Source organism: Zootoca vivipara, chromosome 2, assembly GCF_963506605.1.
Source record: "Zootoca vivipara chromosome 2, rZooViv1.1, whole genome shotgun sequence".
Classification (NCBI taxonomy): Eukaryota; Metazoa; Chordata; class Lepidosauria; order Squamata; family Lacertidae; genus Zootoca; species Zootoca vivipara.
This window is the reverse complement of record NC_083277.1, coordinates 102,173,349-102,461,706: the sequence shown is the minus strand read 5'-3', so window position 1 is coordinate 102,461,706 and position 288,358 is coordinate 102,173,349. Positions and strand designations below refer to the sequence as shown.

The 288,358-nt window shown below is 44.7% G+C and overlaps 6 protein-coding genes across 16 annotated transcripts in view; 3 read left to right on the top strand and 3 right to left on the bottom strand.

Moving 5' to 3' along the window:
- The window catches only part of RGS9 (regulator of G protein signaling 9), a 74,804-nt gene extending 2,931 nt beyond the window's left edge, over positions 1-71,873 (bottom strand). Inside the window, exons 1-18 of the mRNA XM_060271975.1 lie at positions 71,690-71,873; positions 63,965-64,061; positions 55,566-55,616; positions 54,644-54,750; positions 48,499-48,550; positions 43,029-43,087; positions 41,628-41,704; positions 39,491-39,572; positions 35,941-36,003; positions 28,995-29,024; positions 27,085-27,146; positions 25,096-25,209; positions 23,726-23,841; positions 23,006-23,093; positions 21,608-21,746; positions 15,105-15,193; positions 10,123-10,240; positions 2,143-2,642 (exon numbers count right to left, since the gene is read on the bottom strand). Of these exons, the coding sequence (XP_060127958.1) occupies positions 2,143-2,642; positions 10,123-10,240; positions 15,105-15,193; positions 21,608-21,746; positions 23,006-23,093; positions 23,726-23,841; positions 25,096-25,209; positions 27,085-27,146; positions 28,995-29,024; positions 35,941-36,003; positions 39,491-39,572; positions 41,628-41,704; positions 43,029-43,087; positions 48,499-48,550; positions 54,644-54,750; positions 55,566-55,616; positions 63,965-64,061; positions 71,690-71,752 (1,907 nt within the window). The 5' untranslated portion in view covers positions 71,753-71,873. The remainder of the gene's footprint in view (positions 1-2,142; positions 2,643-10,122; positions 10,241-15,104; positions 15,194-21,607; positions 21,747-23,005; positions 23,094-23,725; positions 23,842-25,095; positions 25,210-27,084; positions 27,147-28,994; positions 29,025-35,940; positions 36,004-39,490; positions 39,573-41,627; positions 41,705-43,028; positions 43,088-48,498; positions 48,551-54,643; positions 54,751-55,565; positions 55,617-63,964; positions 64,062-71,689) is intronic.
- A 4,528-nt stretch (positions 71,874-76,401) lies between these two features.
- GNA13 (G protein subunit alpha 13) lies at positions 76,402-107,253 on the top strand. Its single transcript, XM_035104036.2, has 4 exons — positions 76,402-76,743; positions 83,137-83,363; positions 101,063-101,113; positions 102,811-107,253. The coding sequence occupies exons 1-4, from the start codon at positions 76,461-76,463 to the stop codon at positions 103,384-103,386; spliced, it is 1,137 nt and encodes a 378-aa protein (XP_034959927.1). The 5' UTR covers positions 76,402-76,460; the 3' UTR covers positions 103,387-107,253.
- A 4,908-nt stretch (positions 107,254-112,161) lies between these two features.
- AMZ2 (archaelysin family metallopeptidase 2) lies at positions 112,162-126,382 on the top strand. The gene is made up of 7 exons (XM_035104042.2): positions 112,162-112,433; positions 115,961-116,243; positions 118,243-118,416; positions 120,906-121,034; positions 123,202-123,365; positions 124,710-124,886; positions 125,661-126,382. Exons 2-7 carry the CDS (start codon positions 115,961-115,963, stop codon positions 125,793-125,795), a joined length of 1,062 nt encoding a protein of 353 aa, XP_034959933.1. The 5' UTR covers positions 112,162-112,433; the 3' UTR covers positions 125,796-126,382.
- Positions 126,383-128,161: 1,779 nt separating this feature from the next.
- ARSG (arylsulfatase G) lies at positions 128,162-240,519 on the top strand. 10 transcript variants are annotated; one of them, XM_060271969.1, is made up of 15 exons: positions 128,167-128,723; positions 145,364-145,488; positions 160,237-160,322; positions 165,343-165,453; positions 166,995-167,358; positions 170,428-170,615; positions 173,250-173,297; positions 174,072-174,183; positions 176,108-176,245; positions 189,442-189,638; positions 193,723-193,803; positions 203,715-203,823; positions 216,907-217,027; positions 231,893-231,983; positions 236,209-237,049. In XM_060271969.1, exons 5-15 carry the CDS (start codon positions 167,129-167,131, stop codon positions 236,505-236,507), a joined length of 1,614 nt encoding a protein of 537 aa, XP_060127952.1. In that variant the 5' UTR covers positions 128,167-128,723; positions 145,364-145,488; positions 160,237-160,322; positions 165,343-165,453; positions 166,995-167,128; the 3' UTR covers positions 236,508-237,049. The 10 variants fall into 10 exon arrangements, 9 of the variants coding, with proteins under 9 accessions (XP_060127956.1, XP_060127955.1, XP_060127957.1 ...); XM_035104037.2 differs by lacking the exon at positions 145,364-145,488 and adding an exon at positions 238,071-240,519 and having other exon boundaries at positions 128,168-128,723; positions 236,209-236,541; XR_009557209.1 differs by lacking the exons at positions 145,364-145,488; positions 231,893-231,983 and adding an exon at positions 238,071-240,519 and having other exon boundaries at positions 236,209-236,541.
- Positions 134,208-149,026, bottom strand: SLC16A6 (solute carrier family 16 member 6). The gene is made up of 6 exons (XM_035104039.2): positions 148,392-149,026; positions 144,907-145,148; positions 143,263-143,406; positions 142,386-142,514; positions 140,048-140,875; positions 134,208-137,692 (listed from the first exon to the last, which is right to left on the bottom strand). The coding sequence occupies exons 2-6, from the start codon at positions 145,139-145,141 to the stop codon at positions 137,451-137,453; spliced, it is 1,578 nt and encodes a 525-aa protein (XP_034959930.1). The 5' UTR covers positions 145,142-145,148; positions 148,392-149,026; the 3' UTR covers positions 134,208-137,450.
- Positions 238,474-283,051, bottom strand: WIPI1 (WD repeat domain, phosphoinositide interacting 1). Of its 2 annotated transcripts, none has more exons than XM_035104040.2 (13): positions 282,855-283,051; positions 274,041-274,123; positions 270,549-270,718; positions 265,970-266,066; positions 252,988-253,085; positions 251,178-251,270; positions 250,589-250,659; positions 249,696-249,803; positions 247,869-248,033; positions 246,917-247,024; positions 244,281-244,402; positions 243,056-243,156; positions 238,474-238,856 (listed from the first exon to the last, which is right to left on the bottom strand). In XM_035104040.2, exons 1-13 carry the CDS (start codon positions 282,920-282,922, stop codon positions 238,809-238,811), a joined length of 1,332 nt encoding a protein of 443 aa, XP_034959931.2. In that variant the 5' UTR covers positions 282,923-283,051; the 3' UTR covers positions 238,474-238,808. The 2 variants fall into 2 exon arrangements, with proteins under 2 accessions (XP_034959931.2, XP_034959932.2); XM_035104041.2 differs by having other exon boundaries at positions 282,851-282,978.
- Positions 283,052-288,358: the final 5,307 nt, after the last annotated feature.

Here is a 288,358-nt window from a genome sequence, read left to right as displayed (position 1 = left end):
CATATTTGATTAAATTTTTTTTTTAAATCCTATGAAAATCTATTGGTATTTTAATGCAAATTTCCCCCCAATAAAAACGTTTTTGTAGTTCCATAAATGATGGTCAAGGGTTGTTTTTTTTATGTATGTAACTACAAGAGCTAGGATTCTTTATGCACAGAAATGGAAAGTTGAAGAAGTTCCCACCAAAGAAGAACGGATAAGCAAGGTGATGGACTATGCTGAATCAGGAAAGAGTTAACAGCTAAAATAAGAGAACTTAACAATGACTGCTTTACTGAAGAACAGAAGTCTTTTTCAGACTATTTATAAAGAAATGTTATGATGAATTCGCGAGCAGGATTTGAACCATGAGCAACAGAAATAATTGTACTATGATTATGATACAAGAGAGGGAAGATAGGGTGCAGCAAAGGAGTGCGGGAAAACAGCAACGAAAACGGGATGGGAAGTCGATAAAACGAAAGAAAAAATTATTATGCATTGGGATTTTATGTGAGATTTGTGGAAATTTAATAAAATATATTTGGGGGGGGGAATGCATGCAGATTTTACTAATACAGTATACACATTTTTGCATGCAGATTTGACTAATATACACATTTTTGCAAGCAATTTCCCCTAACATAGTAATGTATTTATCCATGTTATTTTCACTAAGAGATGCGTTTTTATGCACATGTTCACCTAATGGATGCATTTTAGTACAGTTCAGAGACATTTCCGTTCATGTACAAGAAGCTGGTAAAATGTGGCCTAGACAATGCTACCATTCAGTGGATTTGTAACTGGCTTACTGACCGGACCCAAAGGGTGCTCATCAATGGCTCCTCCTCATCCTGGAGAGTAGTGACTAGTGGGGTGCCACAGGGTTCTGTCTTGGCCCAGTCTTATTCAACATCTTTATCAATGACTTGGATGATGGGCTTGAGAGCATCCTGAGCAAGTTTGCAGATGACACCAAATTGGGAGGGGTGGCTATACCCCAGAGGACAGGATCACACTTCAAAATGACCTTAACAGATTAGAGAACTGGGCCAAAGCAAACAAGATGAATTTTAACAAGGATAAATGAAAGGCACAAATACAGGATGGGAGACACCTGGCTTGAGAGCAGTACATGTGAAAAGGACCTAGGAGTCTTGGTAGACCACAGGCTTGACATGAGTCAGCAGTGTGATGCAGCAGCTAAAAAAGCCAATGCAATTCTGGGCTGCATCAATAGGAGTATAGCATCTAGATCTAGGGAAGTAATAGTACCACTGTATTCTGCTCTGGTCAGACCTCACCTGGAGTACTGTGTCCAGTTCTGGGCACCACAGTTCAAGAAGGATACTGACAAGCTGGAACGTGTCCAGAAGAGGGCAACCAAAATGGTCAAAGGCCTGGAAACGATGCCTTATGAGGAACGGCTTAGGGAGCTGGGTATGTTTAGCCTGGAGAAGAGAAGGTTAAGGGGTGATAAGATAGCCATGTTCAAATATATAAAAGGATGTCATATGGAGGAGGGAGAAAGGTTGTTTTCTGCTGCTCCAGAGAAGCGGACACGGAGCAATGGATTCAAACTTCAAGAAAGAAGATTCCACCTAAACATTAGGAAGAACTTCCTGACAGTAATAGCTGTTTGGCAGTGGAATTTGCTACCAAGGAGTGTGGTGGAGTCTCCTTCTTTGGAGGTCTTTAAGCAGAGGCTTATCAGCCATATGTCAAGAATGCTTTGATGGTGTTTCCTGCTTGGCAGGGGGTTGGACTGGATGGCCCTTGTGGTCTCTTCCAACTCTATGATTCTATGATTCTACAGTGGTACCTTGGTTTACAACCATAATCCATTCCAGAGGTCCGTTTGTAAACCAAAACAGGTTGTAACCCAAGGCGCGCTTTCGCCAATGGGGTCTCCAATTTTTTATTTTTTATTTAATCCAAAAAAAGGTTGCAAACTGGGACATGCACTTCCGAGTTTGACGTGTTTGTAATCCAAAACATATGCAAACCAAGGTACCACTGTATTGCTTAGATAACTACAGCAAATTAGGTATTTTCTCATTAAGATGCATACAAAATCAGAGTTCTCCCCAATCCTTATCTCCCCTTATAGCAGCTCTCAAAGCAAAGCACGGTGGAATAACTCAGAGGGATACTCACTTGGACACCTTTTTGGACCTCTGTTGCAGTTGTGGGTTCAGACCATCGAGTGGTTGCACTTTCCCATGAATCACTCCAGGGCACTTGGGTGAGAACGTTGCAAACAGTGGAGAGTTCAAGCATCCCAGTTTGAGGAACCTGCCGAGGGATGAGGACATCTGGGGCTTGGGCAGCAGCTTGGTCTTAGAGCTCATAGGGTACTGGGAGCTGCGGCAGGGCTCCAGCTCAGAATCCATGGTGATCTCAGTGCTTTCCATGAAGGAAGGGGCGGAGTTAGAGCTGGGCCCATCCCAGTTCCTGCCCGTGACAGAGTTGCTGTCTGGGGCTACCTTAACAGAGGAGGCACTAGTGCTGTTTGGTAGAGTAATGCATCCAGGGCACTGGAGAGGACGATTGCTAGGCGCACGGCGGGAGGAAGAAAAAGCATTGGACGTGGACGGAGAGTCAGAGGTACCACTGTAAATGGCCAGATGGGGAACAGGAGCAGTGAATTGGCACAACTGTGTGGAAGAAAAGGAGAACATTTACGGCACAGGAAGCAGAATGGAATTCCTAGGAAGCATGGGCATGTTGTATCCGCCAGCCGTTCTCATGCTCCCACCTCTTTACCTGAAGGCCCACAAAACCATGGAGCTGGTCCTGATTAGAATCTGTTTCCCACCTCACCTTTAACTGGTTACCACTACATAATATGACCCGCCCCATTGCTGCTAGTTGTTCTCAGAAAGGACTTGGGTAAGAATATGCCTCTAAAAAATTAATCCCTGTTACATTCTGCAACTTTCTTTAGACAAGAAGAGGTGCTTCAACATCAGACTGAATTGCATATAAATGAAGGGTGAAAGGATAATGTAATGATGAGGTGAATGGTGGGAAGAAACTCTATTACTGTTGCAGCCCTGGGTCACATTAAGTCCCCCCCCCCAATTTGGACCCCAATGGCTACAGAGACTGTCTTATTTTCCCATCATATCTCCAGACAGAACTAAGTCAGCCGACCTTATTTCTTTCTTTGAAACATTAGCTAATCCAGCCAACCATCTTGCTTCACCTGAAGGAAGGATGCACATAATTTGATTGATCCTCTTACTGCTGTTCCCCACCCTCCATTCTATCCAGCAGTTTATCCCCCTGAAGATTTCATATCTTCAATTAGATATGGGGTTTATTGCTTTAGTTCTGTCCCAAGTTCTAATGTTCCCTTTACATTGCAGTATCTTGTGTTATGGAACGATGGCTTCTTGATCAATATACTGGTATGCCATGCTAAATGTCAAATAGCAGGAAAGAAGAGTTTGCCAATATGCCGCTCCAGATTTTGTCAGTCCAAAGCTCCTGTGATTCTCCGAGTTGACAGGGTTGCAAACAATTCACATGGAAATGAGTGTTAAAACTTTCACTAGATTCCACCATGATCACATAAAATGTGAAAAGGAACATCACGAAGATAGACAAAAGTGATGGTCTGAATACTGCCAAAGTTGCCTTTCAATGCAGTTATGTGCAAAGCAATGCACAAAGTAAAGATGGCACCCAATAATCGATAAAAGTTGCAACTAAACATGGAAAAAAGTTAGTGCATTAAAAGGGGTGGGGAGAAAATAATACCTATCCAATTCAAGCAAAGATGTTTAATTAAAGCTTTGACACACTGTAATAAATTCTGGTATTCTACTTAAAAAACATGGTCCTGGCAAGAAGGAATCCCAGTTTGAATTTCAACTTCCCCTTCCCATCTCTTACCAAGTCTTATTTTTATTTTTTTTCAAAAGTAGGATAACAGAAACATTTTTTTTCTCTTTTCTCAGTGATCAGGTGAAGTACATTCAGAGTTGAATGGCAAAGCCAAAGCTGCTGGTGTAGATATGTTGCTGGTGGAATGAATACATGAAGACAGATGGGAGAAAATATGGGGAATATGAATTTACACATGGCCTTGATATATATACCAATAAATGAAATGGTGCCAGTCATGTTAGTGCAAGCCGGCAGGAAGTGATGTTTGATGGCAGGTACCAGAGGTTGATGATCCAGGAATTCATCAGCGGCACTCTAATAACCTCTAGCAAAGTGGCTTGATATTTTATAGGGCATTTGCCCTGGATTGTTTAACTTTATAAAAATTGCACATTTCATTTATTTTGTGCCATGTACCATATGTAACGAAAGGCTTGTGGACCGATAAAAATGTGATGGAGCCAACCCTATAATTCTGTCTAACTAAATAATTGCATGCACAGAATTCTCCTGCAAGTGCAAAGGAATTTCCCGTCCCCCTGCTTTCCCCCTAAGTCTGCTCTGGGTCCCATTCCCCCACACCCTCTAGAGCGGAGAGTTTGGTTGTGCTTGTGGGAGTTGTTCTGTACATGCAATGATTTAAGTTGGATGCAACCTATAATTAAAAAACAATAAAGTATTCAAACATGGCTATTTGTTTAACTAGCCATTGTTTAAAATGCCCTTGCATTTTAAATAATTAACTCATAAGTGCATACTCTAATGTGGCTTAGTTCTGTGTCATCATTTTTCTAAAGTGAAAAAAGGGAGGCTTCAAAGTTTAACTGATTATCGTGTTGATCAACAGTTCGGACTACATGAGCCTGCCTGACCATTAACATCTTTCTCTGAGAACCTTCTATGGATGGGGAGATTGCCTTTTTGAGTCTTGCCATCTCGTCTTTGGAACTCCCTCTACCAAAAGATCAAAGAATTGCCTTCTTGGATCTCATTTTAGTATCAGGTTAAGACTTAATCTGTGCAACAAGGTTTCTAACTGAGCTCCACTTTTCAAAATGGTTTGGTTTGGTTATTTTTGCGTTTGTTGTTTTCTTGACTGCTTTGTAGCTGTCTAATTTCTTTGCTTGTTGAATTAGACATGCTGTAGAGCAGGGCATCCCCAAACTTCGGCCCTCCAGATGTTTTGGACTACAATTCCCATCATCCCTGACCACTGGTCCTGTTAGCTAGGGATCATGGGAGTTGTAGGCCAAAACATCTGGAGGGCCGCAGTTTGGGGATGCCTGCTGTAGAGAAGTGATCAAAAAATCCTAAACCAAATATAATGGAGAATACATAGGAATAGTCCATCAAGCAGAGACAGAATGGTGTGATCTTGCACAGATACTGTGCTTACGTTGCAACTGCTGCCAGCAATTGTCCTTCAGGCGTGAGGTGGGGTGCCTTTTAGGCTGCCCCCCCCCTTGGGGAATGGATCCAAGTGTAACTTCACTCTTTTGACTAGAACCACTACATGCTTTGCAGTAGCACAACTGTGCTCCCAATAATTTTGCGTTGTTTCCCCACCACCACCTTTTCCTGCCATGTGGCTGTGGGATAGAGGAGCAAATAGTGGCCAGCTTGAAATCAGCTTCCCTTTATGAAAGCTGCATTCCTATGCCCACTTACGGTACTTAGAAGTACGTCTAAGTACAGGTGCATAGGATTGGGGTATGTATAGTTAGGATAAGGTTGTAAATGAGGAGCTTCTGAAGGCTATTAGGCTCTGGTATTGCTACAAACACTGCCAGTAGAAGGCAGTTTTAGAAGATGGTATCTTAAAATTAGGGACCCAGGTGGCGCTGTGGTTAAACCACTGAGCCTAGGGTTTGCTGATCAGAAGGTCGGCGGTTCGAATCCCTGTGACGGGGTGAACTCCCGTTGCTTGGTCCCAGCTCCTGCCAACCTAGCAGTTCGAAAGCATGTCAAAATGCAAGTAGATAAATAGGAACCACTACAGCGGAAAGGTAAACGGCATTTCCATGTGCTGCTCTGGTTCGCCAGAAGTGGCTTTGTCATGCTGGCCACATGACCTGGAAGCTATACGCCGGCTCCCTCGGCCAATAATGCGAGATGAGCGCGCAACCCCAGAGTCGGTCACGACTGGACCTAATGGTCAGGGGTCCCTTTACCTTTACCTTTATCTTAAGATTAAGACAGGCACCCCCAAACTGCGGCCCTCCAGATGTTTTGGCCTACAACTCCCATGATCCCTAGCTAACAGGACCAGTGGTCAGGGATGATGGGAATTGTAGTCCAGAACATCTGGAGGGCCGAAGTTTGGGGATGCCTGGATTAAGACATGTAGCAAGACTTAATGTTGACAAATTAAGTAGAAGCCTACCTAATTTGGCATTATCTTACACAATGGTTGTTCAAGCTCTCTTGAAGCATTAAGAATCAACTATTCACCAGTATTTTAGAAAAGGAAAACTGATTCAAACCAATGGGACAGAGGCAACACAGTATGAACAAATGAAAGAAACACGAAGAGAGGCAAAAGACATGACAGACAAGCACAGTGATGGTTTCGCTTTCTAGTTTTATTTGACCAGAAGAGATCAAAGAAAGGAAATGTGAGAAATCTGGGTGAGAAAGAAAAATAAAGCAGTATTCTTTAATTCCACTGGAAGCCCACCACTTCTTAATTTAACTAGACATGAAGCCCAATCCATCTTGGGCATTTAACAGAAAATGAAAAGCAATGACATCATATACATGCACTGACATATTTGCCACAAGGAAAGAAAGATGGAAGACAGCACGAGCTTAGAGGCCAACAACAGGCTTACAGCTCTGTGGTATCTTAAGCAGTTTTCAAACTTTCTACTGGTGAACATGAACTCTTTCCTACTCATTACAAAGGGTTCTAGGGTACCTTTTAGGACATACTGGGTGTCGTGCTAAATGGGCTATTTGTGCTCAGAAAGAGGTCTTCTCATGCAACCAACCCTCCAGAACAGATTTACGTGGCACAGGGGAAGGAGAGGGGAGAAGTCCCATTGAGTGAGCGGACGTCATTCCATGCACACAACTTAGTTGAATCTCACCCACTATGTCCTTGGACTTACAGCTCTGTGGTATCTTAAGCAGTCATCCCATGTAAACGGAGAATAGAACCTACAATGCAGGGGTAGCCAACTCCCAAGAGACTGCGATCTACTCACCGAGTTAAAAACTGGCAGTGATCTACCCCCTTTTGGGGGGTTCAGGTCAAAGTTGTTGAACTTTTTTTAGGAAGGAGAAAGACCAATTTTGGGGGGGGGGGGTTCAAGTCAAAGTTATTGAGTTTTTTCAGGGAGGAGGTAAAATGTTGAGCTTTTTTCAGGTAGCCACAGTTGTTCAGCTTCTTTGGGGGGAGCCAATGATCTACCAGTGATCTACTGCAGACATCCAGTGATCTACCGGTAGATCACGATCTACCTGTTGTACATGCCTGCTACAATGCATCCAATACTCTTCTGTCACTATACATTGCAGGGGGGTGTCAACCATGGCGGGCATGCAGTTTTAAGAAAGTTTGGCTGCCACTGCTGAAGTTACCACTGAAGAAGTCCCCAAGGAACCTCAAGGTTGGAAGCCACCCAGAGTGGCAGGGGAGACCCGGTCAGATGGGCGGGGTATAAATAAATAATAATAATAATTAGGTTGCCCGGAACACAGTTTGAAACCTTCTTGCTTCAGGCTATTCTGTTATTGCCATGTTGGCCTCAATAAACAAAGAGGCAGGACAAGGGATGGGGTTTCCTTTAACAAGCTAATCTCCATAGTCGCACTTTCAAACTTGAGTGCTTTGTGGGACTCTGCTTACGAAATAAATGCTTAAATTTACAGCAACACCCATCAACTACCTTTAGACTTCTTTGAGCTGGTAAAAGCTATCACTCCTAAACTGCTTTTAATGTTGCATTTTGGGGGGGGGGTAAATTTTCTCTCAGCCTTTTCGAGTGGAATTTGCTGCCAAGGAGTGTGGTGGAGTCTCCTTCTTTGGAGGTCTTTAAGCAGAGGCTTGACAGCCATCTGTCAGGAATGCTTTGATGGTGTTTCCTGCTTGGCAGGGGGTTGGACTGGATGGCCCTTTGTGGTCTCTTCCAACTCTATGATTCTATGATTCTATGATTCTATGACTATGATGTTCTGTCAGAGTGATTTCCAAAGTTTCGCTGGCATTTTGCAGGAAATGATGAGATGCAGTGACAAAGAGGACAGAAAAACTGCAAGCAAGCCCAGAGATGGAGCAGGTGATAAAGAGATATAAATCATACAGCTGAAATAACTTAATGGGGAAAGAGATGAGTAAGAGCGAGTCCCGATTCCATTCAGATGCCCAAAAGATTCCAGAATTTTTCGAACACTTCTTGATCCAGACTTACGAAGCACTGAACATTTAAGGGAAAAATGATATTGCCATTGTTTTTGGATTAGGGATTTATTTATTTTTTGAGGGGGTGGGAGAAGGCAAGCATTTAGGTCCTCCTGACCATGCCCACGAAGGAAACAAGAGAGGCTACATTTATTTCAACACTTCCAGTCAGTACGACTCTGATGGTTTTGACCTGTGCTCTTTTCAGTCTACATGGCAAGCTGGGATAGATGCCTATGGCTGTCAACTGGCTTTCCACGCTAAGGCAGGCGCCTATGCAGAGAAAAAGCCTCTTGCCTAGAATACCATACAAGTTCTTAAAACTTTCAGCAAATGCAGAGGTAGTCAACATGGCTACCACTCGTCAGTCATGTAATCCTCCCTCCATACAAATTGCTTGCCTTGTGTTCCAGGGGGTTGGCTGTTGGAGTCAACGCAGGCCGGCCGCTTGCCAGAACAGGCCCTAAGACCACTGTAGAGTGCTGCCGCAAGAATATTAGGAAGATTCCTTCCGAGACTCACCCGTCTTCTTCCTTTACAGTATGGTAGCCCCATGCTTCCCCCATGTGCACTCCTCTAAGATATTAGGTTCCCATCTTTGGGGAATTTCACAGCAAATAAAGCCAAATGGGGCTTGGAGCTAGGTGGAGGGAAATGGATGTTCTCCATTTGTTAGCATACCCTTTAATAGAAGACGGAGTCTTTCCTGCAGAACCCCAAGGAACATAGGAAGTTGTCCAATATTGAGTCAGACTATTGATCTACCTAGCTCAGTATTTTCTACCCTGACGGACAGTGGCTTTCCAGGGGACACCTCCAGCCGTACCTAGAGACATTAGGGACTGAACATGGGGCCTTCAACATGCTCCAGCCCCTGAGCTATGGCCCTCCCTGTTAGAGCTCTGAATCCATAAAGGACTTCCCCTCTCTCTATGACCAAGTTATACCCCGGCCAACTGATACTCCTATTCCGCTCAAACGAATATGCATTTGAGCAGACAGCTGCTTCATATTGCTTCAGAAATTCACATGCACAAGACCACAATACGTACTGCTTGTTAATTTGTATGGGCCAACAGCGGCTGCTTGGTCCCGTGCTTAACACCCACAAATACTGATCAGAATACCTAATCCCCAAGCATACCCTGAAAAGGAAGGGGGGGAAATAATCTACCCTTTGTTGATATTTAACCGTCTGAACTGTTTGCATGGCAAGGTAAGGGGTGCCTGAGCTGTGTTAAGCAACCTGGAGTATGCACCCTTATTTAGGATTCCTCAACAGCGCCCGGAAACCAGAATAAGCTCTGCCCTGTGCCTCACAGCACACTTTTGCCGTCTGTTTCCCACCATCATTTGCAGGCAACAGGAGAAGAGGGAAGCCAGTTGCCATGGTATCTAGATTTCCGAATATTTAGAACTGGGAGGGATGTTTCAGGCAGTTTATCGAAAACATTGTTTCCTTGGCTTGTTTAAAACACACACACACACACACACACACACACACACACGATCCCTTTTGATATGGGGAAAGTCACTGTGAGGCTCACATGGCAACTTCTGCCATCTGCGTTCACCCAGTGATGGCTTCTGAAGTGACACTACTCTGGGCGCCATGGCAACAGCATGCTGTGTGGAAAGGAGGGATGGAGAGCAGAGAGAAATGTTTTGTATAATGACGAAGCACCACTGCCACCTGCAGGGAGGAGGCAGGAAATGCAGCTCTACATTCAGCCAACACCCTCGCGACTCCTCCGCTTGGCCTTTTCACCAACATCTGAGCCCTACTTAGCAGGCGGGGGCTCCTGCTTGAGCTGGCTTCTACGATCCAGCTTGCTCATAACCTGGGTGATGTCCACGTTGGCCGCTGCTTCTTTCGCCTTGGCTTCTTCCTCCAGTTGCCTCAAGATGACTGGGCTGGGGCTGGAGCGGAGTTGCCGGCGAGCAAATGGATTATTAGAGCTAAAAGGAAAACGGAGGAGAAAACGGTAAGGGGAGGGTGGTTGTGTACAGCAGTGGAAAGCGGACGTATCTGAGGGCGTCTGGGGAGGCAGAAAAACACAGGAGAGTCGAGAAACCACATCAAACCCAGCTCTGCGCCGATGGATTAATCAGCGCCCGTTTACAAAACAAATTGCCCTGGGATAACATCCCATAAACTCATTTACTTGCCTACACAGACAGGATTGAATCAAACTGCTCTAGAGGGTAGACTCGAACCAATGGCTTCAAGTTACAAGAAAGGAGATTCCAACTAAACCTTTCTGACACGAAGAGCTGTTCGACAGTGAAATGGTCTCCCTCGGGAGGTTGTGGACTCTCCCTTCCTTGGAGGTTTTTAAGCAGAGGTTGGATGGCCATCTGTCATGGATGCTTTAGCTGAGATTCCTGCATTGCAGGGGTTTGGACTGGATGACCCTTGGGGGCCCCTTCCAACTCTAAGATTATATGAAACAGAGACAGCAAATGCTGGTAAGGCGAGAGGTTCTTGCCTTTCATCCCAGAGCTGGATGAGGAACATGTGGCTTTCCAGATGTTGCTGGACTCCAACTCCCATCAGCCCTAAACGTTGGCCATGCTGGCCTGGGCTGATTAGAGTTGGGGGTCCACAACAACAACTGGAGTGCCACAGGGTCCCCATCCCTGTCTCAGGGTTAGAGGTAGCCCCACCCTTTCTGTACCAAATTTGCTGCACCTACATTGACACTCCACACTTTCAATGGCAAATGTGTTTGCTGTGTGCACATCAAAGGGAGAGCAAGATTTCCTACATCAAATAACATGACGTCATTACTCCTTCGGCACCGCTGGTCTCAGACCCAGGATGGCAGACTCTGGGGGAAGATGAGCAGAGAGGCGAGAAAGAACGGGAGGAGGAGGCTGTAACAGATGGAAGCCTCCCTCTGAACTCATCTGGTTCTAATGTTGAGACAGGAGAGAGCATTGTCAAGAGTCTCAGGAGGACTCTGAGCTGTAGCCTGGGGTGGCCAAGCAGGATTCAAATAGGGAGGTGAGTCCGATGCTTTCTCCCAGGACAAGGCCATGCCTCTGGAGAAGGAAGGTCTGCCTTAAAACTTGATGGCTTGGTGTGGGAAACTTGTTGGGACAACTTCTCAGCTCCTGGGCAGCCTTGCATTTCTTGTTACCAAGTACACTGTCCCCTGGCTTCTAGATTGGGCTCATCCCCACCAACCCTTTGCCTTGGGAGATCTTCATGACTGTATTAGCTCATTTCCTGCCGCCGCTTTACTCATGCCTTAATAACGATCACTTCCTTGCTGTCCTGTTTTGGGGTGGCAACCAGGACATATATAAAGCCTTACACGGCTCAGGATCTCAACACCTTAAGGATCGCTTCTCCCTGTATGAACTGACCTGCGCTTGTCATCTGAGGCCGTTCTCTGTGACCCCCATCCCAGAGAGGTTCAAAGGGTGGCAACAAGAGAACGGGCCTTTTCTGTGGTGGCTCCCGATTGTAGACTGCTTTGCCCAGAGAGGCTTGCCTGGCGCCATCACTACATGTCTTTAGGCACCAGGCAAAAACATTTCTCTTTACCCAGGCGTATGGCTATTATATAATCTATGGCCAAGTGAAAGTGTGAGGGGGTGGACTGTTATTAAGATGGCTATTTGGTTATTGGCTGTATGTTATTATCACTGATGTTCTGTAATGTGTTTTTAATATTGTACACTGTCCTGGGATCTTCTGATAAAGGGCAAAATATATAAGTTGAATAAATAACAACAACAATAAACACACACATTTTTGAGCAGAGATCTCTGATGGGGAAGGTTCAGAGTACTATATAGAATTCCAAGTGATTTGAAAATTATCTAGGATAGCCAGCAAGGGAGCATAGTAGAAACATCCTAGAATTCCTTGATAGGTAGGTCTGTCAACAAGCTTGAGATAGTGACCTCTACTTGTTCTCTCTGTGTATGTGTGTGTACTTTTCAGGACATGTCCCCCAATGCAAACCCCTTCCTAAGATATAATTACTGATTCTACAGATACATACTCCCTAAATTCTAAGCAAAACTTTTTAAAAAGCAAGCACTTCTGTTATTAATGCTAGCAACCAAACTCCATTTGGGAGGAATAAGATCTCTACCTAGATCTTCAACCTGCAAGTAATTTCAGAGATATATTCATGGCTGAAAGATGGTAGCAAATCGCTCCCTCAGCTTTACACACACCTGCTCTGTGCCACCACTTCGTTCTGTACCTGCAAATTATTCCAAAGTGCAGTTGAATGCTGTCTGCAGCCATCTGGTTATGTGTGAAGCCTTTTCAAAAGCACTTCACAGCAAACACGACTACATTTGCGAGTGCTACTTGCAACATTGCGCAGCATAGCAGAGTTTGAAAATCGCACTGGTGGCAGCCAGGTATTTTAGAGAGCTGCAGGCTGCACACACTTCAGTGTTCAAGTATGACTGGACTTAACTATCCAGGGGGCCCTTTACCTTTTACCTTTACACCTTGGGAAAATGCAGACAGAAGCTGACATTTACAGACACTCTGGAACGGGCATATGAAATTCTCTTTGTGAGACTTTGGTAATTGGGAACTACTGATATATATATATAAAAGACCTAGACTAAGTTCCACCTAACACACACACACACACACACACACACACACACACACACACAAAATGACAGTGTAGTCCCAGAATAAGAGAGCCACATCCATTGGCTGGGGGGGCAACATTTCAACTAAAGTCAATGGGATTATTCTGGAGGATTGTACCATATATGGCAAGAATGTGCTACTGCTGTGAATGAGATATCTTGTTCACTTCTCAATTCAGGATTAAAAGGTTGCTATGTGAATTGGGGGGGGGGGGGTACTTCTAACTCACAAAGGAAGTCTACAGACGATGACCATTTTGTGTGGGGGTCCTGTTCCTGGCCCCTGTACATGTCAGCAGACCAGATATGATCATCCCCACCCCACATCCAAAAGGACCCGTGCATTGACAATTGCTTGGATGAGGACAATGTTGAGTGGACAACATGAGATGCATCAAATCCACTTTAAGCTACCATGTGTACACAGCCTTTATGCACATAATGAAGGAAACACTGGCCTTGCCACAACAAACACAATTGCCACATAAAAAGCGGAGCACTCCTAAAATATGAAACACTCAAAAGATTAAACACAGAGTTTTCAAGCACATGCTTAATCTGGGTTCCCTAGAATCTGGTTTTGATTAAACCATGGCAATTCTCTGTCTAGACAAATCTTATACATGGTAACGTTGAACTCTCTCTCCTGCTAAGAGACAGAACCCAAGACTCACATTCTTAGTGCAGATCCAAATGTTATCAAGCAGAGAAATGAGATTGATATCTGGTCCTCTGAACCCTTTGTTAATTTATGGGAAGCCACATTGCCCATTCTAACTGCTGTTAACAGAGGGATATAACACATGTTTCCATTTGAGTGTATACACACTGAAGTAGAGCTGTGTCTTGTTCTATGTTGGTTTTCAAAGCAAAAGGCAGCTTCAGCCATCCTCTGTGTCTACTGCTTCTCACTTGATGTAGCCCTATGTCATTCTACACTAGGGATTGGGGTGGGGGCGGGGGAGAGAGAGTTTTGATTCAGTTCACATTTAAAGGTGAATCTACCTAATTCACACTTTCTGAACTCAACACACCAAAATGCAGCTGCCTTTTGAAATTCGCACTTCCCGTAACCTTGCAATTCAGAAAGCGACTTACTAAAAACACGTGCGGTGAAACAGCAACCAAAGAACAATAAAGCCCCGCTGCAAGCAAGCAAAAGTGGGCAGGGAGGTGGGGGGGGACCAGTTTTCATAAATAAGTAGTCAGAATATTCCAAAAGCTTGCTGGAAACGAGTTGTCTTGTCCTGCCATCTGAAGCAGAAAAGCAGGAGGGCGGTTTGAGGGAACCATCCCTTAAAGCAGGCACCCCCAAACTGCGGCCCTCCCGATGTTTTGGCCTACAACTCCCATGATCCCTAGCTAACAGGACCAGTGGTCAGGGATGATGGGAATTGTAGTCCAAAACATCTGGAGGGCCGGAGTTTAGGGATGCCTGCCTTAAAGGTAAAGACAAACACGTCTTTGAAAGAGAAGCTGCATCATGTTAGGGTGAGCTCTCAGCTTTGCAGTTTGTGTGAGAGTTGCACATTCCAGAAGGCAGAATGCTAAGCCAGCTAGTAGTCTTGTCTTTTGTGCCCGCATGTCAGCAGGCTGCCTGGCCTTTGGGGAACCCCCTGTTTCTCAGTCCCAGCCAGCCCCTTATATAACATGAGGATAAACCTACAGGCCTTCTACACAAGGACGCTAGTGAGGATCTCGAGAACACGCCCGTCGAGTGGCTTGGGAAACCACTCATTGAATACACTACTACTGCTGCTACTAACTCTTCTTATTGCTGCTGCTCAATAAACCAGCTTCAGGAGCCTGCAGACGAAGCTTACCATAGGATGGTTTCCATGACAACCAACAGCAGTGCAAGGTACAGCTGTTTCTGTCCAGCTATGCTTTAAGGAAAGAGGGGAATGTGGCGCAGGCTAGTGGCCAGAGGAAACTGCTGTTAGGGCAAAAAGGCTTTTCCGCAATAGCTATTCCTTTCTGGAAGTGAAGCATCTGCAGAGTCACAGACTGCTCACTCCAAAATGAGGGGTTATCTGTCTCTAAGTTTGTCCCCCCACCCACCCACCATGAAAAACCTACTTTAAATCATGCAAATGCCTAAATCACAGTAGTTTTTGCTCAGGCCCCAGCACTTTGCACCCTCGTTTAAAGCAACAGCAAATAACCCACAATTAAACCCCAATCAGCTTGCCTTTTCTTCACGGCGGCTTCTTGCGGCACAATTGCCTTGGACAGTATTTCCTTGTATATTGGAGACTTTAAATAGCGACCAAACGAATCCTACTGGGGAGAAGGAAAGGGGAAACGGTAGTTATAGTTTACAAGCATCCTAATTAAAATCACCTCTCCTTACAGCTGTTTGGGAGTCAAAGAGGCCGGGGGGGGGGCGCAGGCAAGAGAAGTGGATAATCTCGCCCAAGATCACAACAGATCTCCACGTTACGTATGTGTTATGAAAACCACTGGTTAAATTAATGCCCATGTGGTTAGAAATCTGTGGCCAGAGCCCTTAGTAAGAGATGGTGGAGAGGTTTTCATCCTAGGAAGGAAAAAACATCACATGAGCTCCACCACTCCCTTCTTCAAGTGTGCATTTCAGCCATTCAAAGCCAGCGAAAGGAAGTGGGAATTGTATTATTAAAGGGTATATACTGTGTGCTATGAATCCTTGAAGGGTATGGCCTGATATATCTCAAGTCACCCAGAGCTGCTATTATGTAAGCACCTTTGCAGGGCACATACCCTAAGTGTGGTGGGATTACCTAACTGAGATTGGAAGAGGTAAGGTGGTCCTGACACTAGACTACTTGCTGCCGTTTGGGCTAGATGGCTTTTTGGTTTCTTAAATCTATTGGATCTATTATTCTTGTAATGACACGTCATTTTGCCACCATCTGCCCCAACAAATTTCAAATGACATTACCAAACTTGCTAGTGGGGGGGGGAGGGAGGACAAACGTTGTGGTTAAACTATTTCGCTTCCTCCATCCATCTCCTGTGTCAAGCTGCACTTGGTGTCAGCTGAAATTAAGTTTCCTGTGGTTGCATTGCATTTTCTGAAAGCACACTAAGAAGCTTTGAAGTATTATGAGAAAGTTGAACCCTAGAGAAATAAGTTGACTCTTGAACTAAATGCTACCTTCGTAACCTTCTTCATTTGACCACTACAACTGTGATGTTACGAGGTCAGCCAAACAAGAGGCAGGTATGCCTTCATCTGAAAAAGAGTGCCCAGGGATGGAAAAGGGTGTGTTCGCACATAACGCTAAGCCTTGTTTTAATCATTGCTTGCTCAACAAACCACAAGTCATCCCATAGACGGTGGATGAAGGGCCATAGCTCAGGAGAAAAGCTGCAGCTTAGTGACTGAGCATCTGCTTTACAACTGAAATCCCAGAGAGGCGCTGTCAATTAGTTTAGACCACGCTGAGTTAGATGGGCCAACGGTTTGAAATGGCATAAGGCAGCTTCCTACGTAGATGAGCAAACAAGTCAAGCTTCATTTCCCTGAAGCTTTGCCTGTTTTTCAGCTGCTCCAGCCTTGTGCCTCTGCAGCTTAGCAAACATCTGAGGTAGGATGGCCAAGGCATAGTTAAAATGAGCCATGGTTTGTAAGCCAACACCATAACCATGGCTTCACATAACGGATTTCATTAGAAAACAAACCATGATTAGTCTAAACAAAAAATTTAAAAAAATCCTTCCAGTAGCACCTTAGACACCAACTAAGTTTGTCATAGGTATGAGCTTTCGTGTGCATGCACACTTCTTCAGATACACATGATTAGTCTGTTAGACTGGGTTTAGATGTTCAAACAAGTCACAGCTTGGCCAGACAAACCATGTGTTTGCTTTAAATGCAGACCAGGCCACTTTATAGGAAAATGCCAGAGAAATTAAGAACTGCAGCTCTGTTGTGGCCTTAGATACAAAAGATCAAAGCTATCCTATTTTGTCTTCTAATTTCAGAAATGCTTCCATTGTCTACATTGGGCATTCTTTTTTTTTTTGCCAAATAATATTTTATTAATTTTACTGGTTACAGGTAGGTAGCCGTGTTGGTCTGGATCGAAGTAAAATAAAAAAATTCCTTCAGTAGCACCTTAAAGACCAACTAAGTTTTTATTTTGGTATGAGCTTTCGTGTGCATGCACACTTCTTCAGATACAGTGAAATGGAAGTTTCCAGGCACTTATGTAGAGAAGGGGTGGGGAGGGGTGGGGATGGGGAGGGGGGATCACTCAGAAGGGTGGTGGAAATGGGTGATTGACTGACTGATAGCTGTTGATGACCACAAACGACTGCAAATGGTTTTGCATGAAAAAGCAAGGGTTGAGATGGCTGAAGATCGCTTATCATGTATAATGAGATAAGAACCCGATATCTCTGTTCAAACCAGGTCCCTCCATGGTTTTGAGCTTGGTGATAAGTTGCAATTCAGCAACTTCTCTTTCCAGTCTATTTCTGAAATTCTTTTGTAGTAAGACAGCTACTTTGAGATCTTGTATAGAATGTCCTGGGAGATTGAAGTGTTCTCCTACTGGTTTTTCTGTCTTCTGGTTCCTGATGTCAGATTTATGTCCATTTATCCTTTGGCGTAGGGTTTGGCCTGTTTGTCCAATATAGAGAGCTGAAGGGCACTGTTGGCATTTGATGGCATACACAATGTTAGAGGATGAGCAATTAAATAGTCCTGAGATGGTATGTTGGATGTTGTTGGGGCCAGTAATGGTGTTGTCTGGGTGTATGTGGCAGCAAAGTTGGCATCTGGGTTTATTGCAGGCTCTGGTACCAGTGTCCATGTTAAGTCTGGTGGTTGTATTATTGTGGGTGAGGAGTTGTTTAAGATTGGGTGGCTGTCTGTAGGCAATGAAAGGTCTTCCTCCCAGAGCTTGAGAAAGGGAGCGGTCATTGTCCAGGAGAGGCTGTAGATCTCTGATGATGCGTTGTACTGTTTTAGCTTGGGAGCTGTATGTGATGACTAGTGGTGTTCTGTTATTTTCTTTTTTGGGTCTGTCTTGCAGCAGGTTCTCTCTAGGTATCTGTCTGGCTCTGTTGATCTGTTGTTTAACTTCATCAGGTGGATATTTTAGTTCTAAAAAGGTTTGCTGTAGATCTCTTAGGTGAGATTCTCTGTCTGTAGAGTTGGAACAGATGCGGTTGTAACGTAAGGCCTGGCTGTATACGATGGATTGTTTGGTATGTTTGGGATGGTAGCTAGAAGCATGTAGATATGTTTGTCGGTCAGTTGGTTTTCTGTATAAGGTGGTGTCTATACGTCCATCCTGTATTTTTATAGTAGTGTCCAAAAAATGTATTTCTTGCATAGATTGGTTCATTGTTAGGTTGATGGTGGGGTGAAAGTCATTGAATGTCTGGTGGAAGGTTTCCAGGGTCTGTTGTCCATGTGTCCAGATAATAAAAATATCGTCAATGTATCGCAGGTACAGGAGAGGTTTGAGTGGGTAGGAGTTAAGGAAACGTTGTTCTAAATCTGCCATGAAGATGTTGGCATACTGTGGGGCCATGCGGGTGCCCATGGCTGTGCCGCTGATCTGGAGGAGCAGGTCATCACCAAATTTGAAGTGGTTGTGGGTAAGGACAAAGTGGCAGAGTTTGGTAGCAAAGTCCGCTGTGGTTTTATCTGAAATGGTGTTCCTTATGGCTTGTAAACCATCATTGTGTGGGATGTTGGTATATAGAGATTCCACATCCATAGTGGCTAGTATAGTATTGTTAGGAAGATTGTTCAAATATTGTATTTTCCTCAGAAAATCTGTGGTGTCACGTACGTAGCTGGGAGCACTGATAGCATATGGTTTCAGAACAGAGTCCATATAGCCGGAAACACCCACTGTAATGGTGCCAATACCTGAGATGATGGGGCGTCCTGGGTTTCCTGGTTTGTGTATTTTGGGTAGAAGATAGAAAGTTCCTGGCCGAGGTTCCGCTGGTGTGTTTGTGAGGATCTGTTCTTGGATGTGTAGGGGTAGCTCCTTAATAATCTTGTTCAGTTCTTTTTTATATGCTTGTGTGGGGTCTGAGTCCAATTTCATGTAAAAGGCAGTATTGGAAAGTTGTCTGTGGGCCTCTTGGATGTAATCAGTTTTGTTCATGATGACGACAGCTCCACCCTTGTCTGCCTCTTTAATTATAATGTCTGGGTTGTTCCTGAGATTTTCTATGGCTCTCCTTTCAGCATGGTTTAGATTTTGTTGTAAGCGATGGTGTTTTCTGGTCACATCCGTTTGGATTCTGTGGCGGAAGCATTCGATGTACAGATCTAGTGTGGTATTGCGTCCATCAGGAGGGGTCCATGTGGAGTCCCTTTTTGTGTAACTTCTTTTCGGTGGTAGTTGGTGGTCAATGTTCTGTTCATTGATGCGTTTGGAGGGTGATGGTTGTTCCCCAGTAAGTTGAGAGGTGTTGTGTTGTGGGGATGTAGTTTGTTCTACTTTGTCTTGTTCTTGTGTGTGATGAAAATACTCCTTCAGGCGTAAACGGCGGAAAAATGCTTCCAGGTCCCCGCAGAACTGAATCATGTGTTGGGATTTGGCAGGGCAGAATGATAGTCCCCGTGAAAGGACGGATTCCTCAGCTGGGCTGAGTGTTTGCTGTGAAAGATTGACAATGTTGTTGATCTTGTTTTGATTGGTGGCCTGTAGGTTGGAAAGGTTGCAGAGTTTTTTATTTTTCTGGTTCTTCAGTAACTCCAGTTGAGAGTGGTAAATGGTTTGTTTTTCCTTGTGGAACTTCTGCCAGGCCGGGTGATTCCTGATGGAGTTCTCCAGTGCAGAGAGTTCCTCCTTTATTAACTTCTGTTTGGAATACAGAACGCCGATAAGCCCCACAGTATGCCAACATCTTCATGGCAGATTTAGAACAACGTTTCCTTAACTCCTACCCACTCAAACCTCTCCTGTACCTGCGATACATTGACGATATTTTTATTATCTGGACACATGGACAACAGACCCTGGAAACCTTCCACCAGACATTCAATGACTTTCACCCCACCATCAACCTAACAATGAACCAATCTATGCAAGAAATACATTTTTTGGACACTACTATAAAAATACAGGATGGACGTATAGACACCACCTTATACAGAAAACCAACTGACCGACAAACATATCTACATGCTTCTAGCTACCATCCCAAACATACCAAACAATCCATCGTATACAGCCAGGCCTTACGTTACAACCGCATCTGTTCCAACTCTACAGACAGAGAATCTCACCTAAGAGATCTACAGCAAACCTTTTTAGAACTAAAATATCCACCTGATGAAGTTAAACAACAGATCAACAGAGCCAGACAGATACCTAGAGAGAACCTGCTGCAAGACAGACCCAAAAAAGAAAATAACAGAACACCACTAGTCATCACATACAGCTCCCAAGCTAAAACAGTACAACGCATCATCAGAGATCTACAGCCTCTCCTGGACAATGACCGCTCCCTTTCTCAAGCTCTGGGAGGAAGACCTTTCATTGCCTACAGACAGCCACCCAATCTTAAACAACTCCTCACCCACAATAATACAACCACCAGACTTAACATGGACACTGGTACCAGAGCCTGCAATAAACCCAGATGCCAACTTTGCTGCCACATACACCCAGACAACACCATTACTGGCCCCAACAACATCCAACATACCATCTCAGGACTATTTAATTGCTCATCCTCTAACATTGTGTATGCCATCAAATGCCAACAGTGCCCTTCAGCTCTCTATATTGGACAAACAGGCCAAACCCTACGCCAAAGGATAAATGGACATAAATCTGACATCAGGAACCAGAAGACAGAAAAACCAGTAGGAGAACACTTCAATCTCCCAGGACATTCTATACAAGATCTCAAAGTAGCTGTCTTACTACAAAAGAATTTCAGAAATAGACTGGAAAGAGAAGTTGCTGAATTGCAACTTATCACCAAGCTCAAAACCATGGAGGGACCTGGTTTGAACAGAGATATCGGGTTCTTATCTCATTATACATGATAAGCGATCTTCAGCCATCTCAACCCTTGCTTTTTCATGCAAAACCATTTGCAGTCGTTTGTGGTCATCAACAGCTATCAGTCAGTCAATCACCCATTTCCACCACCCTTCTGAGTGATCCCCCCTCCCCATCCCCACCCCTCCCCACCCCTTCTCTACATAAGTGCCTGGAAACTTCCATTTCACTGTATCTGAAGAAGTGTGCATGCACACGAAAGCTCATACCAAAATAAAAACTTAGTTGGTCTTTAAGGTGCTACTGAAGGAATTTTTTTATTTTATTAATTTTACAATACATTACTCATATTCAACTCATTATTTTTCACATTTTCTCCTTTTGGCTTTTTAAAGCCTTGACTTCCGTCCTCCCCTTCTAATGATTTTAGATTTTACATGATTTTCTTCTGTATAAATAGTATATTAGTTCCTTCCTCATCAAAGCGTAGCTTTGATTATTTTTGCATGGCCAAAATAAGGGCTGAGTCAGCCCCAAAAGAAGGTGTCCCAAGACTGTCACAAAAATTATTTCATGTGTTTTCTTCAAACTTAACCAGGGTAGATTCGGTACAACGGGCAAATACTGCTTCTCTCAAAAAGGCTTGGGTGGGAGTGATGGCGATGCCACTTGGATAACTGGGAAGAATAGCCAGCCAGATTTAATAAGCAAAACCACAACAAACCTTCTTCATCAGCATATAAATATGAGTCTGTGCAGCATCTAAGACATAGCGATGAGGGTGCTTGAGGCCTCTGACTGTGATGCCCATGGTGGTGCCATCAATATTGATCCAGCGCCTTGCTCCAGGTGCCAAGAAGGTCCTGAAATTGAAATTGAAAATAAAGGAGATTAAAATAAAGCTGGGGAAGAAAGACTGTTGGGACACACTTCCTGTTTGAGGCAGCTCTAAATGTTCTCCTGTCAACTGAAGGAATGCAATTCTTACTCTCTGACGTGAACAGGTATCGCTAAAGGTCTCCTGTATCTTGGACGTTGCGCATATACCTAATGATGTGCAGTTTTAATGCCACCAGTCCTCCACTGGAACCACTGAGAGTCTTTTCAGCAGCTCCAGCTGACATTTCACTTAAAGGTAAAGGTTAATAATAATAATAATAATAATAATTTATTATTTATACCCCGCCCATCTGGCTGGGTTTCCCCAGCCACTCTGGGCGGCTTCCAGCAGAAAAATGAAATAAAATAATCTATTAAACATTAAAAGCCTCCCTAAACAGGGCTGCCTTCAGATGTCTTCTAAAATTCTGGTAGCTTAGTCAGGGACCCCTGACTATTAGGTCCAATCACAAACGACTTTGGGGTTGAGGCGCTCATCTCGCTTTACTGGCCGAGGGAGCCGGCATTTGTCCTCAGACAATTTTTCCGGGTCATGTGGCCAGCATGACTAAGCCGAAACCAGAGCAGCACACGGAAACGCCGTTTTACCTTCCCACTGGAGTGGTACCTCTTTATCTACTTGCACTTTGACGTGCTTTCGAACTGCTAGGTTGGCAGGAGCCGGGACAGAGCAACGGGAGCTCACCCCATCGCGGGGATTCGAACCGCCGACCTTCTGATCGGCAAGCCCTAGGCTCAGTGGTTTAGACCACAGCGCCACTTAGGATTTCACATTTCGCTTAGGATATCCTAAAGACTACTCAGTCTTTAGCCATGTAGCTAGTCTTCCAGCGCTAGAAAGAAGAAGGTTTGAGCACTGCTTATTGCCTGGCAAATGTGCTTACAATCTTATTCTTAAGATGAAATCATGTGATCCTTCTTCTCCCTGTAAAGTAGCTTTTGTTTGCATCTGTCATGTGGCAGAGATCTATGTGCAACTAGGTCACATGAAGACTTCTTCATGGATTTACCAGTGCTTTGAAATCCTACCAAAAACATGAAAGAAATTGCAACTCAATGTTTCATTTCTCTCTCTCTCTCTCTCTCTCTCTCTCTCTCTCTCTCTATATATATATATATATATATATATATATATATATATATATATATGGTACACAAAAATTGGTACAATGTAGGAAAAAGACACCAGGGAAGTTTTTGTAATGCTATATACTCTGCTCACTTGTAAATTTCTTCTGCTTTTTCTTTCACCTTGGATTGGTCTCCATACTTCAGATCTTCACAAGCTTCCCAAAATCCCAGATTCTCCCCTGAATTAAAAGAGAAATAAAAACAATGCTGCGTGAAGTATAATATTTTAAGTCAATAGCCTAAATTGGCTGAATGTGATTCTAGTGTGGTGATGCAAAGGGGGACCCTGAATTGTTCTTCTAGAAGCAGGTGCAGAGATTTTCTCATTTCCTCCTCATGGAAAGATGCTCTTCCCAGAATTCTCACTTTTGCACAAATATCAGAAGTACGGGAGCTTTCTCTTGTCTTTGTATCTGGGCATACTACTTCTTGCCCTGCTCATTTGTGGCATTGAAGATACAGAGAGGATCTACAATATGCAAAAAGATTTGCATTTTCAAGCCCTTTTAATGCACCACAGCAGCCCCGTTGTGGTGGCAGCCTTCGTATTGTTTTACGGTATATCTTGAGCCACTTGGATGGCTTAGTACTGGTAGGTGCTAAAGCCATGGGCAAAAGCTATAACTGACATATTTGTACTCTTTGTGGGTGTGTGCACTGTTATCTCAGGGCACCTCACCTATTTTAAAGGGAGAAAGGAAGTGGGTTTTTTTAAAAAATGAGATTCATCTCAGGGGAGCCATGTGTGGCATCAAAGTCCTCCAGCACTTTAAAGAGAGGTGGAAAAGCAAAGACACAATTTCACACCCACCGCTGAACTCTTTCTTCAGGAACAGCTGGAAGTTCTGGCGGCCTTTGGGATCCCTCATCAGCTCGCTAAAATTGAAGGCCCATCTCTCCACTCGTGATTTGGTGGGGATTTCCACCCTGCAGAAGTTTAATGGCAAAGAAGTTGCGCTGTTTCTTTCTGAAATCATTTCCTGTGAGATTCAAACAGTCTATTTGTGTGTTTTAATAGAAAGCAGAAGCCCCACACGCAGACACACACACACACACACACACACCACATTATTATTATTATTATTATTATTATTATTATTATTATTATTATTATTATTATTATTATTATACCAGGTTGGCAGCATAGAGATTTCCCCCCTGCTTTCCAATACACCACAATGAGCTCTCAAGTCCAAGTAACTGGTAATTAAGCATTGTTGCATATAGCAGGATCATTATACACAAAGAGCCTGATTCTAATTTGATTCATAACGCAATAGCTTCGCTGAGCAGGTATTCTTGATCCTCATTGTCCGACGACAAAGCACGAATCCTAATTACATTTTGAAGAAGGAACACCGTAACAAGGAGGCATATATTTGCATTGGCACCTGCAACTAACATCAGAGCATGCTCAGAACAGCTCTTTCCCCAGGGTGAACAGTGTGCAGCCCTAGACCTAACTTCCTGTAGGTGGCAACCGGAGAGAGACAGGAAGGAAGGGCAAACAGAGGGGATGCAGTTTGTCTCACCTATGTTTACCTCTGGTCTCGTCCACTTTTGCCAACCACTGGTTTCAACTGCTTTCCACCACTGATTCTGACTCTGTCCACCAACAGCATGGCTGCCAACAGATTATTCCTGACATAGCATAGTTCTCAATAACAAAAACAAAAAAGATTCTGCACCCCTCTCTTAGGCCAATATTCATGAGGCTTGAAGCAGCTCTTTTTGAAAACAGGTTTGTAATGGGAAGGTAAAACCTATCTCGGTCAGGAATGCTCATCTGCGTTACAAATGCCTCTGCTTTCCAAAGACACATTTTCCAAAACAATGTAAAAACCGAAACACGGTCATCCTTCAAAATGCACACTTGTTCTCCAGCCAAGTAACGTGAATATAATGTTCATTATATAAGGGGAAATTGCTTTGCAAAAAAGTGTATATCAAGCAAAACTGCATAGAAACATATGTAAGGAGAAATTTGCACAAAAAAGGCTGATGAATTTACATGTGGGCTTTTCTTTAAAATAATAATAATCTCAAACTGATATGGAAATGTGGAGAACTGAGTTTAAGATTGGGAAAATGAGAGCCTAAGAGAAACTGAAATTGACAGATTCACCCCTGCTTAGGTAAAGTCACTGTAACTCACAAAAGGAATGTAAATGTAGTACATACAGCTTTGCATTGTACTCCCAAAAGTCAACCTCGTCTGAGATCCATGGGTTGCTGGGGAGGCATCCTGAGATTATGCAGTCATTGGAGCGGAACTGTTCGCAGTACTTCACAATTCTGAAAACATTGGAGATGAAAACAAGGTGATCATTTGCAGGCAACATAGCACAGTGTAAGAAGGAAACTACAAATGACTTTAACGACTGCACAAGATGAAGGACATTCCGTGCTGCGAATTATAACACTTGGAACCTTCCTGCCTAGCCCAACAGTGATTTTATACCCGTCATTTCACAAAAGTGTTACAAATTTTGTGTTGGTTCTAAGCTCACTGCAGAAGAGCGAAAAGGCTGAACAATCCATTTCATGTCCTGTATACATACTGTATTTGCCTATAGGGAACTCAAAGCTGGACAACACATTCCAGAATATCACCTGGCAAAGCTCAGCCTGGACTCTGACACTTTGGAACGCAGGTGAGGGATCATGGGTTTGGATGTACCCCTGAATGTTTTGGTTTTTTTAAAAAAAACAACCCACCTATGTAACGGAAAGCAACTACATGGAGGGAAAGTGGCATAGTCTAGCCTTCCTGTAGATACGATCGTTTCTCTCTAGAAAGATATTTTAACATGGGAGATTATTAAAACATGAAGTCCCCCCACCTGCAGCCTGAAGTGGCGCCGTCCAAGAAGAGCTGCACCAAATTATGCTTCTAGGCAACCAGTTTGCTTAATCGTGCAATGAGTTGATGGGAGCTGGGCCTCCGTTAGCAGACACTCAACCTGGCAGGTATCCAACTTCGTGTTATCTTACTTTAAGAACTCAAAAGCCTGGCTGCATTCCTGGTGTTTGCATGCTTTGGTGCAGGCATGCACCTGGACTGCTTTCAATCTGGCAGTGCTTTCCAGCTATTGCTTGCTCATGCATGCCAGAAAACCGATGACCGTTTTGGCTGAGGAGGCCAGGTGCAAAACCATAAAGTGATTCTGCACTTTCTTCAATAGTTGCATAGAACAGGGAATTTTAGCAAGTGTAATTTGATGTGAATCTGGTCCCCTTAGCTTTGGCTCCCCTCTAAGCCAGGCATCCCCAAACTTTGGCCCTCCAGATGTTTTGGACTACAATTCCCATCTTCCCCGACCACTGGTCCTGTTAGCTAGGGATCATGGGAGTTGTAGGCCAAAACATCTGGAGGGCCGCAGTTTGGGGATGCCTGCTCTAAGCTAATAGAAAGCTCCTGCTTCTAGATGCTTCTGCTGGGAAAGATTCTGTCCCCCTGCCCTTTCCCAGCCTGTGGAGGATGGGGAACATTCGGTGGCCCAGCCTGACAAAGAGCAGGAGAGTTCAGAGGGGGAGATTCACATGGCGATGTCTCCCAGGGGCAGGCAGTGCATCAGGCGAAGAGAAGAGACTCCCCACTGCCCTATTCCGTTCAGGCCAGGAATTGGAACCTCCCTGTCTAGCAGGAGGTGGATTTGTGTAACTTAGCCTGGAATAGATAACCCTTGGGGTTCCTTCCAACTCTACAATTCTATGGTTCTATGATCTGAGATTAGAAAGAAAGGCTTCCAAGTCAGATAGGGCAAAGCTCAAAACAGATACCCTTCCTGCCTTTTCTTTTCTTTTTTAAATAATCACTAGCTAAATCACATTATTGAAAGTATCGAATTAGGGCTTATCCACACTGACCTTTAGGCCCACTCTTTCTAGACTGTGGCCTGTGCTGTGACCCTCTGTGTCGGAGCATTTTTAATTTTTGATTTTTTTGCTCTGAGCTTTCCCTACGAAAACCCGCTCTTTAAAGCTGAATCGGAGCAAACATCAATTCAGGTTTCCTGTGGATTGACATTTGCTCTGATTGACATAAAGCTTTAAGTCATGGACTGCGCTTGGAAAGAGTGGCGGAAAAGTTGAGTGTGTGAAAGCCCTCAATCACTAATAAACGGAAGGGCATAATATGCTATGCCTTAAAACAAAGTTAGCACTTACCCTCCCAGGGAGACAGAGGACTTTACTGTGGTTTTCATTATGGCCTGCTGGTAGTACATGATCTAAGCAGGAAAAGAGTTTTCATTATGTCAGCAGAACCACAGGCGCTTGCGAGAAAGCTTCACCCACCAATAAGCTACCAAGAGGTTCCCTATACCCTTATAAGAACGTACCTAGGTGAGTGTCCAGAAATCAGCTTCCTGAATTGTAAAATTCAGGGTTTGTGCCATTTCTAACAATGGAAATACGAGAGGTTGACGAAGCAGATACCATTTGGAAGGCTCCATTCATGGAGGAGGCGGCTATCAGAAGCTACTAGCCGCATTCTAGGGCCTTTTAGGTGTGCTTGTGGGAGCAGGGCTATCGATTCATTATGCGTTTTATGTTCTCTGTGATATTCGGATGAAGGGAGGCATGCAAATTTAATAAATGATGATGATGATGATCAGTTGTGGTGTGTGGTGAAACTTTTCATAGGCGAACAGTTAGGGCCAGTTTGTGAGGGTGATATCACATGTGCGATGTTTTGACGTCCTGACGCGAGCGTTGGGCCTCCCTCCCTAAGCTGGGCGGAAGCTTTCTGGGCTTTGGGAAGGAGGCACCGGGGCTCTGACAGGATGCTGGAGCCCTCCTTCCTCCATCCCAAAGCCATGCGAACTTTGGGAAGGTGCCAGGAGGGCTCTTGGACCCGTTGGAGCATCACACTTCCCTCCCTCAGCTGGGCAGAAGCTTCCCGGGCTTTGGGAAGGAGGCGCCACTGATTGATGATGATGGCTGCATTCAACCTCCTCTGGCAGAGGGAGCGTGTCCCCCAAATGCCAGTTGCCAGGAATCGCAGGTGGGGAGAGTGCTGTTGAACTCAAGTCTTGCTTGCAGGCTTCCCATAGGCATTTAGTTGGACATTATGAGAGCAAACTGCTGGACTCGACGGGCCCTTGGCCTGGTCCAGAGCAGAGCTCTTTCTTCCATCCACGCAACCCCTGCTATGCAAAGAGCCCAGTCTGGGCTATTCCTACAGTCATCTCCGTCTGCAACAATGTGAGGCATGGATAGTCAAGGGGACCAACATGGGATGAAGTCACAAACACACACACTTGTGCATGGGTGGGTGAACTGTGAGGGTTGTACATTAATCTACATGTAAGTGCAAATGCACTACATGTGGTCTCAAGTTGGTATTTCGGGCTGAGCATTGGTAGCTGGGGAGGCGGGGAGCGAGGGCAAAAAGCTGTCCCTGCAATTAAACAGCATGTGTGGCCTGAGGGGTTACCGAACCTTCACCAATGTTTAAATAATTTAGAATTTTATAAATTTTACCTTGGCAGGGGGGGGATTTTAGATTTTCTGCACCAAGGTATCATGAAATACTCTTCCGGGGGGGGGGGGTCTGTTGCCAAGCCAAGGACACAAGAGATAGAAAACCCAGATTGTAGCTCCCAAAAAATTCTTATCTGCCTGGCTGTAAAGCAGAAGTGTGAACCCCCCCCCCTTTCCTGGGATCCTTAAGGGCGATATTCCCTTGGAGTTGATTTGCTGGAGGCTGCATGCTGCCCTTGAAGGGGACCAAAGCCCAATGGCAGGTGGGGACCAGAGGTCAAAAGTGGGTGTGGCCAGCCCTCCTCTCATTCTGCCACCTTGTTTTCTTGTTACCCCTCCTTCTCCCACAGTCTTCTCCCCCCCACCCCGCCACAGCATGCTGCAAGAAGTGGAAAACTCTTGCCAGCAGTCTGAAATGATTGCTTGCAGAGTTTTTACTCATTCATTTTACTGGGCCTACTTTGAGTAAAACCTAGTTGAAGATTTGTGAATAAAGTCTCAAGGAAAACGATATTTTTTACCAGGACTGTATTATCACTCGCCGTTATTAACAGCAACGACAATCACTGATTAATACGTGGGAAAGAAATTACCTCTCTCCTGTAAACATCCATGGTTTTTTTCTGTAAAAGAAAGGAACACGGTAGCATAATAATAATAATAATAATAATAATAATAATAATAATAATAATAATACTGGTGTTCAAAAAAGCTGTAGCTGAACAAACAGCGCATTGCTCTCTACTTAACCCACTTTAACAATTAATGCTGAATTCAGACTAGCATCTACCGAGTGCATTTAACAGAGGGAACATTGATGTGAAGAGTTTTCCACCCGCCGTACGATTTTGTAAAGCCTAACTTTGCAGATAGCGTTGCCTGTTCCCCTCTCAGCCCATATATGTGTGTGCGTTTAATTACAGGGTTATTCTAATGGAGCTAATACAGATTCATTTAGGAGACGGGGATTAGATCATTCAGTATTAGTTAAAGGCGACAGGAACTGACATATTGCTAAACATAAACATAGCAATTAAAAGCCTCAGAAACAATATCTGCTGTGCTTATGCTATTTAAATAGCTCAGATGATGTTATGTGTCATCCACCAGCCAGCAAGCAACTGAAAGCTAGAAATTAACTGCAGGCTGTTTGTTCCTGCAGCTTCCTTTGAAGTATCATGCCGTGACTTTGTTTGGAATAAGCAGATGGAAACAGAGGAGAGTCACGCCAAGCGAGGGCTGTCAGGAAAGCCTCCAAGTTTGGTGGAGGCCCTTTTCCTTCCATGACATTCAAGCTCAGCTCACGTCTTGCAAACCTGCCATGTTGTAAGGGGCTAACTAATTATAATATGCAAATGCATGCAATAGGATGTGGGCACCAGTTCTCTTTCTTTATTTCTTGGAAAGCCATTTGAGAAGGGCGAGGGATTTGTCAGCCAGTTTTCTACTCAAAACTCCCCAACTTCTATCCCACCCACCCCGCTGGATTCCAAATGGATATTTGCATTTCATGGAGGACGGTTTCCCCAGAAAACAGCTAGAAGGGAAGGGTTTCAGCTCCACCCACTCCCCCAGTGGCTTTGCTTTTTAAAGAGCAGGACTAGCGTGTAACATGTAGCTAGGCCCTTGATCCAATACGTAAAGGGACAGCGCTTACCAAATAAAAGCATGCAAGAATTAATCGATACAATAGCTGCTTTTAGACAATCACTGGGAATGCACGAAGCTCTGGGCACCTTGTATGTAGAACCTTCCCTGTGATTAATCACAGCCTCCCATGATGTCCAAACCAGGCACTGTAGCGAATGGTCTCCAAGCACATCTGGATTTGAAAGCCAGCTTTAATCCAGTACTTAATTTCCTGGCTCAGCAAGAAGCCATTAGCTATGGTTTGCTGGTTCAGATATAGCAGGAAGCTTCTTGTTTGCTTAGCTGATCTCGCAACAGAAAGAGTGGAGTGGAAGCAAAGAAGCTATGTGTAGATGTGCAGAGCTCATGCATATCCTGGCTTATTTAACCATGAGTTGACTGTCCAAACCAGGTCAAAATGGCATGACACCAGAAGAGCCACATGGTGATTATATAATACCTGCACACATTTTGCCCCTATGTTCAGAGACAGGTGCAATTTTCAACAGGAAAGCAGCATTTTGGGAAAGTTTAGCCTGCTTTCCCCAGCACTGCGGCCCCAAGGGGTGCCAGGGCCAATTGCGGCTGTTAAAACTTTTAGAAAACAGCAGCTTGCAGGCCCTGCCAATGTCTCATTTATCAACACCTTTAGTTTCTTAGGATGAACCAGGGCTTTCTACCAGCTGCAATGCTACAGCATAGGGGACACCAGTAGATGTTGCTTCATGCTACTGACTTCTGGAACTATGCTGTGAACATTTAAAAAGTCTGACAGTCAGGAAACAATACTGTAATGAACTGTATCAAAACTTACAACTATATGAGGACTTCTGCACAAGCTACATTGCACACTTGACTTTACATGTGTTTTAAGTGCACAATGCCGTGAGGAAATCTATCCCTGTGGTTGTTGATCTGAAAGTCACATAAATACATGTGACCAAACTGAATGCCAAGTTCAGCAGATGGCTTGCCTATCAATGTAGCTTCCCCAAGGCTTCCCCAATGGAGTCCTTGAGGCTGGGCAACTGTGTCAGGGGTGATGGGCAGGACTGCCCCCAAATGAAGCACATCTGAAGGCAGCCCTGTTTAGGGAGGCTATTAATGTTTAATAGATTATTTTATTTCATTTTCTGTTGGAAGCCGCCCAGAGTGGCTGGGGAAACCCAGCCAGATGGGCGGCGTATAAATAAATTATTATTATTATTATTATTATTATTATTATTATTATTATTATTATTACGTCGATTTACCCCTTAAGAGTGAATGGCAGCTATTAACTGATATTCAGGAAAAAATTTAAAAATGCACCCACAGTCTTCACCTGGTGTGCGACCCTAAAATGGAAACCTTTTTGCATGTTTAGGCAGTTCATCATCCCATTAGAAGAGTCCAGAGTCACACTCAAATCCCATCAGAGTTCCCAGGGAACATTAATTAAATTGTGTGGCTAATCCACAGAAAGCAAAAGTTTTGCATTAAAAGATAAAAAAAGTTGCTAATTTAAATTAGATCCGGCCCTCATTCCCATTAATCTTCATTTCCAAGGATGATGTTTCTTAGGTACACAGTACAGTTGTATAAGGGGAACAGAGGTGAAATAACAGAATGTGACTCATATGGAGGTTATAGAGCTTTAGTCTTCTTTCTACGGAACAATCAACCCAGGACTTCACTGACAGGAAGGCCATGCACACATCCCAGAAAAATAAACTGGAAAGAAAGAGAAAAGAAAGACAGGGGGGAAATGGTTAATTAACTATTTCAGAAAGCAACAAAGCTCTTAATTAAATGGTTATCATATTTGCTATTCAAACGTGAATAGTATCGTCCATACTGTCGTCGTTCCCCCCCCCCCCATTTTAGTCATTGCTTTGTTTTTTGCTATTCATTCATTCTCTATTTGTAATTTCTCTAAATGCAACGAGCTTTTAGTTTAGGGTTGTCACCCCTATATTCTATTAGTCATAGACTCAACTGAACAAATCCTAGAATTCACTGAGAACAGTAACAAAACTCACAATGCATTGAACTGACTTTGCTGCATTTCCGCCCATCGATACGGCAGCTCATGAAAGTGTCTCTCTAGATTCAACATAATCTTCTTGTTTGACATTGATATTGATCAACAACAAAGCGCAAAGGGCCTGGACAAAGGGACTCCATACAAAAGTGTTCCTGTTGCGCTCTATTATCTAGTTAAAAAATGTAAAAATGCTGTTTACCCAGTATGGACTTCAAAGAGATTTACGCCAATCACAAAACATTGCACCAGGGAAGAAGTCAGAGTCTGGCATGTTATTATTTGGGCTGTTTCCTCCAAAATAAACCATGAATAATATGCCAAGAACAAACCCTGCTTACCACATGTGTTTGTTTAGAACTGTTTTTTCTCAAACATGGGTCCCTAGCTGTCGTTGGACTACAACTCCCATCAACCCTAGCTAGTAGGACCAGTGGACAGGGATGATGGGAGTTGTCGTCCAACGACAGCTAGGGACCCATGTTTGAGAAACACTGGTTTTAAAGAGAAACAAACCATGAGCCTGGTTTCAGATTTCATGACAAGTCAGACTACGGCTTGTTTCCTGGCCGTGCTGGCAGTGTGGCAGCAGCAGGAGTGGGGCAGGAGGCGGGGCAGAGCAAGAACTTTTTGGCACACTGCTCAATCACATTAAACCATAGTTTGCTTCAAAGTATGGTTTGCCGTGAGGTGTGAAGCAGGCTATAGAATACGCCAAGCATAAAATATAGCTGCACATAAAACACAAAGAACACGAAATACATAAATCTATAAAAACAACCTCCATGTTTCAAATTTAGACTATAAACACTTCGTATGGAAAGGGGTGGATCCTTTGGTGAATGAGCCACAAAAGAATTCTCCTTTGCAGGAAATAGGTGTAGCCCAGTGATACTTGTCTGATTTCACTCCCCACTCTACTGGGCTCATAAAATTCCCACCGCTTTTTGTGTTAAACAAACAAACAAACAAACCTCTATTGCCTTCAATCAGACTTTTTCTATTTGATACCAGTTGCCATGAGAGTTCATATTATATCTGTATTTTCACGGGACGCTTATTTAAGGGAAACGAGGCCAAACAGCATCAACACATTTCATTTTTCCCAACTATCTTTGCCTGTGCACAATTGCAGTGGGCCTTTCCAGATGTACATTCCTAGCCCAAACTGTTGTGTGCGTTCTCCAGATGCCATCACCCTGAAAGTGCATCTGTTATAGAAGAACCCAGGCATCGTTCTTCCTACCAGCCCAGGACTGTAGTCCTGCAGATATTGTTAGACTCCACTTCCCATCATACCTTATCGTTGGCCTTATCATTGGCTATGGCTGACGGGAGCTGGAGACTAATTAATATCTACAGGGCCACGAATTCCTCACTCCTGTGCTGGTCTGTCCATTAGTAAGGGGCTGCATTTCACCGGCATTTAGGTGTGTCTGTCTGCTATTGCTGGGGAGGACGGGGACTCAATTTTGTCCTAGGTACTCTCATCTGCTCTGCTCACCAGGAAGGGGAGGAACCAGCTCGTCTTCCCCGCACAGCTCCTGCCCTCAAATTTTCTGCATCTAAGTCTGTCTCTTTACAACCTGCTGCTCCCACAGCTTCTGCTCATTGTGAAGACGCATTGATGAGTTCACTATGAAATGCCTCTCCACTCCAGTAGCCCAATTTGGTCTGCACCTCTCCCCAACAGAAGAGGCGCTTCTGAGTCTCAAAAGAAATGGAGCATTCAACTACATAGCAGGGAGGAATGAGAGCAGGGAGGGAAGAGATTTTAAAAAGACAGAAGCCTTATTAGTCACATGCATATGTAAACAGGTCCGGGGAGAGTAGCATTCTGTAGCATTAAAAAAAACACCACCAAACTCTTCCCTCTCTGTAGGACTCTGTAAATACGAGCACGATATGACATAGTTTAGCATGCTATGACATAGCTTGGCACGATAACCTCCTCCTGAAGTCTATATTTGGTCCCCTACCAGCTGACATAGACTCCTGTTCTCCTTTCAAAAAAGACATGTCAGCTACCTCCTCTTATCAGTAAGAGGTAAATCCTCAGCCTCAGCATTTAGCTCTCCTCTTCAGTCTCCATGGAAACCAAGCCCACTTGGCCACCACAATTATTTGCAGCTGAGAATCCTCACGCAAATGGAAAGTTTTATTAGTACTGTACAGGGTTTGATGAAAACAATTGCTATAAAGAGGGTTCGGACAAGCGGCATACAAGCCTCACCTTCAGGTGCAGGCCTATAACTAACAGATCAACTGCCTGGTTTGCGGTCTCCCCATTCCTTTCATTCTCCACGAGAAGCTACTGGTAAGTTAACATGGCTACAGAATGTACTCTCAGCCTGCCCTGTGCAAAAGCTACAGCATCTTTTTCATGCTAAGCCCTTGACTGAATTTAAATCTGACGCAGGGAAGCTAGGTGTGGGCTGTACCACTTCAGGTCACAACTAATAGAACTCCTGTCTCTTTAAACCATTGCTGCCACAGCTTCTCTTCCCTATGCATTATTCAATGGCTGAAAATCCCCCACGAAAAACCCCACTCCAACGCAGAACCCTAATATGAAAAGGTAGGCTACGTTTCCAAGCACAATTCAGTGTTGGTGCTGACCTTTAAAGTCCTAAATGGCCTTGGTCCCGTATACCTGAAGGAGCGTCTCCACCCCCATCGTTCTGCCCGGACACCGAGCTCCAGTGCCAAGGGCCTTCTGGCGGTCCCCTCGCTGCGAGAAGCCAAGTTACAGGGAACCAGGCATAGGGCCTTCTCGGTAGTGGCACCCGCCCTGTGGAACGCCCTCCCACCGGATGTCAAAGAGAAAAACAACTACCAGACTTTTAGAAGACATCTGAAGGCAGCCCTGTTTAGGGAAGCTTTTAATGTTTAATAGATTATTGTATTTTAATATTCTGTTGGAAGCCGCCCAGAGTGGCTGGGGAAACCCAGCCAGATGGGTGGGGTATAAATAAATAAATTATTATTATTATTATGAGCTAGGACCCCTTTTCCATGAGGTGCCCATGACATTTTTAAATCGAAATCCTTCCACGTAAAAACTAATTAAATCCCAGCTGCAATCCGAAGGTCAAGTAAGATGGCAGAGATCCATAATCACATCCCATACCTCTTTATATTTTTGCTGTGGAAGGGATGCAGTACAGTTCAGGACCAGGGCACTGGTGGAAGGGAGGGGTTTAACTTTTTCCCTACACCTGGTTTGCTTGCTGAAATTTGACTCCCCTACCTGTTCCAAGCTGCTAATTTCCCCTAAGGCAGCAAACAGGAGCTGCAGGGGTAGCCTATTTCACCTGGAAAATGGCACAAGGAAGCAAATAGCTAAGCCCTCTCTCCCTGCAACACTATAGTCCCAATCTGGACCCAGTCCTTCCCCCCTGCAACTCCTATTTGCCCAAATCAAAAGTGATAGAGGTTCCACTCACAGATCTCCTTTGCCTTGTTTAATATCACCCCGAAATAAAAAAACAGCTAGGATATAGGTTGACTGCCTTAGAAAGAACTGGGTCAAACAAACCCCGAGCAAGACATTTAAATGGTTATTTGTATTGAGTTGTTATTCCTACTCAGAAGAAGAAAACACCCAGTGGCAGAAATGGTTAGCGCTCTCATACTTTTTGTTGGTACTCAAAACTGAGTGATCTGTGTGGATCAAACATTTTCTGGAACTCCATAATGATTGTATACTACATCATACCCCCTCCATATCTCCCCATTTTCACCACCGGCTGTCGGACCTTTGGTCCCAATCTTGACTTCGTTGGGTCTTGTTTCTGTCCTTCCAATGCAGATATAGAAAGCTTTGTCTGTCACCATTCAAAATACAATCAGAGTGCTACTAAGGAATGCAAACTTACCTAGTTTACCGTATTTTCACAGGGATCAGTTACTCGATCTAAGCCATAGTCAAGTGTGTCCTGCATCCCTGGCTATTACAGTCAGAAAACAACAAAACATACAATTACATAGTTGTGTTGTTTTTTTAAAAAAATATTGTTTATAATATAGCATCCATTATTTAGCTGCCAGTGGTAAGACAAATAAATTTTGGAACAATTTTTGACCTCCATATATATATATATCTACTGTTTTACAATTTAGAATACTGTACTCATTTAAACATCCTTAAAATATCAGTGACTTCCCTTCTTCTCTTTCCATAGTTCATTTTGCATATCTGCATATTTTACATAAACTAAACCATTCATTATGCCATTATTACATCCATCAAAACTTATTTACACTGTTGAATTTATCTTATTGTTGCCAATGTTTTCAAGTGTACACAATTCCCCCCCATATATTCAATAATCATTTTCCAATATTCTCTAAACGTATATTCTCCTTGTTCTCTTATTCTATATGTTAAGTCTGCAAACTGTGCATATTCTGTCGGCTTAAGTTGCCATTCTTCTTTAGTTGGGACCTTACTCCTTATCCATTTTTGGGCTAACAAAACATGGGCCCCAGTAGTGGCAAACATAAATAAACACCTGGGAATTTTCGTCTATACTATCCCCAACGAAAAGGACTCCAATTTGTTGACCTTCTTAATACTTCTCCAGCTCCACCAGCTTGTCCACCAGATCTAAGCCTAAATTACAAAAAACCTTTATTCTAGTTGTGTTTGCTGCAGAAATATTAATTAATATGCCACAACTAGCGTTGTGTGTTCTCTACAATTCTGCCCGAGTAATCCCTGGGCTATTCCTAGGGTTAAGAGAAGCAGACAAAATTCAATATTCTGCAGCTGCTAATTCAATACATAAAAATAAGCAGCTATGGGAAAACAGATGCAAATTTGTTCCATTTTGCAAATTTCCACAGAGCACATAAATCTTGGTGGAAAACACTGTTTCGTTTCTAGTGCAGAGCAAACTTTGCCAGCCTGTTAGCAGATACTTTGGACTTCAGCTCCCATCAGCCCTCATCAGCACAGTCATGCTAGTTGGCGCTAATGGGAGTTTTAGTCCTAAACATTCATTGGTGAAGGCTGGCACAGACTATGCACAGCCATGGCTGAGTTCAGCGTTAGCACCCAGCACCACTGGGTAGGTGTCAGAGCCCTGGCATCCTGGCAGTGCCCACTGGCATTGACACACTTGCTATGGGCCCAGTATCCCAGGTGGCCGAGTCTTCAAGTCTTATGATGTTCTTGCAGGACCAGGCATCGGACTTCCCATACCCCAACCCGTATAATGAGAGGCTGGTGAGAAAACCCAGTGCAGGAAGAAACCAGCTGAGCCCAGGGTGCTGGCTGCTTAAATGAGCAAGGGGCGGGTCCAAGGGAAGCCCACCTCCGGCTCCATTGGCTCCGCCCCCTGCACAGCCCAAGTCCCAGCCTGCACCCCCATTTGCCAAAGCAGCGTTCCTGATAGGTTTATGCCCCCTCCGCCCATCAGGAAGAGCCAGGTTGAATTCCTCCATCGGGGCCCCAGTGAAGCCTCCTCCGTCCCGCAATGCCGCCGCACGCGAAAGGGTGAGCGGGCTTATCCTAGCAATGGCCACGGCAAGGAACAGTTGAGAAAAGCAGCATTGGGCAAATTTTCCTTTTGATCAGGTCTCTTTCATCGCACCTGACAAACTGAATGATAACAGCACCTTCTGTATGTTTTAAAGTGTGCTTTTAGCAAAAAATGAAATAAAATTATTGGCATGGGAACTTGGGACGATGCAGAGAAAACCCTGCCCAGTGAGGGAAGGGGGTGCCTCGACTTGGCAAATAGATTGGTACCGCTGTCACATCTGCTTTGAGCACAGCTTCGTTTTTGATCAGCTATCTGACGTCTGGTGAAGTTTGGCCATCAATAATTAAACTCCAGCCAGCGTTATCTTAAAAGGGCGAAAAGAGGGGAAACAGCTCAAGAAAGAGAAAGATCCAAATTCAGTTCTGGTGTGATCAAAGGGGATTCAGCAGGGAAGATGAACTAGGACCAAAGGGGCTGCTGTGGCACAGGGGCCTTTTCTACAGATGGTATTCCCCTTCCCCCCTGCAAGCTAAGCTCCAATTACGGCCTGACATTTGCCGGAGGCTTATGCCTTCTCTGTCTGTTAACCGCTGGGCTCTCAGTTGGCCGCTTACACCGTGTGCACAATTAAAAGTGGATCTTTGATTATGAGTTGGGATTAGGGAATGTAGCTCCTTGGCATGTGTCAGAGCCTTGTGGCATGCTGTGATCAGTGCGGCACTGCTCAGGAAAACACCCCACCGGTATCTGCCAGAAGTGCCTCCGAAATAACAGAAACTTGGTGCTGTGTTCCACAGCTTGGAGTCTTTCCCCAGCATGGAAGATTCGCCAAAAAGCACTCGTGGGCATGGAAAGATCAACACGGAGAGATCAGGCCGTGAGAGGAGGCAGAGGTCCTGTGCATTTGCGTATCAGGTTTGCCTCTATTCTTCCTGCTACTTTGGGCGGGTGGGAGAGCGATCGCAACCCCTTGCAATTACGCAGGTCAAGCTGCAGGAGCTGACTTCAAGGAACGAAATGCACCCGACACAGATGTATGCAGCATGCACAGTTCTCAGAAGACAGGGGCTTAAACACCAGCTGCTTCCTGTGCGAGCTTGTGCCTCACTTCCCCCACCTGCAGGAAGCAGGATATCTGGGCGTCCTTATCTCTTTGCCAGAAGAGCCATTCCTCCCTTCTCCCCTATTGCAAGAGTTAAAACTGTAAGATGAGATTCTGTAGAAAAAAGATAATGTCAAAGTGGACAAACCAGTCTCTTTGTTAGGTCTATGGCTCTTGTCAAGTCTGTTAAGTGTCTCCTTGCATGTCTAAAGCGTACAGGCAACTGGTTGCCAAAGAAGCTAATACCGTAGCTACAGAGCCTTCCGTAAGGTGAGCTAAAAGGTGGGCCCCAGCTGGAGGAGAATGTGAAAGAATAGTCAGTCTCATCTTGAACTTGACTTGATGTGATATCTCTACTGAGTCCAAAGCCACAGTTTAGGGGAGGGAACCACCAAAAATTTAATAACGGAGCAAGATTTGTATTACTACTACTACCGGTACAATTTTGTTGTCCACCTTTCGCTCCAAGGTCCCATGTGGGTTGCAACAGTTATAACACAATATTAAAACTGTTCCAAACAACTCACAATTACAGAAATAAGGTGTGTCATAAAATATAAGGGTGTTCATGCTGTGGACCTCTTTCATGTGCTCCGTTTCCATATAGGTTGAAATAAAACCATACAGCGGAAAGAAACCACAGCTTCCCGTGACCTTCATTCTAAGGAAATGTTAAGCCAAAGCCCCTAGGACCTCTTAGTGCTCATAGATTTGGGTGTCCAAAACTATAGCGCAAATGACCCTTGGGGTCCCTTCGAACTCCACAATAATATGATCCTATTATTATTACTCTAATGAGAACCACAGAACCACATTGTTTACTAGATATGTCTATTCTTCACTTACAGCTGTTCGGTGCACTAGCCAATAGGCTTTCTCCTGACAGTCCAGAGCATATCGATCTTCCTTCTTTCGTTCTTTTCCTGTCCTGCAAAATCAAGAGTGAAGTTTCATTTCAACAAATCAAAGTGTAATAGGCCCACTTCCCTGTCACAGGACTACCTGCACATCCCTGGCAAGCAGTGTAAAAACTGACCAGGAATTTTGTGTGTAACGAAATTATCCTTCCTCTCCTGTCCACGTGACTGTACCCTTTAGCGATCGAACCGAAAGGCAGAGTAGAATTCCCCCCCCCCTAAAATCACCATCAGTGTTGTTTATACAGGCGCCACTTTTCCATGGTGAACCACGTACAAAGTGGGGTACTTAAATAAATAGAATAAAATAACTATCTACGGAATGATAGGAGGGACCAGAAAGTTCCCTGGCCCAAGGGCTCCACACATCTATCAGACTGCTCAAATCACAACCAGCATTTTAGAATTCTTGGTGAGGCACCTGAGGATTGGAGTTGGGGGAAAGGAAGACCTAGGTAACTATTGATGTCAATACAAGGAAAGGTGCTAGAACAGATAGTCAAACAGTCTGTCTGTGAGCACTTAGAAAAGGATGCTTTGATTACTAGGATGCAACAGGGGTTTCCTCAAAAAACAAGTCAGGCCACAAAATCTCTCTCCTCTCTCTCTCTCTCTCTCTCTCTCTCTCTCTCTCTGATAGACTCGGTGGATCAGGGGAATGCTGTGGACATAGTGTATCTTGATTTCAGTAAGGCTTTTGACCAGGCATCCCCAAACTGCGGCCCTCCAGATGTTTTCGCCTACAACTCCCATCATCCCTAGCTAACAGGACCTGTGGTCAGGGATTATGGGAATTGTAATCCAAAACATCTGGAGGGCCGAAGTTTGGGGTGCCTGCTTTTGACAAAGTCCCCCATGATATTCTTGTGGGGAAGCCGGTAAAATGTGGTCTGGATGAGGTAACTGTTAGGTGGATTTGTAGCTGGTTAATCAACCAACCCCAAAGAATGCTCACTAATGGTTACTCATCATCCTGGAAAAAAGTGACAAACGGGGTGTCACAACATTCTGTTCTTGGCCCGTTACTGTTCAACATCTTCCTATATTGGGTGAAGGAATTGAGGGGATGCTCATCAAATTTACATATGACCCCAAACTGGGGAGGAGGAGTTAATACAACAGATGCTGTGCAAGCAGACAACGGACAAACTGCAGTGAAGTGCCTGCAGACCTTGTTGGGAAAGGGAAAGTTACAATGGTTACTATCCAATTTGATGTGAGAAGAAGGAAGAAGAAGAGTTTGGATTTGATATCCCGCTTTATCACTACCCGAAGGAGTCTCAAAGTGGCTAACAATCTCCATTCCCTTCCTCCCCCACAACAAACACTCTGTGAGGTGAGGCTGAGAGACTTCAGAGAAGTGTGACTAGCCCAAGGTCACCCAGCAGCTGCATGTGGAGGAGCGGAGATGCGAACCCGGTTCCCCAGATTACGTGTCTACCGCTCTTAACCACTACACCACATTCCCAAAGAGTGAGCACAAGCATCCTCTGAAGTTATCTCACAGGAAAGGCCATTTAACCAGCAACCACACAGGACACAGGCAACTCTGCTTTTGTAGCCTCACTTAAGACATTTTGTTAAGGTTTCCTGGCTTAGGACATGGTCAAAGATATCGGTGGACATCACCAAACGCCGACAACCTGAGCCAGATCCAACCACCCCAATTCCACTAGCTGAAACCAGCACAATGAGCCCACCAGTGCAAAAGGGCAGCTACTGCCATCAGCTCTTTAAAAAAAAACCCTGCTACTGAGTTCTCTGAATATGGATCTTTCAAAGCCAGGCACCCTCATTATCAGAGAAGAATTAAACTGCATTGACAGAAAGCTGTATTTACACCTTTCAAGCAAACAGCACAAACTGCCATCAGTGTGGTTATTTGTAAGCTCATTTGGTAACGGGTCCGTGTCAATTTTTGAAAGCGCTTTCTCTCTGTTTTAGAGAGAAGGGGAATGGGTTATAATTCCTTGGCTACTGAGAACCTGGCAGTAGCTTAATCCTCACAGCATCACTCAAAACAAAGGCGAAAAGAGGAAAAAAAACAGTGTTAAGAAGCATCTCACCTATACTGTTCCTGGGCCTGCATAACAACGAAGTCCCATTTGTGGTTGATTTTTTTGTGCAGCGTGTTATAATTTTCCTGGGGGAAAAGCAGCAGTGAGACAGCAAGGAAAGACACAGGCTTCCGTTTTGCTCGCAGCATGAAGTGCTACAGCACACGGCCACATGTACGAAACATGGAACAAGTAAGATTGATGAGATTTCTCAGCAAGATTTATTAGCATAGCCCATAGTTGAAGCAGTGGTGCATATTTAAGTTGACAAATCTGTTTAATAGATGTAGTTTAATAGGTGAGGGGGGGGGAACCAAAATCTGAAAGTAGAGAAGTGGGGGCGGAAACGCTACAGTTGTGAATCCATGATCCTGGAACTACATGCTATCAAAAAGCTCAGGGCTGCTGCTAATCTTGGTGGTCCGTGGCTGAATTACAGGAACACAGGAAGCTGCCTTCTGCTAAGTCAGATCATCAGCCTGGGTAGCCCAGTATTTTCTGCAGTTAACCTGCAATGGCGCCCTGCCAAGCTAATGTCAGGGACTGTGATCTTCTGCATGCAGAGCACATGTTCATAGCTGCCAAGTACCCCATATTTCCCGGGAAACCCCCGCTTTTCCTTACCGTTTCCCAGCGGTCTCCCATTTCAGCTCCTCTCCTGTTAATCTCCCTTATTTCGGCTCCTGTCGGCGGCCATTTTTTTGGTGCCACTTTGCCCAATTATGTGCACCAGAAAATGGCCGGCGCCGGAAATCGCATCTCTGCATGTCCGGAAGTGCGTAGAAGTAACTTCCGGTGTCGCTTTGCCCATCTATGGGCACCGAAAATGGCTGGCGCCAGCACCGGAACTTACATCTATGCACTTTCGGACATGCATAGACGCGACATCCGGCACCGGCCATTTTTGGTGCCCATAGATGGGCAAAGCAACACTGGAAGTTGCGTCTATGCAATTTCCGGTGCCGCGCAGCTGCAGATCCCGGATTTCTCCACGAGAGACTTGGCAGGTATGCACATGTTCCACTACTGAACTTTAATGCTTCCCTGTGGTGTGGGCCCCTTCCCTCCACTGCCTGGATGTGCTTTACCAGAGGCGCAAATTGCCCCCAAGATTGGGGAAGCCGACACATGTCATCACACACAACTCCAGACGCCGCACAGCCCGGTCCAGCCTTCCGCTAGTCCGCGCAGATTCCTGCAGCACCAGGATACACTGCACAGGCTGGTGCGACTTCACACCAGGCTGTGCCCTGCGGCATCTCTCGACATCATGCATACTCGTGCAGCCTTCTGTGGTGTCGCACTGGGGCGACATTTGCCCTTCAAGCAAATATTGAGGGGGCTGAAGACACCTCTACACCCTAGATGCTTAGCCAAAAGCTTGCAGAAGATGCCATAATACTTTCTTACCTTTTCATATTCTTCTAAAACTCCTTTCCTTTTGATATTTTTCTTGGCTAGGTAGATGGCTGGGGGGGGGGGGGGACAGAAAAGAAGATACATCATTTCCATGCTAACCATACGCATGTAGTCGAAACAAAGTTTTCCAGTAGCACCTTAGAGGCCAACTACGTTTGTCATTGGTGTGAGCTTTCGTGTGCATGCACACTTCTTCAGATACACTGAAACAGAAGTTACCAGATCCCCACATATAGTGAGAGGGTGGGGGGGCACCACTCAAAAGGGTGGTGGGAAACCAGACTGTTTATGACCACATTTGGTCTTGCAGGAAGAATTTACGACTGTTTACGACTGCAAATTGGTCCCACAGGAAAAGCAATGGGTGAGATGGCTAAAGATAGCTTTATCATGTATAATGAGATAAGAATCCAATGTCTTTGTTTAGACCAGGTTTCTCCGTGGCTCCAAGTTTGGTGATGAACTGCAGTTCAGCGACCCCTCTTTCCAGTCTATTTCTGAAATTCTTTTGTAATAAGACAGCTACTTTGAGATCTTATATAGAATGTCCTGGGAGATTGAAGTGTTCTCCTACTGGTTTCTCTGTCTTGTGATTCCTGATGTCAGATTTATGTCCATTTATCCTTTGGCGAAGGCTTCGTTTGGCCTGTTTGTCCGATGTAGAGAGCTGAAGGGCACTGTTGGCATTTGATGGCATACACGATGTTAGAAGATGAGCAATTAAATAGTCCTGAGACTATGTTTGATGTTGTTGGGGCCAGTAATGGTGTTGTCCGGGTGTATGTGGCAGCAAAGTTGGCATCTGGATTTATTGCAGGCTCTGGTACCAGTGTCCATGTTAAGTCTAGTGGTTGTATTATTGTGGGTGAGGAGTTGTTTGGGTGGCTATCTGTAGGCAATGAAAGGTCTTCCTCCCAGAGTTTGAGAAAGAGAACTGTCATTGTCTAGGAGAGGTTGTAGATCTCTAATGATGCGTTGTACTGTTTTAACTTGGGAGCTGTATGTGATGACTAGTGGTGTTCTGTTATTTTCTTTTTTGGGTCTGTCTTGCAGCAAGTTCTCTCTGGGTATGAGTCTGGCTCTGTTGATCTGTTGTTTAACTTCATTGGGCGGATATTTTAGTTCTAAAAAGGTTTGCTGTAGATTTATTAGGTGAGAGTATCTGTCTGTAGAGTTGGAACAGATGTGGTTATAACGTGGGGCCTGGCTATATATACAATGGATTGTTTGGTATGTTTGGGGTGGTAGCTAGAAGCATGTAGATGTTTGTCGGTCAGTTGGTTTACGGTATAAGGTGGTGTCTATACGTCCATCCTGCATTTTTATAGTGGTGTCCAAAAAAAAGTATTTCTTGCATAGATTGGTTCATTGTTAGGTTGATGGTGGGGTGAAAGTCATTGAATGTCTGGTGGAAGGTGTCCACATTACGCATGAGAAGGCCCAGTGAAAGAAAAGTAGAATTACATCTTTTCCAAATAAAGATTCTGTCCCGGGTGAATCCAGATAATAATATGCCTGGAGGCGGTTGGAGGATGGATGGCAGCTAACAGATTGAGATTGAATCCTGACAAGACAGAAGTACTGTTTGTGGGGGACAGGAGGAGGGCAGGTGTGGTGGACTCCCTGGTCCTGAACGGGGTAACTGTGCCCCTGAAGGACCAGGTGTGCAGCCTGGGAGTCATTTTGGACTCACAGCTGTCCATGGAGGCGCAGGTCAATTCTGTGTCCACTCCATCTGGTACGTAGGCTGAGACCCTACCTGCCTGCGGACTGTCTCGCCAGAGTGGTGCATGCTCTAGTTATCTCTCGCTTGGACTACTGCAATGCGCTCTACGTGGGGCTACCTTTGAAGGTGACCCGAAAACTACAACGAATCCAGAATGCGGCAGCTAGACTGGTGACAGGGAGCGGCTGCCGAGACCACATAACACTGGTCCTGAAAGACCTACATTGGCTCCCAGTACGTTTCCGAGCACAATTCAAAGTGTCCGTACTGACCTTTAAAGCCCTAAACGGCCTCGGTCCAGTATACCTGAAGGAGCGTCTCCACCCCCATTGTTCTGCCCGGACACTGAGGTCCAGTGCCGAGGGCCTTCTGGCGGTTCGCTCGCTACGAGAAGCTAAGTTACAGGGAACCAGGCACAGGACCTTCTCAGTAGTGGCACCCACCCTGTGGAATGCCCTCCCACCAGAGGTCAAGGAGAACAACAATTACCGGACCTTTAGATGGCATGTTTAGGGAAGTTTTTAATGTTTGATGGATTTCTGTATTTTAATATTTTGTTGGAATCCGCCCAGAGTGGCTGGGGGAACCCGGCCAGATGGGCGGAGTATAAATAATAAATTGTTGTTGTTGTTGTTGTTATGATCCACATAAGCTTGTGTCTCCAGACAATGCAGTTTTCCAGCATAGGTAATTGCCATATAGGGTAGCGAAAGGAATCTGTATTATGGTGACAACTCTGGTGCAGGGGGAAGCTTAGGGCAAATGTAGGAGAGGGAAATATTCCAAGTGGTGTTAGTAAGCTTCACTGTGATTGTAACTTTTTTCTTAATGTGTATAGGACAGGCATCCCCAAACTTCGGCCCTCCAGGTGTTTTGGACTACAATTCCCATTTTCCCCAACCACTGCTCCTATTAGCTAGGGATCATGGGAGTTGTAGGCCAAAACATCTGGAGGGCCGCAGTTTGGGGATGCCTGGTATAGGACTAAGATCAGAACAGCTGCACTCTGAATGGCTTTGAATTCAAGAAACAAATGACCACACTTCCTACAGAAGCCCATTCAGCAGAGAGTGCTTCTATTTTCCTGGCATGCACATCTAGAATTTACTATAAGCAGCCATCTTTCCCACTCTTTTTTTTATCTGGAGGTCTTATTGAAGCTCTTTGAACTAAATATCTAACTATGGAAATTATTTCTCCTAACTAGGCAGTGTGTCCATAAAAGCTAGCAATTTAAGCAGTGTACAATTAACACAGGTAGAGGGTAATGAATACAGCACAATTGTAGGTTTGGCTAATACCAACATGATTGGAAAAGCAACGGCAGTTTCATTTCAACATAAAATTGGTGCCATGCATGAGGAAATGTTCTGAAGGTGTGTTTCGGTTTGTTCGATTTGTGTGGTGTTTTTATAGTGCTATTCTTATTTTCCCGCTGTGATTTCAAACCTTATGCTCTGGTTAAAGCCAGTTTGCTAATTTCTGGTGTGTCAGCTACATATTCATGCGGCAATGAGGTGCAGAGGAGGGCGAGTTAAGGTGCCAAATTAACACATTTCTAATAACACATTCCACAAAACAAATTAAGCTGGAGAAGTTTAGTCCAACCCTGTAGCACGTTTATGCAAAAGTAAGGGCCGCATCCAATCAAGCTATATGCAAAACGGACCAAGTGAAGAGAACGGACCTCAGTTTCAAATGCATTTCAATGGGTCTACTCTGAGTAAACTAATAGCTAAACCAAAGTCCAGTCGACTTTGTCCCATGTAAGGGTGTATCAGACTGTGGAATATTTCTTTAATAAAACATGAACTTATTCTTTATTTAAGGCTTAAAGTGAGGAACAAAATCCACATACATTCTCTAAAAAGCAAAAGAAACAGATGGCCCAACTTGCACATGCAATCAATGTATCTTGGCTTTTGTATGGATTGGCTTAACATGTCATTTCAATCTTTCTTTTCTGAGTGCCTGGAGGTGGTTGGAGGATGGATGGCGGCTAACAGATTGAGGTTGAATCCTGACAAGACAGAAGTACTGTTTGTGGGGGACAGGAGGAGGGCAGGTGTGGTGGACTCCCTGGTCCTGAACGGGGTAACTGTGCCCCTGAAGGACCAGGTGCGCAGCCTGGGAGTCATTCTGGACTCACAGCTGTCCATAGAGGTGCAGTCAATTCTGTGACCAGGGCAGCTGCTTATCAGCTCCATCTGGTACGCAGGCTGAGACCCTACCTGCCTGCAGACTGTCTGGCCAGAGTGGTTCATGCTCTAGTGATCTCTCGCTTGGACTACTGCAATGCGCTCTACGTGGGGCTACCTTTGAAGGTGACTCGGAAACTACAACTAATCCAGAATGCGGCAGCTAGACTGGTGACTGGGAGCAGCCGCCGAGACCACATAACACTGGTCTTGAAAGATCTACATTGGCTCCCAGTACGTTTCCGAGCACAGTTCAAAGTGTCGGTGCTGACCTTTAAAGCCCTAAATGGCCTCGTTCCAGTATACCTGAAGGAGCGTCTCCACCCCCATCATTCTGCCCGGACACTGAGGTCTAGTACCGAGGGCCTTCTGGCAGTTCCCTCATTGCGAGAAGCCAAGTTGCAGGGAACCAGGCAGAGGGCCTTTTCGGTGGTGGCACCCGCCCTGTGGAACGCCCTCCCATCAGATGTCAAAGAGGAAAACAGCTACCAGATTTTTAGAAGACAACTGAAGACAGTCCTGTTTAGGGAGGCTTTTAATGTTTAATAGATTATTTTATTTCATTTTTCTGTTGGAAGCCGCCCAGAGTGGCTGGGGAAACCCAGCCAGATGGGCAGGGTATAAATAATAATAATAATAATAATAATAATAATAATAATAATAATAATAATAATAATTGGTAGTTTCAGCACTGCCAGAATTGCACGAGGAACTGCTTCACATTGCAACTTGCCATGAATCTATGTAAAGCATCTATGAATGAGGCTTTAGTTTCAGGAACCTGCCACCACCCCACTGACCAGGCCTAAGGCAATTAAAGATGTTCAGAATGATCAACTGACAGAACTTTCACCTGTACTGTTACACTCCAAACTACAGGTGGAAGATTGTAAATTCAAATGCTCCTCTGTGCTAAAAACCCCCTACCTGTGTATAGCTAGCATGTCAGGGAGAAGGGATTCTGGCCTAGCTTTCTCGAGGCCAGCTTTCAATATGGATGGATTGCCTTCGTATGAAGGGGTGCTTAAACATGTGAACATCCCATGCGTACCTTGAAGTACTAGAGTCCTAGGAAGGGTCCTGCCGCATCATATATCTGAATGTTTTCTAAATCATTTTTTTAAATGACAGTTGAAACAAGAGTGTAAGTAGGTACCCTCCTCTTCAAAGTGAAGCACCTCAGTTTTCAAACGTAATCCATTCCGGAAGACCGTTCGGGTTTTGAAACGTTCGAAAACCAAGGACTCAACAGCCGACAGCTAGGCCTCAGGATCTTGCACTCAACGGAAGCCACGTGGCATGTTCGACTTCCGAGGTGTGTTCAAAAACCGAAGCATTTACTTCCGGGTTTACGGCGTTTGAAAACAGAAATTTTCATCAACGGAGATGTTCGGTACCTTTCCCAGAACTGATTAGTTTCTACAAACACCATCTTTGGAGTTCATACAAACACCTACTCCATCTTTTCCTCCAAGTGCACATGATCTACACCTTTAAGATTTCACTAAAAAGGCAGGGTGATCTTAATATAGCTTACCATAGTCGGTATCATCTGCTGCCCACTGCTGGGTCGGCCAAAAATACGGTGTCTGTAAGAAAGAACACAAAAACTAAGACCCAGGTTATCAATTGATTCTTTAACTAAATTCTTCTATATCATTCTACCAGCTGGCATGTGACTGGCAGCCCTGCATATTTTTAATGTTTTTGTAAATGTATGTTCTCAGCTATTTTATATACATTCTGAAAGAGGCCTGGAGAACAGAAGAATCTTTTTTTAAAAAAAAAGGGCAGGGAAAGGCAAGCCCCCAATCCTTGGGGTTTGGGGGTTATTTGTTTTGTTTCTGTTATTGCTTTTTATATGTATTTTGTGTTTTTATCATGTTTTTAGGCTCTGAACCACCCTAATATTTGCAAACGAAGGGTGGTTATACAAATATTAACAACAACACTTGGAATAGTAACATCCACTGGATGTTGCAGCTGCAGCTCTCTCCCTATGTGAACACCACATAGGGAGTGGCCCCTTCCCACTTTCTGGTCCAAATAGATAACATCCCAAACTAGGGATGTAAGAAGGCATTGGTTTCCATTCCGACCCATATTTGTCACATGCAGCGCTGTTTCCATTCCACTGCATTTCAGCCTTCCGTAAAACCATGCCATTCGGTCACATTGTCTGCTGTAGCGAAATTTTGCACAATTAACCATGTAATTATCATGTTATTCCACACCATTCCTTTCAATGCAAAGGAAACGCAATGCAATAGGGGAGAGTTATCCATTGGGGACTAACGGCTGCAGACTGAAAATAACAACAACAGTGAATGCAAATCAAATTCGCCGAATTGACGTCTGTCCAGGAAATGTGATGGTTAAGTGAACACCAACGATTTCCACTCCACCTTCCACCAGAATTTTCCAACATCTCTACACCCTTCCTGTGTGTGTATGTGAGAGAGACAGAGGGGGGGAAATGGGAGGATACCGTGTCACTACATTGCCATTGCTTCCCCTTCGCCTGGATTGTTGCCAGCTTCCCAGGCCACTGCAGCCAGGCCCACCGGTCTCTGACAGATTCTGTCAGGGAGTTAAAAATGAGAGCTTTTGTGTACTGTTGCTGACAAATTCAGTGAGGAGAAGTACAGATGGGGTGGAGTGGAGAATAAAGAGAAGCAGAAGAAAACGGGAACTGGAAGAAGTAAAAGGGAGCAACCGAGGACCCAGTAAGATGGGGAAAGAGGAAGTAACTGAGATAGGGGTAGAGAGAGAAAAGAGCGAGCATCAGACCCGTACGGGTGCGAGTCCCAAATGTACACTTGCCCTGGGCCTAGGAGGGCAAAGCCAGCCAGGGGGTCTGCAAGGAACCGGGTGCTTTTTTGTTTGTTTATAACTTTATTCTAAAACAACTCCTGCCCAGGGCCTCAGACAAGTTCTGCTTGTCCCTGGTGAGCACTATGGTGCGAAGGGAGAGAGGGGAAAAGAGGTAAAAAGGGGTGGGCAAGCAGACATGTTGGATGAGTGGCAGAAATGGGGGTGCAAATACAAGGGTGCTATGCGGAAAGATTTATAATTTATTTAGGAGACCACTGTAAACAAATGAAAACACTGGAGGATTCTAATAAGACTTGTAATGTAACAAAGACTATGGACAATATGGAGACATATAAAATATGGATGATGAACTTTATAACGCAGTTGGAAATGTTGACAATGGGACCCAGGGAGGGGATGGTGGGGAGTCTGGAGATCCAGAGAAATCTCTAAACGTGAACATGTATTTGGTATTGTTATAACTTTACACTTGCAAAATAAAAATAAAAAATTATTTCAAAACGGAAAAAGCAAGAGTGCTATGGGATGCCGACTTTTGTTGGTAAAATGAGAAAGAGGCAAGGATGGGTGCAGAGACCGGAGGCTGCAGGGTTAAAAGAGGAGGTGAGTGAGGCCTGTAGTGGTGCAGAAAGGGAGACCTAGATTGAGAAAGGGAGATCAGCAATAAATTCATTTAAAGGGGGATCCACTGAAGCAAATTGCAATAAAAAATGTTGTTCCGTGGCTAAGTGCTGGGGCCTTGCCGAGTTAGCAAAAACTGCCCTCAGAGTTCAGCAGCGCCAGGAAAGGGACCCAGCAAAGAAGAGGATAATTTTCCTTGTGTGTATTTTTAGGTTGCTGAACCCCTGAGGGGAGGAACCTGTCATACCTATTCTTTGTAAAGTGACATGTACACAGATCATGGTATAAAAATAATGAACAGTAAAATTACAGCCGCAGCCCTTCCTCTACAGCAGCATTTCTCAACCGCTGTTCTGCGGCACACTAGTGTGCCGCGAGACGCTGGCTGGTATGCCGTGACATGCGGCGACGAGAAGGGCGATTTACATTGTCACGTGCCTGGCGGCCGCCAATATACACCACTGACCCGCCGGAAAGCAATATTTCTCCTCCTCTTTCCCAAAGCTCAGTGCAAACGAGCCTGGCAGCCGCCAATACACAGCACTGACCCGCCGGACGGCTTGTGAAGCCTTATTACAGGAGATTGCAACCAACACAGCAATTGGCAAGTGTTTCTTACAGTCATAATTATAGTCAATATAGGGCGGCACAGAGTTAATTTTTTAAACTTTTTTAATGGTGGTGTGCCTCGTGATTTTTTTCACGGAACAAGTGTGCCGTGGCCCAAAAAAGGTTGAGAAACACTGCTCTACAGCACCCCTACACAGTTATTTGCGTTGCACACCTGCTAACATTAAAACAGTCTAGTTAAAACATTTTAAAAAGCTAAATGTAGCGCGATGAAGCCACTACAAAGTCTTCCAAATAAGGATATCTTTCAACGTTTCCGAAAGGCTGGCAAAGAAGGACCCAGGTGAAAGATAAGGCAAAGTCACAGATTGAAAGGACTGTTAAAAGCTTCTTGGAGTTAAGAGTGAGCAGGAATGAGTTGCCAAAGGCTTTAAAGAAGTCTTAAAGTCTGTGGCCCCACTTCACCCATCCTATTAAACCATCGGTAAAATAAAAGCACCAGGGACCCAGGTGGCGCTGTGGGTTAAACCACAGAGTCTAGGGCTTGCTGATCAGAAGGTCGGCGGTTCGAATCCCTGCAACGGGGTGAGCTCCCGTTGCTCGGCCCCAGCTCCTGCCCACCTAGCAGTTTGAAAGCACATCAAAGTGCAAGTAGATAAATAGGGACTACTCCAGCGGGAAGGTAAATGGCGTTTCCGTGCGCTGCTCTGGTTCGCCAGAAGCACCTTTGTCATGCTGGCCACATGACCCAGAAACTGTCTGCAGACAAACGCCGCCTCCCTCGGCCTATAGAGTGAGATGAGCGCCGCAACCCCAGAGTCGGACACGACTGGACCTGATGGTCAGGGGCGCCTTTACCTTAAAATAAAAGCATCGCTTAACGTGAACAGGTGGATGTTGCTTGAAAGTTCCACGTGCTACAGCACTAGGGAAGAATCAAGTAATACTCTGGCTTTTCATTACATCCGAACCCAGGCTTGTTGTTCCCCTTCAAATGAACCGCAGTCCGAAGCCAAGGTTTGCTTCTGGCTTACCACTCATGGTTTGGTGAAAACAAGTCCCGGTTCAGAAAAGATGCCAAACCAGACTATGACTCATAGTGTAGCAGGGGCCCAAAGGGCCACAATTAAGGTGATAATGTAAATCCTTATAAATCTTGGAATACGCTAATATTAGAAGAGTTATGGTAACCTGTTGCTTTAAAGAACCTGATGATTTAGCAAGAAGCTGTCCCTACTGGGATACAAGGTCAGCTAATACGCAAATCACAAAGATACAGCTCACAAGCTAAGAACATAATTTGATACATGGTACACGTAACACAGGTTCCCAACATGCATACTAACTCACAATGTAACAGATCACGGTGAGAATCAAAGTTTAGTTAGCGATGCTTATTGCGCTTGCGTATTAAATATGAAATGAGGTAATGATGAATATTAAATATACAATGATGTAATGATTTATGTGATTGGTTAAATCAAAATCCTTTGTCTGAAATGTTATAAATTCCTCTACCCCACATTGGGCAGGGTTGCAGTTTTGCGAAAAGATTAGACTGTAACCTTATTGCTTTGCAATAAACATAAAGGTAAAGGTAAAGGAACCCCTGACTATTAGGTCCAGTCGTGACCGACTCTGGGGTTGCGCGCTCATTTCGCATTATTGGCCGAGGGATCCGGCGTATAGCTTCCAGGTCATGTGGCCAGCATGACAAAGCCACTTCTGGCCAACCAGAGCAGCGCACGGAAACGCCGTTTACCTTCCCGCTGTAGTGGTACCTATTTATCTACTTGCACTTTGACGAGCTTTCGAACTGCTAGGTTGGCAGGAGCTGGGACCGAGCAACGGGAGCTCACCCTATCACAGGGATTCGAACTGCTGACCTTCTGATCAGCAAGCCCTAGGCTCAGTGGTTTAACCCACAGCGCCACCTGGGTCCCTGCATAATGGACTCCTAACTCCTCTTGTCTCTGAGTCTTATTGGCCTAACTCAGAAGATAAGCCAGGCATCCCCAAACTGCGGCCCTCCAGATGTTTTGGCCTACAACTCCCATGATCCCTAGCTAACAAGACCAGTGGTCGGGGAAGATGGGAATTGTAGTCCAAAACATCTGGAGGGCCAGAGTTTGGGGATGCCTGAGATAAGCCATTTTTTGGCTTGCAACAATAGGAGCCAACTCCTATGGGCCAAGGTCCCTTTGCACACACACACCCCATAAAATATTTGGGGGCGGACACCCCTCAAAGTTGATGGGCATTGCCATTCAAATGGTGTGCACGTTTTGTAATTGATTGTGTGGGGTGGGTCTTACCTCCCCCCCCCCATTTTATTTACGTTGGCACTCCTGCTTTGGCATATTTCTTCCGTAGAGTGGCAGCAGTCGGAGTGGGGTAAGAGCTAAGTGCCCACGATTTCAACAACATGAACTTTCACACTTAACCACAGTTAATTCTATCTATGGTTTGTTGCAAGGGTGGGGAATCTCAGGCCCAGAGGCCGAGTGTGGCCTTCCAGGCCACATGCAACAGTCTCTCCCCCCAGGGCACACCCCTTCCTCCTAGGCCACTCCCCTCACTGGGGATCAAGTGTTTTGAACCGGGGTAAGTCCTTGCTAGGATGGAGAGTCCGGTTTTTGCATGGCTGGAGCACTGCTGACTGTACAAATGTAAAGCAGGCACCCCCAAACTGCGGCCCTCCAGATGTTTTGGCCTACAACTCCCATGATCCCTAGCTAACAGGACCAGAGGTCGGGGAAGATGGGAATTGTAGTCCAAAACATCTGGAGGGCCAGAGTTTGGGGATGCCTGAGATAAGCCATTTTTTGGCTTGCAACAATAGGAGCCAACTCCTATGGGCCAAGGTCCCTTTGCACACACACACCCCATAAAATATTTGGGGGCGGACACCCCTCAAAGTTGATGGGCATTGCCATTCAAATGGTGTGCACGTTTTGTAATTGATTGTGTGGGGTGGGTCTTACCTCCCCCCCCCCCATTTTATTTACGTTGGCACTCCTGCTTTGGCATATTTCTTCCGTAGAGTGGCAGCAGTCGGAGTGGGGTAAGAGCTAAGTGCCCACGATTTCAACAACATGAACTTTCACACTTAACCACAGTTAATTCTATCTATGGTTTGTTGCAAGGGTGGGGAATCTCAGGCCCAGAGGCCGAGTGTGGCCTTCCAGGCCACATGCAACAGTCTCTCCCCCCAGGGCACACCCCTTCCTCCTAGGCCACTCCCCTCACTGGGGATCAAGTGTTTTGAACCGGGGTAAGTCCTTGCTAGGATGGAGAGTCCGGTTTTTGCATGGCTGGAGCACTGCTAACTGTACAAATGTAAAGCAGGCACCCCCAAACTGCGGCCCTCCAGATGTTTTGGCCTACAACTCCCATGATCCCTAGCTAACAGGACCAGTGGTCAGGGATGATGGGAATTGTAGTCCAAAACATCTGGAGGGCCAAAGTTTGGGTCCCTCTGCAGCTTGAGTCCCGGCTCCTCTGGGTTGCATCCCCAGTGCAGTTTTCTGTGAAGCAATGTGAACCTTGAGTTGAAAAAGGTTTTAACCTGATATGTGAATGAGGTTTATGTGAAAAGTCTAAAAGACCTTAGCAGGATTCCATTTCTTCTGCTTGTGGCTCACTGCTCTGCTCACCTGAAACCTGTAGAGGCTGCTGTCTGGTCTGAGAATCAGATTCTTCGGATCCTGAAGAGGATAGATGTAGCCGTACCTGATAATCATACTTCCCAAACTGAGTGCCTCTAAAAAAGAAATATATCAGCGGCCTTCACTGGCACACACAGAGCACAGCCAAACATGCAGAAACAACCAGCTATTAAAAAGACAAGAATTCAAATACAGTGGTACCTTGGTTCTCAAACTTAATCCGTTCCAGAAGTCTGTTCCAAAACCAAAGCGTTCCAAAACCAAGGCGTGCTTTCCCATAGAAAGTAATGCAAAACGGAATAATCCGTTCCAGACTTTTAAAAACAACCCCTAAAGCAGCCATTTAACATGAATTTTACTATCTAACGAGACCATCGATCCATAAAATGAAAGCAATAATCAATGTAAATAGATTGTAGATGATAAAAATTAAAAGTATTATTTCTTTCTTCACTGCGCTGATGATAGTCATTGTTTGGATGGGGGGCTTTAATCCATTTCCGCAGTCACACAATCAATCAATCAATCAATCAATCAATAGCTGAATTGGGTTCCACACAGTCACAAAAACGAATGAACCGAAAAAGCCACAAAAACAAAAACGCAAAATAAATAGCAAAAACAAAAGTGCCAAACTTAATCCGTTCCAAAAATCTGTTTGACCTCCAAAATGTTCGAATACCAAGGTGCAGGCGCCCCAGAAACAATAGCCGACAGCCGCATCGGACGTTTGGCTTCCGAAAAACGTTGGAAAACCGGAACATTTACCGTACTTCCGGGTTTTCGGTGTTTGAGAACCAAGGCGTTTGAGAACCAAGGTACCACTGTACTGTAGTGTGGAGGAAAGAAGAGGAAAAGGATGGGGAGGAACCTTGGCCAAACGCCACCTGTGTTTCCCGCCAAAACTTACCTTCGTCGGTAATCTGAAGGCGCTGCATAAGCCACTGCAGCATATCGGAACCTGGAAAGCAAGGGCAAGAGCAGACGGTGTAAATAATCAGAATAACAAAATTTCACATTCTGACCTCTGTGACCTGCTTACAGGAACAGCCTCTCACCTGGAAAGCTCCCCCCCCCAATGGGAAATGCAGATCCAGACCTGCAGCTCCCACCCTCAGCCGCTACAAGAGACTCGTCAGACTGGAAATGGGTAACAGTCCCCCCCACCCAAGGAGGTTTCAAACATAGTTTGAAAAAGTGACAGTCACTTATACACATGTACGCTCGTCCCACTTTGACTTCTCTTTGTATTTGATATTTTATTGATTTGTTTCAGAAGGGCAAACATTTGTCCATAGCAAGGCTGTGTCATTTGTTGTTGTTTAGTCGTTCAGTCGTGTCCGACCCTTCGTGACCCCATGGACCATAGCACGCCAGGCACTCCTGTCTTGCACTGCCTCCCGCAGTTTGTGTCATAGCAAAGCGTAAAAAGAGGGAGGGAGGGCGGGAGATCCGGCGAAGGGCGCGAGAGGGCGATCCCCCAGCCACGCCACGGTTCAAGTTTTGCCACAGCCATGCCTCCCACCAGTGCTGATTGGACAGCAGCCGGATGGTGTCGGCCTCTGCCCCCAGCTGGATCACTGCGGGGCCCAAGGCTCGCCAGCAACACCGCCCACCGAAAAGGTAAGCAGACAAGCTTGACACACAAGGGACAGTAAGGAAAGAGAAAAATCAAAATCAAAGCTTGGCCACCCATTTCCTACACCAGATGTTCCTATGATGACCAGCTGACACAGTTCTGGGGAAGGAGGTACTTGATGGAACTTTGCATTCAGCAAAGTTGATGAAACGACACGGGCTTCCTATTTCCCACACAGAAGAGTCCATGGAGTGTGCTGTGGTTCACAACTCTCCCCGTCTCCTAGCCAGTGATCTTCTACTTGCTATGCCAATAAGGACCAGAATAATTATTGGCAACCATGTGCACAGCGTTTGAAACTCCCACTGTTCTAGGCGCATTTTGCAACAGGGGATTTCGTTAATGCAAGCTGTTTCTGAGCTCTGGGCGCAGTAATGCGCCCAAGATTTCAGATTAAAACTGCCACTGCTGGAAGAAAAGGAGGACCTTTTACTGCCTCCCCACTTCCAGCTACTCTCTGAAGGCTGGAGAAGGGACCCTCATAAGAATATTAGAGGGGTGGGCAAGGGAAGCATGGCTTTGTTTTTTTTTTGCAGTCTTTAGATGAGGACTAGATCATGTGAAAAATGAACACAGGACTTTAGCTGCACTTCATTCATTTTCAGTTTTATATTCTTGTTATTAAGAAGCGTGCCTAAACACTCCATTGCAGCACCCATAACCTAGGTTTAAGGTTAGCTCCTAGCTTTCATATTTCAGTTTCTAACACTGTATGCGCAGTTTCTGAGTCACAGGCTGGTTGGTCATACGTTTTTTAATGACACGTTGTTGTTGTTGTTGTTTTTTAAAAAAATAGCAGGATGAATAAATATTTGAGTTTACCAGTACATCCCTTTCTCCGATGAGCATTCAAAATCATTTGTGTCATTTTTAACTGACTTGAAAATGTGGAGAACTAAACTTAAGGGGTTGGGGGTGCAATGGAAACACAGAGAATCTGAAGTTGAAAGTTAGCTATCTGGGAACAAAGCTGTTTTAGGGCAGTAAACTATTCTGGTTCATTTGGTTAAAAACATCAGAGGTTGCATGGAAGTCTTAGCAATACAGCAACCAAGGTGAGAGGGGTGGGATGACAGGAGATGCTCTGCTCTTGTGATGTTACACTTTCTGTTCAACTTCTAAAAGCCGGAGGATGAAATAACTGCCTTCTCATCCTCTCACCAACTCCTTCATAGCAAATGGGCTGACGGGAGTTTTAGACCAAAACATCTGGAGGGCACCAGGTTGGGGAAAATTGGTCTATTTTTTTATTTAAAAAATACACTTCAGGAGCTAATATTATGACTCTAATGATCTAAATCCCTCTGCTTTCTAAAAGCTCATATTCCTGCCAGTTCTCGATGCATATGTTTTACTGCATATTTTCGTGAAAGAGGGAGAGTATTCAGATTTGCCACTGAAAGGCTAAATCATAATCCAGCGTCAGGGGAAACGGAATTGTGTTCTCTCGACAAGGTGACTCATTGGGAACCTTATTATTTCCTGCGCGAAAGAGAAAGGGCAAGCGAGCCAGGAGCTGTGCAATTCAATTAAAGGTTTGTAAATTAAAATGGAACACAAAGAGAGATGTCAGATTTCAGAGGCCAGAGCTTGTAACTTGGGGAGCAAAAAAAAAAAAGGACGCATGGAACCAGTATGAAAGGACTCATTACCATCTTCAATAGAGATATGTTTGGTGAGCTGTAGGGGAATTGATTGTGTGGAGGAAATTTGATAAATAAGCCACAGAATGCTTCATTTCAAAGGCATTAAAAATATATATACTGGTACATAGATACATACAGAAAAAATATAGTATCAACCAGTTGGAGTCGGGAGAAGAGTTTAATACATATCATGAATGAATCTGGCATTAAGCCACCCCTGTTTCTGCCACCGATCTTTGTACTCTGCACGGTAAAAGGTAAAGGTAAAGGGACCCCTGACCATTAGGTCCAGTCGTGACCGACTCTGGGGTTGCGGCGCTCATCTCGCTTTACTGACCGAGGGAGCCGGCGTAGAGCTTCCAGGTCATGTGGCCAGCATGACAAAGCCGCTTCTGGCGAACCAGAGCAGCGCACGGAAATGCCGTTTACCTTCCCGCCGGAGCAGTACCTATTTATCTACTTGCACTGACATGCTTTCAAACTGCTAGGTTGGCAGGAGCTGGGACCAAGCAATGGGAGCTCACCCCGTCGCGGGGAATTGAACCGCCAACTTCTGATCAGCAAGCCCTAGGCTCTGTGGTTTAACCCACAGCGCCACCCGCGTCCCAGGTGGTAGGAAAGGTTAAAACTAGAAGTTTTAAATAGGGCAAGGCTTCAGGAATGCACTCCGTCCCTGAGCATGTCCTAATCTTCATCTCCAAATGCCTCCCCAATGCAGATTAAAAATGTTAACCTTTCCTGACATTGCGCTGATCACTTGAGACTTTTGCCAAGCAGCCAGGAGCTCTTATCCCTACTATCTGCTTCCTGAAATAGATGAAATTAAAAGATTAGCCTGTAACTCAGACCTGTGCTAGGCAACCCAGCTTGCACCTGTTCTTCTCCCTTAAAGAGGCGGTGCTTATTTTCTGTATCCTGGGGAAATGATCATCCAACCCTAGCAGGATGTGAGTGGAGCTGTTCCTTTTTATTCCAGGCAAAACTGTGGCCTTACATCTCTAAAGTTCATACAGTTGTAGCCAATGCTGTTGCTCAGCTGCGTTTATTCATCGCTTACTCTGTAAAGTACCTCGAAGCGGCTTATAATGATAAAAAACACATATACAGTGTGTAATTTAAAATGCATCAAAATGATATAAAACATTATTGACTAAAAATGCTCATCCTGCAATAACATAAAAGGGGGGAATCTTGCTGTCAGAGGGTCGTCGTGGCTACTCTAGAGTAACTCCGCTTGAGTCCAGTTTGTCTTCAAAGACGTTTATTGTGCTAATTATTTACAGTGTAGAGACAGCTTAAAAGCACGACCTCTCATCCCAAACCAGAATCCGGCAATGGCGTACGTCTGTTCCTACGCCAGCAAAGTAATCTGGGCACCCCAAAACGCCGCCCCCTTGACCTGTGTTTCTGGCGCCGGAAGGAGCGATGCCCTTTCAGTTTCCTCCCTCAGCAGTCAGTTCCCTGGCTCTGCCGTATTCCCAAGCGTCTGCCTGCCTCCCTCCGCCTCCGAGCTTTCCCACTGTCCTTCACTCTGATTTCTCTCCCTCTCCGAGTCTCCTCCTCCCCCTCTGGCTGCTTCAGAACCACTGGTGCTCTCTGTACTTGATGAGGTGGACGTTAGGATGATGGGGGCTGGCTCCCTGTAGGGAGTCCCCCTTACACTTACCCTAAGAGCCAACTTCTTGGGTGAACAGGAATATATTTACCTGATAATGATGGTGCCAGGGGCAACACTTACATTCAACTATCGGAGAGCCACCAGTGAAAAGGCCCGTTCCTGTGTTGCCACCCTCCAGACCTCCCTCAGTGGGGCACATCAAGTAGGGAGTCGGATGACAAACATGGAGTCTGAGTAGATTCATGCAGGGAGTGGCGGATCCTAAGGTATTAGGGTTCTGATCCTCAAAGTGGTTTAAAGCTCAAAAACAACACTTTCAATTGAGTCTGGGAGCTGATCAGCAGCCAGTGCAGCTATGCTAAAAACGGAGCTATATGCTCAGACCTCCTACCTCTGATCAACCATCTGGCCAACAAACTCTGCACTAGCTGCAGCTTCTGAAGAATCTTCAAAGGCAGCCCCTTGTGCAATGCACTGCAGCAATAAGGTTTCCTTCATTGCATATCTTTAGATGCCATTCTAGGTCTGTATAGTTAAAGCTATGGTTTTCCCAGTAGTGATGTATGGAAGTGAGAGCTGGACCAGAAAGAAGGCTGATCGCCAAAGAATTGATGCTTTTGAATTATGGTGCTGGAGGAGACTCTTGAAAGTCCCATGGACTGCAAGAAGATCAAACCTATCCATTCTGAAGGTAATCAGCCCTGAGTGCTCACTGGAAGGACAGATCCTGAAGCCGAGGCTCCAAGACTTTGGCCACCTCATGAGAAGAGAAGACTCCCTGGAAAAGACCCTGATGTTGGGAAATATGGAGGGCACAAGGAGAAGGGGACGAGAGAGGATGAGATGGTTGGACAGTGTTCTCGAAGCTACGAACATGAGTCTGACCAAACTGCGGGAGGCAGTGCAAGACAGGAGTGCCTGGCGTGCTCTGGTCCATGGGGTCATGAAGAGTCGGACATGACTAAACAACTAAACAAGAACAACAGATGCTACTCTTCTCCCAGGCCTTTGACCAATGAAACTATGGCCTTTAAAACTGTGGGGTATTGTTTTTGTTTTAAACTATGATATGCAATTTTGGATCTTTATTTTGCAAACTGCCCTTTGGTGGTCGGTTGAAGAGCAGCATAGAAACTTAGTTAATAACAATAAGAAATCATTTTTCAGTTATTCCCCCCTCTACCCTGCACACACACAGGGCCGACTCTAAGGCCGCCGGGCCGCCAGGGGGGCCAGAGAAAGGCAGCTATGATTTAAAAATAGAAAGTACCCCATATTCCTGTTGCCTCAGTCAAAGACAAGACTGATTTTATACTGTTATAGGAGATGTTAAAAGTTCGGTGAATGTTGATATTCTCATGTGAATGCTGACTACAGCCTTTCTCAACCTTGGGTCCCCAGATGTTTTTGGCCTACAACTCCCATCATCCCTGATTACTGGTCCGGTGAGCTAGGGGTCATGGGAGTTGTAGGCCAAAAACATCTGGGGACCCAAGGTTGAGAAACACTGAATGGATTGGATTCTATTTGTTTAATATGCAAACTGCCCTGGAATTTTTTTAACCACAGGGCAGCATACAAATATATCAAACAAACAAATAAACAAATAATGTCCTGGTTCACATGACACAGCTAGTCAAACTATGGTGTACCAAGACTGCACTGATATGCAGTCAAATAACGCTCAAGGCAGTTAGCAACAATAATAGCAATACCAATAATATTGCTATCAGCAATATTAGGAAGGGAAAACAAAGCAAATGAAACAGCGATAAACTCAATATAAATACCAATCTAAACGAGTTTAAACAAATTTAGCATTCAGCTTGTAGCCAGAGCGTAGTCTTGGAAAATTTCACAGAACTGTTTTCCCCGACCTCACGGCAACTTTTCGTACACACCTTGTACCGAAGTTAAAAATCAACTTCACTCTTTTGAATAAGTCAACAATTGTTCCGGGTGAGTCCATGCTCATTTGGCAAACTCACTAAAACAGGTTCCTACAGGGCTGCTGTTTCTTCACCGAGAGACTGAGCCTATGCCTTTAAATATTCTAAGACACAATGACAGAATGCAGCTGTTGCACATGACCCACTCCCCTCCTCTGTCTGTTGTGGAGCAAAATTAAAATCTGCTGGCCATAGCAATCGTCAGATTGGCAAAGAAACAGTGTGGGACAGGCAGGGGTTGTGCTTTCTCTCTGTGCCTTGGAACATTTAGGGAACAATCTGTGGGTTAAGAGCTGGTCTCCTGAACTTATTGGAATATTACCAGGGAACGGTGGAACTCGTCATACAATCAGAGCCCGAGTAGTCCTAGCTAAAAAGAAACGAACAAGTTCTGTTTTCTTCTGTGAATCTACCCCTTGGACTGAGCTTTTAAGCACATTTGCTTGGTTCTGGTTTTCCACTGAATTCAACTACAATGTACTTGGCGATGTTCTGCAGTTTAGTTTCTTCATTAGAAAGATCACACCAATGCTCCTCGTAACAGGGGCAGGTTGACCCCTGCCAAGGATGCAGGCCCAATGGGCGCAGAATAATAATAATAATAATAATAATAATAATAATAATAATAATAATAATAATAATAATATATTTATACCCCGCCCATCTGGCTGGGTTTCCCCATCCGCTCTGGGCGGCTTCCTACAGAAAAATAAAACACAATAATCTATTAAACATTAAAAGCCTCCCTGAAGAGGGCTGCCTTCAGATGTCTTCTAAAAGTCTGGTAGCTGTTTTCCTCTTTGACATCTGTTGGGAGGGCGTTCCACAGGGCAGGCGCCACCACCGAGAAGGCCCTCTGCCTAGTTCCCTGCAACTTGGCTTCTTGCAACGAGGGAACCGCCAGAAGGCCCTCGGTGCTGGACCTCAGTGTCCAGGCAGAATGATGGAGGTGGAGACGCTCCTTCAGGTATACTGGACCGAGGCCATTTAGGGCTTTAAAGGTCAGCACCAACACTTTGAATTGTGCTCGGAAACGTACTGGAAGCCAATGTAAATCTTTCAAGACCGGTGTTATGTGGTCTCGGCGGCCGCTCCCAGTCACCAGTCTAGCTGCCGCATTCTGGATTAGTTGTAGTTTCCGAGTCACCTTCAAAGGTAGCCCCACGTAGAGCACATTGCAGTAGTCCAAGCGGGAGATAATTAGAGCATGCACCACTCTGGCTAGACAGTCTGCAGGCAGGTAGGGTCTCAGCCTGCGTACCAGATGGAGCTGATAAGCAGCTGCCCTGGACACAGAATTGACCTGTGCCTCCATGGACAGCTGTGAGTCCAAATGACCCCCAGGCTGCACACCTGGTCCTTCAGGGGCACAGTTACCCCATTCAGAACCAGGGAATCCTCCACACCTGCCCGTCTCCTGTCCCCCACGAACAGTACTTCTGTCTTGTCAGGATTCAACCTCAATCTCTCCACTCTTGGCTTGGAGTGGCTAGGATTTTGCCCGCCCATCTACCCGAGTGCTCGCTGGGCCACTCTTCCACTGCTCTGGGTGAGGTACTAATCTCTTCTGGGCGCCTCGGCAGAGAAACACAAGGGATGGGGGCAGGCACAAATACAGCTCCTTGCCAAGGGAGCCTAGGTACGCCTCTACCTCATAAAGGCACAAAGGAACTACTGTACTGTGAACCATAACTTCCCCTTCCAGTTCTACCTGCTAATTTCAACTGACTTCCAGGACACCTTTGTCTTCAGCGAAGAGGGTTTGGTACATATAGCAAGGGCAAAATGGTAGTAAAGTATTTACAACATGCTCTGGAGCTTGCTTGCTTTTTTTCCCTTTTTTAAATAATCCACAAGGAGGTGCTTAGAGTATGTTTGCAGGGTTGCCTTGAGTGAACATAGCTGGCAGGCACCAGAGTACAATTGTTGTTGCAGCACACTCAATAGACAGTAATGACAGGCTCGCAACTTCAAAGCACCACCGCTACCTGCCTATTTCCGATTCAGTGTGTTCTGAGGGAAGGAATGCTGTAATTTACAGGCATAGGAGTAGGTTGGATATTTTGCTCCCTTTTCTGTGATCCCGGGACAGCACAAACATTCCTTATCATAAATTGTCTTCTTTTGCGGTGTCAGGATGGCAATCTCCTTGCAGCTGAAGGACTGTGACTGTCCTCCCAGCACCAGAAAAGTAATTTTGATTGTTGGATTATTTAAAACATAATAATAATAATAATAATAATAATAATAATAATAATAATAATTTATTTATACCCCGCCCATCTGGCTAGGTTTCCCCAGCCACTCTGGGAGGCTTCCAACAGAAATATCAGAATACACTAATTTCTTAAAGATTAAAAGCTTCCCTAAACAGGGCTGCCTTCAGATGTCCTCTAAAAGTCTGGTAGGGGGTAAATGGCTTTTGTTGCACTTTGTGGCTGCTGCTGTCAGACCTACCAGTCATTGCATGCGGGATGTCGACGACCGTGACCTTCTGAGCGTGCATTTTGATGCCAGAACTTGGCTCCTGCATCTCCACCAACAGAACCTCCAGCTGCAAATTGGACCAGGCGCATGTTAAGAAAAACAAGGGGGAATGTGTCGAGCATGCAAAACAAAATCAAGAGAGTCAAGAAGTTTGATTGGCCTCACTTTCTCTTCCGATATCCCATCAATTTCATAGCTATTCCACTGGTGTTATTGTATTACAGAAAAACCAAATGTGTATTTCATGTGTCCCATGATGCTTGTTGTTGCATTTGGTGGTCAAAGCGTTCCAGTGACAGCTACTACTCATAATACACATACTTCTCACTAGGAATGCATTACATTAGTGGTCAGGCACTCTTACCTGCCAGAGCTCATCCTGCTCTCCTGCTTCCCATTCCCACCCCACATTTCCCAATGGGATTATGATGTTCTTGGGGAAGATAGAGAACAGCAGGGAAGAGGAGAGGAGGAAATAGGGAAGAACTGGGTTGCTCAGGTATTCCTTGAAATTCCGGCCTCAAAGTCCATTGCTAGGCCCGGCTGAGATTCATCAACACACTTAAAAACTTTACTGAGGTTTTTTGTTTGTTTTTTACTATTCAACTTGAGCAACCCAACAGGTTTGGGAGCCAATCAGGTGGGTGGCTGCCCATCCCTAATCAACAAGAGACAAATAAACAAAGCTGGCAGAAATTAAGAATCTAGGTGGCTGCAAAAGGCACAGACACAAGGCAAAGCAAAAGGAGAAAGCTTAAGGCAATGGTAGCCAACATGGTGCCAATATAAACGTTGTTCAACGCCCATCAGTCCCTCCAGCATGGCCAAAGTTCTGGGATTATGGGATTATGGGAGTTGTGGTCCAACAGCACCTGAGTGGTTAGCTACCCTTGGCCTAAGGTTTTCCAACACTAGACCGTGGGGGGGAGAAGAAAAGGAGTATTGGCCACATTCACACGCTGACCAAACGAGCTGACCACTTGCCCATGCGGACCAAGACAACTGCAACCTCCGTTGACATTGACTACAAAGGAGAACTGTGCGTCAGTCAGGAGCTCTTGCTGTTAACATATGTCCCTGGAAAGCAAACGGCAGCCACAGGTATGAGGAACAGAAAGGGGACTCAAATGGAAGTGTGGTGGGGAGGAGGAGGAGGAGACAGGGCACCTGAGAGCAGGAGCCAGAATGTTGCTCGACTTGTTCTGGCAAAGCACACAGTAGACAAGGCAGGCTGATCTGTTGCTGGTACTGAAGGTGTGCTGAGTTATAAAATGGTGCCACCATGTGACTCATGACTTACAGGTCACACACCTGTATTTGCTCTTTTCCTTCTTCCTAGCAGAAGGGAGGGGAAAATAAAAGGGCATCTGCCTGTTGGTCCAACCTGATGCAAGACAAAAGGTGGGGGTAAAAGAACTCTACACCTGACAATATATTCATAAGAGATCATAGGGCCTGGCCTAGCTCAGTGTGGGGAGTTGAAGCACATGCGGGATGGAATAAGGACTTCTGCCTCTTGCCTTGTTGTTCTGTATTAAAATAAAGCAGCTGTTGTATGCAGGCAGGAGCTGGAGTAACTGCAGGAACATTCAGCCTCTGCAAGAAAGGGGCAAATACGCAGGGCTGTCTTAAGCATCCCTGGCGCCCTGGCGCAGCGGATCCCTCCAGCGCCCCCCCCCCCGCTCAGTTTCCCAGCGCGGCGGGTGGGCGGGCTCAGCGCGCAGCGTGGCTGCTGGGAGCTGCTGCGTGGTGGGCGGGCGCAGATGGCTGCCAGGCGCTGCTGCGTGGCGGGCGGGATCAGCGTGCAGCGTGGCTGCCGGGCGCTGCTGCGTGGCGGGCGGGCTTAGCGCGGCTGCCGAACACGGCTGCACGGTGCCCCCCCCCGGTGGGAGGGCGCCCTGGCGCCCTGCGCCACCCAGCCTGGCCGTAGGGCCGGCCCTGCAAATACGTCTAATTTTTGGACATTAAGACCGCACCTGCACAACACGTGGGTCTGGAGAATTTGTCTCCTGATTTGGAAGTATTCACCTAAAACCCACAATAATTTGGAAATATGTCCCTCTCCTTAAAGAAACTTTATTGTCTATGGGAGGGATAGAAAATTATGTCCGGCAGTTGGAGAAGTTACAGGAAAGTGGTAATACTGCTCACATCTCTTCCATTTTATCAAGAAGGCTCTGGGCACAGCGGAATAAATTGGATTGCCTAGAGCCTGGAGCACAGTCTCCTTTTTTTCAAATATGGAAGGTAAGTCAAGAAGGAACAATAACATTCCCAGTATCTACTGATGCCACCGAAGACTGTTCCATCCTGTTTACCTTTCATTCACTTGAACATAACCCAGAATGCACGTGGCAAGGACCTGGCATGTGGTGGTCACGTCTCAACACTTATCTATTCACACCCAAATAACTGCATCAAAAAGCACTAGTAATACTGTACATCTATGGATCCCACACATGTCCCTAAATGTGTGTTAGGCGCCATTTGTGTTTGCTGCAGGAAACCCTGATGTTTCTTGCAGAAATCAGGTAATGTATATGCAAACAAGTCCTTTTAAAGATTTAAAGAATGGCCAAGTACATACGCGCCCAAGCCTTCAAGTGTCGCAGACCAGATTTTCATGCAAAATACCATTTGCCTAACTTAATTCCCCAGAACAATAGAAGTCAGACACGTTCCATAGAATCTTCAGTAAGAATCAGAATCCTGCTGCAAGTCTCACTGTGTTCAAAACGAAGCGAATCTCCCAAGCCCCTCTATATCTTTGGCCAAAGTAATTTGTCAGGCTGTGCAGGTTCTTAACATATACAAATATATTCCTACTGCTGCCTTATCCCTACTTGCCTCTGTAAAGAGCAAACAGTGTGTTCAGAAAACTCGCATCAGTCGGATGGTGCAGGGCATACTGTTTTTCTAATGAGCAAATAACTCCAGAGGCTTGTCACTTCCCTCTTCCTGCCGAGTGCCCTCTTGTCATTTAAGAAATATAATATATATCAAAGGGAAAAAGGGAGATTGGGTAGGAAGCTTTCATTAGGTGCCGCTGTACTGACTCAGCCACAAACCATGCCTTTTGCTGATGAGGACGCAGCAGGCAACTTTTCCCTCATCTGAGAAAGAAAGTGGCTGCTTATTAAGAGTTCCAATATATTAAAAATTTCTAGCCATGCTGGCAGGCCAACCAATGCCCAGGAGGGCTAGTTTGCATAACAGTCGAGGAAGGAATGGGGAGGAATTCAGTTCAGTTTGCGTTTCAACGCAAGCCTAGCTCATTCGCACTTCCTGAAATAATATACCAAATCAAAACACGACTATCTTTTGAAATTCACACTTCTCCAAATTTTGCGGTGCGGTTCTTTAATCAAATTTAATTCTTTGAAAACATATATGTAAGACGAAAGCACACGTATTAATGGAAATGGTTGAAAGTATCAGGGTCATGGGCGTACCCAGCATGGGGTAGGGGACAGCTGCCCTCCCCTAGAAGCAGGGCAGCTTGAGAGGACAGGCGGGGGGGCTGCCTGCTGTGCTCCGCCTCAGCCTGCTTGGCTGAAGCGAAACGGCAGCGGCAGCGAAGCTGCCTCCGTTGAAAAAAACCTGGACCTGGACCTGGGCTAACTTCAGCCCACACTCTTTCAAGTCACAGCGAGCACAGCACAGAAAGTGCTGCCCCACAATGCTCCGCGGCACCTCATTTGCAAATTTGCACGTCATTGCCGGCTAGCCAATCGGGTGGCTGGGGGGCGTGGCTGGTGTGCCCCCCCTAGCTTTGATCCTGGGTACGCCCATGATCAGGGCGCAATTCAGCTTCCACTGTGGAATCTGCATGTGACAGAACAGAGGAACCTCCAAACTTCCTAGGCTGGCCTCCTTGCGCTGACCTGCGAGACAAACCAAAATTAACAGATCTGTCTGTCCCGAAGATGAGGCTAGCAAGCGGTGGAGCTATCTGGTGCAGCTCTATGACCCCAGCACATATTGCGCAAGTGCATGAGGGAGGCTGTGTGTGTGCCCTCTGATTTGAAGGACCATGGACCAGTACCAACAAGGCCCTGGATCTACTGATGTGCTAAACACTGAATAAGAAACTTGAGGGGAAGCAGCAGGAAACACGGCAGGCATGCCTTGAAATAGGTTTCTGACTGAAAACTTAACTGAAGGAATAAGGGTACTATATACTTAACAGTCTTAATATTGTGGTCATGGGCAGGCAGCAAAAACATGAGTGTTGCCGTACCTTAGTACCTCCCAGATGTGTAGTGGTCTAAACCACTGAGCCTCTTGGGCATGCTAATTGGAAGGTCGGCGGTTCGAATCCCCGCGACGGGGTGAGCTCCCGTTGTTCGGTCCCAGCTCCTGCCAACCTAGCAGTTTGAAAGCACACCAGATAAATAGGTACTGCTCTGGCGGGAAGGTAAACAGCATTTCCGTGCACTCTGGCAGCCATCATGGTGTCCCGTTGCGCCAGAAGTCGTTTAGTCATGCTGGCCACATGACCCGGAAAGCTGTCTGTGGACAAACACCAGCTCCCTCGGCCTGAAAGCAAGATGAGCACCGCAGCCCCATAGTCACCTTTGACTGGACTTAACTTTCCAGGGGTTCTTTACCTTTACCCTACCTCTCAGACATTCAGCTTGGTGTGTCAAAAGATGTCCCAAGTCTTTCCTTACCTGCTTTTACTGCTCTCTCAGTATCTTTATGTTACATAGGGTTGCCGTATTTCAAAAAGTGAAAATCCAGACACACACAAAATGAAGTTTTTAACCTATTTTTTAGGGAAATTGCCAAAAAAACCACAACACTTCCGATATGGGCTAACATATACCCAGATTTTCCCAGACGTTTTAACCACTTTCAGATAATTCTGCCTGGATGCCATTTTTGAAGGACAAATCCTGGCTATGTCCGAGTAATTCTGAACACATAACAGCCCTATGTTACATTGTGTCACCTTGTTCCAGGTTTGCCGGGTGCCCTATATAATGTATTATATAATAAGGCTCACACAATATCCCTCCCCCACTGAGCTTTCGGCATCTTCCTCTTGTTATTGAGATATCAATCTACAAATCCTGTCAAACCATCCCTTTTTGACTCTCTTCTTAAGAGGAGCGCATGACTGGTTTGGGACAGTCATTTGCAGCTGCAATCTTCTGATGCCCACTTACCTGAGAGTAAGCCCCAATGAACTGACCGAGGCTGCCTTATTCTGAGTAGACAAAGGTTGGCAACACCACTGCAGTATAATTTAACCTTTTGCAGATGGTTCTCAGTACCATCAAGGTACTGACTAGGCCCAGACCTGCTTAACTTCAGCAGAGTGGTGGCCACAGGTGTCTTGAGTTTTAGACCAAATTCTCAGGTATGAAGTGCACAGCAGCATCACGCAAAAGGCTCCGTTCTCCTCAAAGCTTCCCACGGGCATCAATGGGGATGCTTTTTAAATTTTGGAAACAAGTAACGGAAGACAATAGACTTGGGTTGTTGCAGTAAAGCTCAAAAGGGAGAGGGCTGAGCCCTGCAACTTCTTTTTAAAAATTAGAGGAAGGCAAGATGAAGACACAAATATAAGGACATGATCACTACCATCCCATCTTTACTACCTGTGGGCATTTTTTTTTATAAACTGGATCCAGTTTCATCTTGTGCTTTATTACAAGTGAACAATATAAAGATAATTTATCATGATCTGCGGCAATAAATAAATAAATCTCCATGTGTGTTTTGGTTTAAGTACAGGCATATTCTGGTAGAGACCACAAGGGTCATCTATTCCAACCCCCTGATATGCGGGAATACTTTGCCCAACATTGGACTCTCATGCTCTACCGACTGAGCTACGCCAGCTGTCTTAATATAAGGAAAATGTAATTCCTAAACTGATCTTTTTTGTTCCTTCCGAGTTGATCTCCTTGCCTTCAGTGGAATTTGCAAGCATATAAATCAAAACAGAACATGGCCCAATTGCTCTTTTAAATAAATCTTGACAGGCTCTAGGAACAAACAGTTCGAAAGGAAAACATTGTGGTATCCCGCTTTGAGCATGAAAAGTACAAGTGCTGGTGATGTATGACAAATATTGTGACACAAAATAAATTCACACTCCCTCTCATCTCTCTTCTTTTTTGCTTGTAATCCTGTCGCTGCCTCCTATGTTTGATACTCAGCTAAAACAGCTTAGAGGTGAATGTGTTCCTATGTTGTGCTATAGTGTGTGCGCACACAATCTCACACACACACACACACACACACACACACCAGAAATGGGCAGCTGTCCGTATCACTGGGAAGTCAACTAATTCTATTCAGCAGGATAAGCCACAGACAAGAAAGGCAGGAACGTTCAGGGGAGAAAAGCTGGGCTAATACCTTGCCTGCTTAAACTCTTTTCACATATTGGTGCTAATAAAATGCTTTTATATAGATGCTTTGGGGGAAAGAAAGAGGTAGTTAATCCCAAGCATAGTTATTTGTCAACATGCTGTTGTCTGTAAGGCTTAAACTATTATAAAGGCATATATACACCCACTTTAAAGTAGATTATGAACAGGCAGAGAAAACAGCTTGCAGCGTCTTTTGAGGGGGCGGAAAGACACCATCAATATGTCAAGTATATTTACTCAAATCAATGGCTTAGGCAGCAGTCTGAACCCCCCCTTACCTGGGAGTAAGCCCCAGTGAATTCAATAGGACTTACTTCTGGGCAGAAATGGTTAGGATTGTACTGTCATTTACCTCCGAAAAAGGTTGATGGAAAAAAGGTGGGTTTTTCTCATCCTTTCTTCTGCATGTTTATGAGTGAGGTAAATGAATGCAAATGAGGTTGGCTCCCTTCTCCAAAATCAAATAATGGATAATGGATTATGTGATGTGGACCTGTTAGCTGCTTAGAGTTGTTGGGTTTTTTTTTCTTAAAATATTAAGCAGTCATAAATTATCTAAATAAATAGGATTCCAAATCTATGTGAAAGGCTGGGAGTACAACACCAGGGAGTCGTAGATCATCTAGATTAATAACCACAGCATAAAAACATCTGGGTCTACATGGGGTTAGGACGGAACTGCAGCAATGAATAAAGCTGGGAGGGGGACGTGAAATTAACCGGGTTACAGTTCAGTGCTGAATTAGGGCTGCAAACCCCATGGGTGATGGGCTTTTATCCCTCAAAATTAAAATATGAATGGCCATCAAAGCAAAAAAAACCAAACCCCTCCATGCAAGAAATTGTAGCCTTACGAATGAGGTAAAATAACAAGAACTATTTACTTATATAAAAAATAATTATATATCCAAAATTCTTAGAGCTGCTCAGCTTTATTTCAAGCAGCTACTGCTGCGCCCACGCACAAACAAACTGTGTGTAACAGGTTGCTTTCATAAAACAAGGGTATTTGCCTTTACAGTATTTGCTCTGTAGCAAAAGGACTGGGGGAAACAGCAAGCAAAGATTCTTTTTAAAATACTCCGCTAATGGAACCATAGGCTCCTTGGAAAATAATTAATTCTGAAAACTGTAAGAGATGGCACACCTTATCCGGATAACATGCCTATTGTTTGCATGCAAAAATCTTCGTGATATACAATCCTGGTCAGAGGGCAGGTGTTTCCCAGATGTGTTCGGGGTTCCTGCACTAGCCAGTTCCATCTATTTATCTGGTAGCTACTAGACTCTTAAAATAATAGTAAGTTACCTTTTTCAAGAATGCCATTCTTGGCCTGTAACGCTGCCCTTGATCTATGCGTCTGATGGTCATCGTGGTCTACTTAGCCAAGCCGAAAGCTACAAAAAGAAGAGGAAGGAGGAAAAAAACCCAGGCCTAACCAATTGCAGGGGAGCCGGTCCTCTTGTGGCTGATTTCAGGCAAACTGCATTACTCGAACTCCCCAGCCTAGAGAATAAAGCCAGCGGTGGAATCGGGCACTGTCCCGCCATAGCCAATCAGCAAGGAGCACCGAGGTCTTATTTGCATGCGTCTTTGGAGTCTTTCCAAGCTGCCAGCATTAGGGGGAGCCCACTCATCTATTTACAATACTAACGGGATAAGAAACGGAAGGAGAATTCGGATCGGAAACTAATCTGAATCGTTTACGAGATTAGAAATTGTTAGCAGGTTGCACGTCTCAGCAAAGGAACAAAATTGGAACAGATGCCCCCCCCCTTTTCTTTCTTCTTAAGGATGAGTCGATGTGTTGAAAAATATGGAAAAACAGGACTTGTTCCAATCTCAAAGGCTGCTTTATCTGGAAACGCTGGATTTATTTAGATCCCCACCTGCAGGTAACGTTATAAACCTGTAAAGCAGCCAGTTGCACTGAGAAAAATACAGGATGCATATTTTCCACATTCCACTGATGTGGAGCTTCTCTGGGCTGTGGTCCAGATCCAGGGCACAAATATTCAGAATCCGGACTGAGGGGGTCTCCATAGCTCATGACCTCACCTGATGATGCTCCCTGTTTGGCTGTTGTAAGCTTCAGAAAGATGCTAAGGCTTGGACATATCTCCCATGGGGAGGAAAACCCAGATAGGCAGAAGCTACTGAAAATGCCTTTGTATGCAGCCTTGCCATATTAAACACAAGAGGGTTGCTTGGAGTCAAAGCTTCAGCCCATTACCACCTGCTGTTCTTGCCCCCCCCCCAAATAACCAGTATTTGATCAGTGCTCCAATGAACAGAGAAAGTGTCAATGTCAGATGTGCCGTCATCGTGAGCCTACTGTTTGTTCCTGTTGAAAATGTACAATTTCTCCTTCATACCATCAACGTTGGCTGGCTTCCAAACAACCACAACTAGTTCCGCAGACCAAAGTTAGCTTTGGGCTTGCGTTTCTAAAACAACAGCTCTCCACATAATGTATGACAATTCAGTTTTTTGAATTGAGGGGACCTTTCAAAGGCAGATTGTAATATGGCAATTAGGTCTTCTGTTCATCATCATCATCATCATTGTAATATTTCCCTGGGAATTCCCCAGTCCTGAGCCATACTGAAAGTTGCTCTTTAAGGATCCTAGCCAGCATATGAGTGTTAAACGCAACTGCCATATTGCTTTGAGTTGCTTCATAGGCCACAATTTGTAAATGGAAAATAATAATGATCGGCCAGCCCTAGGCTCTGTGGTTTAACCCACAGCGCCACCCACGTATTCATAAGATACATGCCCTTTTATCCTGAGTTGCAAGTATATACATGCATGGTGATTGGGGGTGGGGAGTTGTAAACAGTGAGGTCAGAAAATGAAATGAAATGCAGAAAGGTGCATGGATACATTACATTATAAACAGCAGCTATTAGCACAGAAGGCAGAGGGCCTTCTCGGTGGTGGCGCCTGCCCTGTGGAACACTCTCCCAACAGATGTCAAAGAGGAAACAACTACCAGACTTTTAGAAGACATCTGAAGGCAGCCCTGTTCAGGGAGGCTTTTAATGTTTAATAGATTACTGTGTTTTATTTTTCTGTTGGAAGCCGCCCAGAGTGACTGGGGGGGACCCAGCCAGATGGGTGGAGTATAAATAATATATTATTATTATTATTATTATTATTATTATTATTATTATTATTATTATTATTGCACATAAGCAAACAGTTGTGTGAATAACATTGACATTAACAAGCCAATTAACACATGTAGTGTGATGAAAATCCATTGTGCTCATTCAGTACACAAATGATAGCACTGAGCCTCTTGAAGTCTCTTGAAGTCTTGAGATCTGAGCAGTTTCACTTTGCAATCTCCCTTTGAAGTTCCTCCCTTCAAGGACGACCACCTTTAGTCACTGGTAGGGTATCCTGGGAGTCTGAAATGTTTCCCCCCCTGGTTTTTCAACATTTGCGCCTTAAGTAGGGCGCTGCTGGCAAGTATTGCAATATATCACACTGGAAGATGTGCAAGTGAATGAACCTCCAGTGTTGAGGGTGACACACACTAGGTCTTGTTATAGTAGACATTGGGTCAGAGTTGGCTACGAAACCTGATTCCTGTGTTCATTTCCGCTACATGTCTTGTTGTTACTAGTTAGTAAAGGTAAAGGGACCCCTGACCATTAGGTCCAGTTGCGGACGACTCTGGGGTTGCGGGGCTCATCTCGCTTTACTAGCTGACGGAGCCAACGTACAGCTTCCGGGTCATGTGGCCAGCATGACTAAGCTGCTTCTGGCAAACCAGAGCAGCACACGGAAACGCCGTTTACCTTCCCGACGGAGCGGTACCTTTTTATCTACTTGCACTTTTGATGTGCTTTCGAACTGCTAGGTTGGCAGGAGCAGGGACCGAGCAACGGGAGCTCACCCTGTCGCGGGGATTCGAACCACCAACCTTCTGATCGGCAAGCCCTAGGCTCTGTGATTTTAACCCACAGTGCCACCTGCATCCCGTTACTAGTTAGTAGCTACAGTATTTTAGCTTGTGGAATTGCCTGTGAGCAGGTGTAGGATTTCACCCAAAGCCTGTGCCATTGTCCAGGATAGACTGTATATCATTGCTCTTGAGGGATTTTAACTGGGAACTGAGGTGACAAAAAATGTGGCCTGTCATTTTCTTTTCTAGGCAGTGCTGTAGTTATAGGGGGGTAGCTGGGATTTTTTGCTCCGGTTAAAGCCTCCAGAGGGGCACCATTGAGGCTCCCAGCCTGCATGTGTTTGTACGCAAATGCACATGGGGTGTGTGCCAAACTGGGTCTTTGACCTGGGTGAAATAAAGCTTAGAGTTGCCTCTGCTTCTAGATAATAGATGTGGGTAAGTATAAAGTGGCAGACTTTGGAACCAGGCAGAGGACCTTCTCGGTAGTGGGGCTCTCCCTGTGGAAGACCCTCGCTTCAGATGTCAAGGAGATAAAGAACTACATAACTTTTAGAATACATCTGAAGGCCATCCTGTATCAGGAAGTTTTTAATGTCTGATGTTTTACTATGTTTTTATATATGCTGTAAGCTGCTCAGAGTGGCTAGGGAAACCCAGTCAGATGGGTGGGGTATAAATAATAGAATCATTATCATTATTATTGCTATGATGGCATTCTCTGGAAGATTGTCAATATATTTTAGTTTTCTCCAAAAAAATATTAATGAGAATATAACTTGGAAGTACTGATGGAATATGATCCGGCATATGGAGTCTATATAACCAGATATGCCAACTGAGATGGCTCTGAAGTCCTAAATTATGGGGCACCTGGGGTTACTTGGTTTGTGCATTTTGGATAGCAGATACAAGATGCCAAGTCCAGGATTTAGAGGTGTGTCTTTGCAATTTCCCAGGACACACTATAACTGATTTAACGGAACTTCAAAGGCAGACTGCAACCAGAAACTGCTGGATTTCAGTTCATCCAGAAGTTCAGTACTATCATTTGTGGATTGAATTGGCACCATCGATTCTTATCAAACATATAGTATCTGTGTCTTCAATGAAACTGTGAATGGCCACTGTTAATAATGTAATTATCACAGTCTGAGCTTTTCTGTCTTTCCTTTCCTCCCTACCTCACAGTTTATGTTTTAAATTGTGTTTGCTGATTGTCCCATTTATTGTTGTTGTTGTTGTTGTATATATAAAGAAATGTGCTTCCCTTATGGCATCCAGATGTGGCTGCTTCATAAAAATCACATTAGAGATCTTGGGATAAGCAGTGCTTACAAGTGGGGCAGATCCCCACCATACATTTAAAGCACAAGCAATGCGCATACAGTATAAAGAATATTACTTTATCCTCGGAACTGTAGTTTAAGGCTAATAGAAACTGTATCTCTGAGGAGAAAACAATGGTCTCATGTGTTTCCCACTGAAGAATTGCAGCCAAACGCAAACAGAGTACAGTAGGCTCAACCTGTTGGGGAGATCTCCTTCCTTTCTTCTGTGTTGGAATGCTTAATTTTTAACAGGACAGGTGAAGATGCCCCCAGCCTGCTTCGAAGCAACATTCGAGAACCAGGAATTGTCAAAATCATTCTACAATTTCTACTTTCAGTTAAGTATTTTTATTTAATTACTTGATTTTGGGGGGAGGGAGTGCAGCTCCTCCCTGCTCGCCCCTGGCGAGGAACGCACTCTGCACATGCTCTGAGCACTTTTCTCACTATACTTTACGCGCCTCGGCTACCGTGAAAGGAAACAGATACGAGCAAAAGACAGCACGGGTGATTCTGCATCGCAGAAGAGAAATCACGTGACCAAAAAAAAAAGCGCGGGGGAGTTTTCAGGGAGTACACGGCACGGCCACGTGACGGAGGACGGCGGGAGCGTCGGCGGACGGAAAGCGAGAAGTCAGCCGCGTGACGACAGGGAGGCTGCTAATTGGGGAGCTTGCCACGTGACGACCTCGGAGCGGCGCCTCGCGTCACGTGGCCCGCCCTTGGAGTGGGCTGGGGGGCGGGACCCGGCCTGCCCGTCCCCGGGAGCTACGCAGGCGCAGAGCGGCGCAGGGCCGCGGCGGCCGCTCCCTGGCTGGCAGTGCTCGCTAAGATGGCGGATTTCCTGCCATCGCGGTCCCCGCTGTCGGGCTGCTTCCCGGGCTGCCTGCTCAACAGCACCGAGGCGGAACAGCAGCGAAAGTCCAAAGAGATCGACAAGTGCCTGTACCGCGAGAAGACCTACGTCAAGCGGCTCGTCAAGATCCTGCTGCTGGGCGCGGGCGAGAGCGGCAAGAGCACCTTCCTCAAGCAGATGCGCATCATCCACGGCCAGGACTGGGACCGGGCCGCTCGAGAGGAGTTCCGCGCCACCATCTACAGCAACGTCATCAAGGGTGAGGGTGGAGGGGGGGTCTCTCTCTTGCGCGCGCCCCCGTCCGTCCCCCTCCCCAAACTTTGCGGCCACCGGAAAGAGGGAGGGGGAAGCAGAAGAGGCGCCCCCCCGATATCCGTTGAGGTGGGGGAGGGGGAGCCAGCAAAACAACAAAAGTATGGGGGGAGAGAAAAGAACCGCAACGTTTGCAGCGAGATACCCTTTAGCAGCTGCTGCTGAAAGACGGAAGCCCTGAGAGAGAAGAGAAAGAGGGTGGGAAAGGTCCGTGGAGGCGAAGTCGCTGGAGCATTGAGGGTGTACGTGGGGAAAAGAAGACACGCGTGTGAGGGTTGCGGCTAGAGAGGGAGACTGGCCAGAACGAACGTTTCACTTATTGCCCCGTTTGTTTGTTTGTTTTGCCCTTGGGATTCCCCAGCCGCCCTCGCTGCAGCTTTCCTGCTTTCACTTTTTCAGTACACGTGTCATCGGTTTTGGAAGGTCCTTGGGCATGGAAAGGTCGTGTGTGTCGCCCGACTAGGCTGGGCTGTGACGAGTTGGGGATTTTCGAACGGGGCCTTTACAGTATAAGGAACCTGACAGCTGCCTTGTGCCGTGTGAGAACAGAGGTCTTTCTACGGCACTGACTCCGAGGATTGAGAACCTGGGACGCTTTGCAGGCGAAGCATGTTCTCTACCACTGAGCTAGTGGTGGTGGACATGTCGTGGATACGACACAACTCGAAGAAACGTGATCAGAGCATGATGAAGAAGGGACAGAAGGGAGGGAGTAAGGCAGAGTTGGGGGCCGAGAGAGTCTGGGTGGCAACGCTGGCTTGCGATCTTTTATTTTGAATCTTGAATTGGAAGCATGCTGTTTAGTCAGTAGTACATTGGCTGAAAGATGCGAGTGCTCTTTTTATGTTGGAGGAGTGGTTGGGGTCCTGGCATGTATGTGGAATTAATAGTGTGGTGATCAGGTTGGCCTTGTGCTGATCCTGTAGTGCAGTGGTCCTTAACCTTGGGCCTCCAGATGTTTTTGGCCTACAACTCCCATGACCCCTAGCTAACAGGACCAGTGGTCAGGGATGATGGGAATTGTAGTCTCAAAACATCTGGAGGCCCAAGGTTGAGGACCACTGCTGTAGTGCACTCGTTGGCCATCAATTGGCAGGTTGGAACCCACTTCACAACCTGATCCAAAGTGGGGTGCAGCAGAAGTACTGCCACCATGCATATAGGTGATGAAAGATTAAGAATGGGTACCCAGATGCATGTTGGGGTTAAAAGTGAGTCCTGAGTCTGAAAAGGTTGAAGATACCTGTTGTAATGGGCCAGTAGTTGTAGCAAATATATATTGTGTTATGGGTATATTGTGATATGAAGCTGTGACTGGGTATGTAGAGAGAAGAAAATAGACAGAGCACAATAGGAATTGCAATTGCAAGATTAATGAGGGGCTTCAGAGAAAAGTTTCCAGAAGTCAGTTACCTGAGTGTTCAGAAGAATTGTGGACCTAAAAACGTGAAAGTGGATTATAAGTGTGAGTAGTCATGTGTGTGTTTATAGTCACTCAAGATTAGAGAGCCAAATGTTTCAAGGCCTGCTGTAGATGTCTGCTGCAGGAGGTGAATGGTCCATAACAGAACCATGTGGAACGGCGTACAAATCCTGCCTGTGGAGTTTATTTTTAAAGAATATTCTTGAGATTTATCAAACAGGAGTTCATATAAGCTTGTTATCATGCTGTTCAGTTGTGTCTGTAGTTTTTTGCATGTGTAATTTGCTGGATGTGAAATTGGGAATGTGAAGGGTAAGCGAGGAGAGTTCTTAGTGGTTATACAGTGAGGAGAGAAGGGTAGGTATGGTACAAGGGAATTTTTTCTAGCTTTCACAAAGTGATGAACAGTTGTGGAAATATGTCCAAAACTTGTCCTAGAATGGATATATCTGTACCGTTGCTTACTGTCATTCTAATGCTGTCTTGTGACATGGAAGTGAGTAGTATAGGAACAAATTATTTTTGCATGTCAGTTGGCTTGTGTGCTTCCTCTCCCTGCCCCCTCCTGGCTTACAAAATATTTGGGTTTGGCTCAAGCTACAACTGGTGACAATTTGGTACAGTCTAAGATTCCAGCTTTAACCTGTTCAGTCTCGTTTTCAACTTCCTAACAGTTTCTCTTTTTATGCACAATGAGAGGAGTTGGTGTGTACAAATCTCTGAGTAAAAAAGCCCAGAATTAGAGATGTAAGATTACTGGGAATTTTGAAGTTATAGAAGGGAGGAAGGTTTTTTTTTCCAGTGTTTCCTCTGAATGCCCTTCTTCAGAAATTTTTGGATTTATTTATTTTTAAATACAATACTTGTACATTACATATGCTTTACATATCAAAAGGCATGTTGTTATTTTAGGAACATTAGATGCATTATGTATAACCTGATTTACCATAGAATTATCACGTCTGGTATGTTAAAAATAACGTTTGTTCAGGCAAATGGAATTTAAAGTTTTCGTTAAAAAATGGAGCTGCAAGCTGCAAACTGTAAGGAACCTAGCATTTATTTGGTTTTGCCAGTAAATGAGCACGCAAAAACAATAACTAGAAACCATCAACATTATAGTAAAACATGATTATTCAGGAAATTATGATGTCGTCTTCTTCAGTCCTCCACAATATAAAACAGACATAAAAAGAGCCAAGAGAAAGATGGGAGGAGGAACAAAACTCAGTGAACACTACAGTGCAGTACATGAAATTTGAACAGCCTCCTTTTCTGTGGTATCGCTTTCTGTTTCTTCATATTATTATGGACCTCTAAAAGCTGAAGGTTTCCCCAGATTGAAATAAGCTTCTGTCCTTTCACAAAAGCAGTTTATTTCTTGATTTGGTGTTTCAAACATAGACCAGTTTCTTTCACATGTTGGAGCAGATGGAGGAATCTGAAGTATGTAAGAAGCAAGAGGAGTCAGAGACTTTGTTGTGCAGAGACCTTGCCATCATTCTGCAGGCGGGATACGTTTGGCACAATCCCACTCTGTATCCCTTGGCCAAATGTGTGAAGATGTTCTGAAGGCTGCAGCATTTGAAAGCACCTTTCCAACAACAAGCCTTAAGTGTGCTGTTTGTTTTGTAATTTGATCGTATTCAGAAGCAGTACTATTATCACTTATGACTTTGAACCTTGGATCCAACAGCAACGTGAATTAGATGACAACAAATAATGTTGCTATGTGCTTGCTCCCACTCCCAGTCCTTTGAGGCCTAGACGAGAGGACAGAAATGGGATCAACAAATATGCCAGCAAGAAGAAGACCACAAGCAAAGATGGCATTGAATGCTTCTTCCTTCTCATGTGACGGTGACAATCCCCTCCAAGGGGCCGAAATGCATCTCGCTCTTGCACCTGAGCGTTGTACTCTCAGTTGACAGCTCAGGACTTGTTCTCACTGTGCAGGAATTGTAATGATTTGATACTGTACGTACATAGTCTCACATAAAAATCTTCCTGTTGCATAGTTTTAGAAATCATTTGGCAGGGGATGGGGGGGAATATATGAGCACTTTGTCCTAAATCGTTTGTTTGTCATTCTAAATGAAAATATTTCTCAATCCTTTTTTCTTTTCTTTTTTGCGGGGGAGAAACAACTATTTTTCAGACGACCATCTCCCTCCCCCCCTTGAATTTTTCCATTTCCCCCACAGGCCCTCACATCTCCATTCAGAACATATGTTTGCAAAAATAAGGCATTAATGCTGAACGTTAATCCCATCTCAAGTATCTACCCAAAAAGTGTATACATTTCAAATATTTGAAGATAACTCTCTGGAAAGATGTGTACAGGAGGTTGTACTATAAGACAGCTTACAAGCTTCATGTATGCAGGAGCTGCTTATATCTGTATGTAGGGAAAAGTTGTTCTCCGATTCTCCGGTTTTTGAAGTGTCTAGAATCTGTTCAAAAATCATAAGATGGGGCTCTTGGCTTCTGAGCCTTGTCTATGGTGGTGCTTAATTTATACACAAGCACAAGAATGGGGAGTTATCTGTAGTGTAAGCATAATCTTGTCATGCTGAGACTTTCTGTGCCAAGAAAATATGCCTTCCGGGCTGTCGTGCTCTCTTAAATTCCTACACAGGTTAATATATGCCTTCTTCACATGTGCCATCAGGATGTGTATGTCTCTCGTACCTGATCTAAATGTTAGCTGCCTCGGGCTTTTTCCACCCAGTTGTTAAACCAAATCACCTAAGATTGAAGGAATTTTACATGGCTGGGCTTCTTGGGAATCAAACAGTGGTGGCACTTTGAGAAAGTTATGCAGATGTATTACACAGCTATAGATTGCTGTTCCATTAATTGAAGGCTCTTCACTTAGTGGAGACTTTCTTGAGTGAAAAGGGGAAGGAGGGGTTTTTTGGGGCTCCCTTTTCCCTAGAGCCCCCATTCTGCAGCACCTCCCACGCTGTTCCAAAGGGGTAGGGGGAGGTGTTTGAGGGCTCCAGAAGGAAAGGGAAACTGATGAAAATTGCCTTTCCCTGTTTTATGGAAGCCTCTGATGGATGAAAGACCCTTCTGTTGAGCCAAGGGATACAGTTGGATACAAGCCTATGTTTACAAAAGAGAGATTATATTGTTCTATCGTCATGACTATCTGCAGTAAAATGGTCCCTCTTTTTTCTTTATAGGCATCAACAATCCCAAATGAAAAGATCTCAACTAATAGCCACAATTCTAACTGTTTTGGCATTTAAAACTAAAATTCTCCAATGCTTCTTACTTTGAAAGTAAGAGAGTCTGTGAAAGAGAGACTGAATACATTTCACCAACTATTTTCCAGGATCATGATAACTCATACTAGATAATCATTATCTTACTGAAAATACTTAATAGTGTTTTAGAAACTACAAATATATTTTTAACATTGACACCAAAGTAGTGTGTTCTGGTCTTATACATGTCTTTTCCCCTTTTCATAAAATAACAGTACTTTTTAGTATTCAAATAGCACAGTAGAGTGTTCAAAGTGCCTTGGTGCATATATTATGTTTACAGCATATATGTTAGTGTTAAGTGTCTTGAGGCTGAAAAAGAGTACCTACCTAAAGTTACATAGCAACTTCATGGCAGGTAAATTTTAAACCCACAACTTGTTCATGACTGAATCTCTTAGCCCCTCCATTACACCAGTGTTTTCATTTTATCAGTCAAATGTAACAGCTTGTACACATTCTGTTTTTTACCTTCTATTTTAAGGATAGCATTTTCTTCACATTTTCAAGATGGGCTGGACTGCACTGAAGTCTGTAGGACTTATTTCCCGATAGGTGATAAATCGTCCCAAACGATTATCATTGAAGTCCATATTGTGATAGCAGTTTCAAAATTTTTGACCTGGCAATATATTGCAAATCATGGTGTGTGGGCGCTATGCAAAAAGCACAATGTGGGTAAAACTGTGAAGCTAGCCAGTGCCTCTGCATAGCTCCATCCATATTTCTGACGTTATACTGTTTATTAGTATATCATGATGTTTACCTGGTGATATATCACAAGATTGAAAACCAGGTCTCACTCAACCCTATTTCACGATATGTTAGAATTAAGGTGTTAGGCCAGTTTTGCAATAGCATCCCAAGTTAATACCATGTCTATAGTTCATTATTTGAAAAGAAAATTTGAAGACATGCTTTGTCAAAGCTGATAACCTCCCTATTTCTGATTACCACTTTGGACTGCTGTTACGTGTCCTATTCCAGCAGCTGCCTTAGGCATACAGTGGAACCTCGGTTTATGAACACCTCGGTTTACGAATTTTCAGTTTATGAACGCCGTGGACCCATCTGGAACGGATTAATTCACTTTCCATTACTTTCAATGGGAAAGTTCACTTCAGTTTATGAACGCTTCAGTTTATGAACAGACTTCCGGAACCAATTACACCCATGCTTCGGGTTAAGTACGCTTCAGGTTGAGTACTCCGCGGACCCGTCTGGAACGGATTAATCCACTTTCCATTACTTTCAGTGGGAAACTTCACTTCAGTTTATGAACGCTTCAGTTTAAGTACTCCGTGGACAGTCTGGAACAGATTAATCCACTTTCCATTACTTTCAATGGGAAAGTTCGCTTCAGTTTATGAACGCTTCAGTTTATGAACAGACTTCTGTAACCAATTGTGTTCATAAACCGAGGTACTACTGTATATGAAATAGCTATTATCCAGGCCCAAAATTGCACAGGATCTGGTTATATAGAAAGCAGTTGGGGCTACTACAGACATTTTTCCATCCATTACTTGTAATTAGATAAGGTCTCTCTATGTGTGTCACTCATTGCTTTTTGAGAGAAGCTGTTTATTGGGCCTAAAATAAATACCACTAGGAAAATAACAAAGTGCTTTCAATTTTGTTGAAGGTGTAAGAGTCCTTGTGGATGCTCGAGAGAAGCTTCATATTCCTTGGGGAAATCCTTCTAACCAAAGAAATGGTGATGTGCTGATGGCCTTTGATACCCGCTCAGGAGTGGTGGCGCACGGAATGGTGGAGACCCAAGTTTTTTTGCAGTTCCTTCCAGCAATAAGAAGCTTGTGGGCAGATAGTGGCATCCAGCATGCCTATGACAGACGCAGAGAATTTCAACTGGTAAGAAGCACATCTGATACTTGTTGTTCCTGTTGAGATTGCATATTGTGAAATGTTTTCAGGTGAAATAATGGTGTCCTTTCTGAGCCATTGTAAAAGTTACCATTAGCCATGATCAAAATACTCTGAAGATGTATTGCCTAGTCTCAAATTGATTATTGAGAATCATTACACAGAACTTAATATCCACAAGACCCACCATAATTGTAGCAGAGCCTGAAATTTGAACCTGGCCTTGAGAGTATATAAGAATGATTTCCTGCTCTTAATGTACTTCAGATAAACTAAAAATACAAAAGGGGGGGAGGTATTACAAGCTACTTGTGCACCACATATGTCTGGTTAAAATCAGGTGTAGGTTCTGAAAGAAGTTTAGGGATGATGATAAACACAGTCAGGGGTAATGATGTGGGAATATTTTGTTTCTATAGGAGCAAGGCACAAATAACTAGAGCATGCTGTTATTTTGCATGGGAAATAGGACATTAGTGCCAGAACATTGGTCTGTATAGCTAAGTGTTATCTACACTAACTGGCAGCAGCTGTTTCAGACAGGATTCTTTTCCTTTCGTACCTGGAGATGCAAGGTATCAAACATTCAGCATACAGAATAGTTGCTCTACCACTGAGCTATGGCTCCTCTTATTCCCAATCACTTAACTCTTTGCTCATAAGAATCCTAGGATGCTAAACACGAGCATATGAACTGCCAGTGTTAGAAATTAGCCAGAAAGTACCAGGCATATTTTGCTATTGGTGCGCGTCAAATTACGACCACATGGAGATTTCTGGATGCCAGGTTGGCGACTGACATCTCCATCTGGCTTGCCTCTCCAGCTTTCTTAAGGAGAGCTTATTTATTGCATTTATATCCCACCTTCTTCTCTGAGGAGTACATGGTTCACTCCCTCTCCTCAGTTAATCCCTACAAAGACCCTACAGAAGCTGTGCCTGGCCCAAGGTCACCCAGTGAGCTTCATGACTGAGTGGGGATTTGAATCCTGGGCTCCCAGGTCCTAGTCAGACACTCTCTAACAACTACAGCAAACTGGCTTCTAGAGTACTTCTGATATGGGACAACTATATAAATTAAGTAGGTAAATAAATATGGGGGAAAGCAAGATGTTACTTAAGGAAGGATCTGAAAATTTTCCTTGTTGTTTGGAGGTGGGGGGAAACATCAAATAAGGCAAAGCTGGCTAGAACACTGTACAGAAGGCTTCCTTATGTCTACATTTCATTGCATTCCCAGTTGTGTTCCCAGTTTTCAAAACCACAGTTTATCCTTCTCACCTCATGCACTAATATTCAGGTAGCGACATCCTATTATATAAACCATTGTTTGCATTAAATTGTCTGTCTATGTGCTTCTGGTTTACAATTCCGGTGCGTCTCGCTGGTTTGGATGTTGGGCCAATTTTGTTTTGCTACAGATCAAGGAAATGAGGCAATGTAGCATATGAGAGAGAGTGAATATGCAAGCCTTAGGGTCATTCCAGGCTTGTTCATTTACTATGTCTAAATCAAACTATAATTTGCTGGTTCAGACGTAACGGGAAACTAAGGTTTGTAGAAACAGTAAGTAAGATCATCTTACTATGCAAGAGAAATGGGGGAAGGTAGAAGTGTGTGAGCCCAAGACTTGCTCGTGTAGAGTTACCCTATGGTTTGGCATTATATGTGAAACCAAGCTGTTGTTGCCCATACTTCTCAATCTCCATATTATGAAAGGAAGAACTGTGACAAAAATTTACCTCTACTTCCAGAATAGGATATATGCAATAATGGCTTGGATTTGAAGAAGCACGTGTAGAGCCCTGCTTACACAATGGGGCTTTCCTGCCCCATCTTCCACATTACAGCCCTTGAAAAGCTGCTCCTAAGGGTCAAAGGACCCTCCAGAATGGAATGGGATGGAATGTGTTGTGGGGAGCTGCAGAATCAATCAAGAGAGATGGGGATGACTTTCTGCTAATTTAAGTGCCTTTTTTGTTGGCAATATTGGATCCAAGCCAATGACAACAACAAGAGAAATAAGACTTAAATTCTTAGCATTTATATTTTAAGAAAAATAAATGGGCACGTATACGCAGAGTTTCTTTAGAACGTTTTCATTCAGGTTGTCAGTATTTTGGCAAACGCGGAAACAAAGAGAGGAATTCAACGTTGTGCTAATACAGGTGTTATTTTAGCTCAAGCATTTCTGCTTTCCCAGACTTCCCCTCTTCCCCTGCACACCGTTCTGGGGTTTTTCCCACCCCACCCAAGCCAATGCGGGGGAGGCCTGTCATGCCAGCGTGAGCCATTGCACTTCCTACCACTAGTGGAACTAGTTAACTGAATCCAGCCTCTAGTGACAAACTTTTATAGTTATCCAGTTCTTGTGACATAATTTAGTAGAAAGAAAGGTATTCCTTAGAATGCCTTAAATCATTAAAGCAAACCACTTCAAATCTCAGAAACCTCATTTAATTTTTGCGATGCTTTGTTGCAAGTGACAACTTTTTTTGTTTGTGTTTTTAACTAATTTGATTTATGTACTGTTTTAAGTAATACTTGCATCTTGGCTTTGGGGTATATGGGAGAGATGGGAAGGAAACATTAGTCAGTTTCACTTTTGATGCATACTCCAAGGTTTCCTGGCTTGATGAATGTTTGAACAGCGCACAACTGTCATTTCCTTCTCTCTCTCTCTCCTTCCCCCCTCCCTCTCCCTTCCACTTCCCCAAATAGAAATGTGAACATTAACACTTCAGAATTTGGCAATAGCCTGTTCTTTACAAAGTTCACATAGTCTAGTTGCATATAAAACCGCTTTGCTTTTATTGCCTGGGTATCATGGTGAGTTGCTTGGTATACTGTAGAATATAGCTCCACAAAAGTAGATGATTATACAGAGTAACTCTTAACTGGCATTTAAGCTTGCAAAATTGCTAGCTACTCTTCACCTTTTAAAGTCAAATTTGACTGCTTTTTTGTTGCTTTCCCCATGGAGTTGTACAGTGAGAACTTTGTTGTTGCAATACTTTCCACTGTCTGCTTTGCTTAGTTGTGGCTTCTTGCTAATGTAGAAGATCTGGACATGTGAAAATATTTGAAGTCAGCTGTACTTCTAACACCAAGTTTTGAATACAACTCTTGTGTTTGTTTTTTAAAAAATGTTTTACATATTACCGTAACCTGGAACATAAAAGTTAACTTAACTGCAGTTCTGGTATGAACATGGGAGTTCAGTTCAATCCTTATTCCATCAAAGTCATGAACGTCTCCCAGTAAATATTGCAGAAGAGTAAGAAAGTTAAGGTAGATGTAAGGCTGGCCTTTTTCAAAGAAAATTGGTAATAAAAGGCATGTTAAGAGTAAAGGCAGCTGAGAAAACCCCCTCCAAAATCCAAAAGGTTAGGCAATACCTTTCTTAGGGCCAACCAAAATGTTACAAAATATTGGCAAGCTGTCAGCTTCTCCAGAACTCTTCACCAGGCAAGATGTTAAAGCAGAAGGATGTGGGGGAGGATGAGGAAGAATAAAGAGCAAAAAAGTAAAAGAATTAAGCTGGGTGCCATATGGTCACCTTCTAAACTGTGTTCCAAGATGAAGACTGCAAACGGAATGTCTCTGCTAGGTACCTGTAATGCATGCTTGGGGAACCTTTGGCCACAATGCAGATTCAGGCTCGCTGGAGTCCTAATTTGACTTGCAAGGTCATTTTCTCACAGACGCGCCTACGTTCTCTACTCTCAATATCATATGACCTCAGATGTGGGGGAGATAAAAGTGTGCTTCAGATTCATTTCAAATTTGGCGCCTTGCTGGGTTGGGCTCTATTTGGAAGGCTCCTGAACTGAGAAGATTCCTACTACAAGCAAAGCTTGCATTGCACACTGAACTTAAATGCCCACCCATCACTGCGATTGGGGAACTGTCAGGAGCTGGCCGATGGACAGGATCCAGTTGTCCACCCCTGCATAAGCTATTCGTTTTGAAACAGAGTAGAACTTGGTTCTAAAGGGGACACTATTGTTATATTTGAGATCTCACATAGTGTGTGGAATATACTCCTAGCCTAGAGACTTTTTCATTCGATAAAACTGGTTGAATTGGGCTCCAGCCCATGAAAGTGTGTGCCTCAGTAAACCAGCTAGTCTTTAAAAAGCTACAAAACTTTTTTTTTTTAATGTGACATTGCTACCCCTTTCAATATAATCACGTTATGCATAGATCAAGGTAATGCTCTATTTAATTAACTTCCAGGCTTGCTATACAATGCTAATATTTTTTGTGTAGTTGTCTAATTCACGAGGCAATGCGAACTATTTTGAGATATGAATCATAGATCATGTTTCTTCAAGTTACAAGGGACTATTGTGTAAACATGTCATAACATTAAATAGGTTATACAAATATATATTTAGGTTTCAGATGACTCTCAAAGTAGATAATAGAAATCGACTGAATAGATGTAAACCATAAATTACACAATCGATGCATTAAATAAAAGATCTGCCATGAGGACATTTTGGCCGGAAACAAACATGCATAGTACTGTTTAGGTAGTGACTGTTGTTTGTAGAGGACGGTCTGCTTGCTTTCAATTTTACTGTTTTCTATTTGTTGTGCTTAGTAGGGTCTGTGTGCTAGCCTTTTATTCACTGCTTAACATGTTTGAGTACTAAATGAAGTACCTTGCAATATTTGGGTGATTTCTGCTACAGTGTGGAAAAATACGATATTTCTGACTGAAATCATTTGAGTCTCATGTGAAATTACTTCATGTCATGCAGAGCAGTTCCCGCATGGCACCTGTGCTTTAGAATGAATTGACATTACCATGGATCCTCATGTTACGTACCGTCCTCCTTATGAATGCCTCGGGTTACGAGCTCCACTAACCCGGTAGTAGATGCTCCCAGTTGCAAACTTTGCCTGGGATGCAAGCAGAAGTAGTGCGCCGATTGCACGGCAGCAGCGGGAGGCGCAATTAGCGAAAGCACGCCTCATGTTAAGAAGAGTTTTGGCTTAAGAATGGACCTCCGGAACGAGGTAGAAATTATCAGGAATGATCAGACTTTCTGGTTCATTTTGAAATCTGTGAAAACAGTTCCTTTTCATAAATTTTATTTATATTATTTAACATAGTTTTACAAAACAACCCCATGGCCAGGAACAATTAAAATATAAACAACAACAATAAAGAACAGATTAATATTTTTATTAGAGGCTGCTTAATTGGAAACCAGTGTACAGTAGAACCTCGGTTGTCGAACGCTTCGGAAGTCAAATGTTCCAGCTTTTGAACACCAACAACCCAGAAGTGAATGCTTCTGTTTTCAAACATGCCTCGGAAGTCGAACAGCTTCCAAGGCATGTTTCTCCGTTTTTTCAATAGATTTTGCTGACTGGAAATTGCGCCTTGGTTGTCAAACGTTTCAGAAGTCAAACAGTCTTCAGGAATGGATTACGTTCCACTGTACAGACATAATTCTGCCTCCAGAAGCACCCACAGATGGACATTCCTTAGGTGGGTGGCTCCATACCTGGAAGATAGGCAAATTACCCATTTTGGATGGGGTTGGAAATGTGGGCACTCCTAGATATATCTTTCCCACTAGAGGCCCAAGTGTTCTTTGTGGCCTTGACTGCCTTTTACCAGCTTGATGTGGTTCACCAGCTACAGATGTTTCTGGACAGGGACTGAAAGATCAGTGATAAGTGTGCTCTTAACTGCTGCCTTTTAACCATCAAAGCAGAGTCTTATCATACATCACTAAGACTGGAGATAAGCCTGTGCCTGCTTGTGCCTCATGTCAGGCAATTGAAAAGTAGGTTCCCCACCCACTTGTCAAAATTATCATCATTATTATTTATTAAATTTCTATGCTGCCTTTCATCACAGGGCAGTTTACAATATATAAACACAAAGATGCATAACATAACAAAGAAAAACAAAAATGGCATTCAGGGGTGGACAAGTTCTGGATCCGGTCCTCAGGGTTGAAAATGTTCCCCACCTCTGGTTTACAACAACTGAGCAATGTTGCATAGAGGTATTAGGACCCACCCACGCCCACCCCCCGGCAGATTAGGGGTCTGGTAGGGTAACTTGCAACAGCCCTGCATTGTTGTCCATTTTTATCCTCACATTGTACAGTAGATTGGACTGAGAGTAGTTTACAGCAACCCTACAGTGTAGTTCAGTGTTTTACTCCTATTGCAGAATGGACAGCTGTGCAAAGAGGCAGACTAGCCTACAGTATCCCTGCAATGTAGTCCACTGTTCACAGTGTCTTCACAAATCCCCTGTTCCTCTCAGGGCTCAGCAAAAGTGAATCAACTTAAATTGTTCCCCCTGGCCACCTTCCTGCCCATATGCAGCTCTCAGATACACACGCAACTGGAGGCAGACAGATTGTACTATGAAATGTTCAGTAAATCATTATTTGATATTTTAGCTTGAAGCACCTATCAAATATTTGAAACAAAAATAGTATTGTGTGACTGGAACGAATGTATTATCTGGTGGTAGGTACTAGTGTATTTGAGATTAAATTGTATAGATTCATGGGGCAAGTGACACAAGTATGAATTAATAGCTTTTTGTGATGGCAATGGCATAATCAGGTGACTGTGATGCTGATCTTCACTTTAGAAGTTTTTGAAGGGGTAGCATGTAAGAGGAAGGGAAAGATGTCTTGGAGTGGTGGCATCTTATTTCTAAAACAAAATAAAAAAATTCCTTCCAGTAGCACCATAGAGACCAACTAAGTTTGTCATTGGTATGTGTTTTTTATTTTGTTTCGACTACGGCAGACCAACCCGGCTACCTACCTGTAACTTCAGCTATTTTTGTACAAGATTATTAGCTAAAGGAATATTTAGTGGAATAGAAAAACCTTGCAAATAGTGTCTAACTGTAAATACAACTATACAGTATAAGCTAGTTGCATTTTAATTTTAAATTTGGAGTTAGAACAATTTGGATAAATCTAAATTGAATTAATTTGCTTCTGAATAGTTTTACACTGGATTATATTTGTTTAATTCCAGTGAGGCACAGTTTGTGTTTGAATAATGTTGTGGCTTCTTTGTAGATTTAGCATCTCTCTAAATAATTTGAATATTCTCTTAACATGTTCATACAATATTCAGAGCTTTGGATGCTCACATCTGTCATTTAACTGAAATTGGATGTAGAATTGGCCCCTTGGTCTGCTAACAACTTTGAAAGAGAATTGTCATTAAAACTAGTGCAAGGCCATTCCAGGAAGAATTAGAAAAGTGTCTTTCTTCTGAATCCTGTTTACGTCTGTGACGATGCTTGCAAGCCTTTGATCAGATTGTCAATGACAGGAAAAGGTGTGTATGGTTAGAATCTCTACAGTTTGTTTCTCTTTTTAGCATGAAAAGCAGTGGAGAGAAATGTTCATTATCCACATAAGCAATTGCAGCCGCGTGATTTGTCACTTTCCTATCTCTAGGTGAACACTGATTGGGAAACTGCCCCTGCTGTAGTGATAAATATGTTCAACTTTTGGCCAGTATGTTGTGTCAGTCTTGCTATCAGAGCAGTAAAGAATTTATAGTCCTTTAATTATAAAAGATATGGAGGACAAAAAACATGGAATGAATCCTCTGCAATGAAGGCTGAATTACTGGTGCTGTGCATCTAATGTTAAAGTGTTACCAGTACCAGCTTGCTTAAAGAATCATACTGGGTTAGGTTGTGTGTAGCTATGTCACTATCTCTTTTTTTCTTCTTCAAATAATTTTAATTCGTTTTTTAAAAAAACAAAATAGAAAAATACAAAAAACATAAAAAATAGCCAAAAAAAACCCAACAAATACTACAAAACATATGACTAGGTTCTTGACATTGCAGACTTCCTCACCTCTCCCTCAATGAGTTCCTTTTTGTAACCAAATTAAGCAGTTTTCATTTATATCTTAATATCTTAACTTACACTTAAATCATATCTAATTTCATGGTCACTCACTAATAACTTTAATAATATCATTCCCACGTTAATCAATTATCTTAATTCTACAAAAGAACAACTAAACCCCTAAACTTTTAGTTCTCCCCGAAGCCTATTTTTCATTCCCAAAAATATTCATATAAACAAATATTACTACAGCTAATCAAAAATAAACATTTAGATCTAGTTCAGCCCCCTCCCCTTCCCTTGGAATCAGTATCTCCCGAAGAATCAGCCAGCTCCTTATATCATTCCAGATTCGGACCATTTTAATCCATCAGGAAAAAAATCATATATTATAAACTTTCACCCCACATGCACTCTAACCCATTCCAACCACTGCTCTGCCCCCTTCATCTCCTGCTGTCTCCCCAATTCTTTAACTATTTCCCAATTCCATCCAGTTATGTATCCATATTTCATCCCTCTTCCATTTTCCATTCCCCTCAAACTCTGTCCCCAGCATGCAACCTGCCCCCCCCTCACTGGGCGGACAACATTCCATGCTGGTTCTTCTTCAATTGTATTTTGGGACAAGCATGGATCCTGCTCCTCCCCTAGCTATGTCACTGTCTCAATGGCACTAAGGAAAATACCATAAAAGTAAGGCCTGAATTGCTTTTAGCACTAGAAAAGATGAAGCTGGAGAGGGGGAAAGGGTTGTGCATGTAAACAACTGGCATGAGAGCTTACCAGCCTGTCTTTGAATAGCTATGTATAGTGTTGATCTAATCAGTTGGGAACCAGTGTAGAAACAACAAGATAGCCAACCTCAGAAATGCTCATGGCTGTGTAGCTATATTTCAATGAACGTTTTGTTTTTGTATGTCTTCAATGCTCAAGTTTTATGTGATGATGCCAGACCCGTTTGTTTAAACCTGCTTCTGACCTAGTGAGGTACAAAGCTTGGGGTGTTCGATTTCCAGAATTCCTTTTCTCCTGTAAAGGACGCTGAACCTGGAGATAAGAAAAGAACTTATGAAGGATGACTTGCAAAGAGCATGCAAGAAAGGTTCAGCTTCCATTCTCTGTGTTCCCCTGTGAACCTAGGTGGCTGAATGGGGACCTGAACACTGATTCTCCCTGTCCAAGTTCAATACTTGATCCGCTGCTTGTCACTAGGAGTTAGCTTTCACCCTTATTAAGAGGCTGCATTTCGCCTGTTGGAATATTTCTGGATTTAAACTTTTGCAGTGCTCTCTCCTCTGATCTCATAGAAGTAGATATAAATTAGGACATGAAGAAGTTGCTTCACTGTGTTTTTTAGCCCAAGCAGGAAATGCGGGCCATACAGAGAAAAAAAAGGATGTCAGGTTTTCAGAGAGAAAGCATCTAGTGGTGGAAAGACATGAAAAACAGTTTGCTAAATGCAGCAGGCCTTTCATATGAGTAGCTTATACTTCTCAAATGCTTTATTTGCCTGCTTTTCCTTTTAGTTTTCTCCAGAATTTTATATAGATGTTGAAGTCGGCACTTGAAATGGACTGGAAGGCTAACTGGAGAATGGGGCTTCAGGAAAACGATGAAGGAAATAAGAAACTGCAGCAAAAGCAGAATCCGAAGAAAACCCTGAAGGTTGTGGGGGTGGGGCAGGAAGGAAGATGAGTCAAAAGACAAGGTGGACAAAGTAGGCTGTGGACTAACAAGGAGGGCATGAAGAATCAGTGGTGGAGGCACAGAACTGAGGAACCAAGAAGAAAGCTGTCAGAGGCAAAACTAAATTAGGGGCTATGAATTATAAGCAGTATGGAAATAAACAGGTGAGGGAAGAGGGGCATATGCGGCCCAGGAAACCAAGGGCTATAGCAGGGGTCAGCAAACTTTTTCAGCAGGGGGCGGGTCCACTGTCCCTCAGACATTGTAGGGGGCCGGACTATATTTTGAAAAAAATATATGAACGAATTCCTATGCCCCACAGATAACCCAGATGGTGAATTTTAAATAAAAGGACACATTCTACTCATGTAAAAACATGCTGATTCCCGGACCGTCCGCGAGCCGGATTTAGAAGGTGATTGGGCCGTATCCGGTCCCCGGGCCTTAGTTTGGGGGACCCTGGGCTATAGGGTTGTAGACCCTGAAAGTGGTGGTTTGGCAGTCATGGTTTCACCTTTGTCTACAGCATTTTGACCCTAGCAATGGGGTGAAAGAATGGGAGCTAGAAATTGGTGGGTATCAGGTGGGTGCTGAATTTTACTTAGTCATTAGCACATACTACAAAGGCTTTTCGTATTGTGCATTTTCATTGTGAATGTTTCGGTAAGCTGTGGAGGAAAACTCTGTAAGTGTTGATTTGTTATCCGTGAGCTGTCTGGCTGTGTTACTGAGACATGGCTGGATATTGAGGGAGGTGTGAACCTCTCCCAGATGCCCAAGATAGTGGATGTAGCACCAAGCATAACCTGAGGGGCGGGATGTATGGCTTTGATCTCTGGACAGCATCTGCCTGATCAGATGCCCTATTCAGCAGTTGGCCAGTTCTGTACCTATTGTTCTTCTGCCCACATCACCCTATTTGAACTGATACAAGTGGTCTTCTTGAGTGTGTTATTGAAGACTCCAAGGTGATGGGGTTGGGGACTTTAATGTCCATGCTTAGGGTACCTTGTCAGGAGGACCTTGGAATTTCTTGGCTTGTGCAGTTGGAGGATGTGGATAAGCTTCTTAGCTAATTGAATCCCAACATGTATACTCTGGATCCTTGACCATTGTGGCTATTGAAATCAGCAATAGAACTGGGCAGGAGATAAAGGTAGTGAATATTTCACAGAAAAAGGTGTGGTTCCTATCGTTCTGGAGGTGGTGGTTGAATTCATTAAATACAGTAAATCTTTATTTAATCCACAAACCTTGAACTAGCCTCCAGTTGCTAATATTTCATTATTAGTCATGGTATTAGAACATATGATGGCTTCCCTACTTGACATGCTGGTGCTGTTTATTTGGATCTGTTTCAGTCTCTCTTCATACCTTAGTTTGGGTAAGAACAGTCTCTGTGTCAGGGAATAGATTGGGTGGGGCAGAGGGGATGTGATCCTGTTGGTTCTTCTGTGGCTTTCAATACCATTGACCATGGTATTATTCTGGCCAGTTTCTCAGGATGATGGGAGGTATGGTCCGAAATATCTGGAGGGCACTAAGTTGGGGAAGACTGGATTAAAGTATTGCTTTGTTTTAACAGTGCTTCAAAAAATAAAAATAAAACCAACAACAACAACACTGACAAATGTTTGACCTATCACTCAGCTAAATCTTTGTTGACTAGCCAAATGCCCAACTCCAGTGCCAGATCACATAATGAAATTCATAGTCATACCCTTTTCCACTTTTACTCGCAAGCTTTAATCCCTCATTGGATAGCACAGAGTAACTAGCAAAGAGTCATAGAACCTTGTTCCAATGTCTGTTTTGTAACTATTTTATTCTGGTATAGGGCTTAAAAAATAAATAAAAATCTGTGCAGTGTACAGGAAATGCTAAAAAGAGGAATTGGAGTAGCCTAAGCAGAAGTAGCATGATAATTGTTAATGACTTACTGACGTTCTTCCTGGAGGGGTGCAACACCCCAAGGTGGTCAGCTGTGTGAGTAAAATGATATCCTCTCTGAAGGCTAAATCTGCTATCACCTTATATATTATGCATTAAGAGTTTAAAAAGCTAAACCAAGTATTTTGATATGTTGGCTAATGGTTAGCTATGTGTGTAGCAACTTAAATACGAAGGAAGACCGTTTTTAATTGTATCAAAATAATAATTGGCACAAAACACTGAAAGTTTGAGGAAGCTTTCAGGTCCTTTGAATAATTGATGGATCACAAACAATATATTCTAATTTTGAAGAGCAGTTAGTTCAGTGGATGTGATGTTTAACATTTAGCCTGCTGTCAGATCCACGAAGCCTAGCTCTTTGGGGCACTATTAAATACAAAAAATGCATTGCTCATCAAAGTGCTAAATCTAGTGCTAGTATGTATGACTGTATTGTTTGTTTGTTGTTATTTAGTAACTTTAGATCCCTTCTGAGGATCACAGGGCAGTTTACAACATAAAAACACAAGAATACATAGTAACAAATAAAAACAATTGCATTTGAAGAGGATGGGAGGAAGATATGGGACAGCTTGACTTTGAGAACTGGTGGTACTAGGAGACCAAGGCTGGGTGTGACAAGTAACACATGTTGCATCGGGCAACTTAATTGTGCTGTTAAGTTGCAAGGGACCTTTTCCTAGAAGCCTTTTTGGACATTCAGCTCTCTCATTTGTGAGTAATTCCGACTGCCTTGCCTGCATGCAGTAGGGCACATTGGTTTATAGTGCACAGATAGTTACCGCTGTTGTGTTTGCAAACTGAAACTGGATTCTGTGACTAATTTGCCAGATGTCTGACTCAGATGGAAATAGGCTAGGCTTCTGTAAATGAATACAACATTTAAGGAGAAAATACTGATTTTGCTTTGGATGTGTCATCAAGTTCTAGGTTAAGTGTTTCCTTTCTTACAGTTCATCATAAACCAGCACTTGTCTAACTGTACTAAAATGTTTGCTTAAACTTTCTTCAATTGATCACAAGACTACGTGGAGAACCACATGCTATCTAAATACAGCCTCTCTGAAAATGGAATACTTGCTGTTTATGAATCAGTGTATTTAACAGTGAGCATCTGTAGATTACTCAGATCTTTCAGTTGAAAAAAAGACCAGGCTTTGTAGCTGAGTTTGGCCCTGGATAAGGCTGATGAATTCAACAAGAGAGCAGATGTTCCATGAGCATTCAGAGACACTGGCTGAAGGCCAGGAAAATGACAGAGGGCCTTTTTAAACTTTGTACACCAGTGTTGTTAAGCTTCTTTGCCATCTTAGTGTACAGAAATCCATACAATGTTCAGTTACAAGGTTGGGTTGGGGGAATCTCTATTTGTAACTTTGTGGAAACATCCAAGCTCAAATATCAGTGGTCACAAGTCTGTTTGATTTAGAGAGTTAACACTTGGCTACTGATAGCTTCTGACTGTACAAGGAAACTGATGGCATGCATGTTTTTATACTTTTCATCTTGACATGTTCTGTGATGGTTTAACATGGGATATTTGGTTGCTCTGTGCCCAATTTGAGAGTAGCCCCTCCTTCATATATTTTTGGCATTATTCACAAAGCAAATTCACAACCAGTGCAGATCTTTCTGGACTAGTGTAAAACATGTCTGGTCAGAGCTGGCCATTAGCAACTTGGTTGTGCATTCTGCACAAGCTGCAGCATCCAAATACTCTTCAAGAGCAGCCCTACATAGAGTGCATTACAATAGTTAAGTCTGATATTCAATAAAATACACAGTGGATTTGCGCAAAAACCTGGAAGAGCAAGTCCTTTGGTATTCTGAAATTTTGATGCTGGTAGAACATGGTTTGCTATGTGGTTGAAAAATTCATCATTTAATGCATTGTTGGTTATAAGAAACCTCAGTGCAGTTTCCTCTTTCACCACAGAGTTCTTTTTGACCTCAAGCAAATTACTGAGTGATTGATCTCTTCCTCTTTAAAGGTGCAGATGAAATTTATCACAATCTATAATTTAGGAATCGTTAAAAGCATAGTCTAAAACATAAAAACATAGCCTTGCGTATATCTACTAAAAAGTAAGTTCCACTGAGTTCAGTGGGATTTGCTACCAGGTAAGTGTGTTCAGGGGATGCGGGTGGTGCTGTGGGTTAAACCACAGAGCCTAGGGCTTGTCAATCAGAAAGTCGGCAGTTCAAATAGTGAACTGCAAACTTACTCTGATGCTGAGTATGTCATGGAAATTTCTGGACAGTGGATCAGTTGTTGTTTAATCATTTAGTCGTGTCTGACTTTTCGTGACCCCATGGACTAGAGCATGCCAGGCACTCCTGTCTTCCACTGCCTCACACAGTTTGGTCAAATTCATGTTAGTAGCGTCAAGAACACTGTCCAACCTTCTCGTCCCCTGTTGTCCCCTTCTCCTTGTGCCCTCCATCTTTCCCAACATCAGGGTCTCTTCCAGGGAGTCTTCTCTTCTCATGAGGTGGCCAAAGTATTGGAGCCTCAGCTTCAGGATCTGTCCTTCCAGTGAGCACTCAGGGCTGATTTCCTTCAGAATGGAGAGGTTTGATCTTCTTGCAGTCCATGGGACTCTCAAGAGTCTCCTGCAGCACCATAATTCAAAAGCATCAATTCTTCAGCGATCAGCCTTCTTTATGGTCCAGCTCTCACTTCCATACATCACTACTGGGAATCTGGGAATGGATTCACTGCACAGTGGATAACCCCTTAGAATAAGCACAGATTTGAGAAAGTGAAATGCAAGCAAGCACACTGTATTTCCCAATAAATTATTCTGAATGAGTACTGTAACACCTATAATTCTAATTGTTTTATTGTGGCAACAGTTTGCTTCCATTGGATACTTCAGGTATCTTGGTAAGGTGGCCAGTACACATTCATATAGATTTAAAGTCTAATAAAACAGGGTGTGAGATTACAGCATAGACCCTGATTAAAATAACTCTCAGATTAAAAGATGGTGAAGGACGACGAAGTTCATGCAAGTCGTGAATGGACCCTGAAATGTTTCCAGGAGATGTGCTGAGTGCTGCCTTGCTGCACCATACTAGCTGTATTTATGATTTCTTCCCCCTCCCCACTGCTAAGTGTTATATGACACAATTGCAATTACACAATGCTGTGCAGAACAACGTAGAAGTAAAGCTGAGTGTCATCAGTGTAGTGATGACACTTCAACCTCATACCTCTGGATGACTTTCCCCAACAGTTTGGAAGCCAATATTTATTCCACATATTCTTTGAGTGAAAGATGCATATGAGCCTCAGGTTTGTCCCATATCTACCCTGTATGTAGTTTATGCAATGTGAAAAGATGTCCTTGGCTGGAACTTCGTTTTCTACGAGATCCTGTTAAAGACTCTGATAGTAAGGAGATGGCCTGGAATATTGGCAGCATAATTTGTCCTTAACATAGTCAGACATCTCTACTCTAGCTGTCTCACCTTCTGAGACAGTGGACCATTCAGGGTTATCTGATTTGCTAATTTTGAGCAATAGCTATACTATCGCTCAAGGTTTCAGGTTGTCATCAGTTGGTAGTTCTTAGCATCTGCATTACTTCAAGTTGCACAGGCCTGTGGTGCTTTCTGCAAAGGGCTGCTTTGTTTTTCTTTCACTTCAAATCTGTATCAAGATTAGTACTCGCCTCCCGAAATCAATGTTGGCCATTCCTCTTCTATACTTGCAAAATTGCACTCTTCCTATTTTGTTATTTAAGTGGACTCCCGTTATTTTAGATTAAGCAACCATTGCATACTTTTCACATTGGCAAACAGGAATGCTTTGTGCAACACAAGTCTGGTGGGACATTTACATTAGCAGGATTGTAACTTCTGACACAAGATTTCTCAGGCTAAATCCTACTTCATTAGGTGCAAGAAATGCTTACCTTCCAAGTTCCGGACTGCAGAATCCGGGACCGGCAGCCATTTTACACCGGAAGTTGCGTCGATGTAACTTCCGGTGTTGCTTTGCCCTTCTATGGGCACCCAAAATGGCCGCCGCCGGCTTCAAAAGTCGCTTGTACGCATGTCAGGAAGTGTGCTGACGCAACTTCCGGTGTTGCTTCGCCCATCTATGGGCACCAAAATGGCCGCCGCCAACACCGAAAGTCACGTCTATGCACTTCCGGACATGCGTAAATGCGACTTTTGAAGCTGGCGGCGGCCATTTTTGGTGCCCATAGAAGGGCAAATCAGAAAGAAAAAAAATAATGGAGAAAAACGGGAGGCAAAGTGATACGGGGGACCACCGGGAAAAGGTAAGTAAAAAAGGGGTTTTCCCGGGGAAAACGGGAGACTTGGCAGCTATGAAGAAATGTGACCCTGAGTCAGGAGACTGGTTTTATATATATATATACAGGTACAGGAAATATACAATTCATTAGTGAGGCCAAATGGTCATGAAATGTGAGATATATGCAAGAGCCCATTCACATTGGCAGTGATTGATAGCAATGATTACTGTACACATAAGATGGAAAAGGAGAGAAAGTGAGAGAGGGACTGTGTGGGAGAAAGGGAACAGGGAAAAGGGAGTGGCTAAAAGAGGGAAAGAGAATCTTTGAAAATCTTCCAATTGAGGATAAACATTTATACATCTAATTGAGTGCATGTTTACACCACAGTAAATCTTCATGCTTACAGTTCCTCAAGATTCTTTTTTTACGTCAGGAGAATGACACGGTTATCCTTCCAGAATTTCACTGTTCACAGTGATTATTACATGCATCAGCCCCAGTTGCACTAAATGCATATTTGTTTCTTATTATGAAAACCTGATTTGACCAAATTAAAATCTAAAGCCTGAAGATATGCTGTGTGCATTTTGTGAGTACTAGCAGGATTGTCACCATAAAGGGGGCTGTGAGAAACAAGAGTGGTATGTTGATGATTTTCTTTTCTTTTTGTCTTTGAGTTCAATCTTATGGACTGGTGCTTTCTGGAGTAGTATTCTTGTGTTCTGCTTTATTGTGATGGTTTTTTAATAAATTATTTGGGCATATTTGTTTTATTGCTTTAAACTGCTCTAGGTTCTTTTTAAGGGGAAATATGGAGTAAATGTTTTTGGATGAGAAAAATGTTTTTAGATTTAAAAAGAGCATGCTTGGGCGTTTTCTGAGATTTGCAGGAAAAAAGTAAACTTTGAAAAAATGAAAACATAAGGGAACAAAAAAGCCAAACATCCAATGAGAACCGCAAATACTGGGGTGTGGAGGATAACAGAGTGCAGTGCTCTTCTTGGAGAGAATGGCTGCATAAAATGGTGAATAAGAGCACATATTTTAAGAGAAGTGGGGTACGCTGCAGCATTTATGTTGCAGGACATGTTGGCTTATTCTAATAGCAATTGTGTTTTCTAGGAATCGCACTGTGCTAGTCCCAGTACTATAGGCCAGTTGTAATTTTTCTGGAACCTGCCATACATAACAAAGCATTTCACTGCTTGTACTTAAGGAATATCGGGTTGAAGGCTACTGGGCCAAATTATAGGGTCTGCCCCCACCCCCCAATGGTGAGCCATCTCTGGCTTTTGCCAGCAATATTAACTTTCTGTATGCATGGAAAGGTAATTTGAAATGTTGTGCGTTTTTCAAAACTTTCTTTAAAAGTTTATGGTGAATGTGGCAGGAGTTATATTCCAGCATTCTCTGTTATTAGTGACTCCTTGAAATTTGGATTGCTGCTTGCTACAGCCAGCTGTATTTATTGAAATAAAATCTTTATGTGCATGTAACTCCTATGAATGTCAATGTATCAATCTTCCCCCTTTAAACAGATGAGCAGCAAATTTGTGCAGACAAATTATGCAGAAGTTCAGAAATCATTGTCACACTTGGAGTCATTTCCCCATCTTCACCTCCTTGAAAGCAAAATTTCTAAACAGTTACCTTGCACACCCTGATCCCATGTACATTGGTCCCAATCCAGGAGTGTTCAGAATGCTTAAATTCCCCGGAATCAATATGATTTGCCCTATGATAGATTGTGGCCATTGAGTTGCTGCAAGTCCCACAGATCTTAGTGGCATTTGCTTTCAAGCAAGTGTGTTTGGGAATGGGGTGCAATATACCTGCTTTATCTAATTTGCATTAAATAGTTGTAATCATATGAAAAGCAATTAACTGTACAATTCCTTCATTTTAGGGGGAATCTGTGAAATATTTTCTGGATAACTTGGATAAACTTGGAGAACAAGTAAGTGTAACTTCATTGATTTTAAAGCAGTCTGGTATGTTTGGAATGTTTTTATTTTTATTTTACAGCTTGTAACAGTTGAAAGTTAATTTATATTGCAAATTAAAAGTGAGAAAATATGCCAACATACTGTTATGTGGTGTTTGTGTTCAGTAATCATTGGCGTCCTCTACCAAGCTTCCTCCATTGACTCAGAGTGCTATGGTTGATGCTAATAGTGTTCTTTGTCTGCTCAAATTGCATGTTGCCCAGTTCTTGGGAAACTCTAAAATACAGTAAAGCAAATAACAGTGTCTTCAGGGCCACAGTTTCCATCAGGATTATATAATTGTTTATAAACTCCAAAGGCATACAAAAAAGGTGGAAGCTAACACAGGCCTTAGCTTAGTGTTATGAGCAAACCAGTGCTCATGGCTTGTTTTATCTCTAAACATTAATGGGTAAGCAAGGAACAAAGCCTGACTTCTGTTTATGATTTGTTTGGAGAGAAACAAACTACCAATGCAGGTTTGCATGTTAACACTAAGCCTAGGTTTCATAGTTTGTTTTTCCACATCTCTAGGCTGGATGGAAGGATGAACCAGGAGCAATTTGAGCAGTGTGCTTTAGCACATTGCTTATTCACTGCAAGCCATGGCTTACTGCTTAACCGTGATGTGCAAATTGAGCCATAATCACTTTTCAGCCGGACTGTTCTGTTTTAAGTTGTGTTGATTGATATTGTGTAGCGGTAGTGAGCCCGTTGAATCGGGCTTTAGGCCCCACCAGCAGCGAAGTCGTGACAAGCGTCTTGGGAAGGAGGGGAAGCTCCCAGCATTTCTCAATCTATCTTGCCTTCATATCAAGCAGCACACGCCTTTCTTCAGCTCCTGTGTTTGTCTTCCACATTCTTCTGCTTGTTAAGCAGCATTATTCTGGGCTTAGATGTCTGCTTCTGAAAGATAAAGATCCCAAACTTGAACTACATTATCCAGAGAAGAAATAGCATTGCAAATCTGCATAGCCAAAAAGACTGAAAAGAAGCAAGCTGTGTCCTTTTCTGTCCATAAAGCTCTTCTGTGTTTCTTTTCTTGATCAGAACAAACCAGCTAGGATATATTAGCATTTTAATTCTGCTTTGCAGAAAATGCTCCTGTTAGAAATCTTCAAGATGACAAGGTAGAATTTGATCAGTCTCCACAGGGAAGAATTATATTTTCTCTCTCAAGTGCATTGTAGGGGGTTTAAGTAGATGACCCTGAGAGTCCCTTCCAACTTTAAATTCTATGATTTTAAGTTTGGGGGGGCTTTATTTAATGTTCAGGCACACACTATAAGTTACTTAATAATATACCTAACTTTTGCAGAGTGTTAGAAATTAGGTAAGTGCTTTCCTGAATAAAACACAATCATAGGCAAATAGTTCTCTCCCTGCCCCCAATAGTTTCTTTTTCTGCTTTCTGAAACCATACATTTGTCCCCGAAAACTTTTTGATCAATTAAATGAGATAAACTTAGAATGGTATCATTCTCATTATACTTTTGGCACTGGGTTGTACACGCAACTACTGAGTTTTGTTTTGTTTTTAAAAAACACACATTTAGATAACAAAGGATGATAAAATCTTTTCTGTTTCAAACATTCCAGGGCAGTTCATTTTAATGTTCAGTACCATTCACAGTGCCTTCATTAACTTTGGCGTTTTTTTGTTTCTTAGGACTATCTTCCCTCCCAGCAAGATATTCTACTGGCACGAAGACCTACAAAAGGGATTCATGAGTATGATTTTGAGATTAAAAATGTTCCCTTCAAGATGGTTGATGTAGGTGGCCAAAGATCAGAGCGAAAACGTTGGTTTGAATGCTTTGACAGCGTCACTTCTATATTGTTCCTGGTTTCATCGAGTGAATTCGACCAGGTACTTATGGAGGATCGACTAACAAATCGCCTTACAGAATCCCTGAACATTTTTGAAACTATAGTCAACAACCGGGTTTTCAGCAATGTCTCCATAATCCTCTTCCTAAACAAGACAGACTTACTTGAGGAAAAAGTGCAAAAAGTGAGCATCAAAGACTATTTCCCAGAGTTTGAAGGGGATCCCCACAACTTAGCAGACGTCCAAAAATTCCTGGTGGATTGTTTTCGCACGAAACGCCGGGACCAGCAGCAGCAGAAGCCCTTGTACAACCACTTTACCACTGCTATTAATACAGAAAATATCCGCCTGGTATTCCGTGATGTAAAGGATACCATCCTTCATGACAACCTCAAGCAGCTCATGCTACAGTGATGCGCAGCAACAACAACAAAAAACTTTGATTTGTGATAATAGTTTACAGCAGGAGTTGGAAAAAGGTCTTGTCCGACCTCATGATGTGTGGGTAAAGCTGCTGCTGTTCCAGTTAATTGCCAACTTCTCTCAAAATTCAGGCTTAAATCTTTTCCGCTGTATCTCTGTCTTGAAAGAGTTTTCATTTCTTAACAGACCTCAACTTTTTAAAAACTAACTCACAAGTTTTAACCTCTTCCCTCTTTTCAGCCTGACGAAGCCTGTACTCCAATAACAAGTAACTTGTAGACATGCAGTTTAAAGAATTTACTTCGGAAACTTGATAAGTTTGGCATGTGAAAGGGCTATAGAAGAGATTTGTATAACTCTGGACTGCTCTCCAAGCTTGGCCAACCACCACCATCAGTTCATTGTGGCAAATAGCTCCAACCTGTCAAATAATTAAGCTGTCTTTGAAGTTTACAAATGCATTTTTGCTTCCATGCCAATATAGGATGTTCGCCAAATGGTACCAGAAAGGAGGTCCACTACCAGTGAATTTTGTAATCAAAAAGAATCATGCCAAGGGACTTCTGATCTTAATTGGTCATTGTTAGATCATGTGGTTTGACAATAAAATCTATGCTTTAAGTTTGGAACTAACTAGCTTAAATCACACAGCTGTTTGCAGCTTTAGGTGTCTGCCAGTTGCTGTGAATTAACTGTTTTAAGAATGTTCCTTGAGAATTTTTGTTGTTGTTGTTCAGTTAGCTCATACATTATGGTTTGGATCAGGCACCCCCAAACTTCGGCCCTCCAGATGTTTTGGACTACAATTCCCATCTTCCCCAACCACTGGTCCTGTTAGCTAGGGATCATGGGAGTTGTAGGCCAAAACAGCTGGAGGGCCGCAGTTTGGGGATTCCTGGTTTGGATGATGGAGGAAACCGAGCAAGAGATTTGTTTCTGTTAAGCAGCAGCAGTGTTTATAGATGTCAGGTGTATCTATAGTGTTGACAATACTGAGAATGCACATAACTGTATTAATATACAGGACTGAATATTATATTGCTGGCCAAAAAGGCAGAAAGTGATTATCAAAAATTATAAGGGAACTGAATGATAACCTTGAAATGCCATATTGCAAGACACTGAAATTTTAAAAGGCCTCCACTTTCCACCTCAGCTGCTGCACACCTCAATAACTCAGCCTTGTAAACACCCCATTCACTGAAAACACAACAGTTTTGTGGAACTAACTGCCTTTTTTCATCTCAATTCTGAGGAAGCTAGTGACATTTTCGATTTCTCAGGTGTTGGTTTAAAAGCCCATATACTACTAGTTACTCTGGATTGCCAAGTTAAACTTCATCTTACTATGCTATGCTTTAAAGGGAACATCTACGAAAGCAATGGATACTTAATGCCTGATCTAACGCTTTACTCTCATAAATGTTTTAATGGTTAACATGATCAGAGATTAGCAGCACGGTTCCCCCCTTTTTTGTTACACAGGCCAAATTTGATGCATTGCTATTGCAATTCCGTAATCTTTGTGGAAGGAAGTCAGCAAAATCCATAGGTTTGAAACCGATTTAGTTTTGCTGTCTAGATCCAGGTAACTTGAGAGCTCGTGCCAATTAAGTGCTTTAATAGAACAGGCTCAGTGTGGAATAGTGAGCCTATTACAGCATCAGAAAACACTGTTAATTGATGCAGAATCCTTTAACCTAAAGTGCCTCTTAATTGCTTTTCCTTGCCTTAACACAAATGCCAATGTTTCAGATTGTGGCCTTTTGTGGGGTGGGGTGGGGACTCCATTGCCACGTTAAACTTAGCTACTGCACAGAGATGTTGCATATTTGCTAGAAAATACTAAAAGTGAAAATGAAACCACCCACTCAGATATTCTGAAGTGTAACAGTATAGGTGTAGGTGTTCTGGGGATAATATTTCTCCCACTCCTGTGTTCTTTCAGGAGTCAATCAAAATTGGTATGCAAAGTGCTTTTTGCTAGTCTTCTAAGTAATATATAGTTAAGGGCAGTATTTGTTTTTAAATGTGTTAACAAATCATGATTTATGTGGAACTACAAGCAAATAGGAAGAAACAAAATGGTTTCATTGGCTCAGTTTTATAATATTTCTTAAAGTGTGTTGTGCACAAATTTTCCATTGTACTCCAGAAAATTGCTAGAAGTGGAGAGATTTGGAGTATTCGGCTTTTTTAACCAAAAGGAGACATTTGAGGGTGGGGCTGCAAATTTACTTAAGGGAACTGGGGAGGAGGGGGGTGGTCCTTTCCCCGCTGGCAGCTTTCCCACTCAGACTCACACATACACAGCTGCTTTTCCTCCACAGCTCGGTGGTGGGGGTGTAATTTTGATAGGAAAATTAGCTAGAGGGGAAAGAGTGAAGCAGACCGTGGCTATTCATCTGCTTAACCTTCCATGGCAACTTCAAAAAAAAATCATGGGAAAGATACACACAACTGTGTGTCACGTCTAGTTTGGTAAAGCCTTACATTTTCAGACGTAACTTTCAAATACAGGGCTGGTTTGTAAGAACACTTTTTCTCAAGTGTCCCTTATCAAAATGCTTCCAATAAATGTGTTCTGCAAATTCCGGGATTTGTATTTTAGTAAAATAAGAGGTTTTATTTTCCTTCTAACCTCCGTGGAATAAACATGGAGTGATCTTGCATACAATATTTTAGACTGTAACAAAATTCATTGTTTTAAAGTCTGAAATAAAACATTTAATGTCAAAATTATTTTAAAATTTCAGTAGAAAAATTAAGGCAACTGATCTTTTTAAACAACAAAAAACTGGTTTTAACTTTAGCCTCATGCCTTATTTTGGAGTAGCACAGTATAAACAGCCACTTTTTAAAGCTAAAAAAACAACAACCCTTTTTTCACTGAATTGCAAGATTCATTGCTCCATTCTCAGGCTTCTTGAAAAGTTCACTGTGGTGTGGGAGAGCAGTTTGAAGAACCCAAAAACTGGGGGGAGACTTTGAAAACAGCCTTTGAAGACAAGGTGATGGTTGCACACTCTCAAGATGCTTTTCACTTAAACCAAATATGATTTTCTTGTAAGATTATTTGGAAACTTATCTTAAGAAGAAGCCTAGGTTGAATCCAGACTTGGTCATAGTTGGAAAACTATGGGACTCTTCCCATAATGATTTCAGTGGATCTGTTCTAACCATGACTAAGTCCACATCCAATTCATTGCCACCAAATTCTTGCTTGAGCCCTTGATTAGATTTTCTTTGTGCTAGAGTCAACTGCACAAAGACCAGGTTTTTTTTAATAGGCCTTTTTCTGGTACCACAACAAAGACATCCCTAAGACCAGACTTGTAAAGATGACACAGCATTGTAATACTGCCATTTGCAGTTTTCTTTTATCTCGTACTTGAAAGCAAATATTGCCACTTATTTAAAACTGCTTTCCCATTCTTCAAGAGCATTGAGAGCTTACATTCTAGAAACCTTTTCTCTAAAAAATATATTTGGTAACAACCTCACATAATATTTATCTAATGAAACCAGGATTTGTATTAGCTTTGTATAAATGTGGGGTGTTTTGTGGCTTTACATTTTTTTTTATATGTGTAACTTTTGTAACTTTCCAGGGACTAAGAGAATCTGCTACTTTGTAAAGAAAAAAAGAATCCCTCTTGCCTTAGTTCAGCATCAGCAATAAATTATTTCTAAAGAAGGTCTTAAAGGCATAATTTTAAAATGGTTCGGTTACTAATAGACAAAAGCCTCTTTTAGATGTACGTTGCTCTCTGTACATACATTGCAGGTGTTCCAACTATTAATATTTGCCTTATGTAAATTACTGACGGTAAATAAACAATATACATCCTCACTGTGCATATGGAGTTTGTATCTTTGTGTATATTAGATTGAGGTTTTATAACTTGCTGGCAATGCAGCCATATTTTGACAACTGTCTGCCTTTGAAACATTTAAAATTCTAACGCATGTGAATTTAATTGTATTTTGTGGGTTTGTGTTGTCTTCTCTAGCTGCAAAGTAAGCAACTCTCTGTGCATTATTGACATTGGAAAAATAAGTGCCATTCTAGAGTTTTGGCACACCCAAGTGTCCAAAAGTTAAGCGAAAAGTTTACTAAACATTGAACCTCATCCTATACCATTCTGAAAAAGAATTCAAAGAAGAGAAACAAAAATATCGGGTTGGAAGCTCCCATGTTGAAATACAGAATTTTGGCATAATTTGGAATTTCTTTGGAAGAGGCAGAGAATAGTGGGAAGAGTAGAAGCATAGAGGGTGAAGTGAGGGCTTGCCAAGGCTGAAATGTTGAAAAGAATTCTGATTGTATTAGTCCTACGGTAGGTTTTACCATATATTCTGCAGTCCTAGGCATGACTACTAACTCCATTATTTCGCATTTCACATTATGTCACTAGCAGTACAGTCCTAACCTTGATAACTTGCAAGTAATTCCTATTAAAGTTTTATTCTACATAGGATTGCAGCATGTAGTAGTTATTCTCAAACATGTGCTGGTGTCACGTTGCCCAAAACAAACAAGTATTTAGAAGCAGTGCTTGATCCTTGCCTATAAAAGGAAAACTTTCAGATGGCAGTCTGCACAATAGTATTAGCATGTTGACTTAGCAGAGTAATAGAGCTACTTAGAAACCAATAGGTCAGTGTTGGGGAAGAGCTTTATGGTCTCTATTTACGAGATAAATCCATGTGACTTGATTTGAAGTTTGTTCTTTTCCCCAAGAAGCCCTCCACGTGTTGAGTGAAATTTCTCAAGCCTGCCTTCCTCCGAAAGTAGTTTTCAGGTCTCACAATGAGCAGGAAAAGGTAGAAGAGCAACCCTTTTGTGACGTTTTGCTAAACACTTATTGAGTGGCCTTATTGTGCATTCCTAATTTTGGTCAGGATTCTCAGAGCTGAAATGAAGCTTCAACTTTTCAGTCAATATATATACCGGTATGTATTAAAACAAGCACCTATATATACCGCATATATGCCTCTTCTATACACAGTCCGAGAGGGCATTTAAACATTTGCAAATCTAGAAAATAAATGATCCGTGTAGTGTTTTGGACATGCAGTAGTGTGGAATTTACACAACCAGCCAAATCATTCAGAATTCAAATCTCCTGGGTGGCAGAGGCAAAAGGAAGGAAAGAAGTGCCCCTTTTTTTCTTGTGTGCAGTCGCAAGAAAAGCCTGCTGGATCAGGCCAGTGGCCCATCTAGTGCAGCATCTTGTTCTCACAGTGGCCAACCAGATTCCTATGGGAAACCCTCAAGCAGGAGCTGAGGGCAAGAGCACTCTCCCTGCCTGTAGTTTCCAGCAACTGGTATTTAGAAGAATACAGCCTCCAACCACAGGAGTCCTTTTTACCCAGACATAACCTCATTAGGAATAGCAGAAGAGCACTTTAGCACCTTAGGCTAAAGCAATTGAGACATTTTGGCTGCAGCCGTTGAATGTGGCTCCACTGATTTTAAGGCTCTTTGATGCTAGCAGCGCCTTGTCAGTGGAATAGGTATTGAGGTGATATTCCTATATCGTGTGTCATGCTGCTCTGAAGGGTTGGGCAGATTTATAAAGATGGCGAAATCATTTAAAATCACATTGATCCCCGTTCTGGTGATGCAAAACTTAACCGGATATTTATATTGCCTTTCAGGGTCATGAAACACATTGAGGGGTGCCTGACATCACGGAAGGGCTGTGGTTCAGTTGCAGAGCACCTATTCCTGACATTTCCTGGTAGGGCTGGGAAAGACTTGTCTGAAATCCTGGGGAGGTGCTGCATATCATTAGAAAATACTGAGCTAAATTCATTTGTATAAACCTGTTGCTTTTGTTCTATCTACTGGAGCACAGGGAGAAATTTGGAAGCCTTTTAGCTATTTGTCCAAACACAGCTCCAACCTAGTTAAGAGGCAGAATAATAAACACCAGTAAATATAAACTTTACAAAATAAGTAAGGGTCTTAGGCAGTGATTTTCAGATGGTGTTGCTTGCTATTCTATATGCCAATATCAAGTAAGTATGCTCACTTTTAAACTTTAAAAATAAGAAGGCTTGATACTTAATTTTGATTCTCCCCTCTACTAAAAAAAGAACATTACCACCGCTATTTTCTGTTTCCTTCTTCCCTGAACACATTCTACTTCACTATTTTCTCTGATGTATGCTTCAAGACTTTGTTGGTACAGTTCATTCTTTTATCTCCAGGAATTCCAGAAACTAAATGTATCTAAAATGTGCAAAAGGCAAAGGCTCATTTCTTCATTTTATTTATTTACTTTAAAGTGTAATGTTACTGTGATAAAAATCTTTCCCTCTCAGAGTATGTGTCACAGGAAATATTTTTTAAAAAAAGAAAGGCTTCTCTATAATACACACAGAACACATGTTTCTGAGCACATTGAATATTTGATTCAATTGTATCATCACAGTACTGCATTAAAAAAAATTATTGCATGCGGTACTGCTGTTAGAAATAAACATTGTTGTCCTGATTTCCTAATAGCAGTAGAACTTAAAATTTAAAAATATTCTCAAAACTATGGCTACTTAATTTACATTACATTTGAGTTTACTATAAAGTTTTAGAGAATTCTGTAAAAAAGAAAAATGGAGTACTCTGGCATACTCTTTTGTTTTGCAATGTTTGAAAATGGGGTTGACACAAAATATCCTATAGATCCAGTGTAATCCAATTACTTAGCCCAAATAAACTGACATTGGCACACCTAGAAGTACAATATGCTATTTAGACAATAGTGTAAGCTGTGCACTTTTATGGTGAAGTTGAGACACAGTATTGCTGTTGGGGTGTGTCCAAGTGAGGATTTTGTATATTCTGCTACAGGAAATCAGATAAGGATGTGGTGTTCATTTGTACAAAAGCTTGTACCTCCTAGGTAAAACCTTTGCACAATTGGACTGGACAGAAGTGTGTGTCTGCAATTGTTTCTCTTTCATTCATTACACAAACTTTTTTTTAAAAAAATTGCTTAATTCAGAACATTACGCTAACACCAAACTAATTTATTTTGTAGAAGCTAAACTTAGCTTTGCTATCTCAGAATCTACCTATTTGACAATTGTTTCTCATTATCCCATCTGCAGCTTTTCAGTGTACCATTATACATATTTAGGATATGTTGCTGAAATTCTATTTTCTTTATAGAAGAAAAGCTAAAGTCCAAACTTGATGAATTGGTTGATATGTGTGGGAACTGCACATGCTGCAATGTGTATCTGTACAGTGGAGAACAAAGTTGGAATGCAACAAGAATATATATAATAAAGGAAATGACATTGAAAAGTAGACAGCTTTTTTCTTTACCGATGATAAAGTGTAACTTCATTCTTCCTGGATAAGGTAAGACCCAGAGCATCAATTCATTCACACTCTCTTAACCTCTGTACAATCTTGCAGCTGGGACAACAGGAAATAGCTATTTTTCATTTAGTACACACCCTTCCCCAGCATTCCCCTGTTGTTCGTATTCTGCACTAATTAAATGGGGATATTTGTCATTGTTTGGTTTTGCAATAAAAGTAACATAATAGAGAAATTTAAAAACTAAATCTCTGCATGTGCAGAGGCTCTGGTGCAGTGGGGAAATCTATACAGTACTTGATATTCTAATCTCCTAAAACTCACATCAAGTTAGAAAAGGCTCCTGTTCAAAATGAAAACCAGTCCGGAACCTTAGTTTTACACTAAAGGCATCACGTCTCCTCATGTCATGTTCTGGGCTGGACTCATCGCATAATATGCATATTACTTTGCCCTACAGTGCTTATTTTCAAGAGATCCTGCATGGGAACCTGCCTGGTTGTCCTATGGCCAGGTTGGCAGCAAGAGCCATGGGAGTAGCTGGGGAGGGGGGTAAAGCTGCCCCTAAATCAAATAAATAAAAATACTTAAAAGTTGAAATAATCAGAATATTTAAAATTAAAATGCTCACTTGTACCACAGAGCAGTCATTATTGCAAAGAGTAAAGACCTGGCTAAGGTTGAAGATGACAGGGGAGCATCTCAATCGGCTACGCTTACTGAGCGCGTGTACAGAAAAACTATTGGGGGGGGGGAGGAATTTGAGAAGGAAGTGCTGAAAAGGTTTTCAGCAAATCCAATAAAACTTGTTTCAGTTTATAGATTTTTTAAAAAAAGTAAAATGGAAAACGGCATGTTCTTTGTAATTTTGCAGAATATACTCGTTAACCTCATGAAAGGTGCTCCCTGGTGTTAGTTTGCAAACTTCTGAAGATTTGGACATATTTTTCTTGAGCGCTTGGGGTCAAAAGAAATTTAAAAGAGCTATTATGGAGACATTTAATTCCAAATCTTGCTAGACACCGAGCCAGACAGAGGACGACGACGACAGGTGGATGTCCCAGCATAAATCCCTGGGTACATCCATGGCGGCAGCCCCCTTAAACAGCGTTGAGAGAAATGCACTCGGCACATGCTCAGAGACACTCACTACCTGCGTGCGACTGCATTGTGCCCAGGGGTGCCAACTTGAATAAAATATGGGGGGGGCAGGTAAGCCTGCATAATCGATCACATGATGGGGCGCACCCACAGCATTTGAATGGCAATGCCCAACAAACTTTTTAAGGGGAGGGGCAGGCCGCCTCAAATATTTTATTTTATTTTTTGTAGCGGGGGGGGGGGGGAGAGAGCGAAGGGACCTCTGGCTCCTATGACTGTGCCTTAGCGTAGGCGTAAATAAATATATATTCCGAAGCGGGGATGGCAGCATCTCTTCCGTCGACCAGGCCCTGCATATTCTGAGGCAGGAAGGCCGGCCGGCCAGCCGGCCGGCTGCTTCCCTCACGGCCGACCGGGCTACGAATCCGGGAGCAGAGGCCTCGCGTCTGGAGAAGGCCCGAGCCAGCCCTCCTCTCCGCCCTCTCAGTCCACCTGGCAACGGCTGGAACCGAGCTGGGCTTCGCGGACGACGCGGAAGGGCGGAGCAGGCTCAGCCGCTCTGTGTGGGCCGAGGCTATGAGAGAGGGGCGTGCCTAAGGAGGTAGGCCTCGCCTGGGCGTGGCGGCCCGCGGAAGCGGCGTGTTGTTTTGGGGGTTCAGCTATGAGGGGAGAGGGCCCCAAGGACGACGCCTGAGGAAGGGGGGGCCTTCTGGCATGGGCATAGCCAAGATTTTTTTGGGGGGGGACAGGCTTTTGTTACCGGGGGGGGGAGAACCTCATATATTGATTTGTATTGATTTTGATTGATTGGGGGGCGGCTGCCCCCCTGGCTACGCCCATGAGTTCCAGTAAGGATGGAGGTGACACAGTCAGGGTAGTGGGGTGGTGTATTGTACTGGGTCCCTATTTTCATTGGAGAAATGTTGGAGGGTATAGAATAGGACATCCGTATTTTCATTGGAGAAATGGTCGAGGGTATAGCATGGACATCCCTATTTTCATCAGAGAAAAGTCGGAGGGGATGTATCTGTTTTCATCACAGAAATGTTGGGAGGTATTGAATCGTGTGTACCTATTTTCATTAGAGAAATGTCAGGGTATGTATTGGGGAGGCTCAGGTAAGCCCTGCCCCACATAATTGATCACAAGACACAGTTCGCATCCCCCCCCATATTTGAATGGCAATGCATGCCCATGAACTTGGAGGGGTGCTGGCTCCTTAATTTTTTTTATGGGTGGAGCAAAGAGACCTCAACACCTAGGACTTTGCTCCTATGTATGGGGTACATTATTATTATTATTATTATTATTATTAATAATAATAAACAGCAGAGAGTCTTGTGGTACCCAAAAGACTAATAAGTTCACAGTGGGGCATGTGCTTTCCCATAAAGTGATGCCACTACAAATGTGTTGGCCTTTAATGCTGCTGCTGCAAGATGATCTCTTTGATTTTCCTAACGTAACAACCCGCTCTGTAAATTAATGATAATAATTTTATTTGTAGGCTGCCCATCTGACTGTGTTGCCCCAGACGCTCTGGGCGGCTCCCAACAGAATATTAAAAACACGATAAAGCATCAAACATTAAAAACTTCCCTAAATAGGGCTGCCTTCAGATGTCTTCTAAATTATTACAGCAGTGTGTGCCTGTGGAAATGGATGATGAGGGAGGAAATAAGCCACTATACATGGAATGGGACATCAACAGAGACCAATTCAGCCTGCTGTGTGATTGTATTATTCTTATTCATTTCATTTTTATACCACTATATTTTTAAGGAAAAAATATCAATGCGGTTTATAACCTACATTAAAACATCAAATAAAACAAATCCAAACATTACAGAAGGAAGTCAAATATAAAGCACACACTGTTAGCTAGAAACTGAAATATTAAATGCAGTCTCTTGAAAAGTTAGAGAATCATAGAATTGTTGAGTTGGAAGGGACCCCAGCAGCAATCTCAACAAAAAGCATTGTTGAGGGCCCCATCTCTGCTGGAGGTCCAGTGCTAACGCACATGCCCGCCTCCTGGCCCTGTTCCTCCTCACTGTCACATCCTGCTCACCTGTCCCCTTTGAGCAAACAAGAGAGATGACAGAGCAGCTTCCTTCACTTGCCTTGTGCCTTCCCTCTGGGGGAACAAGAGTGAGAGGTTAGCAGATGGGTGAAGGAAAGAGGAGGTAAATCCACTCTGAAAGGGTGTCCATTGAGTGCATCTTGCCCAAGGAGCGCCTGTAGCTGGCCCTGCCATGTGTTTGTAAGTGTATAGTAATGCCAGATTATTTGCTCAGAATAAGTATATTCTGATTTGTATTTTACATGAATGTGTCTCTTGTAGGTGCCATTAAAAACTCCAGGAAACACCAAAAGATGACTTTAGATCTGTTCAAGAGCTATATAGAAGAATAGAAATAGAATAGAATTTAACTGTGCACCATATAGGCACAAAATTATATTTTATAGGATATATGATGAAGTGGTTTAATTAGTGGTTTCACTGTTCTATCCAAATCTTCACAGAACTGTGGCTGATCTATATAATTGTCTTCTTTTTGCTAACAGTAAAAATACATACATACATACATACATACATACATACATGCATACTTTGGGGAAGGGTGATTGGGAGTGACAGCCTATTATTTCTTTCTGCTGTATTGAGCATGGTGAGTAGTTACTGTTTTTAAGGTTATTATACTCGATGAACATTCTTCTTAGTTTTGGGGCAGCAACTGCAAATCTTGCCATGTTGTTGTCACAAACTTATCAAGCCAGACAACAAACTTATCAAGCCAGAAACAAATCTTCACTCAGTCGTCTGCTTCAGTCATCTTACACAACAATTCAAGAATATACTTTGCTCTCGGTTCAGAATACAAAGGTCAATATAGTACATAATGGTATAGATCTTCAACGGCCACGTATACAAAGCTGCTTTTCTACTGGTATTTTTCTATAAAAGGTAAAGAGACCCTTGACCATTAGGTCCAGTCATGACCAACTCTGGGGTTGCGACGCTCATCTCGCGTTATTGGCTGAGGGAGCCAGCGTACAGCTTCCAGGTCATGTGGCCAGCATGACAAAGCCGCTTCTGGGCAAACCCAGAATTTATTTATCTACTTGCACTTTGAGGTGCTTTCAGACTGCTAGGTTGGCAGGAGCTGGGATTGAGCAACGGGAGCTCACCCCGTTGCGGGGATTCGAACCACCAACCTTCTGATCAGCAAGCCCTAAGCTCTGTGGTTTAACCCACAGCACCACCTGCGTCCCGAGCGCCACCCGCATCCCATAGCATCCCTCTAAATATTCTGAGGACATAGTCTGAAAACGCAGAGCCAGAAATGCCTTCCAAATGAGCAAGTTGGTAAATCATACGGATGGTTCTCAAAGCCCTGTGTGTTTTGCTGTTCTCATTAGGGAAGATTCAGGGTCTGGGACTTCTTTTCTAACTCCACCTCTCCCCTCCTCCTGCCCCAAAAACATGCATGTCAGAAGAGGAAGATAAGAAAATACCACAACATCCTGTACTGATGGCACTGCTGATCTTTAATATGTGATTTTAAAAGGTCATTCATGATAGAATGGGTTTCCTGTGCTGTTTAATGTTTCTCAGATGTTCAGAATGAGCTGTGGTTGAAGACAGAGTGCCACTGCTTCAATTTCATTTTGGACAGACGTCATGAATTGTAACTGGATTTAAGAACCACCTAGATCTTGGTCTAATGTGGGTTTCAGACTAATGTAAATGTGGCTGGATTTTTCTTTGATCAAAGCTGGGATGTAGTGACCCAGTGAACATTGTATGGAACTAGGCTGGCGACTGAGTTTATAGCAAGCCTTTCCCATGCTCGTTTTGTCCAAAAGCAGAAGCTGATTGTGAAATGATGGTTGGGTATGGAAATAGGACAGGAATGAGGAAGCTGAATGTTGCATATGTAGGACTTGATGGTTGCTGAGTAAGCAGCAAGCTGCAAAATATGGCTGGTGGGTGGCTTGTTACTAATCGTGAAAGGAATAATAGGAGCTTGTGAGGAGTGATGGAAGAAAGGGAACAGATTAAAATAAAAAAATGTGTGCATGTGAAATGCAGATGTAACAGTTTTCGTCTTTCTCTTTCATTAGATGAAGGTTATTAAACATTCTGAGGAGGTGCTGAAGGCAGCCCTGGTTTCCAAGGACACCCAGCTTGCAAAACTTTATGAGAAGTTTAACCCTAAGGAGAAGTGTTTGTTAAATGAAGCATTTCGGCCAGGCAGTGTTCTTTTCAAGCCCATCACGCTGCATTCTGAGTCGGATTGGATCTCCTCACACCCAGAACCCACCCAGGATTTTGCACAATTTTATCATGACCCTTGCAGAAAGACACCAACTCCCCAGAAAAATCGGATTTATGTTCAGCCCATTGGTAATGCTGCCTACAGAACCTTATGGCCAATAAAGCATGCTAACCAAGCTAGGCAGGTTCTTTAAGGAGTCATTAAATAGGAGCTAATTAAGCTGGTGTTTTTCAAGCTTTCCACCTTCAGGGAAGCCTTTCCACTTTGAACAGTCTGTGCCCATCTACCACAGAGCCCCTGGACATTGCAGCAGATATCACTCATATTTTGGGGTGCACTTGGTTGACACAGGAAGCCTCGCCATATGCCTTATTGTATGTCCAGTCCTTTGAAGTCTAGAAAGTGTTTCATGACACATAGGAATTGGTTAATCAGGATGAGCTACATGAGAAGCATAGAAACCTGCTTTATATAGAGTCCTGGGGAACATCTCTCTGAGAAGTGGGCAGAAAGAAGATCAGGATCTGCTGGTAGATAGATCTCTGGGTGGTTTGCAAGGTATGCCTAGCCGGGGATTTTGACTTTCGATTGTCTAGCAGTAGCAACAACACAGCGGCTTCTTAAACCTAAATTAGACTGCTGAAATAAAGAAAGCTAAACAGGAGTGGGCATTTGCATGAAAAACTGCGGGCAAAATTGAGTTATAGAATTAAAAACAAATTCCTAAGCTCAGTGTATGCTTATAGTCACCCTCATGTATTCAAACTAATGTATGTATCTTGCACATGGCTTTGGTTCTTGATGTTCTAGTAAAAAACAAGGTGGGCCACAAGCCTAAAGTCTTCCCACCTCTAGTTTGCACTGAGTGGTAGCAGTTCTCCAAGATTTCAGAGAGGAGTATGCACTCTACTGCTGAGCAAAAGAACTTTAAAAAGGATGTCCTAGTTATATACTGTAAGTGTAGTTCAAACTTTTGTTTACAAGTCCCACTGATATCAATAGACTTAAGCATACAGGTATATCCCATTGCAATAAATTGAATTTAAGCATGTCTGCTCTGTTCTCATTTGCATCATATATACAACCCTAATTTTAACCTTTTCTACTTTTTGAGTGCTTGCCTTTGTAGAGTTTTTGCTTTTTGTATGCCATTAAAAATGGAAAATCTAAATTTGACCCTCAGATAATGTTTCCTGGCTTTGATAGCCAGTTGTGACTGTGCTGGATAGTTTTGCCAACAAACCCCTTTTCACTTTTATCTCAGCCCCCCCCCCTGGCTTACTACCGTATTTGGAATGGCAGCCAAGACAATGTGGCTCTCCCTACCAAAATATGCAGGAGATAAATATCGTGCCCAGTGGGATATAAACGGACAGATAAAAGTAAAGCCAAACTGTGTACATGTTTACTCAGAAGTAAGTCTAATTAAATTCAGTGGGGCTTGCTGCCCAACAAGTAAGTGTATATTTCTCTGCATTGTGAACCTTCTGCCCTATGACTTATTAAATGAGAGATAGCCAACGTGGTGCCATCCAAATGTTAGACTACAACTTCCATTATCTCTGGCCTTTTGCCATGCTTACTTGGGCTTATGGGAGTTGTAGTCCAACAAAATCTAGAGGGCACCATCTTGGCCACTCCTGCATTAGATGCTCTTTGGCAAAGCATTATCTCTCTGCCTTTGTTCCTCATTTTTAAAACAAGACTAATGGTGCACATCTCAGAGTCTTATTCTAAAGCCAGACAAGATAAATATTACAAATCATGGGACGTAGTCAACTAAATTAATGTGGTAGCTGAAGCCAGCACAATGATTCTCGCTAGCACAGCATGACTTCCCCTACCCCGCTCCCTCTGTGCCCTCCCCAAATCTGCTCAAAAGCCTTGCGAGAACTTCCAGGACAGCACGTCTGGGAGGGAGGAGAGGGAAGATTGTTCTTTTGCGAGCAGAAATGTTTGCACTGGTGGAATGATTTCTTTAGCACTATACTGAATGCAAACCCATATCTCATATTTTAAAATACTGCTATGTATACAATAGCTCTTCATGTAGTTTGGAGTGGGGGGGGGGGCTGAACTATACAGCTGAAGTTATAACATGCTGCTTTTCTTCACTGTTTTTGGTAGGTTCTTTTGGAGATTCCAGAGTTAGCACAGATGTCTACATGAAATGGCTGAAGGATTACTGTGAAGCCTTTTACTATGGCTTGATTGTAAGAATCCTAGGACCAGTGCCAGTTTCACACACAGGTTGCCCTTTTCGGATCAATGAAAACACACACAATCTGCAGATTCATGCAGGTACGAGCAGTGCTTTTTTTCCCTTTAAAAAACTGTTTAGGGGTACTCTCATTTTCCTACTCATATTGAAATACTGCCCCTCAATGAGGCCAAACTTACGGTAGATTCACCAAATGTTTAGGGGTATATGTACTCCTGTGTACCGCGCCCCCCCTCGAAAAAAAGCACTGGGTATGAGGAACAGATGGAACACTTTTGGATTGGGACCTTCTCATGGCGTTAAATCAATTTTGCCAGTTCTGTGAGCTAGATTATAAATCTCAGCTGTGTTAAAATAGCATTATGGCACTCTTTTTAGCAAGTAAGAACACTGAGAATTCTTACTCCTGAATGACTGGCTGTAATCAGAAAGCAAATGAACAGGTGCTCCAAAAGTTTTCAAACTCTCATGGATTTTATGCCAGCTTCATGCATTGAGCCTTTGGGATTCTTCCGTGTGAGCCTGTCATTATTTGAGCCTGTCATTTCTTAACCATGAAGGCAAGAAGGGTGACCGGCAGTTCACACCAGTTGCAAAGAGCAACGCTTAGAAATAAAAAACCTAGGAAGCTTCTTCAGATTTGAGAGAATTTCTCTGTCCAGCCCATTGTTGCCTACTCGGACTGGCAGCTGCTCTTCAGGGTCTTGCTATGTGATCTTTTTAACTGAAGTTGCCTGGGATGTGCTTTCCCACTGAGTTATGACTCCTCCCAGTACTAGTGCTCCTGTTCAGTTTTTGAAAGATTTTGTCACCTGTGGGACGAACAACAGCTTTGGGAGGTTGTGTGATTTACAGTCCTATTTAATACATGCATATTCAAGAATAAGCCATACTGAGTTAACTGGCTGTATAGGTTTGCTGCCTTAAAGCAGGAAAACAACACTGGAGTTTGAAAGGGTTACATACCCTCTCCCCAAGTGCCACTCAGTCTTGCTATGGCTGCTTTCTCATCTAGGTTGGTCCACAGAATGCTTGTTTCAGTTAACCATAGCTAAGGCAAACCACAGTTTGTCTCAGTTCTGCCATAACAGTAAACTCTACTTTGTTACAAACAGAAGCAAAAACTTCCCAATCTTCTCCATGCCACATAAGGAGATGAAATGAAGAAGGGTGCACAGTTCTGTGACTCTCCCAGGCTTACTCACATAACAACAAACCATTATTTATTGTCACAGTGACTGTATTGGGGTGATCATATTCACACTAACTATATCTGTCTTAAAATCTGGTGTGTAGACTCTTGATAGTAGGCAAGAGTTATGACAGCTAGATTCCCCTTTCAACCAAAAATTATTTATATCTGGAGGGAAATTCTGGCTGTGTCCTTCCCCTGGCGCTATAGATAGAGGCCTGTGCGGAAACAAAATGGGAGAGTACAAAACTGCAGTTTCATTTGCTTAGTGGTAAACCGAGTGGTAGACTTGTTGGTTTTGCTGCTTTTCTCTGTGGAGAATGCTTAACTCGGGCGTAGGTAAAGGACATAGATATCTGACATTCCTTTTGTATGGAATGGCTTAGCATAAAGACCCTCTAAAGCTGCTGGGAAATAGTGGGTTTGGGGACACCCCTCCCCTTCACCAAAAGCAGTCTCTGGGCAATGTTTGTACATGGCAATGTGTAGGCACAGGCCTTTTGTAGTGGAAAGCAAGTGTGTAGGCATAAGCTCTCAGCTGGCTGGTGCTCGAAGTGGGTGGCTGAAAGCAAACCATGACACTCACTTCTTGCTTCCCTCCAGCCCAGCACAAGCCCAAGGAGGAGGCAGGCTTATCCTGTTGCCCTTCAGTCCTGAATGTTTAATGGAGCTTGGGCTGGAAGGAACCCAAGACAAATTCGCACAATGCCTTCAGCACTTACAAAGGGATGAGCAGAATTTGCCTCCCCTGGGTCAGAAGCATTCTAAATGTGATAGGCTCAGTGGTTAGAGCAGGCATCCCCAAACTTCGGCCCTCCAGATGTTTTGGACTACAATTCCCATCTTCCCCGACCACTGGTCCTGTTAGCTAGGGATCATGGGAGTTGTAGGCCAAAACATCTGGAGGGCCGCAGTTGGGGGATGCCTGGGTTAGAGCGTGGTGTTGATAACACCAAGGTCGCAGGCTCCATCCCCATATAGGACAGCTGCCTATTCCTGCATTGCAGGGGTTGGACTAGATGATCCTCAGGGTCCCTTCCAACTCTACAGCCCTATGATTGTAAGCCATCACAGGCACACGAGAGCTTTCAGATCCTGGGCCCTCTTCCATCAAGCCGAAACTTCCAAAAGCAAGGAGACCTACTGGAGGGCAGAAGGAGGGAAATCTCTTTGCCCTGCTCTCTCCCATAGGTTTCTTTTTTTCTGTATATCTCTACTTATTATTAGGTATTGCAAATGTCACATTAATTTTAATAGAACTAGATAGCTCCAAAAGCCGTCTGGAATTCTGAGTTATGCTTTCACTGTGTTAGGGCATTTACAGTCTCCTGTCCTTTTGCTTCTGCTGAGAGAGACCTACGTCTGTTGTTCATACAGGCCACCTCTTGAGTTACCTAAAGAAAAGAAAGCCAAAGGATGCTTTTTGCATTGTGGGAGTAACCATGATAGATCTTTACCCAAAGGACTCTTGGAATTTCGTCTTTGGCCAAGCCTCCTTGACTGAAGGTATATACAATGTTTATTGTTTTATTACGTAAGTCATCAAAACTATATATGACTTTATTTTGATAATGAACTTCTTCTATCTTTGCACAAAACATCAGTAAGACTGACTACAAGCCAACTATTTTTTTGAGCAGTGGGGCTGCTCCAGAAGTGCACTTTTTATTTTGGTATATGTATTTATATATAAAAATACAACACACATTGAGGGGAGAGCATTTCTTATTTATCAGTGCTCATGATGAGGAAGAAAGAAAGCTTGGAAAATTGAGGCTGCTTCTGGGGGAGCTGTGCTGCACCTCTTGTTCCGCTGCCAACCCTGTGTAGTCAGTGTTAAACTTTGCCAAAGATGGAATTCAGGTTGGCATCTTTCCTTCTGGCAAGCTGATGGCCAACTCTGAAGCTGCAGGCATCCCACCTGAGGACAGGGTGTGATGCATGACTGCATGGCCATGATAGCAGAGCTCAGCTTGTGAGAATGAAGGATGTCCTCCACACAGCACAGAGGCTTCTGGCATAGATTAATGGCATTATTTACTCACACAGGATCCTAGAAGCCTTTGTGCATATCTAGCATGGCTCTGACTATGTAGATGAGGGGTCAGGAACCTGTGGCTCTCCATCCATCAGCCCTGACCATTGGCCTTGTTGGCTAGGGCTGTTGGGGGTTGAGTTTCTCCACTCCTGGTGTACATCGTTCCCTACCTTCCCAGCCTTTGAATGGCGGAGCCAGCCTCTTCACATATTGTATAAGGCACTGGCAGTAACTATAAGTAGGCTGAGCAGAAACTTTTAAGCTCCAATGCTAGTATGAACCTACAATGAATATGGCTGTGCAGATTGTTGTGAAATTTCTGCTGTGATAGAACATGGTTTGTGCCTGCCACTAGAGCAACTGGGCTTTTCCTTCCTACCCCATCATGACACTGGATTTCACACCAGGGATGATAGACGTTTCTGCAGAATTTCCAGCTTGGTGTTGTGAAAATGAATATTCTTCTGAAAAGGTTCTGCTGAGTTCTTTCGATTCAATAAAGGTCCAATAAACAGTGCAGAGGGAGGGAGGATTTGCAAGAGGGTTGCAGTACATCGCTTGACCACAAAGGGGTGGCAATAGCACATACAAAACAGTTTTATAATGAAGTCTCCTGTGCTGTCTAGGACAGTAGGGCATTCTGAACGATGAGGATAAAACTAGGTGAGATTGGGTCTCTTCTCATTTTTGCAAAAAACAACTGGGGGGGGTCACACTCAGATATAGATATAGATGTCAAGGATATCCATTTCCTCCTGTATCATTTTCATGATAAAACCTACCACCCCCTTCCTGAAACTCTGACCTTTGCAACACACCGCCTTGAGGTGTGCTAACAAACAACAGCTCTTACCAAGTTCAAATAGAAATTTTATTTGAGTGCGATGAAGTGGCTCGAGTTTTGAGCAAGTCATTTTCTCTTAAGGCAAGAGGAGAGTGGTCAGATTCAAAAGAGGGCTCTGGACTCCTGCACCTTTATTAGTCACACACGAGAGACAATTTCGGTAGGAAACTCAGTAATGCAAGTACACTTGCTAAAACTCCCATCTCTACACAAACTATTAAAAGTGCAGAATCCCTGTCCTCTCTTCACCTGACTCCCTTAACTCTTACAAGAGAGTAGTGAGCTCATTAGAGGAAGGGTAGGATTCAAATGTAAAAATAAAATAAAAACGCTACCGATCAACTTGCTTGAAGCAAGTTGCAGCTAAAGGTGGGGGCTGCAGTTCTGTGGCTACTCCCAGCCCCACCCATGCTTTCTCAGCCTGACCTTAGTCGTACATGTCCCATTCCCACAGCAAACTTGGAATTCTTTTTAGAGATGACTGCTGGGAAGCCACAGCTGGCCCCAGGAGTTCTAGGGAGCACATGGGACCTTGGGACCTTATGAAGCTCACGTGTCTGAGCAAGAACATTTTTGTAGCTGGACTGATCTCAACCAGGGCCTATGGGTAAGTTTCCTCCATGTCACTTCTAGGTGGAAGAGGGGAGGAAGCCTCATTTCTGACTTTCTAGAAGTATTGTACTTGCTTTTCCAGTACGTAGTTTATTCAGCATTTTGGTGCTATTATCCTGTCACCACAGCCGTCTGCCCTTCGTGGGAGTTTAATTTGATTTCCTCTTTGCATTGTTAAGGAATGGGGATCTTCAGCTTTGCCAGGTATGACAGTGATTTTTACAGTGCAAACTACAAAGGCACACTGAAGACTACAAAGAAGCTTCCTCCGTCTGACTATTCTGTGTTTGATGGCTACTATACCCCTGAGATCACAAGCAAGCTGCTTCTGAGGTCCTGCAAAGTGGGTGTGCTTTAGATTCCTGGCACTGCATTTCCACATCTAAATCAAATCTGTGTTTTAGTCGCCCCATTTCCTTTAATTCTTTGATTAATTTCCTTTAATACTTTAGTTCTGTTAAAATAAGTGGACTTACACCATAGCTGCCAAGTTATCCCTTTTTTAAAGGGATTTTCCCTTATGCTGAATAGGCTTCCTCGCGAGAAAAGGGAAAACTTGGCAGCTATGCTTACACTGTTTATTTATTTTACTTCTTTAAGGCCATTTCTATACTCCCTTTTTTATTTTTTATAAAGGTCTCTAAAAGGCATCCACAAAAAACACAATGCTTTGTTGCTGGCAGTAAACCCAAAATGATGATATAATCCCAGTTTTGTCACATCACTGTGGCTTGATGGCCTAGCCCTAGCAAGGGAGTATTTGGATCTAGAATAACAAACTGGATATTTAGCAGTCCTCCAGAAAAATACATGATTTTTGTCTTGTGTGTGGTGTTTGGGAGGCTCATGTTGCTTGGATGTGCTGCTTTACTTTGGCTACATGAAACCTCTCAGAATGGGCCGCTCAATTCACCTCCCTTTTAAGACAACGAGGCTTATCCAGCCCTGCTTTCCCTCAGGAAAACCCATTGCTTACCACTGAATTAGAACAAATGTCAGTTGGGTCATCCCCTTTCAGATTTGTGTTTTTGTTCCAATTCAGCGGTAAACTGGGGGTTTTCTCGGGGAATGTGGTGGGGCAAATGAAGAACTGCTCGGACCCATGCCTAGAAACCATGGGATAAGCGGAATCACAGACAAACCTATAGTCAGCTCACAGTTAACCGTTTTGGTTTAACTGGGAAGCAGATGTGGCTGGAGCTCTGCATAAGCAAGCCTTTCCTGTGGAAGCCACTGTGTGCAGAATACCTAAACAGCTGTTAAATGGTTTTAGTTTGGGGAAGTGAAAATACAGTATCAGGTTTTGTTTTGGGAGGGTTTATTGAGTAATGCTCTGAGTAACAGCAAGTTCAAGTTCACAGAAAGAGCAAGAATTTTATCACCGTTGAGTGTATACCTTGTCTTGAAAAAGAGCTAACAATACAGTAATTATTATGGATGGATGGATGGATTGTACCTCTCTCATCTGACTGGGTTGCCCCAGCCACTCTGGGCAGCTTCCAATACGTGTAGAAACATCATACATTAAAAAGCTTCCCTATACAGAGCTGCCTTCAGAAGGTTCAGAAGACCTGTAGAAGGTCTTCTAAAGGTTGTATAGTTACTCATATCTAGTGCCGTGGGGGATGTCAGGTCCATAGAACACGCACTCCAATTGTTCCTTGTTTCATTTGGTCCTGCGTTTCAGACCTTGACTCACGAGATTGGGCACATCTTTGGCCTGCATCACTGCCAGTGGTTAGAATGTGTCATGCAGGGCTCCAACCATTTGGAGGAATCGGACCGACGCCCATTGGATCTTTGCCCCATTTGTCTGCGCAAGCTACAGTCCGCCCTGAGCTTCAACATTCTGGAAAGGTACAAGGTACGAAAAGATTGCTATTCAGGTTGGAGACATCCATTCTTTTTGCCTCTTACCCTAAAACTAAAAATGGGTAAGAGTTACCCCAGCAGTGCAGGAACTACTGCAGGCTGCTCTTAACTTACAGGTTTTTTTGGGGGGGGGTGTGTGCATTAATGTAACTTTTGATTTTACGTCTCATTTTGTATTTAACAGATAGAGTACTTTTTGCTTATTTATTGTAAGCAACACAGAGAACTTTGTTATGGGACAGCATACCGTAACAATGTTGAAAATGAAATACCGGTAACTTAAGACACGAGTTATCACTTTCTCCTCTGTGACCCCCATCCCACCCTGCCTCCTTGTACAAACAACCCTGTACAGATTGTGAGATTAGATGGTTGAGGATTCTCTGTCCTCAACCCAGAACTACCCTAGATTTTTGAGAGGTGAATGTCAATAAGCCACTGAACTGCTTAAGAACTGGTTATATTTTAACACACTATTCTCTTTATGAGGAGATAAATCCACAGATCTGCCACACACGGCCTGAAGAAATATTTCTTTGTATTTCTTCTGCTACGGTTTGTTTCTTTGCTTCTCTTTGTCTTCTTATCTTCAACAAATAAAGGCACAAATAAACTGAAAGGCCCTGGAGAAAGCTGTGGTTTAAAAAAATGCACAAAAGAAGTCATTGTTGGTGCATAATCATGGCTCCATGCCAAACCAATTGGTTTATCTTAACTGTTTATTTTATTTTTCACAACCATTTTATAGAAGACTTATTTCTCCTAGGCACTGCAGAAGTGGATGGAGGAAGAAGCTACTGGAATAGAAGAAGGGCTTAGCAGTGAAGCAAGGCCAAGTTTGCAGAAACCATTGGAAGCATTTAAAGAAAGTTCTACAGAAGTAAAATCCTTTGGGGTGTAGGTAACGTTAAAGTGAACACTCTTATTTCAGTGGTGGGTGGCTGCTAAAATATGAGATGGTGATGAATGAATGAATGATTTGTTTAGTTCTTTAGTTAGAAACTAAACAACTTGTCCTTAAAAGTTTAGTGAATTTATTTTGTGAGCATGGTTTCCTCTTGCTACTTACTTTAATTCTTTGTTCTGATCTATCAGAGAAAACTCTATAAAACATTTCAAAATACTTCAGCTACGTTGGAATCCAAAGAACTAACACCAGAGATGCATACTTGTCCCCCTTTTGATTGGCAGTCTTACCATTATCTACCTGCAGGACCGTGAGGGAAAAAAGTATTTGATCCCCTGCTAAATTTGTCCATTTGCCCTCTGACAAAGAAATGTCCAGTCCATAATTTTAATGGTAGGTTTATTGTAGTTGTGAGAGACAGAATAACAACAGGAAAAACCCCAGAAACCCAGAAGACCCTCACTGTACATACCTTGAAAACCTGGAATTCTAAAACAAGCAATGGCTCTTTGGCATAGAGTGATGTACACATTTATTTATTTTTTAATCAGAGAACATTCAGACAATATAGATCAGGCATCCCCAAACTTCGGCCCTCCAGATGTTTTGGACTACAATTCCCATCTTCCCTGACCACTGGTCCTGTTAGCTAAGGATCATGGGAGTTGTAGGCCAAAACATATGGAGGGCCACAGTTTGGGGATGCCTGATATAGATGGATCAAGTAAACCTAAGCTTTTCATTGTCTAAATTCTGTGAGTTACCTATTATAAAGCTAAAAGTCAGGAACAGTGAGGTTTCAGCAGCAATATCCATTGAAATCAGCATTTAGTTTCAAATGAATGTTTGTGAGGATTGAAGTGTCCATTATCTGAAAGTAGTGGGAATTTTCCATAAGATGACTTGACTGAACAGACAACACTGTCTGTCTTGAATACGTTAAACTAAAACATACAGGTACAATAGTTTTTAGCTATGCAATCAATTTAAATTCTCTAATAGTTGGAGTTGTTCAGAGAGTTAAGGATTATTTTTATTTATATGAAAGATTCATAGTCCACCCTTCATTGTTAACAACAACAACAACAGCAGCAACAACAACAACAACAACAATTTATTTATACCCTGTCCATCTGGCTGGGTTTCCCCAGCCACTTTGGGCAGCTTCCAACAAAAGATTAAAAATGCATTAAAACAGGGGTCAGCAAACTTTTTCAGCAGGAGGCCGGTCCACTGTCCCTCAGACCTTGTGGGGGACTGGACTATATTTTGGGGGAAAATATGAACGAATTCCTATGCCCCACAAATAATCCAGAGATGCATTTTAAATAAAAGGACACATTCTACTCATGTAAAAACACCAGGCAGGCCCCACAAATAATCCAGAGGTGCATTTTAAATAAAAGGACACATTCTACTCATGTAAAAACATGCTGATTCCCAGACTGTCTGCGAGCCAGATTTAGAAGGCGATTGGGCCGCAACCGGCCCCCGGGCCTTAGTTTGGTGACCCCTGCATTCAAACATCAGTCATTAAAAGCTTCCCTAAACAGGGTTGCCTTCAGATGTCTTCTAAACATCAGATAGTTGTTAATTTCTTTGACATCTGATGGGAGGGCGTTCCATAGGGCGGGTGCCACTACTGAGAAGGCCCTCTGCCTGGTTCCCTGTTTGATTTGTGCTCTATAATAAAAACTCTAAAAGCCATAAAAATTCTTTTTTAAAAAAGCATTAAACCATTTCTATAGTATTCCATAATTAGATTGGGTCACAAATCAGAGAAAGCCTTCTTGAACAAAACCATCAACAGCTGCATAAGTATCAAGACACTGCATCTGTCTGATCTCAGCTAGTAACCAATTCCAAAGGGCTGCAACACTAAAAGCCCTATTTCTAGTACAAAGTAGCACACTTCTGGGACATGTGGTGCTCTTTGCAGTGGCTTATCTGAGCAGCACCCAGTAGGGATATATGGGCAAGGCAGTCCCTCATCAGATAGGGTTCAGCTATAACAGATCAAAGTGCCTCAGGCTGCACTACCGGTATTTTGATCAATGATCAATAGAGGATATGAGGACGCACTGTTTATTTAGTGTACAGCCCAATCGTATGCATGCTTGTACAGATGCATGCTTGTACAGATGTAAACTCCTGTCGATGATTTACTCCTGGGTAAACGTGCATAGGATCCTGCCACAGTTTGTAAAACAAACAAGAGCGGAGGCAAGCTGGAAGCAGGTGCTGCGTATTAAAGTGCGGGTGGGCGTGGCTGCCTTCTTTGCATTGCGCCGCTAGTGGCTGATCCAGGAAGTGCAGGCTGCACGTGCGCTGAGTCAGGCACCCCCAAACTCTGCCCTCCAGATATTTTGGGACTACAACTCCCATCATCCCTAGCTAACAGGACCAGTGGTCAGGGATGATGGGAATCGTAGTCTCAAAACATCCGGAGGGCCGAGTTTGGGGATGCCCGGCTGAAGTACTCGGATCTCGCCCCGGCTGCAGCATGGGCGTGACAAATAGGTTCGCGGACAGCCGGTCGAAGTGCTGCGGCTCAGCTTTTGTGCCGGAAGCAAGCTCCTGGAGCATGAGGGCAGCGGGATTGCGCAGGCCACGGCTTTCGGATATTTCTCCTGCAAAGCGCCTACGGGCGTCCCTGCTGCTAGCTGCATCGCCGCCCTCGAAAAATCTTGCCTGCGCAGGGAGACACGACCACTTGCAACTCGCCTTGCCAAAGGGGTTGCGTTACGCGGAGCAATGCGGATTCGCCGAGCTCGGAGTTTAGAGGGAAGGTCCCCATTGGCCCAGGATCGGGGAAAGGGGCGGTGCAAAGCCCGCGCTCACACGGGCCACGAACCGTGCAACGTGTGAGCGAGCGGCGGCGGCTGCAGCACCAGCGATGGGGTAACTCAGCGGCGCAGACATGTGAGTGAATTGCCCCCTTAGGGCAGGGTGTCTTTGCCGGGGGTGCGAGCGGGGACTTGCAGATTTTGCAGGGGGCAAGCCTGGTGGTGGGTGGGACCAATCCTGAGTGGCACGAGCAACTTGGCAGCCGCCACCCCTTTCCGAGGGAGAGGGCGTCTTTGGAAGTGTCTCGTAAACAGGCGGGGAGGGATGCAGATGAAAGGGTCCGGTCGCCGGATGCAAAAGAGGCCGGGGGCTTCCGCACCTTTGCAGGGGAAGGGAATTTCAGCTAGCGTTGCTTTGTGCTGCAGGCTACACCTGCTCCTATTCCCTCTCCTGCACGCAGTTGTTGAAGGAGTAGGTGCCCTGCCCTCTTTAGTATGGGGCCAGCCTGAGGAAGGGAGGCATCGAGATATCTACCCCCAAACAAATAAGCTCGTGCAGGTCTTTGTGGCAGTCCAGGGGAGCATGATGTTCTGGGGTGGGGTTGGGGGGGGATGGGTGTTCAATAGGATTGGGGTAGCAGTGTGCAGCCAGGTCTCCTGCTTACTCGTAAGTAAGCTTCGCCAACTTCAACTGGGGGGGCGTGGCGGTTTCGTGTCCGCAATCGCTTCAAAATCGTCGCTGGGGACGGGAGCCAATGGAAGGCGGAGTGCGGCGCTTCCGGTGCAGGGCGGCGGCAGCGCACTGGAATTTTCCGCCGCTGCGCAGCCTGCCTGGGAAGCCATGCTTCTCTTCGCTTGCCCAGCTGGCCGCCCTGTCCGACGCCCGGTGCGTGGAGGGCGGGGCGCAGCTCGCGCTGCGTAGCGCGCTGGCGTAATCGGAGGGTTCCCTTGCCGCCCCCTACTTTACCCGCGTGGTCTTAGGGGGTGTTTCATCTCCCGTCCGCCTCCGACAAGGAAATACAGAAAACGTCAAGTTGAAGCCTCTCCCCTGTTGTGCTCTGGTTGGAGCAGAGTCAGCCGCAAATACTCTCTCCGCCAACTGATGCATTAAGCTGGTTTTCTTTTCACATACATAGATCTGGATAGATAGATATGGAAGGGCCATAGGTCAGTGACACAGCAACTGCTTTGGGAGTCAAAGTTTCAGTCCTGTGGAAGCCACAATCTAGTGCCACTTGCCTTCCATTCTGCATCATAGCTGTGGCGCATCCTGCAGCGCCCCACAAGGCTACATGCTCGGTGCGACCCAACCGGTTGCGTTCCCCTAAATCTGCTCCTAGGAACAGGGCCAGGCCACCCATGACGCAAGGTGAAAGGACCACCTCGGATGGCAAGATGCACAAGGGCAGCAGACCCAGACACTAAGGAACACGTCACCTGCTTCTGCAGCTGCGGCGCACACCTTGGAAGACAGATCTGCCTCCTCCTCCTCCTCCTCAACAACCCCCCTCCAAATGCTTCTATTGGAGAATAGGAGGTGCTGCTGGTGTCCTCCCACCTGAATCCTCACTCCCTAATAGTCATGTTCTGGGCTAGGATATATACATATGAACATACTAAAATGGTAAAGAACAGGGGTGGCCAACTCCCAAGAGACTGCGATCTACTCACAGAGTTGAAAACTGGCAGTGATCTACCCCCTTTTGGGGGATTCAGGTCAAAGTTGTTGAGCTTTTTTTTAGTAAGGAGGAAAGCCCCATTTTGGGGGGGTGCAGGGCCAAAATGTTGAGCTTGTTTTAGCTTCTTTGGGGGGTACCAGTTATCTACCACAGACGTCCAGTGATCTACCGGTAGACCACGATCTACCTGTTGGACGTGCCTGGTAAAGAACTATGGTGTAACTGATCTCTGTTTGAGATCAATATTTGGTAACTTTTTTCTATATTGCAGCCAGGAAGTGGAAGTGACAGCTGACAGGGTCAGTTTAATTGGTTTGTACAAAGAAAGCATTCATCTGTATATTTAACCCAGCCCTGGGCTGTTTTGTTTGAGGGACCCGTGAAATTTAGGCTTTTCCTGCCTTAATTCCTGGCATGAGCTAGTATGCACTGCTCATTATGGCCCTCCACAATGCATTGTATTGTCATTATGGCCTACAGAATGGACTAACTTGTTGCTGAATTGGATGAAGTGTTTCCCCCCAAAAACCTAGCTCTGTTTTTATTCAGCTGCAAATGCTTCCCAGGCTTGTTCCTGAAGAAAAGGTGAATTCAAGAGGAAAATGTTAAAACGAGGTATTGCTTGCCACAAAGGAAAATCAAAAGCAACATTGGATTTTATTGAGACTGGCCAATATGGCCAGATCCTGGGAATCCCCATACATGCAGATCAGTGGCATCTCTAGTTTAAAAGGCCCAGGTAACAGATGATAAGGGCGCTGTGGTCTAAACCACTGAGCCTCTTGGGCTTGCCAATCAGAAGGTTGGTGGTTCGAATCCCCGTGAACGGGTGAGCTCCCGTTGCTCAGTCCCAGCTCCTGTCGACCTAGCAGTTTGAAAGCACACCAAAAATGCAAGTAGATAAATGGCGAGAAGGTAAACGGCGTTTCTGTGCGCTGCTCTGGTTTCAGTGTTCCGTTACGCCAGAAGTGGCTTAGTCATGCTGGCCACATGACCTGGAACAACTGTCTGCAGACAAATGCCGGCTCCCTCAGCCTGTAAAGCGAGATGAACGCCGCAACCCCGGAGTCATCTGCAACTGGACTTAACCGTCAGGGGTCCTTTACCTTTACCTTTTTAGCAGATGATACAAAAATACCCTTGCCAGAGCCCCTGACGATCTGGGCTCAGAGGTGGTTTTAGGGTAATGTGACTGGTGGATCAGCATTGAGTGCTGCACTGCAGGGGTGCCACAACAATGCAGTAGAACAGAGCAATCGAAAGTCTGCCACTGCTGGGCAAATAGCCCGGTCTGCTACAAGGCGGTGTGAAATGTGAAGATGTGTTATTGGACCCTCTGATTACGGAATGTGGCTTTTGGAGGCCAGCCATAGCTCATGGGTCTACCTGTCTTGATCTGCTAGATGTGGGGAGGAGTCTCTGGAGGGACCAGTGAAGTCAGTAAAATCCTGCTTAGTTTGGAGTGAATTGGCAGCCAGTCCCCCAAGGAAAACTCTGAAAGCTTGATGGGATAGATGAACTTGGATGTGATAATCAACCAAGTTTTACTCAGAGTAGACCTGTTTAAATTAATGGACCAAACTCTGAGTAAAAGTTAGTTAAATTCCACCAAGGGTGTGTGTGTAACTTCTTACTGCCTAAAGAATATTGTTTGTATTTGTGGTGCCCGCAACATGTCTTAATGTAAGTAAATATTTTCTAGAACAGCACACTAGAGGGAACTCTCTAGCCTCTTTAAAGCAAAGCCTGCTCTCACTAGCCTTACACCCTATGTGTATTTAATGAGAATTTCTGCAAAGCAAATATGTTTGAAGATCTTTTCGTAATTAAAATGGAATGTGTTGTTTTTCTTTTCCCCTTCCTTCCTAAAATTCACATCTGCATACTAAAATCTGCTGCACATTTAAAGTTTTAAAAAGAATGCTTCAAGTGAAATGAGTATTTTGTTATGGCTTTAAAGGAACAACATTTTATGGAATCAAAGAATTGGACAGGATACATTTTTCTTTGAGCGTTCCTTACAGTTATGTAAATACAGCAATTTGGTCTTGGGAAGGGAGCACCACTAGACAGATAAAGCTTCCCATCAACCAAAGGTTGTACATCTCCCCCCCCCCCACTTTTCATATAGCTTTTTCCCTCCTTTTTGAATGAATGAGAACGTCCTCCAATCCATGTATGTGTGAAAGCCCCAGAAAGCCTGGAAAAATGCTCCCCCTTATTTTCAGACCTCCACATCTCCACGATACCTTTGAGCTTATAGGGACTGTGAATTGGTCTGTTGTAACTAATAATAATGCAGACAGTTTAATAAGGACTTCTCTGTATTATTAAGGACCATCACACTTGATTATGTAGTGCTTCTAACATAGAAGCCACGGGGCACTTATCCTCTTCATCACCACAATTCAGTGAAGCAGGTCCTTTGGAAGGAAGGGAAGGGTATAAATGTTATCAATAATGATGATAGCAATCATTCTTACTATAAAGATAAGAAACTGAGGGTGGCAGCTTGTGACTTGCTGAAGATGAGCTAGTGAGGCCATCAAAAGCGGGTGCTTCAATCAGGTGGCTAGCAACAGATGATCAACAAAAGGATGCTTGGAAAATAAATATTTTTCCCCAAAGGATATTGGGGGTTGGAGGAGAAGCATTTTGATGGCCAAACATTTGGCAGTCCCATGCATATGCTGTACACCTGTTTTACTCCAACCAGAAACTGCTTCTACTTTGTAGTGCCGTTGTTAATGTTACAGCTTTATAGTTTGGTGCACAGAAGTTTGACGCTTGTACAACCAATCTAGAGTTTCATGCACAAGTGGATTTCCCCATTCACTTAAACTGCCTGTGCAGAGTTGTCCACTTAAGTGAAGTGAATGCGTGTGTCTTCGTGGGTGGGAGAGGGGCGTGCGTCTGCTAGAAGTTCTGTACGCTGGTGGGGCCATTGGATTCACTTTTGGCCAGAAAAAGTAGCCAAGCTACTGTGGAGAGTTGCTTGGAGTGACCCCTCCTGTGGAAGGTGGTTGTGACAGCTGAGCCTGAAGGCTGGCTGATACTTGGTGGAGACCAAGGTGTGGGACAGTGAGGAGAATAGAAGTCATCTCATTGTGGTAGAAACTTCAGCTTAACTTTGTTAGATGAGGTGGTTTTAGGCAACTTCCCCGCCAACATACACATGTTGAAAGAATGTTTCCTCCAGCTGCACATCCTGCTGGAGTCAAGTCTAAGAACCACATCCCCACTGCCTGCATGTTCAGAGTGTGTCAGAGGCAGTTCTGCATGCGTTACAGTGTACATGGATCCTTTTCCATGTGAGGATCCTGAACCAATCTGTAACTTGCCTCATGCAGAGATGCTCTGCATGCCTATCTATTTCTTCCAGTACAATACTTTTTGACTGGATGATACATGACAGATGGCCATCTAACCTCTGCTTAAAAAGCTCCAAGGAAGAAGAGCCCACCACCTCTCACGGGAATCTGTTCCACTGTTGAACAGCTCTTACTGTCAGAAAGTTCTTCCTGATGTTTAGATGCAATCTCCTTTCTTGTAACTTGAATCCATCCGTTTGGCTCCTAAGAAATCAAGATTGCTCCACCCTCCATGTGACAGCCCTTGAGATATTTGAAGATGACTATCCTATCTCCTCTCAGTCCCCCCTTATCCAGGCTAAACATACCCAACTTCCCCAGCCATTCTTTGTATATCTTGGTTTCCACCATTTATCATCTTGGTCTCCCTCAGTTTAGATACCATGTTGTGTTCACTGCAGATCAGATTTCCAGAGCTACAGTACCAGAGCCCGGGCCATTTGTGATGTGTTTTAGTGTTTGTGAGATTGCCCTATGTTTTTAATGAAGAAAACTTGCTTGGCTGAAAGGCAGGTGAGAAGACTAAGGAGTAAAGAGGAATTATTAAACTGAAACATGAAAGTTGATTTCTTTAATAAAAAAAAGTTTATTGCAAAATTCAGTGTTTGGTAGCACTTCCAGAGTTCACTAATTACAGTACAGAACAAACCAGCAATCCATGTTTTATCCTGATTTTGGATCTTTTGTGCGCACAGACAAATATGCTCTTAGTCATGCTAATATAGTATGTACTTGGAACAGTAATTTACGATGCAGTCAGTTATACACATATTATTTAGTAACGGAAATCCTTGTATAAAAAGAAGACACAGTAGAACCTTGTTAAACTGCGGGACAGCTAGGTTTTCCCCACAAACACAGAACATGCGCCTTAACCATTTTATCTTCAGCAAAGTTGTGACAGCAAAAATTACTGTACTGAGGTCTTTTATTACAGAGATGTCATTAATTTGGCCAATTAATTTAGTATGTTAACTGCTTTGCTAGTGGTATAGTGACAAATAATTCATAAGGTAAGCTTGCTAAATAAATAAATGACACAATTTTGCAAACATAAGTTTCATGTTTTGTTCATTTACTTGGCTAGTTCCAAAACAGAAAAGTGACCCACCTCCCCATTGGGGATGGTGCATGTCTTCCACTTGCGGCTGCAATTTATCAAGGTTCTGCTGTACATTATAAAGTGCTGAAGTTATTCAAAGCACACTAAACTGCAGTTGTTTTCATGCAGTTTTCTGTTGTTTTCATGCAGTGAGGGAGGAGGGTGGGCTGCAAAAGCCACTCCTAATGATAAGAGCACCCTTTCCCATGTTTTTTTTTTGGGGGGGGGCAACTTAACAGCCTGAATTGAAATGAGTTGAGTGGAACATAACTTCCAAATAAGCATGCCCAGGTTTCAGACTAGTATTTCATTGTTAGCTTGCAAGTATGTTCCACTAAAGATCAACCAGCATCTTCGTAAATGGGTTTAAACCTTAACCACGCTGAAATGGCAAGGACCTCAAAAAATGTATTCGGGTGCCAGTGGTTTCTCTTTTAAAATCAAGATTGTCCCTCATTTCTATGGCTGACAATGCATAAGCATCTTAGCAGAGCAGTCAGCATACAATGCCACTCCTACTTAAATACTGAGAAGCATTTGAATCTGTACTGTGCGTATCCAGGACCAAAAGAAACATTTTTATTTTCTCATTTCGTCCCCCTGAGTTGTCTCATTGACAAAAAAAGACGCGTAAAAGTGGGACAAGCAAGCTTGTGTTACCACTGATAGTTATCTATTGAGTGTAAGTGAACAGCTGACATGTTGCCTTTTTAAAATAATAATAATCCTTTTCTTTCTTTACACATAATTGAGTGTTAATGGGAAGCAAACCCAACTCTGTGACTAACTGAGCATCCAGGGTGGTGGCATACTCATGCCTGTGGCAGCTGTTGAGTACACTTGTTAAATTTAAAATAAGAATGACACTGCAAGTTTCTTTTTGCTTTAGTGATCCGTGTGCAGAATTTAGCCATTGCGAACATTCACAAACACATGAGACTCCAAGGCCCAGTTCATAACGGTTGGCTCCACGTGATCCCTGGTGTGCCTGCTTACGGGCTCATGAGTTGCATGGAGTTGATGATTGCCATGTGTGTGGTCATGAGTGCTCAATACAGGGACAGCTTTCAGTCTTGCAAATGGCAGCACTTTGGGCTGTATGGCACACACACACACACACACACACACACACACACACACACACAGTCAGTGCTGCCATGCAGTTCAAGGCCCCATACAAGGCAGTGCCTGTAGGCTTGAACATGCCTTGCACCACCTGAGAATGTGAAGCCTATATACTTTGGTGCAAGCCTGGCTCAAGCCTACAGGCGTAGGGAGACTCACTGGGAAAGCTGAAGGTCTGCTTCACAACGTACAAAAAAAAAAAGGGGGGAAAGGAAATGAAAAACAACCAACATACAGTAAAAATAAGTTATTGTCTTGAAAATTCTCTCACTAGATCCAGCAAATCGTTTAACCACTGGGTTCAGTTTTACTCAACTACGATTCCTGTTCAGGACTGAATTCAAGAACAGCATGTTTGCATGCCTTGTTTTTTTGTTTTTTAAAATTGTTTGTCTCGAAAATAACAGATAACACTGCTACCTATACCTTAAAAAAAAACCGTATCAAGTTTTACAAAATATCAATGCATTTAAAATACCTGTGAAAAGTGTTAACCCCCTACCCCCCCACACACTTGCCCATACAGACATTGTCTAATAGTCTTAAAATAAATAGGTAATTTTATTTTATATTTTTTTAAAAAATGCAATCAAGTTGGTTTATCATTCTAACTACCAAAAAGAGAACATGACTTCAGCCGTGCTCAGAGGGAATCCCCACTGAATTTCAATGAGATGGGAAATCTTAATGAGGGACCAGGAAGGGCTGGAGCAGTAGTCTTTTGCCCTGCCAGTTTGGGGGTGGAAGAAGAGGACCATTTTTTGGGGGGGAGGTCTTTTTGGGTATGCCAACTCCAGAAGGGTCCAGCAGAGGGGTCGAGCTCAAGCCCCTCTCTGCAAAACAGGCCAATTTAGAATCCAGTAGATCCATGTCTGGCCCAGTTCTACCTCATAGGGACCCTGTCCAAACTATTAAGGGAGCACAGGATTCCAGATCTAAGGTTGCAGTTTGTATGCCCACTTTTATATATGCCCTATTGAAAGCACTGAAGAGTTCTGAATACATAGGGTTGGACCGTATAAGTGTTAAATCTGGAAAGATAATGGTCCCATGAAATATCCACAATAACTGGCCATAAAAATAGAATAGTAACCTCCAACTTCCCAACCTATTTGGAGTTCAAACAAGTTTTAAAAACAAAACCCTGTCAATTCTCTTCGATATATCATTTAGCTCAACCCCCTTTACCACCCCCCCCCATTCTCTGAAATTAGTATCTACTCTAACCTGATTTTAAAACAACTAAAAAGTTCAAATTAACTTGTTTTGTTACAAGACACACCCTCGTTCTTCGTCTAATGTTGGTTTCTTCCCCGTGATTTTGGAATGGGGAATATGATAACTTTGAACCACAACTTCATGCTAGGTAGGAGTGCGCTTAATGGAGGTCAATGATGGGGGGGGGCATCAGAATTTGAGGTGTTTATACAAAAAAACTAACAAATCTTTCTGAAAGGGTTGATAGCATCTGTTCACATTTATGATTTTGCATTCCCTTTAAAGTGTAGATTTGAGAAGGTGGATCAGGGCTGACGTGCTTTGCCCCCCAATCTAAACTCTGTGTGTGTGTAAGTGTAAAAAAATATTCAGGCCATGCTTTCACTGCTTCTTGAAGAATCCTCATTTTTTCCAAGATCAGGCTCTATAAAGTCTTCTGGTACTACTTCCTGCAAAGGCTTTGTCACATTCTCTTCTACTGGGTGCTTCTTCCTTTGACGTACCTTCTTGCAAGGCCTCACTAAAGAAAGGAACACGGCAGCCAGCAGCATCCCAACAGCACAAGAATAGAAGGCAGAGCTATAGTTCTTTGTGGTATCCACTAACACACCTGTAAGGGTGAGAGGGGAATATATATATTTAAATATTGCAACATCATGTCAAAAGTTTCATTTTGTACAAGCCTATAAAAATCTCTTTGTACAAGTTCATTTAAACCATGGGTAGGCAAACTAAGGCCTGGGGGCTGGATCTGGCCCAATCACCTCCTAAAGCCGGCCCGCAGATGGTCTGGGAATCGGCTTGTTTTTACATGAGTAGAGTGTGTGCTTTTATTTAAAATGCATCTCTGGGTTATTTGCGGGGTGTAGGAATTCATTCCCCACCCCCAGAATATAGTCTGCCCCCCCCACAAGGTCTGAGGGACAGTGGACCGGCCCACTGCTGAAAAAGTTTGCTGGCCCCTGATTTAAATGTTTTGCAAAGTAGTCCAGAGCTGTAGCTACCGGTATGGAATGCCCAAATGAAGTTTGAGGATTTGATGCGAGGGTAATTTAAAGGAAGATACTAGATATTATAATTTTTTACTATACTAGATAATTTAAAGGAAGATACTAGAGGAAAACACGGAGGGAGAAGTGCCACATCTCCCCGCCCTTGCACATGTCATTAACAATAATGATAATGACAATGATGATAAATAATTGTACCCCCCCCCCTTCTGACTCTGGGCAGCACCCAACATATCCAAAAACATCTTAAGACGTTACACTTCTCTCATGCCATATCCCTTCATTTGCAGGGTTAGAGTTGCTGGGGGGGCGGGTTCTGTGGGAGTAATTTCTAAAGCCACAAAAGATGCATATTGCAGCCACTACCTTCCCCAAATTACTTAGGAGATGGGCTTGCAAAAATCACTGGAAAGAATTACCCTTTTGACTAAAATACTTCCCAGTAAGCATACTCTGGATTTTTGCCCATGATTTCCTATGACCTCATGCTTGTAAACAGTTTTCGGAATGTTGTTGCAGTTCCTGAACTGCAGTTGTCAAGCGAGCCGTTTGCGAGTAATGTAATTAAAAGTCATTCTTAAAAAGTGTATTACCTCCCCCCCCCCCCCGTGCAAGACTTCCCATGCATGTGAATCATGGCTATCTAGGACAGGTTTTCTTAAGGAAGAAGCAACTACTAAAGAGACCCCCCCCCTTAATGTCTACTTGGAATAAGTAAAACTACCCCTTCCTGTCTTGTGTTGTCGGTAGCATCTGTGCTTTTCAGTCAAATGTGTTAGCTGATGCCCTTCTCATAAGCACTTTGCATCATTTTGACCAGGCACCCCCAAACTTCGGCCCTCCAGATGTTTTGGACTACAATTCCCATCTTCCCCGACCATTGGTCCTGTTAGCTAGGGATCATGGGAGTTGTAGGCCAAAACATACGGAGGGCCTGATTTAGACCTTTCCCCTTCAAGGAGATTGAAGGGGCCCCCTAGACCTATCTCCTCTTTGATCTTTGCTTACTTGCACTTGAACTGAAAACAATGGCCTTGGGCAAAGTCACCTTCTCCCCTGTCAGTTCCCCGGGTGTAAAATGGGGGAAACGACCTGTTTCACCATAATTCTTCTGAGGAGTAATGCACAATAGAGATTCTGAAGCACGCTGTAAATTAAAAGTACTATACTAAGAACAGCAACAATGCCAGCAGTTAAGTTCTTTTCTTTTGTCTATCCTTGGAGATGGCTGAAATGCTTAGGTGTGAGCTACTTAGTCTCCAGCGAAAGATGGCAGTAATCAGGCTAATTTATTTAAGGGTGTTGATCAGGGGTCCCCAGACTTACCGGGCTTCGGGCCGGTGCCCGCCGCGCCGACCGTGCGGCGGGCCGGAGGGCAGGGGAGTGCGCGCACAGCGGGCCGGAGGGCGGGGGAGTGTGCGCCCGTGCGCACATGCACACGGTCGGGAAAAAATCGCTGAAAATCGCTTGTGCGCATGCGTATGGGCCTCCCCCGACCCGGAAGTGCACCGGAAATGACCTCTTCTGGGCCGGGAGAGGCCCATACGCATGCGCACAAAGGATTTTTGGCGATTTTCCCCCGATTTTGAAGATCGTCGCCGCGCCGCGTGCCGTAAGAGCGGGCAGCGGCAGCGGGCGGCGGGGGTCGTCGCGGGCCGGATTGGGAGGCCAATTGGGCCGCATCCGGCCCGGGGGCCGTAGTCTGGGGACCCCTGGTGTTGATGGTAACTTGGTTTTCTGGAAAATGTGCATGTGCTGTTTGTGTAGTGTCTTCTTCCAAGATGCAATCCTTTCCGATTGCTCACCTGCTAGTCACTTTTACATGAATGCTCCCACATCTCTCTATTGACTTCGCCCTTAGCTCACTCTAGTTGTTTGAAAGCATTTGTTCCCTTTCCCAGTTGTTGCCTAGCTAGAACGGAAGTTAAGAACAGTTGGGTGCATCTCATTTTTACCTGCAAGAGGCGGTCCAGCCAACCCTGATAAACTTTGAATAAATACGTAAACTCCCGCAGCAGAAGACATCTTCTCTATGCCGGCGACGTCATCTTCAGCCAACATAGGGATGTGTGTGCCTGCCACTGTCCCAAGCATGAACCCAAAGTAAATGCTACATATCATTAGTCCCCAAAAATTGTATGCAAAAGGGAAGGCAAAGAGGGCAATATCCAGCAGAATGACACAGATGAGTTCAATGTAAATTTTTCGGATAGGCTTTTTGTTGAGGACCCAGCCGGCGCTGATTCTGCCAAAGACCTCGGCAATTGCCATCGCTGAGAGTATGTATGCAGAGTGGTCCTTGTTTATTCCAAGGCTCCTGCTAAGTGGAATGATGTATAGGGAAGGAGCAAAGAATCCCAGAGTAGCAAATAAACCAAAAAGTGCGTAACAAATAAAGCCATGGTCTTTCATCACAGAGAAGTCTAGGAGTTGAGGTTTTGGTTCCTTGGCAGGGATGCTACTAGCTTCTATGAGCACCTCTGTGATTTCCTTTGGTGGTCCCTCACTTTTCAGTTCCGATTTGGCATCTCTAGGCGTGTTGCGAGGTGAGGTAGTTACTTCTACTCCTGAGTCAATGGAATCTATGGAGGTGCGTGTCTGTTCATTTTCAAGCATGTACTTTGTCTGTCTCTGCTCTTCTGCTGCCGACACTCTCACTTCTTCCTGCACTTTGATTATGATGGGCCGCAGCAAGAATCCACAGGCCACAATTCCAAGCTGCATTAGGCCAACCAACAGGAGGCTGTGCCTCCAGCCAATGTGCTCCTTCAAAGCAGTGATAGCTGCAAATAAGAAAAAGTAAAACACATCTTTCACTGATGGAACAGGAAGCTCTGATTTACAAACACTGAGTCTCAAGTTTTTAGGGTCAAGTTATGCCCAAACTTATTCATGGTGTCTCCTACACACTTGACTCAAATATTTGGGACTAGCTTTGGCAGTGTATGAAGCAGGATCTAAGATATAAGAAGATGTTAACATGGAACGAGGTTTCATGCACCGCCTGGCCTCCATACAACAAGCCATTTCTCACATATGCTATGCAGGAAAGCAGGGATGGCCACAGTACATATCAGCACAAACTAGGCACAGGCACTGTCTGCTTGTTGGGGGGGAATCTAGTGCAGAGGTATTACTTTCCCAGGTATGTTAACCTACACCCTCTGGAGAAAGAGAGATAGGGAAGGTATCTTTCTCAACCGCATCAAGATAGAAGGCAGGCTCTCCCTTATTCTGCAACACAGCCGGAGAGGATTCAGTTTAAAGGCAAAAGGGAGTTTTTAAAATGGCAAAAGGACTAGGAGAAAGCACAAATTATCTTAGCATGTTTGAGAAGGCTTGATGTAATCCAGCTTTTTGAGATCTCAGGTTTGGGATTTCTCAAATGAGAAACCCTCTGGTTTCCATATCAAATAACCTTTCATATAGGCTATGCATTATTCCAAGGTAGCTGGGGTTAGTGCTTAGCGCTAATTTTAGCTTGGAAAAAAATTGTGCTGGGAACCCACCAGATTGTATGTCATCGGGTTGCTATGCACTTTAAAGTTTGTAAAAATAGTGCTAGGCTGAGAGTGGGGGCGTGGGTTTGCCAGTGGAATTCAAATCTAACAACAAATTCTATCCAGCAGGATAGAACATAATTACAAAGCTGGGAACTCATTCACCTTTGCATTTTCTCTTCTGCATGCTTTCAAGATAGAAAGGTGCTGTGGTTATATTTATCCCACATTCTCTGTTCCCAACAATGTATTTTTGCACCTCCACACCTGTGACTTTCCAACTGACTGTCCCTGGGAGTCCACATAAGAGTGGGAAGATGATTTGGCTCTACCAAAGGACCATGCATTCTGAAGGCCTGACATATATCTTCTCTTGTCCGATTTCCTCCCAAAGATGTAACAGTTCTTTAATGGAGGTACAAGAATATTAATGATCTGTGCCTTGGTGACTGACATTCTGAGACTGTGAGCAGAAGACATTTTGGCTTCAGATAAGAGTTCTCTGGATTCCTGGCACGCAGTAAAATGACACACTGAACCATTATAATCTGAACTTTGGACTTTGGGGAGCCTCCACAACCAGCTCAGAATTTGTGTTTTGGAACTGGCTGAAGGGGTCCAATTTCCTCTACACCACCGTGCCCAATCCCTGGGATTAATTAGATGGTCCTTAATCAAACATTTGGTGGGAGTAAGGTTATACCATTAAGCCAACTGAGCTGTTTTGACATGTATTTAAGATTCAAGTTAACATTGTGATCATGGGAAAAATCTCAGAAGGGTGTTTCAGTACCTGGTGCAAAAGAGAAGACAGCAAAGCATTCTCCTGTGGAAGCTACCGCTGTGACCAATGAACGCTTCTTGTCAAAGTACTGTGAAAGAATGGTGACTGTAGGCAGAAAAGCAAGGCAGTATCCTAAGCCTATAAATAAAAGCCAAAGGAATGCCATTAGTGCATGACAATAGCAGAATTGCAGATATTGGATGAAACCATTTCATTAGTGTGTGGATTTTTTAAACCACTCACTCTAGACCAGGGGTCAGCAACCTAAGGCCCATGGGCCACAAGCAGCCCACAGGGTGTCCTTTAACAGGCCAACGAGCCGCCCCGAACCAAGCTGCTTGCTCAGCGAGTCCCCGCGCGCTGTGCTAAACCGGCACTCGCGGCGCTGGAAATCGTGTGTGTGCATGTGCAGACGCCGGAAATCACGGGCACGCACGTGATCTGGCCCATGGAGGGATCACCACTGGAGTGAACCAGCCCAGGCGAGGTAAACCTTGCCAACCCCTGCTCTAGACATACCACCCACAATTAGTGATGTTGCTTGCTAAATATTTGCAAAGCTGGCCATTTCTTATTAACAACAAGCGTAATTTTTCAAGCTATTTGAATGCATCATACCAGGCTTCTGAGTGAGGTTATCTGTTTAGTTCTATCCATCTATGATTCTGTTAATAACAACACAGGGAAGTTTCCATAAAGTCCAATAACTCCACAAACCCAAGACCCACCAAGAATTAGTATTAGGCGGTGGTTGTTTTTGCAAGATCTCTTGGCCATTATGAACCTGCAAGACTTCCAGCCCTGAATATAAAACATTTATCTTGAGGGGGGCGGGGCGGAGAGAGATAACTGGCAATTTCACTAGACGATGGTCCATGTAACTTACCTGAGACTACGCCAATGGAGATGTACATTTCGACAACACTGCGTGCGAAGGAGCCTGTGACCATCCCAGTACTGATCAGTAAACCTCCAATCACCACCACCAGGCGATGACCAAAACGATTAGTCAGTACTGTAGAAAGAGGAGCTGCAAAAGAAGGAAATGATTTTTTTTAAAAAAAACCATAATGTACCTCTTTTAAATTACAATAGTGACTCTCATCATAGGATGCAATAATAAGCTTTGTTGGCTTTTTTATTACAAGTCGCACTGTAATATTTCTCTCTTGCATAAACCATGGGTTGGTGTTAATTCAAAAACAAAGGGCCCTAGCTGCTATTTCCTTTGTTTAAAAATGCTTTAGTTTTAGACAAATTCCAGGTTGGCAGAGCCCCAATACACACACACACCCTGGGCACACCTTTGTATTAAATACGAAATAGCTGGCACCATGTAGGTCAATGTTCCAGTGATTCAGTTTCAGTTCCATATTTGCTTCTTTGCTTTTCCAGAGGACCAGTAGACAAGGGCTCAAATGAAATTTGCCTTCTGTCAGTAAACTTGAATTAAACTATCATTCAGAGCAGATGCTAACACAGATAAATTGAAGGGAGACTGTTTCCCAGAAGGTTAACTAATGTGATTTAATTAACTCGAAAAAACAACTGTTAATGTCAGAAACAAGCCTTCATTGTTCTGGTCCCTTTTTTCAGACTTATCTGCCCTTAACCAAAGAACTGGTTTGATTGAGTTGCCTTCTTGGGATAAACACTAAGGTATCTGAAGAAGTTGGTCGAAAGCTCATACCAATGACAAACTTAGTTGGTCCCTAAGGTGCTACTGGAAGGATTTTTAAAAATGTTTGTTTCGACTAAGGAGCAGTGTCTGCTGGGAGGAGCTTCCCCTGTTCTAGCCACACTGAAACCAGCTTTGTCCTTCGCTTTAACTCTCCATGCATTGCAATGGTGGCGGTGGAGCAAAAGTAGATTGTGCCCAACTCTTAACACTACTTTCTACATCTCTCCTATTACGGTATCTTGCCCTCTTGGTCCCCCTTCACTCTCTTAACATTTTTTTCTTTTCTGCTGTTACAGAAGCACTTCTAAATCCTTGGAAGTGTCACAACTGACCTTGTAACTTAAGCAAAATAGTGTTCTTGTGCATCAGCTCTAGTTGTTAAGCCAGCCCAGTAAATGAGGGGAGTCTGAGAAACAGAGGGTTTTAAAAGTACTCTCAATCTGTGTGTGTAAACAGGGTGTCCAGTGAAACTCTGTGCGTTTTGCTTGCCAGTGTTTGCCAAAAATTAACATTGTACGTGGGTACCATACGTAGTTTCTTGGTACTTATGTAGGACTGTGATATATGTGCAGAATTACAGCCCTACAACCACACAATCCTAAGAGCCCAGACTTCTAAAGAGTGAAAAGGGATAGCTCGGTCGGTAGAACATGAGATTCTTAATCTCAGGGTTGTGAGCCCCAGGTTGGGTGAAAGATTCCTGCATTGCAGGGGGTTGGACTAGCTGACCCTCACGGTCCCTTCTAACTCTACAATTCTGTGCTTCTATGGAATAATGGGTAGGTATGCTTCTCTTTGCATAGGGACCAGGCTCTCAAGTTTAAACACAAGATGTGCTGCCATGCTCACCTGTAAATGTTAGTACAAAAACGCATATTGAGATAATCCATGATATCCTGCTGTTGCTTTCATCAAAACTTTCCATTAGGTCTATAAAAAAGACTCCAAAAGACTTGATAATGCCGTATGTCAGGGCTTCCACAAAGAAGAAAGCAAAAGCCACAATCCAGCCCCATCCTCCATCAGGCACTTTAGTATAAACATTGGGGGCAAGGCATGACATTCTTGATGCTTTGACAGTCATTTTTAACCTGGAATGACAAGGAGAGACAGAGACAGAGCGAGATCAGCACATTTTCTAAGAACATCTCATCAGAATATGTCTGCTTGGACATAGTTGACTCAGTTCAGTGGGGCTTACTTCCTCCTAAGCATGCTTGGGATCAGAGACCTTGTTACAAAAGGTAACTTGTCTTTCCCATCTGCCGCTTCGGACCGTATCCTAATGGAAGCATTTCCCTTTTAGGATCAGATTGGACTAGTTGAATCAAGAATCAGAAAAAAATCTGTTTCATCGTAAGGACCAGCTGGTTCCATTTAAGAACAAGCAATTAAGAAGCAGTCATCTGACTTAAATACAGTGGAAAGGAGGTAATTTAGTGAAAAACGCATGACAGACCCAAAGGCCCTGTGAAATTTCACAAATGCTGTGGAAGGGTTCTCCCAAACTTCCATCCTTCCTTCCAGACTTGAGTTCTGTCGCAGCCCAAGCCTATTTATGGTTCTAATCGGCAGTTGCACATGCTAAGGTTTCTGGATGATGTTGATAAAGGACCTACATTGAGCTGCTTGGTGCTCACTCCAAAACAAAAAAATCAAGCCAACTTGTTTCTTTTGCTGCTGCTGCTTTATATAACTCAGGTTTATTTGGGTCCAGCTAGGGACTTCCTCATTGCCATCTTGGTTTTCTACATATTGCTAAAACCTTTTAGGTAATTAAAAAAAATAACTGTGCCACTATTGTGCATCACATGCATCCACAAGCTAGGGAATTTAGACACACTTGCCAAATCTCCTTAGTTCCAGTATTAGAAACTCAGATATATAAGTAAATCTCCAAGCAGCACCTTAAACCTAGGTTGTGGTCGCCGCAACAGAATGTCTAGGCGCCATTTTCCTCTAATGGGGTTCTTTATTAATAATAATAATTTCATTTCTATATGACTTTATATTTTAAAGAAATAATCTCAAAGCAGTTAAAAGAATCTTAAGTGACACTTTGTTTCCCCCCATATTTATTTACCTTCTTAATTTATATAGCTGCCCCATAGCAGAAGTACTCTATGAAGCCAGTGTGTATAGTGGTTAGAAGCGTCCGACTAGGATCTGGGAGATCAGTTTACAACTCCCCAGTCATGAAGCTCAGTGGGTGATTCTGGGCCAGTTTTGTGGACAAATGTTACCCATTATGTGATCATCTTGCTCCCAGGATGATCTTGCTCCATGCAGCCAATTTTTTTTCAGGGTACTAAATATATTTTCAGCTCTGCAGAGTGACGCCATAGAACAAACAACCCTACAATTAACTTTCTTTATCTGGCCAGGTAGTCATAATTGAAAGGGGGGGGGAACTGGTTCACTGATTTGGGATTCTTCAGTAATTTACATTTCCTCCGAATGTCCTTTAGGTGTAGTTTCCTAGAGGCAAGGACTGGTTTATCTTATGAAATATTGGGGAGGTGGGGAGGTGGAAGATGTCCTTCAGCAAACCTTCATCTTGCGTCACCTCAACAGCTAGCATTTTTGTTCTTATCAGTTTTACTCTTTTTAATTAATTAGAAACGTCTGTACATGAATTTTGAAAACAATATCCAAATGTTCCCATTGTACGACAGGTTCTCCTACACAGTTATAACTGTTTCAAGTTTAACTGCATATAATATGTAATTGTTTATATATATTTTATCTTCTAGTCTAATTGTAATGTATGCCGAGTACAATGTGTCTAAACCATTGAGTGTATCTTCAGTGGGTTTAGTTGGGCATACCTTCATTTGCCTAGGATTGGGCTCTGTTGACTCTTTTAGTGGTAGTACTGAAATATTTAGTAGGTTATTTTCAGAATTGCTTATGGGGAGAATTTTAAATGCATTAAAACATGGTCAGTAACTATCTGAAAGGTTATTTTCTAGTAACTTTAAGAATGAATAATGTTAGCCTTTAAATGAATCCCACTGGCGTTGTACTTCTGTCACCTGGAGACTATAACTGGGCTGTAGATTGGAGGCGGTTTTTGAACTTGAGTTTGCAAGAACCAAATTAAAGGAAGATTATCTTTTATCCATTCATCAAATCTAAATATATTTCATTGCCACCCTGTAGTAGTACATCATTAGATGCAAGGCCAATAAAGGTATAGAATGCTTAGTAATATGCAAAAAATTAACTAGCTAGGAACAGCAGTTGCTATCTCTAGTAATGCCTGCAGTGCGCAGGTGCTTATGAAATCACAGGACAGGACAGTCTATGCCCCAATGATCTCGTATTTGAAGGAATCTGAAGCCTATTTTTTTCAACCACTCTGTGTGAAATAAGAGCAAGAACTCTTTTCAAATTGCAATCTTGATGCAAACCAGCTAAAAATATCAGCCCGATAAACCATATCAAGTAATGTTAGCATTGCAACAAATCCTCTGAAATACTCGACTTGCAGATGAATTTTTCATCATGTGGGGCAGAGGGAAAAATACATTCATGGACTGCATTTTCGCTGTGACTGTGTAATGTGCTTGATTATACAGAAGTTAAAGGCAATGCACTCCGCTGCATCTGCAAGGCAGGTCTGGTTTTGAGAAAATACCCTCTCTCATCTCTTAGAGACCAGCTTGATCCGCTTCTGATGAGCACCATACTGTGGGTCCCACTGAGGGCATTCCCGCCGCCTCCTGCTGCTGCTCAAGCAAAGACCAGACTACAGCCTGGGTAACAGAACTTAAGCAGCATGTCAGACTGAATCAGGATAGGATGATGCCTGCAGAATTTGCAGCCCGAGAGAAGCAGCGAGGGAGACACTTTTGGCGCCCATGTTGCGCCATGCGGTTATCCTTAATCCGGTTTAAAGCGCCTTGATACCTTGTTGGAATGCAGGGATGTCCAGGTCTATAGCGTCGCATAAACAACCCCAAGCTCAGTTTCTTTAAGGAGGGGTGGCCAATGACAAGAGACCATACTATTGTGTGCAAAGAGGAGAGGGGGAAATGCTTTCTTCTGAAGGGGAAAAAAAACCCCAGCCCCCTCCAGCCTCAAGGGATATGAATGAGGAAAGAGCCCATCTACTTTCTTTGTGATGCAGGATGGGGAAAGCGAAGTCCTCCATATGTCCGCATCACTTTGCACAACACAATTTAGCCGGCTCCTTCAGAATGAGCCACATAGTCTTCCCCACCCCTTAAGAAAAAAAAGTATGTTGCAGCAAATAACGTTTAAAAAGAAAAGAAAAAAAGCTACAGCAGCAAGACAACCAAACTTCAGTGTCCAGAAGAAAAGCCACTTACCGAGTCGGTAGATGCTGCAGCTGCAACTTGGGCAGAGGAAACCGAGAAAGGAAAAAAAAAATTCCTCCCCGAGCTGCAGAGAAGTGCAACTTTGGCCTATGACCCGGTCAGTAACATGCTGAGGTGGCCTGGGAGGAACACGCAACCCTTCTGCCGCCTCAGCTTCGAGACCCCTTTTGGAGAGGGTGGACCCTGTGCCTCAGACAGACCCGCTTCGCTTCGGCGGGGAAGAGAGGAGCAGGTCGCTGCTTCCCCACCCCCGTTACCCGACGCAAGGCTCTCTCCGCTGGTGCCAAGGCTGCCCCATACCCAGCGGGGTGCACCGTTCGCGCCTCGCTTTTCGAGAAGGGGGTCCCTCTGGGGCGCCGCGCCGCTCCTCGCCTGCCTGTCTGCCAGCTAGCTAGGCGGGCTCCCTCTTCCGCACCCCGCCAACCTGACTCTCCTCCGCCCGGTCCCTTTTGCAACTGCGGCAGTGCTGCCGCCGTGCTCGAGCTCAAGCTTTTTATACCGGCTCGAGCCGGTCTCTGCCGGCGGACCCGGCGCGCGCGGCAGCAACAGCAGCTCAGCAGCGCCATGTGCGCGCCGGGTCCGGCTTTGCAATTGCAGCGGAGGAGGGGCGGGCTGCTCCCGCCTGCTCCGAGGGGAAGGCGGGGCGGCGCAGAGGCGGGCGCGCGCGCGCCGGGCGGCGGCATGGGGTGAGGGCGAGAGGGCGCTTTAGATAGCGTGCGGGGCTCTGCCACGTCTGCTTTTATGTCGCGCCGCTTTCCCTCGGACCCGGCGGAATAATCTCTCTTTAATTTGCGCCGCGGGTGTTTGAGGCTCCTCTTCCAAGTAGCCCCTCTCTCCACGAGGCAATGCCGCTGCCTGAAGGAAGGCTTTTCCTTCCACCGCCTCTATTCCCCCTTTCCCCCCAAAGTCGGCCGCCTCTTCAGCCGAGTATCCTCGAGAAGGCTGGGTGCAACGGTTGGAGAGCTCGCCTAGCCAGAGTCTCTCACTACAGCCACCTTTATGTCCTTTCTCGAAGTTCGTGAGACGGGGCATCCGCCCCCTTTGCTGTGCCCTGTAAAGGATGCTTTCCTGTTAACGTTTATTTTTCCTCCTTTCTTGGAGCCTTTGGGGGTGGGAGAGGATTCCGCTCCCTAACTTCGCCCTGCTGGGTCTCTGGAGCGAGGTGTTCAGTTCGAGTATTGCAGGGATCGGTGTGCATAAGGCAGCAGGAGAGCCACTCCTTCAGCCAAGAGGCGCGCGCCCGGTTGGCAAAGTGCGCTGTAAGGTCCCATAAGGTGAACCGCGCCGCAGGCAGGCAAGGCAACTGCAAGCCGCTTGGAATCTTCTTCCGCGTTATCTGCACGGATTTATTGCTCGCTCGCTCTCCCCCCCCCACCGCGTGTTCTGCAATTCCCCAAGAATAGCTGCGAAATGTGCGCGCGTGTACATCTTGTATCTGGAGGGTCGGGACTTGGGGCCGCTGCGTGCGCTCCTTATCGGCACTAGGGAGAGGAAGGGTGGGCTTCATGTTCATTCCTGTGCTTCCCTATTGAGAGCAAGCCCTCGATGAGAGATCCGCCAAGCATCCTCGACGGAGGCTGCCCGTGCGGGAGCCCCGAGTCCCCGACGTGAGCGCTCTCCTAAGGAGTTAATGCGGAGTCGCTCGCTGCTTAAGTGACAACAAAAGGCAGTTCTGATCCCCCCGCAGTTTCAAATCTATCGGGAAAATTTCATAGTGGGCTCTCTTCCTTGGGGTGGGGATTCAGGGGAGACCAAGTGCTAGATTGCTACCCTAAGGGACCCCAGGACTTACGTAGTGCATAATGAACTTTTTGTGCGCGCGCGCCCCTTTCTCTCCCAACAATTTTTTTTAAACTGTTCCGATCAATGACAATCGTATTACGCGCGGGACCCGGCGAGCGCCCCCTAGCGGCTGCATTGCCTTGCGGCGCTGTGTCGGGCACGAGCGCGGGCGTTCTGCTTGGCGGCGGCGGCGCGAGCGCGTTCCACTTTCCCAGGTTCGAGCTCGTGCCGCAGCTGCTGCTGCTCGAGCCGATCCGGGCAGAACAGGTTTCTGCCAGTTTGGGTGTGTGTCTGGCTGTTGCTGTGTGTGCACACTAGAGACTCGTAATCTCCCGGAAGCTGAGCTCTCCTTGTTGCATTGGGGAGTGTTGGTGACTCAGATGGGCTGGCCGGCGGTGCTTTGCAAAGCGCTCTGGGCAAAGCCAGGGGGGAGGGAGGGGAACGCATCCTTCCTGGCGCAGAGTGCTTTGCGTGTGTGCCTACCCCCTTGGGAGTCAGCAGTTTGCACTCTTCCCTTCGATTTCGCCAGCAAAGTCTTTTGAATGTGGGAATGTGCTTTTTAAAATAATAATAATAATAATAATCATTTTCTTTTATGGCTCTGGAACAAATAAAGCTTTACCAGGGTTTTCAGAAAGGTTTGCCATCTCTGCTCATGATGACCTATGTGAGGTGTTTTTGTTTTTTTTAAATGAAATGAAATTCTTAATACAAGCTCCAACCTAACTTACTTGTCTTTACTGTGGAAGGGTTAAAGATGTAAGTCAGAACTAGACTAACGGCCCAGATTAATCACAGTATTGATTTTTCTTATTTTTGTAATGGATGTAGAACCTGTGTTATGTTAAACTACAGTACAGTAGTCCCTTTTTAAAAGCAGTCTGCAGTTAAACCTGCCTTTGTTTAAAATAATTTCTGGGGTTTCTTTAGAGCAAGAAACATTCAAATGATTATTGTGTGTTTTTCAGTGGCCCATAGATCTCAGCTCTGTTTTTTAAAAGTGTCTTTTTTCAGTGGATTTTAAAAAGGTGATTGCTGGAGTGATTTTTGTTACAAGTTCCCCCCCCCCCATAATTTGGTGAGCGGTACAAAGATTACTGCCCGCGCCCTGCTTAAGTAGCGCAGGGCACAACCCCCCAGGCCAGCCAGATTGGACGGCCTGCAAGCGGCACGGGCGGCAATCCCACCTATCGCCCAGGGGCTGCGCACGTGGCAGAGTTGTGACTGCCCACAACCCCACCTCCTCTTCAGGGCGGAAGTGGCTTTGTTGAGCTTTTTTGGGGAAGCCAAGGTGGTTGAGCTTTTTTTTTTTAGGGAGTAAATGAATTAATGGAACTGAATATATGAATGAATGGAACTCAATAGATAGATAGATACTAATGAAATTGAATGCTATCCTGGCTCCTGAGAGATGCTGATATTGCTGCTTGCCTACCTTGCCTGCAGCCTCACTGAGAAATAGTGTTGTGAGTAATCTGTGTCTGCAAGATGCCAGCTTTTGAAAGACTGTGACCTCTCACAATGGAGACTCTGGCTGTACAGAAAATTGATTTCATTTCCTCAACTTCTGGCTCTCTCAGGACTACATAAAAAAAATAAATCAAAGGCTGATTTCTGACGTTTATTCAGCCTCTGGAAGAGAACACCTTTTGGCCTGATAAGTTATTTACATTTCAAACAAAAAGGATGACTCTATATGTTTTTTTGTTCGTGCGTTCGCTGAATTTCTTAACGTCATTCTCTGAAGCATGTGCAGCAGGGCTGCTTGAAGAGCAAGCTCTGGTCAGGCTTGTTTTTATTTTATCAGTTTCTGCTCTCCCCTTACAAAAACACACACAAATGTACATGCTCATATGCGTGAACATAATCCCATTGCCATTTAAAGCTTTGGATTCCCAAGCCCTATAGTCTTAATCATTGCTGCTTCTTTTAAATTTGAACTCTTGACTTTGTGCCGTCCTATAGTAAGTGATAATACTTCATTCATCCTTGAACGGTAAAATTAAACCCTGTTTGTGGAAACTTGGTGGAAACTTGACATGCTGCCATGCTGATCAAACACATTGCAAAGCAAACTTTTGCTTTGCTTTACCAAGGGAGAACTTTAAAAGTAAAATATAAAATTAAGGACACCTTTGACGAGGAAAAGCCTGCAGCCCAGGAAATTTCATTCTCTCCAAGTTTGCTAAGAGCAGAATAAATTGTGCAAATATCACACAAGTAATACTGTGGACTAGATGATCCTCGGTCCCTTTCTAACTCTACAAGTCCATGATTCTGCTGTGTTACTTTGAAGAACTGCCTGCATCCTTACTAATCTGTCTGTACTTTAAGATCTGTCCCTGAAGCCCTACTGAGGTGTAGGAATTATGATTTCACAGGACAAGAGATAAGCCTACTACTAATCTCACCTTGCAACAAACTCCATTTGACTTTGGTTGGTAGCCCAACCCAATGGTCGGAGGTTCCCCACCCCAGCTATAGAGGACTTTAAGAGTTACATGGGCGTCAGAGAGGACCCCAAAATGGCTTCAAAATGGCCCAAGTAATCCCTTCTCATAGCAATGTAGGTGAGACTGGTTCATTTTGAAGCTGTATCTTGGTCTTATTTCCTTTGCCTTTGGCCTCTAGCTCTCAAATATTGGCACAGCAGTTTGCTGGGAAGGATAGCACTTCACTATTTATTTCAACTCTCAACAGGAAGGCTGGTGTAGGGAGCTTGGAGTGTTCCTCGGTCCTCGCTCCCTTCCAGCTCAGCTTAGTTCTGTTATTCGTTCCAGCTGCTCACAGGGGTTCCCAGCACCAAAGTGGAGAGAGGAGTGGGGAGATGCAGCCATTACTCTCTTACTTGCTCAGTTATCTCAGAATCTTAACCCACCAAACGTTATCACAACCCCAGCTCCCATCAACCCCCAGCCAGCATGGCCAGCGGTCAGAGTTGAAGTTGAACCATACCTGGAGGGCTTTAAAGGTCAGTACCAACACTTGGAATTGTGCCCGGAAACGTACTGGGAGCCAATGTAGGTCTTTCAGGACCGGTGTTATGTGGTCTCGCCGGCCGCTCCCAGTCACCAGTCTAGCTGCCGCATTTTGGATTAGTTGTAGTTTCCGGGTCACCTTCAAAGGTAGCCCCACGTAGAGCACATTGAAGTAATCCAAGCGGGAGATAACGGTAACTAGAGCATGCATTAAAGATAAAGGGACCCCTGACCATTAGGTCCGGTCGTGACCGACACTGGGGTTGCGGCACTCATCTCACATTATTGGCCGAGGGTGCCGGCATTTGTCCGCAGACAGCTTCCGGGTCATGTGGCCAGCATGACAAGCTGCTTCTGGCGAACCAGAGCAGCACATGGAAACGCCATTTACCTTCCTGCTTCCTACCTATTTATCTGCTTGCACTTTGACGTGCTTTCGAACTGCTAGGTTGGCAGGAGCTGGGACCGAGCAACGGGAGCTCACCCCGTCACAAGGATTCGAACCGCCAACCTTCTGATCAGCAAGCCCTAGGCTCTGTGGTTTAACCCACAGCGCCACCTGCATCCCTAAATGAGCATGCACTGTTTGCCACTAAATTGTCCCCAAAGAGGAACTGGAACAGCAGTTGAATTCTCCCAGTGCTATAACTCCCTTTTGTGGATACAAATCCTAAAATTGCCACCTTATCTCCATATATTTCTCTGCACACAGATAGGTACCTGCTGTTGTTCTTCTAATGGAAGCCGAGCTTCTTGGGTCTCCTGTTTTTAAACAGATCCGACCAGAATCCCAAGGAGCATCATGCAGAACTTCACTCCGGGAGACACATCCTCCTTGAAATACTCTGTATAGTACAAACCAGATTTCTCTGCCTTGGCTTTAAAATGAAAAGCAAAACGATAGTAGACATACCCCGTTGCCAGTGTTGTAGAAACCGCTGTCCTCGGGGTTGTCTGCAGAGACAACCACAGTGGATGGCTCCTCAGCTCCACAGTTTCAAGGAGGGTGATGGGAGAACAAGGGAGATGCCTCTATACCAAACTTTTTAAGCAAATAAGCCTGGATATTTATAAGGCCTTAAATCCCTCCCCCAAAGGAAGAAGTTGCTCATCCCCCCTGCTAAGGTGCTGTATTATCTTTTTCCAGCATAAGCTAATAACTAACTTTACCAAGCTGCAGTATATGACCTTAGATTTCACTGGCCATTGAGGCTAAGTAGGGAAAGGCTATTGTTTCCAAAAGGATCAGGGCTGCTTCCTTCAAGCTATGTAAAAATGTCTTGGTGAAACAGCTGCTGCCCAAATTCTTGGAGGGGAAGCCCAGAAGCAGCTTGGCGGATCATTGGGTGATACCCCTTGCTTACCTGGGGATATAATGTGGGGCCCTTTGTCTCCCTTTGGCTGCCCACCCAGGGCATAGGCACAGTTGCAAAGTGCAGGATGGGAATAATATCGGAACCAACAGGCGGAAGGAAATGTTCCAGGCAATTGCGAACATTTAATGTGTATTTGTTATATAGTTCAGGGCAGGGTGAGAAACGGGGGGGGGGGCGGAGTGCAGCAGAAAATTTCAGTTTTCCTTGGGCGGCAGATCTTTCTCAACCTTGATCCCATGGAATAAAAATGTAATGTAAAATACAATAATTGTACGGGATGAAAAGTACTGCTTAGGCATAGCGTTCCTTCTTTCTGATTATACACAGGGGGCAAATAATTAGGAAGTAATTGTAAAACAAGAGAAGCTGTTAGGATTTTAGAAACAGGCACATTTCTTTTGCTGTTCTTGTAATCGAGCCTTTAACTATTTATGTTTTAAAGTATTTATTTATTTTTTAAAAATGTAGTCTTAGCAGGGCATCCATATAATGATAAATTTTCTCTTGGCTATTATCTTTATATCTGCTTCCAGAAAAGGAGGATCCAGACATAGATCTGCCTTATAGCCCAGGCAGAGATGTGGTTTTTTGGGGGGGGATTTGGGTTTGGGGGCTCGGACAAAAGAGTCATTTGGGGCCCCTTAAATGTATGGAAGCACATACAATTTCACTTAATTCTGTACGTAAAGCTGCAATGAATGTGTGAATAAATGCATCATTGCGGTCAGTGTTTATTACAACTGGAGCAGAGAACATTACTTAATACACATTATCAACACCACACTGTAAATACATGAATACAGATCATAGCAAAAGGAAACAAGGCATTGTCTTCATATGCGATGCTCTTATGTAAACAGGAAACAGAAAAGAAGAAATCCTCCTTAAAAAGCGTATTGTATGATATAGTAGGAAGGACGTATGGTCAATTGGTGACAGTCAGCTTACTGATAAATAACAGTATAGGCAAGTCCATCCTATTCAATGAAATGAACTTTCTTCTTGGAAGTAAAGTCCTCAACCAAGTCACTAATCCAGACTTCTCTCAATTTTATGTTCAATTGAAGTCGGTGCTAGTGCCGTCTTGGATATTTAAAAGAGTGTCAAATATTTTAAATACCATATTCTTTCTGTTTGTGCACAAGACAATGAATTCTCCCCAATTTTTAAGTCAAAGATTGCAGGTCATCTTATACACAGATTTATATGGTAAGTATTGGGTGAGTTGGCAAGGCACTCAGGACCGGGAGGCAAGGCTGTGCTGAGATGTGGGGGATCGAGCAGGGGATCGCCCCCCCAAAGCTCAACAACAACTTTAACCATTTTAAATTTTGGGATCCCAAAAGTAGGGGTCGTCTTATACACAGAGAAATACGGTATCTCTGCAGCTGGCTGTCAACTTTCACAAGGCTGTTATTCTCCCCTATAAATAATAATGTTAAAAAAGCACGATTCTATAAAAAGCCATTTTATTACCCTTCGTGTCTGTTTTCTAGTGTTCGGTTTGCCCTTGTAATGGATTAAAGGTTAGCAAATTGAATTTTATTTTTGTTTTGTTTTGTTTAGCTAAAGATGTTCCCTGCTGGTTAATGTTCAGCAAGTCCATTTATCACCACTTTCTCCTAGACAAGAGGGCAGTTCCAGCATTATCTCCTTGCAGTTCAGTTCTGCAGAAAACAACAGATTGAGTGATGTTGCAACATTTGCAATAGTTGATTTACAGTAGACATTTCCAGTCCGCTGTGCTAGAATTTCCTAAGAAGTGGCACCGTATAACAGGCCCGTCCTAGCCATAGAGGCTAGTGGCGCGGAGAACCATGGCGCAGGGCGCTGGAAGGGCGCCAAGTGAGCGCAGGGTTCCAGCGATCTGGCCAGGACTGCGCTCCACGAGATGAGAGAGGCTGTGCCGCGTCTCTCTCCTCCGAGGACTCCGCGCTGCGCCTCCCCGTTTCCCCAGCGCTGGGTTCAGCTCAGTCGAGCTTTGCCACCAGCGCACGCACAGCGCCCAAGCAGCTCTTGCTGGTCCCGCGGTGCGCGCGCTGGTGGCGAAGCTTGACTGAGCGGAACCCAGCGCTGGGGAAACGAGAAGGAGGCGCAGCGCGGAGTCCTCGGAGGTGGCCTCCCGCTGCTGCCGCGGTCCGCTTGGCACTTCCGGGTCCTTGGAGGGGCTCTGGAGGCGGGCACTGGAGGGACCTTAGCGCCAGAGCGCTGGATGGCCTTAAGACGGCCCTGCCGTGTAAGACTGGCCATTGATACAATTGGCTAGGAGTTTTAAGTTTATGTGCAAGTCCTCGTGAGTTCTCCGTGAATTGCAGAGAACCTGAAGGAGACCTTTTTACTATGATAAGCTGAATTTAGGACCACTGGTGGCAGTTGGCAGGTCTGTCTCCTCCCAAGATGATAACGGAGACCTGAGGCACATTGTCCCTAAGCCCTTCAGAGGGGGAGGGAGGGTGTCTCTGTAAGAGGCACAAATCAAGTGTATCAGAAGATAACGTTGCAGTGTTACATGTGTGTTTTAGTGCTGCGATTCCAAGAAATCTCAGTTTTGGCTGGTCGGTGACTCATACACTTAGCTATACTGTATCAAGCAAATTGAATTACATGATGACTCAGCGCTTACTCGGCAAGTTAAGGTTTGCATCCATGCCTGGGAACTAGTTTGGAAAAGAGAGCACCTCCCCCCTTCATGAGTCGTGAAAGTAGCTTTCACCCACAGAAGCTCACGGAAGAGAAAATGATAAACTTATCACCACCTTCTTTCTACAGCGCTCAGCTAATTCCCATTCTTTACTTTTAAACTATTTCTTTTCCTTGGGCAGCTGATTCACAGCTTCCTAATGAATCAACCTACCCATTCATACACTCTCAAGAGAGACACTTGCCAGCTCTGTGGACAGGACCATATACTGTATACTGCGTCAAGGCTGGAAAGCAAACTACTACACAAAAGAAACACAAATTGCCCTGAATAGTGGAATTCTGTGACCTGTAAACACTGCTTCTGTTCTCTGCTTCCGCTGAAGCCCTTTCCCTGATTACAGGAAACTGCTCACGCTCCTCGCCCCCCCAAAAAAAACTACTGAGCGTTTGATATTTCACCAAGCATTTCCTACCTACCCTTTAAGTCTTCGCTGCCTTTCTTTCCCTTTTATTGCTTTATTTTATTTCAATATTCAAAGTTACACCATGCCAGTTAACAGTTATAATCCTATTCTACAATACTAATGACTCACCCAAACTCAATGTTTATAATCGCAATTGCATTTTAAGAATTCCATCGTATCCGGTTTCATTCTTTTTAACACATTTCTTACTACAGTCAAGAAGGTTTACGTCTACCTCTGTTTGCGACCGCTTTGGCGAGCGGCCGCCGCAGACCCGGAAGTGTTTACATCTGGGTTCCGCGGTGTCAGATGCGCAGACGCGATCTGCACAGCTCGCGCATGCGCAGAAGCGTGCCGTCAGGGAGCGGCCGCTTCAGCGAGCGGCCGCCTCTGCAGAATGGATTGCGGTCGCAAACCGAGGTACCACTGTATGTTCTGCTATTTTCCTTCTTCTTAGACTTCAAACCCTCCTGTGAACTTGTTGGTATTGAAGGGGTTGATTTAGGATGCCGTATAGCCCACTAGAGGATGCAGGTGGCGCTGTGGTCTAAACCACAGAGCTTAGGGCTTGCTGATTGGAAGGTCGGCGGTTCGAATCCCCACGACGGGGTGAGCTCCCGTTGCTCGGTCCCAGCTCCTGCCAACCTAGCAGTTTGAAAGCACGTCAAAGTGCAAGTAGATAAATAGGTACCCCCACAGCGGGAAGGTAAACGGTGTTTCCGTGCACTGCTCTGGTTCACCAGAAGCAGCTTAGTCAGGCTGGCCACACGACCCGGAAGCTGTCTGCAGACAAACGTCGGCTCCCTCGGCCTATAGAGCAAGATGAGCGCCGCAGCCCCAGAGTCATCCGCGACCTGGACCTAACATTCAGGGGTACCTTTACCTTTATAGCCCACTAGGGGCAGCAATGATTGGGATACCATTGTAGGCCGGACACTGGATTTTTTTCCAACTAGAATTTATAAATTGGTAATACAGAGCGTGTTTTTGTTTTGTTTTTTTAAGCCAAAGACGTGTAGGAAAAGAGAATAAGGGAAAGGATTGGTGAGAAGGGGGTCAAGCTGTTCAGTAGACAGCAGAATGTACTCCCTTGGAAGGTGATGGTCTCTCCTTCATTGGAAGTTTTTTAGCAAAGGTTTTGTGGCCATCTGTCATGGATGCTTTAGCCAAGATTCCTGCATTGCAGAGAGTTGGACTAGATTGGTCCCTTCCAACTCCACAATTCAATGATTCCTGGACAGGATGGGAGGAGAGGAAGACTTTTAAAGCATGGATAGGCAAACTAAGGCCCGGGGGCCGGATCCGGCCCAATCGCCTTCTAAATCCGGCCCGGGGGCGGTCCGGGAATCAGCGTGTTTTTACATGAGTAGAATGTGTCCTTTTATTTAAAATGCATCTCTGCGTTATTTGTGAGGCCTTGGAATTTGTTCTTCTTTCAAAATATAGTCCATCCCCCCACAAGGTCTCAGGGACAGTGGACTGGCCCCCTGCTGAAAAAGTTTGCTGACCCCTGCTTTAAAGTAATCATTTCTGATGCAGATAAGGCTCTCAGGCTACCTGTTCCAAGGTACTTCCCATGACGTCACAACATTTGTTTTAGTTTTCTCAAACATTAAACCAGAAGTTCAGGCCAGGTGTCTCTCTTGCCCTTTCAAATAGGTAGAGCACAGTGTCCCCTTCAAAAAAAAAGAGAGAAGCTTTTGCAAGCCACATGAGAAATGCTTGCTTTCTAAGAGTAAACAGAGCCCTTTGCCAGAGGTTCAGACTGACTCATCAGTCAAAGAGAGGAGAGCCTGCCAAGCAATCTGTTTCGGGGGTCTTTTGATAACACTGAGGATGCGTCAGAAGGAAAATGAACTGATATTGCTTGATTATATGTGTGTGTGTGTGTAACTTAGTATTAATGTAGCGTTTTTTTATGCAACTGTGTATTTTTATAATATTTTGTTTAAGTTGTCTGTTGCTTCAGTTTTCGGTACACTGCTTGGAGATCTGTTTAATATATTAACCATTATAAAACTGAATAACCGATTCTCGCGTTTTACTAAAATATTGAATGACAGGAGGAATCTCATGTACAGATGCCCTATCTGTCTTTTAATTAACCACAGTTGTTATCTCCAATCATTGCACACATTCATTCATTCATTAAGTTTGGCCTTTGACCATGAACTTGACTCTGGGAGGTTTGAGAACAGTCCGCCTGTGAATTCTTGGCTTGCAGCGGGCGCTTCTTGCGTTTTCTTCCTCCCCTCCCCTTGCCTATTGCAGGGCTCTGTTTTGTTTTGTTTATCCAAGTATTTACTCATGCCCCTCATTTAACTAGGTCACTCTTTTTCTGCCCTCCACCCTTTGGTTGCATGGAATGACCTACCAATTTTGTATCTTCAGCTGTACATTCTTTCCCCAAGGTCACTGATACACAACTGGAAACATCTGTCATAATACTGGCCTCAGCAGGACTCAACCAGCCCACTCCACCCACCTCTAGTGACTGCTTATACTGACAGTGTCTCATACTCCTTGCTATTCAAGCTGGCTCTTTCTACTTTTCAAGTGCCCTCCCCTGATAACATTCATTCTGCCATTTCAGATTAGGCTGGTGCTGATGACTGCGAACAACTAGCTTTCAGCCCTGGAAATTGAGTCAGTTTTGTCCAGTTCTCAGAAGATCAGAAGGTTGGCATCTTGAAAAATTTCAGCTCTGATTTTTTTCTGACTTCAGCTTTTTCATGCCCATGTGTATGCTCATTAGTTATAAAACTGGCTGATCTGCTGGTCCCAATATAATTTCCCACATTGCAGGGGGTTGGACTGGATGACCCTTGGGGACCCTTCCAGCTCTACAATTCTATGATTGCACCCCGGGGATACGATTTACGGTTCCAGGGTTTTGATAGGATGGCAGAACCCTTTTGTGACAAAAGCCAAAATGGCCAGGGGTACAAGTAACTTACTTCTTGGCAGTTCTAACTGTGGGTAATGTTTTTGATCTGTGTTATAAGAAAAACTGCTCCCTTTCCCTTATGGGGTATTCCGGAGCCCGTATAGAGTCCTATCGGTAGGAGAAAACAACAGAGGCCAACCAGAGTATATTGAGAAGCAAAGCAGCTAGTAAGCCTAATCTTTATTAAAGGAACTGTTACAACAGGGTCCCCACTCACCACAGGCAGGAGGGAGAACCCTGAACAATGGTGTGCAAGCCCTTATATAGTGTTTTGAAATTGCCCACCCTGTAGCCCAAGTATACCCCCTGAAACATCATACATACATCGCAGAAGGAGGCGGTCTAGAGCAGAAATCCTGCCTGCCAGGATACCTGACAATGGTCACTGATTGCATTACCTGGGCAGTCTGGCCATTCTTTTGTGGTGGTTAATACTTTTAGTTCCTGAATCCAGGTCACAGGCTCACCCTAAAAAGGTAAAGGTAAAGGGACCCCTGACCATTAGGTCCAGTCGTGACCAACTCTGGGGTTGCGCGCTCATCTTGCATTATTGGCCGAGGGAGCCGGCGTATAGCTTCCAGGTCATGTAGCCAGCATGACTAAGCCGCTTCTGGCGAACCAGAGCAGCACATGGAAACGCCGCTTACCTTCCCGCTGTAGCGGTTCCTATTTATCTACTTGCATTTTGACGTGCTTTCGAACTGCTAGGTTGGCAGGAGCTGGGACCAAGCAACGGGAGCTCACCCCATCACAGGGATTCGAACCGCCGACCTTCTGATCAGCAAGCCCTAGGCTCAGTGGTTTAACCACAGTGCCACCTGGGTCCCCTATTTGTACACAAATACGCCTATAAGACAGGATTTGGAAGCAAAAAGACAATAGGAAGGCTTTCCCCGTTTGCCTCCCTTACTGCAGAGGAATATTTGAGTTCATTGGGAGAGTCAAAATGGCTTCAGGATTGCTCTCCCATACTATTTCAGACACATGGTTCATATATTTAGATATTTGTGCATTTATGAATATTTATTCTACACTTGAGACCTTAAAATTATTATAACAATCTGCAAGCTCTTTTTCAGCCCATACTGCACAGAAGTTGCATTCAGATGTTCCGTTTATTGAACGAGTTTTACAGGTTACAATCCAAGCACTTCTGTCCTGATTTCTAACACTCTTTTTTCCACTGCAGTACACACACACACACACGAAACAGACATTACAACAAAAAAGGCATTGAGGAGGAAAAGAAAGGCCCTCCACCGCCCGTATTCAAACAACAGTCCTCAAGTTTCACAATACATTTATGTGACAAACGAAATCTGAACATCATTTGCTGAGCTATGACAGGACAAGAGAAAATAAGATCACGACAAAAAAAAATTCCTTTGAGGTCATTCATAATTTTTGTTGAAGTTTGCAAAATTAGAAGAAAGTAGCCCGAGCAATGCACACCAGCATAGAAATATCATGAGTTACAAAGTCTTACATGGTGGGAAGGAGAGGATAGGTTAGGTTTTTGTTTATGAACACATACAGTAAAATCATAATGCTGCCCGATAAAGTAATTTTTTAAAAAATGTGATTGTGTGCCTTTCGTTTTGTAGTTGACCTTCTCTGCAAAGGCCAGCTGCCATTCCTTATGGCATCAGTAATATACTGCAGCTCACTTCAGAGCCTGCCAAAATCAAGCGATGGTTAAGTTGGGACCCCATAAGCCAGCAAGCTACTCTTTGCAGCGAAGACCCTTACTATGTCCTTGTACGTTTAATAATCTTAAATCCTTGCGCTTGCCGCCTTCTGCGCTTGTCTGCGCAGAGAACACTGACTCCTTTATGACCTGTCCTTTGCATGTCCTATCTTGATCATATTGCAGATCTAGACGAAATTACTTTTCTGGTAACCTTCAAATCCTACTAAGTATAAGTGTGAGTTCAGGCACGAATGTGTTTTTACAGTAAGAATTTCTACGTGTGGGGGGCAAATTAGGATTTTGTTTTTGTATCTCTTTCTCTTCTACAGCAACACCCACCCATATACGGGGGGTTGGGGGTGTTACGTTCCGAGGCGCTGTGCGCCTAGGCGAAATTGTGTATAATTGAAGCACCCATTGGAAAAGCCTGCAGACTAAAACCTCTAAACCTCTGGGAACCCCAGAAAAAACAACAACCCCCTTTTAAAAACCAGCAGCCCTACCAGACGGGCAGGAAGGGTGGCCAATGGGGAAAGCCTTCCCATTGTCTTTTTGCTTGCACTTCTGTCTCTTCAGCGGGTCAGGACATTTTGGGGGAAGCCTCATAGTCCATGGATGCAGCTTCAACACAGGTGCCGATGTTCTTCAAATTGAAGCGGGTCAGCCAGCCAGAACTGGCTCAGAACTCCTTCTCAGGCTGCTTGAAGTGTACATACAGTACATAAAGTAAAACCGTTTTGGGAATCAATATACAATGAGATAAAAAGAATGTTAAAATACACATCCCCGAAGAAGCCGGAGCTATTTTTGTTAGGTTTAATAGGGAATGAAATTTAAAAAAGAGGATATAAAAATATTTACGTATGCCACCACAGCGGCCAGAATGCTATTAGCACAGAGGTGGAAAACCACAGAGATTCCAGCAGTAGAAGAATGGAGAGGTAAATTGATAGAATATATAGAGCTGGCTAAGTTGACTGGAAGGGTAAGAGAACAAAAAGACCAGAAAACCCAGAAAGAATGGAGCAAATTCTTGGAATATCTTAAGACGTATTGTGAAACGGTAAAAACACTAACAGGAATGATGTAATACCTACAATTGTAGAAATAGTTTGTACAGATGAAGTGATGGTATATAAAAATAGAGTATGGAATTAAAAAAGCGTGGAAATTAAAAATTAACAAATAAAACCAAAGAGAAAGTAAAGGGGAAGTCAAGTTCGGAAGAACATTTTTTATGGTTATTTTGTATTTTGAAGAGAAATCCCTATATTTGTAATCAGGGATAAATGAATATGTATTTGTTATGTTTATGTTAAAAAGGGTAAAGGGACCCCTGACCATTAGGTCCAGTCGTGACCGACTCGGGTTGCGCGCTCATCTCGCATTATTGGCCGAGGGAGCCGGCGTATAACTTCCAGGTCATGTGGCCAGCATGACAAAGCCGCTTCTGGCAAACCAGAGCAGCACATGGAAACGCCGTTTACCTTCCCGCTGTAGCGGTTCCTATTTATCTACTTGCATTTTGACATGCTTTCGAACTGCTAGGTTGGCAGGAGCTGGGACCAAGCAACGGGAGCTCACCCCGTCACAGGGATTTGAACAGCCGACCTTCTGATCAGCAAGCCCTAGGCTCAGTGTTGTTTATGTTATGTTCATGTATATTTATGAGAAAACAATAAAAATTATTTTTTTTAAAGAAGAAGAAGAAGTAGAAGAAGTGTACATACAGCCTGAGAGTCTTCTTGCGTAACATGCTGCCATCAATGGGGATATGCTGGCGGTTCATGGCCTCTAGCCACAGGTTCAGTGCCTTGTGTGCCTTCAACAGGCGGGGCCTCATCCTCCACGTGGCTGGGGACCTTGGCAGTCGCGGGTGTACAGGCACTCGCTGCCTCCGATGCCCAGATTTTCTTCTCTCATACCTTAACGGCATGTGTTGCTGGACGCATTCCCGTCAGGATACGCCGGGGGGGGGCCCACGCAGCCCCCGAGATGAGACGAAACCTCCCCGGCGTCTTCCTGGTGTTGCACAGCTCCGGGACATCCATAAATCAACAGTCCCGGGACACTCCAGCGACACATAGCAGATGCCTATTTGCATGCACACTCGGCAGAGATGAGCAGAAAGGAAGTGGAGAATTTGTGTGCCCATTCTAAGCTTTTATTCGGCAATATTTACAGGACAAACAATCATGGCGTCCTCTCTCACTTCAGCTCCGAGAGAGAACAGAAAGTAAAAAGTACAGAAACGGAAAAAGTGGAAGAGATGAGGCTAACTTCCGTTCTCAGGCTTTTCCAAGCCTAGAAGGTAAACATGGACATGTGATGTGACAATCACACACCCAGCAACGGAGGACTGGTATACTAACAATTCCTGCCAAACTTGTGAGCACACGCTCAAGCCATCCCATCAAGAGTCTAGCATTTCCAATTCCTCCTCCTGCATAGGAAGATGACGAGGCTGTGCATTTAGGGGCCATCTCAAAGAACGACTCAAGCAACGCCTGCAAACCCCAGCACAATTCCTCTCTCTCAACCTCCTCCTTCAAACTCCAACTCTCCACAGGCCTCAATGGTTGGCGCAAGGGCTCTTGGGATTGCAGTTGTGAAGGCCCGTGGGATTGCAAGGTTCTGTTTTTGCGCCTTTTCTGACAGACTCACGCCTCTTCTGTTTTAGCGATTCTTAAATTCACTTCCAGGTTCGGCACAATGCACATACACACAGCTGCGTACATACTGAATGCATAAATTGGGGGGGGTGTCTGTATATTGGAAATTAATAAAACTATAGTTGTTGTTTTTTTAAAAAAAGATCTATGCATGGTGGTGGTTAGGAAGAACAGATGCTGCTCTTCTTGTGTTTGTGTTTCTGTGTGCAAGCATACTGTTGTCTTCTTTTAACCTTGCCTTGCATATGTGTGAAAACACTCATAAAATTAACTCAGCTGTGCATTTGAAAATGACAGTTTCGATTTCTGCCAAAGTAAAATGTGTCCTCCACACCCTACCCCCGCTCCAATGAAAATTTTATTTTTATTTATTTTTGTCTTCTGGTACAGGCAAACTAGGTATGTCAGAAGTTCTCCCTTCTGCAGATCAAATTCAGAAGTCATCTAATGCGGGTTGAGATACCAGAAGAAGAAAATCAGACATCAATTTAAGATGTCAAGGTGAGAATTTTGTGGATTTAAAACAGGCATAGGCAAACTCGGCCCTCCAGATGTTTTGGGACTTCAAGTCCCATCATCCCTGGCTAACAGGACCAGTGGTCAGGGATGATGGTAATTGTAGTCTCAAAACATCTGGAGGGCCAAGTTTGCCTATGCCTGATATAAAGGGATATATATCACTGGAGGTTTGGAGTGATGGAAAGAATAACCATCAGGGTATTTATACTAAACCAGAAGTACCTGGGCTGAAGGACCCCATTGTGCCAGCATCTCACTGAGATGAGTAGATCACCTAGCTCTCTGTTGACCAAAGACCAACTGAGAAGCCCTAGCGTCTCCCCGACCAGCACCTCCTTCAGAATTGACGACTGATATAGGCCACAGAGCCTAGGGCTTGCCAATCAGAAGGTTGGCGGTTCGAATCCCTGTGATGGGGTGATCTCCCGTTGCTCGATCCCAGCTCCTGCCAACCTAGCAGTTCGAAAGCACATCAACGTGCAAGTAGATAAATAGGTACCGCTCCAGCGGGAAGGTAAACAGTGTTTCCGTGCGCTGCTCTGGTTCGCCAGAAGCGGCTTAGTCATGCTGGCCACATGACCCGGAAGCTGTACGCTGGCTCCCTCAGCCAATAAAGCGAGATGAGCGCCGCAACCCCAGAGTCGGTCACGACTGGACCTAATGGTCAGGGGTCCCCTTTACCTTTATAGCAAGCTGGACTCCTTTTAAACAAGGAAGCTTAGCACATGGAAATCCGAGCTAGCTACTCAGATGGAGATGCAATTTCTGGTTAAGGCTCAGTGTGAGGATGATTGTGCCTGAAGCAAAATTTGGGATCTGCTCTTGTGGAGCCTCCAGCCCGAACTCTGCATGGAGCTGTCAAGAGTGCCAATGATAACCCCTCGCCTCCCCAAACCTTAACCCTCATCTAGTGAGACTGTCGGGGGGCGGGAATAAGTAGGTGAATAATGTTTTGGCAACTGGGTCCCGATCTAGAGACAGTTGTACTTCAATTGTGTGGAATCTAGGGACCTTCAGAGTGCTATCCTAAACACTTGCTTCTGAGCATGCCCTTTGAACACAGTGGGACTTTTCTTCAAGGAAGCATTCATAGAAGGAGTGAACTTGTTAGTTGTGTGACCAACCTACCCATTGATTTCAGTATGGCTTAAGTATGTCTAACTTTTTTCTGGGGTTGGACTTTGGTGTCCAAAGAGCTCTCACACTTTTCTCTACCTTGCAAAGACAGTTGAAGCAGGGTTGCTATGGAATTGTCTGAAAACTGGTGCCTGTTAATGAATCTGGGGTTCTGCTTCCCATAGATGTGGGGCTGGACTTTCCTGGAAGCTTTAGCAAAATTCTGGTGGGCTCCAGCAACTTCCCTGCCATGCTGTCAGAGGTTTCTACCGTCATCAAGTCAGGCCATCACCTAGAGGCTTGGTATAGGCCAAGGCCCACTCCGTATAAATATTATGTGTGCTGCTATTGCCTCTGGGTTTTCCTCCCTCTCATCTTTATTTATAATTTCCTCTCTTTTTTTGCAGATGGTGCATATGTTTCTGATGATGTGAAATTCTTACATTGCCTGTGAAGAAAGCACAAAAGGAGTTGTAAGAGCATATTTTTAGCTAACTGCTAGCATCCATGAGATGTTTCCTGGTGGAACATTTCTGATACGATGGAGATTCTGCTTCTGAAGGGACTAATATTCGTGCTGGCCAGCTGCTTCATAGGTCTCTTCTACTATCAACACCCACGTGTCTCTGTGAGTGGGAAAAGATCAGGCTACAAACAACCCAACTTCATAATAATTTTAGCGGATGATATTGGATGGGGAGATCTTGGGGCCAACTGGAACCTGAGAAAAGACACGCCTCACTTGGATAAGATAGCAACAGAAGGCATGAGGTAAGGTTCAAACCAACGCTTAGCATCCACTATTGTTGCTGTTTGTAAAAAGTGTGGAAGCTACCCTAGGCACTGCACAAAGATTACAAAGTCACGAAGACCCTGTCCTCAGACCCGCAGTTTTTAAAATGTGACGGAAAAGGGATGGTGAGGGGGAAGAGGACAACAAGCCAATTCAGATATCAACACGATCAGATGACCATATTTTTTCCATGTATAATTTTGAACCCAAAATTAAGAAATCTGGCCAGAGCCCCAACCCAAGCCCAAGCTACTCACGCCAGAGCCCCAACCATGGTGCATTCACCATCCGTGTTTAAGACGACCTCCACTTTTTGACTTTTTTGTTGTTGTTGTTGCAAAAAACATCATGGAAAAATACGGTACATAAAGTAGAATGGAGCAACCCGTTTTGGTGGAACAGGTTGTGCTATTCACTGTTAACATTTCTGTTTATTTCCGTGAGGCCGGCCAATGTCATTTTCCAGTCCATCTGTATGATGGATGACTTTCAACATTGTATTAGCTTCCCCAGCCCCCCAGAACCCTCCGATCAACACTGTTGTCTATGTAAGTTCACAGAGTCTATATGGCATTGTGGTTTGAGTGTCAAACTAGGATTTGGGAGACCAGAGTTCAAATCATAGCTGTCAAGTTTTCCCTTTTCTCGCGAGGAATCCTGTTCAGCATAAGGGAATTTCCCTTAAAAAAAGGGAGAACTTGACAGCTATGGTTCAAATCCCCACTCATCCATGAAGTTCAGCGAGTGACCTTGGGCCCAGTCACTGCCTCTCAGCCTAACCTACCTCACAGGGTTGTTGTGGGGATTAAATGACATGGGGGGGAAGAACCATGTATGCCACCTTGAGCTCCTTGGAGGAATGTCCTTGTGATATTAATGGTAATCACAAAAAGATTTCTAAAATCCAGAGAACCCACTTTTCATTTCTACCTTTCCCTGTCATGTTTAGAGTTGCCAGACTCAATAGTGGACAGGACTTCTGTGCCTTTAATTGCCCTGCTCTCTTTTAAGTCTGGAAACCTTTAATTTCCAAGCAAAGGGTCTGCTGGTTTCTCTTTAAGGTTTCCAGACTCAAAAGAGAGCAGGGCAATTAAAGGCACAGAAGTCCTGTCCACTATTGAGTCTGGCAACCCTAGTCACATTTTCAAAATGTTCCTCTGTAACCACAGGGCCTGTACAAAGATTCTCCCTGATAATGAAAGGTTGCGTCGTCTTTGGGATGGGCAAAGTTCATAAAAACTTCCTCAAGAGATGTCAGCACTAACTTATAAAACCTGCCCAGGTAAATTGTCTGTCCAGGGAGCTAAGATAACAACAGTGATTAGAACATCTGATTGCTTACTGTTTTGTTTTTGTACCGCGGCATACCACTCTTGTTCCGTTTGGGTTTTTAAAATGCCACACCGGCTGATAAATTCTTGCCTCAGAGCTGAATGTGAACACAACACAAAATCTTCAGGTGTTGCGAAAGACTTGCCCACCCATTACTTGATTCTAGCCTCCAGGAACATCAGGCCTATGTCTTGGTCCTTTTAGACTCCTCAGGCCTCTAACACTGTCAAATTGTTCAAAAGCTCTCATTGGTATCAATTACCGCTTAGCTGGATTAATAGCCACATTTCCAATCCCAAACCCCCATGACATGTATGCTGGCTTTTGGACAGTGCGCATCTCAGTCCATAGTTAAGAGCATGATGCTCCGAAAGTAAAGCAACTACATTTTGATCCAGCCCGCTTAGGGAATGATGTTCCTGGGAGAGATTAGATAACTCCAGCCTGGCTGGAGATGTCAGAGTGTTGGGACAATTTTTATAGAACACTCCTTTTGTGACAGCATCCGCATTCAAATACAGTGGTACCTCTACTTATGAATTTAATACGTTCCGAACGCACATTTGTAAGTCGAAAAAAATGGTAAGTCGAATCCCATAGGAATGCATTGGGAGAAAAAATTCATAAGTCGAAGCAACCCTATCTAAAAATTCGTAAGTAGAAAAAATCCCATCTAAACCGCATCCAAGATGGCGGATGGAGCTCCATTAGTAAGTAGAGTTATTCGTAAGTAGAGTTATTCGTAAGTAGAGGTACCACTATAATCTGTTGGCATACACGCTGAAGACCTGGCCTTCATCTGCCGGGTGTCTTCTCCACCTCAGCTGTAGCTAACTGTAACACGATCCAGGCTCTCGGAGTCTGGACACGTTATCTGCAGAGTTCATCCAGCGTTACCGTGGTTTGGCAGAAGATAAGACACAGAGAGAAGTTCTTGCATATTTACAAGCGTTTATTCTAGAAGCATATCAGAGCATGTACAGATACGTCTTCCTCCTTCAGCATAGCGAAAGTAAAGCAACTAACACTACAATAGCACAACAAATGGAAGTATACATCATGTGACACATTCAACATCCTCTTCCAAGCCTGTTCCTGTTTAAGGCGGAACAGAATCTACTATGAAATCCTAACATAATCAACTAATCCTGTTTGCTCTCTGGTGTCCTCCCCTGCCAAGTTAGTCGTTTTGCTAATTCTGTGGGCACAAATACTTATGTGCGTGCATAACAACTGCTGGACCTTTTCCTTACCCACCTATAGAGGACACCCAAGATGGGGCTGGGAGCGGAGCTTGTTGCTTCTAGGCAGTCAGAAAGGGCTTTATTTCCCCCGGAATGTAACCGTGGCAAAGGATGTGGGGATAAAGACCATACCTCTTAACAATGGACTTGGAGGGGCAGAGACCTAAAGCCTCTAACCAGAGTAGCCAGGGAGAGAGGCATTGCTTTCCACCAGAAATTCCACTAGAATTTGCTGTGTCACAATTTGCTGTGTCACAAATGGATCTGAGAGTTCAAAGTGTTTTATAAAGAGGAAAGAGGAACCGGGGGCGGGGGGACACACTGATTAGGATTGCAATGTCGTTGAGGCTACCATTAAGAAAACCTGCATTAAGCTTGACTGGATCAGAGTGAATTCTTTCAAGAAAAAGGAAGCACAATAAATGGCAAATAATAGTTGGAACCTCTTTTCTTTTCTTTTGCCTCCTCTAGGTTTCTCGATTTCCATTCAGCGGCATCCACCTGTTCCCCATCACGAGCCTCTCTGCTTACAGGGCGCCTTGGCCTTCGCAATGGAGTGACCCACAATTTTGCTGTCACCTCGGTGGCCGGCCTCCCGTTGAACGAGACTACCTTGGGAGATGTTCTGAAGGAAGCTGGCTACCTCACTGCTGCCATAGGTAATTTAACCGACCTCCAATAGAAAATTAACCTGCTTTTGTTGTTTTTAAATATATCTACATATCTATAGAGGGATGCGGGTAGCGCTGTGGTCTAAACCACAGACCCTAGGGCTTGCTGATCAGAAGGTTGGTGGTTCCCGCTCCCTCCCCCCCTCCCCCACCCAGGCAAGCCCCCACCTCCACTCGGCCTAGTCTGGAAAGCGGCCTAGTCTGCAAAGTCGAGCCGAGATGGTGTGGACAGGGAAGCTTTCCTAGGTGCAGTACCAGTGTAGCCGTCGCTAGAGGGCACTGGTTTGCAACCTCTCCTGTGCTCCCAGCATGCACTTTTGTATGATTTGTGAGTTCTGAAACACAGGGTTTTTTGGGTTTTACCTAGCGTAGGTGAAACATCTGTCTTAGCAAACTTTCCTATAGCCTTCGGACATTCGCATGTGATGTGTCAAATTTTCATCTCAATCGGTCAAGCGGTTTTGGTGAACATTGGCGACGAAGGAACATACCCAGTTTACATTTATATATATATAGATAGCACAACTCTGCATATTTCCCCATGCTTTTTGAGTGTTCAAATTCCTTCCCACAAATCATCTTTGTACAAAAATCCTGTAAAGAGATTAGCAGAAGTACATCCATAATGTAGATGTGAGACTCAGGAAAGGAGAGAGAGAGAGATTTAGTTGTCCAAAGCTACCTCTGAAATTCATGGCAGCGGTGAGATGTGAACCAGGGATTTCCTTGCTCACAGTCTGTTGACCACAGAAGTTCCACCTGAGGCTGATGCTAAACACCACTGGCGTAGTATCTTGAACTGTCAATAAAAGCAGCATTTCTGGGTGCATTGTTAGGGTTCACCACGCGTGAAATTGCCAAAGCGCATCTGTTCTCTGTTTTAATGGGTATTTTTAAAGCCACATAATGGGTTTTATTTAAAGTAGCACAAAGTAGTTTCTTGTGTGGGTGGAACAACTTTGACTTGCATAACGCGACTCCCCACGCCCTAAATCTGGGTCCCCACCCCCAATCCTTCAGAGCAGATTTGGGGGTGAGGTGGGCACACATGGGGGGAAAGAAATGGGAAACTTCTGTTGCCCATGCAAAAGACATTTGGCTCACACATTTATTTAACTGAATACCATACAATGCTGTTTCCCCCCTGCTTTTGATCTTTGTGTTTTATTGCTGGTTTGAGGGTTGTTGTTTTTTTTACTTCTATTACGTTGCATTTGTTCTGATGATTATGGTAAGCTGCAATGAAGCCGGTTGCAAGAGAAGGTGAAATATAAACTCCACAAACAAATAATCGCCGCTCCATCTGGTACGCAGGCTGAGACCCTACCTGCCTGTACACTGTCTCGCCAGAGTGGTGCATGCTCTAGTTATCTCCCGCTTGGACTACTGTAATGCGCTCTACGTGGGGCTACCTTTGAAGGTGACCCGGAAACTACAACAAATCCAGAATGCGGGAGCTAGACTGGTGACCGGGAGCGGCTGCCGAGACCACATAACACCAGTCTTGAAAGATCTACATTGGCTCCCAGTATGTTTCCGAGCACAATTCAAAGTGTTGGTGCTGACCTTTAAAGCCCTAAATCAGGCACCCCCAAACTTCGGCCCTCCAGATGTTTTGGACTACAATTCCCATCTTCCCCGACCACTGGTCCTGTTAGCTAGGGATCATGGGAGTTGTAGGCCAAAACATCTGGAGGGCCGCAGTTTGGGGATGCCTGCCCTAAATGGCCTCAGTCCAGTATACCTGAAGGAGCGTCTGCACCCCCATCGTTCTGCCCGGACACTGAGGTCCAGCGCCGAGGGCCTTCTGGCGGTTCCTTCGTTGAGAGGAGCCAAGTTGCAGGGAACCAGGCAGAGGGTCTTCTCGGTAGTGGCACCTGCCCTGTGGAATGCCCTCCCATCAGATGTCAAAGAGAAAAACAGCTACCAGACTTTTAGAGGACATCTGAAGGCAGCCCTGTTTAGGGAGGCTTTTAATGTTTAATCGATTATTTTATTTTTCTGTTGGAAGCCGCCCAGAGTGGCTGGGGAAACCCAGCCAGATGGGCGGGGTATAAATAATAAATTATAATAATAATAGTTATTATTATTATTACGTAAATTTCAGGCACCCCTTGCGTGAGACTGTGGGGGAGCATCTGGGATGCTGCCTCCGAGTATCATATTAATCATGCATCACTGGTGGAAGAGAAATATACATTTTGCTTTCCACGCTACCGTGAAAGGGAGGCATAATAATCACAGATCTGGGTCATACACTGGCAACTGAATGTGCAGGAAATTCCCCTCTACTTCTTCGGCATGCAAGAATGATGGCTGGGGACTTCCTGACTAGGTCCTTCTTTCCTCTCCCTTGAGATGCTATCACTTGGCCAGAAAGAAATAACGTCTAAGAGCTCACTGTGTCTGCAAAGGGTGGGTTGTTTTGCATCTTTTAAGATCTTGGTGTTCATAGAAGCTGCTGCCTGAAGGCTCCTCGAGTTTGATGGCCTAATCCCACTGGTCACCTCCTTGCCCAGCCCTGTTCACCGCAACCTCGGATAAAAAGCATCAAGTACTCTCTCTAGTCACTGGTATATATGAGTTTCTAATATCGTTCTTCCGGCAATTGCTTCCTTGCAGGGAAATGGCACTTGGGACACAACGGCCCTTATCACCCCAACTTTCGTGGTAAGGATACCATGCTATGTTCCCCCCACCCCATCTCGAAATCCAAACGTCCACTGCAGGTTTAGGCCTGGTTCTTCCTCAAGACTTGAAACTTTAGATGTGAGCTCACATGCTTGGGTTTTTCTTCGTACCAGTGCATGCCCTCAGTGTCAAGCCCTCCTAACGTCTCAAGATGAAAACGCTCTTCCTGAACTGCTAGTTTTCTATGGCTAGGGCAAAGTTTTGTATAGAGAAGCATTTGATCAGGTGAGCCCCTGGCCTTAAACCATGACTCAGATTTACTGCCTCAGTAAAAACAAGCCCTTGCGGTCTAATCTCTCAGTCACAGGGAAGAGATCAAGACTAGGTTGCATGATCCCTTCCTGGAGCAAACCCCCTTCTCAGTACTGATGCTATCTGCAGTTAAGGCGTAATAGGTCCCTTCCTTCTTTTTAATTTTTTCCCCCTCCAGAGCTTTCCTTGTGAAAACCTGCTCATTCAGAGCAAATATCAATCTATGGAAAAAACCCGAATTGATGTTTGTTCCGATTCAGCTTTAAAGATAGGATTTTTGCGGGGAAAGTTCAGATCTTTGCCTGCATGGATTGAATTGTCAGCAGTGGAACTTGGGACAGCTGTTCTGCCTGCTAGCAACACTTCTTGTTACTGCAGTGGTTGCAGATTAACTTTATACAACCAATAGTATAAACCTGTTTCCTTAAAAAAGAACCCAAAATTGCTTTCCGAGCACAACAAGTGGCCTTGCATATTCTAATACTGCGCCTTTAATTCCAGGCTTTGATTACTACCTGGGGATACCCTATAGCCATGATATGGGCTGCACTGACACACCGGGCTATAACCTCCCTCCTTGCCCAGCTTGCCCTGGGCACTCTGCAGCAATAAGGTATGATTCCTGGGGGGGTGAGCACTAGTGTCCTTGCAGACAGGCTTCCGGAGCTCAGAAGGAGCCAGATTCTGCTGGGAAATTCACAACTGGGGCATGATAGAGAGAACCACCCCCCTCTTGTTTGTCCCTCATGTTAGGTAATCAGAGGTGCCTGCAACAAAATGTTGCAGTGTGGAGCGTTCCTGTTTGAAGTTACAGCCGGCCAGGCATGCTTCCTTTCAGGATATTCCATTACATCCCCACCCCACCCCAATTTTCTGTTCTCCTTCAGCAGACACTCAGCATTCCCCTCCCCTCCTCCAAAGGCTTCTGTAAATCTACCTTTTGTGTATGGACAGGCCATTTTGGCCAAACTCCCAACGTATAGTTAGCAGAGTAAAAACTTAAACACGTTGGGGGATTCCCAGAGGCAATTGTATTTCATCCAGCAGAGCTTTACTGCTACTGAAGGCAAATGAGCATAATGGTCACAAATTCAATGCATTCAGGATTGGCACTGCCCATAAGAAATCCAGTTGCAGCAGACTTAGCTTAAACTTTCAATAACTTATAATAAAACTAAACATTGGTACCTTGGTTCTCAAACAACTTGGAACCCAAACACTGCAAACCCGGAAATAAGTGTTCCGGTTTACGAACTGTTTTCGGAAGCCGAATGGGCTCCGTTTTGAGTGTTGTGCTTCTGATTTGAGTGCCACAATTCCAGTTTGAGTGTTACGCTGAGGTTTGTCTGTTTTTGCTATTTATTTTGCATTTTTGTTTTTGTGACTTGTTTTTTGTTTTCGTGACTGTGAGGAACCCCATTCATCTACTGATTCATTGATTATGTGACTGCAGTACATTGTTTATTGCTTTCATATTATGGATCAATGGTCTCGTTAGATACTAAAATTCATGTTAAATTGCTGTTTTAGGGGTTGATTTTAAAAGTCTGGCACGGATTAATCCATTTTGCATTAGTACTTTCTATGGAAAAGCGCCTTGAATTTGGAACGCTTTGGTTTTGGAACGGATTTCCGGAACAGATTAAGTTTGAGAACCAAGGTACCACTGTATACAGAACACCACACCAGAAGAAAGAGAGAGAGAGAAAGTGAAACCCAGGCTCCTTCTGGCCTATTATTATAGACAGCATGACCTTGACAGAAAGAGATAAAAGAACCAGTTTAAAACCAGCTGTACTCAGCTTCTCTGAAGGAATAACCCAAACATCAGGACCTTCTGCTTGTTTCTTTCACACAGAGAAGCTTCCAGAACCTTCTTGAATTAATTAGAATAGGAAATATCTCTACACATCAGATCTAAGTACATCTGTACTAAGAAATGCAAACTGACATGTAAGAAACCACATTGGAAGAATGAGTTTGCTGTTTGATATGTAAGCAGCTTTCCCCAAGCTGCTGATCTCCACATGTTTTGATAGTCTACAACTCCCATCATCCCTGACCATTGGCCATGATGGGTGGGGCTGATGGGAGCTGTAGTCCAACGATGTCTGCAGAGCACCATCTAAGGCAGCAACCTTCACCACATCCTGTGACAGTGATTTTCATATATTATTTGCTGAGTGAACAAGTACTGTACTTCCTTTTTCCTGCCCTGAATTTACTGCCATTAAGCTTTGTTGAATGACCCTGAGTTCTAGTAGTATCTGTGGGTGGGTGGATATATGAGAGAGAGAGAGAGAGAGAGAGAGAGAGAGAGAGAGAGAGAGAGAGAGAGAGAGAGAGAGAGAGAATTCTCTTTATTTACTCTTACCCCACTGTTCATAATTTTATAAACCTCTGTTTCATAATAGATATCAATGAAATAAAAACTAACTAGATTTTAAAAATAGATTCTCTTGTAGCCTATTGTTGTTTAATCACACCTTTCAAAGTTCAAAAAATAAAAATAAAATAAAAAATCTTTCCCCACCCAGGAAACATCGGAAAGACTGTTATCCTGAAATAGCACTACCTCTTTTTGAAAACCTCACAATTGTCCAACAGCCTGTGAACCTAACCAGCCTGGCTGCAAAATACACAGAGAAGGCGATTCAGTTCATTCAGTATGCAAGGTGAGGACATCTCAGTTGTCAATTATCTTATTTGGATGTAACACTAAACTATGACTTAGCTGTATGAAGAGACCGGGAGCTTTTGCTAACCACAGCATTGCATTATGCCTCATTATGAGTGACTGAAACATGCCTTCCAGCCACGGTTGATGCTGTCTAATTTCACTAACTTAACAACTCTGTAGTTTACAGAGGTTTCTCCTTGATTCAAACAACTCTGTAGTTTACAGTAGGTTTCTCCTTGATTCCCCAGCAACTGGTGTTTGGAAGCATACTACCTCTGAAACCATATAAAATCGCCATCATGGATAAAGGTTATTGACAGCCTTCTCTTCCATGAATTGGTCCAATCCCATTTTTAAGCCATCCAAACTGGTGACCCTCACTACATCCTGTGGGAGCAAATTCTATGTTTTAATTCTGCACTTTGTGAAGGAGGGCATCCATTTTGTATGTCCAGAACATTCGCCTTCATTAGATACAGCTTCCTTCTCTGTATCGACTTTCTCCACCCCTTGCATAATTATCTATCATCTGTCTATCATCTGGGGACACGGGTGGCGCTGTGGGTTAAACCACAGAGCCTAGGGCTTGCTGGTCAGAAGGTCAGCGGTTCGAATCCCTGCGACGGGGTGAGCTCCCATTGCTCGGTCCCAGCTCCTGCCAACCTAGCAGTTCAAAAGCACGTCAAAGTGCAAGTAGATAAATAGGTACCGCTACAGCGGGAAGGTAAACGGCATTTCCGTGTGCTGCTCTGGTTTGCCAGAAGCGGCTTTGTCATGCTGGCCACATCACCTGGAAGCTGTATGTTGGCTCCCTCGGCCAATAATGCGAGATGAGCGCGCAACCCCAGAGTCGGTCACGACTGGACCTAATGGTCAGGGGGTCCCTTTACCTATCTATCACCTATCTATCCTCTCTCTCTCTCTCTCTCTCTCAGCGTTTCCTTCTTCCTCTCTTGTTTTTTTCTAAACCAAAAAGCCCCAAGTGTTGTGTTAAGGAGAGTTCTACTTTTCTGATCATTCTTCATCTCTACAGTATCCTTTTTGAGGCAAGGTGGCTTGAACTGTGCATAGCATTTTGAGTGCAGGTGCACCATAGCGTAACAGGAAAACAAAAGGCGTCGCAGGAAAGAAAAGCAAGCCTTCCTGCACCAAAGGGAAAGGATGATAATTGAAATGAAATGAGTTTCTGAATTTGAAAGTGTGTGTGTGTGGTTGGGGGGGCAGGGAGAAGCCAGTGGTTCTGTTGTGGTTCTGTGATTTTGGGGTCTAATTTCAATAAAGTTATTTAGCTCTGTTTTTCAAGAAAAGAGAGCTTCAGCGTTTTGTTGGGTTGTTTGTTGGTTTTTAAGGAAACCGGCACAGCTATTTTATTTATTTATGACATTTCTATTCTTCCCCTCATCCAAGTCCTGTGGGCAGTTCACTGACTTAAAATAATAACATATATATATATATATATTTAAATAATACCCAATACTTAAGGTGCCCAGAAACACCCAGGAAGCTGTATCTATATAGTAGTGTGCAGGATACAATGGGGAACAACAAAATGGACCCGAATAATTTTATTGCCGTATTTTTCGCTCCAGAAGACACACCTTTTCCCTCCCAAAAAGGAAGGGGAGAAGTTTGTGTGTCCTATGGAACGAATGCCAGAGCCAGAGCCGCACGCAGCAGGAAACCGGCTCTCAGGCTGCTTCTGTGACAGCGAGCGAGGTGAGAGGAGAGACAGAAGGGAGCCCCTTCCACTCCTCCTCCCAGCTTCCATCCTTCCTCCCCCCTCCCCTTCCTTCTCCCTTTTTTCACTCTCCTTCCTTCCTTCCTTCCTTCCTTCCTTCCTTCCTTCCTTCTCTCTTCCCTCCCTCCCTCCCTCCATTTCTCTCTCTGTCTCCTTCCTTCCCTCCTTTTCTTCCTTCTCTCTCTCTTTCACCTCCCTCCCTCCCTCTCACCCCTTTCTTCCCTCCTTCCTTCCCTCTCTCTTTCACCCCTTCCTTCCTTGTCTCTCTTTCTTTCTCTCTCTCACCCCTTCCTTCCCTCCCTCCCTCTTCCAACTTGAATAAAATATTGGGGGGGGCAGGTAAGCCCCACCTCACATACTGTATCAGCCTTTCTCAACCTGTGGGTCCACAGATGTTGTTGAACTACAACTCCCATCGCCCCTAGCTAGCAAGGCCAGAGCTCACGGATGATGGGAGTTGAAGGATGATGGGAGTTGTAGTCCAACAACATCTGGGGACCTGCAGGTTGATAACCGCTGCAATTGATCTCAAGACAAAGTGCATGCACACTATATGAATGACAGTGCCCATCAACATGGGGGGGGGGAACGACTTCCTCAAATATTTAATGGGGGCAAAGGCACCTAGGCCTCTAGGAGTTGGCTGCTATGCCTAGAACAATTAAAGAAAGAAAAATATTTTTCTTCTTCTTTTCCTCCTCTAAAAACTAGGTGCGTCCTATGCTCAGGTGCGTCTTATGGAGCGAAAAAATACGGTAATCAAAGTAGCTCAGTAAATCGCAAATCCTCATGGGAAGAGAAAGTAAGAATGCTGGGATTTAAGAAGAGCCTAGAAGTCTGTAGAAGTCTTCTAAATTGCTTTGAGCCCTGGACACTCAAAAATTTCTTAGGTGAGGTTTGGGGTTATCTGTGGGCTCTTCCAGATCTCTCTACTCGGCATTCATCATGATTTCACAAAGTTTGAGAAATTGATCATGCATTATTATTTGTTTGCAAGGAGCTTATATAATGTTGTGTTACTGTCCCACAGTTTCTAGTGCTTTTTCTGGATACTTTCCTTACTACAAAAAGACTGGTCCTGCCCCGCTCCACCACCAACAGGTTTGGTTGCACATGAGTGGCAAATCTACTTTAAGTGTGCAACCTGAATTTGCCAGTAGATAATTGAATCCCACCCGCAAAACAGCAAAAGCCTAGAAGTGTTTGTTCCTCCTAGTTTACTGTTGTGTTTTGAAGTGGACAGGATCTTAATTCTGGGAGCGCTGTATCTTTCTATCTTTAGTTCCTGAATAATAACTTTACCTTAAAAGAGATCCAGCTGTCTGTGAATTCTGGTTCCTGCTTACAGGAGGGTGATAATTAAGTTTTACTGAGAAGCACAAGGGTTAGTTTGCTTATTTTTTTCTGCAACAATTAGGATCAGGATGTTAATTATTCCTACCATATCACATCTGAGATAGGAGCTTGTGCCAGGGTCACAGATAATATTTTATATTAACCTTATGGCAGCTGCAGTGATGCCATGACCCATAGAAATAAACCATGCAAGAAGTACAGACTAGCATCCAACATCACAGGATTTGTTCCACAATTAATTACAGTATGATAATGTGAGATACGTCAAGAACAATATAGTGTATATAAAGCACTAATAGATGGGCCTTTTAAAGTTCATTTTTGACAAGAACAATAGAACAAAGTCCTGGGTATCCACTAAGTATGGCCAAGCATTACACAATTATCTATAAGCACTAGGACCCCTGGATGGTTAAGTCCAGTCAAAGGCGACTATGGGGTTGCGGGGCTCATCTCGCTTTCAGGCCAAGGAAGCCGGCGTTTGTCCACAGACAGTTTTCCGGGTCATGTGGCCAGCATGACTAAACCACTTCTGGCACAATGGAACATGAAAGCCAGAGCGCACAGAAACGCTCTGTGTTCCCGCCACAGCGGTACCTATTAATCTACTCACACTGGCATGCTTTCGAACTGCTAGGTTGGCAGCAACTGGGACAGAGCAACAGGAGCTCACCCCGTTGTGGGGATTCGAACCGCTGACCTTCCGATCGCCACCCGTGTCCCTCTGTAAGCACTAACCCATAATTCGCCAGTTGAACAATCAGCTGGGACAGTAAAGGAGGACTGTTACAATTGCCTTAATGTGCATGTTAAATGCTAGTTTCTGCTTATTTTTTTCACTATTCCTTTAATTCTGTAGAATCAAGCACCTCTGATTGACGTCTGTTAATTATCACTTTGGGCAAATAGCCCAGTCCTTATCTCTTAATAGTGTTTTGTATATCACCTTCTTCAGATGCAAGCATAGCTCACCCTCATTCTGATGTAATCCTTTATGCTTTTGCATTTGTGGAAAGAGTAGCATGAACAAAGTGAGGTCTCTTCCAGTTCCCTGGGTGTACTATGTAAACAGAACCAAGGAAGGCTGAACCATTGTTGGTGGCATTGATCCTTCCTATACCCATGCCATCAAGATCAAATCAGCAGATTTTGCCACTGACTTTGCACTGTTACAGTCATACCTGCGGGTTGTGTTGTTTCAGGATACGAACGTGGCGGAACCGGAAGTGTTTACTTCCGGGTTCCGCCACATGTGCAGAAGCGTTCTGCGTGCTTCGCGCATGCGAAGAAACACTCTATCACGCTTTCACGCATGCGCTCTATCACCACTCGAGTTGCAGACATTTCGGGGTGCAAACAGCACCCAGGAACAAATTGGGTCCGCATCCCGAGGTACCACTGTACTTAGTAGAAATGAAGGTGTGTGATACTGGGGCAGGGAAATTATAAAGTTTAGCTGTAACCTTATGTAACTGAATCAGTTGCAAGTTTTATTTTGCAAGCTGTAAAAGATTCACAGTGACTTCTAAAGGGGCAGCGATTGCTTTGATTTTGTCCTAAGCTTGAAAATGTTTAATTAGATAAAAAAATGCATACTTAGCACACTCTGTTGTCTTCTTTAGATGTTCCTCCCCTCATTGTATGGAATCAGATATTAGATTTTTGGAATGTGAAATTCTGGGCTGTGAATATGCTTAAGACTCAGTCACCTGGGAACAAGTCCCACTGAGTTCATTTAGGTTTACTTCTGAGTAGGCACACAGAGATTTCACAGTAGTCTTGTAAAACTTGTACATGCGAGGGAGGGGGGGGTTGCTGATGTGATTGACAAAGTTCTGCATCTGAGTTGTCACAAGAAGCAAAAGTCAAGCCACACATAAAAACCTATGCTTGAACAGGATCTAACTAGGTTTTTTTTAAATCAAAACTTTGTTACATGGTTTTGAGCACCAGGATAAATGTTTGTGACCTGAAGTGATATAGCTTATTTTACTGTTACTATTTCAGAACTACTTGTACCCAAGTTAGATCAAGGTACAGGCTACTGGGTGTTGGGTTAATGAAAAAGCTTTTTAACTAATTGCAGGGATTCTCTTTAATTGGGTATCAAGAACTGGATTGATCCGGTTAATCTCTTACATAAGTCAGTGAAGCTTTTCCAGGAAACAGTTCTCTTTTGCCGTCTTGAGCAGTTAATAATAATTAATATTATTAAATATTAATTTCCAACTTGCCTGATCCGGTTTTGTTCTTCAGACTCCCAAGTAAAAACTGGGTTAATTGCCCCTGTGTGCTTTATAATTAAATAAGTTGATGACTACCTCATGATAGATAGCGAGCCTAATCCTCAGGAGAACGGACAGTTCTGGGGCGGAGACAGCAAGAAGGTGAAGCCAGCTATCATGAGTGCCCCACATTGGAATTATTTACTAAATCTTCCAAATTAATGGATTTGCCTGCCTCCCTTTTCCCTATGCGCTGTTTCTTCAAGGAACCGGGAGGGCTCAGGGCTGGAAGGAATGTGGTCACGTACAAAAATAGTCTTTCCCCTTCATTTTTCAGGTCATTGTGATTGAAAAGGGGAACATGCAGTTTGTTTATTTATTGTTCTTTTTAAAGTGGAGTGCCTTTAAATGAAAAATGAATTACTTTTTAAGGAAAGGGTGATAGGCTGTTTATGAACGTTGACTGTTCAGGGGTAATATTAAGGTTTATTTTTAAGTTAACGCATTGGGGAATATGGCAACAAAGCGAAGGCTGCGGATCTCTCATGGCTAAGTGCCTGGCAGCCTGTCTCCCTTGTTCATGAAATCAGGGAAATAATGTAGGAAGTGCTAGGAACAACTAAATTTTGAATTTGTGTATAGGAAATGGAAGGAAATTCAGGCTACAGGGTGTAAACGACTCTGCTTGGAAATGGCCAATGTTTTTTGTTTTTTTATTGTTCGTTTGTTTTTAAAATTGCAATATGTGCCGTGACTTGTAAATATTCATGTCATATATTCGTCATATATGCGGTGGAAGACTTGATACGGTGCAAGATGGAAATGATGGGAAAGATATATTACATGGCACCGCGAGTCCGTTTGGGAACTGTGAGATTGTTTGTTCTTAACGTCCAAGAGTTTATACACGCACAAATACGCAAATGCACACGCACTTGCTGTAATCTTGTTCCTCTTCCCCATTTGTCATCCTGCCCTTTTCCCTTTGGAGGGCCCTGAGGAAGGACAGGCCTTGTTAGAGGAGACAAATATAGCTGTAAACAAGAAAACAGGACATGTTCTCTGGCAATTTAAAAATAACCTAGCCTAGGTTATAATTGCCCAGGCTTCCCCCAAATTCTGCGTGGGAATGTTGAAGCCACCTGGAATTCGCAAAGCGATTTCCTTTTATGTGATTAAAGCTGCAATCCTATACACACTTGCCTGGAAGTGCTTAGCTGCCAAGTATCCCGTTTTTCGGGGAAACCCCCAGATTTTAATCCGTTTCCCGCTGTTCTCCTGAATGGAGAAAAATCCCGGAAATCCCCCGGATTTCCTACCTGCCAGAGAGCCTCCATTTTGGGTGCCGCTCTTCCAACGTGTGGGCAGTGGAAATCGGGCAAAGCGGCACCGGAAGTCGTTTCTACGCATGCCTGACGATCATTTTGGTGGTGGCCGCAAGGCGGCGTCTGCCACCAAGATGGCCACCGCCATGCGGCCACCACCAAGATGGCCGCCGGGCATGCGTAGAAGCGACTTCCGATGCCGCTCTGCCCGATTTCCAGTGCCCACACATGGGAAGAGCGGCCCCGGAAGTTGCTTCTACGCAATGTCTGGTGCCGCGCCACTGCCGATCCCACATTTTTCAGCGGGAGACTTGGCAGGTGTGCTGGAAGTACACGGCATGGGACGCTGTGTATCCAGCATCTGTGCCTACCCAGAATCGGCTCCAGTGCGTCCCCCCAGCTCACCGAAGCGGATTTTGAGGGCGCTTGGATGGTGCGGTTAGAAAGCAAAGTCCCATTATGCAAGCAGAAGCCTGTTCCATTTGTGCAATGGTAACACTGGGATGCAGCCCAGTCAGCGGGACTTGAACTGCCGTCCTTCTGATAGGCAAGCCCTAGGCTCTGTGGTTTAACCCACAGCGCCACCCTCATCCCTTATAGAGTTGGAAAGGACCACAAAACAATCTAGTCCAACCCCCTGCAGTGCAGGGATCTTCCCAATGTGGGGCAGGAACCCTGAGATTAAGAGTCTCATGCTCTACTAACTGAGCCCGATCTGGCCAGCAACAGCTGTTAACATTTTGTCTTGGCAGGGCTGCAGTTTTTAACCTTGCTGTTTTCATCACAATGGAACTTGCATAGCACTTGCTTAGGAAAGTGTGCCATTACACATGTGCAGAGTGCCATTATCTCCTCCTCTTTATAAACATACAACCTACAGTAATGGACAGGGAAGGAGCTTCCATGTAAGAGGGCCCAATTTTTATTTCCAGACAGGGTGGACTTGATTTAAATCAAATCGATTTAAATCACGATTCAAATCACTATTTAAATCACTAGTCAGTAAGACTTGATTTGAATGACCAGTCAGTAAGACTTGGTTTAAATCTTTTTATATATATACAGAAAGACTCATTCTTGCTGGTATAATCTTAATATTTACAACCAGAGGAAGGTTTCATTTTGGAATAATAAATTTTCAGAGTAGTTTTTACAGTTATATCAAAAATTACTGATTTGGTTATACTATTAGAAATACATAGACAGATAATTATGAAATTACTGTGAGGTTTAATAAGTTAACTGTTTATATTTGGACAACTTTTCTGCTGTAGTTTATTGGACGGAGAAAAATTAGCATTTCCTTAATAACAATTTAAATAATTTATTTAACTAAAGCAATAACATTATAACATATGTATCCATGTTTGTTAACTGATGTGGTTAAATGGTTTAAAAAACAAAAACAAACCTTAGACTGAGTCTAAGGTTTCATTTCACACATGAAAAACTTAAAACAAATTCTTATTTCCTGATGAATAGCCTTTGGACTATAATGTAACTTAAATAGAAAACTATCTTTAGAAAGAATTTTCCTCCAAAAACATTTTATTTTAAAAATCTTATTTAAATAAAAAAAATCCAATTTAAATTAAAAAAACTGATTTTTTTAAATCATTGATTTTTATCCACCCTGTTTCCAGACAAGATTGACTCCATACCTCTTAAAGGAGGGGGGGGGGAAGCCATACCACTTTAATTATTTGGAAGAGCCCACTTAACACATTGGAAAAAGAGAGAGATTTGCACCTGCGAAGATGCATGTATGGATTTAAAAATAATGACTATACTTTAAATGGTATGATCAGGTTTGTTGAGAAGTAATGTGCAAAGAAGTTCATTAGCAGTGCAGTGTTGGGGTCAAGGCCTTTTGAGAAGGAAATTGCAATGGAAGGCGGACAGCGCCCAAGCTCTGCTTCATCCAGTTGCAACAAGAGACAAAACAGTTGGCGGTGTCGGAGAGAACCCGTTGTCTGCATATCACTTCAGGGAAATAAAAAGCTAATGCAATTAGGAACTAGGTTGTGGGAGAGGAAATGACTGCTGTCAGCTTTTTTTGAGCCACTCACTCAGGGCGGAGGCTTGTGCTGTGCACATAGGCCTCAAATCTCCAAAGAGGCACTTAGCAACAGGGGAGGAAAAAGTAAACAGAAGAAACCTAGGATGTGTCAACAGAAAATTGGATTATCTGCTCATAACAGGAAAGAGCAATGCCACTTCCAAAGTTTGGGGTCCTTCCCCCTCACCCAATTTTCTGCAGATGCTAGAATCGAAGTGCGGTGGTTGGGCTGGTCGGAGCCACCTTTTGAGTAAATTCACTGGCTGCTTTGCATCATTAGTATCTTTAGTCTGCAAATGCAGAAGCCAACAACACATTTGTTGCGCTCTTTGGAAATTTGTACTGAAATAGTGCTGTTTAAAGAAACTGGGTTTTGAGAATGGACAATTGGGTGAGAGATTGGGGTGGGAGTTTGGTCACATTGATGTGGTGCTTGGGAATCACTGAGTTCAGATGTTTTTTTTGCTCATTTGATTGGCTTAGATTGAGGCATTAAACCTCCCTCCCTCCCTCCCTCCCTCTGCCCTCTCCATTACCCAAATACAGGCCATTTTAAAACATTAAGACTTCCTCGCAGGGGTGTCGCCTGCACTAATAAGAGCATGGTTCTGAACGGACTGCTACATTGTCGGCCTTTCGTTTCCAGCAGGAAGAGGGGCTAATGATCATTTTATATTTTTATTTTCTAAATTGATGCGTTGCAAAAATGGTTTGCAGCACAGAATGTGCCAGGTCAGTTGTTTTCCTGGCTCACATCCAGGGTGCACCTGCCTTGTGGACTGCACTAATACACCACAGAACCATTCTTAAGGTACTAAAGCAGAAGAGAACTTTGCTTATACAGATAGCTCCAAAGGTCAGTACTTGAGGCAGGTACAGCGATTCTTCCGGAGGAGATTACCTTGCAGTTAAGTACCTTTTCTTAGGAGCTAAGAGCTGGCACACTTAGATTTTTGCTCCTTTGGACGCATCTGCTGCTCACAAGAGTCTTGATTTGGACTCTTTGAACCCTCTCTTTGAACCCATTCCACCTTATCCTTATCACATAATTTCAACTGACTTGCATCTTTATTGATGTTTAAACTTGCTCTGATTAGCTGCCCTGGGCGTGTTTATGAGGCTGCTGAACTAAAGGGATTGAACATCTCCTGTGGTTTATAAAACGTGCCTTTAAGAATGGCTCCTGGACCAGAGGGAAAGGGAGAAGCCGAGGATATGTAACCCTCTTCAGGTGTTCCGTAAGTGTGTTAACTCAACATCCATGATCTGGTCTTTGTTCTCATCACCCTCTGTTAAGTTGGAGGGCGACTTTCTTAAATGGGGACTGGGGAGCCTTCTGAGCTCCTGAAGAACCATGAAGGCGGTGGAGCTAGAACCTTATCAGAGTTTGAGGACTTTTGCCAAGGTTCTAAAATGTGCAGGGAGCCACATGAGTTTGGAGGCTCTCTACTTCTGACGGTCACCCTCCAACTTGCAGAGGGCGATAAGAGTGACGTATTTTTTAGCATGCTTGCAGAACACCTGGAGAGGGCTTGTGCGTCATGCAACTCAAATTTCTGTTTGCTTGTTTAACCTGTGATACATATCTCACCTTTCTACACAGAAGTATACTCAAGGTAGCTACAGAAAGAAGTTGCTACCGGGCATGAGTAGGGCTGGGCGCTATCTGGTTTTCAACATTGTGATATATCGTCAGCTAAACATCACGATATACCGATATATCACAATGTCTGAAATAAGCTATGTAGAGTCATCGGCTGGCTTCACTTTTCTTCCCACATTGTGATTTTTGCATAGCGCGCGCACACACACACACACACCATGATTTGCAATATATTGCCAGGTCAGAAGCTATGAAACAGATATTGTATGAACTTCAAACCGGTTTTGGACGATATATTGATATATCGCCCAGCCCTAGGCATGAGCCTTGGTTGCATCTGTGAAACACAGGGAAACCTCTTTTGCCTGTAGTATCTATGAATGTTCAGTGCAGTTTGGTTTCTTTGCAGCATGAGGGGGAGGACCTGGGTCGGTCTGCAAAGAATCACTTTCCCATGTTGTCCTTTGACCCACAAAAGCAAGCGTTTAAACCAAAGTCGCACGAAGTCAAGTCGTAATACGAAATGATTTGTTCCTCTTACGGAATTACTATTCTTCTGCTCCAGGTTTACCCCTTGCCCAATGATCCTTCCAGGCTAATTTCCTGGTTGCGGGGTGTGTCTTCTCTTCATCTCGCCCACTCCCAGGTCCATCAGTTTATTTCCAGTGGTGTGGAACACAGCAGACTCCAGTTCCTGATGTAATTTCTCCTCCTTTCACCTTAATCTCATTCCTCCCGTACTTCTTGCTAGGAATAACTACTATCCCTTCTTTCCTTGCTAAGGATATGTGCCGTGCTGTGCTTGATAAAGGGGGGCTCAGCAACTGTTTCTGTGGGTGAAAACAGACATTGTTATTCTTGCCAGGGTGTGGGTGGGAGAGAGAGAGAGAGAGAGAGAGAGAGAGAATCACCAGAGTGTCATGCAGAATTACCTAATGGAACAAAGGATCCTATGAGGCTCTGGGAGTGACTCCTTTCATTTAACCCTAGGGTCAGCAAACTTTTTCAGCAGGGGGCCGGTCCACTGTCCCTCAGACCTTGTGGGGGGCCGGACTATTTTTGGGGGGGGGAGGGGAAATGAACGAATTCCTATGCCCCACAAATAACCCAGAGATGCATTTTAAATAAAAGGACACATTCTACTCATGTAAAAACACCAGGCAGGCCCCGCAAATAACCCAGAGATGCATTTCAAATAAAAGGACACATTCTACTCATGTAAATACACCAGGCAGGCCCCACAAATAACCCAGAGATGCATTTCAAATAAAAGGACACATTCTACTCATGTAAAAACATGCTGATTCCTGGACCATCTGCGGGCCGGATTGAGAAGGCGATTGGGCTGCATCCAGCCCCCGGGCCTTAGTTTGGGAACCCTTGATTTAACCTCTGCAGCTAGGCAGTTCTTCTGTTCCTTGTCACTGGGAGTGATTGACCGCATTGTACGTGATGCCAAAATGACCTGTCCTCAAAGGAGGTCACCCATTGCATCCCTGCCTGAGTCCCTGCTCTGAGTGTGCCTACTTCCAGAGCTTTGTGGTGCAAGAGTGAATTGTGCGTCCTGTTTTAATTCAAGGGGAGGGGGGTGGATAGTGTGCTTTAGTGGCCAGGCCTTTTGGCAACACCAACCTATGCCAGTTTAAGGTAGCCCCGGTCTCTGCAAGAACCCCTTCCCAGGCACTTTGGAGGCACTGGAGGTTCAAGCCACCCAATGCTTCTTTCACTGCATCCTGCCACTGAGAGTATACGTTCTCCAACCCTGTGCCTGTGTCCACACGGTGCCAGGCCTCTATAGTTCTTCTTCTTTTAATGAAAAGGATGCCTGCATCATTTGCCTTAAGAGTGCCATGCGTTGATGTCAGACCTGTCCTTAAGGCATCTCCCTGTTAAATCTGATTTAGGGGGGGGGGAATTCTCCACATGGGAAATATGAAGGAAGGAATACTTTTCGTCACCAGATTTGCAGCTGTATACTGAATGTACATCCAAGAATTTGCACTATGCAGGTTATATAATGGTTTAAGAACAGCTTAGTTTATGAACAACTTGGATTAAGAACGCTGCAAACCCGAAAGTAGGTGTTTTGGTTTGTGAAATTTGCCTTGGAAGCAGAAGCTGTTCCGCTTCCTGTTGAGTGTGTTCCATTTGTAAATTGAGTCCCCCGCTGCTATGGGAAAGCACACCTTGGTTTAAGAACACTTTGGTTTAAGAGCGGACTTCCGGAACGGATTAAGTTCGTAAACCAAGGTATCACTGTACTGACACCACCTGAATCAATGTTTGTGTTGTTACTGAAGCTGCATTGTTGCATGAATCTCTGGTGTTGTTTGATTCCTAAATCAAGGGATACACTGCCCACTCCTCCCCTTCTATTGCCCGACAACAGTGCAGGTGTGGCCTAAATTGGTGATTTTCAAACTCGTGGTTTGGGTTCCTCGGTGAGAATATCAGTAGTGGCTGACAAGTTTTCCTGACCAGCACTTCCCTTGCAATGCACAGTTACAGAAAAGTATTGATTACATTCTGAATAGCACTCTTAGTTTACTTGGGGACAATGGTGAGGCTCAGCTAGCGTTCTGCATGAACTGACAGTGGTTCTTAGAACGTGGCTTAGCTTCCTCTGCAACAAGCAGTCTGGGGACATCTTTGGTGGACGTGACGAGGTCCCCTGTTTGGTTTGAAAAACACAGACTTAAATAAGCAGAACCACTTCAATTTTGGAGAAAGAACCTCTTAAAATTTCAGGCCAGCTGAGTGGAAAGATGTTATATTATGATGGCCGTAGTAATAGACTGTTGGGCAGCCGTGCGGCCTCCATTCTGACCAAGTCATGCCTTCCTCCATTTAATTCACCAGTGTGCCTTTCTGTGTTTTATCTCTAGCCGGAGTGGACACCCATTCTTCCTATATATCGCCCTGGCTCATATGCATGTGCCTTTGACGTTGGCTGAGCCAACATGGGACCTGCCTGGACAAGATCCATACGGAGCAAACCTGAGGGAGATGGATGCCCTGGTGGGACGAATAAAAAACAAAGTTGACAGCACCGTGAAGGAAAACACACTCCTCTGGTTCACAGGTGAAGCGATACAGTCACTGTAACAAAGGTGGCTTAGGCGGCTGGTTTTAGGGGGAATGTTATGAGGCTTTCTTTGGCTTCAGCCGCGCTAACTTAATAAATGGGGATGTACAACACCGTGCCTTGTTCCAGCAGAATGCTAAATGGCATAGTTGTGGCGTGTTGGCCTTGGATTCAAATTGTCTCTCAGCCATTAAGCTCAAAGGAGACCTTGAGCTAGTTATTATCCCCGAGCCTTATTTACCTCACACAGTAGTCTTATGGGAAACTAGGGGGAGGGGAAAGAATCTGTCAACAAATAATCATAAAAAAGAAGAAAAATAACATTTGGATAGGGGAGATTTTAGTAAGGATGTCATGGCGGTTCTCACAACCCAGGAAAAGAACTTCAGGGTCTCATAAAAAGAGAGGTGAACTTTTAAAGATTCGCCCCCTCCACCCTGCGACAAGTTCTCCTGCACAGATCTTCTTCTGCACAAATTGAAATCTGAGTGGATGAAGAATTGCTGTCTTCCCTGACTGGCAGAGGCTTGGCATTACCCTGAGTAAAGACTTTGTCAGCCAGGGATTTTGAAGGGTTTTTTGGCAGCTGCAGACTATATTGTTTCTGTTGCCAAAGCCCCCCCACAAGCTTCTTGAAAATTGGCCCAGAGCAACATAAAGGAGCTACGTCACACACCACTGTGTTGCATAGACCTGGTTTCAAGAGGTGTGGGGCCAACACTGGAAGCTGATGGGGAAATTGTTCTTTCGGGAGGAGCCTTTGGCCCCCCCCCATCCATTCGCCAATGGCTGCCATTCATTTCTGTAGGGGAAGAAAAAGCATCCCTCAGTTGGTTTAAAAATAAATACCTGACATCTTCAAATCTCTCTCCCCACCCCTCGCGAAGAACCTGGGTAATTTCCAAGTCGATCTGAGGGGAGCTTTGAAAAACTCTAATAAAGAGTGCTTTCTTGTATTGCTCTTTATAAATTGTATAACACTCCATCAGGGGCTGCCAATGTTTTGGGGCCCATAAGCCTATCTGTAAACCAGATTGAACCCTATAATCTGTTGCCTGTAATAGAATGCTTCTTTCAAGCCTCATTTCATCAGTGGGGTAAGGAGGGGACCTTTCAGGCAATAAAGGAAGGCCCACTTTCCCTGCATTGCAGCTCTACAATTCTGTGATTCCACATCAGGCTTGGCCAACCTAGTGCCCTCTAGATGTTTTGACCCACAACTCCCATCAGCCCCAGCTAGCCTCAGGTGGCAGAGAAGGGACTGTCAGTGACATTCAGTTTGATTAATTGGTCGGAATAGCCTACTCATGCCTTGCCTCTGCACATTACATTCTGTTCTTAAAAATATTTCCTCAAGTGCTGTGTCCCGTTCTTGTGTGAGGCTACTCATGGTCGCCCATCCAAGGACCTGGCCAAGTCTGCAACTGCTTAGCTTCAATAATGCTGGAGGAACAGGTACATACCGTGTTTCCCCCTTTTTAAGACACCAACTTATTCTTTTTTTTACTCAAAAACACACATGGTGTCTTATTTTCAGGGGATGTCTTGTACCTTAAGGCCTCCTCGGAGGGGCCAGGCAGCTGGCTCGGGGTGCTGCTGGGCGCTCTGTGCGGCGCTGCAGCAGCAGCCGGTTCCAGGCACCAAGGCAGCAGGCCGCTGGCTCAGCGCTCCGCCCGGCGCTGCTGGGCGTTCCTCTCTGCAGCTGCCGATTCCGGTGGCGGGGCGGCAGGCAAATAAATAAATAAATAAAGAGGCCAGGCCGCTGCGCTCCGCCCAGCGCTGCAGGGCGCTCCGAGCACTCGGCGCTGCGGAGCGCTCCGCTCTGCAGCTGCCGGTTTCGGCGGCGGGGCGGCAGGCAAAAAAGAAAAAAAAGAGGCCAGGTCGCTGTGCTCCGCCCGGCGCTGCGGAGCGCTGAGCCAGCGGCCTGCTGCCTTGGTGCCTGGAACCGGCTGCTGCTGCAGAATCCTAGTCACTCGCAGAATCCGGGAGTGGACGTTTCCTGTTGCGTGACCAGCATAAGAGCTTAGGCACCCCGAAACGCCTCCTCCCGACCTTATGTTTAGTGGCGCGCCTTAATTCGGGCGCCGGAAGGGGCTGCCTGCTCCCCTCCACCTGTTGGTCAAGGCGGTGCAAGGGCTCTCCAACATCGCTGAGCTTTGCCTCCTCCATCCCGCTAACTTCCTCATTCCTCCCACCTGACTCACTGCTGCTGCTCTCACTGGGCGAAGTGCTGGTCAACAGGACAGGGGGAGGTTCCCTGTCGGAAGGACCCCTGACACCAAGTTTTAACATTTTCAACTCCCTTCCCCCTCTTTCTGCAGTTCCTTACATTTATTTTCGTCCTTCCCTGCATACTCCAAATTGCCTTAACTTATTCTTTTAGTCGTCTATATTCATATATATTTTTAAAACTGCAGGCTTTTACAATAATCCTGCCAATGTCTTGATTTGTTTACAGTTTGTAAATACTCAGTAAACCACTTCCATTCCTTTCTAAAAAGTTTGTTGTCTTTCAAATAATTATCTTTATATAGATTTATATTATTTGCTGTTAACCATGCGCCTAAATACGTAACCTTCTTTTCAGTCTTTAGCCCTGGCATATTTTGTAATTTATTTTTACTCTCATCAATCATGGTTTGTTTTTTTACCAGGAGCCTGGTATTTTCCCTTTATTAATTTTAGGACCTGCTATTTCTCCAAAATAATTGATCTCTTCTAATGCTTTTGGAATTGGCTCTGTTGGTTCCTCTACAGATATCACCACACCATCTGCAAATGCTTTTAATTTGTATTGTCTCTGTCCCACCCACATTCCTTTAATTTATTGATTACACATTATTCTTTGCACCAAAACTTCTAAAACTAATATGAAGGTGACAGCATACAACCTTGTCTGGTGCCTTTAGTTATCTTACAATTCTCAGTCGATAAGTTAATTACTATCAATTTTGCTGATTGTTCTGTATCCTTTGTAACCTTTAAATAAAGAATCCAGAGGCCCGCTGCCGCTACACAGGAGACGGATTAAAGAAAAGAAAATACAAAATTGGTCCCATCCTGTAGCTTGACCAGTGGCAGCTAGGAATGGCTAGGAGCTAGGTGGAGTCACAGATCTCAAAAACATGTAGACTCGTGCAAGGTGGCCAGCTTCTGTTTTGACTTAAATGTTTGTTTTGGGCTTCTGAAAGACCTACATTGGCTCCCAGTACGTTTCCGAGCACAATTCAAAGTGTTGGTGTTGACCTTTAAAGCCCTAAACGGCCTCGGTCCGGTATACCTGAAGGAGCGTCTCCACCCCCATTGTTCTGCCCGGACACTGAGGTCCAGCGCCGAGGGCCTTCTGGCGGTTCCCTCGCTACGAGAAGCTAAGTTACAGGGAACCAGGCAGAGGGCCTTCTCGGTAGTGGCACCCACCCTGTGGAATGCCCTCCCACTAGAGGTCAAAGAGAACAACAATTACCAGACCTTTAGAAGGCATCTCAAGGCAGCCCTGTTTAGGGAAGCTTTTAATGTTTGATGGATTTCTGTATTTTAGTGTTTTGTTGGAAGCCGCCCAGAGTAGCTGGGGGAACCCGGCCAGATGGGCGGGGTATAAATAATAAATTATTATTATTATTATTATTATTATTATTATTATTATTGGAAGTATGCAAAGGCACGGAGCAGGTGTGGGGAGCAGTGGCCCACAATGGCACCCACCTGAGAGGTGCCGGAAATGCGCTCTGGCTGAAAAAGGGTACCAGCCCATTTAGAAGCAAACAAACAAGCCATTTGCCAGCAATTAAAGCCTCCCTTTTGCTCTGGTGTTTTCTGAATGTTCTTGTGACTCTTGCTTCTTCTTCTTTTTTTTTAGCTCGGTATAAGCCATTATATTAGTAACAATATTAAAAGGAAGCTTATTGTACTGTCCATAATCATTCTTTGTAAGTAGCTTTCTTAACATATTAAGGTTCATTTGAAGGGGTGGGATGGGGAACAGAAGCATGCTCTATTAACTTTCTTGCAAGCTCTCCTTGTTTTGAATTAAAAAGGCTTTCCCGTTCCGTTTTTCAAACAAGGAGTTTTCTTTCCCTCCTAGGAGATAACGGGCCTTGGGCTGAGAAGTGTGACTATGCGGGCAGCGTCGGTCCCTACACGGGGAGATGGCAAACAAGAAGAGGTAACTGCTGCCACTCATTCGTTTCTAAGGCTTGTTTGGCTCTTTCGCAGCACCTGTGCAGAAATCAGGGTCTTGTTTTCTATAAGCTCCCTAATCAAAATTCAGGCAAAAAGCTGGAAGGGAAGTTAGGCTGTATCCTCTGTTTCAGTTCGATAGCACTGACCTCGTCCTTCTTCACTGGCTGTAGCACCCTTGCCATGGAAGACTTAGATCAGGGGGCCCCAACATTTTTGGGTTGGGGCACGTTTGGAAGTTGAAGAAATTGTTACAGGCACCATAAAGTACCCATTTCACAGAATACAAACTGGTGCATGCCCTCTGACATTTATCAGATGAAAATAGGGACGTCCTACTCAATAATAGTAGTAGTAGTAGTAATGATGATGATGATGATGTTATTATTTATACCCCACCCATCTGACTGGGTTGCCCCAGCCACTCTGAGAGGCTTCCAACATATAAGAAAACATAATAAAACATTGAACATTTATAAACTTCGCTTTACAAGGCTGCCTTCAGACGTCTTCTAAAGGTTGTATAGTTATTTATCTCCTTGACACCAGGGCCGCAAAACTCCATACCCTCCAACATTTCCCTGATGAAAATAGAGACATCTAAGGAAAAGCGGGACATTCCGGGATCAAATCAGAAACTGGGATGGCGTCTGTCTCTGGAAAATAGGGACACTTGGAGGGTCTGCTGGTGCTGCTCAAGTAGCAAAATGTACGCACCCAAAGCCAGACAAAACAAAGTGCTCCTCCACCCTAAACAACCAACTGGAACATCAGAAAGTGCCTTTTACTTATATACATGTTTGAGCTATCTTGGACTTTCAGATTTGCTCATACAACATTGAACACAGTTTTTCAAGTGCTTGCCGGTGGATTCATAGAAGAGGAAATTTTCCCGTATTCTCACTGTCCCTGCGGTTACTGGGGATAGTTCCCACTTGAGAGGAGTCCTTGGACTCGATAATAATTTCAGTGTTCCCAGTTTTAACTTTGATGTACTAGCCAAAGTTCAAATTTTGATGGACAAGTGCCCTCTTAGCGGGGATTATCTTTAAAATAGCATCACTTGTTTACAGAGAGATAAATACCCAAATATGTTTATTATCAGTTTGTAAATCGCTAGGAGAGATACTGACAGTCTCTCTCTCTCATTCTCTGCAAAGCAGCACTGGAGATGTGATCTGGATTTATTTTGAAGTGGCCCGCTTTTTCTCATGGGTTCAAAGTTTGTTAATGCATTGTGGAGCTTGGTTTCTTTCCTTACCCTTTTTATGCCATGTAGTGGGCAGATATTGGGACCCTGTTGTTATATATAAGGAACGCTGGTGAAAGTGATCTCCTGCCATCATTTTTTTTATTTCATTAGGAGAATAGGATCCATGCCCTGCTTTGTCCTGAAATGACAGCCATGCAGTGTTTCCGAGCGCAATTCAAAGTGTTGGTGCTGACCTTTAAAGCCCTAAATGGCCTCGGTCCAGTATACCTGAAGGAGCATCTCCACCTCCATCATTCTGCCCGGACACTGAGGTCCAGCACCGAGGGCCTTCTGGCGGTTCCCTCGTTGCGAGAAGCCAAGTTGCAGGGAACTAGGCAGAGGGCCTTCTCGGTGGTGGCGCCTGCCCTGTGGAACACCCTCCCAACAGATGTCAAAGAGGAAAACAACTACCAGACTTTTAGAAGACATCTGAAGGCAGCCGTGTTCAGGGAGGCTTTTAATGTTTAATAAATTACTGTGTTTTATTTTTCTGTTGGAAGCCGCCCAGAGTGGCTGGGGAAACCCAGCCAGATGGGTGGGGTATAAATAATAAATTATTATTATTATTATTATTATTATTATTATTATTATGGCCTTTTCCGCTAGGGAGGAGGTTTTGATGAGTCAGTCCTAAATGAGGCACATGCAAGATACCTCTGTACTATGTCACCCATATTGGAAACATCTGGGAATCAGTGTTAGGAAATTATGAGACCAGTTGGAAGAGGAGAGCACACACAAATTGGATTCCTACACATTGGAATTCAGCATCGTGCTGAGTAGATCACTCCATAAGCATTTCTGCTTGTCTACTGGAGTGATACCCCTCTCCTTTCCCCATACACTGTTCTGGTGTTTCTCCTGCCCTTCCCAAAAAAGATTAGAGAGGGACGCAGGGTGCACAGGGGTGAGGGATGAGAGGAGGAGGAAAGTCTTGCCGTCCTAGCGGGTCTTGTTGTGCTGGCTCTCACAAGTGCAACAACTGGGTTCATTAATCTGGCCCTTCTTTATTTGTTTAAAGCTTTTATGTGTTGCTTAATAGGCCAAAAATCTCTTATAATAATAATAATAATATATTATTTATACCCCGCCCATCTGGCTGGGTTTCCCCAGCCACTCTGGGCGGCTACCAACAGAAAAATAAAATACAATAATGGATTAAACATTTAAAGCCTCCCTGAACACGGCTGCCTTCAGATGTCTTCTAAAAGTCTGGTAGTTGTTTTCCTCTTTGACATCTGTTGGGAGGGCGTTCCACAGGGCGGGCGCCACCACCGAGAAGGCCCTCTGCCTGGTTCCCTGCAACTTGGCTTCTCACAACGAGGGAACCGCCAGAAGGCCCTCGGCACTGGACCTCAGTGTCCGGGCAGAATGATGGAGTTGTAGACGCTCCTTCAGGTATACTGGACCGAGGCCATTTAGGGCTTTAAAGGTCAGCACCAACACTTTGAACTGTGCTCAGAAACGTACTGGGAGCCAATGTAGATCTTTCAGTGTTAAGAAGTTGCTAATCTCTAATTTAAGAAGTTGCTAATCTCTTAATTAGTAACAGTAGTGATTTCCCTCCGGTAGCAGCTTTGGGAAACTGGGATTTTTACTGGGATCAATTACAACTGTGCTGTGAGCTCATCAAAAATGCCCCAAAACTAACTAGCAGCCTGCAGTGCTGACCGAGTCCGATCGGTGGAATTTATGCTCTCTGACAGAATACAGAGGCTCCAAGGTGTTCACTTTGGCGCAACTCTGCCTGCTTGTTCCATTTATCTGTATTTGGTTTCACTGAAACGTTAGTTTATTTTCTAAGAGGTGCCAAGTTCCCCAAGAGGCTCCCTTTGTTTTTCATGCCTTTGAAAACATCTCTCTCATTGTAAAGATCTCTCTGATCAGATCCGCATCTGTGTGTCTCTTTTGCATTGGTGGGGTTATTTATGTTGAGGTAGGCAGGAGGCCACACCGTGAAGTAGCTCATTCCTGCTTCTAGTACACCGTGTGTGTGTGTGTGTGTGTGTGTGTGTGTGTGTGTGTGTGTGAAGTCATATTTCCCCTATTGCTCTTTGGGAGCAGCAGCAGCAGCTATTTCCACATATGTTTCCTGTCCGTTTCCAAATATAGAAAGGAATGGTCTGACATTTATGATAAAAAGCTGCCGCAGAACTCACAGTCCCAAGGCTTTGCTGTCTTCATTTAAAATCCCTTCCCTACTTCTAAAACTTCCTCTCTGGCCATACGACTTAACTTCTCATCTATTTCCAGAAATTAGTTAACCAGTTTGCATCTCTAAGAGCCATATTTCAACCCGGCATCTCACTATATCACAAGGGTAAAGAACCTCTGCGTGATATTGGATCCCAGTTCCATCAGCCCCACCCCATGCTGTCCAGTGGCCAAGGAATGATGGGATTTGTAGTCCGGCAACATTAGTTGTTCCTTCTTTACACATTATAAGATATATCACATCTTCAAACATAAGGCATAACATGTGCTGCCACAAGATGTGACGGCCAATAGCTCAGAGGGCTTTAAAGTAGATTAAATAAATTCACGGCGGATTATGGTATTAATGGTTGTTAGTCGTAATGGCTAGATGGAAGCTCCAGATTCAAAGGAAGCATACTACTGAAAGCCTGATGTTGGAAGTCTGGAACCAACAACAGGAGAGGGCTGTAGTCTTCCTGTCCTGCTTCCCAGAACCATGGGGTGGACTATGGATGAGTGGTAGAACACATGCTTGGCATGCCCAAGGTCCCAGGTTCAATCCCCAGCACCTCCAGGTAAAATTGGGAAAAGCTGAAATTCTGGAGAGGGGAGGAAAGGTGTTTTGGGCTGCAAATCCCATCAGCCCCAGCCAGTGGGGCACATGGTCAGGGATGGTGGGAGTTATAATTGCCTGACCCCGGAAGCGGGGGAGAAAGTGTCTGAGGACAGCCATGGTGATTGGGTATGGGCGAAGATGGTCAGTTAGTGTAAGGTCTCCAGAAATGTTATATGGATGATTGGCTTCCCAAATTGACCAGACGAAATCTCAGGCAATTGTACATATTATAAAACAGATTTATTAAAACATTTATTGCAATAAATGGTGGCAGTGAGAATGAGTTTCTCATTCTGCCTGACCCGTGGGCATACACAGAGTGCTTTTATACCTTTTTGACAGAGTGAAGATCAGCCTTTCTGCAGTACTTCATCAACCAATCAAGAGAGAGCACCCCAAGATGCAAAGTCACCCGCCCAACTCTACTAGGTGGCGTTATGTACCTGGTACCTTCATACACGTGTCTATGTGGAATTTTACAGGCACAATTGTGGTTGTGCCCTACTTAGAACTTGCGGTGGGCTGCATCCTCTTGCTCTTGTGGTTTATGCTAGGATTTCTTAGAAGTGCTGTGTGTGGTTAGATCTTTGCATTAGATGTGCAAACATGCTGTGCCCGTTTGCTTTCTATCAGAGGCAGAGAGATTTAGAATTGAATATACAAAATGGAGTTCCTCTTGCTCTTAGGGCCTGACCAGGATTATTCTGGCCCTGGTCATTGCCACCCTATATTAGTACTCTGGTGTGGCGAACCAGCCACTTTGAATTGATATTGGAAACAGATTGGGAGCCGGTGTTTTCAACACCAGCAATATAAATATATAAATATAACCCCAACGCCTGGTCTTTTGCAGCTGTGTAGCCACCTGCATTTTCAAAGGAAGCAGCATGTACCGCATGTTGCAGTGGTCCAATCTGAAGGCTACCAGAATATAAGAGACATAGCCAGGTGATCTCCATCCATAAGTGGCCACAACAGGTGCGCTAAGCTCTGCTGCAGACCAACCAACAGGGCTCCTTCCCTAGCCTGTGAACCTCGTCCTTCAGAAGTAGTGCAGCCCTATTTGGAATTGGTTGAAAATCACCCCTCTGAAATGGCAAACTCACCAACAGCAGGAATGAACTTGAGTGTGTTTTTTTGGGGGGGGGAGTCTTACAATGTTTGCATGAGCTATAGACAAGCCCTAAAGTCCTCCAGAAAGTATCTCAATATGTTCCCTGGCAAAAAGGCATGCATGCAGAAAGATCGTGTGACATCCCATGCCCTGGTAATTTTCCATTTTTGGCCTTTCCAGGGTGTGTATTTGGGTTTGTCCACCCCCACCCCCCTCTTCCTTACAAGGAAACATTCTGTTTTCTCTCCTCCGTCAGTTTTCCCCCCAGAAGCCTTGGCCTTTGTAATTTAATGCAACAGGATGCTTGCATAACATTTGATTATTGAAATAAATGCCACAGGCCTGTGTTATTTTGCGTGGATGTGCACCTCAGGAGAGAGTTGGTCCAGAAAAAGCCCCTTATTAGGGCTGGTGCAATGTGTACCCTTGGTGTTTACTGCTTTGGGGAAGAAGGGTGAATGAGCTTGTCAACAAGCACTCATCGTTTTTTATTTTGGAAGGGTAGGGGGAGGCCGTCACTTGAATTGAGTTTGTTTCATTTAGCCTATTTGCAAAGCAAAGCTTTTCCATTAAACAAAAAGCAAACAAACAAAAACAATTAGCCAATGTAGCCACAACAGAAAGCAGCAAATATCTCATTTCTCTGTCTTCAGCTTGAATGTGTTGCCGGGGTTTTAGGCAGCTATATCCAAACCTAGGCCAGGAAGGTATAGTTTTCCAGTTAGTACATAGAGGCTGGGTATTGCCACTGTTTCCCAAATTTGAGTCGCCTGCTGCTTCTGGACTACAGTTCCCATGATCCCTGACCACTGGTCCTGCTAGCCAGGGATGATGGGAGTTGTAGTCCAACAACTGCCGGAGACCCAAGTTTGGGAAACACTGTGTTAGAGGGTGGGGCCAGGGGGGAAATTGAGTTCAAAGTGCTCTAATCCTATTTGACTTCCTCCCTCCCTTCCCCAGAGCGTATCAGTTGTGTAAGGTGGAGATCAGGGCCTCAACCATGATTGCATTGGGGGCAACTTTACCTACCGTGTTTCTCCAAAAATAAGACACCGTCTTATATTTATTTTTCCTCAAAAAACAACAACACGGTGGCTTATTTTCAGGGGATGTCTTATTTTTTTTATTAAGTATGGTACAGTTTAACCTACTGCCTATCACTATGGCTTATTTTTGGGGTATGGCTTATTTTCGGAGTATGGCATATATTTTCGGGGTATGGCTTATTTTTGGAGAAACACGGCACTTCCACCATTCATTTTTTTAAAAATGTTTTTTTTAATTAAAGATTTCTTGGTTTACAAAAGTATGTGCAATGTCTCTTTTTCCAAGATGCATTTTTTACAGATCAGTTTCATTTGTTGAGACATTGGTGTTACATTAGGAAGAAAAGGGAGAAAGAGGTGGAGGGGGCCGTGGTGGGTGGAGTTGGGGCTGGGTGGCAATGTTTCTATTTTACTTAATGTATATGTGTGGGGTTTTGTGTCCGCTTCGCTTGTGCAGGTTCTCTTTACTATTCGCTTGTGTTCCTTTGCTGGCGAGAGAGATTGGGGTTGGCCTAGGGCAGGCTTCCTCAACCTCGGCCCTCCGCATGCTTTTGGCCTACAATTCCCATGATCCCTAGCTAGCAGGACCAGTGGTCAGGGGTGATGGGAATTGTAGTCTCAAAACCTCTGGAGGGCTGAGGTTGAGGAAGCCTGGCTTGGGTTTGGTTGTTTGTTTGTTGTTGGCTGTGGTGAACTTCGTTTTCATGTGTGAGTGGGGTGGGTGGGTGCAGGGGCGTAGCAAGGGGCGTGATAGGGGTGGGGCACCCTGGGCTCCACTCTGGGGGGGGCAGTGCCCCCTCTCCACCGACGATGGCCGCCGCTGCCTCAGCGCAACCGCCATCGCAGAGAGGCCCCGATGTTGCCGGTTGCCTCCGCGCCACTCTGTTGAGTGGCATGTGAAGCAGCCAATGGAGGCTCCATTGGCTGCTTCACATGTCACTCAACAGAGTGTGGGCGACGGGGCGGGGGGCCGCTGACGCCCCTCCCTGGCCTGCCCCTCGCCCAGGAACAAGCAAAGCGCACGCTAAGCCAGTGAGCGAGCAAGCTGTAGAGCGAGGCTTTCTTAAAACTTCGCTCCGCGGCTTGCTGGCGACGCTCCTCTAGCACTGGGATCCTCCGCTCACGGCTCCGCAAGCGGAGGATCCCGGGCGGCGGAATCCCTGTATGGCGCTGAGGTTTGCCAGTGGCTCCGTTGCGTAGCATGCATGTGCAGAGCCACTGCGTATGGCACATGCGTTGTGCGTGGCAATGCTGCGCATCCACGCCCCTGGTGCTGCCCCGGGCGGCGGAAAGCGCCCATGGTTGTGTTTGAATCAGGTTAGCCATATTGATTCGTATGCTGTTGGTGGATACTTGTCGTCGTCTATCAGGGATCCACATTGGGGTAGGGAGAGCCTTCATTGGTCAAGCAGCCTGCATAACCCAATCAAAGCCAGGGGTCTGTGATGCAGAAGCTGCAGTTAATTCAGAATGCTGCAGCACAGTTGCTGACAGGAGCGAGTGATTGTTTGCATGCCACACCTCTGCTTCGAGAATGGCACCGGTTGCCCGCTTGTTACCAGGCCAAATTCAAGGTGTCACTGTTGGTACCTGAAGCCCTTTTGTGGCCATTCCACTATTCTGATCTGCGGAACTGGCACCATTACAGGGACTGCGTAATTCCCCTCCCACAATTAATAATCATAATCGTAATAAATTCATTTATTGGTTTCCCCAGCCCCTCTGGCCGGCTCCCAACAGAATATTAAAAACACGGTAAAAGATCAAACATTAAAATTTTCCCTAAACAGAGCTGCTTTCAGAAGCTGCTTACAATTGTAAGAAATCAGTCTTTTTAGTGTGGCAGGAGCTCCCTGCCTGTTGACACGAGGCAGACACCTTCCCTGTACTGTTTCCAGGGCCTGCTGAAAACAATGTGTCCTAATATATTTTTATGTCAATTGTTTTTCAATATCTAAAACTGTACAGGTAATTTTGAAACTTCCTGTAAACCGCTTAAGAGATTTTTGCCGCAATCAAGCAGCTTATACATTTTGTTAGATAGAAACAATTTGCCAGCAGCAGCAACAGCAGGAGAAATCATTTTTAAACAAAACAGCACGGTCTGACATGGTTATATAAATGTTTATGCAGTGTGGATGTAACAGCTCCATGTACCAAACATTTCCAAATCTTGTTGGGCAAACAAAGCACAGACAAGCCCATCTCTGTCTAGCCCCTGAGGACTAGATGTGCAAGCAGAACTGAATCGGAATCAATTAAAGTGTTTCCTGTATGCCTCCTATCCGACTTAGGCAAGGAGAAAAAAATGTGGATGTTCCAGTGGTTGAAAACAGCTGTGCGGCTTTTGAAACTATTTATAAAAAGTACAATGGAAGGCGAAGGTGTTCTTCCTAAATCTTGAAAGTGGGTTAAAAAGTTTTTAAGGCGGGGCACCTGCTCCATGAGTTCTTTTTGTTGTCATCGGAGAACCTTTGCATTTCCTTGATCAGAGGTCGGCCTTCTCACCCACCTCTCTTCATCCTAGTAGATTCCCCTTGTCAGCTGCACTGTCTCTCAAGCCATGCTTTTGCTGCTGCTGCGAGTGTACGTGCTAGGGGTCCCAGATGCAACCCCCATCGTCTCCAAGTAGGACTGGGAGAAACTTCTCTCTGAAATCTTGGGGAAGCCGCTGCCACTCCAAGGTGGACAATAAAAAACCAGATGAACTTTTGACTTTGTCTAAGGCAGCTTCCTGTGTTCCTTTGTGTTAAGGCAGAGCGGGCCAAGCCCACTCTCCGACAAGCCTGTCCTTGCTTCGTCCTCTCAGCCACAGCTGTCATTCCCTCCCTGCTCTGCCCCTTGTCCTGGCAGTGACTCCAGAGTCCACCGCAGGCTGGATTTGCACTTGCTTCCCTACCCCCATCTATCAGCCACACAGTCGTTCCTTGGTTTTCAAACAGCTTAGTTCTCAAACGTTTTGGCTCCCGAACGCCGCAAACCCGGAAGCGAGTGCTCCGGTTTGCAAACTATTTTTGGAAGCCAAACGTCCGACAGGGCTCCCGGACGTTTTGGAAGTCAGAACGGACTTCTGGAACAGATTCTGTTCGACTTCCAAGGTACGACTGTACTGGGCTTTTATGTAGATGATGTGACATCACATTTTTTGTTCACACCAAGTTATTGTCTCGTGTGCATTCACAGCTAGTCCTGAAGGAAGCTTACTGTGGCTGCGAGACCATGATGACTTAACCCAAATTCGGCCAATCCAGCCAGGATGGAGCTCAAGCTTAGCATGCTATGTGCCGCACCAGTACTTTGTAAACATTTATAATCTTCAGGAGTGTCTCCCCCGTCCCCAACCTGTGCCTGTTGAAAAAGCTTAAAATATACCAGATTCAACCTTGAATAGGCCTTGCATTCTGCTGTTGCCAGTGCTGAATAAACTGAAGCAGTGTGGAGGAAGGAATTGATGAGATCATTAGAATTGCTGTGTCATTTATGTTATGCACTGTTTTGGGCTAGCACAATTTCACTACCGCATTATTGGATTGCTTGTCTCATTTTTTAAAAAGAGAGAACTTGTCCCCCTGTCTCTTAACTATTTAGCTTTTGTTTTGCGATCTTGTCTCTTTGGGAACTCTCCTAGGAGACGGGCCTCTGCAAATACATTTTCTCCATTTAAATTTCGCAGGCGGGAGCTCAGCAAAGCAAACGACCTGGGAAGGGGGTCACCGCGTCCCCACGCTTGCCTACTGGGCAGGGAAGATCCCAGCAAATGCCACGAGTCCTGTGATGTTGAGGTAAGAGGACGTAACAGTGCCTGCTGTTCTTCTGGGACCCTTTTTAAGATCCGCCTGGAGAGGGACGTTGATGGCCAAACCCAAAACTGGCACAGGCTTCACGTGGGGAACAGCTGAACTGCTCTGGCGTGAACCGGAAATGCTGAGAACGTACATTCCTGGGAAGTGGAGGAACCTGCCACTTCCAGAGGGATAAGCAGAACAACAGAAATGGAGGCGTTGTCCTAAGTTAACCAGTAATAATCTCTGTTAAGCGCCCACGGATTTATGCAACCCTCTGCACCCTTTAGCCCCTTTCTGAGACCTGTGTGGCAGTGTCAGCAAATAAGGATTAAGAAGAAGGCTTTTTTGGGGGGGGGACACACAAAAACATGTTGCTGTTTAGGGTGAAGGGGTTCAGAGATGCTGGCCACTGAGTCAACAGCTGAGCTCTTCCAAGGGGGTTGTTTTCCTCCTGGAGAACGCTGGGTTTGAAAGAGGCAAAAGTTAATTTTTGAGATGTTTACTCTCATAAAGATTTCAAAATCCCTGCCTCGTGAGAACGGGAGTAGAAATTATTCCCCACTAATAACCTTACGTAACGTCACTTCCTTCTGACCTCATGGCTTCCAACTCTCTAGTACTTCATGCTTCTGATCAGCTCGACTGGTTCGTGAAAGCTTGGGCCATATTAAATGTGTTAGTCCCTAAGGCAGCCTTTCTCAAACTTGGATCCTCAGATGCTACTGAACTACAACTATCATCCTTGTCCACTGGCTATGCTGGCTAGGAATGGTGGGAATTTTAGTCCAAGAGCATCTAGGGACTCAAGGCAGAGAAAGGCTGCTCTAAGGCGATGCAATGTTCTTTGTTGTAATTGGTAATTGCATTGGTTAAGGTAAAGGGACCCCTGACCATTAGGTCCAGTCGTGACCGACTCTGGGGTTGCGGCACTCATCTCGCATTATTGGCCGAGGGAGCCGGCGTACAGCTTCCAGGTCATGTGGCTAGCATGACAAAGCCGCTTCTGGGCGAACCAGAGCAACACACGGAAACGCCGTTTACCTTCCCGCTGTAGCTGTACCTATTTATCTACTTGCACTTTGGCGTGCTTTTGAACTGCTAGGTTGGCAGGAGCTGGGACTGAGCAACGGGAGCTCACCCCGTCACAGGGATTCGAACCGCTGACCTTCTGATCAGCAAGCCCTAGGCTCAGTGGTTTAACCCACAGCACCACATGGGTCCCCAATTGCATTGGTATCATGATTCAAAAACAGCTACCGCACACAGACAAAAACAGCTACCACACACAGACCTATACATTAATCCAGATGGACTGCTGGGGACACTACTTTGAAGGAGTCAAGGATGCTTGCTTCTGTATTGTTACCCTGCGTGGTGTTTCCATGGATGAGCTTTCTATTGTCTTGGCCAAAACGTGTTAACAAGCTGTGAGTGGGAAGCTGACCAGTCAGATCTCACCTCTGTCATTAACTTTGCTTTTTGGCAAACTGCTGCCTCTCATCCTCAGTTTCCCCCATAGGTAAGGTAGGATTCTTAATGTGTGGTCTGTCTTACAGGACTGTTGTCAGGACTGTTGAGATAGTCCTGGAAGATAGTACCTGGACCCTGAGAGGTGCGGAGGGTGGCAACACGAGAACGGGCCTTCTCTACAGTGGCTCCTCTTCTGTGGAATGCTCTCCCCAGGGAGTTTTGCCACTCTGGGCGGCTTCCAAAACAACAGCAACAACTAAAAATACATTAAATAATCCAATGTCTTTAAAATGTGTTGGGAGGGGGTGATTGTGTTGCTTTTGTTTTTTGTTTTGTATTTTTATATTGTAATTTTATCTTGAGACCTGTGGGTATAGGGTGGTATATAAATTTCAACAACAACATTATTACTGTTGCTATTGTTATTATTATTATTAATTAATGTTATCATTGTTGTTGAAATTTATATACCGGTACCACCCTATACCCACAGGTCTCAAGATAAAATCACAATATAAAAACACAAAATGTATTATTATTATTATTATTATTATTATTATTATTATTATTATTATTATTTTTACACAATCACTGAGTGTGTTGGCCTGGCTGGAATAGTCTGATAATGCCCCAGAAGGCTGTGTGAGAGTGTAAAACTATCTCACTGTACAGAGGTGGAAATGCCTCCTTTTGTCTCTGACCCACAGCCTGGCATGCGGTCCTCAGCACTGAAAACTGTTACTGGATCTTAAGTGTAGATGTGGAGAGTGCAGGCATGCCCTCTTGTTTTCCAAAAGTGGTATAGAGCTTTGTTTTCATAGGCAAACATCTAAGGTAAAAGGTAAAGGGACCCCTGACCAATAGGTTCAGTCGCGGATGACTCTGGGGTTGCAGCGCTCATCTCGCTTCCGGGTCATGTGGCCATCATGACTAAGCCGCTTCTGGCGAACCAGAGCAGCGAACGGAAACGCCGTTTACCTTCCCGCCGGAGCAGTACCTATTTATCGACTTGCACTTGACGTGCTTTCGAACTGCTAGGTGGGCAGGAGCCGGGACCGAGCAATGGGAGCTCACCCCATTGCGGGGATTCGAACCGCTGACCTTCTGATCGGCAAGCCCTAGGCTCTGTGGTTTAGACCACAGCGGCACCCGTGTCCCTTACAAGCAAACATCTAAGCAGTCACAAATGGTGACAGGAGCTGTGGGATCGATGTTGCTCCCTGCTGTTGGTGGCGACACTTTGCAAAGTGCCTTCAGGAGAGAGGAGTAGGAGATGGGGCAAAGGGGGCATTGCGCTTGGCAGCAAAGGAGGGGAGGGTGCAGCTTCGGGTTGCCACTTTTGGTTGGGCAAAATACGGGACAGGTCAGGCAAAATAAAGGACAAAATAGAGGGGAATAAAATTTACTTGGTGCAGAAATGAGTTCAAAGCAATCCATTGCAATGACCAAATGAATCTGTCAGTCACTGCAAACCATCCAAGAACAATATGGAAAGGAAATATTTCCCACCTGCTGAATTGCTGCCTGCCAGAAAGATGAGAAATGTAGAAACCCAACCAACATAACATAACATGATGTCCCTAGTTTCATCAGAGAAATGTTGGAGCGTGTGGGAATGTAGTTTGGGGAGCAATTTTAAGCATCTGGTGTAGTGCGCTCCCTCTTGCCATCCCATAGAAATGACTGGATATGCCCTGCTGAAGGTTTCTTAGTAGCACACTGCAGAATGCTCTGAAACGGAGATGAAGGAGAAACCCGAGGGTCTTTGCTTTGGGATTGTAATCCGGCCTTGACCTGCTGGTAGAAACATGCTCACATCCATTATTGTTATTTATGCTCTTTCCTTGGCTTATCTCGCGGGCTCAGGACAGTATCCTCAAAACAACTCTGTGAACTGAGACCATTACATTTGCCCAAGGCCAACTGGTGTGTGTTTCCTGGCTGTGTAGGGGATTTGAACCCAGGAGCCTAGGGAACCAATACGATTTCAACGATACTTGGAGTAAATAAGGACCGCTAGCTCCTTCTTGTTGCTCTCAACAGTGGACATAAATCTCTTTGGTATTGCAAGGGTAAATCCACTGGAATAATAGCAGTGATAATTGGGCTTTTATTAGTAGTTGTAAATGAGTTCCTCGGGTGTGATTTCCTTATTAACTGGCATTATGTAAGCCCCTTTGGCCACGGAAATGTATTTCCATGCACCACAAAAGTTATTACTAATGCCATTAATTGCTGTGACAATTCAGTCTTCTGCTTTTTTGCATCAACAAGTATGCAGACAAGAGCGTGGTGCTCTGAGAATGGATTCTTCCGCTGAACTATCCAGTGGAATCGGGTGCCTTTCCCCAGAAATGAAATGCCTTCCTCTCTAAGCATTTGGTGCAATTCTAGGATGCGTTTTAAGTCCTACCTACAGTGAAACTCGGAGATTGTCTGTGTCAAATTGGGGCTGCTGAAATCCTAGTTCTGTGCATACAGTGTGTTGGAAACTTGGGGCTAAGTTACCGGTACATGTGACGTTGGCATCTAATGTGGGGACAAGTCCTGTGGTATTTTCTTTCTGCTCAGAAATGTTTATTTCTATCTACTTTGTTTCTGAGAAATACTTGTGATTTGTGGATTTTGGAGCACTCCTGTAGTATGGGGGACTAATGGATGGACAACAAAAGTAGGTTTTCTGTGAGTGTTTACGGTGGCGAAGAATCTTAAAACAAGTGGCACAGTGATAAAACTGCTAGCAAGTTTGCAGAGCTAAGCAGGGTCCAGAATGGTTTCAAACGTGTTGAGATTCCTGCATTGCAGAGGGTTGTACTAGGTGACCCTTCTTTGGGTGGCCAAACCTCTACCCACCCAGTAGTTTGAAGTTCTCTTTGCTAACATTTGAACGCACAGCATAGAATCATCAGTTTCGTTTAGATACCTGTTTGGACTGCCTATATTAATTCATATGTTAAAGTAGGATTGATGGAAGAATCGTATTGCAGGTAGTGGGTTTTGTTTGTTTTGAATTAATTTTGCTTTATTGCTATTTTTATTAATTTTTATTAATTTATCTGTCCTTTTTCCTGTTATGTTTATTAATTAAAACTTAAAAAACAAACAAACAGGCAGAGACTCACCTCCAAGTCCTCTGTTGTGAGCCACCCAAAGTGGTTGGGGAAACCCAGCCAGATGGACAGGGTATTTATTATTATTTACATTAAACTTAGGTTAGCAGCAACTGCCTCCCTGCCACTAAACCCAATGGTTTTCCTGACCCATATTCCATGCCAGATGAATATTTCTTTACTGCACTTTGTTGTTGTTGTTGTTTAGTCGTTTAGTCGTGTCCGACTCTTTGTGACCCCATGGACCAGAGCACGCCAGGCACTCCTGTCTTCCACTGCCTCCCGCAGTTTGGTCAAGCTCATGTTCGTAGCTTCGAGAACACTGTCCAACCATCTCATCCTCTGTCGTCCCCTTCTCCTTGTGCCCTCCATCTTTCCCAACATCAGGGTCTTTTCCAGGGAGTCTTCTCTTCTCATGAGGTGGCCAAAGTATTTGCTGCATTTAGGTGATGCTAAATTTCAGTACTGTGTGTAGCAGCTCTTGGTTACATATATGATTATCCCATTGTGAAGCTATAGGAGGATTTATGGGGGTGGTGGGTGGGAGAGATTCTTTCTATCTTTTGCTCCCATCATCTCGGCTGACAGCATGCACCTCCCACATAAAGCTAATTGCCCTGGGGAACCCAGCTGGCTGTATTGTGAAAAGGGTGGCGTTGCTGGCTGAGTTTCAGCATTTTCATGGAACAGTCGCTAAGCATCTGTTGGGAAAGACTTTGTCTCAACTGTGCATATTTAACACTACGAGACCAATTATTTCTTTGGAATTGTGGGCAATTGGTGCTTTTAAAGACCAGCAACAACTGCAGGGTTGGGTAGGGTGGAGAGGAAGAAGAGGTGAATCCTTCGGCTCCCCAGCGGCTAGCAAAATCATTGTGTCCCGAACGTTTGTAGGCTGGAGCCTCCTTCAGTCTATACATGAAGCGTACACCTGGATGTCTGAGAAAGGAAGGAAGGGAGCATATTGATAAATGGTGAACTGCTGTGCATGAATAGCTGATGTCAGAGGTTTTGCAAGCATGGCCTTTGAGAATCTGGGACCCACTAGAAGTGGTGAATAATGAACAGGTGGAAATCAGGATATATGGACTTAGCTCAGAAGCTGTTCTGTGAACAAAGGTTGTCCCCACGACGGATGGTTCAAAGCCGCTTTCAGGATTACATATGGAGGGTTAAGTTGCAGAGTACTGCTCACCTGGTGCTTTTAGCTGTCCATTTGTTGTCTCTTGTATTTTCTAAGGCATTTTCGATTTCCTAATTGGTGAATAGAATATAATAGAATACGGTCAAAGATCAGCTCTTTAAAAAGTCCCTTTGGAAGAACAGATCCAAGGAACATAACATATACCGTGTTTCTCATATTTTAAGTCATCCCTACAAAATAAGCCATGGCAGGATTTTCCTGAGTTGAAGAAATATAAGACATACCCCCAAAATAAGCCGTAGTGGTGGGAGCAGGTCTGGATGGCGCCATGGAAGAGGAAGATGCCTGTCAGCGCCCGGAACCGGCTGCTGCTGCCCCTCCAAAATGTCCAGCAGCATGCACCGCGCCAAGCACTGACCCGGCGGTGGGACTGGCAAGAGCCGCAGTGCGTGCTGCTCCAAGCCCCGACCCGGCGGCGGGACCCGGCAAGAGCCTCAGCGTGCGCCGCGTGGAGCCCCGACCCGGCGGGAACCAGCAGCGTGCCCTGCTGAAGCGCCGACAACGCGCGCAGCAGCAGCCAGTTCCGGGCGCCGAGCCGCGACAGGAAGAGGAGGGACGCAGCGGGACGCAGCTACAACGACAAAAAACACCCGGCCGAGCCTTCATTGGCCGCCGCGGCTGCCACTCGCTGGTCCCTCCTCTTCCTGTCGCGCGCGCTGCAGGTCCCGCCGGTCCCGCTGCTGGGTTGGCGCTTGGCGCTGGCGCTGCTCCAAGCCCCAACCCGGCGGCGGGATGCAGCAAGAGGCGCAGCGCGCGCTGCTCCGAGCCGGGATCCGGCAAGAGCCTCAGCGCGCGCCGCGTGAAGCCCCGACCCGGCGGGACCCAGCAGCGTGCCCTGCTGAAGCGCCGACAACGCGCCCAGCAGCGCAGCAGCAGCCAGTTCCGGGCGCTGGACAGGGGAGGTACCATACTGTATTTTTTTAAAAAAAATAATAAGACACCCCCCGAAAATAAGCCATAGGCTTATTTTCTTGAGTAAAAAAAAATATAAGACATGACTTATAATATGAGAAACACGGTATGTGACACTTTATACAACAATAAAATTGATATTTGTAAATGCAATGCGCATGGGAGTACTTAAACCTTAAAATTTACAAAGCTGCCACAGAGGACTGGGCCTAGATCGCTCGGGGAACTGTATTTTGGGACGTTCAGTCGGGCTGGTTATTCTCAGGAGAAAGTCTGTGTTGGTGTTTTATTCCTGTTTGTCTATACTTGTCTCATATATATATATATATATGTATATATATAAAGTGCAGAGCCATAGAGAAAGCAGCTGATGTTCCCAGCATTCACTACTATGCTTTTCCTTCCCTGTGTCACTGCAAATCTTAAAACTCATCCTTCTTTTTCTGTCTGTGGTTCCTCTGCATTTACACACCTGGGTTCTCAACCTGTGCAGAGCCAACTCTTTCCCCTAGACTTCTAGCTAGGGAGCAGCCACCCACTTTCTCTTCCATTGAGCAGAAAGTGCTTATCAATTTCCCATGCATGCCTCAAGGGGTGGAGCTGGTGCCTTTCCACCAAAATCTGCCGTGCCAAACTGCTTCGCTTAAAACGGCATTTGATGACGAGTGCCCGCGATGCCTTTTATGATTTCCCCACTCATTAAAAAGTAGGTCAGTAAAGTAGGTCGCCCAAATGAAGAAGGAAGAAATTGTGTCATCGTTTTGCGGCAAAGTGCCTTGGCAGAGTTCTATAGATTGAGCAGTGGCTGTTTGTTGTGTGCGTAGGTGCCTTATCTAAGAGTTTTGGTTCGCTGCAGGTGACTTTTTGGGAAGGTGCACCATCAGGTTATGTAGCTACAAGGGAAACAGAAAGTAGGCTTTAACTATCATGGCGTCGTCCAAGATACTTGCTTTCACTTGCCCTTTCACTTGGTTGATTGTGTGAAAAATGCATTCATTTAACTAAGCTGTTTGGAAGGGTGGTGTTCCTCTCTATACAACCTCCCAAGCTGAGTCTCAAATAACTGACCCTAGTCTGTCTCCCACACCATTTCTAATCCCCTAGTTTGAAAACAACAACAACAAAAAACCCTCAACAAATAGGTTATTAATTAGTGAAACTGTTCTCTTTTTTTCCTGGTCAGCTTGCTGGAGGCACATACTTACAAACACTTTCAAACTTTTGTGAATTCACGACATTTTCTCCAATATGCTAGAAAAGCTTTGTACTTGGACCGCATGCATCCAATTTCTTCTGTACCGCTGCATCATTGTGACATTGTTTTCTCTGCTAATTGGCTTGCCATTCTCAAAAAGGTCTCTTATAACCTGCGTATTCATGCTTCCCACAGCACAGGGGTTCCCAACAAAATTTTCTCGAGGACCCCTCATCGAGCTGCTATTGTGACAAGGACCCCCATTAATTCCTAATCCTAAAATTAAAAAGTGAGAGCCAAATTAAGAGTCTTTTTAGTTACAACAGAGTACTCCATCAGTATACAGTTAGTTTTAATTTTCAGTTCTTAATGAGATGAGTTAAATCTGTCCTTTGAGTCCATTATTTTCCCACATTTAGCAACAAGCTGAGCCACCTCGTAAGACGCAAGGGTTGCATTTTCATTTACATTTGCACCACAGTGTTTGGCAATTGTTTTACGAGATGTTTTCAACTCTCCTAATTTATTTTTGGAAAAAATTTAATGACGCCGATCCGGCGCGGGGGAAGGGTTCGGCTCCCACGCAGCAGCGGCTGCGGTTTGGGTGGCTTTCTGCTTGTTTGGGGGCAGGGCCGTCTTAAGCCCATCCGGTGCCATGGTGCAAAGGTCCCTCTGGTGCCCGCCCCCCCCCCCCCGTTTCACAGAGTTACTGGCCTTTGGGGGGGATGGGATCCGGACACGGCAGCCGGACTGGCAGGGTTTTATGAAAAACAAAGAACAAAAAACCCCACCCTTCATATCAGGGCCGGATTTAGGTTTGATGAGGCTCTCACCGCGGCCTGCACCTCCGCCGCCCCGCTGTCCGCTACCCGGCTCAGCTCTGCACCGCTGGCCAGATCCCGCACGGGGAAGGCACCCACCGCTTGCACCCAGCAGCCTCCCACAAAGCCTCCGGTGTGCACCAGGGAACTGGCGAGTGCCGCTGCGCCCAAGCTGGTGCTGCTGCTGCTGCCGAGGCGGACGCCGCCGGGCACCGCTAGCCAGAAGCTAGAGCGACGGGAAGGAGGTGGAGGGTGAGCGAGCAGAGCTCGGAGACCCCGCGACACCCAGGGAGTCACCATGGCCTCGGCGCCTGGGAAGGGAGCGGAGAGGGTGGAGCTGGGGCGGGCGAGGGCGAAGGCCCTGCCGAGCGTGGAGCTCCTTGGCAGGCGGGTTTCGGACGACAGCACCGCCGCCAGTGGCCTCAGGACCCCCTGAGCTGGGAGCGCTTCCCTGCCCCACAGCACGGCCAACAGCAGGAGGAGCAGCCCCAACCGCCGCATCGGCACCTGGAGCGACGCAGCGAGGGCGCGTGGCCATTGAGCTTCCTCTCCTCTCCTTCTCTTGAGGCAGAATCAGCGAGACTCCTGCCTAGAGTGGCAGCAGGCACGTGGTGCCACTCTAGGCAGGAGTCTCGCTGGTTCTGCAAGAAGAGGAGGAGAGGAAGCTTTTGCCGCCTCACATGAAGCTCCTGGCTGCCGCGTTCAGCCAGACACCAGCCATTCGGTGCCCATTCGGCGCCCCTTCGGCGCCTCTGGGGGCTGATTTGGCGGCGCTGGCACGTTGGCCGACTTTAGGAGCTCCGCGCCAGCGTGCCCGCCGCCATCTTGCCTCGCCAGAAGTCCCAGTCTTGCGGACCCCTCTGGCATAGCTCGCGGACCCCTGGGGGTCCGCGGACCACCAGTTGGGAACCACTGCCACAGCAAAATCTGGGTGTTCCAGGAAGGGAATGGAGTGACGCTATCCAAGAAGTTAGGTGTGTTGTGCCAAGTTTTCCAAGCCTGAAAATTGCTTTTGAAAATAGGTTTGCTAGTTTGCGCAGCACAGCCAGCAAAGTGGAAGTGCCTGGAACCTCAAGCTTCCATATTCACTCTGCAAACTTGTCTAGGATTCCTAATAATGGACATTATCTGCCTTTTAGGGGAACTCTTCCAAATTGTGTTCCATCGAAACAATGTTAACTAACATTTAGAGATTTTTAAAATGCATTCCATTGCAGCACAAGAACACAAACTGCTCTGAAGGTTTTATTTACAGTCGAGTAGTATATTAATTTTAAGATATAAATAAGTAATATATTTAAATACATATTTCTGCACAAAATATGAATTTCTCAATGTGTTTTGTCTCAGAGTAAGCATTTCTAAACTCATTTTATATATAAAAAAACCACAGCTATTTGTATGGGTATTTCTGCTTGTTTGTTTGTTTGAGTCAAGAACAACATCATAGCATTCAAGAGATGTGAAATCTGAAGGATGACTGCATTATGATCTAAACATGAATCCGGTCCCTTTGTATTAAAATTGTCAAAGAATGAATTCCTCGAGCATCCTTAATACTGTACTGCCTGGCTTGTTTAAAAAGACAGCCATAAGAAAATAAAATGATATTAATAAAACCACGAGTGATGTGGACGATGTGAGGTGTGTTAGCTCATCCTCTCCCAGGAATCCAGGGGAAATCCCTTGCTTGAAGACATCCCGTGTGTCTGTGATATACAAGAAGCATCATGCATTTAGCCTACTTGTATATTAATTTGACGAAACCAGCTGAATTGGTTCAATCTCCTGGTGATTAGGACCAATTACAAGCTTGACCATCTTCTGTTGAGCTGCTTCAGTAATCCATTTCCCATATTGTGCTGGTTGCTGGATGTCAGATCACCCAACCGACTGTGTTTTTGTGTGCGTTATTTCAGTATCGCACTCCATGTGCTGTATTATCAAGTATACGATTATGGAATAATGTGTTTTGTGGCTCAGGTTCAAGTCCCTGAAATAAGAAGACTGCAGTGGAAATGATGACGGGGTTGTTGGTGGCAACTGCAGAACCCAATGCCACTCTCATTTTCCATCCTGGCTTCCCATGGAAACTGCTGTGCTATACATAAGTGAAACCATATTTTCCTGGAAAGTGAATTGATGTGCTTAGCATGGCATCATTCTGATGTATTTGCCCTGCTTATTTAATCCTGCCACTGTGGTTTTATCACCAAGGACTGCATCATTGTAGTGTTTCTGTGCAGCTGGACCCAGCAGCGCACAATAGAGGTTTATGTTGACCCACCCTGGCTCCCCGCCAGTATGCAAGCCTTGACAGGAAGCTATGTGGCCTCCAAGTTATGGAACTTGGAGCTTGTATCTTGGTATTTCTGTTGGATGCTTTGTATGGTTCCATACATGTGCATCAAGATTACGCGCCGTCACAAATGAGCCCACCTTGTTGCTAGCTCCCTCTTGCCTTACTGAGCTGGCCTCTGGTACTTCCAAGGCATGGGAGCAGCAGGAAAGGAAGGCCCAGTGGGTAAGGGGGAAGCAGGTGCAAATATAAGGGGTGTGTATCTCCTTTTTCTGGGCATCTGGCCTTGGAAAGAGAGAAGAGGAGCCAGCAAAGCAAGGATGTCACTCATCATCCAACACCTAGGCCCAGTTCTTCCCCAGATACAACCCCGTTGGGCATCTGCCTGACGCAGCCTAAGGAAGCCTCGTTCATTATATGCTAGCACCCCTCAGAACAAACCTCAGCGAGGCCACTGTCTTCATGATTGAGAGCTGGAGACGAGAAGTGGAAATGACAGCATAATGCTGCTCTGTAATTTGGGAACCCATTCTGCACTTGAGGCATTAGAAATTTTCCACATGGTATTTGTGCCCACTAGGCATTCATTAATTTTCCATCAAGAGCTGCAGGCACCGGACCTCGCCCTTCTCTTGAGTGACTCAGCGATATAGGCAGCTGTTCTTGCTCCTAGCAAATTAACATTTGTAAAAAAAGGGGGTACACGTTCAATAAAATGTGCTAATTAATACGGAGGTAAATAATTTCAGTCTAATGCGAGGCTTTGGCTCAAGTTCCTGGGAGCATGTTACTTGGCAGATTAGCATTTGAGAAGACAATTTGTGCCACCTTGTTGTAGGTATTCAGTGTGACTGGACACTGCAGCTACAATCTGGACACAAACTAGGCAGATATATAAAATCTGGTATCTTTTGCAGAATTCTGTTAATTTTAGTATGTAAGCATTAGCTTTCCAGCTTTCACAGCTGGTGGGGGGGGGGGGGAGAAAGGCATTGAAATGCACCAATGATATTTTGTGATTTCCGGAACCAAAAGAAGGGTGTTGAGCGATACATCTCGGTGATTTGAAAATTGGGTTTGAGTGTCCTGCACAAAGCTCCTTTTCCTGTACAATTGCTGCCCTCGATCTCAAATCAATATATCTTCCTTCTCCCCAACCCCCACCATTTTTGCGACCTTCCCCCCCACCCCACATCTTTCTCCAAATCCAATGAATCCAACCCTTAAGGCAAAATAGTCAGTATGTGCAAATGCTATATTTTGTAGTTGGGTTTGTGTTTGGGAATTGAATTTCTTTGTTTTTTTTTTAAAATATATTTTTTATTAATTTTATCAACAAACATACAAACATACAAAATACAAAATACAAAAATACACACATCAAACAATATATAACGAAAAAATATATCATTTCTCAACCATTTTGATATTCATTGTCTTCCGGCTTCCCCAATTCCCTACTATCTGATTTTCATTTTTATAAACTTCTATAGCAGTTTCTAAATCATCTTCCTTATCCATCATGTAATCCCTTTAACACTTCAAAGTTAATTCATCTTCATATCATCTACCCTAATTTCTAGCTTTCAATCTTCTATTATCTCCCTAATGCCTTAACCTCTTTATTTTCCTGGATATTCAAACTCTAATTGTCAAATACATTCCCTATATACTTTTTAAATTTCTTCCAATCTTTTAAAACTTTGTCATTTGTCTGGTCCCGGAGTCTTCCTGTCAATTCTGCCAATTCCATATAGTCCATCATTTTCATTTGCCATTCCTGTATCGAAGGCAAGGGAATTGAATTTCTTTGTTTCTTAAAACACACACGTACCAACCTGAAAAAGAGGAGACCCAGCCTGATCGATATAGGGTTGTTGTTTTTTTGTTTAAGTAAGGTACTGATCTGAATTCTGTACTTTTGGTGTAGAATGTGTTACAACCGGGGGGGGGGGGGGAGTGTTAATTTTATTTGCTCCAGAGCTCTCCTTCATAGTGAAGTAGCTCTTGCTTCTTGAACACTGTTCCTGCCCTGTGTTCTTCTGATCACAGTCTCTTCCTTCCTGCAGCACTTTAGATATATTCCCTACCTTGGTGTCTTTGGCAAAGGCAAGCCTCCCTCCCAACAGACAGTTTGATGGTATGGATGTGTCGGAGGTCCTCTTCGGGCGGTCGAACAAAGGACACCAGGTATGGAATTAACCTTAATATTTAGCTGAATTTTTGTATGGAAATAGAGTGGCCTTTATTACAGCGGTACAGTGTGTTTCTTTTTGCCCTCGGTGGCAACAACAGGATGCAGTCCGTAGTCCAAATCAGCTTTTTGCATCCTAATTTATCAACATTCCAGGTGGAACGGCCTGAGATATTTCGTTGCCTGAAGTGAAAAATCTAAGCACCACTCTCCATGGTGTTATTATTTAAAGTGTTCCTTTAATTGAGGGTGGGGTGGGTGGGGCACAGTCCTTGGTTATATAATTTCACGAGACTGTGTTGAGGAAGAAGTGAGGAGTTCTGAACACTCGTGGTGCACTCTGAAGGTTTCTTATTTTGGCCCTTGGAGCTTGAAACTAGCCTCAAACTCAAAGGAGTATTGAAAAATACTCCCCCCCCCCATGAACAAGATGCTGTTCTGCTCCAAAACCTGAGCAAGGCATCAGTTTCACATCATGTGTGGCTTCTCTGAACTTATCACATGCACCAAGTGAATTCTGCAATTTATGTTCTTGTTATTTCCAAAATGTAGAACTTGCTCTACCTGCACATTAAATTTTGAGAAGCCATATATAATACTAGCCACTTGTGACGACAACTGCTTAAGACCTAGTGAGGAGTGGGAGAGCGTTCAGGGAATTCAGGCTGTCCTATGCATGTCGGGAATTCTTTACTGAGAGAGCCAGTGTGGTGTAGTGGTTAAGAGCGGTAGTCTCCTAATCTGGGGAACCGGGTTCGCTTCCCTGCTCCTCCACATGCAGCTGCTGGGTGACCTTGGGCTAGTCACACTTCTCTGAAGTCTCTCAGCCTCACTCACCTCACAGGTGGAGGAAGGGAAAGGAGATTGTTAGCCTTCGGGTAGTGATAAAGCGGGATATCAAATCTAAACTCTTTTCTTCTACTACTGTATTCAGCCAGAGCTGTAAATTAGAGAAATTATAATGCCATCCAATTCACGATATTATTATTATTAAAGGTTGCAGCACTGACTTAATATATTCTTCTTTAAAGATTTAGTAGAAAAGGTGGTATAATTCCAGAAATACTTGGAGCTGTGGTGCTATTCTTTCACTACTAGTGAAATAACACACCCACACTGAGTGTGGAGCATGCGTGCTTCCAAAAGATATAATGGACCAATAATATTATTACAGTGTTACCACGGAAGTCGAACGGAATCCGTTCTGGGAGTCCGTTCGACTTCCCAAACATTCGGAAACCAAGGCATGGCTTCTGATGGGCTGCAGGAAGCTCTTGCAGCCAATTGGAAGCCGCGGCGGACGTTTGGGTTCCAAAGAATGCTTTCAAACCGGAACACTCACTTCCGGGTTTGCGGCATTTGGGAGACAAAACGGTCGACTCTCAAGGCATTTGGCTTCCAAGGTACGGCTGTACTAAAATTGGTGTGTATAGGAGGTCTTTGCCTCAAGTCTTGCTGGAGCTGGTAGGCTGATGCAATCTCCTTTCCCCACTTTCGCTTTGCCTGCCTCCTGTCATCTTGTTGATGGCTAGGTGACTCCCATTTCCTTTGCTTTTCAAGGCAAAACTGGGTTTTGTTCCCTCACATCACAACAGAATTCTTTTCTTAATTGCTTTGGATTCTTAAACCAAACAAGAGAAACAATAAAAAATGGGTCCCAGGGTGCTTGGTGCTAGTCTTTGCCTGAACAAAGAGGGACATCATTAAGTTCTCATTCAGCCTGGAGTCCTGGCTCCGGCAACTGTGTCCATTATCAATTTGTAAGTAGGGCACCCCACCCCACCCCGTCTACACCCTGTCATTTTCTGCAAGCATAAGCATGAGAACAGCAGTTTGCAGGGCAGTTATCAGAGGGCACATTTTCTAATCGCTGCCCTCTTGCTTGCCTCTCCCAGCCACAAACTAGAAACCTAAAGATGAAATCCTGTATGTTGTTTTGAAAGCCTGCCCCTACTGCAAGCTCCTCCACACTAGCTCCCACTGGGCATTTCAGATTTCACTGTGGTTTTTGTGTATTCAGTTTATTAAAGAAAAATTGTGGGTGCTGTAGCTTCACCCTGGGGGCAAGCAGTTAAGAAGGAGAAGAGGCCTCCCCATAAGACCAAGCATGTTCTCTCTTTCGCAATGGTCCAATTATGATGGTAAAGACAGAGCATGACATGGAGGGTTCACGGAGAAATGATTGGATTGGCAAAGGTTGTGCCATATGTAGGCAGCAAGACTCGGATGAAGCATTTTAAGAGACATCTTCATGGCACCGAATGAATGTTTTGAGACAAGTTCAAAGAGAAGGTAAAAAATGGCCTTAATGAGGGCGTGTGCAAGGTCTTGGTTCTCCCAACAGGAGTGCAGTGTTTGGCAGTAATTGGCCCAGATGCATCCACATTTTCTGATTTTGTTTCCTAATCACTGTTGGGGTGCTGTTGGGTGTAGCACCTCCGTAGCTCAACCAAGCTGTTAAGCTCACCACAGAAAACAGCTGTTGAGGAGAGTTGTCTTTACTAGACCAGCCACAACAAACACCACTGTGCATGCACACACTATACAGATGTTACAAGTAGTCTCCTCTCTCTTTGAGCCCTGAGAGGGTCCTTTGCTTCAAAGTGCTTGCTGTGTTTAAGTCCGCAGCCAAGTCTTTAGTTCAGTTGCTTGCAAAGTCCTGCAAATGATAGGGTCCTCCAATTCAGCGGTATACAGCGGGTTTTCCCTGTTGATACTGTGTCTGCTGTTAAATGCTTGCTGCTGAATAATAATAATAATAATAATAATAATAATAATAATAATAATAATAATTTTATACCCCATCCGTCTGGCCCAGAGACCCTGGGCGGCCCCCAACAGAATATCAAAAAGAAAACAAAACAGCAAACATTAAAACTTCCCTAAACAGGGCTGCCTTCAGATGTCTTCTAAAAGTCAGGTGTTTATTTCCTTGACATCTGATGGGAGAGCGTTCCACAGGGCGGGCGCCACTACCAAGAAGGCCCTCTGCCTGGTTCCCTGTGGCTTTATTTCTTGCAGTGAGGGAACCGCCAGAAGGCCCTCAGCGCTGGACCTCAGTATCCGGGCTGAACAATGGTATACTCCTTCAGGTATACTGGGTCGAGGCTGTTTAGGGCAGTGGTCGGCAACCTCCGGCCCACGGAGGCCGTTTATCGGCCCACGAGCCACCCGGTCACCAAGCTGCCCGCTCTGCAAGTCCCCTGCGCACTGTGCTAAATCAGCACGGTGTGGGGACTTGCTGAGCGGCACCGGAAATGGCGCCTGCTCAGATGCTGAAAATCGCTTCTGCGCAGGCATGGTGTCCAGCGTCTGTGCAGCCGCAGAAGTGATTTCTGGCGCTGGGGACATGTGCAGAAGTGATTTCCGGCGCCCCGGACATGGGCAGCGCTTCTGCGCATGTCCGGCCCATGGACGATAGTCCATGGGGATGCTCCGGCCCACAGCCGGAAAACATTGTCAGCATCTGGTTTAAGGCTTTAAAGGTCAGCACCAACACTTTGAATTGTGCCCGGAAACGTACTGGGAGCCAATGTAGGTCTTTCAGGACCGGTGTTATGTGGTCTCAGCATCCACTCCCTGTCACCATTCTAGCTGCTGATGAAGTTTTTCGTTAATGGTTTGTTTATCTGTTCTGCTGCTTAACTTGTGTTAAAGCCATTGTAATGTCACCCTGGGACTAATTTTTAGTCAACATTTAGGTAGAAATGAATAAATGAAATTACCTTAACTATGATTGTCAAAATCCCTTTTTGTAAACAGATGAGCTGCATCTTGTGTGTTGGTGATGTAAAAAAGAGGCATTTTCGTGAGATCTGCCAACGTGGTGGCGGATTAGCATGTGGTCATAACATAGTACAAGAGACCAAGAAGATACATTGAGTCAATCAATTCATAATTCTACTTGTGAAGTTTGTTTTTACGGTTAGCTAGTGTCTTTCCAACTCTGCTATGATGAACATCCTTTGGTTGCTATGTGTCTCTGTGCTTTTTCTGTTATTCAAGCTGTTGCATAAAATAAGTTATGAAACGCTCTGTGTTGAATGGCAAGGGACATCATGTTCTTACGGCACATGGTTGTGGTTTTTTCTTTTGCAAAATTGTATGCCCAGTGGCTGAAAGGAGAATATGGAGCAAGCGTCCATAGGGCGGTTTGTAGTTTAATTCACTTAGAAGTATAATTCTTCATAAGCAGCATGTCATGACTCATTATTGTAGCAGCGTCAACAAGATGAAGTGCTTTAGTGCCAAAGTTCTGTTAACAATCTTTCTTGAAGACTTGCGCAGTGTTGTTTTTGAACATCAGGAGCACACGCTGTCCTTGAGATTAGGCCCCGAGGTGAGGAATCGCCACAGCTAGTTTCCCTTTGAGATGCATAGAGTTTGATTTGCTCATTGTGACCCTGACGCAGTGAGCTGCACAGATTTTGCCAAGGCGAGCCAACTTGAAAACAGGTGCATTATTGTAATCTTTCCCCTATTTGTGTTCTGTAAATATGCCACAAATCGAACAAAGGCCACGCCACCTAATGAACTATCACTGGGTTTTTATTTCCTTTCCTTTTTCTTTTTGAAAGTAGGCCTTTTCGTCGGCATGACAGCAGGAATTTTTAAGGCATTTGGGATCATTATTTGCATTTATTAATTGAAATCATTTTAAACCGCCCCTCATCCCTATGGATACCAGTGGGCACGACTAAACCAATCATATCAAGATAAAATACAACCACATTGTAAAAAAAAAAAAAAGGTTTGGACCAGTTTGAAAAACCAGAGCAGACTGACAGCATAACGATTATAATATTATGCTTGAGTATTTTTTTAAAAAAGCATATTTTTTAAAACATTTAGCCATTTTAACCTTTTATTAGCATAACTTGATGCCCAAAGCATTGCAGTGCCAATGCCAGCCACACCTCCAATGGCCACACTGTGTCTATTGGTGCAAATGATAGTGGCAATTACAGTAAATCCCCTTGAATTCAACGGGACTTACTTCTGAGAAGATATGCATAGGATAGTGCTGTAAATCACTTGCTGATTACAGTCTAGTGCAGGCATCCCCAAACTTCGGCCCTCCAGATGTTTTGGACTACAATCCCCATCAGCCCTGACCACTGGTCCTGTTAGCTAGGGATCATGGGAGTTGTAGGCCAAAACATCTGGAGGGCTGAAGTTTGGGGGTGCCTGGTCTAGTGTGAACTTTTGTGTCCCTCTACTCCAGGGTGTATCATCCACATACCTATTGCCTAACTACAATCCCACCATCCCTCAGCATTGGCCATATTGGCTGGGGCAAGAGTCCAAGAACATCTGAAGGGCGCCATTTTCGCTAAGTCGACAGACTCCACTGTTGAAATTTCATTTTCTCTTGATACTTAACATCAGTGCCTTTGTCAGTTTCCCCTTCCCATTTCTGTCACACACGAGACAGGGAAAATCCACTCATTCATTTGCAGTAGAGACGATTGTTTTTCTACTTTCAACGTGGCTTGCAGAACATGTTGGTTGCCCTAATTGGTGGTGCTGTGTCTAAACCGCTGAGCCTCTTGTGCTTGCTGATCAGAAGGTCGGTGGTTCAAATCCCTGCAACGGAGTGAGCTCCCGTTGCTCTGTCCCAGCTTCTGCCAACCTAGCAGTTTGAAAGCACACCAGGGCAAGTAGATAAATAGGTACCGCTGCAGTGGGAAGGTAAATGGCGTTTCCGTGCATTCTGGTTTTTGTCACAGTGTCCCGTTGCACCAGAAGCAGTTTAGTCATGCTGGCCACATGACCCAGAAAGCTGTCTGTGGATAAACGGCGGCTCCTTCAACCTGAAAGCAAGATTGTGCGCCATGGCCCCATAGTCACCTTTGACTGGACTTAACCGTCCAGGGGTCCTTTACCTTTTACGTTTTTTACCTCTCAAGCCTTGCAGATGATGCATGCTGGTAATGAGATCTCTGCGTGATTTGTGCAACATGATTGAGTTCCTTGGTTAGAATTAAGCTGGCTGATGTTTACTTCAAAAGCACCAATACGTGTCGAGCCACATGTGCACAATTGGCCAGATCATTCTGTATCAACCTTGCTGGTTTTATTCTGTTTATGCAGGCAATCAGCATGTGCTATTCATACATCTGGTGTGCTATTATTGCTACTACCCTGGTCCATTGCACAATCAGTGATCTCTTTTGTTTGCCATAGATGCTATGATTATTTGAAAATGTGACCTATTTATTGAAACCAGTCATGTTGTAGTTCAATCCTCTGCATGTGTCCTCAAAAGGAAGTGATTGATTAAGTCCCATTGAGATTTCCAATGACACACACCCGCCTTCTCATGACCCCACGTCCCCCACCAAATGGGCTCTGGGAGCTCTGGTGAACCCCCCAGAACCTTGCACGGAGAGAGGAGCATTCACTCGGGCAAGCTGATGGAACAATTGGAAGAGCGCAACACTGAATTCCTCCATATGCAACTGAAGCTGCCATTCCATGCAATGATTAGAGTTGAAGGTCCTCTATAATCCAGTCCCCCAACACAGGCAAAACACCTGTTATTTTATCTCAGGCTTCCTCAACCTCGATCCCTCCAGGTGTTTTTGGCCTACAACTCTCATGATCCCTAGCTAGCAGGACCAGTGGTCTGGGGTGATGGGAATTGTAGTCTCAAAACATCCGGAGGACCGAGGTTGAGGAAGCCTGTTATTTATTCCTGTCCATCTCGTTCTTTTCGGTAGCACTCTCTTGATGCACCCGTTCCGTAGAGATGGTGGCATGTTGTGGTGTTTCATCAGGCTGGTCACTTAGTGAAGTGGGCATACCGGTATGCGCACCCTTTCTGTATTGCATTTGAGAGCTGGCAATGGCAACTCTCCACTTGATGATGCAGGATACCCTGTGACACACAAGAGATTCTCCTCTTCTAAGGCTTCTCTCCTAAACACATTTGCTAAGGAACAAGCCTCACAAAACACAGTGAGACTTGTTGCTGCTAGGGCTGGGTGATATCTGATTTTTTTCAATATCGCGATATATCACCAGCTAAATATCACCCTGAAGTTGGGAAAGATGGAGGGCACAAGGAGAAGGGGACGACAGAGGATGAGATGGTTGGACAGTGTTCTTGCAGCTACGAACATGAGTCTGACCAAACTGCGGGAGGCAGTGGAAGACAGGAGTGTCTGGCGTGCTCTGGTCCATGGGGTCACAAAGAGTCGGACATGATTAAACGACTAAACAACAACAACAACAAATATCTCGATATCTCGAGATATCACTACACACACACACACACACACACACACACACACACACACAGTGGTGGAAGGCCTTGTCAGAGATGGTTGGAGTGGCAGAGATGGTTGGAGTACAGAAGAGGAGTTAAGGTTTTTAGGAAAAGAAGACAACTTAGATGAAAAATAAGATGTTTTATTTCAGTGAACCTCCTTTCCTTGAGGAACAACATCTGACTTGGAGCCTTTCTTGGAAATTAGATTATTTATTACTTTTTCATTGCAGGATAAAATATACATTTTTTTAAAAAACAGACACTATTAAAAGCTGCATTGATTTTATTTTAAATTCCACCTTTGCCCTCCTATCCCTTCCCTTCCCCAGAACTCTTATTTTCCAGACAAGTTGTGGCCTGTTAAAAGGCCCGGGACAAATTTGCATTCCTAGATCTGAATCCTAAAAGGCTCTTGGCAACAACATTTCCAGGAGGTGATTAGCACAAGTGGAGGGAGCCTAGTTCCAGGCCCCTATGAATGTAAGCATCTGTCAGAATTTGTTCCAAGTATTTCTACTTGAAAAGATTTCTGGAGGGTTCCTTCCCAGGGCTGGAGACCACAATGGCATCAGCCAGAGCAGGAGAGGGAAGTAAATAGGCCATGTAAACACTAGATATTGAAGCTGCTTGGACAATATGAATATCTGAGAGAAAATGCTTGCCTTTATTTTTCAGATTATATTATTATTATTATTATTATTATTATTATTATTATTATTATTATTATTGCCTTACATCAAAATGGCAGAACATCCCTTCACTGCATTGACATGTTCATACTCGGCTGTTCATTGGAGCTTTTCAGATTTACTTTCACTTGGATTATAATATCAGTGTTTGGCCCCCAAGAATATTTTCAGCTAGGCATAAATTCTGGATAATTATCCCAAGGGCAGTGTGTCCACTTTGGGGACATTATTCATTACAATGGTTTCACATTTGGGCAGTCAATGACCACTTGAGAGACATTGGTCTGTTTTTGAAAGCATTGGTCTGTTTTTGTTTTAACCCAACAAATTCAGATATTCCAGCCTCCAGGGATAGAATGAGATGGCAGAGGTTCAAGAGTGAACACTTCAGTGGCAAAAATGATATAACCACCCATTATTATAGTCGTATACCAAACTCAGTGGTTTCCTGCTACATCTGAACTGGACGTCTATGGTAAAAACTCATAATGACTTCTCTTTCGTTGTTGCATGTACCGTATTTTTCTGTGTATAAGATGCCTCTGTGTATAAGACGCCCCCAATTTTGGGGGACTCCAAGTTAAGAAAATGGGGGAGGATATAACTGTGTATACGACGACCCCCAATTTTAAACATTATTTTGTAATAAAAAACCCCCTAGTCTTATACACAGAAAAGTACGGTATGTATCCTCCTTAACAACATGGATATGAAGCCTTTTGAGCAACTGGGGAAAGATGGTATTCTTCATCTTCCTGGGGCTGCCGCAGTTGCCCTGGGGCTGCTCAGACAGGGGTCTAATATCCATTCCTCTTCCTATCTAGTGCTTCAGTAGCTTTTTGTTGCTATGCGAGGAGGCTACAGAAAGACATGTTGTTGAAGATGGTTATGATGTTTGATATCCCTTGATGCTCATTGAGAGTAACACATGCACAGACCCCACACCCAGTACGAAATATTGAGCATCTTGTACCCATCAGGTCTCTGATCTGAAGAAGTGTGCATGCACACGAAAGCTCATACCTATGACAAACTTAGTTGGTCTCTAAGGTGCTACTGGAAGGATTTTTTTTACCATCAGGTCTCTGGCTAAGAAGAGAGAAGCCAGTGGACGACCTGATGAAACGAAGGAAGCTTTCCACTTAGATTCTGTGCTGAGCAGAAAAACCTGCTCTTTAGCTTCGGTGTCTCCAAATTCCAGGGCACTTTTCCTAACTTCCCACAGTTACAAGGAGGCATTTGTTTTTTAGCTACATGTGCCAGCTGGAGATTTGGAGCAGCAGTTTCACAGCAGACCTGAAAAACAAGCAGTTCTCTGAAGCTGTAGAGGACTGCTATGATAAAAAAAACCCAAACCTTCAAATCCGAAGACCAATAAAATATCGGTTAATTCCAGAACAATTTAGGAGAGCTGACAGTTTCTCGCAAGGGAGTCTCCCACTGATGGATGATTTGAGTTTAGCTGTACCTCTACATGGCTGGGCAGGGAGGGTGGGGAGATAATTGTGATTTTCTCCCTTCTGTACAGTATTAGATGCAGTCATGTATTTAGCAAAACCAAATCTAGCTGTGTTTCTTGTTACCCTTTCCCTTGACATGTTTCAGATGTTTAAAATAGCCTAAGAACCTCCTGTCATGTCGGAAGGGTGCTTCCTTCAAAACTGCTACCCATAGAGAATTAAATAACTCTGGATGCCCCAAAGACCAGCTTGGGGGAAGGAATGTTCTTAAGTTCAGCCTATCTATTTGCTTATCCAGGCACAGAACCCTTTGGGGGGGAAGTCAGTTGCTGGCAGCCAAGGCAGTCTTCTTAAAAGCATGCATGCAAAACGATGTTCTTAGAAAGACCTCTTGTTAAGTATAGTTACCTCTTCTCTGTGACAAATAACATTTTAGAATAGCAAAATATGGTGTGATGAAGGCGGCTGCCTTTCTTTATCCCTCAGCTTGGTTGACGGCCCCGAGCAGCGTGCGAGACTTGCTTACCTGTTTAGATCAGAGGCCATTTCAAAGAATCCAAGGTGGAGCCTATCCAGGGCCGTCCTTCCCATTGGGCTGACTGGTGCGGTGCACAAGGGCGCCCGCCCAGAAGGGGGCACATCAAGGAGACACACTGAGCCGCCCGCACCTCTGCCTCGCCCGCTTCACTCCTTTTCCGGCAGCGGTGGGTGAAGCGAGACGGCGGCAGCGGAACTGGGCTACCTTCCACCCACACTCCTTCAAGTCACAGTGAGCACAGGCAGCGCAGTGTTGTCTGTGCTCGCTGTGACTTGAAGGAGTGTGGCCAGGCATGCACATGAGGTGCCACAGAGCAAACCTGTCGGGGCAGCAGCTAGAGCTCCCTGGACTGCAGCGCTACTCTGCCGCTTCGGCCGAGCAGGCGGAGGCGGACCACAGCTGGCAGCGTCTCTGCCTGTTGCACCGCGCTCTCTGGCTGCCGGCTGCGCCTTGCCTTGCCTGGTGGAGCGTGAGGGGCGCCGGAGGGATCATCGTGCCACGGCGCCCGATACACTTAAGACGGCCCTGAGCCTATCCCCAAATCTAGGCTACTTCTGACTTGGTGCTGCAACACCAGCCAAGCCCTGAGCATGCCTGCAGCTGGATGAGCACAAAAAGAGAAAGCCAGAACTCCCAGCTCTTTTCTCTAAACCCTAAACCAACACACCTTGGTAACAATTTCCTGCCTCCAGTTCCGTGGCCAATTAAAGCTGGGTAAGGAATGAGTAATGACAGCTGTTGGGCAACAAACGCATTGCATTGTGAAAAGCTGCTCTGAGCGGGTAGCAGGCATGATGAAACAAAGGAAATACGGCACAGCACACAGCAGTTCCAGGAAGGCTGTGTACACATTACCTGCTTGAAACACAGCTAGGTCATCCCTTTTCTATATTTGGATTGAAGCTAGTTTGGGAGAAAACATCGTATTTTGTAAGAAACGTCAGGATAGGGAAAGTATGGATTGTGGCCAGCGTGTGCACACCGCTTCCCAAACCGGTGCTGAGAGCCTACTGGATGCAGATTTAAGCAGGAGTGTGTGTTGTGTGAAATTGAGTGGGACTCACCTAATAAGAGAGCAGCCTGCAGAAGGACATCTGCCGTTGCAATGGGGCAGGCCTCCCCCCACAATTGACTCTGAGGGGCAGGGGCGTCTTAACCATAGGCATTAGTGGCGCGGGGCGGGGCACCAGGGTGCCAGATTTTGGAGGGCACCTCAGGCTGAGTGTCCGGGAAGAAGAGTCAGGGCGTGCTCCCTTCCCCACTCTGGGGCAGCACGCTCCATGCAGCTGACATGGTGGGGCTTTGCTGCTCTCCTAGAACTCTGACATCGCTGCCACTTATGAGGACAGGGCAGTGGTGAGGGTGGGGCTGTGCAGGCACACTTGGGAGTGCCACATGGCTGCCCACGCACCCCAACCTTGCTCCTACCCTGCCCCACCCCTCCCTTGGTAAGCAGGGCCAGGAGAGTGGCTCCACAACACTGCCCCAGCACACCAGACCACCTTGGCGCAAAAGTAGTACAAGGTATCTTGGGGGGGGGGTCTTGACGATGTTGGGCACCCATGGCAGGGAGTGGCAGTGCTCTGATGCATCCCAAAGATGAATAAATCACAGTACCCTCTGAGAAGCCTATAGAACAAGAATTAATGGCAAATGTCCTTTTTACCTTCCCCTTGTGGTGAGATTGCTGTTCCAAATGGATACAGTGGTACCTCAGGTTAAGAACTTAATTCACTGGAGGTCCGTTCTTAACCTGAAACTGTTCTTAACCTGAGGTACCACTTTAGCTAATGGGGCCTCCCACTGCCGCCATGCCGCCACCTCATGATTTCTGTTCTCATCCTGAAGCAAAGTTCTTAACCCGAGGTACTATTTCTGGGTTAGTGGAGTCTGTAACCTGAAGCGTCTGTAACCTCAGGTACCACTGCATTTGACAGTGAGCCTTTATATTTTCCTTTTACCTGAAGAGGAGTATCTCTTGTGTGTGGCCAGGAAACTGAGAAGCTTGGACTTCTTACATGAGCTGCTGACTCTCTGCTCCCATCCCTTGTTGCTGTAATGTGGGAATCCCAGCTCCAGAGAGGAAGCTGAATGTGCCACACTGAGTCAGCAGAGGAGAGCTGCGCTGCTGTTCCAGGAAACTGAGCAGAAAGCCAGTTTATGCTTCACAGGCACAGCCATTGTGCAAGCCCCTCTGCTTCAGCAGCTGACCCAGCCTAGGCTCTCTGATGTTGGAGCCACTAGACAGAACGGCGTTGCGGCAGGAGGGGATAGCTTGTCTTGTTGTCATCCTCGTGGTACCGCAGGACACAGACAGGACAAATTAGGAGGTGCAGTGTAAAGCGTTAACCACATCCCTCATTCAAAATGGCACTCTTCCCCCGTTAACAGATGTTAACAGAGCTTCTACACTAAGGTTACCAGACGTCCCCAGATTTACAAATCAGTCCCCATACAAAATCCATTGAAGTTGAAAAGTGTCCCTGGATTCATTGGAAAAAAATCTGGTAACCTTATTCTACAACCATATGCACCAGCAGTGCTGTTTTTCCAGATCAAATTAGTGCCAGAATTTAATTAAGGCTTGGGTGTTAGAACCGGGAAATCAGGGTGGTCCAAATTTTCATAACTCTGCCACAAGGCTACTTTGACACTGAACCTGTGGGCCACACACTGCCTTGTTGCATGGGGGGGGCAGGGAGTTTGAGGCTACAATTTGATGGCCCCCAGCCCTCACACCCCTTTCCCAAAGCCCAGCACCTCACTTGCCTAGCTCCAGGGCTGTTGTGGGGGCTTCAAGCATCTGCAACCCCCAGGCTGTGTGTTGAACCACCCTGAGCTAGACTCACATGTGTATTCAAGCCAGTGTAGTGTTTATTTAAGCCTCTGCCAGACTTTGTTTATCCTCTAATTAAGACAAGTGTAAAAGCTGATGAACTCAAATAATTTCCTTGAGAGGTGTTAGGATGAGCTATTTAGGCAACAACAAAGGGGTGAAAGGGCACCTCTCATTTGCAAAGGTGAGGGTTTCCTCCTTCCTTCGCCTGGCGATCCCAGTGCTTTGAGGGCAGAGTTTAGAATAGCACTTTGGCATTAAGAAGCAACGTGGGTTGCAGTTTAGAGTTTTAGGATGTCCATGGGAAGGAGGCTGGCTGGGACTAAGCAACTGTGCTAGAGAGAGATGCTGATGTCTGTTCTTGCAAGCAGTGCTGTGCGTAGGAAAGGGACAGAAACCTCTTGGAATATTGATGTGAGCTTCCTCCATAGGAGGCTTCAGGTTGTGCAAACCATAGATCCTAAAGACACCACAGTCTCTGCTGTGCCAAATTGTCCAAAGTGAAACACAAGGATGCTTGGTAGCGTGGGAATCTCATGCCGCCTGGAGACAGGGGTGTCGTGTAGCAATACATACATACATACATACATACATACATACATACATACATACATACTTTTATTGTATGCTGCCTTTCCATTGTTCAAACCATGCTAAAGGGGGCTTGCAACATGACAAAAAAAAAAACCCACATAATTGCAAACTTATTCCCAACCTGTGTTGGGTAAGGAGAACCATGGACTTAAGTCATGTGGATAAATTTGTTCCTGCAGTTCTTACTTATTGCCCAAGATCCCCCCCCCCAATGCTTTGAATGTAGCACATGGCTCCCATTCATTAGTGTATGAAACGGCCATGTGAATGTATTTATTTTCCATACTAAAGTCTTGTGGAGCACTAGGAATGCTGTTACGGTCATTGTACATGTGGGAAATTGAGACCCAGGGGGATTAAGTGCCCAGGAGGGATCAAAAGAGAAACTTGAGTTAAGTGTAGTCACCAAACCGGTTTTCGCATGGGAGGAGAAATGTATGAATGACTTGGGTCACACCTCTGCGAAAGGGAAAAGGAGACCCCCCCTTTTTTGTTGTTGTTCATTAAGTCATTGAGAATCAAGGATTTGTATTCTGCAGAGACAAATTCATGGCTGTCTTGTATTGACTCGTGCTTGTATTGAGCATTACAAAGCTGTCACTCCAATAAGATAGACACTAAATACCGGATCCTGCTTGGTCGGCTTTCATCAAGAGAGACTTGGGGGGGGGGGGAGTTTCATTTCAGTAGCCCAGAATGACAGTCAGAGTAAACCTGCCTGATTTCCGTAAGTGGCACTTCAAGGTTTGCACTGACACTGAGACCAACAGTACCGGTAATATTTAATCCTTAGACACAGCCACCCAGAACTAATTCCTGTGTGGTGTGTGCGCCTTCTCTGAGAGTACAGGAAAACAACTTAGGAGAGCTGGATATATTTGACAGAAGCATGGCTTCCCATTGTCTCACTACTGCTCTAGCTCGCAGGTTTGAAACACAATGCACTACGAAACCTGATTACCAGAGTGTAGACTAAACACAACTATCCCTCTTTCAAAGCACATTTTCAGTTAGGCCCACTTGCTCAGCAGATGCTATTCACACACACACACACACACACACACACACACACACACACACACACACAAGTTAAATGCAAATACGCATTTAAACAGCACACACAGTTTCATCCTCAGTGTTATCAGGAAATACAGAAGTGTGCTATATGCATAGCTGCTATTTTGAGGAACAAATGTGTCTTTTTTCATGCTGTTGAATTCATGCATTTCCTAAGCTTTACGAAGTTAAAAGAGCTGTCTTTTTTATAATTTTTATTAAATTTTCTGTTCTACAATTTAGAATATTCATTTATACAGGTACAACCTTAAAATACCAATGACTTCCCTTCTTCTCTTTCCATGGTTCATTTTGCATAGCATAAATCCCTGCATATTTTTATATAAACTAAACCATTCAGTAGTCCATTAAAATGGGACAACTTTCTAAGCGTCTGGCGCTTTCTTTCCCCTAGACGTTGTTCCATCCCAACAGTGGGGCAGCAGGAAAATATGGAGAAATACAAGCTCTTCGGGTGGACCAGTACAAGGCATTTTATCTCACAGGTATGTTGCTTGTTAGGTGGGATGTTCCCTCTCCCCTTCTGACGCATTTCTGAATAAAACCAGTTACCTTCCCCCAGAACCAAATCAAATATTTAGCTGCATCTCTAAGACAGTTATCCATCCCCCTTCACTCCACCAAAAACGAAACCCACCCCCCAAGCTGAATAGATTATTTTTAATCATTCTGTTTCGTTCGGGTTCCCAAAACTGAAAATCTGTTCAGCTTTTTTGGGGAACATCCCCCCCCCAAAAAAACAGTTGGGGGGCTTTTTTCAATTTTGGGGGGGGGATTAAAAAATAAAAGTACACCCCCCCCGGCCATACGTCCAGGTTTCCCCAGACATTTTGCTGATTTTGGGAAAATCCGCCTGGATGCCAAAATGCTGCCAGATTCCCAGGCGTGTCTGGGAAAATCTGGCCATATGGCAGCCCTAGTTTTGTAAAGATAGACACCCACACAGAGAATGAGAATTTAGGCCTGCAGGTGGCAAATGAGCCAAATGAGCAGAAATGTCTTGGCGGGTGGGGGGTTTTGTGGTCTGCTGTGGTACTGCGTGACATCTGAGTGGAATCTGCCTGGGTGAACAGAACAGCCAGCCAACTGAAATCCACTCAGATCTTCTAGCGTGCAAGTGGTGGCTGTTGTATCCCCTAGGTTTGCTTAGGAACACCAGGAGATCCAAGAAGATTTTGAAGGGGGTGAAGAGCCCCTGCAGTTGGTTGAGTCCCCAGACTCTCTGTTTATCTTTCCAGGCTGGTGCTTCTCTGCATCGGACTAGCAGAGCAAAGCTTTCTGGGTGGGCTGGGAACGTGCCTGTAGTTTGCTGCAGCGACTAAAAATGCTGCCTAAATTTAAAAATCATTTAGCGGCAGCAGCTACACACCCTGCCCACAATTTCTCGGTCCTTCTGAGGATGGGGAATTAGGGAGGAAGGAAAAGGAGGAGGCAGAGAGCCTGGCCAAGCAGAACGTGGTAGTAGCAGCAGGACCAGTTGCCTCAGTTTCCCACTTTGCCAAAATACAGTGTGCATTTGTGCAGGTATGATAGCTAAGAGGGAGCACTTTAAAAAAGGGGGGGGGAGAGGAAAGGCAATATTCCTAGAGACCAAATCTTAGCCCACCTGCATTCTGCTATACCAGAATGCACTTCTCTCTGCAGTGCGGATGAAGCCACTGGGCAGTTTTGTGGGGTACCCATTTCCCGCTCCCCCCACTTCTTCCCTCCTCTCTCCAGCCTTGACTTTAGTAGCTTACAGACCACTCTTGCTGCTTTCAAAAGCCTTCTCACTTCCATTCTTCCTCCCCACAAGTACCGGAGAGAAGGGCCCAGTGTTCTTTCCCCCCTTTCCTAATTAGAAAAGTGTGCCCGTCACCAGCAAGAGTAGCACTGCCCTCAAGATGCTGGCACCCGTTTGCATTGCTCTTCAAGAGCTACCTTTTCAGCTTTCATGCCACCTTGCAGCTATTTTTATATCTGCGTGTTCCTTGGTATCTTTTTCTAGCAAAATGAAAATAGACACTGGTGTGATGCCTTGCTAACCCTTCCTGGGCCTTCAAGCCAGCATTCTGGAATGGGGTCAAGCATGGGCCAGACCTACAGAGGCAGCTGCGACTCAGGCTTCTTGAGCTATAATTACCAACGGGCTGCCTTCTTATCGCCTCTGGCAAGCAGTATGGGCTGTCACTGCACGTAATATGTGTCCCTCTCCTCCCTTCCTCCGTTGTGGTTCTCCCCAGAGACTTCTTGCCCGATGTAGTCCTGCAAGTTTTTACACACACACACACACACACACACACACACACACACACACACAGTCTTAGCTTCCACTGATGTGATTGCTCAGTTGTGAAAGATGGGAAGAGCCCTTTTATCAGATCAGTAGTTAGTTATTCCCTTCTTTCTTTCTCCCCCCCCCAATAATTTTTATTTATTTTTCACAAAAAAAGAGAAAAACCCCTTTTCTCCACACTGCCACCCAGTTAAAATCTGGGTGCATTTTATCTCCACCCCCCTAATAGGGCTGAGTAATATATCCATACATTGTTCAAAACTGGTTTGAAGTCCGTATCATGTTATCCATTTCATTCCTTTTGACCTGGCAATTATATCGCAAATTGTTATGTGTGTTAGGGCTGGGCGATATATTGTCCAAAACACATTTGAAGTTCATGTCGTGATACCGGTTTCATAATTTTTTAACCTAGCAATATATCGTACGTCATGATATGGATGGGGTGGGGGTGTGCTTAGCAAAAATCATGAGGCTGGGAAAACGGAAGCCACCCAGTGCCTCTACATAGTGCTATTTCAGCATAGCTGCCAAGTTCTCCCTTTTTTTAAGGGAAATTCCATTATGCTGAATAGGCTTCCTCGTGAGAAAAGGGAAAACTTGGCAGCTATGTATTTCAGACATCGTGATATATTGGTATCATGATGCCTAGCTGTTGATATATCGTTATGTTGAAAGCCAGATTATTGCCCAGCCCTACCCTCCACTAAAACAATGTAATCAAGGTCCATAATGCATGGTTTCAATCACTTAGGAAGCTGCTTTTATACTTGGTCAGAACCTGTCCACCTAGCTCAGTACTGCTGATCTCTCCACCTCCACCCTGAGCTACAGCTGCTCCCCCCAAGGCATGTGATGCCTCACTGAACCAGTCACTACTAGGTTGCACCCACAAAGTCCTCTCCAAGATAGGGTTTCCTAAGGGAAGAGGTTACTTAAGAATGAAAGGTGAGGGACGTTGAGGCTGAGGCTAGAGGAGGAAGGGGTTCCTGAAAGAACTGGTGGGCATGCCAAACAATCGGACCGGTCTAAAGAGGCCTCCCAAGTCCAGGCTATACTTGGCCTTGAGTGCAAAGTGCAAAACAGCAGAGTGCAACATCGTGGTGCAGGGAACCTGTCCTTAAGGGATGTAGACAACTGTTAAATTAGTTTACTGGCTCGTTAGGATGCTCTTGCTCTCTCGCCAGGGCTAATTATTACCAGGCAAATAGAAGTGCATGCTTGTGTGGTCAGAACATTTTGTGCTCCTGCTCTTCCCAGCTAGCGAGGGCAGGTTTGCCTCCTGTTCATAAGGACAGTCCGTGTACCCCAAGGTTTGCTTCCTCTATGGTGTGGGCAGGAACCAAACCCCTCGCATGGTGAAGCGAAAGAAGCCAATGAGCTAATTGGTTTCAACAGGGGCACCTTCTTAAGGGTTGCACCAACTATCTCCTTCTCCCCGATGGCTTTAATGTGGTCCGTTGATGTTGCCACCTGCGTTTTTGTATGGGGAAGTTTTGGTCTGTATAGCTGTGGTTAATGAGCAGGATGTTTTAGATGAGGTGTCCTTGTACTTAGGTATTTTTAAATTGCCTTTTTATTTTGGGGGCTAGAGGATCTGGCACAGGTGATGCCCAAATATATAAATAACAGGCATTGCCTCGAGTGCTAGCCAGAGCTGGGAGCTGGAGAACAAGTGGTGCGACCCAGATGTAAGATTACCACAATGATGGTGTTCTACCTCCACTGTTAAGAGACATCCCTTTAAAATACCAGTTGCAGGGAGTCTGCAGTGGGGAGATTGTGGTTGCTCTCAGGTTCTGCTTGTGGAATTCCTGTACGCATCCAGCTGACCACTGTGAGATAGAAGATGCTGGACTAGATGGGCATTTTCTTTGGTCCAGCAAGGCCAGTAGAGTAAACAAGTCCTTGTCAAAGGGTTGAACGTAGGAGCTCACCCTTGCTCGCCTTGGCTATTCCTCTGCTTGATGTTCCTGTTTTTCATTGATGACTGTACTATTTTGTGTAACAGCAGAATTCCATTTCTCATGGCATTTCACAAAATTTTAAAGTGGGAAACCAACGTCGTCATCATGTGATGCTGGTATCGAGTCCTCCTGAACCTATCTTGCATTATTTCCAAGGAATGTCTTCCATACTTCCAAGTTTTGCATTTAAATAATAATCAGAGAAGCACCCAACTGCAAACATTTCACAGATACATATTTCAGACATTGGACCACCTGCAACCGGTCCATTCTTGTAATGGGCCTGCGCTTAGTCCCCCTCCACAAAATCAACTGGTAAAAATGCTTACCGTTGGGCTAGATTGTATCATGCTTAACCTACACTAATGAACTTTGGGTGTTTTTCCTTTTAACGGCATGGCTTCTGCAACAGGAATACCTTGTAAAAGATGGCAGTCCTAACATCTTGCATGCCTCATCTGTTTCCAGGTGGTGCCAAGGCCTGTGATGGGAGCATTGGGAAAGAACGCTGCCATCAGCCACCTCTCATTTTTAACTTACAGCATGACACCCAGGAGGAGGCACCACTGGACATTGAGACAGCCGAGTACCGTACTGTTCTGCCAGTGGCGAACAAGGCTCTCCTGGACATTCTTTGGAATATTGCAGCAGATAATATCTCTACAGCAGACTACTCTCACGACCCAGCTGTGATACCCTGCTGCAACCCACTGCATTTGGTCTGCCGGTGCCAGTTGGCTTATTCCAACTCATCCCACAGATGCTGAGCTGATACGGGAAGTGAAGCCAACAAGACTCAAGGTCAGAATAGCAGGGAAAACTTTAGAACTAAGATGCTTTGTTACATCATAAACCATTCTGATAATTTTGGGTTGAAAGGTGGTATGTAAATATTTTGAATCGGTGCTGTTTGGGGCAGCTTCCACCCGCTGTTCCTTTTATAATCAAACTAGATTTCTAACATGGCTCTAAGTCTTTATGCACACAAGCCAGGATCCCTAATTTTAGACCTGCTTTTTACAACTTTGGCACTATTGTTAGCCCTTGTTTATAATTTTGTTTTGTTCTGCTGCACGTTTATTTGTATGTTGCTGGTTTTTTCTACTTTCGACTTTGACTGTAAAATGCCCAGAGAATTTGTTCTTATTATAAATATTGTAAGGAAACGATCAAGTAAATAACCGTATTTTGTTTAAACCAGAGCAATCCTATTGGGGTGGAGTAGGTAGGACACAGAAACATTCATGGGGGGAAATGTTTGAGGGAAAATGGACTATATGCCACCTTGAAGGCTGGTGTAGTTCTTAGTGCTTTGGTCAAAAAAGGGGCTTCTGGATCCAAGGCCCACCCCAACATGCATCTCTCCCTGCAAAAAAAACCCAAAAACTTTCTGCAGGTGTACTTGGAGCTCCTCTGGGGATGCACATGCTATCCTGTTAAAGAGCAGTGTATATGCAACTTTCTAGGGGAACCTCGCACCTACAAGACTGTAGCCTTATTGCTTTTTTGTTGTAAACGGGGACATTTCATCTCAGCATCGGTGGCGTTTAACGCCTTAAGCCAGGCATCTCCAAACTGCGGCCCTCCAGATGTTTTGGCCTACAACTCCCATGATCCCTAGATAAGAGGACCAGGGGGTCAGGGATGATGGGAATTGTAGTCTAAAACATCTGGAGGGCTGAGGTTTGGGGATGCCTGCCTTAAGCAATTACTGCTCTCTGCAAAAGTCACCTCAATCCAGTGCTGGAAGCAGTCACACTTGAGTGGCGGCCACTCAAAATGGCAACACGTCTGGTTCGCCCCCTCCATCATGTCGGGCATCACTTACCTGTGACCCAATTGTGCATCTCCATCTCTGCATCAGAGACTGGCAAGGGTTGCTGCATCTTGACATCAGGATGAGACAAGTTAGTTGCATAAGGTGTTACAAACGGGGAGATGAGAACCAGCCGCAAGGTTGTCATTTTTATTTTAAGCAGGAGCCATGGCCCAAGACATTTGAGGGAGTCTTTGAAGTAGGTCTTAGGCATATGGAGTCGCTGCAAGATCAGGTAGAGCCAGCTACAAGGATATGAAAATCTAAAGAAATCTTATTTAAATAGTAATAGTGACTCGGGTCCTTGTTTTTTCTTCTTACTATGCTAGAGACATAATTACCGTATTTTTCTGTGTATAAGACCTCTATTTTTTGAGTCCGAAATTAAGGAATTAAGGAATAATTAATTGCAACATTCCGTGTATAAGACGACCCCCCAATTTTAAACTTTAAAAAATTGGCGGGAAATATAGTCTCACACACAGAAAAGTACAGTATATATCTTTCTCTGCAGGCAGAGAGGGTCCACAACATACGAAGAAAAATACGGGAGGCCATTCTTACTGTGGATCTCCAGACAAGATTCTCTGAAAATAGCAACTGAGGCATGGTGTACAGTAGAAAGAAAACGGGATTCTATTTGCAAGCAGATGCAGCAGTTCCACTGGTGAAACTTAATCAAGGCTGACATCTTTAGGGCTCCGTTCAAAACAACAAGACAGACGAACGCAAGGTGACAGCTGCTGCTGCTGCTGACATGATGCCGACTTTATTAACAGGTATTCCAGCAGAGTGCCAACACAGTATGTTGGAGTTCTCTTTTTTCCCCTGTCTCCCTAATAGGCCACTGCAAAAATATTCTGCCTGGGTAAAATATTATGTATATATACTGTACAAAGGACATAGATCAAATAGACTTCTGTTAAGTACATTTATACACGACATAAATTAGAAAAGGGCAGGCATGTGTATAAAATTCAGGTTCGGGGGGTGGTGGTGGTGGTAACATTTACACTCCGAGTATAGAGCAATGTGCATATACAGTACATTGATACCAAACCCACGCAGCACTTTTAAGAGAATACACACAAAGGGCCAGAAAGGATTGGCTAAGAAGAAACATACTGTGTTATAAAAGCACTGGAGCACCTCTGGCTCCCCCCCCTCACTTGTGGGATCTTCCACTTTCCCATTTTTTGTTTCTCCAAACTACCTCCCATCCGTCGCTCCGTGCTCTGCTGTTTGCCACTCCTCATGACCTCTTGCCTTTGTTCGTCTGGCTTCCACGGCACAAGTTTATCTACCAAAATCAAAACAGAAGGGCCTTACTTTTCCCAGCAGCGTGCCGTTGAGCAGGGAGTGTGCTGTAGCCGGACTTTGCGCACATGCAGAGGAAGCAGCAGGGAGGCAGGATGCCATGCAACTGTTTTGCTTTCCGCAAAATCTGTGGGGCCACTTAGTTTTTTTGTGTGCCCTTAATTCAAAGGAATCATCTGGGCTGGGAACGGACCCCAATGCCCATCTTAGAAGACTGAGAATTGTGTTTTCTGCTTTAAACAATGAACCCTTATCTTGGTTGTAAACGCGGCCTGTGCTGGGTCACCTGATGCATCGCGGCTCCCCAGCCACCACTAGCACAGCGCACCTCCTGGCTCCCTGTGCTGTGTTAGCGGCAACCACAGTGTATCAAGCAGCTCAAATTGTCTGCATACGGCAAAGGGGTCTGGGCGGGCTACGTCTTTCCTCCTGGAGCAACCAAGGACCCCAAGAGGAAAGTGTTAGGTTGCCCAACTGGACTAAGGCAAAGGCAGACAGATGCACAGAGCTTGAACATGCTTCTCAGGCTCTGTGTGCTTGGTTGCTGCCTGCCTGCCTTTGCCCAGGGAGGTGGGTTGTCTCTTTCATCCCAGAGAGACCAACCACCCCAAGAGGAAAGACGCAGCTTGTCCACTCGGGCAAAGGCAGGAAGGCAGGCGCCTTTGAGCAAGCCCTTGCTCGTGTGAGCTGGAAGGTAGGGGTTTGATCAGCTGCAGGGTGGGTGGGAAGCTGCCCACCCCATAGCTGATCAAGCTCGCAGAAGCCAGAGCGGTATGGGGTTGGGCGATGTATCTCAACTGCTTCTTCCTCCCCACCTTAGGGGAGGAAGCAGCAGCTGATACACATTTCAGACATTGTGATAGATCAGCACATGCTGATATTTAGCTGCTGATACATTGCAGTGTTGAAAACCAGATATTGCCCAACCCTAACAATAGCTGGAGTTCCTTTGCTCCTGCATGTAAATTGCTCTCCTCTGAGCATAAGTGATGCACCTGGCACACAGCAATCATGTTTTAGTGGCACTTGATCCCAAGCTGCTTGGATTCCACAGGCATAGCTTCACATACACAATGATGCTTTCCACATGAAGAGCATCTCAAAGTAGGAGAAAGTATGCACACCATCGTCACCTGCAACGCATGCAGAATGCTCATTTCACATGGTGCACCAATGGATTGTGGCAAATACATTTTTACGCTTCCCTGGACAAGAGAGCTTATAGTCGTCGTGCTGTAAATTAGATCGCCTAACTCTCCCCTCCACCTCCTGTAAGTAATATGACGTGGAGGAACGGTAGTGGAATACCCAATTTAGTGCTTGTGAAGGTTGCAATACGACCCAGACATCCGAAAAAAACTTTTAGCACTTGGGTCTAGTGTGGCTAGTCCACTTTGTCCAAATTGGAATTTAGCAGTTTCTGACGTGTGTAGATACTTCCTCCTGTGCAGAAGACAGTGTAGACATACCCTTTGAAAAACCTCTTTTTTATGCCAGTATATTAGCTATTCAAGGTACCGTCCCTGCCAAGGAGGGCACCCTTACAAGCCTCAGGCTAGAATGGATCTACCCTCCATGTCAGAGATAAGAGCTCCAAAATAAGAAAGGGAGACCCAATGTCAGAGCTTCCCTTCCCACCTCTGCTAGCTCCAAAAAGGGCCAGTCCAACTGACCTTAAAAGCGCTGTCAGAAGGGCCAGAAAAAAGAAGGGTATCCTGGGAAGTGGCTTGGACATCCCCCAAACTAGGGAAATATTCAGTCAAGCTCCTGAAACAGAGATCACTAAATCTCTACCTCCCCTTTCCCTCCCATTGTTCCTAATGGGAGGAGAAAACAGCTGGATACGAATGTCCATTACACAGAGACCCCCCTGGAAAAATGACATAGAACCTCCATACTCACTTCTGCCCTGCCAGCTTGAGCCCAGCAATCGAAATACCCCCACCCCAGCCTGCACTGTTAAGAAACCATACAATATCCGTGGAGAGGTGATTTCCCTATGAATAAGGCACATCATCACACCAAGAGTTTCACAGAGCACTGAGGAGGATTCATAAAGTAATATGGCAAATGGAAAAAAAACCCATAACAACCTGGGAGGTTGGTACAAAGGAGAGAAAAATAATCCAAGTTTCTGATCCTAGAGAGATGACAAAATACTAAGAGATCGCCATCCACCCTCCTCTAGTAAGGCAGCCAAAGGTAAAAAGAAACAACTCTTAAGTGCAGTAGCTTCTCAAACAGGATGCTGAGCGAACCCGAGTTGTGACCAAACCCTAGAAGCTCAATAATCGTACATAGGCATACACGACTAACACAACCATGAATCCAAATTGCCAACACTTCACACTTTTAAAATAGAACACTATCCTTTGCAGGTCGGACACTGCCTAAGCAAGTGTTCATGGCCATATGCGGATGAAACAGTCTAATTATCGCAAAAACAAACAAACCCAAAAGCTGCTATGGCGGCCTAGCAAGCAGGGAACATCGTGATTGCTCAGCCTTGGCTTTTTCACCAGCCCACACAACTAGGAATAAATGCCAAAACTAAGCCCGTTATATCCTCATTCTGAGGTGCAATGTGCCACTTGCCTGGTTGTCTATGGCAAGTAGCCAAATAACACCCCCAGCTCCATCCTTTCTCTCACATCCACCATGGCATTCCTCTCCCCTCAGACACAAAGAGAAGATGAGAGGCAGCCTTGAAGGTTAGGGTAGAGCGAGCTTACAGATGCCATAGATCACAGGTGCCTGACGTGTGAGTCTTCCAGTGTTGCTGGACTCCCATCAGCCCCAGGCAACATGGGCAGAAGTCAGGGATTGTGGGAGTTGTAGATCCACAACATCTGGAAGGCTTCCCCAGCCCTAGACCAAGCCAGTCCTCTTCCAGCCTCTAAACACCAGCGTGAGGCTATCTGGGACGGTTCCTCTCACCTTTAACAGCCCAGGTCAAGCAACTCAAAATGGCAGGAAGGAGGAAGCAGCAGGTGTGAGAAGCAGCAACAGGAGCAAGGCAGGCAAGCGGTTGGGCAGGTAGATGCTTAGCTCTGCAGTAAGCATGGATCACTTGACGCTGTTAGACACGGCATGGAAGTCGCTTCCCCATGATTCCTTTTGAATGCAAGAGGGATGGGGCCCTTTAGAAGGAATGTAATACATCACTTGTTACTTCTTAGAAAATAAATAGCATTGATTAAAGAGACACTGGAAGGTAGCAGACTTCTATTACAGAGAGGGGAGAAAGATAGCAGGGACACAAAATAAATGTCCTTAAGATTTCCAGTTTCCAACCTTCCTCACTAAAGACAGGTTTGGTCTGTGTATGCAGCAGTCAGTAGGCTGGGGCCGCTAATCACTCTCTCTTTTTTCTCTCCTGCCACAGGCTGGATCTACCTTGAGAGCCCAGTGATGGAAGAGCAGCTCCATCACTAGCACGACTGCTGCCCAGCCAGCACTTGCTCACTGCACCTGCACCACCATTTTATACTGATGCCTGCCCTGCAGCTCTTTTCCTCCCCCCAGCCCAACATGCAAATAGCAAAGCTGGGGGGCTGAGCATCTTGCTGGTATGGTAAAGCTACCAGCAATAGGACAGGGGGCATGGGCTGCAGTTGCCCAGAACCCACAAAAAGCCAAAGCCAACAAGCCATGTGTCAGTTTTATCATTTTCGTTTTGGTCACTTAATCCAAACACACATCCAAAGGACCAAACGGATGCCCTTAAACATGCCTCGTTCTAACATTCGAAGGATTCCTCCTACCACTTCCATCTCAGAGGCATTGCTGAAGCTGTGAATGCAGAAATCCAGACTTGAACTCTGAGCGTGCCCTCCTCTTGGGAAGACAAGAGGGTTTGGGTGGGAATCAATTAAATGGCCTGGAAGCACCTGCAGCTGTAGCACTGCTGAACCTCCGCAGGAATGGACCTGCTCAGTCAGTTCCCTGGGCCTGGGACACCAATGCAAGAGTAGGATATCGGGATTATAAATAGATTTTTGTTCCCAAGCCCCTCTCCCAGCACAGTGGGAGTTTATCTACCCATTTGTAAGAGCATAACTGATTTAGTTGCCGCGGGCTACAGAAAAGAGAGGAAGGGACAGCCCTTCTGGAATAAGAGGTTAACGCTTTCTTCGCAGCATGAGGCCCCATAGTGCTCTCTTAAGTACTCCTAATGCTCACAGGTGGAAACTCATTTTCATCATCCAGACACACTGGCCCAGTGGCGAATTCGTGCTCCGGTATAACCTCTCCTCGAAGGGCTCCTCCATCTTCTGAGTAACCTATTTAATAAGGAACAAAATACTGGAGATAAGTACAGGTGAAAAGCCCAAAGGCTGGGCAGACAGGGGCAGCGTTTGGTGACTTTTTACTGAGTGCTTTCCCCCCTTCCTTCTGCAAGGGTTTGGCAAAACACAGAGAAGTGAAGGGACATGTGAGAGCTGCACCAATGCTGCAATCGCCAGACTTGGGGGGGGGGGGAGCTTCCATTCTAATGAAAGCCTCAGGCTTTCCACTGTGAATCAGAAATGCAGAGTTTTGATTCATGTGGGATCTTCAATAAGCATTAGTGGCGCCCCAGGCTTTTCATAAAGGACGGACAGAAACACATTCTAACTTGTTTGCACAGACAGGATAGAGGAAAGAGTCTTACTTAGGGGAGAGGAGAGTAGTCAGGCGAGTCGGTTCAGATGACATGAGCAAAGTGCATCACCAACATGCAAGCAAGGGAGTCTACGTTGTCTATTAGACAGCACAATGGGTATGTTTACATTTACTTTGCAGTTATAAGCAACCCAGAGCAAAACAAGATGTCTAGAAGACATTTGTGGCTGTTTTCAGAGCACTCCATTACAAAAATAAAAGAGATTTGCATCAGGGTGATCTATTTTTTCTTTCTTTCTTTATGGTTGCTGAGATTCATGGGAAGTTGAATTCTGTGCTCATTACTAGACTTTATGCTTCTTCTAAAGTTCTACATAATGCACACAGCCTTGATGGTTTTATATCATACAACATGTGTGGCTTGACCTGGCAACGCTGGCAACTCTGAGAACCCATGTCATGTAGATGTTATATTGTGACAAAGAGCAAAGGGTGCCGAGCTGCTTTGGTTTCTTTTGTTTGGTCCTGAGGCAATGTGAAATTAAAAGTGTGGGGAAACATCTGGCCTTCTGCCTATGGCCAGACCCCTTCCCCCTCCACCACAGCCCCCCAGTATCTGAAGGGCATCTGGAGAGATGAAAGATAAGAAAAAGAATCCTGTTTCCCTAAGAACATCAAGGGGGGAGGGTGTATAGATACTTCATTATCTGGGGATACTTAGCCATGAACAGTTCTGGTCTGGCTAAAACCAGGAGCCTGAAGACCTCAAATGACAATCAGAGCAAGCTAACCTGACGCTCACCTGGCACCATCGAAGGTGAAGGCACCGAACTCTGCCGGGCTACCGTTGCAGCGTAAGTCTGAGGTACTGGAGGGCTGAGATCGTTTTCTTTGTTCTCTTCTGCCTTTCCCAGGTCAAGCAAGCTGATGGTATGTTGAGGCAGGAAAAATGGAAAATAGAATTAGTCACCACCTCCCAGGCTACCCAGTAACATCAACAATGTGTGTCCATACTTCACTGTGATGGGTAGCAAAGTATAAGCTGGATGGCTGGTGCATGTGGGCCTTGTGCCATGCTCTCATCCATCTCTGACCCATATGTTGCACCGGTTTCCCAACACAAATGCACCAAGGCAAAACCTCCCTACGCAGATGTAGACAGCCCAACCTCTTGGCATTTGGAAGAAAGGGAGGAGAGTGCTGGGACGCAGGTGTAATGTTGCTGTGGAGGTGGGGAAAGGGACCTCGGACCACACCAGATCCTTCGGACCCCTTTTCTTCGGTAGTGCAGCAGGTAAGGGAAATAGTCTCCCATGCACTGTTATCCTAATCTTGCACCACCACCCTTTCAGTTCAGTCTCCTTTTCCCCATCTTTGCCCAAGCTACTTATTCAAATTTGCAGACATATGCATACCCATATGCATGCAGCACAACCTCAAAGCGAGCAGCAGACGCCTCTTCCCACACTTCTCCCTTGCAGAGAAGATGGCAGGGCTCTAGGTTAACATGAGCAGCCCACCTAGTCCAGTAGCCTGATCTCATAGTGGCCAACAAGCAGGATCTGAGTGCAGTAGTCCTCTCATCTCTCCTGCCATTTCCAACAACTGGCATTCAGAAGCATAGTATCTCTGACAGTTGCTCTGGCACGCCAGGCTTTAGACATTAAGCGATACCCCTATTTAAACAACAACAACAACAACAACTATCATTTTAAAGCTTATCCCTTATGGCAGTAATCCTACTCCACCACACAAGTTCATGGTGGCCCTCTGCTACTGGGTTCACATGTTCATTGCAGATTTTCATTCACAGAATAGACCTGTTGCAAGCAAGCCCCCCACCCCGCCCCCAGCTGATTGTGGGCACCTGCAAGTCCCTGGTGCCGCCCAGTCTTCTTGCCCTTGCCAGCCCAAAGGGCTGGGCATTAAGACCCACAGACGTTACACTCCACCAGGCTGCAAGTGCTCACTCTTGCATTCTCTCTTTGCAAAGAGACGGGCGGTCATTCTGCTTGTTATGCTAGACAGCGTAGATGGGCTTGTAGAGAAATTCCCCTCCGGCTGTCTAGAGATGAGGAGGAGGGCACAGCCATGATTCTGAGCCACAGGCAACACCCAAGAGAGATCACCTCAAGCGAGGGTTTTTAAGTTTTATGGGTTCCCAGAACACACACAGGCTCCAGGCCGAGACACAAGAGTGTTGCCAATGCCTGAATGAGATGGGCGGCCCAGAGTAGTGGGCCTTTTAGTCACAGCCTCTGCATCTGAAGCATGCTGGTGTGTGAGCCGAATAGCGCTTAACAAGCCGACAGCCAAATTAATATCTAGGTGGGTGTTTAGATCCGACTACAAAGGCCCACTGACGAGGGAAACACCTTCACTGCCATCTTCAGCTATTTCCAATGCAAATATAAGCACCTCAAACAAGGAATAAAACCTACATGCTTCCCTTGTGCCGCAATGACTCGGGTTCAGTAACTTGCCCTCCACATCTTAGCTTTCCGGAATATCTATAAACTGCAGAACATCATCAAGCACCACGGTAATGTACAAAACCAACCCACAACAGCAGAAACAGTTCTCTAAAAAGCAATTGGAGGCTGCTCATGCATCACCTCATCCTTTTGGGAAATCCGTATGGCAGAGGCAGCCAATGCGTTCATCCTCAAATGCTGTTGGACTACAACTCCCATAATCCAAGCAGGCTGGTGGGGCTGATGGGAGTTGAAGTCCAACAGCATCTGGAGGGCACCAGGTTGGCTACCACTGCCATAAGGACTTCCATATCTTTGCCACAGTGCAAACCTCCCTCCAGTTATGTGTCTGCTTGCCTCCAAGAACCTTCCTTTGAACTGTTGCTTTATGACTCTTCCCTTCTAACAAGGGAGCTTCGTTCTTCTCACATATCTGTTTTGCTACATCAATTCCACATGTGACATGCATCTTTGTTGTGTTCCCTGCATCCATCCTACTCCCCAGGGTCTGCACAATCTGTTGGGGGCTTTTGCGTGTAGACAATTCTGTCTTTCTGAGATAAAATGGCCTTCAGATTTTGTGCGTCAGGCCCAAACTGTCTGATGGTTTTTACCCAAGAGGTCCATGTCCATCTGGTGTAATTTTGTGAGATGTTCCCCTTGGCAAGAGGGTGGGGAGAGAGGAGATGCCTACCTACAGAAAACTAGTATCAACAACCAGGGTGCGGGTGCCTGCCCTGAATCATCAATCAGGAGACATTTGGGATTTCTGTTAGAAGGTGGGGCAGTATTGGCATATCTCGCATTGTTCAGGAAGTCATGCATATAATTTTAACCACCAAGGAATTAAAACACTACAGGGCATGATTTTATTATAGCCCGTGGCTTCCCTTTGTATATGCTAAAAATCCACCTCCAGGCATTTTCCTTTGCAGTGCTCAAACAGCTGAGCTGTATCGTTTACCTGTGTTTCTTGATTAGAACACACTCTCCTCCATCTTGAGGGTCCAGGTTGTAGAGGTAAAGGTGTCCGTCAGACGTCGTAACCAAGAGCCGAGGCAACTTCTGGATTCTAACAAGAAATGCGCGAGAGGAGAGTTGAAAGGCACTCACAAAAGGTCTCTCCATCCATTTGCCTGCCCTAGGGCTGGCCAGGACATCAGGTGATATTTAGCAGTGAATTTTACCTGTTCCTGGATGAGTAAGTTCTCCTCTTGTGCAATTACTATGCTATTTTCTCATTAAGCAGAGGAAAAGTGGATACACGCACTACACCCTGAGAGTACAAATGTACAGATATTGGCCTTGTTCTGCTTAACACATCAGTGGAGATACCTTCTCCTACATGAGACCTTCCCAAATGCAGTCACTATGAGCACCACCACTACAACTTGGAATAGGGCAAAAAAAATTCCTTCCATCAATCCAATTCCTGCCAAGCAGAGGTAGTCAACATGATGCTCTCCAGGTAATGTTGGACTACAAGTCCCATCAGCCCCAGCCAGCATGGCCAACAGCCAGGACAAATGGGAGTTGTAGTCCACAGAGCATCACATTTACTACTCCTGGGCCAAAGACATCCTCAGCCTATCTTCTGGTAGGCAGAAAGCCCCTAAAGAGACCATTGCGATCTACTCTCTTTTAGACCTGGGGCACAAATCAGATTAAAATTCCGATCTGCCTGTATTCTGCAGCTTCCCTGGAGCAGATACAGATGGCAGTGGTCCAGCGCAGAAGAAGCAAGATGCAGAACATTTGCACACGTCGCATCTTGCCACGCTGTCAAGACATTTCTAACAAACTTCCAGATTGCCTCCACTCAGGGTGCTTGTATATATATGCTGCTCCGAGAGATGCCTATGTATATATACACAGAAGGAGCTGCCGCTCGGTTGCTATAGCCACAGCTTACGTACGTGGAGAGCACACAGATGTTCCTTTGTCCAGAGACGTTCAAGCGCACGGTGGCAAAGGCCCGGTCCTGGCTCATCATGCCTGACACTTGAGAAGGGAGGTAGTTGGTGGCGGCCATGAACATCTTGCCCATGTAGCCGCTCCAGGACGGGGGTTCTTCCGGCCGGCTAAGAGAAACAAAGCAGCAGGCACTGAGATTCTTAGTCTACCGGTAGTATCTAGACCAGGCAGCATCAATGCAACAGCGTGGTCCTCAACCCCTCAAGGCTACATACATGCAACTTTCCTGGCTCCTATTCATCCTTTGTTAATTCTTTATTCTTTTCCCCTTTGGGAGTTTCGCTCAGTGTCAGCATTTTAAGAGTATAAGAACCCCGGGGCATACACAAATCTAAAACTTATTAAAAGTGCAATGTGATTGGATGGCATGATATAATAAAGTCAAACGTGAAATCTACATGCAAATTAAAATTGTATCAGCTGTCCAACTGTGTGTGAAGTTTCTTCATATATAATGCCGGCACAGTTGTGCTTGCATGAGCTAACCTGTCTGCTCCAACAAGAACGAGTATATTTAAGCAACAATGCTATAAGCCACTGCGTGTCCCAATGATAACTGGGCAAAACACTCCCTATGCTGGGAAGTGAATGCAATGATCTGTTAAGATACAGCCTGTACAATGAAACCCCATTTCACAGGAAGCCATTATGAATGTACCTTCTTGCCCAAACACCAATGAATAGCTAAAAACAAGTCTGTACTAAGCAACGGGTTGTGTTCCAACTTTAAATCTACCACAGGAAGCAGTTATCAGCGAGAGCCGATCATTTCTCAGGGCTTCTGCATATGTTATCTATTTTCAACATTTATCCTGGATAATGTGCATTATGTTAAAGGGAGCCTCGGTTCCACCCAAGCCAATTCCAGTTTTCCTCCCTAGTGATCTTTGGCTTAGCCTTCCCCAACCTAGCGCCCTCTGATGACCTTGCACTCCATCCTATCAGCCTCAGTCAGCATGGCCAATGGCCAGGAATTATGGGAGCTGTAGTTCAAAATGTGTGGAGGACATCACCACTGTGGATGGCTACTCTAGTAGTCACTGCTTCAAAGCAGACTTGAAGTTACCCAGAAGCAAAGATGGCAGCTATCTTTTCCACGGAGATACCAAAACTGCACACAGGCTACCATTGGACGATGCACAATGTACATATACGGCCAAAGATAGCTGCCCCTGCTACAAACAGCAATCCTTGAACTGAAGTTACTGGTTTTGGGAACAGGCACTTGGCCCAGAAACAACTGAAGGCAGAAACAGGCACGAGCCCTTTGCAGACTTGTGCCGATCACAGAGCTGCAACGACATTGCCATCTCTCCAACAAATGTCTGGAATAAATACTGTGGCCTAGAAGCTGGACCTTGGGCTGGATGCTGAAGCAGTTTCCTGGGTCTAGCACACCCCAGATCCATCTTCACTCTCAACTCTGGTCCCAGGCTCCTTCAGTTCTGCTCTTCCTGGAGTGCTGCCACAACCAGGCATGCTCTTGATCCCTGTCTCCTGTCCTAACAATCACACTCCTCAGCCACAGGTTCATCCCACTGTGTGGCATCACAACTTTGTCTAAACAACATGGGCCCATTTAAAAAAAGAAAGAAAACAGCCAGTAACTTGCTGGAAATGACAAGCATGTGCCCAAATCGCATACCCTGGGGCCAACTGACAGTGATGGCTTGGATATCTATTTCCATTCTTCCCATAGCTGGGCCAGTGCTGAAACTCACTGCAACTAAGACTCCCCGCAGCCCATGCGGCACTGTTTGGATACCCACCTGTCTGTGAGATGTTCCAGCTTAAAGATGTGCACGGTCTCGGTGTTGCTTGACGCACACAAGAATTGCGAGTCCATACTGAAAACCAGGGAGCTGATGTTCACGTACCTAAGCCCAAGGGAAGGAAAGAGGATTGCTGCAGCTGACACAAAAACAAAAAGGAGGTCAGGCCGTGGCCAAAAGAAGCAGATCTGAGAGATCTGCAGGGTGGCGGTGGTGAAGGAAATGAACGCGAAATGATCAAATGATATCCTGCTGCTGGTCTATGTGTCCTACAGCTAGGCATCCAACCATGAGCGAATGCGGTGTAGCACTGGAAAAGGGAATGGGCTGTAGCCCTCCTTTCAAAATCTGAGCTCAGCCATTCATTCATTTCCTTCAAGCCACGATGCCTCAGCCCCTGCAAACCTGCTACATGGGGATAATACTGCATATTATTCTGGATCCCGTACTAGGTTTTCAAATAGCCTCTGACAATTGGCACACCTTGCAAAAATGGTTTAAAAAGCACAGTGGGGAAAAAGATCCCTAAAGTACTTATACCTCTCCTACACTTGTGTCCCTAAGCAGCGATTTTCCCACAGTCACGCCCAATGAAAGCACTCGCTGTGTACCAGTGAAAACCTCAATGGTACTGGAGCAGCCAGGCGTGGTACCAGAAACTCCCGCACCAATCATACCGTTTCTCAAATGTGTTGCGTTCAATGGCCGTGAAAGCAAGGAAAGGTAGCAGCCCCCGCCCCATGTGCTTTGGAGAGATCTCCTATCCAGAAGGAATGCAGTGTTCCTGAAACATTTCCTAGGTAAGGACCCTCCTAGGGAGCAGGACATGCATTTCATACGGGGTCAAAAAAGAAGAAGAAAAGAGCCACTGGCTAGAGTGTAGCACTGACCTCTTCATTCCTCTTCTGAATTCATAGACCTTTTGCCCCTCGGGGATGGAAAACACCCGAATGACGGTTCCCTAAAGGAAAATAGGTAAGGCATGAAAGTCACATAGCCATCAGGTTGCAAGGACCAGCTGCCTTCACAGAAGAGATACAATTATTCCGGCATGGGCATTCGGTACGTGTATACACACACACGTACACACACGCACACAAAAGAATTAAGTATTTCCCTAGCACTCACAAACAGTATTAGGAGAACTGTAGCTAGATGGTTACTCCTTTGCCAGCTGTCTCTTTAAATTAATGTTTTTACTCCAATGGCTCCTCCTCAAAACGGACTTAGAAAACATGCAAACTTTTGAATACATTTCTCTGTGCTGAGGACAAGGCAAGAGGGCATAAGCTTAAAATGGGGGGGGGGGATAACCTAAGTGAAATACCAGAAACATTTGCCTAGGTCAAGTAACTACTGGTAATTTGCCAAAGGATTCAAAAGGTGAACACAACACTCGTTTTTGGAAACCTTGCTCCTTGGGGAAAACACAAGCACCAATTGTAATTCTCTCCAGCGATAGACATTTTGCTCGCTTACCTTTTCAGAAGCACTTGCTAGTTTTGACCCTGTGGAGTTGAAGGCCAGGGCAGCGAGGGGCCCATCGTGGGCAGAAATTGAACAGACGTCTCTCTGTTAATGGGAGGGTAAACAGTTTAAGTGTGAGCCAAAAGAAGGGTAAGATTTCAAGTTTTTCTTCAAAATGTGTAGTCAGATTAGTAGTGCTGTAAACAAAAGTATTTTATTAATTGCATTAATTGCATAATTTGTTGCATTTATAGGCCCACCTTCCCTCCCAAGGAGCTCAATGTTGCATATATGGTTCTCTCTCTCCTCAAACTCATCCTTACAACAGCCCTGTGAAGCAGGCTAGCCTAAGAGCCGGTGATTGACGGAAGGTTACCCAATGAGCATCGGCTCCACGCTCCTTCCTTAGCTATGGCAAAATTAAGGCTTCATTGACTAAGGGCGCAGAATGCCCCCAATGATAGCAGTTGAATAGTCAAGGCACAGAGAATCAGGGTGCTCCCTGACAAGCTGCTTATTGAGCATTCATCCTTATGTGTTTGCAAGGAGGTCAGGTGACGTTGCATCAAAGCAAGTGTCACCCTTATCTCCCCATCACTTTCCTTACTGCAAAAAGTCCAGACTTTGGTGGAAGTGGGTTCGTTGAGCAAGACCTCCCACTCAACTACAACTGTGTGACCCAGATTTGCTGGGATGAGACTCAACCCCACCTGAGAATAGCATCAGTCTAGCAGCGCCCTCTGAAACATCAGTCTCCCTTGTTTAATGTTTACTTCAATTAGGCACATACATGCAGCTCTCAGGTGAGCTCAGTACCAGAACATCTACCCTGCATGCAGAAGGTCGCAGGTTCAACCATGGGCATTGTTTGACCACCAGAATCGCCAAGAAAAGCCGGCCTGAAACACTAGGAAGGCACTGCCTTGGAACCAGTCAGACGTTTGTGCATGAAAAACACTGGGCAATTATTGATTGATAACTAAGGATTTATGAGGGCTGACAAAGTGAAGAGTAACTCTTTTTGATATATGGGAATATGCTGTAGTTAAGTAAAAGTCTAGCAGGAAGTGAAAAAGAGCAGCCAAGGGGAAATGAAGGGGGGGGGAATGCTATAATATGTTAGATTTTTTTAAATGAAGGGAGGGAAGGATACCAACGAAGGAGGAATGGCATACAAAGTTGATGGAATATGTAGAAACGGCAAGCCTAAACAGCAGAAGAAGAGATCAGGAAGAAAGAGAATTTAAGGAAGATTGGCAATTGTAGAATCACTGTAAACAAAATGTTAGCAGGATTAGAGTAAATCTAGCAGTATAAATTAAGTTGAGAGAAAATGGGAAAGAAATAATACAGAGTAATTGCAATATGCAGCAGCAGAGGATAAGTACCGGTAGAACAAACCATGAAAAGTGGGGGGGAGTCGAGTCGATGATTTTTTTTAGTGAATTTGAAAAATTTGTAAAATGAAAATTATAAACAAATTTCAACATAAAAACATACGGTTTTTTAAAATGCAATTTGGAAATACTTGTAACATTGAGCAGCAAATAAGGGTGGGACGGGAAGTCAACTTTTAAATCTGAATTAATTTGATGTTAATTTAAACTGAGAAGAAATAAAATGGCAAAAAAGGGAAGACACTGCCAGCTATTGCAGACAAGCCTAAGCTACACAAACCCTTGGGCTTGATTTGGTATTAGGCAGGTTTCCCATGCTCCAGGAGCCTGATTCAAAAGAATATGTAGGGCCTGTTGAAGTGAAACAAATACTTTCAGAGAACATGGGCCTCGGAGCTCAGATTGCGAGATTCCTTTCTACCTACCAAATTGTTTCCGTCGTACAGCACAATCTCGCCAACGGTCGTGCTGCCGGGGTATGCCACGTAGGAATTGGAATGGTTGATAGAAAGTGCACATAAACCTGGAGGTGGGGGGGGAAACAAATGGCATCATTAGGCAGAGAAGCTGAGCTCACGGTATGTATGGGCAGGGTGTTTAAGGGCAGCGGCAGAAGAGAGCTTCCCTGCTGGGAAAAATGCAACTGGTCCCATTGCTAGCACTTCTAGATCAGGGGTCAGCAAACTTTTTCAGCAGGGAGCCGGTCCACTGTCTCTCAGACCTTGTGGGGGGCCGGACTATAGTTTGAAAAATGAATAAAAATGAACGAATTCCTATGCCCCACAAATAACCCAGAGACGCATTTTAAATAAAAGCACACATTCTACTCATGTAAAAACATGCCAATTCCGGGAACGTCCACAGGCTGTATTGAGAAGGCAATTGGGCCGGATCCGGCCCCAAGGCCTTAGTTTGCCTACCCATGTTCTAGATGCAGGCTGAGGTGACTCCTTACCCACAACAGGAAATCTCTCCGACTCTGGCGACACCCACAGGCAAGCAAGGGAACAGCTCCATGCACAATGCAAGACTACTTTTGTCAATAAAATACCCCATTCTCAATTGCTTCCCGCCCCCCCTTTTTTTTTACACAAACCAGTCCCTTGCTTCATATTATGCCTTTAAAAATGACATAGCCTTTCTGTTTTGGAGATCACCAGAGAGATAGCCCTGGAATCCTTCGGAAAGCTGCTGGCAAGGGCGATTTTCATGGTGTGGTGCGCAAAATGGGAAAACAATGAGTTCCTTTGGATGTGGAGGACAGGGAGAGCGTTTGTTGCTGTGCAGGGAAGACACAAGTGGTTTTCCTTTGACTCCTGCAGGTGGAAACAGATAACCAAGATCCCTAAGGCAGCCGTTTCTAAGCATCTTGCATGCACCTGGAATGACATGGAGAACTTGCCACTAACGCACAGTGAGAACAGCCTTGCCATTATTGCCCCTGCCTCCACAGATTTCTGAATGGGGGCTAGTGATGCTGAACCTCCCCCATCATCAGAGATGACAGGCAGACACTTCTCTATACAGCCCTGGCCACCCCCCAGCAAGCCTTTCCAAGGGGATGCCAATTTCTTGTAAAGAAGAATAGAAAATGTCTTTCCTATCATCATTGCGTCGTCGCTGCATTTTTTAAATCTGCCAAGTCATTGTTTTTTGTTTGGAAAAGGTTGCAAATAAACAAACTGGCTCCCTTCTGCCCAAAGCAGGTTCAGATTAGGGATGATACAATGCAAGTCCCTTTTCAAAAGTTCCCCCCCCCGGGGGGGGGGGAGGTCCCTCCCTGAAAAACCAGAGGGGGAGACAAATTGACCACTAATGGCCAGCTGGAGACATTATACTTCAGTGGCTGACAAATGTGCCTTCATAAATGGGTTGATAAACTGTTGCGGCCCTCTCTCTCTCTCTCTCTCTCTCTCACTCACTCACTCACACACACACACCCCTACACCCCTATTCAGCAATAGAATGCTTCTTTCAGTGGGGGGAGGTGACTTTGGGGGTACCATGAAATGCATCCTCTGCAGGCACATGCATATGCATTGGCGACCCTGATTTTCTTTCACCCACGTCACTTTATGCTGGTAGAGGAAAGCCAACAGCACAGAGTTGCAGTCCTAAATGCCTGTAAGGAATGGGCAGGGATCTCAAACCAGACACAGAGACAGACAGACAGACAGACAGACAGACAGACAGACAGACAGACAGACAGACAGACAGACAGACACACACACACACACACACACACACCATGGTGGTGCCAGGGATTCCACTTTTGGGAAACCATGGGTTCAGAGAAGGGCAGAAAGAAGCATACGCAGCATAAAACATTTCCTCTACAATGATGAGAGAAAACGCCCACAGGCATTGCTTCCCAGAGTCCTCGAGTGAACTCAACATGTCAAGCTGGAAGTCAGGAAAGCGACCCCTGGGAATACTGGCCCTCTTTCTTGTGGCACAGCCCGCTTCCTCCCTTTGGCAGGCACCACGTCACGATATTCGGAAAGGGCAGCCCCTCGGAAAGGGCAACTGACAAAAGGCCAGCCTCTCATTAAGTGAATAAGCCCACATCTGGAATGAATGTCCCACTTCAAACTGTATTATGTGTGTGTGTCACAGGATAGAAAGATCTATCACAGAAAATAATTTCCCAGCAGACAGATCTAACTAACTAGGGTGTCTGGGAGTAGTGCTTCAGGCTGGCTATTCTTAGGAGTCTCTTTTCCTCCCCATAGAGAGCAGATAAACAACCATTTGACTTTTAGAAGACATCTGAAGGCAGCCCTGTTCAGGGAAGTTTCTAAAGGTTGATGCTTTCTTGCTTTTTAAATATTTTGCTGGGAGCCTCCCAGAGTGACTGGGGCAACCCAGTCAGATGGGTGGCCTATAAATAAAATAAATTGTTGTTGTTATTGTTGTTGAACAGTTCATCCTGCAGTCTATGGTACAGGCCATGTGCAATTTAACACCTCAGCAAGAGCAAGGCCCAAATGACATTATGTCCTGCTTGTTCCATCACAGAGACTTCGAAGTGCTCTAAAAACTTTGGAAATAACGAAGGAAAGATGAGGTCAGGAGACATGAGTAGGCTTACCACCAGCTCTTCATTTCAAAGAACAATACTCCTTTTTTTTAAAAAAAAATGAATTTTATGTGAAGTCTAATATTGTCTATTAATTCAAAACGGCTCAATGCCAAAATAGGCTTCTAAGTGGTAATGAAAACACTGAGAATCACTGGGTCCATGAAGCCCCTTATTAAGCCTGCTGCAGCCACTGTTCACACATCACAGCAACAAGAAGAGACGATCTGTAAGCAGGTACGTACAAGAAACGCCAGGAACCTCCTTTGATGGCCTTTTCAGAGTTATTAAAAAGGCTGTAGGCATCCCAAAGAGATGGTGTGTGCAACTCTTGGACAGGAAATACGGCCATGTGTGCTTTTCAGACACTGGTGCGAGGCTATGCTGCCTTGGCAAGACCCCAAGAGCAGCAAAGCCTCTGCTCGGCCCACCTATTGTCTGACATCATGACCAAGAGCTCTGGCAGCATCTCATAACAGTGATATTTATCTGGCCCTTGGTCATCCACCAACCACCTGATTCTCTTCTGCTGCAAAAAGAAAGAAAGAGAATGCAAGGCAGAAGAGAAATGGCGAAGGAGGGAATCACAAATTCCACCTGTCTTGAAGAGGTACTGGGAACCTGGGGCCTTTCAGACTCCAACTCCCATCATGCCCCAGGCTGCATGGCCAATGATCAGGAATGATGGAAGCTGTGGTTCGAAAACATCTGGAGGGCCAAAGGTTAACCCACCCTGGTTTTGAGTTTCGTCAGAGCCCCTTTCGTCTTGCGAGTTTTTTGTTGCGCGAGGCATTCGTCTTGCGAGGTACCACTGTATATGACTAAGATCATGAAGAACAATTCTAACACCAAACAAGGAACATCTGAGATAAGTGCCACATTTGCAAGGCATGCATTTAAAGGGAGCTGGATGGGCCACATCACAAAGAAAACTGGCTTTTGTAGCATGCAAACCAGACAAGTCCAACGAAAGAGCCAGGAAAAATCTTGAAATCTGGGCTTGTGGTCTGTAGAAAGAACATTCAGTGAAGCCTGTTTCCTGAAGCCCTTTGGAGATGACTGAGGATCGAGAGAATTCCAAAGCTAAACAAACTCAGTCAGCAGCACTGTGAGTCAGCAGGCCCAGCTAGAGGTTTTGTTTGGGACAACCGAGCAGGAAAACAAGCTGTGAAGGGCCTGGGAAAGAACTTGGGTCTACAGAGTTGACTTCGTGAAGGCACTAAGCGCAAGGCTGCAAAAAAGAAAGCTCTCTCTCAAAGTTGAATGGCTGCCCTCTTTATTATTCCTAGGATGTCCTAAGAACTAGTTTCCACAAGAGGCACAAACAAAATACTCCAGACTTTCCTTGCAAAATATTTCAAAGGCATAGAATAAGTACAGGAGAGACGAGTTCACGTGAGCATCCTTCTCCCGAACCAGGGCTAAGCCAGATGTTCTGTTCTAGAGAGGGAGCATCAACTCCATGTGCAGCCCTAAAGAGGCCATGAGCTTGCACCCCAACACTAAAGAAACAATGTCCCCCACCCCACCCTACCCTGCCCATCTCCTCCACTTGAAAGGCCAGCAAACCCCAAATGTGAAGTCTGTATTTGTGCATCCCTAACCTAAATTAACTTGAAAGTTTGAGGGTTACAGTCAGTGGTTGTGTGAGTGGAGAGCAGTGCACACAACCACACAATCACTTCGCTCCCCACCAAGAAAGTATCCAGAGGTTATGGGGTCCTTCTGAACAGCTGGGCTGTTTTGCAAGGGTGAAGCCTTGACACCAGGCAGAGGCAATTCTTCTTCTCTACTGCTCTTTATCTGTTTTGCATTACTGTGCTGATATATATCTCTCCCCTTGTTTGCTCTAACTGAATTTTCCATCAGCGCTCAGTTATGGGGCAGTTTCCAGATCCGCCCCCTTGTCAACCCTACTACTGTTATCCCAAATAGGCTAACCCTTGGCCCACATTTTTTCTTGCCATTTTTCTTTGTACACATGACTTAATAGTTTCCTTTTATACGCAGAGGGCTGCCAACTTCACTTATTCCTTTATGTGTATTTGGGAATATGTGGACGTAGTCCTGACTCCTCTCCCCTTTTCATTCATTCATTCATTCATCCATCCAACTACAACTATTTTTTAAATTCATTTAAAAAAATCAGTTGACTATTGTAAGAATTATCCCCACCCCCACCCCCCAACCCCATTAACTTGCTAAGCCAATAGCCTACCATTCCTGGGGCTCAAAAGCTTGCTCCACTCACTTTCTTCTCAGTCTCGGTATATATCAAGTCGTGGCGGTAGGAGGACAGGTTAAGCAGAAAACAAGCAGAGCATTCATTCTGCTTAGCCCAGGCATGTCCAAAGTCCGTTTTGGGGGCCTAATCTGGCCCCTGTGGCAGTTTATGTCCTCAGGTAAAATCCTTAAAGGTCAACAACTTTGGTCGGCCCTTATGCACGTTCACTTCATCAAATCTGGCCCTCTTTGAAAAAAGTTTGGACACCCCTGATTTAGCCAGCCCTAGAAGCAATTCAGGAATGCTCTGCAGCTTTCCACACAGCTTACTCGTGTGTTGATGCCACACGCAGGCCAGGGACCACCATGAAAACCTGCCCTGCCCCACTTTTAAAAATTGCTTTCTAGTAGCCTGAGCATGGGCTGCCTGCCAGTTGCCATCTTGACTTCCTACAGGGCTCCAGAATGATGCTACATCCAGGACAGGGATAGTCAAATGTGGGGCCCTCTAATGTTGTTGATCTGCAACTCCCACCAGCTATTCCTACCACCCCACGGCAACCCTTAGAGCAGGGGTTCCCAACAAAATTTTCTCGAGGACCCCTCATCGAGCCGCTATTGTGACAAGGACACCCATTAATTCCTAATCCTAAAATTAAAAAGTGAGAGCCAAATAAAGAGTCTTTTTATATTTTATATTTATACTTATATTTTATATTTATATTTATATTTACAGTTACAACAGAGTACTCCATCAGTATACAGTTAGTTTTAATTTTCAGTTCTTAATGAGATAAGTTAAATCTGTCCTTTGAGTCCATTATTTCTGAAATATTAGGTTCCAAACTTGAAACTTTCACTCTGAAATCCGACCGCATGTCGAGCCGATTCCTATGTTTTTCATGAAACACATGGAAGAAAATGCTTGCTTTGTTTACAAACACTACTGTTTTGCAAAGAGGCAGCGCGCGCCAGAGAGGAGGGAGGGGAATGGAGAAGACAGGGTACCTGCGCAGTAGCGCACAAATGAAGCCGACGCGCGCAAAGCATCTTGGGGAGGTGAGCGTTAGTAGAATGCGCGCGCTGCCTCTTTGCAAAACAGTAGTGTTTGTAAAGCGCCACCTAACGGCATACAGCAGAACTACTGCCTCTATCTAATTCTAGTTTTGCGCTAGACTCTGCTCATGCAGGAAGCGGCCAAAACAAAAAATCTGTTATCATACGAAATATATTTAATATATTTTTTATTCTAATAGCATCTTGCGGACCCCTCTGGCATAGCCCGCGGACCCCTGGGGGTCCCCGGACCACCTGTTGGGAACCACTGCCTTAGACGATCCCTGCAGGTCCACCACCACCCCATGGGCACTCCAAGCCAATTTGGCAATGGGCAGGTAGCAGGAACAGCAGTGATCCTCTGAGTGCTGCGCCTAAGATTTAAGATTAAAACTACAGAGGGGACCTGCTAAGGGGAGACACCAGCACAGTAAAAGCCAAGGACTCTCTCATGCCTGAAAGAAGAAATGAGAGTGGCACCAGCATGCGACGCAGCCTGTTGTTTTTTAACCTTCAGTCCAGTGTTAGAAACTGAGATATGAAAGCTAGAAGCTAAATGGCACCTTAAACCTAGGCTGTGGCCAAAACACAGGAATGTCTGGGCGCGCTTTTTTTTATATAACAATACAACAAAGCTGAAAATGAAGGCACTGCAGCTAAAATATTGTGTTCATTTTCCACATGGTCTAGTCCTTTACCTGCCCACCCCCTAATATTCTTAAGAGGGTCTCTCTTCTCCAGTCTTCGGAGAGTAGCTGGAAGTGAGGAGGCAGGAAAAGGTCCTCCTTTACTTCCACTCTGCTTGCCAATCAGAAGGTCAGCGGTTTGAATCCCCACGACGGGGTGAGCTCCCGTTGCTTGGTCCTGCCAACCTAGCAGTTCGAAAGCATGTCAAAGTGCAAGTAGATAAATAGGTACCACTCTGGCAGGAAGGTAAACGGCGTTTCCATGCACTGCTCTGGTTTCGGTGTTCCTGCTGGCCACATGACCCGGAAAAACTGTCCGCGGACAAACGCTGGCTCCCTCGGCCTGTAAAGCAAGATGGGCACCACAACCCCAGAGTCGTCTATGACTGGACTTAACTGCCAGGGGTCCTTTACCTTTTGCTTCCACTCTGCAGTTTTAATAGAAAATCTTGGCACACTACTGCGCCCGGAGCTCAGAAGCGGCTCGCACTAATGAAATTCACTGTCGCAAAATGCACCTAGGACAATGGGCGTTTCGAACACTGCTTCAGCCTGCCCTCAGCTGTCAAGACTCATACCTCAAAGTCCCTGCACTGCATATGCATAGTTTTTCAGTTTCCTTTTGGTGCAGACATGAGCATTCTGTTTTGCTTTTTTTAAACTAACACACACTCTCTCTCTCTCTCTCTCTCTCTCTCTCCCACATTCCATATTTTGGAGCCCATTTCTGTTGCCTCCCTCTGCCTATTTTGGGGTCATCCCTGCACACTAGCCACTAATGGAGGATGACGGGATTTTACACCAGGCAAAACAAGCTCAGTTTAAGACAAAGGACCTGCTGTACATGAGATCTCAGAGGAGGGGCTGTACTTTGTGTAGACAAAAGTGGGGGGGATTAATAGAACACAGGAACATAGGAAACTGCCTTCTATCATGTCACACAGTATTATCTGTACGGACTGGCAGAAGCTTTCCGGGGTTTCAGACAGGAACTTTCCCCCAGTCCTATCTGGAGATGCTGAGGATTGAACCCAGAACTTCCGGCATGCAAAGTACGGTAGATATGCTGCTACCACTGAACCATGGTCCTTCCTCACAAACACACTGTCTTAAAACTACTCTGGGGGCTTTCCAAAGGGATCTGTTTAGTCCAACACTGCACAATTTCTCCACTAAAAAAAAGGAGAACACAATTCTTTACCTTCCTGGAACACAGCTTCAGGTCTATTGGCAAACATACCCTCGCCGATGTTTATAAATGTCACAGTGGCCCTGTCCCTGTCCCTATGTGTGAGTGGTGAGGATGTACTTGAACAAATACAGAACGTTCTCCCCTCTATAAGCAGCAGCCAAAAATGTAACAGCAGAATACTAGAAGATTCTGATTGCAAATCTGCCCCAAAGCCTGGGAGATACAGGCTTCAGGACCAAACCCAGTTGGCCTAGGAGTAGCAAACTGAAAAAGGGCATTAGCAGGAGGCTTGAGAGCAAATTATTTGTCATATGGAGCCGTATACAGAACAAGAAAGAGTAGCTACACCACCAGAGGGTGCTCTTATAAGGTGTGCAGTTAGAGGAAACTAAAGAAGTCGTAACAGCAAGACATGTAGATGCTTCCGGATGGCCGCTATTTTGGGGTGGAATTCAATCACATCTCTGCAGATTCAGGCTGCACCATGTAAGTTGATTTAGAGCTCTGGCAAAAACAAACACACTTCACCCCCAAATACCGGACTTTTTCTGAAAAGGGAAGTGATGAGAAATGTGCTGATAAGACTGGGGTAACACTTGCTTGACGCAAGCTTGGCTAACCTCTCCACAAACAAATAAGGCTGAATGCTCATTAAGCAGGTCACCCGGAAGTGACCGGAATGTACTCCAAAAAACAGACCCATTGGAAGAGCCTTCTTTGCAAGAGAAGAGTTGGCTTGCTAGTGTGTCAACAGGGCACAAGCAGAACAGAATCAAACACTCAACCTTACCACCATTAAAGTTACTCACAGGAACAGATGGGAAACTTAGAATTTATCTTTTTTTTTTTTTTTTTGCTCCAGGGCAAAGACAACAAATGTGAACCTCCAAAACCTTCAGCTTGGCTCTAAAAAACCAGGTTTAGAGATCCTGTAAACGAATTTCCTCATTGTGTTTCTAAAACTCATATAGAGGTCTGGTTTGCAAGAAACACCAAGTCAAACCAAGGACTGGCATGAACAAGCCAATGCGTGGGCTCCTGGAGAAACCACAGCCACTTTGCTATTTATGCCCCAATCATTTTGCTGCTGTGCTATGCTGAGCAAAAGTGCGGTTATGCTTAGTGTGTAATCAAAACCCAAGCTTGTGGTTTAGCTTTCTCCAAACGAACCATAAACTAGAACCAAGGTTTGTCCTACAGTTTACAGCTTGTGGTTTGTCTAGAGAGAGCCAAGTAATAAAATAATAAATATTAACATTATTATTAAATTTAACCACAAGGCTAGGTTTGGAACAGATCCTAAAGCAAACCATGGCTTGGCTTAGTGCAGCAACAGAACACTAGGGTGTAGCAAAGCAGCTATGATATCGTCTCTGGGAACCCACGCTTTTGCTCTTTCAATTCTTCCACCCACGTGAATTGAATTCACCACTCTTCCATATCTATATAACGCTTTAAAAAACAAAACAAAACAAAACACCACAATGCCAGCCCATGGGTTTAATGTCATAACGCTATCAGCGATAAAAGGAATAGAGCTGTCTCCCTGTCTGCAGAGCCTTTCAGCAGCAACTAATACAGAGGTATTTGGGAGTAAGGCCTACCGTGTTTCTCATATTTTAAGTCATCCCTACAAAATAAGCCATGGCAGGATTTTCCTGAGTTGAAGAAATATAAGACATACCCCAAAAATAAGCCGTAGTGGTGGGAGCAGGTCTGGATGGCGCCATGGAAGAGGAAGATGCCTGTCAGCGCCCGGAACCGGCTGCTGCTGCCCCTCCAAAATGTCCAGCAGCATGCACCGCGCCAAGCCCCGACCCGGCGGCGGGACCCGGCAAGAGCCTCAGCGCACGCCGCGTGGAGCCCCGACCTGGCGGGACCCAGCAGCGTGCCCTGCTGAAGCGCCGACAACGCGCCCAGCCGCGCAGCAGCAGCCAGTTCCGGGCGCCGAGCCGCGACAGGGGAGGTACCATACTGTAATTTTTTTAAAAAATAATAAGACACCCCCTGAGTAAAAAAAATTATAAGACATGACTTATAATATGAGAAACACGGTATAGACTTCAGTAAAAGCAAGCAAGCAATGAGAAATCACGTGATCATGCTGGAGCCTCTTTGGCAAGCATAATTAACTTCTTTCAATAATTTTAAACCTTAAATGAACTGCCGTCTTGTTTCAAAGCCCCAGGCCAGTGGATGTTTATGCCTTTGGGAGCTGTAGCGGAGGATTTTAAAAATATAATCACATCCAAAGCTTTCAATGGGTTTAATCTCCATGAGAGGCCATCTGTTAAGAGCCGCAATGAGGTCAATCTGGAGTCCAAGAGTGACTTCCCAAGGAACCAACCAGGCATTCATTGGCTACATGTGAACTGCATCATTGGTTACTTCCTGAAGACCTGTTCACTTGAGCATTCATCCCGATTTGTTTGCACAATGTATGCATTGTTATACATCAGTTATTCACTAAACATTCATTCCCCTTTGATTTCAGGGAAGTTATACGACACTCTATCAAGAAATTGTTATCCCACAATTCCCCATCATCCTGTCTGGAGACACAGGCTTGCTGTGCAAGAGCACCAAATCAAAATTAATTATGCAACCTGAATTTGCCAGTTTGCAACTGAATCCCACCCTAAAATAGCGGAAAAACCCACTGAGTCAAGGCTGGAAGCATTGGGGAAGGCACCACTTTATCTAGCTCATCTCACATGCCCAACAAAATGACCTTGTTTGGCTGTCCTTGCAGGGCCCCCAAAACATGCCATCTTCATTCTGGGTTACCCAGAACACGATCTTCCTCTGCTAATGCTGCCCAATGGGGAAGCACACTCCCTCCTCACGTGTTTCTTCAGTAGGATTTCAAATCCCCTCTCAGCCATGATGTTCCCCTGGGTGACCTTGGACAGCCTAACCAACTTCAGGGCTTTATAACTTGTTCATAAATGATGTGGAGTTTAGGGGTGACCAGTGAGTTGGTCAACTTTGCTGATGACACATTTAGGGGAGCAAAAACAAAAAACAGGAACAGCAAAGAGCTCAAAAAGGATTCCTCCAAACTGGGGAAATGGACATTAAAATGGAAAACGGGGGGTCATAGGAAGCAAATGCAAATGGATCTATTCTGGGGCACAAAATCCCAACCTCACCTGCACACTGATGGGGTCAGAGTTGGCAGGGACAGACCAGGAAAGGCATCCCAAGGTTTGGTTTGATCTAGAAGGGCTCTTCTTACATGCTAACTTCATTCTGAGGGGGGCAGAAGAGAACCACCTCTTCTCCATGGAATTCCGGAGGGGGGGGGGGGAGATAACTAAAAAAAATCTAGTTTGCTGGCAATTGATGCAGGGGCATAACCCATCTTCTATTCTATGCCCCCTCAACAGTTCCCATGGGAGTCTTCTTTTGTTCTTTAAGTGTGCTGTGACATGGAAGGTGTCAAACAGATTGTCATCTGCTGGGATCAAGTGCCAAACTTGCCCAAGAGCTGCTTCCTGCCAAAAGCAAAGCAGATGAGCAGGAACAAAAAGGCACGGTGGCAAGTCGAGGGGAGGAGATGGTACTGTTGCCATTTCCTCTCCCTTGCGGCTTTTTGTCTAAGTCAGCTGCAGCTCAAATTGTGGTCAGTCCCTTCCAGAAATGTTCCGGCTAAGGCTGCTGCTTAAAGTGATGAAGCAAAATGGCAGATTTCCTAACTCTAAGGCTTTGCAGCAATTTGAGGGCAGCAATTTGAGGGCTGCAAAGCCTTAGAAGGCCCAGGAGCTTGGTGATGACTACAACCATCGCAACAGAATACAAGAATGGCCAGCAGTGACTTTGACAGCCATCAGTTATACTGCTGTGATCTCCTGCAAAACTCAGCTTCCCATTCTCTGGTTCACACACACAGCCAGCCAGATTAGCTGAAAATACAGTGCACATGCTGGAAAAGCAGGTACACATCACCCACCCACCCACCACAGGTGTGAGACAATACGCATTGTGGTGCTGCACACAGTGTCCAATTCATACAGGACTTCACAAAAGGTGAAGTGAAACAGCACAAATTAGGAATGTGCCATATGGCTGTATATGCACTGTGCAGGCATTACACACTGCCTCAGGAGAGAGGACTTTTCTGTATGGAGTCTCACATAGTCTATGGCTAGGCAAGTGTGTGAACCAGCATTATGTCCCCCAAACTGGGTATTTGAAGTTTCTTGCTCCGTTACCCAGTGAGGGTGAGGAAAGAGTATGGGGAAACACACCAAGCATAATGAAATCTCAGCATCTAGAAAGGAATTGGTGGCATTAAGAGGAACCAACAGGAAGACTTCCACTGGTGAAAAGTGAGTTTCAGTGTCCCCAAGAGCTCTTTGTTCCACACCTATCAGATGATGGGATAGACATCTGCCCAAGACCACAGGTCTGCCAGTCAGAGTAGACAATACTGGTCTTGTTTGGCAATTAGCCTGACCTGGTATCAGGCAGTTTCTTCTCTACCGCTGGTTACGGTACTTTTCCCTTGCTCCAACAGTCCTCTGTTTTCCCAAGTCTTCTCCATAGCTCCCTCCCTTGCTAAACATACAATTCAAATTGTTTTTCATTTATCCCACTTGTAGTAGCTGAATTTTCTTCACACGAAATTAACGTATTGGGAAGGGGGATTTGGATTTTATTTTTATTTTTTGGCACAGTGTATGTACAACCTCTGCCACTTCTTTTTAACAGTCACGTGCCTCCAAAACAAGACACCCAAGTAGACGAGCAGGAAAAATCCTATTAACCTCATCCGCCAGAGGTACTTCACTCTTCTTACCATTGCATGGACTAAACCAAACTAAACCTTTTTTTCGCTTAAACCCATCCAGCTGCCTCTCCTGATGTTTTTAGATCAATGCAAATCTTACTAATGCCTCCAACTGAGAACCGAACACTGTCAAGATATTCCTTTCCCAAGGTCAACCAAGCAGCCTGATGCACAGTAACTCCAGATGCTGTAAACAAGAGTCTCTTTCAGGCGTTGCAACAAAATCACAGCCCAGGTCTGGACTACAACTCCAGCACCGAAGGCAGCTGCAGTCTAAATCACCTGGCAGGCACCGTGTCTGTCCCCAAGGCTCTTTTAGCCCAATTGAGCATTCATTTACAACCTTCTCTTACACAGAAAGCCAGACTTATTCCCTTACCTGTTGTGTTTGGAGGGGTGTCCAAGATCGTTTTCAGAAGCTTCATGTCCTTAATGTTATGGATATAAATAGATTCCTCCAAGCAAACAATTAGTCTCTGCAAATACAAAAAAAGCACAAGTTGTTGCTCAAGATAGGGCTCAAAACATTCCATCAGCACATGTCAGTTGCACTGGGAAGGTTCACAGACCGGCTCGGACTATCTACTTGGGAGAAAAGGCATCAGGTGTTCACATCAAACAGAAAGAGGTGTGATCTATGCTGAACTTGGTTTGGTCAAGAAAAATTATCTTAATCACTAAGATAAACTACTGTTTACACTATAGTGAGATATAGAAGCGAAGTGGTAGAGGGAGATCTGTCAGTTTAAAACAGATTACATTTCACCTCTTTTTTTTCAAATCTTCCAGCAATAAAACAGTAGCGTATTCGAGAAGCTAAGGTACAACTCTCTATTACATCTGCCTGAATGGCCCTCTACCTGGAATAAATACCACTCAAAAAGGTGGAATTAGAAAAATTTCAGTAAGAGTACCAGAGCTTATTTAAACGTTACATTTTTAGTGTGTGTCCTGCAAGCTAAAAGATAGCATTTGGTATTTCAAAACATGAGCTTGAGATAACCCGGATACAGCACCTAGCATTTATCAATGCCGATGGTGATGATTCAGGCTGCAATCCTATGCTCACTTACTGGAGAGTAAGTCAATGGGGCTTATTTCTGTAGAGACACAAAGTGCTTTAGCTGTCATATTCTTCCAGGTATCAAGATAATGTGCACAGCATTAACCATTATCTGACTGGCTGGAAAGTTATGCTCCCATCCACACCTCTTGCAGCAGTGACCACCAACACCAAGTTTGAAATCCTACACTTACTTGGGAATTCAATGGCAGCTACATCTGATGGGCCACGCATAAGATTGCAGCACACAACCACTGAACAGGAGGGAAGAATCCAATAATAACATATTCCCAGAGTGCAAACAAAAAGATCTTGTTTCTTTGAGGAAACAGCCTTGGAAACAGCAGCAAGACCTCATCTCTGAGAAGCTGCTCCTGTATCCAGCATCAACAAAGATTAAAGATGGAGTCTAGACTGTTGTTGGCCAATCAGCTTTTACCAATGAAAATTATGCCTGTGCTCTGGTAGCAAGTATTTTAAAACCAGGGGAAAATTGAGCACCCGATATAATGCCAGTGTATGACCAGAAGCTCCGAAGCCCCAGACCCTGAAAGAGTGATCTTTCTAATAAGAACTTAATCACAGGTGTTGATCATTTATTTGAAACCAGGATTTTAGAATTAAAAACTTACCTTGATTTCTTTCTTTTTTTAACCTGAGGAATAGCCTTTGCTACTTGAAGCCAAGGCTTCTCTGATTTTTGAGAATTTGCTCTGCTCTTTCTAGCTACAGAATCCCAAGCATAGCATTGCCAAGCGGTCACAATGAGTCATTTCGGTAATGCCTTCCAGACAGAAAATCGCTGGCATTTCCATGCACCTCATACTTAATGCTAGGAAAACAGAAGGGTTTGCATCATGCCTATAGTTGAAGATATTCCCTGGCAATCGTAAGATGAGCCCTGTAGGATCCAGCCCATCTGGACCAGCACTCTGTTCTCACAGTGACCACCAACCAGATACCTATGGAAAACTTGCAAACGGAAACTGAGCACAACTATTTAGAGGCGCATACTGTTACTGACCATGGAAGCTGAAAACCTGGTGGAGACTTTCATGAACTGTGGCATACATGGTAGCCGAGCTTCTAGCATTGTGCTTTTAAACCACTCCCAAGCATTTTTGGATAAATTTGACTCTTGACTTTCCCTTTCAGCTTCCTTTGCACCAACCCCTTCATTTTTTGAAAAGTTTCCTCTTCTGTAGTCCAATGTGACGTCTTTTAATGATAGCTGCCAGCTTTGAATTTTCTAACTTAGAATTATAATTACATAGCTTTCGCAGCTTCCTATGAAAGCAAAGTCCTCAACTACCTGTTTTGTCTTTTAAAGCCTGCCGTTAACTCCTAAAAACAAATCTTCATCTCACATCCATTTCCTTTTCAGGATGAGCACTTTAACCTTTCTTTTTGTCTCTGCCATGAACCCTCCACACACCTGTCGCAATTGCGGTGTACCTTTCTTTAAAGGGGGCGGGGGCTGAGCAAATATGTACATGCAAGTGTACATAGCACAGAGTGTGCAGTGACCAATGAGGGCTGTGTACAGCACAAAGAGTTCAAAACAAATAACCTGTGTTGACACCCAGGCCAGAATCTATTCTACTGGTGACACAACACCACTGAGGTGGAAGGAGGCCCTGATCCCAGGTGCTCTTACACCTGCATGCTAATTAACAGGTTCAAGTAAGGCTCTGGTTCAAATTTACAAGAAACCAGCCATTACTTCAGAACTGTGACCTGCACATACATATGCATTTTTAAGTAAGGATGTTTGTTTTGGACAATAGGAATCAACGGAGTGGAGCACTTTCCCTGTTAGGAAATGCTAATGAATTTGAGGCTTTTCAATTTAGGGCAGACAGGGTGGGTGAGATGACAACCGAGGGAGCAAGGCATAATAAAGATTCATAAAATTCTACGTAGCATGGAGGGAGTGAATACACTCAAACCTCGGTTTGTGACCGCCTCTGTTTGCGACCGCTTCGGTTTCCGACCACCGCGGACCCGGAAGTGTTTACATCCAGGTTCCGCGGCACTCGGATGCGCAGAAGCGATCTGTGCAGCACATGCACAGAAGTGCTCTATCGGCGCTTCACGCACATGCAGAAGAGTGCCTCGGGGAGCGACCGGCTCTGCGGAACCAATTGTGGTCGTAAATGGAGGTATGACTGTAGAGACATTTTCCCCTTACAGAGTAAGCATCTTTGGCAGGAGATTCAGGCAGAAGGAAGTACTGTACATCATAGCTGTCAAGTTTTCCCTTTTCTAGCTCCTGCCCACCTAGCAGTTCAAAAGCACGTCAAAGTGCAAGTAGATAAATAGGTACCGCTCCTGTGGGAAGGTAAATGGCGTTTCCATGCGCTGCTCTGGTTTTGTCAGAAGCGGCTTCGTGATGCTGGCCACATGACCCGGAAGCTGTCTGCGGACAAACACCAGCTCCCTCGGCCTATAGAGCAAGATGAGCGTGCAACCCCAGTGTCATCCGCGACTGGACCTAACGGTCAGGGGTACCTTTACCTTTACAAACTAGATTTAGAAAGGATAAAGCTCATTGAAGCTGGATCCATCAACAGCTTGATTGATAAATGGAACCTCCATGTTCAAAGAATACCTGAGATTACCAGATGTTCAGGACAAACAGCAAAAGACCACCATCTTTATGGCCTGCTTGCGAACTTCCTAGAGGCTTCTGGTTAGCCACTGTTTGAAACACTGGTTTTAAGTAGGCCTTCAGTCCCTTACAGCAAGGCAGTTCCTTGATGTTCTATAGCACAACCACCACTGAATGCAATGTCAGCACTTATGGGTGTAAGCTGAATCGCTCTGCACTTCTAGCCAGGGCAACAGAGAAGCCTCAATCCCTCAAACTCATAAACCCTGAGACACTTTGTCAAAAGCCGGGAGCTACACTGCTGACAACCAGTGGCCAAGATGCAACCCAACAAGGATTAGTAGCAGAACCTCTGCTCCAAAGGAATCTGCTATATTCACATTTTGGGGGGAGGGGCTTAGTTCTTCCCACCAGTGGAAACCTCTCACCACTTGGAAACCAAAGCATAGTTTTGCCAACATGTGCAACTAATAACTGTGCTGGAACCCAGCAGCTCCATTGAAAATGATTCTTCCATTTTCAAAACTAAGGTTTTCCATTAAGGAGTCCAATCAAGAAAAATAACAGCACACGCACAAAGAAACAAACTTTGCTCTTATGAAGATTTTGTAAAGTAAGAACCAGAGCCAGGCTGGGCTAAGGCAGTTCCTGCTTCCTAAATCATGCAATGATGCCGCAATGTACAGAAGATGGTAAAGGTAAAGGGACCCCTGACCATTAGGTCCAGTCGTGACCGACTCTGGGGTTGCGCGCTCATCTCGCATTATTGGCCGAGGGAGCCGGCGTATAGCTTCCAGGTCATGTGGCCAGCATGACAAAGCCGCTTCTGGCAAACCAGAGCAGCACATAGAAACGCCGTTTACCTTCCCGCTGTAGCGGTTCCTATTTATCTACTTGCATTTTGACGTGCTTTCGAACTGCTAGGTTGGCAGGAGCTGGGACCAAGCAACGGGAGCTCACCCCGTCACAGGGATTCGAACCGCCGACCTTCTGATCAGCAAGCCCTAGGCTCAGTGGTTTAACCACAGCGATGGTAGACTGCAAATGGCAAGGGATGGTGAGGCTTGGAGTCCAGCAATGTTCCCGGACCCTGAGTTAAAAGGAGTACTTTATTGGCGCCAGGGGGCGGGGGGGGGGGGGAGAGATGGATAGCTACTTGCAATCCAAGAGGAATAGTTCTTCTGAAAGGGATGTAGCAAGACTAAGACACAAACAGTATGAGCAAGAAAATTCAGATCACACATTTTTATGACTTGAGAGTGAACAAAGTCCCTACCCTCTTACCTGCCGATTGAGCCGGACAGAGAGGATATTGCTAGAGTAACTGTAGTTACAGATTTCGGTCCCTTTCTTGAAATGGTAGACGTTCATCTGCCGAGGCTTTGTCCGACTCACCACCACCACCAGGCTACTGGAGAAGAGGCGCTCTACAATGTAAACATCTGGGATTTCATCTGTGGGGTGAAATGAAAAGAGATGGAAAAGCTCTTGCTAAGGGGAGGAGAATCATATATGCATTCTGCTGAGCATAGGGCAAAATGCTGAGTCATCTGTTTCCCAAAGATTAGCCTCCACTGTCGGAACTTCGCACAGGTCACATTCAGGGATAGGGAAGTCAGAGGCAAATGGTTCATCTGCAGAAGGAATTTACAATCAGCTTCTTTTACAGCATCTGTATGATGCTAACTTGAGAAGCCAGTTCTCCTACTATGAGAGGGGTGTGTGGTATAATAAGCTCTAATAATACTTCCCCCCTTTCCTCCTAGTTTTTGTTGTACCCCAACAAAAAGGGGAAAGGTGAATTGCCCAAGGCAAGCTGATAAAATGAGACAAATTCCAAGGAGATATAAGGCTCTGTCGAGTGGGAGGAAACAAAATGGGCTTCCAGATGGAAGGGACAAGATGTACATAATCTCATCCCTTACCTGTTTGACAGCCACAGTTGGAAGGGATGACCCGTCCTTCCTGAAGGAAGGCTAAAACTAGAGAAAAGGGGAAAGTTTCTAGGCCAGTGGACAGAGTATTAGATTATAAAGTTCTCTTCCTGGCCCCAGTCCCAAAGTCTACCTGCACCCAAGCTATCTTTGCTAACAGCTGCTTAGTCGCATGAGCCAAACAAGCAGGGTTTTTTTTTATAATCGTAGACAGACTGTGTGAGCTCAAATGTCTGCTTGCCAGCTAATGCAACAGAAATGTTGTGGGACACCATAAAAGAATTTCAGAATGCAGAAAGCTCTCCGGTTTTAAACAATGGGATCCCAGCCACAGACCTAAATGTAATCCACTTGGGTTTCCCAACATACAGAGATAAACTAGACATAAAGGAGGAAATAGTTAGGGGGGGGGTTCACCATCTCTTATAATATTCTTTTTACTTTATTTTTTTGTATTGTATTAAGGCCTGGGTGGCCTTAAAAGGAAATTAGATATTTATGTAGATCTCCCTGCCTACACTTCCACTGGAATAGCAATAGGCTGCTTTGGGCATAGTGCTAAACCATGGTTTAGCATTACAAAAATGAATTGAAGTGAGCCTCAGGCTCATGCACTCCCTTCTCCTTCTCTACCAAGGCCACAAGCCTTTTGCTTCCGTTTTAGATTAACTGCAGCTTGCTGTGTGGTCCAAACCTACACATGAACAGATTAACCTTAACTATTGTTAATGGAAACAAGTCAACTTCAAACCATAGTTTATGAAGCTGGCTTGATTCCGCTAGCAGTAATAAGTTTAACCAGTCTAATCACAGACAACACATGTAATTGAAGTAAATCTAAAATGGAAGTTTCCCATCTCCATTTTTACAGTCACACCAGAGAAGGGGAGGGTGTTTGTACATGAACCCAAGAGTCACACAGGCTTTTTCTCAAAACATTAAACCATGGTTTACTTTGGCATCCAAAGGCAGCCATTATGGAGACATACAATCCAGTCATATGCATCCAATCTTAATTATCTAAATAATGTAATTGGGTGTAGGATCCACCAAACATAGTGAGATTTAAACCTGAGTAAGTATGCATAGGGTCACGCTATAACTGAAAGTGGCACAAATATGGATCTTCCTATATGCAAAGTTAAAAAAGAAAACAGCTGAAGAGAAAAATTATCATCAACCGTAATTGTGACTGCAGGAAAGGACAGGAGAGGTGGAATTTCAGCAGTGTTGTGGAAGGTGCAGCAGAATGATTTACTTGTGGCTCAAAACAAAAAAAAAAACAAAAAAAAACCCAACTAGCAGGTCAGGTTGCCCTGAAGTACATTGTCACAATCTGGTCACAGAGTGCTACCCAAGGACACAGTTCAGCATAGTTTTAAACTGACCTGGAATAACTGGGCAGACCTTGACTGACAAATGTATATCTTTGTGTTGCTAAGTTGCATGAGAGCATGCAGCCAAATGGAAGCCTTTTTAAAAAGAGGTATTTAAAGTGAAACGCTACTGACAGCAACCACAGTGCAGGATGTGTATTTCATTTGGAAAGCTGATCTTTGCCCCTTTGTTTTGAATTTCTAATCTTGTTTAAGCACTTCTAAGTACAGTATGCTTAATAAAATCATTTCCCCACCGCATTTGCAACCCGAACCATGCCCGAGACTATGAGCTCTACAAAAAGAATGTGGTTCTGTGGCATACAAAGCAAAGGCCACTTTAGGCTGTTAATGGAAACATAATATTCCAAGTGTCTGAAAAATACAGCTTTACTCTTCTCTACGATGACCTCATGGAAATACTGAACCTTGAGCAAAGGAGGCTTGAAGGTTGTGGGGGGCAGGGGTTTGTGGCAGCGAGATTAAGCAAAAACGTGGTGGCAATTTTGAAATATATAGAGGAAAACACCTGATCCAGCCAAGGGTAAACATTTTAAAGTCATTCATTTCAGTACTGTCTATATAATTTTCATTGATATTAAAGTGGTAAAGCCGCTTGATCATGCCTACCACCAGCAATAGGGGGACCAGCCATGCACCAAAGGACAGCAGAAAAGGCAACGGGTTTGAACTGCGGAATGATAGGCTTGGGTTAAAAAGAAGGAAACTGTCCCATCTATATCGCTCAACATTGGGTGGGCAGAGGCAGAGTTGAGGTGACAACAAGAGTCTCTTATTTGAAGACTTTCAAGGAGAGGATGCTTGACAAAAAGCTGGACTTGAGCTTCAATGGCATGTTTTGCAGTCAGTTCTCTGCTGTCGCCTATGATGAACCAAACGGGGCGAAGGGGCAGGCCAATCCTGAATATCCTGACCATGGCTGCCTTTAGGAATAAAAAGGTCATTGTTTCACATTGAAGCTTTCCCCCTAAATTCTCAGACTCTCTACTGCAACGCGCAACTGCGTTTTCCCAGTAGTGATCACACCTATTTACTTTGGAGATACAGCTCTGGATATTTGAAAATGTTGGCTCGATCCCCACAAGTCAGTGAAGATTGCACAGCTGAGCATTTACCGGTAATTTGCTCCAACTCACAGCGGAATGATTGGGACTGAACTACTAATGCAAATAGGCTCAAGATTGCTTTAAATTCATACTGGTGTCCAAAACAAGGAAGAATCTCCACCACTGTTTTATGCTGTCTTTGTGGGCGACTGTCCCTTTAACACAGCTGCATCTAGCGCAGTTTGAACACAAGCAAGGCTACAGCCAAGATATGCCATCTGTTTTCTAGCAGGAATGACAAAATGGAATTGCTCCATTGAGGCAGATTAAAGTGCTGTAATGCAGGATAATGCCTGTCATCGGCCAATATTTTGTTGTATCAAAACAGAATAGACTTACTGCTTTCATGGACCTGATCCAGCTGCTCCACAGAACTCAAGGAAAAAAGCCTGTACCCAGTTCTGGTTCCAATAGCCAGGGAACTGCAAAAGATAATATAAGCATTGGTTACTTGCAAAGCTTGGCACATTCTGAACCAGAATGATTGTCTGGCAATAGGAAAGTTGGATCTGATGGGTTTGATGGCAAGATTAAGGAAGAGACCTATGGGTTAAGGAACTCATTCAGAAAGGTACCTACGGTTACATGTCTGAAAATCTTACCTCTCAGCTAAAAGGTTACAAGCTACTCACAAAAACCAAGGAGTACTTAGAGAAAGGAACAGAACTGCCCAAGCCCTAAGAAGCCAACAGGAACCCAGATGTGGAAGTACTGAGAACAGGGAGGGAGGATACTATGACGAGAGACTAACCCATGAGCATGCAGAACCAACTGGAAGGGTGAAAATTAAGAAACTTTAGAAGTTTACCTGGGATAATAAGGGCTTGTATTAGGGAGAGGAAGCAGCAGCACATCTGTACTTAAGATGATACAGGGTAGCAAGCAGGTGTGCAAATATTACAAATGTCCCAGCCATTATTATTTGTATAGATTTGTAAGTCATCTATACATAATTTAAAGAGCAGTGAAAGAGCGGAGCGACAAGTCCCTGCTCCAAGGAGCATACAATCTAAATTAAAACTGCAGGTGGGTAGCTGGAAGAGACAATGATAATGAGACTGAATGCAACCAGATGCAGCAAACGGTACTTAAGACTTTGCTTCAGCTTTGGATTAAAAACCTGAAGCACAGCTGTGGCACCTGTAGGGTTATAGTTCCCTAAGTTCCAGACAGCATGGCCAATCATCAGTAATGTAGTGCAGCGTCAACTGGAGGACCACAGGTAGTGCCCATTCTCCATCGGGAGAATAAGGTTAGTTTGCTCAACATATACATATTTATTACATTTATATCCTACCTTTCTTCCACAGAGCTCAAGACAATGTACACAGAGCTCTCAAGTATATTAAGTTTATAGGCAGCATCCCATCCAGAAATTGAACAGTCAGTGGCCTCCTCAACTTCAGAAAGTTTGCGGAATCGTGTGCCATCAGACTGTAATAACCCTGTGCCTGCACGTTATGTATGAAGCTATCAAGCGACAGTTCTGCAACATTTGGCTTCCCCTGCCAAATGTACACACAGCAGGTACAAAGCATTACATTTAACTGATGTCATGCTGACTTGCTTGATCTAAGCAGTTGTACACGTCAATGTTTCATTTTGTGATTACCTTAAAATATCCTAGAATGAAGACGACACAATTGCGTATAACATACAAGCACCCCTATCAGTTTTCTACCGACGCTCTTTGTTCAAATGCTCAACAAGAAAATTTTCACACATATACACACACTTGCTAACTAACACGCTTTCTACTTTGCCTCCCACACCTGTCAGATATATTGACATAAGCAAACTAATCTTCCTACCTTTCCTGACTACTGGTTGAAGCTGTGAATGAGTAGGCAATTAGGAGACTGAAGAAGAGAGGCACAACAAAATGCATAAGAAGGTGCAATCCTAAACCCAAATGAATACAGTGGGATTTACTTCCAACTAAACATGCATAGGATTGCACTGTTACTCTGTCAACAGAGAGTTTATGACTGCAATCCTAAACACGCCTAACTAGGAGTAAGCCCCACTGAACTCAGTAGGACATACTTTTTAATAGACATGGTTACAATTCCACCAAGATTTTCCCCATCCCTGGGCTGAAGATGTCATACACAGTGGTGATAGCAGTGGGATCCAATGAACAGAGAAATCCTACCTTACTAAGGTGAAAGGAGAAGATCTGCTGGCAGAGTAACTGCCACATCCTCTCCCCCCACCTCACTGTGGCCAGGGAATTAACTACCCTAGCACCTTAGTTCCAGAGGTAGATCAAGGGAACAAAGAGGCTTAGGATGTGACATCTCTGTTCCCACCTCAGATGTTTCTCCCTGCTCCACCAATGGGAACTCCTATTCCAGCAGAGCTTTCCACACGTGGGCCAGAGGATGTCTAGTGGGATGTTGACCTGCTAGCATACTTCCATCTCTGCTGGCAGAGCATGGCTTAGCTTCCTAAGGCCCCTCAGCTGATTAGCCAGTGTGAGTCAGATTGCTCCCTTAACTGATAGAGATACTTACTGGAATAAGGCGAGATTTGGGCTTCAGAGTCAACCCAACCAGGTGAGTAATGAAAGCAAAATAGGCAAAATGTCCTCTGTCCCCCAATGTTTGGCAGCTTACTTCCTTGTTACTTCCCCTACCCCAAACTATAAGGCACAGGCATTACATTTATATATTAAAGAGACGTCTTCCTATCTCTTTCCAAATAATCCACATTTTACTTCCAATATAATTTATCTGATTCTTCTTCTTCTACCAGGATTTACATTTCTAAACAGAGAGATTTTGTGTGCGTGCATATAAAGTGACACGCAGGTACTATTGATCTTTTCCATAATCCTCATTTCCCCACTTTGCCATAGATTCAAATCCCAAAGCTCCCACTTGAGACTCGCCACTGACCTATGCATCTGAAGGCAACCCTGTTTAGGGAAGCTTTTAATATCTGAAGGACTATTGTATTTTAATATTTTGTTGGAAGCTGCCCAGAGTGGCTGGTGAAACCCAGCCAGATGGGCAGGTATAACTAATATATTATTATTATTATTATTATTATTATTATTATTATTATTATTATGCTGGCCCCCATTCTTTTTACACTCACAATGGGGTGAAAGGTAGGCACAAAAATAAATGCAACTTCGATTCTCAGAATAAATGTGCACTGGATCCAGCATCCACTGGATCTTTCGCATACCAGCAATCCAAACCTCGGACAAACAATTCCATTGTGATCTGAATGGCACCATTATATAGCAATTTGCAACCTAACAGGCATGAATCAGATATAAATATGAGAAGCAAACCTGTAAAGCAGGAAATGTGACACAAGAGAGAATTAAAACACTGCAATGGCCTTTAAGTAGTTCTAGAGAAACACAGTTCTAGAATGGCATAACAAGGGAGGCTGCCAGATACTGATGACATTGGGTATATTGGGAAAGCTGTCGCTCAGAATTATCTGAGCGGGAGGGGGAGGGGTGTTGCTCCACCATTCTGCTTTCCAGAAAGGCAGAGCATATTCTGAGTTCAGGTCTTTATCAGCCCCATTCTGTTATTTAGCATTTGTTAGGGCAAAGAGTACTAAGATTAGACACAACCTATAATCTCATTTAATACAATCATTCCACCATGCAGGTAGAGGGCTGTTTGTCTGAATGTTTCCCCAATATTCAAGAAAAGCTACACATGGAAACCCAGCTGCCAGGGGGAAACCTTCTGACCCCAAAACTACCCAGCCTAGCCATCCCCCCTCAAAATACTACTGCCTTTAAGTGCAGAAAGTTTTATGTTAGGGACCATTCAAACATACAGCCTTTGTCTTGCAGTCTAAAATGGCACAGCCCAGGATGGACATGTCTATCTTATGTACATTTCCTCTGAAATGTCGGCTCACATGACTGGCTGCAGAGGTAGCTTTACTTCTATTATTGGAAGCTGTAGATCTTAGGTACTGCACAGAATGGAATCAGTAACAGAAGGATCCTTAGTTCAATAAAGTTCTGTGGTAGATAGGGACTAGCTATGTCTCATGTTCATTTTCTGACGCTTCAAATAGGGGAGCAGGACCATCAACGTTTAGACAAGAGCAAGGTTCATCTGCTACTGATGACACTCCCTGTCTCATTTTCCAACTTCTTACCTTCTGCCCTGATATTTCATGCCTGGAACAATCTCTTCACATTTTATGAACCACTTGCTTCTTTTCTTTAATTTCCTCCTCACAATACACTTCTTCAGCAAAGCCTTTTTTTGACTCGCTTCTCTCTCTTACTTGCTTACCTCACATGCACTTTTTCACCTACCGGATTCTCCTTCCGCATCTGGAAGCCAGATGGGCAGACACAAGAGACTTTTAATTTGTGGTGCCCTTATGCCGAAGAGAAGGAGTCTTTCCCATTCAGAAGACAGTGTTTCCACTAAGATTTTACACACTTTGCCCAAAAATTATTTAATCTACGATTTGTTTGTAGAAAGGGTTTATATACCATGTCACATGACTGGCTTTTCTGACCCTCCATGACCACAGGAAATAAACTTCTAATTACCAAATGCCTGGAGACAAACAGGGGTTAGCTAGCTTCTCTATGACATAGTTTGAACTTCAAGAGACACTGATCTGGGCAGTATTGGAGACAGATTGCTGAATTAATGGACCTTTAATCTGATCCAACAAGGCAATGCCTTTTCTTAGAGTTCCCTTCCTCAACTTAAGAATCTAATCCAGGCATCCCCAAACTGCGGCCCTCCAGATGTTTTGGCCTACAACTCCCATGATCCCTAGCTAACAGGACCAGTGGTCAGGGAAGATGGGAATTGTAGTCCAAAACATCTGGAGGGCCAAAGTTTGGGGATGCCTGATCTAATCCATCTGTGCTCCCTTTAATTTGCCCACAGTTTATCTTCTATTCAGTATGGTTTTAAGATCAAAACAAAATAACTGCAACAGCAGCTCACACTAATAGTCAATCCATCTCTAGCATTCTGCCTTTGACAGGGGATCCGAGGAAGTGATAAAGTATGAAACAATCCCTCCACTGGTGTTCACCTCCTAATACCCAAAACAGCAGAAAACACCACTAACATCTGAACCTAAAATGTGTCACATCATGTGTTAAACTCATTTGACTTTCATTCACTGTGCCCTATGGCAAAGTGTTTCATAGACCAATTAGGCAGCAACCAGTATGAAAGCCTTCTGCCTTTTGTTTGTTTGAAACATGCTCCCCGATGACTTCCTTCAATGTCCTTTGTTTCCTGCATTTTGGCTCAGAGCAAAGATATTTCCTGTTCACAGTAATATATTTCTGGCTCAGAGGTTGCTCCCCACCCCCACCCCCACCCCAATTATAAAATGATAAGATGTCAGACCTCAAGTTCACCTTTCTCCACATCCTGTTTAAGGCAATGAGCAGTTCCTCAGGATTTATTGCACAGCACTAACAACCACAATGGAAGCACAGTGAAGACAGGAGACTCATCCTGCACCTTAATTGCACATGATTAATATGACCGGAAAAATCACATTGTAACTTGTTTAATGCAATACTGCAGTTGCTGGAGCCTGTTCAACAACTTCCATAGTTGGAAACTGCTACAACCCTTGAAAGATCCTGGAGAGAGAGGAAATTTTTTTATATAAAGATAGATAGATGGGTGGATGAGATTGGGTGGGGAATGAGAAAGAGGATACTGTATTTTGTTCTCATTCGTTTGCATTCTTGAGCACTATCTGACATCCAAGAATCAAACTTCTCTCTGCAACCATGAGGACCAGAAACTTGTCTTCATAGAACCACAGGGGTTGTTGGGACCACAAGGGGAATACCCAGTAGCGGAGGGACGGGGGAGGCGGTCCACGGGCGGCACTAGGGCTGCAGGGCACCCTCCAGCGGGATGCGGCATGAGATATGTGTGGTGCATGGCTTGCAGGGGCGCCCTAGCTGCCACCTCTCTCCTGGCCGCAGTCACCCTCCAGCTGAGGGGAGGTGGCTTGCCCCTGCCCCAGCTCGCCCCGCCCAATGGGTGGCTTGCCCCACCCCCATGGGCAGCTAGCCCTGTCCCAGGCGCACAGCTCCGGGTGCCCAGGACAGGGCTAGCTACACTGCTGCGAGTACCGTGCCAAACCCTGCATCAGAGGAATGTATAAAATCAAACACCAATCTGTGCCAATTCCCGTTTCAACAACACCAAGAACTGCTTCATATATTACAGTAGATGCAGGCATACCTTAGTACTTCGGCATGTACCACTTTCTAACCTGAAAACATACAAATGTAGCTACATTTCTTTTACACTGCATGCACACTTCAGAAATCTGCGCCAACCATGGCTCCCTACATCTCGTTTCTAAAGCATACAAGCAGTAAAAAGATGGACCAGTGCCTCACACATTCTAGAGTAAAAAGAAAGATATGCTAAACGTTTAATGTGTAGTGCATTGCATTATGTGGGCCTACAGGATTATATACCCCCAATAGTAACAGGCACAAGAGTCTAAGCCCTGGCAAAGGGATCATAGTTTTCCTTTAAAACAGGGGGGTGGGGTGGGGACCTGTGGCACTCTATATCAGGGGTCAGCAAACTTTTTCAGCAGGGGGTTGGGCCACTGTCCCTCATACCTTGTGGGGGGCCGGACTATATTTTGAAGGGGAAAAAATGAATGACTTCCTATGCCCCACAAATAACCCAGAGATGTGTTTTAAATAAAAGGGCACATTCTACTCATGTAAAAAACACATTGATTTCCAGAACTAACACAGGCCGGATTTAGATGGCGATTGGGCTGAACAGCCCCAGCCAGTATCATAAATGGTCAGGGATAATAGTAGTTGTAGTTCAGGATGTTATGGGAGGGCCACAGCTTCCCAATCTCCAGTTTAAAGCATCCTTCATCAAGGAGGAGTCCGTTACTGTCTGTCATCTGTGCACATCATTTCAGTTAGATTTTTAAGAAGCGGGACAACAACTGAAACCATACTTGGGATTTAAACTGTGAATACACCATTGTGGCATTTCCTGTTGCCCTTCCTGCTAAACAAGATTGCCTTTCCTGTACATTTGGTCCACGGGGTTAGCTACCAAAGGCAAGTACAGGAGAGAAGAGGAGAAAATGAAAAGGCATCACCACAGCCACTACACAAAGAGCTGGAGAGTGATAAAAGGAGAAAGCCAGGCTTTGGGGCTTGGCTTCAGTTCTTTTGGAATTACTAACCTATTCTTGAGCTGGTGGAAAGCTAGCTTATATAGAATCATCAGGCTGAGCAGCCCAAAGTCTAACCACATTCAACTTCATACCCCAAAGCAGTGTTTCCTATCCTGTAGGCTGTGACTTGCAAGTGGGTCACAAAACTTGTGCAAGTGGATTTAAACCTAAACCCAATATAATTATTGCTTTTAATCCTATAAACTGGTATGACGATACCTATTACAACTTTTTCTTTTGTTGGCATATTATAATGCTGTGCTTACATTTGTAACAGAATGTCAGAAAGGCTCAATCCTTACATTTTAGCACTTGGTAACCACTCTCTGGTGGCAAATTCAGTGACAGTTTGCCAAGAGATGCTTATATAGGGAGTTATTCTGAGTGTTACAGCTCAGTTCTGATGCACAGGTACTTGTGGTGAGCTATCGCTGAATCTGTCACCAGACTTGATCGTTTAGCCAAGGATAACTGAGTTTGCTTAGTCAAACTTTTTCCACTTTTTCTGCTGAAGAAACACAAAACTTTGAATGGGTGTGGAACCAATTTGCAGTTGATAAAGTTCACAAAGTCGTCATTGAATTATCATGCGATAGGAACCTCAAAGGAAAAATGTTTGGAAGTGAGGTATCTGAATTTTGGATTCATGCTACCAAAATTACTCTGTTATTACCAAGTATCCCAAATGTGCTGATGCCATTTGATGGTACATAATTTTGCAGGCTTTTCAGCAATTATGCCTATGAAGTTGAAATACAGCACAGCAGTATCAGATCAATAGTGACCTGAGACCATATCTGACAGCCATCAAACTCCACAATGACCTGCAAGCTCAGCCATCCCACTGATACTCTACACCAGGGGTCAGCAAACTTTTTCAGCAGGGGGCCGGTCCACTGTCCCTCAGACCTTGTGGGGGGCCGGACTATATTTTGAAAAAATATATGAATGAATTCCTATGCCCCAAAAATAACGCAGAGATGCATTTTAAATAAAAGGACACATTCTACTCATGTAAAAACATGCTGATTCCCGGACCGTCGGTGGGCCAGATTTAGAAGGTGATTGGGTCGTATCTGGCCCATGGGCCTTAATTTGGGGACCCCTGCTCTACACTGATACACTATAACATGAACAAAACGATTCAGGCAATTCACAGTTGATTATCTCTAAACACTGCTTGTGTAACCCTATGTTCTTAGAATAATTTGCAATAGCTTATGAAGCAATATCCTGCAATCAGATGATTGGTGTTCTTACATCTCCATTAAAAAAAAACCCCTTAATAACTTTGTAAATAATAGAAAATGATATATATATATATATAGAGAGAGAGAGTATACATATATACATATATATGTATATGTATGTATTTTTTTGTGTATCTCTCTCACACACAAATTCCACATTAATATTTGCTTGATGCCTCAAGTCATGGTTATTACACAGGCAAACCTGCAGTTAAACATTTATGAAAATGATGGTTGCTGAAGACCTAAAGTCCAAAATTTACGCAGTAATAAATCAACTAGTCACTATGCGAAGTAAATTTCGACTTGTTGGGACTTTAAAAAAAAAGGTCGGGATCCACACAGCTCGTGGGGAAGTGTGGCGATAGGGAAAAGCTTATCCATCACACACCAGACGTAACTTTTTGCCCACGTTGCCCTAATTTTAGCGCACCTCAGAGAGCGGGAATAATCCAAAGATGCTGTTAACAAGATCTCCAAACTAAACCGGGTATCCATTAATTCTGTATGCCCCGTTTCCACGACCCCGCCCCTTCTTCCCTTCCTTTCTAAGGCCGCCGTCCCTTCCCCGCCTTGGGCAGCCTGGAGGAGAGGGTGGCTTCGCTCCCTGGGCTGGGCTCCCTCTTTCGCCGGGGTGGAAGCGAGTGGACGGGCAGGGAAGGGGAGCCTGACCCGCTCTGCTCTCTCCCCACTCACGTACGTGCAGTCCTGGTTGTAGGAGAAGCAGCTGAGCGCCTCCGGCTCCCCTTCTCCGCCGGCGGCCTCCATGGACGGCGGTCGCGCCGAAGCCCCGGCCTCGATTTTTGCCCCTCGCCGGGGTTCGGCGTCTATCCCCCCCGCCGGACTTAGGTCTTCCCACCCCCCACTCCGCAGCCACAGCTCCACGGCAGCAGCAGCAGCAACAACAACAAGCCTCGCAGTCACCGCCGGCCTGAGGGCGGCGCCATCTTCCCTGCCGAGCTTTCCTATTGGGCGGCGAAGGTTCGGAAGGGCCGCCTTTAGCCCCGCCTCCCGCGGCCGACGGGTTGGGAAGCCTTCGGTCGAAAGCCAGGGATCCGGAGCTCTCAGGCCGCGCCCATGACGCCAACAGGGCCGGCAGCGATTGGCTGGCGAGGTGGAAACAGCTGACGGTGGCCACGTGGTTGTGTTGTGGTGGTTGCATCAGCCTGGAAGGGTGTCAGAAGTGGGCGGCAGGTGAGCCGCCGAGCGATGAGCTGGCGGCAGCTGCAGCTGCAGGATCCCCGGGGCGCCGCCCTTTTCCCGGGGCCATCTTCCGCTTTCCACGCTGCATTCTTTTGTTTCTGCTTTAAGCGGATTATTTCTAATTACGGCTCTGGGTTTTTGTAAACGGGCAGCCCGTTACCTCCTTGATTTGGGCGGAATGACTACTGTAGAATAAACCACTTAACCATTATAACCTAACGAGGCTTTATGCTTTAGTTTCTCTACTTTTCTCTCTCTCTTCGTTATGTTTTCTATTGTTCTCCTCCCTCTTCTTTCGTTTGCACTTTTATGATTAATAAAAATAATTTATTTATATGCCAAGCCTCTAACTGGGTTAATCGGGTCGTCTGGGCGGCTTCCAACAAGTCAAAACACAGTGAGTCAACAAACTTTAAAAACTGCCATGTGGGCAGCCAGATGTGTTTTCAGTGGAAGAATTGAAAAGACAATTATGCAATCTTCCTGCTCAAACACAATTCAGGATAGGTGTGCCCTCCATGGCTCGGAAGGGATGGTTCCTTTTCCAGTTTAAGACGGTTAAGGTGGGATCTTTATGGAAGTGATCACTTGAATAGCGGCTACTTTCTCATGAACTGTGTATATACTGCCGATCAAATAGATAAGAATGCACCTCTGAAGCAGGAAATTGTTTATCCACTGCACTTAAACATTTCCTGACAGGACAGGGGTGTAACATAAACCGTGAACAATAACAGAATAAAATGGTTTCTCTCTTCAGATACTGACGGAATAGCAGCATTGACCAAAAGCATGTTTAAAATAATGGATTTCTTTCCTAATTGGGGGTGCATGTTTCTCTCCTTTGCTTGAAAAACCACTTCTGAATGAGTGGTCTTCTGTTGCCACCTGCTGGTTCCCAACATGCCTTGCTTGTACAGAGTTGATTTGTTCGAGTTATATCTGCAACAGCTAATCCTTGCACTAGAATCTGATGAACCAAACCCAGATGCAGACTGTACAAGACAGAAATCTTCCCATCTTCTGCCTTGATAAGTGTACCTTCTGCTTTGGTAAGAGTATTCGCCATCACCTTCGCCCGTGCCTGAGCCATCACCTAGCCTGTGCCTTGTGCCTTCTTTTGCCGCCTTGTGCCATCTTTTGCCATGTGCCCTTTTTTGCCTTCTTTTGCTGCCTTGTGGCTTTTGCCACCTTGTGCCGCCATGTGCCTTTTGCCTTCTTTTACCTTGTGCCTTGTACCTTTTGCCGCCTTGTACCTTTTGCTGCCTTGTACCTTTTGCCGCCTTGTACCTTGTGCCGCCTTGTACCTTGTGCCTTCTTTTGCCTTGTGCCTTCTTGTGGCCTTGTGCCGCCTTGTGTTTTGCTTTATTGTGCAGCCTTGTGGTTTGTCCCGCCTTGTCCTGCCTTGTGCCGCCTTGTCTTTTGCCTTCTGCCTTGTGCTGCCAGGTGCCTTTTGCCTTCTTGTTCCACCTTGTGCCGCCGTGTGCCTTGTGCCGCCTTCTGCCTTGTACCATCTTTTGCTGCCTTGTGTTTTGCCTTGTGGCTTGTGCCACCTTGTACCGTACCACTTCGTGCCTTTTGCCTTGTGCCTTCTTTTACCTTCTTGTGGCTTGTGCCGCTTTGTGCCTTCTGCCACCTTCTGCCACCTTGTGCTGTCTTGTGCCGCCTTGTGTCTTTTGCCTTGTGCCTTCTTTTGCCTTCTTGTGCCTTGTGACACCTTGTGCCTTGTTCCTTTTGCCGCCTTTTGCTGCCTTATGCGTATCTATTTTATTGTATTTCGATTAGTTTTCTAAACTTGATTGTGTATATCCTATGCTTTTTAATTGTTACCAAACGTCAGGGAAAATAATACAAAGTTGTCATTGATCTAGTTATTAGGCTAAATGATTTCTGTATTTAAATGTTTCCTAAAAACAACAAAGTGAAAGCAATGTTACATCGAAAAAAGATCACAATAAGACACTTGAACTTTTAATATGTATCACAAATAACGAAAGCAGACATCAGCCATCCATATCATCTTCTATATCACAACAATGTTCAATCAACAACACATTTTCACAACCAATGGTCTGGCACTGACCACAAGCTGTTGAACATGGAAAACTATTTCTTTTGCACATGCAACGGAATGTACTACAACCAATGGTGCAGTTACAGTGGATAACTTTCAAAAGACTTTCAGGTGCAGGGGCCATGTCTGACATCACAGGGTGAAGCTGGTTGTCCTCCTTTATAATCCAGCCCTAGTCATTTGGTCGTAAACCCTCTTTGTGGCATGACCATTCCATTATCTGGTAATATGATCAAAAGCTATGGAATTCTGTTGCAGATGTAGTTGGTGGTAGACGTTCTGGTGCAACAAAAGAGTTTGCTGATGTTGCTTTGTCCACTAGTATGCGATGTCGTAATGTTCCAAGGGGTGTCATCAACTTGGGATGCAAATCGATATTCATGAATGTTGGTAGATGCAGCAGCTTTTAAGTCACAGCTCAATATATTCTTTCTTGGAATACAACGAGAAAAGGTTTTTTGCTGGGGTTATTGCTGCTATCATCCCCATACCATGGAATGTGTTCTCACCATTCAGCGTAGGAAGATTCTGATCAATATTGTCCGCAGCTAGAAGAACGTGACTGTTTCCAACATTTTCTAATATATCAACTCCACTGATAACTGCAGCATTGCGCTGAAACTTAAGCACTTCACTGTAGGATGAACAAAATCCCATTGTATTCAAAGTGTCACTCAATTTGAAGGGGGGCCAACACAGCCCTTGGACGAATTGCTTGTACTATGCACTGACCAATAGCAGCTACTTTCTTTCCGGTTTCTTTTCCCACAAATAGTTTCTTGCATAGATGCTTAATGCTATCAGGAAGGTAAAGTACGGCCTCTTCTAATGTAAGGTCAGAAGCCGCTGGGTATTCGTAATTTGTAGAAAGTACTTGTGTTTTAACTTCACTTTTAATCAACCGTGCAGCTGCCTCAATTATTTGCATTTTTTGAGTCTCATCAATGTCTTTAGGTTGGTTGTAATATGATCTCAGTATGTGGTTCACTGTCTCTCTCATTGTAATCAAGTCACACAGCCCATCCTCACCTAAAATTTCAATAGAATCATCATAATGTTCAATAAGCTTCCTTTTCATATGCCTTCTGTCGTATGCTTTTGTATCAGTGCCTTTCAAGAAGTCTTCCATAACTGATATTAAATCAGACATTGTAATCAGAGCAGATCATTAAGCAAACGGTCTGTGAGCACCTAGAAAGAAACACTGTGATCGCTAAAAGTCAGCATGGGTTTCTGAAAAATAAGTCATGTCAGACTAATCTGATCTCATTTTTTGACAGAATTACAAGCCTGGTAGATGAAGGGAATGCTGTGGATGTAGCCTATCTTGATTTCAGCAAGGCCTTTGACAAGGTGTGCTCCATGATATTCTTGTAAAGAAGCTGGTAAAATGCGGGCTAGACAATGCTACCATTCAGTGGATTTGTAACTGGCTGACTGACCGAACCCAAAGGGTGCTCATCAATGGCTCCTCCTCATCCTGGAGAGTAGTGACTAGTGGGGTGCCACAGGGTTCTGTCTTGGGCCCAGTCTTATTCAACATCTTTATCAATGACTTGGATGATGGGCTTGAGGGCATCCTGAACAAGTTTGCAGATGACACCAAATTGGGAGGGGTGGCTATACCCCAGAGGACAGGATCACACTTCAAAATGACCTTAACAGATTAGAGAACTGGGCCAAAGCAAACAAGATGAATTTTAACAAGGAGAGATGTAAAGTACTACACTTGGGCAAAAAAAAATGAAAGGCACAAATACAGGATGGGAGACACCTGGCTTGAGAGCAGTACATGTGAGAAGGATCTAGGAGTCTTGGTAGACCACAAACTTGACATGAGTCAGCAGTGTGATGCAGCAGCTAAAAAAGCCAATGCAATTCTGGGCTGCATCAATAGGAGTATAGCATCTAGATCTAGGGAAGTAATAGTACCACTGTATTCTGCTCTGGTCAGGCCTCACCTGGAGTACTGTGTCCAGTTCTGGGCACCACAGTTCAAGAAGGATACTGACAAGCTGGAACGTGTCCAGAAGAGGGAAACCAAAATGGTCAAAGGCCTGGAAAATATGCCTTATGAGGAACACCTTAGGGAGCTGGGTATGTTTAGCCTGGAGAAGAGAAGGTTAAGGGGTGATATGATAGCCATGTTTAAATATATAAAAAGATGTCATATAGAGGAGGGAGAAAGGTTGTTTTCTGCTGCTCCAGAGAAGTGGACACGGAGCAATGGATTCAAACTACAAGAAAGAAGATTCCACCTAAACATTGGGAAGAACTTCCTGACAGTAAGAGCTGTTCGGCAGTGGAATTTGCTACCAAGGAGTGTGGTGGAGTCTCCTTCTTTGGAGGTCTTTAAGCAGAGGCTTGACAGGCATATGTCAAGAATGCTTTGATGGTGTTTCCTGCTTGGCAGGGGGTTGGACTGGATGGCCCTTGTGGTCTCTTCCAACTCTATGATTCTATGATCTGTTCATCATTTTCTTCGGGGTACTTGCAGGTCTTAATAAAAGCTTCCTGGTGTTCCTGGTTTGTGAGTTAACCAATCTTACTTTTTTTATTCTGCTCATGATGCGCAAACTGTTCAGGAACATGCTTCCCGGTTCAAAAGTTTTGACACTGCAATACTGGTGATAGACACAATCTGCTGCATGCAGATCTGACATAAAGTACTCAATTCTCCCTCTCACTATAAAAGACCAATCTTCAGAACGTGTTTTACAACATTCCATAACAGTTTTAGAAAAGGTGTCTGTTTTCATATTTCGGCACTGTGATGCAGGAAAGTTCTTGGAAGAGAAATCGACCAATGATCCGCAGAATAAGCAATCTGTCTGATTATTGAATGGTCCATCAGCGGCTACGCAAAAACTTCTTTAAGCACACTTTGCATATTTGTGTGTCTGCTGTTAAATAGGGCAATGTTTTTT

What these genes read in the sequence shown, in the direction of transcription:
- GNA13 (XM_035104036.2), top strand. Translation starts at nt 76,461, where the DNA reads ATGGCGGATTTCCTGCCATCGCGGTCCCCGCTGTCGGGCTGCTTCCCG. An exon ending in CTACAGCAACGTCATCAAGG is followed by an intron (nt 76,744 to 83,136) that starts GTGAGGGTGGAG and finishes ATTTTGTTGAAG; the next exon opens with GTGTAAGAGTCCTTGTGGAT. An exon ending in GACGCAGAGAATTTCAACTG is followed by an intron (nt 83,364 to 101,062) that starts GTAAGAAGCACA and finishes CCTTCATTTTAG; the next exon opens with GGGGAATCTGTGAAATATTT.
- AMZ2 (XM_035104042.2), top strand. Translation starts at nt 115,961, where the DNA reads ATGAAGGTTATTAAACATTCTGAGGAGGTGCTGAAGGCAGCCCTGGTT. An exon ending in GATTTATGTTCAGCCCATTG is followed by an intron (nt 116,244 to 118,242) that starts GTAATGCTGCCT and finishes TGTTTTTGGTAG; the next exon opens with GTTCTTTTGGAGATTCCAGA. An exon ending in ACATTCTGGAAAGGTACAAG is followed by an intron (nt 124,887 to 125,660) that starts GTACGAAAAGAT and finishes TATTTCTCCTAG; the next exon opens with GCACTGCAGAAGTGGATGGA.
- SLC16A6 (XM_035104039.2), bottom strand. Translation starts at nt 145,141, where the DNA reads ATGACTGTCAAAGCATCAAGAATGTCATGCCTTGCCCCCAATGTTTAT. An exon ending in TTTTGTACTAACATTTACAG is followed by an intron (nt 143,407 to 144,906) that starts GTGAGCATGGCA and finishes CTTCTTTTGCAG; the next exon opens with CTCCTCTTTCTACAGTACTG. An exon ending in TGTCTTCTCTTTTGCACCAG is followed by an intron (nt 140,876 to 142,385) that starts GTACTGAAACAC and finishes TCTTATTTGCAG; the next exon opens with CTATCACTGCTTTGAAGGAG.
- ARSG (XM_035104037.2), top strand. Translation starts at nt 167,129, where the DNA reads ATGGAGATTCTGCTTCTGAAGGGACTAATATTCGTGCTGGCCAGCTGC. An exon ending in ATAGCAACAGAAGGCATGAG is followed by an intron (nt 167,359 to 170,427) that starts GTAAGGTTCAAA and finishes TGCCTCCTCTAG; the next exon opens with GTTTCTCGATTTCCATTCAG. An exon ending in GGTCGAACAAAGGACACCAG is followed by an intron (nt 217,028 to 231,892) that starts GTATGGAATTAA and finishes TCTTTCCCCTAG; the next exon opens with ACGTTGTTCCATCCCAACAG.
- WIPI1 (XM_035104040.2), bottom strand. Translation starts at nt 282,922, where the DNA reads ATGGAGGCCGCCGGCGGAGAAGGGGAGCCGGAGGCGCTCAGCTGCTTC. An exon ending in CACCCCTCCAAACACAACAG is followed by an intron (nt 253,086 to 265,969) that starts GTAAGGGAATAA and finishes CCCCACCTCCAG; the next exon opens with GTTTATGTGCACTTTCTATC. An exon ending in TTCAGAAGAGGAATGAAGAG is followed by an intron (nt 249,804 to 250,588) that starts GTCAGTGCTACA and finishes CCTTGGGCTTAG; the next exon opens with GTACGTGAACATCAGCTCCC.